This window comes from Artibeus jamaicensis, unplaced genomic scaffold (assembly GCF_021234435.1).
Source record: "Artibeus jamaicensis isolate MK-2021 breed Jamaican fruit bat unplaced genomic scaffold, CSHL_Jam_final scaffold_369, whole genome shotgun sequence".
Taxonomy (NCBI): Eukaryota; Metazoa; Chordata; class Mammalia; order Chiroptera; family Phyllostomidae; genus Artibeus; species Artibeus jamaicensis.
Genome location: NW_026522042.1, coordinates 38913104 through 39142741, shown reverse-complemented (window position 1 = coordinate 39142741; position 229638 = coordinate 38913104). Strand labels below are relative to the sequence as shown.

At 38.6% G+C, this 229638-nt stretch overlaps 1 protein-coding gene across 4 annotated transcripts; it reads right to left on the bottom strand.

The window, feature by feature from the left end:
- Positions 1–15078: 15078 nt before the first annotated feature.
- On the bottom strand, positions 15079–174421 carry RNF180 (ring finger protein 180). 4 transcript variants are annotated; one of them, XM_037150814.2, is made up of 10 exons: positions 174214–174421; positions 173078–173197; positions 153686–153888; positions 141566–141700; positions 123532–123627; positions 120572–121528; positions 117714–117749; positions 60355–60580; positions 49591–49719; positions 15079–16051 (listed from the first exon to the last, which is right to left on the bottom strand). In XM_037150814.2, the coding sequence occupies exons 4-10, from the start codon at positions 141698–141700 to the stop codon at positions 15852–15854; spliced, it is 1779 nt and encodes a 592-aa protein (XP_037006709.2). In that variant the 5' UTR covers positions 153686–153888; positions 173078–173197; positions 174214–174421; the 3' UTR covers positions 15079–15851. The 4 variants fall into 4 exon arrangements, with proteins under 4 accessions (XP_037006709.2, XP_053513407.1, XP_037006711.2 ...); XM_053657432.1 differs by lacking the exon at positions 174214–174421 and adding an exon at positions 173715–173759; XM_037150816.2 differs by lacking the exon at positions 117714–117749.
- Positions 174422–229638: the final 55217 nt, after the last annotated feature.

Genomic DNA, 229638 nt, shown 5'->3' with positions numbered 1-229638 from the left:
TAGGTAGAGGACGACACTGATAGAGATCTATGTATCTGTCCATCCATCCCATCTTAGGGCTGTGCAGGGCTGGGCAAAGTAAGCTTACCATTGCGCGTATGCAGAACAGAGTTCATTCTTATATTATTATTTATTAATTGTTGTATTTTCCATAGGAACATATATGACATATATTGCATATAGGAGTTAATAGTGATTATAGGTGGATGGTACAGAAGGTTTCTACTTTTTTCTGTAAGGCTTTCTAAATTTTATACAATGAACTACTGGAATCATTGAGTCTCATTGTTTTGTGATTGCTTCCCACAGGTTCATCATACATATTTTCACTTAAAAAAAACTCAATACATTTTGAGCATTTTCCATGTTATAATTTTTTTTATTATGGTAAAATATACATAACATAAGATTCATCATTTTAATTATCTAAAAATATACAGTTCAGTGGTATTAAGTATACTCACACTGTAGTGCATGAAATAATCTTTTATAACAATGTCGTAGACTGCTCTGCCTAGTTTTAGGAATTGTATCTCTACCCCTTGTGGCTAAGGGCAGAGACAACCTTTGGAATGCCAGCCACAGGAGACAAAGCCTGTCTCTGGTAGCAAATGCTGCCTCAGTTCCTCTCCCTGCCCCCAGAGCTTGGTCGGAAGTCAATGATGGGTAAGACCCCTCACAGCGGGGTGGGGGGGGGGCAACCTAAGCCAGACTCAATCACTTGGGAGGCCATCATGCAACAAAGAGCAATGGGCTCTCATCCCTGGCTTTGACATAGCCCAAGTCCCCATGTTCTCTGGGAGAAGTGCTTCCTGGCTCTAATCCCCTTAAGCCTAAATACCTGATGGGGAGACGTGTAGCTCCTTGCCTTGCTAGAGTGTGCCCTGGGGAAAAATCTGGCACCACAAAGACTTGCTGATAAACCTGTGAAATCTGCTCTGCTAAGAGTGCTTTCATTCATATGATAAGGGTCCAAGAGGAAATGAGTATGTCTCCCAAAGTTTCTGCAACTCCCTTCCTGACAGACACTGACTCAGACTCTGAAGCCCTCAGATCTCTTTCAAATGTTATCTACTGTTTGATCCTTGCCGCCTTGTAGTCCTGTGTATTACAACCCAATAAAAGGCTACGGAGAAAGGTGCTCAGGGCCTTTTTCTCCTCGGAGAAACTGGCCACTGCTGGCCTTTGTCTCCTCTGAGAATCTGGCCGCAGCCCACTCCTCCTCCCCAAGCAGATCTCATCTTGTCTTGGCCATATTTACTTATTCACGCGTGTCCGTGGCACCGGGGGGACTCGAGTAAGAAGTTGCCCCCACACTTTTAATGGTTGCATAGTATTCCATTCAATGAATGATGTTTTATTATTTAACAAATCTATTACTAGATATTTAAGTTGTTTCTGATTTTTTTGTTATTTCAGTAAAGCTGGACAATGAAAGGGGCTTAGAGAGGCTGATCTGGGGAACAAATGGAGTTTGAAACGTTTTAGCCAGGTATGAGGGAGTGTCTACTGTAAGAGTAGGCGGGATGGCAAAGCCAAATAGTTAAAGAAGGGAATGATTACGTGTAATCCTACCATCTGTTCCATCCTTCCCAACTCCAGATGATGACAGAGAACATAACGAATGAAAGGAAAGAGGCAAAAACTAGTTCCAGGATGTAACTGCCCTTTCCACGTTTACCTACTGCTGCATTCTTTGTTTTGTCTGCCACAAAGCTCTGAACACATTACCACTGGAATTTAGAACCTAGAGACGTTCCACATTTAAATCCAGCATATATTCAGGTTCTATTTTTAGTTGAACATTGAGTGGGGCCACACGTGCTGGTTTTGTCCTACTCACCTGTATCTGGAGGAAGGGCCGCGACCGCCGCTCACTCCAGCTGCTGGCAGCCCAGTCCCAGCTCTTTCGCCTTTGACTCCCCTTTGTGAGGAATCTATAGATCTGCTGAGTGGTGTTAGTTTCAGTGGGTTTGACATCCTAGTTATATCATCAATCTATATTTGATTGGTTTCATTTTCTTTTTATAGGCCTTTTTGGGGTGGGCTCTGTCGTGTTTTCAAGTGTCATCCAAATTGTAGCATGTATCAGTACTTTATTTCCTTTTATTGCTGATTAATATTCCATTGTATGGATAACAATAATACATATATTCATTTATAAGTTGATGGACATTTGGGTTGTTTTCACTTTTTTGGCTATTATAAATACTGCTGTTATGAAAATGTATATACTGGTGTTCATGTGGCAATTGTTTAAACTTAGGCATAAGGTTGCTGGATTAGAGGATTATTCTACTTTAATTTTTTGAGAAACTAAAGTGATTCATATCACTATATTCCTACATGGAGTGTTTGAGGGTTTTAAGTTTTCCACTTCTTGCAACACTTATTGATATTTTATTAATAGCTATCCTTGTGCACATGAAGTGATATTTTATTGTGGTTTTGATTTGCATTTCCTTCATGGTTAATCATGTCAAGCATCTTTGCATGTATTCATTCACCATTTGTATTTCTCCTTTGGAGAAATGTCTAATTATATCCTCTGTCCTTTGAAAAACTGGGTTATATGTCTTTTTATTATTGAGTTATTTGCCTCTTTTAGATTCAAGTCTTTTTTATCAGATACATGATTGGCATGTTTTCTTGCATTTCACAATTTACCCCTTTGCTTTCTTTATGGTGTTGTTTGAAGCACAAAAGTTCTTAATTTTAAAAAAGTCCAGCTTTTTAATGTGGTTTCGTTATTGTTGTTATTGTTATATCTGAGAAATCAGTGTAATGCAGAATTACAAAGAGTTATGTCTGTGCTTCTTCCAAGAACTTTTTCATCAGATGTAGCTCCCAACGTTGGGCCTTTGATCCACAGTTATGAGTCATTTTTGTGTATGTGCGGTGTAACATAGGGGTCTGACTTTGTTCTCTTATCTGTGGATATCCAGTTATTCTAGAACCATTGTTGAAAAGACAATTTCCCCCATTAAATTGCCTTGTCACCATTGTCTGATGTCAATTTACCATAAATCTAAAGGCTTGTTTCTAGATTCTCAGTTGTGCTTCCTTGATCTGTAAGTCTGTCCTTCCTGGCAATACCACACTGTCTTGATTACTGTCATTTCGTTGTAACCTTTGAACTCAAGAAATGTGATTTTTCCAACTTTGTTCTTATCTTTCAGGGGTTTTTTGGTTATTCTGGGTCCTCTGTATTTCTATATGAATTTTAGATGTGGCTTGTCAATTTAAAAAAAGCAGCTGGGATTTTGGTATGGATTTTGTTGACAGTTCCAGTCCTGTTGGATGTGCAGGATCGTGTGGCCCAAATGACAGTGATGTTTTCATGGTAGTGGGGGCCTGTTGAAGAACCTTTTCTTGTTCTGGTGCCACTTGATACCGACAGCTTTTTGGGTCATTTTGTGAGTGGGTCAGAGCATCACACCCCAATAATACAGTATATGTGACCTCCAAAATTTGAAGAGGACCCATGAGGATGTGCCTCTTTTTCAGTGGTAGGTGGCTCAGATGCAACATCTTATTCTTCGCCTTGGAAGGGATGTCTACATGCTGACTTGCTGCAGACTACTGGACCCCTAGACGTTTTCTGAGGAGGAATGTCACTGAATTTCCGTTTAATTATGTTTGTGTTAGAGAAGTCCCTAAATTAGAAACTAGACTTCTTAGAAGGTTCAGTAGAAAGAATACAGTCTGGAGAACTAGACTTATCTGGTTGTGACTCCCAGCTGTAACACTTGGGTTAGGAAAGTCACCTAACCTCCATTAACTCAAACTTTTCTTGTCTATAAAATGGGTGTGGTAACAGAAGTCTTTTAGGGTTGTTGTGAAAAGAAGATACCCAATTGCAAAGCACCTCAATAATCTCTGGCATATATGCGGGGGGACAAAGTATATTTGTCTGTATGGAAAATAGTACAATAATTACTATTGTACTATTTTCTCGTAATAAATCATACAAGAATAAACTGGGTTTTCCATACTCATGACTATAAACCTACTTTTGCCCTACCCTGTACTTAGCATTGAACATGGTAAGTTCCTCCTCCATCTATTTAGACTCGCCCCCACAAATGTATGGGTAGAAGGTGATTTTCTGTCTGCTGCTGCCTGCTGCTACCTATTGCTCAGAGCTGGTTGACTGTGATGCTTTTACACTATGTCAGCTTGGCTAAACTGGAACTAGGTTCTCAGAACCCTTTTCTTATATGGCGCCATCATGGTAGTTTTGTACCGTGCCTGTTTTGCTAAGGTGGAAAATATTTCCACCAAAAGGTAAATTTGCATGAGATTTGAAAGGCAGAAGTGAAACAATTGCCATTACACTCTCAAAGTCTGCGTGGTTAGAGGCAGCAAGCAGCTGACCTAGAGGGGCCAGCAGGCGCCCGAGTGTTCTTGTTCTTGCCTGATCTGCATTCAGCTCTTCTTCTTGACTGCCGGTCCTCTGACCAAGAACATCTGCGGGCCCCCACCCACCCTTGGGCTGTGGGTTCACAGAAATAGCTGCATGGAGTCAATGGCGTTACAGAACCCAGCTCCTCTTTTCGACCCCATGTTAGTGGCTGGATGTGCTCTGTTCCCACACTTCCCTAATGTTTTAGGAGGATTTCTCTCTAGGACCTTTAATTCCCCAGCTCTTTCCAGACTCCTGTAATGTCTCATTCCTACAGTAAATTCCTCATTCCACAATGCAGCACGCACGGCGTTTTCTGTCTCTGCTTGAATTGCTGACCAGTAGATACGCTGATAGAAGGCTTTGGTCTCCCAGACAGCGGCCAGCACTTAGCTGCCTGTGTCCACTGAGCACTCAGAATGGGGCTCGTGTACACTGAGATATGCTGTGTGGAACAAATACAAGATTTTCAGGACAGCACAAAAAGGACCGTAAATATCTCATTCATTCTAAAATAATTTTATGTTGATTATATGTTAAATGATAACATTTAAAATATATTGTGTTAAATGCATTATTAAACTTCATTTAATGTTTCTTTTAATATTTATTTATTTTAGTAGAATCTTTTTTATTCAGAAAATAAAATGAAACACACAAAAAATAAAAAGTTTTCCAGGCATGTGGAGGTGTCTGTCCATCTGCCTTGGCCTCCTGCTTTTAATATTTTGGCAGTAATAGTAGTGTATGGCCCCCCAAGTACAAATGGTGTATGTGTCTATGGGAAGGAGAGGGGTGCAATGGCCCCCCAAGTACAAATGGTGTATGTGTGTATGGGAAGGGGGGGTGCAGAAGCAGCAGGGAGTGGTGGGGGACGGTAAGTACTGGCCTGCAGTAGGTGGGAGGCCATTTCCTAACATTTCCTGGTGGTCGTGCCATGGTGGACACCTTCCATGCCCATCAGTGGGACTAGCATCCTGGGAGTCATGTTGAAGGGGTCAGTCAAAGGACCCCTGATGCTGTTGGTACGATGGTCCACGGTAAATTCCCCATCCTGAAACAGTGACTCGAGAACCACAGATCATTTCCCACCCCCAAGGGGCAGCCTCTTTGTGAACAAACTTTGCCAGCCAGGACACCAATGTCAGCTGGCACGATGTTGACTGAGGTTTTCCAGGATGAGGCCCAGACAGAAGGCGAGCCCTTACAGCCCACGAGGGCTGTGTCCCGACAGGTCCCATGTGCCGTGAGTTTGTGGATGTCAGTGGTCCATCGGGCCATGGTGCTGTTACGAGGCTGCGGGGTCTGCCTGGGGCGGGGGCAGGAGATGGAGCTGGAGGGCTCGTGCTGCCGCAGCACCGCGGCTCTGCTAGTTGTTTCTTTTTACTTCAGATGTGGCTATTAGAATATTTAAAATTACACATGCGGCCCACACTACACATCTCTTTGACAGTGCTAATCTAACCTGTCTGTTTTGCCGTGTATAATGTGCACCCATGTTTTTGGCTCAAACTTTCAGAAAAAAATCTTTTGTTTTAGTTATTCAATTTTTTATTTACTTATTCGAAACTGATTATCATATTCAATGGTATTATTTTGCATACAGATATTGTTATTTCTAGAGCTACACTTTTAACACATCAGCATAAATAAAACAAAAACATATATGTAGATACTACCCATGTATAATGTGTATCCTCATTTTTCCTTCAAAAACTTAGGCATAAAGTGCACATCATAGACGGCAAAATATTTAAATGCTGTTTTGATGTGCTGGTGGCTACAAGGAGGGTCTTCCTCTCTTTATCCACCACCTCATTGCATCTGAGGTGGGTGTTGCTGCTGAATGAGACAGACGGACCCCAGGTCCCCGGAGCTCCGAGGAAAACTCCTTCCAGGCAGTCCCTAGTGAGGTTGAAAAGCTGTGTCAGTGCTATGCTTACACATGTGTTTCTGTGGAGTCTGGTGGACTAATTCTAGAATCCAAATAATTCTTCTTTTTTTCTATGAGAAAATATATTCAAATGTAGAAGAAAAATAAACTCGGAAGATTTCGTGAAAACGACTTGTTCTTAGTTGAAGACTCAGTCTATTAGGGAATAAAAAGCTCTGTAGAATTTTCTGTAAAATGCTTGTGTGCTGGTAAAATCTAAGCACGCATGTATTTTGACATGACTTCAAAGAATTTTTAAAAAGGTTAAAAAATTATTCAATTATAGTTGAAAATTTTATCATTAATTGTTAAGACCTTCACTGTGTTACATACAAGTTAAAAATTTTTTGAAATAAATCTAGTGTGAGCCGTTTGATGAGCTAAAAGATAATTTGGCTTGATAATCTAGGGTTAGGACCAGAGAGAGCTCTCAGCGATGCGCTCTGAATAAACGCTGTGCCCCGCGGACCAAATCACTGCGTGCTCCGTGATGCAAAGTCATGACTGCAGTTCAGAGGTGCGCCCAGAAGTGCAGGTGCAGACAGTTATTTGAAGGGCTATTTTATGGTTGGATTTGTGGTGATAAGGTATTTTTGTATGTTAAACACTACAAAAAATAACACCATGATTCAAATTCTGTAAGTAGGTGTCATCAGCATAATTTTAAATGTTAAGAAAATAAGTACAAAAATTGATAAGAAATATTTATTTCATGGAACAAAAACTTCTGAATAGCATTAAAATTAGGTTATCATACTCCTCAGCCTTCTGAGTGAATTTTGTAAATTTAGCATAATGTATATGTCTTAATTTCTCAGTAAAATGCTTTTTTTTTTTTTTTGGCCATGTGCCACAAGGCTACTAAATCTATGTAAAACGAAGTGAGATCCTTGAAAGAGTTTCAGAAGCCCTGCATTCTATTGGCTAGATAACTTGCCTTATAATCCAATTTTGGCTAACGGCCCAGTTAATGACTCAATCCTTTGCTACATTATGGCTGTCAGCTGAAGGAAATATAAGATTTAGTTGGTAGTAATCAATTCTTATTGTGCATGAATAATAATTGGGTATTTGTATCTTATTAATGTATTTTGAAAAAATAAGATTTTTTCTATAGCTCTTTCAAAAGTAAGTTTTCAAATAAAGAGAAGGAAAAGAGTAACACAATTATTGTTTATTTTTATTAGCATTATCTATTTTAATCCACAATACTGTTTTTATTTTACCTTTTAATAAATGAAGAAACCCAACATTAGAGGGGTTAAATAACTTGTCGATGATCAAATAATGGAATTTGTAAATCTTGCATCATCTTTGCACAAACGGTTTCTTCACTTTTAAGTGTTCTGTGATGTTCTTTGTGAACTGAGTTTTATCCCAGCAGAATGCTATGAAAGTCCTTTTCATGACGCATGATTTTCCAGGTGAGGAAGATGACTTGCTTGATGGCCTGGTGGGGCCCAGAATCGACTGCAGGAATCCTGTCAGCTAGCGAGGTCATTGGATCTCTGCCTAAATGAGAGGAATCTTGAAGCCCCTAAATGCTTTTCCATTGAAAGGTTTGAGGGAAGACTAATGGGGAACTAACTCCCACCACCCCTCGAGGTTTAGCTGACACTCTCATTGCTGAGCCCATTTTCCCTTTCTGTGGACTGTGGCCTTTGTTGGAGGTAGATTTGTGCAGAACTAGGCCAGCCTGTAGTGGGACTAATGGTAAGGCAGCCCTTTTCACGGCAGTATTGGCTAGGTTATTTCTTTAAATAATGTGTGTTTCCCTTTTGGTGCCCTTTATAGTGAATTGTAGCTACCTCCACACATCCTATTAGTGCTTGGAGAAGGGGGAGAAGTTCCTGGTGGTGTTTGGATAGGAGAGTTCTTTGCTGCTGAGGGTCCCCACTCTTTGCACAGTGCATGTAAAAAGAGGAAGGTGTATTTCGGATCCGTGCAAATATGAACTCTTTGTCCCTTCCCTAACTGAAGGGCTCTAGCAAGGGCAGTGAGCTGGTCTTCTGGGCCGAGGTGAGGAGGCAATGGCCAGGCTTCAATGACCGGATTAAGGTCTACTACTGCACATCTGCATTTCTTAGTTCCTTTCTTACAAAACTGTTAGCATTGGTGAGCCACATTTTATCTGGATTGTCTGGTTTGCTGGTCTTTTAGATCAAGTCTGCTTGAACACTGTGAAATTCCTTCTCTTTCCTCCACAGGCAGGAGGGTGGGTAAGAATTTGGCATACTCTGAGAGACTAGGAGTAAGGCCTGGTATCTAGTGATGCGCTCCCCCTTAACCATTGAGGACCCTTGATTTCTAGGACCCTCTGAACTTGGTGTGGGGTTGGGACCTCCAGTGACTGTCCCAGTGTTAATTTTGTGGAGGCTCTTGGCTTCCTCTACCAAGAGCACTGTGGTTGCAACCTGGCCATCCTGTTGCCACTGAGTCTGATTGTTTGGAAAAGGAAGCTACTGGTTGTGCTACTGGCCCCAATTTCCGGGTGAGAACTCCGAAGGCTATTCCTTGTTTCTTGGCCACATACATGGTAAATGATTTCTCATGATTTGGGCTCTCAAGTCCTGGGGCTATGCCCTGAAAGAGATTCAAACTGGTTGAGTGAGTTTAGATTGGCCTGGGATTCCCCTGTCCCAAACCCGAGTGTCTACTTGGTTCCACATCTCAGGGGGGATTGCATGAGGTTGAGGTTCTTCAGGGGGACATAGACTAACCAGAAATAAGCCATGGGCTTCTGGTAGGCTTAAAGTAGTTCCTAATGTAGTTTTAAAATCTCTTCCCAATAATGGGCGTGGATGTTCAGGCATAATGAAAAATTTATGAGTTACTAGAGTGTCTCTGCAAATGCAGGGGAGAGGCTTGTAAAGTGTTCAGTGTTAAGATGTGACCTTTCCATCTACTTCCCAACCCCCTGCACAATGAAGCAGGTTTCAGAAGACGAAGGACCAGAACAGGAATTTAAGAGAGTAAGTGGTTCCTGTGTCAGTCAAAAATTGGACAGGTTTATCTGCCATGTCAAGGAATACCCACTCTTTCTGCCCTATGACCTCGCTGTGTCTTTTGGGGGCCCCTGAGTACCTCAGGCCTCTTCAGTCCTCTAACACTATTTGCAGAGAGGGGTTCCCCCCGCCTTTGGAACAGGGGGCAGTCACTGTTCCAGTGCCCCCTTTTCTTACAGGGGGGCAAGGTGTCTTACGTGGTTATTGGCCATCATTTTGGTGGCCCCTCCTAGGGCACTTTTGGCCCCCACAGTCTGGGATCCCACAGGAGTAACAAGCTGCCTCTCCTGACAATCTCTGGAGAGGATGACTGCTGGGCCATCCCTGAAGTGGATCTGCCCCTTGTAAGGTGGCTGCCAGAAGTTCAGTGCACCTTTTTCCTTTGTTCTCTTCAACCTGATCTTGACTGTAAAAGACAGAGAAAGCCACACCTGTTCATTAGTGGGGTCTGAGGGCCCAGTGCTAGCCTTCGTAGTTTCCTCTGAATGCTGGGGACAGATTGATCAACAAAGTGGCTACTACTCTTTCTCCTCCGGGCTTGGCTGGGTCTACGTAGCACTATTTGCAAATGGCTTTTGTCAAACGAGAGTGGAATCCAGACGGGTTCTCATCTGGGCATTGGATAACCTCTCTTACTTTGGCATAATTGACAGTCTCGAGGCTAATTCTTTCCCTGCCTTCTAAGAGGCAGAAAACCATGCTGTCCCTGTAAGCAAGCCCACCTTGCCCCAGTTGGTTAAGAACAATTGGGATCAGTCTGGGGAACAGCTGTCATCACTAGGGATATCTGTTTGTCTGGGCTGTCTGTAAAGAATCTGCCTATTGCTAGGTTGCTTCCCAAATTCAGAGCTTTTCTCCGGGTTGGCAGCACTGGGAGAAAAGGACATTTAAGTCTTTCCAGGTTAAATTGTAGGTTTGGGTTAAAGCTTGCAGTTCCTCTGTGAATCTTGCGGGGTCCTGTGAGAATCCACCCAACTGTGCACTGTGGTCTCCTGAGTTTGACACTGAGAAGGACACATGAACTCCAGTGATCCCAGAGCCTTCCTGCCACCTCCTGTAGGGGGCAGAGCAGGTCTGGATCCAGAGACTCACCGGGTACTGAGGGAGGGACAGAAGCAGGTAAGGATGTTGGTATCAGGGTTGCTGGGTCTGAATTTTCAAGAATGGAGTCAAGAATGAAGGTGGTATTACCCACTGTCTTCGGGGAGAGAAATTTCCTTCCTTGGAAAAGAGGAAGTAATCGGGCAGCTGAGGACAACATGGGCTTCCCCAGTGTTCTCTAGTCCCCTCACATGACCAGAACCTAGGATGGTGCGTGACCCCCTTGCCAGCTTTGGTGTCCCAAGGCCTGTGCCCTGCCCCTACTCTGGTGGGGGCACAGATCCTTCCAAACACTACAGTGTAGTTTATGTTTGGGTGTGGAGTGTCACCCTGCCATCTGAGGGCAGTTGAGGTGGGGATCAGGGTGGATTTTACCCCACTGGGTCAGGTGGCCTGCACCCCACATGGATGGTACATATGGCCCATTTCCTCAAGTGAGGTATCCCAGCTAGATGGCCTCTGGCCTTAGCTAGCATTACTGCAGCCTCCACCCCGCCCCCCGCCCCCAGCCCCCACAGCCCACCCTGTGTCTGTGTACAAGGGGTTCCTGGAAACTCTGGCGCCCCAGGGCAGAAACTCATCCTATAATTCTGGTCTTTAGCAGTTGGGCTAGTGACCTGTTGGGTCTTTAGTAGTTGGGCCTTTCCTGTTCCCAGCACAGGCAGACAGGTCCTTTAAGAGGCCTGGTGGGCAGAAGGGATAGGAGGGTGCCTGTTAAGCCATCCCTGAGACTCTCATGAAAGAGGTGTTTTAAAAGACAGGGAGTCCTGGAGGGATCAGAGATCCCCAGCAACCCATGTATATTAGCCGGCCGACCAGCCAGAGAGAGCGCCCTGGGCCCTGGGGGCAACTCCTGTCAGCCTTCTCTAGGAAGATCATAAATTGCTGAGTACCCCTGGGTATGAGAATTGTGGGAAAAATTAACAGTCGATCGGACATTCTTAAGATTAGTTTCCTCTTGTGGTGGTTCTTTGAAAATTATTTTCACAATTGGTTCAATATAAATCTTCTCATTTCTGTAAGTATTTGCAAGTAAAGGCTATTTATCATGTACCTTCAGGAGTATTGATGGGAGCTGGGGCCGGAGAGTTTTCAGCCCTGGAGGTACACTTCTTCCACGTGAATTTTAATTGCATTTTGAGATCTGCCGAAGGAGGCTGCAGAAGGGAGGAGGAAGGTATCAATTTGGACGACTTTAGCCACTCAGGTTGAAAGCTGGCACTTCTTCCTTCAATTACCTCAGCCTCATTTACATTCCTAATTACCCAGCAGGAAGACCTGTTGAGACTCTCACTGAAAGCTTTAAAGGCCATGAATAAGTGGTGGAGACAAAGAGTGTCTCAGCTCCAAGTCAAGGAATTATGTAGAACATATCAATATCCCAAGTGTTACAGGATGGTCAGGTTAAACTGTCCTCCCTCCGTTCCCTCTGAGGCAGGAGACCGAGACCTCATGAAAGGTCTGGTTGGAAGGCCTCACTAGTGTTTTAACCTTCCCAGATTACCAGACTGGGTGAGGAAAAGGACAGAAGTGGGTAGGCAGACAGGGAAAAGCTTAGAAGAGTGAGGCACACGGGACACCGGAACCCCGGAGCTTCTCGGAGGCTGCCAGAGTAGGGGCAGCACCTCATTTGTGAAGTGCAGCCCCAGTGTGGTCCAGCTGGGGCCAAGGAGCAGGAGCAGAGGGAAGCCTCTGGGGGAGGGTGGAGAGGAAGGGAGTGCAGGATCTGGGGCTGGAAAGGGCAGGCAATGGGGAGGGGGCAGCAGTGGAAGCGGCAGGTTGAGCTGGAGAGTGTACACAGGTGGCAGCAGAGACTAAGTGAGGAGTATGAGAAGCCATTCAAGGACAATTATAGCTCTTAGTGTGTCTGATTAATCCTATTAGGGAACTGCCCTGGGGTATAGATACCTGTTTCACCAGGTAGTGTGCCTCAGTGGACCTTACGTGTGGTGGGCAGCCTATCCCATCTGGCCCATGTTATCACCGGGTTATCCTATCTTGGGAGACTGGTTTATTTCGGTGGCAGGTGCCCTAGTGGCTCTTCAATGCCAGGCCCAAGCCTACCATTAAGTGTTGCTGAAACACCCGGGACAGAAGGCAGAATAGGAGAAAAAAGATTGGAGACAAGGGGACCTACTAGCTTAAAGGCAGGGAGGTTCTGGTTTCTTACTACCAGCTACTCCTACTGGTTGTTTTGTGGTTGCCAAAAACTGTTACTGGAGGAAACAGGTTCTTCTGCAGTGTCTCGGGAAAATAATTTCAGGGACATTCACGTGGGAGGAGTTTTAAGTTACAGTGGCAAGGTTTATTAAAGAGAAGTGACAGTGCATCCTTGGAGAGGAAGAGAGAAGACAAGACGGCAGCAGCTGCCCCAGGGTCGTTGTGAAACTTCCTTGGGTTTGGGAAAAAGCAGGCTTTCTTTCAAACTATCTAGTTTCTTTCCGGGGTTTTCTGGGGCTTGTGCCCTTCCCCTTTTGTGGTTGCCATTTTGGCTTCTGTGCATGAAATTCTGTGCATGAAGTAAAAGAAATTCTCTTGCCATTTTTCTGTTAGTTGAGTGGACTCCTTGGGGTGACTGAAGAGCTGTCCTTCCTGCCTAGTGGATGTTTTGCTTGGCTTGGCAGAACGATTTCAGTTATTCCCTGGGGTAGCGGTAAAGCTGTTTTTTCCCTAGTTAATCAGATGTCTGGTTCCATTTGCTGCTACCTCTTTTGTTAATATCTAAGTAACTTCCTACTCTAACATTCTGAGCAGTAAATTAGACATTATATATATTCATTCTTATTTGTTACAATAAGATAAAAGTTACATGTTCCTAGACTGCAAGTATAATTTATATATTTTATTATGCTATGTGAGCAAAAATTGAACTGTTTCCACGTTTTATTTAGTTTGTTATTTGTGAATTTTATGATGTCTACTACCCACAACCGTTTTCCTTCACACATATCATTTTAAACACAATAAGAGCAGTTTTAGAATAAAAATCCTTACAAAGCTTCCATATTTCTTAGAACATAACATGCCATCACTTAAGTGCTTTTACTCAAACACAGTCAATAGTGACTAGGGCAAATCTGGACCTTTCACAGACTGAACTATTGAAGCCGGATCCATCCCAATTTGTTTGGATGATGGCAGTATTTTTAGTGCACTGACAGATTCATGTACCTTCTATGCATGTTGTATTACCAGGTATATGATATTATAGCATAGGAATGTTGGATTAACAATTTTTAAAGCATATTTTATTGATTATGCTATTTCAGTTGTCCCATTTTCTTCCTTCCCTTTATTCCCCTCCACCCTGCACTGCCCTCCCACCAGTATCCCCCCCCCCCCCGCCTTAGTTCATGTCCATGGGTCGTACATACAAATTCTTTGGCTTCTCCATTTCCTATACTATTCTTAACCTCCCCCTGTCTATTTTGTACCTACCATTTATGCTTCTTATTCCCTGTACCTTTTCTCCCACTCTCCCCCTGCCTCCTCCCAGCTGATAACCCTCCATGTGATCTCCATTTCTGTGATTCTGTTCCTGTTCTAGTTATTTGCTTTTGTTTTTATTCCTTAATAAAAACTTTTGTTTCCACTCCTGCTCTAGCTGTCCTTTTAGTTTGCTTTCGTTTTAGGTGTGGTTGTTAATAACTGTGGGTTTGTTGTCCTTTCACTGTTCATGTTTCTTTATCTTCTTTTTCTTAGATAAGTCCCTTTAACATTTCATATAATAAGGGCTTGGTGATGATGAACTCCTTGAATTTGGTCTTATCTGAGAAGCACCTTATCTGTCCTTCCGTTCTAAATGAAAGTTTTGCTGGGTGAGCAATCTTGGTTGTAGGTTTTTAGATTTCATGACTTGGAATATTTCTTTCCAGCCCCTTCTTGCCTGTAAGGTCTCTTTTGAGAAATCTTGACAGCCTGACGGGGACGATTGTCCCCTTAGCTCTTGCTGCCTCCAGGATTCTTTCCTTCATTTTAATTTTGGCTAATGTAATTATAATATGCCTTGGTGTGTTTCTTCTTGAGTCCAACTTTTTTGGTACTCTCTGGGCTTCTTGGATTTCTTGGAAGTCTATTTCCTTTGCCAGATTGGGTACAGAAAACAGGTAGCATAGACAGTAGATAGAAAATAGATGGGGGGGCAAGAATAGTTTGGGAAATATAGAACCTAAAGGACTTGAGACACATGGACATAAACTAAAGGGGGGTAATGGTGGGGTTGGGGGGCAGGGTGGAGGGAAATGGAGGGGGGAATAGAACAACTGTAACAGCATAATCAATTCAAAAAAATAAATAAATTTAATTAATAAAAAAAAAAAAAAAATAAAAACTTTTGTTCTAGGTTACACAAAGATCACCTGAGTGACTGAGATAAATAAGCTTACTTCCCTATGCTTTAATTTCCGCACTTTTAAAATTGGAATACCTGCCCAAATTGCTTAGCACACTGGGATAATTTAGATCTCCTATTTATTTTTTAGTAAGGAAAAAACTAATTCCAAGGGTTACTGTAATAATAAGTTAAAATAAATGTCAGATTTTCTTTCTATAAATCCATAAGTCTATTTCCAAAAATTCTTTATTCCAGACATTAAATTACATACCAACAATAAAAATTTAAAAGCATTCTTTATTGCACATTTACAATATATTTGACAACCTTATAGTTAAATGAATCACTAAATTAATTACATTTTGGACATGCACTGCCATTTTAGACTATTCGAAATCAGTCAATAAATTTTTTATTTCTTCAGGTGAATAAATCCTGCAATTCATAAAAGTGTTAATATACTTCTTTAAGTGTATATTGGTGGGGGTTAGTCTCTTTTTAAAATATTTACTATTCTCTTGTAATAATGAAAAATGTTGCACTAAAGCTACTGTTAGGTCTGTAAAAAAAGGGGCAGTCAGCTTTCTTGGTAATAGAAAGAGACTTTTTTGGGGATGGCTAGAAATCCAAACTGAATATACCCTGTTAGACTAGTTGCCGAGAATATGGTTTATCTTTAATGCATACATTTGCCTGAGAATAAGTGGTGACTAAATACTTTCTGGTATCTACCTATATTATTTCATTTTGTCTCTTTACTATTTTTTAAGTGGAGGAAAACCTCAGTCTTTATAATGAAGGTAAGTGTAAAAGAGACATTGTAAAATTAGAGTCCACAAATCCTACATGAAGAACTGTGAAATTAATGGTACACTGTTGCTAAGAACTAGATAGACATATAAAGTTCAGTTTGTTACACGAAAAATGTTAATAAGTTACTTATATTCAGACTTCCTATGAACACCCACATTTTATATAACCCAATATTATAAAAATTTCAAAGCACACTTAAAAATGTTTAATTATTATCTACATCATTTGTGATTGTTCAACTGTAGTAAGGTGTGAAAATTCCTAAAACGGAAAGAAAAAGTAGCAAAGGAAGCAGAAAACAATGAACCCAATGACCCAGTTCACCGAGTAAATATAGATGATCACCATATCCATGTCAAACCACCAACCACGGCTGTCGTCCTCGAAGTGCAGGTAGTCCATCCTGTGAGCGCCATGCGGGAACTGCCTCCTCGTGACCGGAGCTGCATGTCTGTGGAAACCTAGAAGATGTGTGGGAGTGTTAAAGTCCATTGTATCCGGGTATATGTGCCCAGAAAGGACACTGCATTAGGAACACAGGTGCCATGAACTGACCACACCTTAATTTTCACTACACGGTTTGTTGTATTCCTAATGGTTCTTTTCAATGGTAAGCAACGATCAGATGCCTCGTTCAGTTAAGGGTTTTAAGGGTAGGGATGGTAAAATTGGCAAAGCTAAATTAGCTAATTAAAATTAGCTTTAATTTTTATAAATTTCAAACTATATGTGTCCTTAAGTGATTGGCTTGTACATAAAAAGTCAATATCAAAAGTAAGTAATAGTCTAAATGATATAACTGACATTTCTGCGAAATAGTACATCTCACTGTAAAATACTGTATTTTTTTTCCTTTGTGACATTTACATGTGAATTATTCAGAGCTTGTGTGAGCACTTGCCCAATAGCAACCTGGTTTTGCTGGGTGACTGATACGTAATTTCAAAAGTCTCTAAAAAATAAAATTCAATTTTCTAAAGACTGATAATCTGATCATTAATCTTTGCTTTTTACTACTTACTGCCTACTTTATTTCTGTACTTAAATGTGTAAGTGAAGACAATACAATAAACTGAAGAAAAAAAATTAATTTTATTATTTAATAGCAACTCTAGTGATAATGATGCTGTGGTGCTCAAGCTTAAAGCAGACTCTAGCTCACCCATTTTCACAACTGAGCAATATTAAATATATATGCTGCTTATTCTGATCACAAGGCTTCATTCATCGGGTATTAGTATGGTTATTTAAAGTCAAACTTCTGTGATCAATAATGGGTCCTAAACTATTGTTTATATGTGTCTTATTTTTAAAATGAAAATCATATATATTTAGGGTATAAAACATGATTTGACATAATTGTATGGTGAAATGGCTACTATAGCCAAGCTAATTAACACATCTGTTTCCTCAAATAATTATTTTTTTGTGGTTGTGAAAGCACCTGAAGTTTATTGTGTTAGCAAATTTTCAGTGTCATACACAAAATAGTTTATACATATATATAATAGTTTGCAAATATTTTCTCCCAATCCATAGACTATTTTTTTATTGCCTCCTTTGCCATTCGGAAGTGTTCCAGTTAGATGTGGTCTCACTTGTTTATTTTTGCTTTTGTTGCCTAAGCTTTTGTTGTCAGATTAAAAAAAAATCACTGTCAAGAAACTTACCTTCTATGTTTTCTTGCAGGGTTTTACAGTTTCAGGTCTTACATTGGGGTCTTCAATATATTTTGAGCTAATTTTTATATATGGTGTAGGCTAGGGTTCAATTTCATTCTTTTGCATGTGGCAATCAAGTTTTCCCAGCACCATTTATTGAAAAATCTATTTTGTTGAAGAGATTATCCTTTCCCTATTTTGTACTCTTGGCACCCCCACCGAAATCAGTTGAATTTACATGAGTGGGTTATTTCTGGGCTTTCTGTTGTGTTCCATTGGTCTAACTGTTTTTATGCCAGTACCATACTATTTTGATTAGAGCTTTGCAATATAATTTGAAATCAGGAAGCATGATACCTTGCATTCTGTTCTCAAAATTGGTCTGGCTGTTCAGAGTCTTTTGTGGTTTCATATAAATTTTATGATTGTTCTTTCTATTTCTGTGAAATACACCATTGGTATTTTGATGGTGATTGGACTAACTCTTATATTGCTTTGAGTAGTGTGGACAATCAATGAACATGAAATAGCTTTCCATTTAATTGTACCTTCTTTAATTTCTTTCATCAATGACTGAATTATATTAGGTTGACGTGTCAGCTCTTCTATTTTTTGTTGGTCTTATTATCTTTACTCTGATTTCTTTATACGATTCTGTTTCATTAAGTCTCTTGGCCACTTTGTACTGGTAGTATAGCTAAAACTAGATAATATAAAAATCCAATTACCTGGGCACATGTAAACTTCAATATATTGCAACTCACAAAAAGACAAACTAATGGAATGACTATTTCTGGCCAAGATGGAGGCATAGGTAGATATGCTTTGCTTCCTCGCACAACCAAAAGAAGGACAACAACAAACTTAAAAACAAAAGACAACCAGAACTGCCAGGAAAATCAAACTATACAGAAGTCCCACAACCAAGGATTTAAAGAAGAAACATTCATCCAGACCAGTAGGAGGGGTGGAGATGGGCAGCTGAGAAACTCCTACACAGGAGTGCCCATCAGACTGTCAGCGGATTTCTCAAAAGAAACCTTGCAGGCAAGAAGGGGCTGGAAAGTAGTATTCCAAGTCATGAAAGGCCAGGACTTACATCCAAGGACCTGCAGCAAGGCAGTGGACTGGGCAGGCAAGGCAGCAGCCGGCAGCCTGGGCAGCCCCACATTTGCGTGCAGAGAAGCTAGAGGAACAACTGGGAAGAGAGACCACTCGACCCAGCGTTTGTGCCCAGGAAACTAAAGCCTCAAAATCTCTGGCTGTAAAAATTTGTGGGGGTTGCAGCAGTGGGAGGAACTCCCAGCCTCACAGGAGAGTTCATTAGAGAGACCCACAGGGTCTTAAAATGTACACAAACCCACCCACCCAAGAATCAGCACCAGAAGGGCCCAATTTGCTTGTGGGTAGTGGGGGAAGTGACTGAAAGCGGGCGAGAACCAAGCAATGAAGATCTTCAGAAATGAAGATCACATGGAGGGTTACAGCAGGGATGGGGGAAGGGTGGGGGAAAACGTACAGGGAATAAGTAGCATAAATGGTAGGTACAAAATAAATGGGGAGATTAAGAATAGTACAGGAAATGGAGAAGCCAAAGAACTTATATGTATGACCCATGGACATGAAGTACAAGGGGAAGAAAGCTGGTGGGAGGGAGGGTGCAGGGCGGAGAGGGAAAAAGGAGAACAAAAAAGAAAATGAGAAAAACAAATGAAGTCAGCCTTTCTGTGTTGTCAAAATTCCCATTTTCCTCAGCTACCATGACATACCATGATAACATGTAAGCGAGTATACCAGTGTAAGTCCTCACAAAATATTAGCAAAGATTCTTTTTTTCTTCTGTGTAGATAAAATGATATAAACTTGAATGTTACCTTCCTACATGCCAATGAACTGCCTTGCACCCAACCTGTGAGTATTCTGTTTTGGTGATATATATTAGCTATTTCAATCCTGACAGCTTTTTAAAGCTATCTAACTACTGTTCTCTAAACTACAGTCACTATTTGAAGAGGAAAGGGGCCTTTCTGTTTGTGTAAGAGAGAGGGCAAGTAGGAATAGTTTTTCTCACATTCAAATATTATCCTAACACATAAACACAAACATTCCCAAAGCAGTTTATATACCTAAAAACTTCTTTACAAATTTAGGCTGGAGAGCGGGTAACACTGTCATTGGAAATTATTACTGTTATTTTTACACTAAAAATATGTGACTTAACTACCCCCGAAGACTATTTAGAACCCTTAGATTCTTCGGGTTCAAAAGGTCCAGTTGCTTGTGTAAAGGAGTGATGGCATTGACGGCAGAGTTGCAGAGAACAGCGGAGCTGAGAACAGACGTGGCACAAAAGATGGAGCAGCATGAGGAGGGAGCCCACACGTGCTGGTTCTTCCCAGGTCAGTCTCAGTCTGGTCATGTTGTCCCGGTATAACTATTAATAGTGCCCCTCTCACTCTAAAAGTGCCCTCATGAGTGCTAATTTCCTTTTTGGTGGAAGGCGGGAGAAAGGAGGTGTAGGAAGTACAGGAAGACGCTAGGCTACAGCATTTCCAGCTCTGAACACTGAGAGGCAATGGTGGCTCAGGCCAGGACGGCGCAGGCAATGAGCTTTCATCGGCAGGCGGGATAATGATCATTAAGCTGGATACTGCCTATTGCTTGGTTAATGTTAACTTCTTCAAAAGTTTTTTAAAGTAAAGAGACAGTGGGTGTTTTTCAATAATTTTGGAATTTCTAAAGCTGTAAATTAGAAGGGATGAATGCAATTTCTAAGTCAAAATCAGACTACAAGAAAATATCCTCACAGACATTGTTGCTGGATAAGTATTAGAATGACATTGGAAAGGTCGTCAGAATACTAATCACAGTGATTAATTGCAGATTCCACTGTAAGATGAAAAGAGTGAAAATACCTAATTCATTGAGCTATTAAGAGGATTAGATGAATTAATACATATAAATCATATGACTGGTCCATAGCAAAGGTCCAATGTTAGATTCTTGTATTATTATTACTACTGCTGCTGCTGTTGCTGCTTTTTTGTTTTCATTCTTTCCTACTACTTTTAATATGAGGAAGAAGCTGCCTTTTTTTTTGCCAAATGCCTGCTCTTCATATTATGTCTGCCTTTTCTGAATAAACCAGTAAACTTACCATTGTTTGTTCAAGCAAATGGCTGAGGCACAGTGTTTTTAAGTGTGAGTTGATTTCTCTAAGGCACTTGCTTATTTTAAATAGACTTTCAGAATATCAGATACTGAAAATATGGAGTTTATTCAACATTTATGGGGAGTATAAGTGCTACATGTTAATGGCTAATGATTTAAAGATATTTTAAGACACGATTCCTGTCTTAAGAAACTATCGGTCTGGAACAGTGTTTCTCAATCTTTTTTTTATTACCCATGTTAGGAGAAAAAATAAGTTAAATTTATATTTATTTTAAATTAAGTATTCTAATCAATAAATTTAACCTAATTTCTTCCTAATGGAAGCAATTAAATGGTAAGGAGTAAGATTTTGTCAGGTAGAGCTGAGCTTCTGAGGGCCTTAAACCATCGCGCTAACTATGCTTTCTTGTTCCCAAGAAACAATTTTTTGCCAACTTGGGGGCCATACTGCCCCCATTTAAAATGAAAGCCTATGTGACAATACACTAAAAACCATTATGATAACAGTCAACAAGTATATTTTAATATATCATTCCAAAAATAAATCTGTTTTGAAGTTAATGGAGTAAGAAACTTCTGGACTAGGAATTCACTTTTACACAAACTGAACCACAATCTACTACTGGTGATAAAACTGATAATAATAAGTTTGGTATTAAGTCATGCTTAATGAGTATCCAATATTAGTAGTACATTTTAACTATGCTATTTAAAGTAAAGAACACAGTAAAGGCATGTAGTTCATACTTATTTTCCTACGTGAAGGGAAAAAAGCTCTTGGAGAAAGTCACTGTGTGAAATCAAAGAGAAAGAAAGAACCTCGGAAGAAAATCTTGAAGTCAATGTCGGTGTACAATGAATATAAACAAGAATTAGCATCCCAGAATTGCAAACAGGTACTTCTGCCTCTTCATAAATTCTATTTTGTTAAAGCAATTTCTCTCATTTCCAAGAAAAAACAAAGTTATGACTTATTGTCCCCACAGAATATGGTCCAAATTAATATTTACCATCAAAAACCATAAAGCAAACTCCATTATTTTGAAGATTGTTTTCAGAGACAGACAGACTGTTAGTTATGTTGAGATACTTATTTTTGCAATTGCAGCAACTTGCCAAGTGCTTATAGTGGGTATTCAATACACATTTGTTGGGTGGGTGAATGAGTGCCTGTATATAAAAGGATATACTTAAGACAATAGAATGAATAATTAGTGTATTATCTGAGACTATTCTAAATCAAGTCTCTCAAATGCATTTCCAGTAGAATTCAATGTTATTATCAAGAAATACATCCTTTAGAGGTTAATTCAGAGCCCTCAAATCAGTATTAAAAAGGGACTACGTCCTAACCTTCATGTGCTGGGACAAAGGTTGAAACGCGGTGTTTCGCTGCTCCGCATTCTTCATATTACATAAGAATTTTGTTTTGTCAAAAGTTGATTGATATAAGTAGGTCTTAGCAGAGGTGGATTGATATTTTTATAGTCACAAGTAAGTATAGAGTTCCTCAGTTAATATACTAAAAAACTTAATGCAAAATGGATTTTAAATTTTCTTATCTCCTATAGCTTTAGGACTGCAGAGTCAAGTGTATTAATCCTGCAAAATTAAATTTAACTACTAAGTTAAAATGTTACAGATTACTCATAATTTTATTGCACTTGCCTAATTTTCAGCATAGTTGACAAAGTTATCAGATGAAATTATATAAACTTCTTTTTATCTCAACCAAGGACATGCTTATTGATCGCAGAGGGAGGGGCAGGTGGGGAGAGAGGAGAGAAAAACTGACGTGAGAGAGAAACACCAACTGGCTGCCTCTTGCATGCACCCCAACTGAGGAATGATCCCAGGACCCAGGCATGTTCAAATGGGAACATCAAATGGGAACCAAGCCTGCGGCCCTTTGGTTCTCAGGCCAGTGCTAAACCCACTGAACCACAACAGCTAGGGCTAAAGGTTGTGGAGAACTTGATCTCTGCCTTTTTTAAAAAGATTTTATTTGTTTATTTTTAGAGAGAGGGGAAGGGAGGGAGAAGAAGTGGGAGAGAAATACCAATGTGTGGTTGCCTCTCACACGCCTCCTCCTGGAGACCTGGCCTGCAATCCAGGCATGTGCCCTGACGGGGAATCAAACCAGTGACCCTTCGGTTCTCAGGCCAGCACTAAATCCACTGAGCCACACCAACTGGGGCTCTTTTTTTTTTTCTTTGATTGAGAACTTAATTCATTTGTTTAAAGTAGTTATTGGCAGATAAAGATCTACTGTTAACATTTTGTTGTTCCTGGGTGTTTTATAGATCCATTGTTTTTTGTTTCTTATCCTGCTCTCTTTTTCCATGTTCTGACAGCCTTTGTATCAGTTTGCTTTGACTTCTTTATTATGTACTTGCAATTGCTAAGATTTTTTTCCCTTGTGGTTACCAGGAGACTTACATAAAATACCTTAAAATTCTAATACCTTAAAATTCTAACATCTTATTTTTACATTGATAACAACTTAACTTCAACAGAATTCCTAAAGTTTTACTTCTACTTCCTGTCACGTTTTAGTTATTGTTTTATAATTTACATATTTTTATACTGAGTAACAAATAATAGATTATTTTAGTTATGGTTATTTTTACATTAATTTTTAACTTTTTAAGCTAGAGTTGTAAGTGAATTATGTACCAAAATTAGCATATTATAGAATCTAACTTTGACTATATACTTACCAGTGAGTTTTTACTGCCTTTTTATGTTTATATGCTGTTAATTAGTGTCCTTTTACTTCCACTCAAAGAACTCCCTTTAATATTTCTTATAAGCAGATCTGGTTAGTGAACTCACTCAGCATTTGTTTGTGTGGGGAAGTTTTTATCCCTTTTCTATTTCTGAAGAACAGCTTCACTGGGTATTGAATTCTTATAGGCAGTTTTTTTCTTTCAATATTTTTCATTTGTCATTCCATTCTCTCCTGGTCTGAAGTTTCTGCTGAGAAATCCACTGATAGTTTTAGGGGGGTTCTCTTGTATGTAACCTCTCTTTACTCTCATCGCTTTTAAAAATCTCTTTTGTCTTTGATGTTTGACAAATTTATTATAATGTATCTCAATGTAGCCCTATTTGGGATATTTTGGGTCTCATAGATTTGGATGTTCATTTCTCACCGCAGGTTTGGAAAATTGTTAGCTATTATTGCTTTAAATATACTTTGTGTTCCTCTCTCTTTCTCTCCTGCTGGAATTTCCATAAACACAAATATTTTTCTTTTCATTTTATCCCATTGGTCCTGGAGACTTTCGGCACTATTTATTTATTTATTTATTTATTTATTTATTTATTTTTTCTGACTGGACAATTTGAGAAGTCCTATCCCCCACGTCTCCGATTTCCTGTTCTGCATGGCCGAGTCTGCTTTAGGAACTATTGAGCTCTTCAGATCAATTACATTGTTCAATTCTACAATTTCTGTTTTTTTATTTTTTAAAAATATATTTTATTGATTATGCCATTACAGTTGTTCTATTTCCCCCCTTCATTCCCCTCCACCCTGCACACTTCTCCCCCACCATTCCCCCCCTTTAGTTTATGACCACGGGTCTCAAGTTCTTTAGATTCTATATTTCCCATACTATTCTTGCCCTCCCCCTATCTATTTTCTACCTACCGTCTATGCTACTTATTTTCTTTACCTTCTCCCCTCTTCTCCCACTCCCCTGTTGCCCCATGTGATCTTCATTTCTATGGTTCTGCTCCTGATCTAGCTGTCCTCTTAGTTTGCTTTTGTTTTAGGTGTGGTTCTTAATAGCTGCGAGTTGGCTGTCCTTTCACTGTTCATCTTTTTTATCTTCTTTTTCTTAGATAAGTCCCTTTAACATTTCATACAATAAGGGCTTGGTGATGATGAACTTTTTGAATTTGATCTTATCTGACAAGCACTTTATCTGTCCTTCCATTCTAAATGAAAGCTTTGCTGGATAGAGCGATCTTGGATGTAGGTCTTTGGATTTCATGACTTGGAATACCTCTTTCCAGCCCCTTCTTGCCTGTAAGGTCTCTTTTGAGAAATCTGCTGACAGTCTGATGGGAACTCCTTTGTAGGTGACTGTCCCCTTATCTCTTGCTTCTTCTAGGATTCTCTCCTTCATTTTAATCTTGGCTAATGTAACGATGATGTGCCTTGGTGTGTTCCTTCTTGGGTCCAACTTCTTTGGGACTCCCTGAGCTTCCTGGATTTCCTGGAATTCTATTTCCTTTGCCAGATTGGGGAAGTTCTCCTTTGTTGTTTGTTCAAATAAGTTTTCCACTCATGGCTGTTCCTCTTTCCCTTCTGGTACCCCTATAATTCGGATGTTGGAACGTTTAAAGATGTCCTGGAGGTTCCTAAGCCTCTCCTCATTTTTTTGAATTCTTGTTTCTTCATCCTTTTCTGTGTGGTCATTTTTTTCTTCCTTCTGGTCCACTCCTTTGATTTGAGTCCTAGTTTCCTTTCCATTACTATTGGTTTCCTGTGTATTTCCATTCATTTCAATTACTTTAGCTTCCATATGTTCCTCTAATTTGTGACTAAAATCAACCAGTTCTGTGAGCATCCTGATCACCAGTGTTTTGAACTGTGCATCTGAAAGTTTGGCTATTTCTTCATGGCTTAGATTTATGGGCTCTGGGGCTCTGAGTTGTTCTTGGGCCATGTTTTGATGTGTTCATGCTTGTTACATATGAGGAGCGGAGCCTTAGTTGTTCACCAGGGCGGGGCAACCCAGGTGGCTGGTTTGTGATGCTGTATGTGGGGGTGGGGTCAGAGAGTGACAATGGAGGTCCCCTCTGCTGCTTTCTGCCACTGGGGCCTGCGTGGTCTGTCTCACTGCCAGCTCGTTCACCAGTTTATATACGTGCTAATGTGTGACTGCCATTAGCCCTCAGTGAGTCCACCACCCTCACTAGGTCCACTGTCTTGCGCCCTCATTGGGTCTGCCCACTTCTCCACACCTGGGATCTGCCCACGGCTGCTGGCTCTGCCCCTCTTACCGGTTTGGCTGAAGGGTTCGTTGTTGTCAGACTTCCGTGTAGTTCAATTTTCTGTGGTTTGGCTGCATTTTTGTTGCTAAAACTTTGTTGTTTTTAAACCTAGTTGTGCTAGAAGGTGCAGTGCTTCCACCTATGCCTCCATCTTGGTGGAAGTCAGATTATAGTTTTTTTAAAGTTTGGAAAAGTTTCTTAAAGTCTTTTGAGTCAAGTGACCAGTTTTCCCCAAAGAAAAGTATCTTCATTGATTTTGTCCATGTTTAGTCACTCTGTCCTCCTTTCGTCTCCCCGCACCAGGCCTTTTCGCTCGGCCCTTTAGAACCTCCGGCTTCGTTCCCCACAGCCCGCATTTCTCCTAGACCCCCAAATACTCCGTTGCTTCCAAAGGCATGAACCCCCACCTCTGTTTTCTTTTTATGGTTTCTATTTCTTTGTCACAATTCTTGTTTTGTTCAAGCGCTGTTTTCCTAATTTTGTTTAGCTAGCTGTGTGTTCATGTAGTTCACTAGACTTCCTTAAGAGATTTATTTTGAGTTCTTGACATAGATCTCCAATTCTTCAGGGTCAGTTATGAGAACTTTAGTAGTTTCCTTTGGTAGTGCCGTATTTACCTTATTTTGCATTATCCTTGATTCCTTACACTGGTATCTGCACATTGAGTAACTGGGCTCTTTTCACACACTTCCCAGGTTTCCTTAGGCAGACTGACCTTTACCAGTCCACTCATTTGGGGTTTCTGGGTGTGTCTACTGGTAATAACCTTAGGGAGGAGGGGCCTGCCATTATGGTCTGTTTTGGGGGGTGAGGCAACTGACCTGGCTCTGAGGTTGGGGATTGGGGGTGGTGTGCTACTGACTGAGAAGGTGGACAGGACTCCTGGCTTTGATCCCTATCCAAGTGAAGCTGTAGGACGGGGAACTGTTACACAGGATGGCATGAAAGCAGGTTTCTAGTTGTGAGTACTATTGTATTATTATTATTTATTAATTGTTGTATTTCCTGTACAAGCAACTGTAAACCTACTTTTGCCCCCAACCTGTAGTACATGGGACTCTGAATCAGCTTCCCTGGACTGGCTGTGTAGCAAGCAGTGTGGTATTCGGGGTTTACATGGCTCACTGTTTGTGGACCCCACTCAAGCAAGAGTGAGCACTTAACTCTCTGGGCAGGTGAGGCCACCAGTTTTGCTGTGCAGACAGGGAAAGCCATGAGCTACTGCTCTGTTCAAGTGTTACCATCAGCAAGGGTGCTGGATGGGCTCCGTAGCTTCCTGTGTGCCCTGCTTAGGTGCCCTGGTTGGGCAGGAACCCCCATAAGATTATACCAGATTTTTCAGCAGAAACTTCCAGGCAGAAAGTAGTAAGATGATACATTCAAAGTATTACTACAGGAAAACAAAATAGCCAACCAAATATACTCTACCTGGTGGTAAGCTTGTTCCTCAGAATTAAAGGAGAAAGATTTTCCCAGACAAACAAAAGCTGAAGTAGCTCATCACTAGTAGGCTAGCTTTACAGAAATGTTAAAAGGTATTTTTTCAAATTAAAACAAAACGGCACTACTTAGTAACAGGACATCATAAAGAATTAAAAATAAGCATAATAAGTTATTAATGGATACACAATATAAAAAAGATGCAAATTGTGACATCAGAAACATAATGTGTGGGTGGAAGGAACTTTTCTATGCATCTGAAAATAAGTTACTATCAGCTTAAAAATACACTTGCAAATACAAGATGTTTCATGTAAGCCTCACAGTAACCAGAAAAAAAACAGCCTACAGTAGATACACAAAACATAAAGACAAAGGAGTGAAAGCACACCACTAGAGAAGTCATCAAATTACGGAGGAAGGAAGCAAGAGAGTAACAAAGGAACAAGGAAAATAAACACAACATGATTACCAAATAGCGGTAAGTGCATACCTACTGATATTTCTTTAAATATAGATGGACTGAATTCTCCAACAACAAAGTGTGGCTGAATAGATTAAAAAAAAACAAGATCTAGCCCTGACCAGTGCGGCTCAGATGGGTGGCTGTCCTGCACAGCAAAATGTCACTGCTTTGATTCCCAGTCAGGGAACGTGCCCAGGTTATGGGTTCCTGAGAGGTAATCAACGTATCTCCCACACACTGCTGTTTCCCTCCTTCTATATCTTCCTCCTTTCCCCTCACTCTAAAAATAATAAATGAAACCTTTAAAAAATAACAAAGAACAAGATCCAAATACATGCTATCTACAAGGAACTCACTTCAGCTTTAACACATAGGGAGAAAGGGAAGGAATGGAAAAAGATATTCCATGCGAATAAAAAAATGAAAGAAATCAGGGGTAGCTATACTTGTATCTACCCCTGATTAAAGACAAAATAGACTTTATGCTAAGAATGTATCAAGAGAAAAATAAGGTCATTATATAATTATAAGGGGCTCAGCTCATCAAAAGGATATAACATTAATACATATTTATGCACCAACAAAGGGACACCTAAATATATAAAGCAAATATTTCATAGATATGAAGGGATGAAACAGACAGCAATGCAACAGTAGTAGAGAACTTCAATATTCCACTTTCAAAAAATAATAGATAATTGCAGCAGAAAATTAATGAGGAAACATTAGACTTAAACTACACATTGGATCATATGATCAAAGATACACAGAGAGAACACTCCATCCAAAATCAGCAACATACATACTCTCAAATGCACTGGAATATTTTTCAGGATAGACCATATATTAGGTCACAAAAAATCTGAATGAATTAAAAAAGACTCAAATCACATTAAGTATCTTTTCCAACTACAATGGTTTGAATGCAGAAATCAATTGTGAGGAGAAGATGGGAAAATTCACAAATACATGGAGATCAACAACGTGCTCCTCAACAACCAATGGTCCATAGAAGAAACTGGAAGAGAAATCAAGTTATCCTGACACAAACCGAAATGGAAACACAACATGTTAAAACTTACTGGGATGCAGCAAAAGGCAGTTCTAAGAGGGAAGTTCATAGTGGTAAACACCCACACTATGAAAAAAAAAAAGATCTCAAAGAACAAACTAAGTCCAAAGCTAGTAGAAGGAAGGACAAAAATATCAGAATGGAAAATAAAGACTAAAACCACAACAGAAAAGATAATGAAACTAAGCAGATTTTAAACCAGGAGACACAAAACACACAAACCTTTAGCTAGCTTTATGAAGAAAAAAAAGAGGACTCAAAAAGTGAAACTGTGAATGAAAGAGGAGACATTACAACTGATACCAGATACATACAAATGATTACAAAAGACTACTATGATCAGTTATATACCAACAAATTGAACAAATTAGATAAAGTGTATAAATTCCTAGACACATACCAAGACTGAATCCTGAGAGAACAGAAAGTATGTATGGGTGAATTACTACTAAGAAGACTGAATCAGCAATCAAAAACCTCCATCACTTATTGTTTGTTGATTTATTGATGATAATCATTCTGGCAGGTGTGAGGTGATATCTAACTGTGGTTTTAATTTGCATTTCTCTGATGATTAGTGACATTGAACATCTTTTGATATGTCTAATGGCTATCTATAGATCCTCTTTGGAGAAGTGTCTATTCAGGTTCTTTGCCCATTTTTTTTAATTGGATTTTTTTGGTGATGAGTTTTATAAGTTCTTTATGAATTTTGGATATTAACCCTTAATCTGATATATTGGCAAATATGTTCTCCCATTCAGTGGGTTGTCTTTTCATTTTATCGATGGTTTCCTTTGCTGTGCAAAAACTCTTTAGTTTGATGTGGTTCCATTTGTTTATTTTTTCTTTTCCTTGCCCAAGGTGGTCTATCAGGAAAACATTACTAAGAGCAATGTCTGAGACTTTACTGCCTATCCTGGCGAGGACGTGGAGAGATGGGAAGCCTTCTGCACTGCTGGTGGGAACGCAGACTGGTGCAGCCACTGTGGAAAGCAGTGTGGAGACACCTCAAAAAACTAAAAATGGAAATGCCTTATGATCCAGCAATTCCACTTTTGGGAGTTTATCTGAAGAAACCCAAAACACTAATTTGAAAGAATACATGCTCCACTATGTTCACTGCAGTGTTATTTACAATAGCCAAGATTTGGAAGCAGCCCAAGTGTCCATCAGTAGATGAGTGGATAAGACAGATATCAGTGGATAAAACTGCTATGGTACATTTACAAACGGAATACTCCTTGGCAGTAAAAAAAGAAGAAAATTTTACCCTAGGCTACAGCATGATGGACCTGGAGAAGTAAGCCAGCCAGAAACAGACAAATAGCATATGATTTTGCTCATATGTGGGATCTAATGAACAAACTGAACTAACACACAAAACAGAGACAGACTCATAGACATCAGGCTGACATAGACCAAAAAATCTGAAAAAATGTATGGAACCACAAAAGACCCCAGATAGCTAAAGCAATCTTGAGAAAGAACAAAGATTGAGGCATCATACTCCCTATTGCAAATATATACAAAGCTACAGTAATCACACTGGTCTTAGCAATGATTTTTTTAAGTTTGACACCAAAAGCAAAGACAACAATAGCAGAAAGAAACAACCGTGACTACATCATACTAAAAAACTGTTGCTCATCAAAGAAAATCACCAATGAAATAAAAAGGCAACCTACGAATTGGGAGAAAACACTGGCAAACCACATATCTGATAAAGGCATTAATATCCAAAACACACAAAAAACTCATACAACTCCACAGAAGAAACACAAATAACTAGCCCTGACCATTGTGGTTCAGTTGGTTGCATGTTGTCCTGTAAAGCAAAAGGTCACTGGCTCGATTCCTGGTCAGGGCACATGCCTGGGTTGTGGGTTCTGTCCCAGGTTGGGGCGTGTACAAGAGGCAGTTGATTCATGTTCCTCTCTGACATGGATGTTTCCCTCCCTCCCTCTCTCTCTAAAATAAATAAATAATACCTCAAAAAATGGGCAGAGGACCAAAATAGAAAAATTTCCAAAGAGTATGTACAAATGGTTCACAGATACATGAAAAATTACTCAACATCACTAATTATTGGAAAAATGCATTCAAAATCACAATACATTACCACCTCACACCTGTTTAGAATGGCTACTATTGAAAACATGAATACACACTTCTCCAGGAGGACACACAGAGGGCCCATAGACATATGAAAAAATGCTCAACATCACTAGCCATCAGAGTGATGCAAATTAAAGCCACAATGACATACCACCTCACATCTGTTAGAATGTCTACCATTAATAAATCAACAAATGAATTCTGCCAAGGATATGGAGAAAGTGAACTCTAGCACACTTTTGGTGAAAATGCAGACTGCATACTGTGGCAAACAGTATGAAATTTCCTCAAAATTAAAAATGGGCTGCCTTGTGATTCTGCTGCTGGGAATATATCCTAAGAATCCTGAGTCACCAACTCAAAAGAAGTCATACAACCCTGTGTTCATAGCAGCACTATTTATAATAGCTAAGTGATAGAAGCAGTCCACGTGCTTATCAGTAAATGAGTGGATTAGAAAACTCTGGTACATATACACAATGAAATACTACACAGCAGAAAGAAAGAAGTCCCACCTTTCGTGACAGCATGGAAGGAACTGGATAAACTATTATGCTAAGTGAAGCAAGCCAGTTGGCAAAAGAGAAATACTGTGCGACCTCACTTATAACTGGAATTTAATGAACAAAATAAACAAGAAAAACAGAACCCGAGACATGGAGACATGGAACAGACTGATAGCTGGAGGAGGGGGGAGCGGGGAATGGTGGAAGGGGAAGGGACTCATCGAAAAACATGCATGAATAACACATGGACATGGGCAAAGGACAGGGGACTGACTGTGGGCTGGAGGGGTGGGCTGGGTGGAGGAGGGTGGAAGGGAAAAACATTGGGACTGCTGTAATAAAGAATAAAAAAAATTCAGAGGAAAAAAAAGAACTGTTGCCTGAATTGAAATGAAGGGGAAAAAAGGCACATTACCTTGTGGAGATTAAAGCAATTGTATGAGTCAAAAACCAAAAAACAAAAACCAAAAAACCCAGAAACAACAAATGCTGGTGAGAATGTGGAGAAAAGAAAACCTGTATATACTTTTGGTGGGAATGTAAACTGGTACAACCACCATGGATAGTGATATGCAGGTTCCTCAAGAAATTAACGATAGAACTACCATATGATTGACCAATCCTACTTCTGAGTATAGAAAGGAAATAAAATAATTATCTTGAATAGTTATCTGTCATTTCCATGTTCATTGCAGCATTATTTACAATAGCCAAAGAATGGAAACACCTAAGTGTTCACTGATGGATAAATAGGTACAGAAAAGGTGGTGTCTCTGTGTGTGTGTGTGTGTATACAGCCTGTTCAGAAAGTATCCAGTCATGTAATGTGAAAAATCGAGACATTCACTGAAGAAGATACAAAGTACAAGAAACATACATGGGGCAATGATGCCTCAGCCCCCTTCAAAGCAGGCACCTTGGGACCTCACACAGTTCTCCTAGTCACCACCAGCTGCCCTGTCATATTTTCCTGAATCTCACTGATGGTCTGAAATCCCTTCCCTTTCAAAGGTGATTTTAGTTTTGGGAAAAGCCAGAAGTTGCAAGGCACCAAATCTGGGCTGTAGTGGAGCTGAGTCACCTGGGTGATTTGATGTTTCACCAAAAAACCCTGCATGGGACAGGATGCACGAGTGGACGTGCTATGGTGATGAGGCTGCTGATCACCATCTGCCCATGGCTGTGGCCTTCTGAATCATCCAAATAGTTTCTATAAAGGAATGTTCAAGCTTAGTGCAAACTCTGATGCAGACTTTTTGCTCTACTTGCTCATTTTGAATGCAATGGCAGGCTCACTCAGCGAGGTGTCTACCACCCCCCAGTGACTAGTACAGTGAAGTAGTCATTGTTAATGTGTGGGAACCCAGTCTACTCTCCTTGGCTGCCAGGCTATATGATGTCACACAAACGATTCTCATCATGTTAACAATGGCTGGACTTTTTCCAGACAGACCCTGTATATCTTCAGATTATACTATAAAATCTGGAATTTATATATAACCTAACACTAATTGCAAACTATCTATAAAGTATTTCAGAAATGAAGTAGTGATTTTAAGTGATAATGCAATATAGTAGGCACCTCTATTGGATTACCAATGTGACCGAATTGTTCACAAAACAGTAGCATCTAAAATCTCAACAAAACCTGAATTACTGCAATACACTTTTAGAGAAATGAAACATCTATGTAGAGTAGGATTTTGCTAATAAAAACCATTTCATTGCCAGCATGGTTGAAAAGTTTGTTTTAAATACATTAAACGGCTTTGATAATTATAACACAAGCCTGATACTGCCTGTTTAGGTAAAGATCAGAAAATTTTACGTTTAACCGTTTGCAAATTTTCAATAGCAAATTATAAATCTAGAAACATTAAGACATTCTCAGCCCTGGCTGGTGTAGCTCAGTGGATTGAGTGCAAGCCTGTGAATCAAAGGATTGTGGTTCGATTCCCAGTCAGGGCACATGCCTGGGTTGTAGGCCAGTGCCCAGCAGGGGACACATGGAAGTCAACCATACATTGATATTCCTCTCTCCTTCCTTTCCCCTCTAAAGATAAATAAATGAAAAAATCTTTGTAACAAAAAACCCACAAAAACATTTTTATACTATCATATTAATTTTAGTGATCCAATACTCTAATAAAGGTTGAAGTATGTGGTCATAATAAATATTCACCTGTTTTAAGCAATAATAAATAAGCCTGCCTCATGTACACTGTAACGACGGAAGACGTGGGTACGGCTTTGGTGCAGCAAACCACGGCCGCAGCACCAGCTGCCCAGAAGGCCTGGACCCGCGAGCACATCTCATACCAGGAGCGTACTCCTCAGGCCCCCAAAGGAAGGAAGCAGGAACCGACTCTTCCTTCTTCACCAGAGACGTGCCTTTTTCTAGAACTTCTCTTCCTCTCTCGAGACTACTTGGTAACCATTTTAACCCACTTTCCTCATTTATCAGATGTTTATCAGGGTGATTTTTTAAAAACAGATGATAAAACAGTCAAATAGAGTTAGTGCTTTAGATAGAATATTGAAGTACTAAACCCTTTGTGGTCTCCCAAATTTCACGACGTTTCCCTTGGGGAGGTGGTGTTCTCATCCTATTGACTAAACTCTAATTTGGGCAATTACATGTAGATTTCTTAAATTTGCATTATAGTTTCAATTAAATCTGTATTTGCTATCCAAACCAAATGGGTATTTGCCATGCACTATTAAACCATCACTGTACTGCCAGAGTTAATGTCATTCCAGTGTAATACAAACATCACTCATCTCCTTTATTTACAACCTTGTACTCTACCTGATTAATCCACTCTTCATCATAATTTAGATCAGTTACTGCCTGGAGTCATAGGATAAATAAAAGACCTTTTCAAGGCACCTTGACATTCTGAGTCCACAAGTCTATTTTGTTACTTAGTCATAAATCCTGCCCACTTCTCAACTCATCTCAATATTGGCACTTTGGCTGCACACTTGAATCTCCTGAGGGGTTTTATATACTACTGATATTTGAGACCCATCTCCCGAGATCCCAATTTAACTGGAGTGGGGCATGACAAGGGCACTGGGATTCACTCAAGGTCGTAAGTGTGAAAAAGCAGAAACTAACAGAATGTTTTTGCTTTAAAAAAACCCAAAGAAATAACCCCAAACCTTTAGCTCCTCTCTTCCCTTATGAAAAATAAATTTTTTTTGGTCAAAGTTAGTTGAGGACTGTAGAATTTCCAAGATGAGATTTAAAATTTTGTTTCATAATAATGGTCTTATTTAGTAGTTGCTCTATTTTAGGAAGCCTAACTCCTAGAAATTCTAGATTAAGATTATGAATGTTGATGGTTATCTCTTATGCAGATTTTTAATCTCTTTATTAATGTCATCAAACTTAATGCTCACTTAACTGAAATGAAATTGAGTAGCTTACATTTTACTTTCCTTAAGGAAAGTAAATGATACAAACTGCAATTCCCTAGAAGCTGCCTATTTTATTATGTTGAAAAATATTTCAAACATGAATATACCTATAATCATATTCTATAAACAAAGAAAACATTCCTTCCATAACTTAAGGATGTTTTGAGTAAAATAAAATTTATAAGATTATGTACACTTTAAAGAATGACTTCTGGACAATGGAGGGCTTCTGGTCCAATATGAGTGACGTTGGATAATTATCCAGTCTCTTGTACCAGGGAAAGCAAATTGTTTAGAATTTGTTCCTTTTTGCACCTGTCATAACAGGTGTTGTAAGTGTTTTTAGTTGGAAGCGACCAGGCTTTATAGAGATGTTCTAGTTTTCAGTCACTTATGTCTGAATGTTTAGGGACATTTCATTAAGATACTGCTGAGACTACTGACTGCATCTCTTCATCCATCTGCAAATAATACATTTTAAACTCACTTTATTTAATGAGCACTTCCTTGTTACTTTATTTTTCTTGTATAAATGTTGGAGTTATTATAGTGCCCTCTGATTAAATTATGCATATGCTTCCTTCATTTCCTTTCTAGTCTTTCTTAATCAAAGGTTTAAAAAATCCAGTGTCCAGTAGCAGAGTCATCTTATTACAGATTTTAGTAAAACTTCTTATCCTAGTATGTGTGTGTGTACAGATACACGCACATATATATTTTAACATTTTAATTTTGCCTCATATATTCTGCAGTGTAGTTAGAAAAAGTATCACTCTTTGGAAAAGCACAGTGTTAAAAAGGAGCTCAGGGGCGGGGCAGCCACACTGTCCCTCCATAAGGATTTGTTTCTCTTGCTGACGTCAGAGGTCCTCTGGTCAGTAGGTGGGCTTTAACTGAATGTGCACATGCATGCATTTACCTTACAGGTGCAAGTGTTTTTCACGGACTGGAAGGATCAGTATTGTCAAAATGTCCAAACTACCAAAAGCAATCTACAGATTTAATGCAACCCCTATCAAAATATCAACAGCATATTTTACAGCACTAGAACAAATATTCCAAAAAGTTATATGAAACCACAAAAGACCCTGAATTGCCAAAGCTATCTTGAGAAAGAACAAAGTTGGAGGTACACACTCCCTGATTTCAAACTCTATTACAAAGCTACTGTAATCAAAACGGCATATTACTGGCACAAAAACAGACATACGGATCAATGAACAGATTAGGGAGCCAAAAAATAAACTGACCCTTATATAGGCAATTAATTAATTAATCTATGCCACAGGAGGAAAGAATGTACAAGGGAGAAATGACAGTCTCTTCAATAAATGGTGCTGGAAAATTAAGTACATGCAAAAAATGAATCTGAATCATTTTCTTATACCATAAATAAAACTAAACCAAAAATGGATAAAAGACTTGAATATCTTTAAAAGACTGAAACCATAAGACTCCTAAAAGAAACATAGTCAGTAAATTCTTTGACATTGCTCTTAGTAATATTTTTTTTGGATAAGTCTCCTTGGGCAAGGGAAACAAAAGCAAAAATAAACAAATGGCACCACATCAAACTATAAAGCTTTTTGCACAGTGAAGCGAACCAACAACAAAATGAAAAGACAACCTACTAATTGGGAGAAGATACTTGCAAATGACATATTCAATAAGGGGCTAATTATCTAAAATATATAAAGAACTCACACATCTCTACATCACAAAAACAATCCAATTAAAAATGAGCAGAGGTCCTGAATAGACATTTCTTGAAAGAGGGAAATGGGGCCAACAGACACATGAGAAGTTGCTCAACATCATTAATCATCAGGAAATGCCAGTTAGAAAGACAATGAGAGGCCACCTCCCACCAGCAAGGCAGGCTACTATCAAACTCAATTAGTAAGTGATGGTGAGAGTGTGGAGACACGCAAACCCCCACGTACCCCTGGTGGGACTGGAAGTCAGCAGAGCCACCACGGAAAACACTAAGGAGGTTCCTCAAAAAATTGAAAATACAATTACCATACAGCCAGCCTAGCAATTCCACTTCTGGGCATTTGTCTGAAGAAAATGAAAACACTAATTTGAAAAGATATATGCCCCTATATCCTTTGCAGCATTGTTTACAAAAGCCAATTTTAGAAGTAACTTAAGTATCAATTGATAAATGACTGGATAAGGAAGATGTGGTATAAATATATAATGGAATATTATTCAACATTAAAAAGAATGAAATCTTGCCATTTGCAACATGAGTAGATCTAGATGATTTTAAGTGAATTAAGTCAGACAGAGAAAGACAAATGCTTTATGATTTCACTTACATGTGGAATCTAACAAAACAAAGTAAGTGACAAAACAAAACAAACAGATTCACAGACACACAAAACAAACTGATGGCTGCCATAAAAGAGGAGGGTGAGGGGATGGGTAAAAAGGTCAAGGAGAATAAGAGGTAAAAACTTCCAGTTGTAAAACAAGTAAGCCCCGGGGGTATAATGGACAGCACAGGCAATACAGTCAATAATAGCTTGGTGCAGTGACTAGACTTCCTGTGGTGATCACATTGCAAAGTTCATAAATGTAGAATTGCTATGTCATACACCTGAAACTAGTGTTGTATATGTCAACTATAATTTAATAAAACTATTTTTATTAGTATTTCCTACCAACATCCAACTTTATATGAAATTAAAAAGTACCTCTACATATGAGAAACAATGAAAGGGATGCATTTGGTTTGTGTGTGTGTGTACGTGTGAGTGAGAGTGTGTGAGAGAGAAAGGGGGAGGGAGAAGGTGAAAGAGGAGAGAATAAAACAGTAATTTTGAAAATAACAGTTATGAAATGGTGATATTTGAACAAAACCTATAGTTTGTCTAATTTATTTGGATCATGAACTTAATATAGAAGTAAAAGTGTTAATGTTTTATTTGTGTCGATTGCTCAATTGAACTATTTAGCCTTAGACAACAACCATGGATGCACGGCCCAGCACCAGAATGACATCTGAGAAGAAAGGGAATGGCCTAGGCTCTTTAGAACCTCTGAACCAGGTGACCAGGACCTAGGCAGAGACCGCATTCCAGAACAGTAGAAGGAAAGTGGATTATTTTGTGTGTGGAATAAAGACTTGCAGAGAACATCAAATGCGTCCATATATTCAAAGAATAGTCATGTGGAGGGAGATTAAAACAGACTTGAACCAATAAAAGGAAACTGTGAGAAGACAGCTATTTAACATAAAATTTTGTCTGATGGAGCTGTAAAAATGGACAGGCTCCCTCTCATTTGCATTTTACATGTTGGTGGAATTGCATGTATCTTGTTTTTAAAGCAGTTTATGATAATGTAGGGCTTGCTACTGGGCTGGCTTCTGAAATAAATTTTAAACTCATAAGTAAAACCTATCACAAAAACAGGGCCTGATTCTGCCACTGGAAAATAAACAGAAAGGAAAAGATACTTTGAAACTCGCGGGCCCTTTCAAAAAATTATATGTGAACAAAACTGTTCCAGGTTCAGAGAAGAGAGATGTAAAGGTTAATGCCCGTTCTGCTAAATGCACATACCAAGTCTAGGGCACATTTTAAACCTCCTCTGACTTACCTCAAACTTTTTGGGGAGGCACATTTCTTGGTTATATTCAAACTCCTGCTTTTTGAGCATGCACTGTTTCGTCGTCTTTTCCATGTGGGCATTCCTTCATTTATACTGAGCATGTTTAAACTTGCAGAATCAAGCTAAAACCTTCAGGAAAACTAATGATTAAATAAAACAATTCTCCAGTCTTTCACAAGAAATGCATGGGTTTGTCATAAACATATCTCAGATACTGGCATTTCAGCTGTACGTTTTTGTAAGCCAGAAAAACGAGGGCATGGAATAGTACATCATAACTTTTAAAATTTCTTTGACTTGAATATATTTAGGAAAAAACTCAACAATGTGGAACTTATTTTTGGCAAAAAGATATTAGTAAGCTAGGTTAGCTTGTATGCTTTTTATATATTGTTTAAGTATTATAGGTATACTTATTTACTTACGTAATTTTTTTTTAGGGAACCAGCTAACATGTCTGGAAATCCGTCAACTCAATACTGACAATTGGGTTGCTGTGTCTGGAAACAGCAGGTACTGCAGAGGAGAGGACTAAGATTGCTTAACAGCGCCACTGGCGCGAGCAGCACCTGATCAGAGATGTGAAGTGCTAGTTCACATTTACCTAGAATATTTCCACTTCTTTTCACATTACCCATTTCTGTATAAGTACATGAGCGTGTTATTTTTAAGAAGAAAAAAGTAAAACGTGTCTGCGTACTCAACAATACCTGTAAGATACTATTTGGAAGGGCGAAAAGGAATGGGTCTAATTTAGGGTAAGTATGCGCTACCTCAATGACTGAATAAATTCCAAAAGAGTTTATAGGACCTTCATTGGCTAGAAAATCTAAAACTATGTTAAAATGGGGTTTTTTTTTTGGAAAGAACACTAAGTTTGTGGAGCAAAAGGCATTTATGGGGATGTCTATTCTTTCCTATACGATACCCCCAACCACTTGACTTCCTTCCAGCAACCTTAAAAAACAAAGCTGAAAATTAGTAAGCTTTTCTTATGGAAGCAATTAACATGGAATGAATGGTACGGTATGTTGAGTAAGTGTGGTTTAATTATGGAAATCATGGTCCCAGTTTTCAAATATGTGCCTAATTTTGTACCATTTTATTTTTAATCAAGATGATTCAATCAATGTCTAATTACATGAGGTTTATTTCTTAAGAAAAATAATTGAAATGAAGAGTAACAAAAATACTACATGTAATGTATAACATTACTGAGGGGAAATACATAGCTTTAGATAATAATTTTTAAAAAGTAAAAAGAAAAAACAATGACTTTGAAAGCCACCTTAATATGGTATTAAAAAGGACAGAATTGACAGAGAATAGCAGTAAGGATTTAATGAAGAGCAGAAATTAATGAAACAGAAGATAAAGATATTATACAATTAATTTCAAAAACTGACTATTTAAAAATAATAAAACTGATGAATATCTAGCAAGAGCAGGGACAAAAAAGAGCATGAGCAAATAATATTAAGACTACGAAGAGAATATAACTATAAATACAGGAGACATTAAAAGAGACAAAACTTTTTATCAACAAACTTTAAACAAAAAAATGAACAAATTCCTAGCAAAAAGATAAATTACATAAACTGATTCAAGGAGACGTTAACAAAATAACTGTGAAAAAGAAAACATAGACGCAATCTTACTAATAAATACAGATGTAAAAATCTCGAAACAAACCACTAGCAAACCAAATCTAGCAGTTACAGAAATGATCAAGTTAAGTTTATTCCAGAAATATAACACTGTAACATTAGGAAAATGATTACAATCTATTAATGTCACTCAGTCCATTAACAGATTGATAATGGAAAGCCATTGTGGTCTGTAAAGAAATGCTGAAAAATTTTCACAAAATGAAAAAGACATTCTAGACAAACTATTAGTAAATTGGGAACAAAAGGAGCCTGCTTAAAATCTGTTACAGGGTGTCTACCAAACGCAGAAGTAACAGTTCTACTGAATGATATAATATTAAAAGCCGTCCTTTTAAAATCAGAGATGCTGCTATCACTGTTCCTATTGAAAATAGGAGAGAAGTCTGAGACAGGGCTCCCTGTCTTGTTTGATATGGCTTGTTGCACAAGCACATCAAAATTACAACTGAATTATATCATAACCATCACTCAGAACCACTAGAAATCAAGTTCAATGTAAAGCTAACAACTACGGAATTAAAGAAACCACAACCATCCAGACTGGTAGGAGGGGTGCAGACATAGAGCAGGCTGGTCCCACACTCACGTGTGGTGGATAAAAATTTGGGAGGGGTACTGCAGAGGGAAGTAGTCACAGCCCCACACTGAGCCCCCCAACACAGAGTTCCAATACCAGCAAGTAAAGTCCCCACAACTTCTGACTGCAAAAACCAGTGGGGACTGAGTCGGTGGAAGACACTGCTGGAGCCCCAAGCAGTTCCTCTTAAAGAACCCACACTAAGACTTACTCAGACTCACTCCCTCTGACCTCCGGCATCAGGGTAGCAGCTTGGAAGGCACCAGTGATGTACAGGGAGAAACTGCAGTGTCTGGCATCAAGGCGAGCAGAGGCCACTGTCCCTTTTCTAAACTTCCCCCCCAACAAAGCCACAGAGCTGGCAAGCTGGTGCCATATCTGAGACTCCATCAACCTGGTAACACTGTTTGACCTGCCTTGCAGATTCCCTGAGACTCCGCCCCACTCAAATTACAGGCCCATTCAAGCTACTTTTCCAAATGAATGGCTCCTGCTTCACAATTTCCTAAATCCTCTCAAATAAGAAACAGCTGGTCTCAGCCCCAAGGCTAAACACAGTTGGGGGTTCACCTTGGCCTGCACCACCTAGGAAACCTTAGGGCTAGCGCACCCAGTGGACAGTTACAGACAACGTAAGAGCAGCACCACACTGTCCCTGCATAGCTGATCTTCCATAGGGGGTGGAGGTTGGTGGTCAGTGGTCACAGCTAATCCTTGCAGCTGACTGGCCTGGGTAAATCCCTCCCATTGATCTGACAACAGCACCCAAGGCTCAACTACAAGAGGAGGGTGTGTACTCAGCTCACACGAAGGGTGCACCTCAAGTAAACAGCTTGGGTGAGAGGGCAGGGAGTGCCACTGGACTCTATAGGACACTTACTACATTAGGCCACATTGCCAAGATAGGGAGCCAAAGCAGCTCAACCTAATACACAGAAACAAACACAGGAATGCTGTTGAAATGAGGAGACAAAGAAACGTGGCCCAAATGAAACAACAGATCAAAACTCCAGAAAAAGAGCTGAACTAAATGGAGATAAGCAATCTATCTGATGTAGAGTTCAAAACACTGATTATAAGGATGCTCAAGGAACTTAGTGAGGGCCTTGCAGCGTAAAAAAGATCCAGTCAGAAACAAAGGATACACTAATTGAAATGAAGAACAATTTACAGGGAAACAACTGAAGGTGGATAAAGCTGAGAATCAAATCAATGATCTGGAACATAAGGAAGCAAAAACAACCAATCAGAACAACAAAAAGAAAAAGAATAAAAAAAAAATGAGGATAGGATAGGGAGCTGCTGGGACAATTTCAAGAGGTCCAACATTCCTCTCATAGGGGTACTGGAAGGAGAGAAATAGGAACAAATTGGAAATCAATTTGTGAAATAATGAAACAAAATTTCCCTAATTTGGTGAAGGAAATCAACATGCAAGTCCAGGAAACACAGAGAGTCCCAAACAAGATGGATGCAAAGAGGCCCACTCCAAGACACATCAAAATTAAAATGCCAAAGGTTAACAACAGAGAATCTTAAAAGAAGCAGGAGAAAGAAGTTAGTAACCTATGGGGAGTACTCATAAGATGGACTGCTGATTTCTCAAAAGAAACTTTGCAGGCTAGAAGGTATTTGGCAAGAAACGTTCAAAGTTATAAAGCAAGGACCTACAGCTAAAATTGATCTATCCAGCAAAGCTATCATTAAGAATTGAAGGGAAGATAAAGAGTTTCCAGAGAAGAAAAAACTAAAGGAGTTCATCATCACCAAACCATTATTATATGAAATGTTAAAGGGACTTATTTAAGAAAAAGATCAAAACTATGAACAATAAAATGGCAAAAGTAGATATGTATCAACAATTGAATCTAAAATACCAACTAAGCAAATAGGAACAGAGACAGAATCATGGATACGGAAAAGATTTTGATGGCTGCTAGATGGGAGAGGGGTATGGAGGAACTGGTGAAGAGGTGAGGGTATTAAGAAGTACAAATAGGTAGCTGCAGAATAGCCATGAGGATGTAAAGCACAGTATAAGAAATGGAGTAGCCAGAGAACTTACATGCATGACCCATGGACATGAATGATGGTGGGGGGTAGGGTTGCCTGAGTAGTTGGGGTGTTGAGTGGAGGGAGGCAAAAGGGGGAAAATCAGGACAACTGTAATAGCATAATCAATAAAATATAATTAAAAAAGAGAAGTCCTAGTTCAGAAAATATAGCAAGAAAAGAAAATGTATATGTATTAGATTGAAAGGTATCAGAGTGTCTTTATTTACAGATAAGATAGATGGTTGTCTTTGTTGAAAGTACCCCAAACTCTATAAATAGACAACATCACTAATAATCAGGGAATGCAAGTCAAAACCACAATGGCATACCAGCTCACACTAGTCAGAATGGCTATTATGAAAAAATAGACAAATAACAGGAGCCAGTGAGGAGGTGAAGACATGGATCCCTTGTACTCTGCCGTGAACTACAAACTGGCATGACTCCTATGGAAAACAGTATGGAGAGTCCTCAAAACACTGACAATAGATATTTGACATGACCCAGCAATTCCACATCTAGGTACTTCTCAAAAGAAAATGAGAACACTAATTTGAAAAGACAAACACCATATGATTTCACTCATATGTGGAATCTAATGAGCAAACTGAACTAACAAGCAAAACAGAGACAGATTCATAGATGGAGAGCAGATGACAGCTATTACGCAGGGAGGTTAAGGGATGGAGGGATTGAGCAAAAAGGAAGGAGGATTCATGGACATGGACAACAGTGTGCTGATTGTGGGGGAAGAGGGTATAAAGTGACTAAATGATAATGGAGAAAATATAATAAAAATAAATTAATTTAAAAAAGAAAGATATATACCTTCCCACCCTGGATCGTGTAGCTCAGTGAATTGTGCATGGACTGCAAACCAAAGGGTCACTGGTTTGATTCCCAGTCAGGGCACATGCTTGAGTTGCAGGCCAGGTCCCCAGTGGGGGCACGTGAGAGGCAAGCACACATTGGTATTTCTTTCTCTCTTTCTGCCTCCCTTCCCTTCTCTAAAAATAAATAAATAAAATCTTTAAAAAATATTGACGTATTAAAAAAAGATATATACCTCCCATGTTTATTACAGTATTGTTTACAACAGCCAAGATATGGAAGCAACCTATGTTCCACTGATAGGTGAATGGATAAGGAAGTTAAATGTTTGTGAGTGTATTGTATATATAATTACATGTGTTTGTATATATGTGCGTATCTATCTATTATACACACACAATGGAATATTATGCAGGAATAAAAGAGAATGAAATCTTTCCATCTGCAACAACACTGATGGACCCTGAAGATAATATGTCAAGTAAAATAAGTCAGAGAAAGACAAATACTAAATGGCTTCACTTATAAGTGGAATCTAAACAACAATAAACAAAAGAAAACGAAAACAAAAACAGACTATTAGAAACACAGACCAAAGGGATGGTTAACAGAATGAAGGGGATGAAGGGAACGTAGTCAACACTGAGATAAGTTTGCACAGAGATCCACGGTTATTAGAATTAGTGGGGTAGTCACATTGTAAGGTATTAAAATGTCAAATTACTATATTGGACACCCGAAACTAATATAACCGATATAACATTATATACCAACTATGCTTAAATAATTTTTTAATAAAAAAATCATTTATTATGGTTGCCAAATAACAGGTTAATATCACAATTACATTTCTGTACAATTACAGAAGTATTATAAAAAACCTAGCATTGTTGTAAAAAATATTCAGAAAACTGGTCTATTATTTTAACACTGGCAGACATGACCCTGGCCAGATGGCTCAGTTGGTTGGAGCGTCATTCTGTACATCAAAAGGTTATGGGTACGATTCCTAGTCAGGGCCCATACCTAGGCTGCGGATTTGAACACCTGTCGGGTCACACGTACAGGAGGCAACCGATTGTTGTTCCTCTGACATCGATGTTTCTCTCCCTCCTTCTCTCTCTAAACTTAAGAAACATATCCTCGGGTGAAGTTTAAAAAAAATCAGACAGACATGAGCCCTCTGCAGCACAACACAAGTGGTGGGGTCTGGATAAAGACCCAAATGAAAATGGTAAAAACTGTAAAGCTAATAAAAAGAAATCTAATGGGGGAAAACTTCTTGAACAAAACTTCAAAGTTAAGGATTTCTTCCAATTAAAACACCACAGGCAAATTTAATATACAAATTGTAAATTGGAATAAAAATTTGTAATGTCTAAAGCTGACAAGGGATCAATATATAGACTACACAAGAAATTCTGGACAATTGATAAAGGCAGGAACCCCCCAGAAAAATGAAGAAAGTAGTTCCAAAAGAGGCATCCAAAATGCTAACATGCATTGAAGGATTCGAAACTATTAGAGATAAATTCCAAAGACTTTTAAGTCTGTTTGAAAAATACATAGGAAAATATCTCTATGACCCTGGGGAGATAAAGAAGAATTTCTTGAGGCAGATAATGCTCACCAGAGAGATGATGGAGCAAATGAGGACTATAATTCTTTAAAAGACACCATAAAGGGACAAGACCACAGCAACGATTCATATAATTAACAGAAAAAGGAGTCACCAAAAATATTTTTAAAACTCTCAAAAATCAACAAGAAAAACACCATCAATGGAAAATGGACAAAATTAATAAATGAATGTCACAGTTGAAGAAACTCAGTTGCCCAGCACACGTATAAAGCTATGTTCAATTCCCATTAGTAATCAGGGAAATTTGAAGTAGAACTCTCGATACTACTTTATACCTTTCGGGCTGGCAAAATCTAAAGTTGCAAATATCATATGTGTACATAAAGCTGAGGATAAATCAATGCAGTCATTTAGGAAAATGGCTCGGTTTAGCTAATCAAGTAAAGATGTGCTTTTCTTCTGAACCAGCAGTTTTCTAATGGAATTCTCTCTAGAGGAACTCATGCTCCAGGAGACACGAAAAATGTTTATAACAGCATTTTTTATAATAACAAAAGCCTGGACAACCCAATTGCTTGTCACCAGGAGAGTGGACAGACTGTGCCACGGCCCCATGACGGACGACAGCACAGCAGTGAAGAGAAATGAAGGTGGCCACACTCACTGGACGAGATGAACCCAGGAAACGTAATGCCAAGTGACAAAGCGCACAGGGAAGAGTATATACGTTGTTATCACTGCAAGTGTTAAAAAACAACCAAAATTAAATAATGTCGATTATTTGTATGTATATAAGGAAATAATAAATACAAAATTCAGGGGACAGAAACCAAACAGAAGTACAGAAGGTACTTCAGTAATGCTGGTAATTGAGGAGTCCAGTTCGTGAATGTAGACTGATATCGCCACTATGGAAAGCAGTTAGCGGTTCCTCAGAAAGTTAAACATAGAGTTACCATATGATCCAGCAATACCTCTCCTGGGTATCTACCCCCAAAACTTGAAAACATGTATTTGCAAAGATTTATGCACCCCTATGTTCACTGCAGCGTTATTCACAGTAGCTAAGGGATGGAGACAACCGAAGTGTCCTTCAGTAGAGAACTGGATACAGAACATGTGGTACAAATATACGATGGAATACTACTCAGACATGAGAAAAGATGAAATACTGCCATTTGTGACTACATGGATGGACCTCGAGAATACTATGCTAAATGAAATAAGTCAGAAAAAGCTAAGAATGATCACGATTGCACTCATATGTGACATATAAAACGGAAACCCTCAGACACAGACAGCAGCTTGGAGACTGCCCGAGGAAAGGGGTGGGGTAGTGCGGGGGGTCCCAGCATGAGGTGTCGGAAGGTGATTTGACCGCAGGTGGCGGCACACAGTGCGGCATACAAACCTAGCATCGTAGAAGTGTACACCTAAAACCTACGTGGTCCCGTTAACCAGTGTCACCCGAATAAGTTTAATAAAGGTAAAATAAAACACATTTTGGAAAACATAGAATTCAGAAAAAATATCCTGTTTGTTACAATTACAGAGCCTTTTCCTGGGTGGCCTCTCGGGAGAAAGCTGCCCACACCTGTCCTGGTGTCCAGCCCATGACTGTCATCGTCGAAGGAGCTGCACTCAAGGTCTCAGGCCCCCGGCCAGTGACACTCTTTCACACACTGACATTCCCAGTCCCAGCACTCGCATCCCTACCTTGGTCCTCATCAGAGGCCTTGGGCAGAGGGCCTCTTCAGGCACCCCTGCTGAGACCTTTTCAAAACCCTGAAGACTCTTTTTCTGACTCTGAATCAGTGCTTACTTTTTCACTCTTGACCCTCTTCATTTGCCCCCCCTCCTTCCACAAAAACCTCTCACAAACCTCAGGGCCTATGAAACTGCCAAGTGCTTTTTGGTCAGAATGCCTTCAGCAGTGAGATGACCCTCACCTCCTGCAGATCCAGTGTGTCGTTCCACGGGGGAAAACAGAACGGGTGAGAGGAGTGGGCATGTCCTTTGTAGATTCTTGCCTATACACTGCACCAAGTGATTAAAGGCTTAACTCTTTTGGTTTCAGCTGAGCCTCACAGCTCAGCTAAGCTCCCAACAGTAACATGTTATGTTTCTTAAGGTAGGTTGTGTAATAAGGCTACTTTGAATCTCCTCCTTAAAAACATATAAAAAGTTAAGTTCTGTGGAATTCCTATGTAGAAAACAAATAAGATGAAATTGAAAAGAAGCAACTGTTTAAATTATAGCTTCAGTCGCAGAATGCAAAAAGATGAAGGGAATTACAGGGTTATCAGAAGGGTGCTTTATTCTTTTAAAAATTTGGGTGTATGGTTAGATGTCAGGATACAATGGAATCTGTTAAAATACAGAACTTATATTCCAAATTTTTCTTCTTTGATATGAAATCTCTTAAGACAGACTGATTTTCTTGTATTTGATTTTATACCATATTTTGAGCCAAATGTGAAACACTTCAAATGTTTTTTTTATACCAAATCAGTGTATAATGAGTTTCTACAGTTACTAACCATTTAAAAAAATAGTATGTACTTACATGTCCTTAAGCTACTGTCTTCATTCAAACCACTGTATAAAGTTCTATTTGTCCTTAAATGGCTCTCCTCAAACCTTGGGGCGTTTGTAAACCAGTGATTTGTTCTACCTCCACCATGAGGGCTCTGTTTCTTTCCCCTCTTGCCCAACGTCCTTGCTGTGCTGGTATTATTACCCATCTTCCTGTACAGAAGTCCCTCCTGTTCCCTGAGGACCATCGTTCCCCATGTCTCTGATCTAAACCTTTCCAACCAGACCCCATAATATCATAAGGGGCAAATACTAAAAATGCACAGCAGTTCATGCTTTGATATACCATGATTTTATAAAAGGTTAAATTATAAGCCCTGGCTGGCGTAGCTCAGTGGATTGAGCACGGGCCTGGGAACCAAGCAACCACAGTTCTATTCCCAGTCAGGGCACATGCCAGGGTTGCAGCCTAATTCCCAGCAGGGGACACATGGGAGGCAACCATACGTTGATATTTCTCTCCCTCTCTCCTTCCCTTCCCCTCTAAAGATAAATATTTTTAAAAAAAGGTTAAATTATATTTTATGTCCATATTGTATAGTAACAAATTCTCAAAAGTTAAAGAAGTATTAGGGGTTGTCTTGCCCTTATTTTGATAATGCCTTATATCTGTATAGTATAATTAGTTATAATTTAAAATGTACTTCCACATTTGCAGACTGTATTCTTACAACAACTCTGTTAATTTGGTGGGGCAGATATAATTATTCTCATTTTACAGATCAGAATACAGAAACAAAAGAAGAGATTAAAAAAAAGTGAAACTAGCTGAGCAGCTTATACCATACACAAAAATAAACTAAAGAATGGTAAAAGACTTAAATATAGGTTGTTAGACCATAAAAATCCTAGAAGAAAAGAAAAGGAGTAAAATCTAAGGTATACAAGGTATAGAAATCTAAGGTATAGAAATATTTTTGCCAATATATCTCCTAAGGCACCAGAGACAAAGCAGAAAATAAACAAATGAGACTACATCAAATTACAAAGCTTCTGTACAGCTAAAGAAACCATCAGCAAGACAAACAGAGAACCCACTGTATGTGAGAACATTTTTGGCAACGATATATCTGACAAGGATCTAATTTCCAAAATATACAGAGAACTAATACAACTCAACATCACAAAGACAAACAACCTAAGAAATGAACAAAAGACCTGAATAGACACTTCTCCAAAGAGGATATACAGAGCTCCTGTACACATAAGAAAATGCTCAACATCATTAATCATTAGAGAGATGCAAATTAAAACTTCAATGAACTATCACCTTATTTATACCTGTCAGAATGGCTATCACCAATAAATCAGCAACCAACAAGTGTTGGTAAGGTTGTGGAGGAAAATGGAACTCCAGTGTGCTGTTGGTGGGAATGCAGACTAGTACAGCCACTGTGGAAAAGAGTATGGAGTATCATTTAAAAATTAAAAATGGAACCGCCTTTTGATCCAGCCATTCCACTCCTGGGATTATACCCCAAGAATCCTGAAACACCAATACAAAAGAAAATATATATGCACCCCTATGTTTATAGCAGCACTATGGGGTATTGTAATTAAAACGTGCAAGGGCCCAAAAGAGGTTGTTAAAGTATAAGGGGGAAAAAAAGAAGGGAGGAAATCTCGAAGGGCATAAACAGGCCCTTATATTCATTGTATAAACAGTTATAAAAAGAAAACAGAAAAAAACAGGTTTTGATGACATCCCTGAAGTCAAATGCTAGTTAGACCTGCCTGAACACAGACAGCGGTGTTCTCAGTCCACTGTATGTCTCTGAGACACTCTCTAAACCAGGCTCAGCCACTTTCTTCTTGTCCTAATCTTGTGGGATGACTGTAAAATATTAAAACTAAATAGACAGCTTATGATGATCAATTATTCAGAACCTTTATAAAGAATATCAGTGCTTTTGTCAAATGTAGCATTCCACAAGTCTGTTACTTTTGAGATGAATTCCATTATCCACACATTAAACATTAATGACGGCAAGGCAAAGTAAATTTTGCTCTTACTGCATAGTCTGTTTTCTTCACATGCACACCTGTAGCGTTCAGCAACATCCTTACTAACAATTGATCTGTTCACAAATATGTTTCTACTAACATTTCTAAGGCAGGACGAAAATAGCTTTAAAAAGAGAGCTTGAACAAGGTTGGCAGACTTTCTTTTTTTTTGGCGAGGGGAGGGGTTAGCTTCCTTACCTCCAAACAGACGGAATGCTCTTTTCCTGCAGCTTGGTAGAGGCCATTTTGCAGAGCTGGATTTCTGAAAGCTTTGTTTTATTTTCAAATATTCTTTAGTGAAGAATGTTTTTGTGGCATTGTTCAATTCTAGAATAAAGCAAAAGAAGATAGCATTTTTAATACAACAATTTTACTGAACCCATTTTACTCAAATGGTAAGAACATAAAAAAGTAATTGTTGTATTATTTTGATAATATATTTAGATCTCTTTAAGATGGTGAAGAAAAAAGTAGAGTCAATTTTCTCTTTAAGTCGAGCAAACATAATTATCCCCAATTCACATCTGAGGCCACTTTGATGTGCCTACACATAGAACACACTTCTACTGTGTCGCTCCTATGTCAGACATATGCCAGATGGGGAGGACACAGCGATGAATCATAAGACTCCTGCCCTCAAGAAGACTGCCGATACGGAGGGAGGACTGAGGGTGGGAGGGGCAGGGAAGAGTGGTGGTGCGGAAATGGAGACAACGGTATTCCAATATTAATAAAAATGATAAAAAAGAAGACTGCAGATGAAAGATGGAAATAAGAGGCACACAGGAAAGGGGAATGATGTGTTAGGGGTGTAGCAATAGAATAGCTACGTCCAATATGTGAGGTTCAGGAGTGATAACAGAAAGGAAACAGCCTTTTAGAACTTTCCGCTTCATCATCTGTTTCATTCTACACCTGATGGGTTGAATATTTAATGAGTCTAATGCTGCTGATTAAAGCAAGTTGGGAAAAATGAAAAAATTCTCAACCTTTCAGAAGCTTGCTAAGGAGCTAGAAAAAGAAAATATTCATTTCAGGTAAACACAGACCAGAGGACACGCATGGCGTATTCACTTCAAGGAGTAGAAGGTCTCTATACTGAGCCATGGAGAGCAAGGTGAGCTCTGAATAGCACAGCTTAATGGCAAAGTTCTTCTTGGAGAGGCCAGTGCACAGTTGGTCGCTAATTCAGGATATTAACTATAGTCTTTCCATCAATGATGTCCTCTTACTTCCATCTCACGATTATTATCTACAGCATTTTCCTTAGTTTCCATGCTGTTCATGCTTATGAGCTTCTGCTCAAACCAGTTCCATTAAATTTTATCTATTTTTTCTAATTATGTTCTTGGATTGATTCTTACCTAATTCACAGGAAAAATGAATCCACAATTTATACTTAACAGCAAAAGAAACAATGTAAAAAAATACATTACTCTGGGCAAGTGAGGGTACATATTAAAATTTCTACAGTCATTAACTTCCCTTCCCCATTCCACACCAAAGACCTAGTAATTCAACCACACAAGTTAGAGAAAAAGTATCTCCACAATTTGTATACTCATCAGGTATGCTAGGGGTTGTTATGGCTGGTAAGTTTATCTTTTACGTGCTTCACAGTTCAGTCATCTCAGGGTGGATATGCTCACAGTGTTTTCTGCAGCAGTGCACTGCTGTTGCATTAAACTTCACCTTGCCTGCTGCCTGCGAACGGCCACTTTAGTTATAAGAATATGATACCATTATGTGGTTCAGTTCAACACACTCATCAATGTCATTGATACTGATGAAGAGAATGGAAGAAGTTATCAAATGACTTACCTTATTTTGCTGTGTATAATGTGCACATTTGCTCAAATTTTTGAGGGAAAAATAAGGATATACATTATATATGGGTAGTACACCTGAAATACTTTGTATCTCTTCTTGTGTTTTGTAAATATTTGTTACATAAAATTTCTTGTACCATAATGTGTTCAAAAATAAATGCTAAAATTCCTTTATAATACAAAACAAGGATCTAAATATAAATAAATAATTGAATTAAAAAATTAAAATGAAAGATATTTTTCCTGAAAGTCTGGGCCAAAAATCTGGGTGCGCAGCGTACACAGCAGTGCATTACACATGGCAGGATATGGTATAACATGTTCAATTACAGTAACAACCGTCCTCTTGCAGGACTTCTCCTTCCATAGCAATGAACTGCAGCTCATGGTATTTTCTGACAAACTAAAAATCTCTTGAGGTAAGTGGTATTATGAACTACTACTGGGCAAACTGACTTACAACTTTTTAAATGCCCTTAAATGAGATAAGTGTGATGGGTGGTTAAAGATTTCGTGTGGGAGATAATATAAACGAAGCAGAAGAGTTTGCAATTCAAGCATCATTTTTTATTGTTTTTCAAGTACAGCTGTCTCCATTTTCCTCCTCCTACTCTCCCCTGCCCCAACCACCCCCACCTCTCACCCTTAATCCTACTCGCCTTTGCCTTTGTCTGTGGGTGTTTTATACACATTCCTCGATGACCCTTCCCAACAATTCTTATTCCCTCCATTTCATTCTCCTCTTCCCCACCCCTTCCTCCTTCTAGAGAACGTGTAGCCATGTTCTAAAAAGCTGATGCAACAACCAAAGGATGCCACTGCACGTCCCTTGTTTATACTGAAGACTGATTTGGAAGTTTGCTGAATTCTATCTACTACACCTGATCAAAAGGCCATTCCTTTCAGAGTCATCCATTAACTGTGGTTATAATAACTTTCCACACACCAAACTTTTTCTGGAGAGTCGATGAGAGAAGTAAAGTAATAACGATGTCTGTGATATTTCTGTTTCCTGGTTCCAAGAAACTTATTACACAACACATTTTTAACCCAAATTTAACAAACCCATATGATTAAGGTACCAAACCAGGAAAGGGTTCATATATATATATTTATAATACCTAACAAAATTACTATCAGAGAAATTACTACAATGTACAAAATTAGATGGCAGTTGTGCCTACTTTTTGTTGAACTTATACACCTGTGTCTATAACACACGCTACGAGACCAGCAATTTTGGAAGCTTTTGCTACACTTAATCTGAAGAACCTTTGCAGAAAAAGAGGATCCAGAAGCCCTCTGCCCACCATTGCTGTGCCAAATAAGAACTATGTTCTAATGCCTCTTAACTGTGGAATCTTCACAAGTTGTAGAACTTCTCTTTGTATTTGCTTTTGGCCCTATCTTCTGCAAACATTTATTTTGTACCTGTTATGTGCTTAGCACTTTGCTGGCCCAGCTAGAAATATAAAAATAAATTAAATGTAATTCTTGTCTGCAAGGCAGTATACTAGATCAGTGATTCCAAAATGCCTGTCTGCAGTCTGGCTATGGATCAAAGTCATAAAAACACAAATTCTGGGCCCTTGCCCAGATATACTGAAGTAGAATTTCTGTAGATGTGACTTAGGAGTCTCTGCTTTCTACAATACAAGCTCCTTGGGTCATTCTGATGCAGTGTCAGATTTGATAACCACTGGATAAAGTGGTCTCAAATTCTTTACTGTTGTAAAATTATTTTAACTTATTTAAATATGTTAAACCTTACCTCACTTTGGTATAAACTCCATAAACCTTACCCAAGGATGCTGTTCTTGCTATAGAACTGTGTTGCTCTAATCTAGTGGCATTTTTAACTTAAAAATGAAGGATTTGGCATCAAAAATATTTAATACTACATTTCTAAAAATTATTTGGAAGAAGCACTAAGAAAATTTTAAAGACAGACAAGAAGTAGGGCTTGAAATAAAAGGTGATAATCACCTTTATCCCCACCTCCACCAATCCTACTCAGTAGGATGTAGGCGCTTCTTATTATGATACATATTATAATGTATTGGATATAGTCAGTAATTCGGATTGTTGAGTGTTAGAAAAAGGCAAAAACCTGAATGTCCTAAAGAGATTCTAAAGTCCATCCGAATCGTACGTTTGGTTAAATGTGGTAGCTGTACCAGGGGAAACAGCAGCATCTTTGTGCAACACTGTCATAAAAATAGTATATGGTCGTTAAAATAAAAGAATTCACATTTTCTTGATTTGGTGGAATACAGGAGTCAGTGAACAGCTACATCAGAACATAACTCACATTATTATAGGATGTACGAGCATGAGTTTCACTGTATTACATCACAAACAGTAAAACTAGACAATCACATACACGGGATGATTTGGGGCTACAGGCACTGCCAACAGGGTGGTGCGACTCTGATTTCAGCTTTATGCTTAAATGTTGGTAGTTTTATATTTCAACTCATTGTAATTAAAAAAATATCTGTTAACAAAAGTTTAAGGCAGCCTGCTCAGTGCAGGAGTTAAAATTGTGAAAGAAGTAAAGTACCTGCATTACATTCTACCTAGTAAAAAAGTAAGCATAAAGTTATTTTTTAAAAAATAAAAATAAAATGTGGTAAACTGATATGATAGGGTTAATTCAGGCCATCGAGTTTTATTAGGGACGGGAAATATGGTAAGAGTGTTATTATAACTATATGGTACAGTCATTTAGGTGAATCAAGTAGTGGTATATTCTAATTTAAAATGCTAGGGTGTGTGTTTTCAGCCATTGCATTCAGATCATTAAAGGCCTTGTTTACCCATTTAAAGTTACTTCTTGTTCTTATGAAAATTATCCCCCCCACAATTCTCTTCATTCTATGTTGTTTGATATATAACATTTTATTTCTTAATGATACAATTTGCAAAAATAATCTAACAAAAAGGAAATTTGCAGCATGTTATAATAACAATTTTAAAAGACTATTTTCTCTAAGACTTCTGAACTACAGTTGACCCTTGAACCACACGGGGGTCATGGCCCCTTGTATAGTCAAAAATCTGCATGTAACTTTTGACTCCCCCCAAATGTATCTACAGTTTTCTCTGGGTATCTACAGGGGATTGTTTTTAGGGTCGCCTACAGGTACCAAAAATCTGTGGATACTCAAGTCGCTTTATATCAAACTGCATGGAGCGATGCACGAAGGTGGCCTCCTGCGTCTGATTCCTAGCTAGGGTTCAACAACACTGTTTTTGATGCATGGTTGGTTCAGTCTGTGGATGTGCAACCTGGGAATACAGAGGGCTGACTGCATATTTATTTTAAAAAGATCCACGTGTAAGTGGCCCGCTCAGTTCCAACCTGTGCTGTTCAAGAGTCAAATGTAAACACATAGTGTGGGCTCGGATTTGAAGTGGAGATCCAGCTCTCCCTCATTTTAGTAGGTGCTGTGCATGCTTGTTCATAGGCATTATCTGGTTCTAGGAGATTAATTTACAATAAGGTACATTTGCAAGGAATAGACAAGATCGGGGATCAGTCTCGGTCAGTGGGCACCTGGATAAAAAAGGACACTTCCAAAAAAATAATCTTTATCAACTAATGCTAAACCCTCATTTCTTAACATAGAAGCTTTTTGTTTAGTAATCTTTTGTGGAATGATCTTTAAAACTTTTAGATTGTCTCACCTCACTCTTATTCTTGAATATGTTGATTTTACTATTTTTTAATATAAACAGTTTTCTTCTTAGTCTTGGACAGCAGCAAGAGTAAAGTTGAGTTAGGATGCTGTGTCAAGGAGATCTGAGATATTTCCCTTACACAGGAATCGAGAAGGGTTAATATATTTGGCATGTGAGCTCACTTTACCATTATCAGTGAAAATCCACAAGCTACCCTACAAGGCTTTGAGGGCAATGCTTACTTTGCAAGCCTGCCAGAGGAGCAAGAAAGTCCTATTTGCAAAGGATCCCAAACTCCTGGTGAAATTCCTTTTCTTTTTTAACCCATGTGAGGACCCAGAAATGTTCATCTATAAGGGAACAACACAAGTTAGATGAAAACTTGAGTCTGCTTTTACAGCTTGCATTCAACAGAGCATGACTAGTTTGACTCAAAGTAATACAAATGATGTAAGTGCCGACCTAGTTCTTCCATGTGGCAGGTTTGTGCCCTGGAGTGGTCGAAAGGCCTACCGCTACTGCTAACTGCATGTCCCACGGGATCTGGGGCCCAGGGGAGGTCTGCACGCTGGGAGAAGAGAGGACAACCAGGACAACCTCACTGCACCCTCTGAAAATAACACTGAACTTCATTTTCAAACCATTTCCTAGTAAATTGTTCAAAGTTAAAATTTAGTTTAGAAGTCCCATTATCCAGCTAAATATGCACAGACTGATGACAAAGGCATGTAACACAGAGACTAAACCAAACCAAAAACAAGTATTCAGTTCATCGAAATCAAATTATAGGTTTCAAAATATTTCACTTATTATGGAATGTAATTTGTACTTAACTGATGCTAATATTTAGGAGTTTCTGTTTTATTAGCTAGATAAGTTATTCATAAAATTTTATCCATTTTAATATATAATACTTAATTTGATAAGTATTATATTCAGTATTTGATATTTATATTGAGAGAGTTGAATACCTGAATAAAACTCATGTTTATGTTAGGAAGAAAAAAAAGATGTAATATATAGTATTTAACAACTAATATCATTTACTAAATTTTTTTGGTTTCTCTCTCAACTTTCAACAGTATATCTTGACTTCCATTAAAAATAAATATTAATGCCTTGTACCATTTCTTCCACATATCCTGTTCCACTTCAACTTCTCAACTTTAAGTGTTAAGTATTTTATAAAGATTACATCCAACAGCCCTAAGTAATTTAAACAAGATCACATAACTAATGAATGTTACAGTTCAGGTTTAAAACCCTTATTTTGCTAAAGAACATGCTATGAAAAAAATCACAACTAATCCCTTATTCATTGGCCAAATATCTTGAGAGCCTTTAGAAAATGACAAGCTTTCCCCCCACTTCTCACCGTGACCATCGCTGTTCCCTGGTTTGCACACAGATGAATGGTGACTCCATGCATGTGAGCTGATTGGTTCACTTACTTAGTAACTCTCAGGGGTCAGTAAGGATAACAGAATAATCTAATATTTAAAAATAACTTTCTCAAAGTAGCAATCAAAGCATGTGAATCCAGAAGAATACAACAAAAGAATACAACAACAAAAGAATAAAGCTAATAAAAATTGTGCTTAAGAAGGAAATTACAGAAATTTGTTGAGAGGCAATATACCATAGTAACAATTACTCAATATTATAACAGTGTCAACCAGAAATGTGAATTATCCTCAGATATCTTATAAGTTTAATTTACTTGTGAGTTATTGAAACATGCAAGCTAGAATAATTATAAGAATGAAGTAATGGTATAAAACAAGACAGAAATATGACTGGAACAGAATGACTCCCGAGGAATGCACATACATTTTACTAATTATTACAATTACTTTTTAAAGAAAAGCAATTCAATCAGCATAGGAAAAATGTATTGCTGAGAAAATATTATTGGGATGATGTCTTAGGAAATGGAAGAAAGGCACTCTGTTCCTAACCAAGCCATGCATCATAATAACCGGACTGGAGTTAAATGTGGGGAAATGAGAACAAAATGAAAGTATAAAATAAACATAAGCAAGGAGAATGTTTATATAATTCTGTGGTGGAAAAGGCCTTTTAATGCCTAACTTTGAAATTAAAAATAATAAAGGAAAATATTGCTATATGAGACTACATAAAAATAGTTCTAAACATTCATAGAATACAATAAACATAATTAAAACATAAAACAGGGACAAAATTTGCACATAGGATAAAAGGTGACACTGCTTACAAAAATTCTCTTGCTAATAAACAAGAAAAAGATGAAGAGACCAAAAGAAAAATCAGCAAAGAGCATGGTAAGAGATTTAAAATGGAATAGAGACAGCTCAGAGCACAGAAACAAATAAGGCCTGTGTACAGCTGCCTGCAATAATTTTGGAGCATAATTTTGCAACACATACACAGCCTTCAAATACGCATAGACTTTAACTGCCAATTCTGCTTCTGGGAATACATCTCAAGGAAATACTCAGAGATGTGTGCAAATATTCATCCACATATATCAGCAAATAAATAAACGATAAACAAGTAAATGTGCCATGACTGCAGATAACTTAAGTAGAAAATGACACAAAAATTTGAAGTAAATCAAAGTGGGTTAAACACCTTATACACAGTGTAATCTTTTTGGTAAAAAAAATGATTAGTATGTATAAAATATACTGAATTGATACTACTAAATGTGGTCTTTAAATGGTGGGACTAGGGAGGATTTTGAGCTGTTAATCTTATCTGTATGTTCTGATTTTGTTATAATGAATTATATCACTTACATCCTTTTAAGAGCTATTCTATAAGAAAACAAGAGCACATTTTGCTTTTCTTAGTTTATATATTCTGATGTTCCCTCGGATGTTATCAAAGAACACCATAAATCACAATGCTAGAAAACCTGATGGTGAAGTTGAGGATATTTTGAGGGCATTGCCTACTTCACTTTCCAATATACCCTAGAGGAGAAATCACATGAAAGATTCCTTTTAAAGTGCCAGAAAAATCTTTGCTTACTCTTAGAAAATGCTGTTTCTTTTCATGAATCATGAGAATCATTTAATTGTATACTACTTTTATTTATCCTTAGGCAGCCAGAAAATTTAAAACCAAATACTTCATCTAATTATAGTTACAATGTAGGGCCACATGGCTTATTTATCAACCCATCCACCCTCACCTGGTCTTTATATTCCATTTCAATGAATAAATTCCCTTGTCCTGCTATTTCATTGATTTTATCTTTTAAAACACCTTGAAATCCTTTTGAGATAGGGTATAAATAACTAGGTAGATATTCCCATTATTACTGTCAGCCTCTAGATTACATTACACAATGAAATACTTATTCCAGTGGAATATGTATTCCCAATATGACTTACTTTGGAATAAAGATAAAGGAAAGTATGGCATTATGGTTTTGATAAACAAATCAAGAGACACTTGAATCGTTGTTGCTCTAAGACATTAAGGAAAGAAATTGTAAAACAACTATCACTATTAAGTTAGAGCATGTAAGGCAGGGACATTTGTCTAAATTGCTATGTCCACAGTCTAGATGCTTCCTATTAAATAGGCTTTTAGTAAATGCTCTCTTGCATAGATAGAGATAACTACCTATTATGAAAGAGGTGCCATGGGTGCCTCTACTTTTTTTCACTCCAGGGAATGCAGCAAGGGATCTGGTATTAGAAAAGAACCCCTCTTCCCCACTATATGCCAGAAATGAGGAACCTGCTGTACGCTCCTGGCCTCTCATGGAACTGCTTCCTTTGCTCTCTCCAACCCTTAGTTGTTCTTCCCAACTGAAGAAAGAGTAATCTGCCTGGTGAGATTGATGTCAGCTTTATGTCCCTGACCACATTTCTTTCCTGGGTAGAGTCACTATGCTTGACATGTCCTTTTGTCTCCAGGTCTGTCTAAGGTCAATGCAGTGATTTTGTGCTACAGTCTACATGTGTTAGGCAGAACAAAGAGGCGTCTCTTTACTCTCTCTTCATTATTTGATTTTGAGCCTTTGTCTTCATTATTTGATCTTGAGCCTAAATTTGCAAGTCTTCACGCAGCTGTTGGGGTTAGGATACTCACAGCTTACCTTTGAAATCCTATTCTCCCTTGAAGGTGGGTCTTTGGATTTTATTTTAGGGAAGATAAATGTGCCATGTTTTTTCTTCAGTTTACTACATTTAAAAAAAATTTATCCCTCTTATACCCTCTTCCACCTCCACCCTCCCTGCCCCCTGCAATCGACCACACTGTTGTCCATGTCCATGAGTCCTTTTTCTTTTTTGCTCAGTTTCTTCACCCTCCACAGCCCGATATGCCCAGAGCTGTCAGCCTGCTCTCTATCCATGAGTCTGTCTCTATTTTGCTGGTTACTTCAGTTTGTTCATTAGATTCTAAATATGAGTGAAATCACATACTATTCGTCTTTCTCTGACTGGCTTATTTCACTTAGCATAATGTTCTCCAGATCCACTCATGCTTTGCAAAGAGTAAAAATTTCTTCTTTCTTACAGCCATTTAACGTCCCATTGTGTACATGTCCCATAGTTGTTTCATCCACCCATCTACTGATAGGCACTTGGGCTGCTTCCCAATCTTGGCCATTGTAAATAATGCCGCGATGAACATAGGGGTGCTTATATTCTTGTGAATTAGTGTTTGGGGCTCCTTTGGATAGATTCCCACATACTTTGATGCCCATTATATTTTCTGTGGTTGAGGCGACTATATGGAGACAGAATACTTTTCCCTTAAGATGTAGCACACTGCAGTCTACTCAATAAATACTAGCTCTGCTCACCTCTATCATTCTTCCCTTTTTTCTTAGCAGTTCTTTATGTTCCACATTCATTAACTTTTCCTCTCTTCATGAGTATGTTTTAAACACTGTGTTATATTCCATCTTTGCATGATAATTAGATAAACAAATCCTTGCTCCAGTTTTACCTCCTTCTCACTCAAGAAAAAAGACCTTAAGAACAATAGGAAGGTTGAGAAGACTTGGAGTTTGGGGGGAGGCATAACAGTTTTCCTCCGATATTTACAGATATGTTCTCTGAGACTCCAGAGGAAATAACAAGGGTCAAAGAATGAGCAGTGGAAGGCAGACATGAGGAATAAACAATCAACAGCTTTAAATTTTAAGGGAATGTCCTTGATTCTGGAGAAGTACAAGTAAAGACTAAACAACAACTACTTATGATGTTTTTAGAAAACATCTTAGCAAAGAGTGAGGGATATGAGAAGCTTTTCTTACCAATGGTTTTATGATCTTAATACATTTCTGAGTTGGACAAGCACTGTTTTATAAACTAGAGAGTAACAAATTATGCGGCATATGATTTTCAATAACTTTCTCATAATAATTTATAAAATACCTTTAGACCTGTAACAAAGAGGTAGTCAGAATAGTCAGGCAATCGTGGTAATGAAAGGCAACAGTTACCTGTCTGGAAAAAGACTCTGGAAATAATTGTCCGGCACAACGGGCAGGGAGTGCTTGCAGGATTGTCTTTGGCGAGAGTCCGTAAGCAGGGCTCACAGAAGATGTGGCGGCAAGGGTAACACATGTATGGGTTGAAGTAGACATCCAGACACACTGCACAGATATAGCTCTCCTTTTCTTCTACATACTCATTGTCATCATCTGTACTCATATCATTAGTCAAAGTCTGCAAAACATAAGCAAAACCAATTGGACTAGTTCAGTATGAGATTAGTTTCCTTGATAGAGACTGACTTTTGTCAGTTAACCAATGTCACCTCAATAAATTAGTAAAAAATAAGACACTGACTTTATAATTTTGTTTAAATGAATGAAAATATTTATGAAAATCACAGAATATCTGTTGTTGTGACATATTCTTATAGAAATACTACCTTATAAAATGAGAAGAAACTGAAAATATACATGTAAAAACTCAGAAATCTTAATTATTCTTTATATATAATGCTAAATGCTAAAATACACCTAAGCACATTAAGCATACCTGTATCTCTATTTGACCAGCACTTGTTAGTGGTAGGTATACCAGTCCCAGGATGACAGATTCCCCATCTATCCCCTTCCCACCACAGGAAAATAAAGTGTCATGAGGTTACGAAGCCTTAAATGGGCATCCACACTTGGTGAAGAGTGAAAACAAGAGGATATCACACTTCATCTTCACATTGTGCAAGGAGCGTTCTCTATTTTGTCCTTTGCACCTTCCTGGACCTCAAAGCCAAGAAAAGACAAAAGCCTAAGGGATGTCAGGAAGTAGACAAGGCAAAGAAACTTGCAGTAGTTCTGGGATCAGCCATGCATCTGGGAAATCTGATGATGCATCACCCCCTGCCCTGATGGGATAGTTAGAAAGAAGCAATTAAGAAGCAGTTATGAAAGAGGTAGCTCAGAGGTTAGGAGCACAAGGTCTGGTAGCAGAATTCCTGTTACTTAATTCATCTCACAATTTCCTCATCTGTAAATAAGTTGTGAGGGCTAAGTGAGGCAATGCACTTAAAGTGTTTAGCACAGTACCTGGCACATAGTAAATATTCAATAAGCATTAGGCTCAGCCAACTCCTCTTCCCTCCCCCCGACCCCTTCGCCCTCTCCATCTTTACAGGCCCTATAGTTTTCAGTAGAACCTTGAGAAAAATCTCCCCTAACCAATCCTGGATTCAATCTACTGAGGCATGGGAATCGACACTTTGATGTTTGGGAAAAGTAGAGATCAATGATTAACACTTGAGTGGGCCTTGGGGTTAATCAATATTTGTTAAGTTCCACAAAATATAAAAGTTATGTAAATGAGGCCACTAGAGCCTTGAAAATACAGAAAAATCTTTCTGCTGGATACACTATTATTTAATTTACCCAGATGGCTTTGCTTCCTCTTGGCCAGTCTCTTTCTGCCACTTGATAATTTCTTTCAATAAAGGACATAGTCAAAGTTTTAGTCCATTTATTCTTAATCAGGTTGTCTAATTTTTGTCATAGACTTGTAGGTTTTTTTACCATAGTTATTTTTTTATGGGTTAGATATGTTACAAATATTTTTTCCTTCTTTTCAGGTTTGTGTTTTCACTCATTTAATGGGGTCTCTTGATGAAATAAAATTCTTAGTTTTAAAGAACATTTTCCCTTAATGTTAGCTCTTTCTGTGGCTTATTTAAGAACTCTTACCCTTTCCCAAGGTCATTAAAATAGCATCATTTTGCATTTCATAATATTTCATAACCCTGTATTCTACCAGAAATTGATTTTCATCATGCATGCTGTTCTTTAGGGGAAAATTTCATTTTATACTTTATGTAATTGGTATAGCCCAATTACTGCAACGACCTTCTTTTCTTCCCTTGCTCTGAAGTGCCATGTTACTAATGAAAAGGCCAAACATGCCTGGGTCAGCTTCTAAGGCTTTATTTTATTCTATTGGTTTACTGTCTATTCCTATGCCATAATAAGAATCTCTTACTGAGCTTAATAATAAGCCCCGATATCTGATAAAGTTCATTCTTTCATTTTATTGTTATTCTTTGAGGGTGTCTTTGCTATTCTTGGCCTTTTCCATGACCATATAAATTTTAAAGTTACCTTATCAAGTTCTTTTTTTAGAAGTCAGAATTTTTATTGAAACTGCATTGAATTTATAGATAAACGTAGGAAGAGTTAGAAATCTTTAAAAATAGACCCGGAGTAGCCCAAGCAACCTTGAAAATTAAGAACAAAGTTGGAGAACTCATACATTCTGATTTTAAACATACAGCAAAGTTTTATAATAGAAAGACTACATGCTGCTGGCCCGAGGACCAACATATACACGTCAGTGAAATAGAACTGGGAGTCCAGAAAGAAATCCTCATATTTAGGTTCCAGTGACTTTCCTTGAGGATGCCAAGACCATTCAATTAGGCAAGAGGAATCTTTTTAGAGTGAATGCAAACATTCTAAAAATGGTGAGGATGGTTGAACAACTCTATAACATTACTAAAAATCACTGAATTGTACAGTTCAAATTTTGGTGAATATTTTGGTATGCACATTTTCCTCAATAGATATGTTTAATAATCAACTGAATAACTTAAAAAAATCCTTAGTTTTAAATACAGTTTTAAAATATATGATCTTAGCTTCTCTCTCCATTTATTAAAAAATTAAAAAATTATCTCGGTAGAATTGTTTATATTTGAATGAATGTTTTGTCCCAACCTTATTAATTCCTATTAATATACATGACATACTCTAATATCTTTCTCATCAAAACAAAAACAAAAAACAAAAAAAAATCCCCCAGCCTCTTCAGTTCACACTACATCCCTCTATTTTCTGTCATGATGAAACTTCACAAGAGACCTGATCACAGCGCATGTGACTTCTGCTTTCTTGCCTCCTATCCACTTACTGTAATCGGGCTCTGCTCTCAACATTCTGCTGAAGCTAGTCTTGTACAAGTCACTAACTATCGCTGCACAGCCAAGTCCAGGACGCTCTTCGGACCTATCTTCCTCAACCTTTGGTAGCATTTCCTAAGTAGACCAGGACCTCTTTCTTGCTACATACTTAATGCCTTTGTCTTATGTTTGGAATACATAAATTAATTTATTTTAATTATTTGGTATCCTGTGGCTTCTAGCTTGCCCCATAACTAAAATCGCCTTTGATAGGGAACAGATTTCAGACACTGGATGACATTCAGGAAAATATGATGGGGCAGCTGATGGAGATTTGGGAGAACTGTGTGAGATCCCAAGATGCCTACTTTGAAGGGGACTGAGGGGTCATTGTCCTGTATACAATGTTTCTTGTATTTTGTTTCTTCATCAATAAATTTTTCTATTTTTCATATTATGTGGCTGAATACCTTTTGGACAGACCTCATATATTTGGTAGTAATTTTAACACTTCTGAAATTGGTACAGAATTTTAACTAAATATGTGTCTTTTATTTGAAAATCTCTCCACCTCTCCCCAAAGGCCTTACTGATTAAACTGACTGTCAATCCATGGTGTTTTAAAAATTCAGGAAATATGGCAAATCTTCCTGTAAGTTAAAAGAATGAATGGCTAGCTAATATGCAACATCATTTATTTAGTAATTTGTGCTAGGCATAGTGCTAAGTGCTTTTTAAAATAGAATGTCAAATTTGATCCTTATAACTACTATTATACCCCATGTTTCCATCCCCTCAAAAAATTATATGTTGAAGCCCTAAACCTTGATTTGATTGTATTTAGGGGTGGAGGTCTTTGGGAGGTTATTAAGTTTAGATGAGTCATGACTGTGGGACCACCATGAAGGAATTTGTACCCTAATAAGAAGACGAAGACTGAGATACGTTCTCTCTCTTTCTCTCTCTCTCTCTCACAGAACGGCTGGAGAAATGCCACGTGAGCACACAGCAGGAAGGGGCTGTATACAAGCAAGGGAGTGCAACGCCACCAGGAACCAAATCTGCTGGCGCCTTGATCTTGGACTTCCTAGCTGCCAGAATTGTGAGAAATATGTGCCTGACATGTCAGTTGTTTAAGCCACCCAGTCTATGTACAGGATTTTATTATAGCAGCCCACACAGACTAAGACAATCATATACATTTGGAAATTGAGGATCAGAGTGATTGAGTAAGGTTAAGGTCACAATAACTTTCTTAAGCCACAGCTCTGTTTGATTTCAAAGCTAAATTCTGAACCACTTCTCTACCGTATCCATGAAATTTAATAGTGTGCTTTCAATCACAAATTTATCAGCTCTTTTTATATTTTCTACATAATACACATTCATCCTTTTAGTCAGAGGTACACTCTTCTGCCTAGATTCCTGCCATAGCCTTAGGAGGTCTCCTTGCATGTACATTCTCTTTTTCTCCCTCTCTTTCCTCTCTAGTCTGTCTTTAACTCAGAATCTAATGGGATCATTTTAGAATATAACATGTCATAAGACTTCTGAAATCTACATGGCTCACAAAACCACCCAGAGTAAAAACCATAGTTTACAATGGCCTATAGGTGTTGCATAATCCTTCCCAGCCAAGCTCACTTCTCTGACCTCACCTCCTATGACTGTCTAACTCTTATCTGCTCCAGACACACTGCTCTTCCTGCTGGACCCACTCTCCCCTCAGGTCCACACTCTTGTTTTGTGACTTTCACATGCACTGTGTTCTTTGTCTGTAATGCTTTTTGCAGACAGATTCCTCACCTCCTTTAAGTTTGATCAATTCTTAGTTCTCAGTAAGATCTACCTTAAGTACTCCTACTTTAATACCACAATCTACTTACCCCATGTTCTGACACTTCTACTTTGCTCTACTTTTTTCCAAAACACCTATCAATTTTAATATATACAAAATTTTACTTACTTATTATGTTTATTGTTTCACCTCTTTGCTAGAGTGTAAAATCCATGAAGGCCAGAACCTTTGCCCACTTTACTTAATGGATGTAACCTCAAGTGCCAAGAACAGTGCCTGACATGTAGTAGGCAAATAAATATTGGTTGACTAAATGAACTTTAGAAAATAGATTACTTGTCACTAGAAGTCAGAGCATATTTTAGGTGAGCTATTGGGAACAGAGGGATCCAGTCAACTCATCAATCCACCAACAGAATACAGATAGATCTAAACAGTCTCAAATATGTTCAAGGTAAATATTTTAAATATAGTAAAATACAAAGTAAAAATGAAAGCCATCCATTAGCCAGAATCACTAATGCAGTTTAAATATACAAGAGGTAGAGAACCCCCAAAACCAGAATTATCTTCTGGAGGTGGCCCCTTATTGTACAGGCTTCCCCCGCTAGATCGGTGTTCTAGGAACCCATCTGTGTCAGTGTGCCAACTGGTGCCATTGTGAGAGGCTGCGTTGGGCTTCAGTAAACTTTTCTTTAAGACTCTTTCAATGTGTTCGCCCACTTTATGGTGGGAGATTCACGAGCACACCTGCCCACACCACGCTGAGTGTTCAGCAGTTTTTGACCAAGAATGGCATGATCCGCATGCCTCACTCTCACTGTTCACCTGATCTCACCCTGCGTGACTTTTGTTTGCCCAGATGAAAAAAGTCTTCAAAGGGAAATATTTTGCTGAGGTGGAAGAGGTGAAACAAAAAAGGTAGAAGTGCCAAAAGGCATCAAAATTGATGAGTTCAAAAACTGTTTGGGGCAGTAGAAAAAGTGTCTCGATAGGTGTACTGTATCAAATGGTGAGTATTTTAAAGGTGACTGAAGTTTAAACATATAAGAATAAATACACATTTTTTTATAAATAAATTGTTTTGGGGGGTCCCCTCTTTGTGTATACAAATGTGTGTGTATTTCTAGTGTTTTTCCTAGTGTTTATCCCGTGTATAAACTATCTTTAACTTTTTTAACAAACAAAATTAATACACCAAACTAAGAAGCTTCTGCACAACAAAGGAAATCAACAAAATGAAAAGGCAACGTAATGAAGGGGAAAACATATTTGCAAGTCATATATTTGATAAAGGGCATGTATCTTTTAAAAATATTTTATTGATTGTGCTGTTAAAGTTGTCCAAAGTTTCCCCTTTTGTCTCCCTCCACCCAGCACCCCTGACTCCCTCAGGCAATCCCCCAACATTGTTCATGTCCAGGGTTCATACGTATAAGTTCTTTGGCTACTTACTCCATTTCCTGTACTGTGCTTCACATCCCCATGGCTATTCTGTAACTACCTGTTTGTACTTCTTAATCCCCTCACCTCTTCATCCATTCTCTCACACTCCCCTGCCATCTGGTAGCCATCAAAATGCTCTCTGTACACACAATTCTGCCTCCATTCTTCTCATTTATTTAGTTTGTTTTTTTTATATCCAATTGTTGATAGGTATGTGTTTATTGCCATTTTATTATCCATAGTTTTGATCTTCTTTTTCTAAAATAAGTCCCTTTAACATTTCATAAAATAATGGTTTGGTGGTGATGAACTCCTTTCATTTTTTTTTATATGGGAAGCTCTTTATCTTCCCTTTAATTCTAAATTAAAGAATTTACCCAGCTCTGCTGGGTAGAGCAATCTTGGATTCATAGGCCAGCGCTCAATCCACTAAGCCACACCAGCCAGGGCTTGGGTAGAGCAATCTTGACTGTAGGTCCCTGCTTTTCATGACTTTGAGTATTTCTTGCTAATCCCTTTTACCTGCAAAGTTTCTTTTGAGAAATCAGCTGACAGCCTTATGGGAACTCCCCTATAGGTAACTTACTGCTCTTTCTTGCTGCCTTTAAGATTCTCTCTTTATCTTTAAGCTTCAGCATTTTAAGGTTAAGGTTAAGGATCCAGTGGAGGATGAGCTGTGCCGGGGCAGGGTGGTGGTGCTCTGACACAGGTGTAGCTGTTCGCTGGGTGCACGGGCTCTGGGGTTTCCCAGGTACTGCAGGTCAGGGTCAGCCACCACCTGGGTTCTGCCTGAGGCCACCCAGCGTGACCCTCAAAGTGTTCTGCAGAAGGCTACTATTTGTGCTAGGCTTGGAGGTTCCCAGGCAGAGCCAAACTGTGATCCAAATTTGGCTGCTGCTAGTGTCGGGCCTTGGGCTGCTCAGCCAGAGGTACAGGGCTGGTGCGGGTCACAAGTTGGGTCGGGCGGAAACCTCAGTTAAACACCAGGGCAGGACAAAGTGTGTAAGCCAGGTCGATGGAGTCTCAGATAGGCTCCTGCCTGCCACCTGCCAGTTCTGTTGGCCTGTGGGGAGGGCTCAAAAAAGACACAATGGCCTGCCTTTCTGTTTGGGAAACAGCGGTCCCCCAGCTCTTGCCCTGATGCCAGACACTTCAGTTCCTCCCCGTATGTGACTCGTGCCTTTCAAGCTGCTACCCCAGTGATGTTACAGATCAGAATGAGTGCATCTGAGCAAGTTTGGCTCTGGCCTTTGAGGAGGAACTGCTAGGGAGTCCAGCAGTTTTGTTCACCGACTCCAATCCTGCCGTTTTTTTTATAGCTGGAAGTTATGGGGTCCTCTCTGGCCCCTCTGGGCTGGGGGGCCTGCTGTGGGGCTGGGAGCCCCCACCCCAGAGATACCCCTCCTGAATTTTTATGCACCACGCATGAGTGTGGGACCAGCCTGTTCTGCATGTCTCTGCCTCTCCTACCAGTCTGGATGGATGTTGTTTCTTTAGTTCCACAGTTGTTGGATTTCCATTCAACTCCATTTCTGGTGGTTCTGAGTGATGGTTGTCTACAGATTAATTGTAATTTTGATGATGTTATACAAAGAGGCCAGCTGTGTTTACCTATGTATCCATTTTGACTGGAAGCCCTACTGAAAGGGTCTGTATCTTTAAAAAACATGAAGAACTCATACAAATCAAGAGCAAAGACAAAAACCAATACATGTGATTTTAAAATGGGCAGATGATCTAAACAGACATTTTTGAAAGAAGACATACAGATAGCTAACTAGCAGGTACATGAAAAGATGCTCAACACCACTAATCATCAGAGAAATGCAAATCCAAAAGATACCACTATAAGATACTACATCACACCTGTTAGAATAGCTATTACCAAAAATAGATAAAAAATAATGAATGTTAGTGAGGATACGGAGAAATGAGAGCCCTCCTGCATTCTTGGTGGGTTTATGTACTGGCACAGCCACTATGGAAAGCAGCGTGGAGTTTCCTCAAAAAATGAGAAATTATCATCTCAAAATATGCACAAATATCATTATATTGTATACCTGAAACTAATATAATCATATATGTCAATTATACCTCAATATAAAAAAATACAAAATTAAGATTATCCTCTCTCTTGGCATGTACACAGATGTCTTTTATTAATAAGAACAACAGAAAAACTTCTCCTTGGATACTACAGTTCCATCTAGCTGTAAGTTCTTTCCTTTTCAGAATTGAGTTCCTGGAAGAAAAAAAGAATATAATTTCTGTATATTCTTTCCTACTACCCATTTAAAATAAAACTGCTGTTGCCTGAAGTCATCTGTGACCTATATGCCTGATCCAATAGACTATTTTTATCTCTTGCCAGATTCAACAATTCTGCAGCATTTTATATTGTTGGCTAATTTCTTCTCTTAAAATTGTCCTTTTCAAGAATGCTACTTGAATAGAGTTTCCTTTTAATTTCTAGCCCTGCTTCTTTTTCTAGCTTTTTTTTTTCCTTTGGCCACCCACTAAATGCTGGTGTTCTGTAGTGCCCAGGCGTGTGGCTGGGCCTTTGCTGTTCTGACAGCTCCTCTTCTCCTTCAGCAGTCTCACCTTTAACTCCTCTATAGTTTCAGGCACTACCTGTTATACTGATGAATCGACAATCTCCAGCATTAGCCCACAGCATGCTCCTGAACCCCAAATCCATTAATCTTGGGGTATCCACTGATCTGTTAGAGCTCCACCGCTCTGTAGATTTGCCGCCCAGGGACAGGGAAACACAGTATGTTCAAGGGTAAGTTAACTTTTCCCTTAAACCCGCACCTCATCAAAGATCTTAGTCACCGTTACCACAGTCTAACTGCTATTCACCTCAGGAAGAAATGTATCAGTTTTTTCAGAGTTTTCCTTTGTCTTCACTTTCTCTATCTCATCACAATCAGTGATGCAGACTCCACCTGCTGTAACAGCTCTGCATTTGCCACCCCTTTGTCCTCCCTTTGTCACTGCCTCAGTTCAGCCCTGTCTTCTGTCGTGTGAACTTAAGAGTCTCCTCCTCTTCAACTATCCCTACAGTTCATACTCTGTGCTGCCGCCAGACGGATCTTTCTAAGGAGCATTTGGAATACATCACCATATGCGTGTCTCTTACAGGAAGAGGACATTTTCACCCTTTTCTTTTTCAGTCCAGAGATCCTCCATCCAGACTCAGGTGAAGGATTTACAATTCAGATAAATGAGTTTGCGGGTCACCGACCAAATGTTACTAACCAGTAGAAGAGATCATGATGTTAAAAACGCAGCCCTGCCACCATCTCTTCCCCTCCTTTTTTCAAACTACAATGCTCAGAAACCTGACACTTTTAGGCTGAGAGGACAGCTGGTTGGCAAGTAACAAGTATGAATTTGGAGCTCTATTTTTTAACTAAAAAAGCAACACATGCTTATGGTAACAAATGAAGCAACACAATATAATAACATAAAGGCAAAGCAAATTGTGGCAGACACTATTGGTTGGATAACCCAATACTTTTCCCGACCTCATTCCCTTTATAAGAACCATTACCTGTTATGTAACCCAGAAAACCTAAATGGTTATTTACCTAGGCTTTCTTATAGCTAGAGTCAGCCCATTTTTGGCCAATGAGACATAAAGAAAGTATGCTGACACTTCCTGGAAAGCTCTGCATCTCACTACCCCCCCCCCCCCAAAAAAAGAAGAAAAGAACAAAAACAGTTTACATTATCCCTTTTTTTTCTTTGAATACAGTGATCCTGGTATTTGAATCTGTGTCAGCCATCTTGCAACATGAGGCAATGGGCATGAGAACAGAAGGAAAGTGGGGACAAAGCTAGAGCCTGACTCCTTGAGTGCAGAAATTATCTCTAGTCTTACCGCGTGAGAAAAATAAATGCTGCTCCTGCCAGTCAAGTTTCTTTTATTTACAGCTCAAATTGCAATAACCATCTCCACTCCACCTGCCAACTTCCTCCCTTCCACAAGCAACCATCCCTGGGCCAACATTGGTGAATTCTTTCATACTTTCTTTTGGCTCACGCAAAATAGAAAAGTACATGTGCTCATAAACACACTGTTGCTACTTTTTTCACTTACCAACGCATCATGAATATCTATGTAAGTAAGTATATGATCTATCTTTTCCTCTTATTTTTAAGCCTAGATACACACATATTTTACATGAATAAAATGATCTCATATCTTTTTATATTTCCGCTTTTCTTTTTTGCTTGCCTTTGTGGACTTACTCCTCCTCCCAGTCTCCTGTCTCATTCCTTGCACTGTTCCATCTAGCACCTTATCCCTTCCTCTCTGAGGCCTGACCACTCCTTTTGTTATTCTCCACTCTGTAAAAATGCTCCACCCTTCTTTTATGCTCCTACTATTCTTTTTATACCTTCCACAATGCCTACGTTAATTGTCTACACATGTCCTCTTCTATTACATTTACATAACCTTTGTGGGCATGGACTATGCTTTATGTATTTTTTCTTAATTACTGGACCTGGAGGTGAAAATAGAAATTGGAATCAAGGGTAGAAGTGTAAAGGAAATTTCAGGTAAGGGGGCAGCATGGGGAAACCATGGAGTGTGTGGATGAGGCACCTGTTAGTCCAACTAAACAAGAGTTGTTTTCAATAAGGGATGGGAAACATTCCTTGGAGATAAAAGCTGGGTCGGTTGCTGTTGATGAGGAATGGGCAATCTATAGACTATGGGCCAAATACAACCTGCTGCTCGTTTCTGTAAATGAAATCTCATTGGGACACAGACATGCTCATTTGCTTCTGTACGGTGGATGGCTGCTTCTGTGCTACCATGGCAGAACTAGTGCTAGGGACGGAGACTGTGCGATCAGCAGAGCGAAGCCTAGGAAGTTTCATTATGTTCCTGAATGTAGCAGTGCTTATTTCCACTACAATCAACAAATATTTATTAAGTGAGGTAATGAGCATTATTTTAGGCCTTCTTAGTCTGCTTGGGCTGCAATAACAAAATACCATAGACTGGGTAGCTTGAACAACAGATATTTATTTTTGTCTTGAAGCTGGGAATCTAAGATCAGGGTGCCATATATGGTTGTGTTCTGATGAAGAATCTCTTCCTGGCTTGCAGACAGACGGCCACCTTCTCTCTGTGTGCTCATGTGGCTTTTCCTCTGTGTATGCAGAAAGAGATGTTTCTCTCTTCCTTTTCTTACAAGGCCAGCAATCCTATGTGATCACCCCCTCCCCACACCTATATGACCTCATTTAACCTTAATTACCTCCTAATAACGCTATCTCCAAATACAGTCATATGGAGGTAGAAGCTTAAACATAGGGACACGACTCACTCCGTAGCAGGGATAAACAAGGCCCTAGGAACACTGCAGTGAACATATCAAGCAAGTAGGGCCTATTAACTAGTTCTTTAAAAAGGAAGAAAAATGTGAAGGTGTTTACAAGAATGTGAGTGTTAAGCGGCAGAAAGAGGCAGTTACTAAGAAATGGGGTACCATGGGTCTGAGCCAGAGTGGTTGCCTTGGGAATTTAAAACATTTTGAAACCAAAATCAGCAGGAGCTAATTTTCATTTGGGTGGAGGAGGACACATTGACTTTATAATGAATAATTTAAAATTTTTTCTTCATAAGTCTTAAAATAATCATATCTATTGAGTTCACATTTTCATTCCTCTACCACTTTTGACCTTGTTTTTGACCTCCAGGCAGGTGAGAGAAGTCCCACAGGGCTACCATGGAGAGCGAACACAGGACTGTAACAGAAGTCATTTTTCTGTGTTAAGTGCCAATCCTTACAGCTCTCGGTCAGCTCCAGATCCACGACATTCAGCTACTCAAAACCACAGCCTGTCACTCAGAGAGCAGAGTTCATTTAGTGTTCTCTCTTATTTCCCGAACCACTGGGGCCTCTTTTCTTGCCTTATTCCTTACTTCTTTATTTCTTTGGAGGGAAAAAAAACATTTACATATTAACCTATACGTTTTTTGTTCAAGATTTTTGTTATCCATGACCTTCCTTCTCCAGTCGGGGGAAACGGGTACTGTTTTACTGCATCAGGGAATGGATGGCACAGCAGTATGTAAATAACAAAGAAATTGTTAAAGTTCTAGCATTTGATTGTCAAACGGCCAGGATTCTGAGTATAAGTGCTAGGTCTGAAGGCTCTTTTTCCTGCTCTTCCTAGCCCCACTCCCTCATGCTCAACATATGTTAGACAAAGATTCTACGAAGTTGGGGCAGGAGCCTGGTGGACTGCTGGGAAAGCACTCTGCAGCATATTCATCTCACCTTAAACCAGCGGGAGGATGATGGACGGAATGGAAAAGTCCATCAGATTTGGCTTTTACTAGCAGGGAAGCCCACGGCCTCCCATCTCTAGCATATAGTCTAACAAAGAAGCAAAGTCTCAGGATTCACGCTTAGCACAGTAAGGGAGCAGCAAAACATGGCACTGATTTAGCACGGAGTGGACAGTTCTTTAACTGTCAACCAGTCAGTAAATACAGGGAAGAAAGTAAAGTGACCATGTTGACAGCTTAGTGGGTGTCAACCAGGCCAAAGAGTCATTCTACTTGACAACATGCTGACACTTGGAAGGCCCTAGAAACTGAGGACACAAACCTAGGGAAAAGGAGAGGAGAAAGGTCTGGATTGGTTAAGACTTAGTTTCTAGCCTCCAATAGAAAGAGGGCTCAAAATAAAAATTAAATTTGCTCAATGATTCATTCATTCATTCAGCAAATGTCCATTATACATTTATTATGTACAAATAACTTTTAATACAAATAATAATAATAATAATAAAATAATACAAATTACAAATAATAAAAATTACATTTCCTGAATACCTTTATGGAGTATGATTCATTCTTAGAACAAATTCTTCCCCCTGCTGTCTTTTCATTGTATCTTTTAACCTTTTCACATAAACTGGAAGTTTGGCTACATTTCTCTGTATCTTATTTTATTGCATTTTTCCTATGTTTTACACAAAGTCCACGCTAGTAATGGAAAAAGTTTAGATATTAAGGTTATAAGAAAATTGCAGTGAATAAGAAACAGTATATTTGAAATTACTGTAATTACTGTTACAGAATTATTTTTACCTGATTGTTAAAAATGCAAATTTTTATAAATGTCATTGGGTTATAAAAATCTGTATTTCTAGTCTCAAAATATGACTTAAAATTTGCATAAATGCATATTCTAAATTCAACAGTTTGGGATTTCTAACATATGCTAGCTTCCATATCAGTCATCAAAAACATATTTTAGGAAACAATTGGAAGTTTTTTGCAAAAAGCCACTTTTGGTCAATACTGGAAAATAAACCAATGTAGTAAGCCTTCCTCAAGTGCTAATTAAACAAAAGTGCTACATAAAGTGTTAAAAAACCTACTATATATATTGAAGGCACAGGTTTGAAGTCATAACTCTAGTCTCTAAGTACAGCAGCGAACTAGAAAGGCTATGGGTCTGAGGAATGCGGTACAGAAGCCAGCGACCCTGGACAGAGTAGCAGAAGAACACCAGCACTCCCGACCGGCCACCACTTGTGGGGATGAGGTCTGAGCCAGCACTTCCCTAGGCTCTGGGAAACCCTGCATAGAAAGAATAACATTAAAATAATTCCTATACTAATAAAAGCCATAGAACCACAGTACAGTCAAACACAAAACTGGTCCCAATTCCCCCAAAATTCAGTTCCCCCGAGATTTACACAGAAGCAACTTTCACTGAAGATAAGCACACAGTGAAAACTTTCAAAGTATCCCAGAAACCAGACTGGCAACGGAGACTATAAGTAGATGTGCAAATGGAAAAACTCACTTTTGAAAAACTACATATAACTAACAATATACTAAAAATGGAAGTAAGTGTGTCAAAAGAGAATTTAAAAGAGGAATACAGCCAGTAAGGCAAGAAGAGGATATAATAAAAATATAATAAAAAGCAAAAAGTGAATTTGAAAAAGGACCGTTATGGAGACTGTAAATATAAAAAAAGCCGTGTTAAAGAAGACGGATTTGGTGAACTGGAGAACACTGACAATGGAAACAATCTTTTAGATTCTCGGCTTATTCTAGAGAGACATGGTAGAGACTTCCTTAAGACATTCTAAGCATAGGTTAAGGATATAAGGAATTTTAGAAAATCATCTAGTTAAGCACTAAAACCAAGGCTTCTCTGAAAATCTCTTTTATTGCCTTAGCTGGTGTGGCTCAGTGGACTGAATACCAGCCTGTGAACCCAAGGGTCACTGGTTCTATTCCCAGTCAGGGCACATGCCTGGGTTGTAGGCCAGTCCCCAGTAATGGGAATGGGAGAGGCAACCACTCACTGATGTTTCTCTCCCTCCCTTCCCCTCTCTCTAAAAATCAATAAATAAAATCTTTAATTTTTTTTTATTTTAAATTTTTTATTTATTGATTTTTAGAGAGAACACAGAATGCGGTGGGAGAGAAAGAAAGATCAGTATGTTGTTCCACTTATTTATGTATTCATTGGATCATTCTTGTATGTGCCTTGACTGGGGGGTCAAACCTGCAACTCTGGTTTTATTGGGATGATGCTCTGACCAACTGAGTTACCTGGCTGGGGCCTTAAAGTCCCTTCTCAATCATACTCTATGTGTCTCTCTAATAATTAAATTGCATTATACTCCTCCAGATAGGCAGTTCCCACCTCCAGTGTCACATGTGTGGGAACAATTCTGTTTTTTTCTAAGTCACTGGCTCTCTGATCTCTGATATGACTGTACTAAATCTTCACCATTCCTTTCAAATTCTTCCTTGGATCTGTACCTCTGTTTCTCCAATGGCTTCTCACATTAAAAAAAAATAAAAAATAAAATAAAATACCAACAACAAAACAAAAACACAAAAGCACAGAACTCTCTTAGTCTGGGAGTTTGTTTTAGCTGTCTCTCTACCTCTCTCCTTCCTATCATAGCCAAAATTCTGAAATAAAAACTACTTGTTTTCTAAATGTAATCACTTTTACAAATATTCTTCAACCTACTTCCAGCTATTACTAGATATGATAGATATTTTAAGTTTTCTTCTTTCTTAATTCCTTGGTTGCACTTGACACTGTTGAAAAATGTTCTTACACATTTTTAAGTATCTTTAAATACTTGTCACTTCTCTTGATTTTTATGATACAATATCCTTTTTTATCTTCCTGTTTGTTGCTCCAGTGCATCTTTCTTTTACCTCCTAGAAAGTTGGAGTCCTTAATGATTCCTAAAATGCCTTCTCATTTTTCCTTCCTAATCTATATAATTTCCCTAGGCAATGCACCCACAGCTGGTGCTAATATCTATGTACGATGCCTTTCAGATCTATAACTCCAGCTCTGGTCTCTCTTTGGAGCTCCAAATCTACATATCTAAGTCTCTATTTGGTATTTCTGTTGTGATGTCTGAAAGCACCTCAACTCAATATGCTTCAAAATGAACTCACAATCTTTTCTTCATAACTGAGCCACTTCTACTTTTCTTCAACCTACTCACTCCACCCAGCTCCTCACGCCTGTACTCTAGGTATTATCCTTGATGTCTCTCCTCAATGCATTAGTAAATCCTGTTTATTCCAGTCCTAGAATTTCTCTAGAATCAACTCCTATCTTTCTGTCTTTACAACTATCACCCTCTCTCTTCACCTGGTCTACTTCGATAAACTATTTATATCCTTTCTTGCATCTAGTAATTTTTGTACACTTTGCTAAACTAACTTTTGCAAACTGCTATTCTTATCCTGCCACCTCAAGGCTTAAGAACCTCCCTTGCCTCTCTATTGCTCTCAGGCTAAAGAACCAACATACCATGGTCCCTCCAACCCCACTCCAACCTCACCAACTTCACCGCCTATGCTATTGCCTTCTCAGCTCTAGCATGTCCTTTCACTTCCTTACTGTACCATCCTTTCTCAGGATACAGAACCTGGCACACGTTGATCTATTTATCCAGAATGTTAGGCCCTCATACCTCTTTATCTAGTTAACTCCTCCTCATTTATTAAAAGTTGGCTAAGAGGCACTATTTCAGGGAAACCTCCCCTGACTCCTTAATCTAAAATCGGTCCCCCAGTTATATGCTCTCCTAGCAACGTGCACTTCTCCGTTACAGCCTTTATCATAGTTTGAATTTTACGTATTTATGTATGACAGCTTGATTACCGCGGCACTGCTATTAGGCCATAAGCTCTGTGTGTAGTACACACATCAATTGAATGAGATATAATAATATGTTTAATAAATTAACAATGCAAATAGTTTAGCTTTTAAATTCCTTATTTCTAATCAGTTTCATTTTATTATCCTTATCCTCTAAACCTGTTTGCATTCTGATGTCATTTCCTGACTAGGGAAAGGGGAAAGGGTTACAGATGCGAGCTGGGAAGTAGATGTGAATCTGGAGATGTTCCTAAGATGTCTACGTAGTTCTCTTTCGTTTGTGTCTGTGTCATAGTGAGGGAAAGAAAAAAGCTGAGATTGCCAACTAGTAGCTTCTTATTTTTAAATAAAACAAAGTTATAAGAAAATGATATTTTACTTATTTTCTATGATATAGAAATTATCTTGAGAAACACTAGGCCTTTGTAGGCTAGTCAGCAACATGTGACTAAAGGAACTCATATTTTATTTACTCTATTGTCTCCATTGTGCAGTGTCCTAGTTTCAACCTCCCCTCTGGAAATAAGCAAGCTTTTAAAAAAATAAGTAACATAATAGGCAAAAAGTAGAACAATCTAGTTCTCCAAAATAGTGTTTCAAGTGTATAACGGTCCCTACACTGATGGTTACACAAAGAATGGACGGCGTAGGCCTTATTCTAGTTCCATGGACACCAGTAAAAATTTGGTTCACATGTATAATATTTACTTAAGCCTTTCAAGCATAATGCTGTTTATAATATTTTATGTTAAGTTTATAAATGTTGCCCTATCTGTGGAAATTATTGTATGTTATGGACTGAATGTTTCTGTCCCCCCCCATATTTGTATGTTGAAACCCTTATTCCAATGTGATGGTATTTGGAGATGGGGCCTTTGGGAGGTGCTTAAGCCGTGAGGGTTAACTCATGAACAGGAATCGCACCCCTATAAAAGAGGGCCCAGAGCACTCCCTTGCCCCTTCCAACATGGGAGGACACAGTGAGGAGATGGTCATCTGTGACCAGGAAGCAAGGTCTCAACAGGCAATGAACCTGCCAGTGCCTTGATCTTAGACTTCCCAGCCTCCAGAACATGAAAAATAAGTGTTTGTTTAGTCCACCTATGTTATTTTTGTTATAGCAGCCAGAGCAAACTAAGGCATTGTATCTTCCACTTAAATGACTGAATATGATATAGAATGTACTATTGTTCTGATTTTTAAAAATAACAAATGCAAGAAAAATGCAAAGGAATTAAAACCCCAAGTCACACTTTTTCTTGATAACCAACATAGACAATGTTAATATTTTATGTTGTTGAAATATTGTTTTTGATGTGTGTACATGATTTTTTACAAAAATTAGATTATGGCATATATATTTTCCCACTGCGAACATTCTGCAAACCTGTATTCTTTTCTATTCTTGATAAGATGCAAAACATTCTAGAGCATGACTCTTCACCGGGGTGATTTTTCCCAGAGGGAACAGTGGGCTACGTCCGGACATGGTTTTTATTGCCCTGACTGAATGGCTGGGCATGTATGAGTGCTACTAGTTCCTGTGCATCTAGTGTACGGGGGCCAGGAATCCTGTAACGTCCTAAAACGCACAGGCAGCAACCCCCAACAAAATTATCCAGTCCAAAATGTGAAAAGTGATGAGGGTGAGAAAATACTACCATTTGTGACAGCATGGATGGATCTTGAGAATATCATGCTAAGTGAAATAAGTCAGACAAAGACTAATGCTGTATGATTTCACTCACATGTGGGATATAACACTGAAAGCAACAAATGAGCAAACAAGAAAGCAAACAAACACACAGACAACAGTATGGTGGTTACCAGAGGGAAAAGTGGTGGGGGCCTACAAAGGGGGAAGGGGGTCAAATATATGGTGACAAAGAAGATCTGACTGGGTGGTGGGCACACAGCGCAGAGTACAGATGATGTATCACAGAACTGTGCACTTGAAATGACATGTTATCAACCAACGTCACTCCAATAAATTTAGTAAAAAATAATATGGCAGGGAAAAATAATGCGAATAAACAAATAAATAATTTTTTAAATGAAACCCTGGTGGGAGGGAATAATGGCGGGGAAAGGGGAAGGGTTTTCAGGAACAACTATGAAGGACACATGGACAGAACCAAGGGGGGCTGGAAGCAGGGGAAGGAGGTTGGGATGGCTGGGTTGGTAAGGGAGTGGTGGGGGGTAAATGCAGACAATTGTATTTGAACAACAATAAAATAATTTACAAAATAAAAAAAAAACCCTGTTTCAGTGAGTTAATATATTTTTTAAATTTAATCTTTATTTTATTTTTTCCTTTACCATTTAGTCCCCTTACACTCCCCCTCCTCCCAGCAATCACCACACTGTTGTCCATGTCCATGAGTCCTGCTGCAATCAATCAACGAAAGGGGAAATCAAATCTTACACTACCTAGTCCCTGATTCTGAAGACATAATACTAAATCTCCACTGTTCTTCTATGGGGATGCATAAATTTTAATATTCCTAAACTTCTTGTGACATATTCCCATCAGGTGGCTTTTGAAAAGCAAAGAAAAATCCTGGCATCCAATCCCTTAAACACTTAATGCTCTTCTTCACATAAGATGGAGTTTGATTTTAAAAGTTAAAAATTCACTTAGAGGGTAGTATCAGAAATGTCAATGTTGAAATGCCAGCAGAGCGTATACAGATAGGTTTTTGTCCCTTCCATGCAAATTCTTTCAACCTAAGACGTTTGGAAATTTTTAATAGAAAAGGGAAAAAAAGTGGTGAATAGTGGAATGTCACATACACTAAAAAAGGACGCAAAAACAAATACAAATATTTCATTGTTTCCTAACTTATGCTAGAATAGGATAAATTCTAAAAACTAGAACTATAGTTAGGATTCAATGATAAATAATGAACAGTCAAATTCTCTGTCTATTGTGTGATAATGCTAAAATAAGGTAGGGGCCATTTAAAAGAATGCTACATGAAAATAAAGGCATGATTTGAGCTCGAGTTTTCTCACCTTAGAACCTAAAAGAATCAACATAAAAAACCAACAAGGAAGATCGATAAATTTATGGTGAACAGTATTTGTTTATGAAACTGTGACCCATGGGTAGAATCGGGGGTGGGGACATGTATGAATTTTCTTTAACCTCTATTTGAAATTAATCATTTCCTTCCTTGATGAATGTAGGAGACAAACTACAGCAACGCTGGCAATACCTGTGACTTTGTCACTAACAGAAATCAAAGACATTTTCATATGACATTACAGTTATTACAGAAGCCCCCAAATACCACTGACACTCCTTACTGTGATGACTTAATAGTAACAATCAGACCGACTGCCAGATCCTGCTATTTTATGCTTTAATACAGAGGCCCACACGCAAGGCAGGGAGAAGGTAGGTTTACAGTTGTGAGTACATGAAGCAGAGTTTATTCTTGAGTTACTTTTAAATTAATTATTGTATTTTTCCATACGAACTGTAAAGCCACTTTTGTCCTATCTGTATTATTATATCACAATTTTTTTGTTTTGATAACTTTTCAGTATAATTATTTTGTTGCCCATGTGTTTTGTTTTATGCATTTAAAACATTTTTTAATGTCTGCCAAAGAGGTCTGTGCCACACACACAAGTTAAGAACCCATGGTCTAAGTAGAAAATAAATAGAATTTGTTTACCTCACTCAGCTCACAACCTGTTGATAGAATCCTTAGGGTCAGATATGTTTCAGAACGCAGAATTTCCAAGTTTCACTTGGTGGGGAAGCCACCTGTAATGTAATGAATGCCCCAGCAGCAGAACATACGAAAATACACACTGAGTGGAACAAATAAAAGTAACAAATAGTTTCCCATTGCTTAACTCTGGTTTTACTGTCAAATGCACCTAGATTAGCACAGGTTTTGTGATCAAATAAATTCTGAAAACAAAAATAAAATCTTTGTCTTTCAGGGGTTTTTGAATTTTGGAATTGTGATAAGGGACCAGGGTCCTATTTTTGTATAGATAAATGAAATAGTCATCTGCTCTGTTCTATTCCCAAGTTATACCCACTTGCCTCTCATAATTTTGAATTAATAGCTTTTTTACTCTGTATTATTTAAATGTTGATAGTAGCAAGATTTTCTACAAGTGTGGGTACAGCGGTTCAACTTGTAGCAGAAGCCACAGCAGAGGGGCAGCCTGTATATGACAACATAACATCCCTTCGACCAATCTGAGCTGGAATGTGAACCTCAACTCTCAGTTCAACTATTAATAGAGCTTCTTTGGTAACCATCGCAGAATCCTCCAGCACATTTTTTCCTTGTGTAACAATGACAAACATTAAGATGTTCCATTGCCTTATGACCCATTTGGGGGAAACACATTTATTTGCCAAAGAACACAAATACTGGAAAGAAAAGGCAAGAGGAAAGGGAAAATAGATATTTTATAATCAAATTGTGAAAAAAGGCAAATAAACTAAATGAGTGAACACAATATGCTTGCTCTGCTGGGAAATTATACTAGTATCTCAAGATGAACTGAAACCAGGCCATGGCAAATACGGGGTAAAATCTATACTATAAAAATGAATACACTACATTTGAAAGAAACTTGAAACCTATGTAATCTTAACCACTGTCATCCCAATAAATTTAATAAAAAGAAATAAAAAATATACAAATGTTAGTGATGAAAGGTTAAGTCAAAACACTAATTTCAGAACAGTAAGCCATTTTATAAAATAAAATAAGCTAAATATATATTGATCACATGATGAGGGTGGGGGGGTGGGGAGAGAGAACTAAAACAAGTCGGGATTATATGTAACAGGATATTCTGGTTCTTGGTCTGGACAGAGGGTTTGTGAGAATTCATCAAATCATTAAAAAAACAAATCACAGATACAGAAAATCAAATAAAATAAGTAAATGTTGTGTATAAATCAATGATGATATTTTGTCAAGAATTTTGGGTCATGTAAAATCCCATTTTGGGCAACTGAGGGAACAAGAAATGTACAGTGTTTATATCCCAGAAATTGCCAAGTGCTAAAAGTCAGAAGTTTTTTTTCTCCTGGAGAAATATTTATCAGTGTAGCACCGATTTTATTGAAGAATAACTTACACAGAGAAAATTCACAAATGCATGATGAATTCTCAAAAACTGGAAACACCTATGTAACCACTGTCTGGCAGAACAAATAAAACCTTATAACGTCTTGAGGACCCTCTCATGCTGCCTCCCAGGAAACTGACTCAGTCAGGTGACTTCAAGTCACAGAGATAGCAAGTTTCAGAGGTAGGACTTCCCTATAATGCTCTCACACATTGCCATATTCATTACTACTGTATTTATTTCCCAGCTGTATATGCTGTTGGGATTCCCAGAGCACGGGGCACTTGAACTGGCAGCTTCTACGGGGGCACTCATTTTGCAGTGGGAATGTTTGGTCGGGCACAGACATCGCTGTCAGTGCACCACAGACATATGTTTGGAGACCCTAGAGAAAGTTGGGGGGGGGGAGAAGTACCTGCTGCTCACAAGAAAGTTGGTGGGCCCTCTGAAAAGCTTTAATGCTCAAAGTAAATCACTCAAGGCTAAAGTGAACTTCCCTCATGACAGGTATAAAAGAAACAAAAATCCTCCACTACTCACTGAAAGCTTTCTTAAATGAGTGCGTGTTTCTCATTCATCAATGCCATTATATATCTGAAAATTAATGCTGCCTAAATATTTCCCTGGTTCAGAAATATGAAGCAGTTAACTGAGACTTCGTCAGCATCCAGCACAGAGCTCAGCACAGAGGTGACAGTAAATGATGGAGCAGACTGACAGCTGTCAGAGGTGAGGGGGTTAGGGGCTGGATGAAAGAGGGTGAAGGGATTAAGCAAAAAAAAAATATATATATATATATATATATATAATCTCACGCACACACACACGGTAGTGACAGCCAGAGGGGAAAAGGGAGGGTGAGGGGAGGGGGAAATTTGGGATGGAAAAAGACTTTGCTTTGGGCAATGGGCACATGATGCAGTGTGCAGATGTTTTGTTAAGTTACACACTTGAAACCTGTGTGGTTTTGCGAACCATGTCGCCCCAATAAATTCAGTTGAAGAAGAAATAAAGACTAAACTTGGAATATCCCTGAATCACAGTGCCAAAAAAGAAAAGAAAAAAGCAGGAACGACGTGTAGAATGGAAGTCTATAGCTTCATAAATGTTTAAAGTCTAACTAGTATGGATTTCAAAGTCATCAAATTCTAATCTGCAAAAATGTAATGGTTTTGCAGCAAGTGAATCTAACTTGTCTATTGGATTATTTTGTGTGTGTAGTCTAGGACAACAATCTTCAGAGGAAATTGTTCGCTTCCAGTTTAAAGCTCAGTTTCTTTGTGGCAGACAGGGTTTTCCCTGTGTACATTCTCCTTCCTGTCTCCCATCCTTGATCCGTCAGAGGGCGTGGGCAGGCACAGAGCCTACATGGGTGCCTGAGGTGAGAGGGAAGGGGATGAATGGCCCGTGGATGCCCTCTGTCGATACTGGCTCTTCATTCATTCTTATTGGATTCTTATGTGTATGGCACTAAACAAAACCTAAAAAGACCTTTTCCTTGTGGAGCTTATAGTCCAGTGGGGATAGAAAAAACAATAAAATAAACATATACTAGGGAGCAATAAGTACCAGGAAGGAAAATAAACTGTAAGGAAATACAGTAAGTAGGTAGGTAGGCAGGTCACCAAGACAAGGCAGTGAAATAAGGTCTCTCTAAACAAGTGCCATTTGCTTCAGAGATGTAAATGAAGTGAGAGGCTCATGTGGATAGCTGAGGGTCGATCCTTCTAGGCAGAAGGAACAGTAAGTGCTTGGTGTGCTCAAGAGACAGCAAGGAGACTACTGAGGCTACAGCAGATGGAATGAGGGAACAGGTGATCAGTGAAGATAGGAGAAGGCGATAGCAAATCACTGAGTAATCACTGGTGAAAAGTTCTAAAGCGGCCCTGCCACCAAGTTTCCACTGGGAAGGTAAAAACCAAGGACTGTGTATGAGGTCCTCTGACACATGTCAGCATATGTAACTCTCAAATCCAGTTTACAAGTGAGGGATCTGAGCTCGTACTGGTTGAGGCTTTCCTAGTCTATAAACACAGTATGTTTTCATCATTCTGGTATATGATCTGCTGGTCTCGTCATATAGTTGTGCTAGGAATGCTGGAATAAGAAATATTTAACTGAATCTTTCACAAAGGATCCACCCACAGCCTTTATTATATAGGTATGTATTTTGAATGTACAAAAAGATACTCATCCTTGATAGCTTTACAGAGTATTTTCATATTTAATATACTACACAAATGCAGGTTAACATTTTGTGGAAAGCTGTGGCCTGCTGCTAATGTGTGTATTTATTGTGCTGGTGGTTAAGGTGAAAGAAGAATACAAGCATCACCTGCTAGTCCAATCTATTTCATTCCTGAATTCAGAGAGCAAGGAGCAAGAATACACAGAGAAAGTGTATATCTCCAAAATGTGTTAAAATCTATTTGCTTCCTCCGTGTTCTGATGGATGAGCTGCACTTTCATAGTTTCATCAAAAATTTCAAAAGGTTAACAGGAAAAAGTACATTTTGTTATATTCAGCAAACAACTGTAATCTCAAGTAAAACTTTTATCATGTTTCTCATTTTAAATGCAATTTACTCTTTTTGAAACAATGAATTTGCAAAGTAAGCATTTTCAGATGATTATAATGCTTGTTTTTAGAAGGATAGGTAATATTTATATCTATTATAAAAAATTCATTAGAACAGCGTATCTCTAAGGGAAGGCTAACAGCTTCATGAGAGAGAGCAGTATGTTTCGTAAGATCTCTGATTTTAAAATGTTTCTATCTCCAAAATGAAGTGAAATTAATAATTCAGCTGGCACCAAAATGCCACAATCAATACAACAGCTTCTAACTCTACTACAGAACAACACTTTAAAAGACAATCACTTTATAAATAGACACCATTCTTGTTTTGAGCTAGACACATAAAACACAGCAAGCTTTTTCAAAGAAAGGACAGTATTTACTAGCAGACAGGAAAATGCAACATACAGCAAAAGCAATGACCCCCCCCAGGAGCAAAGTGAGCTGTCCATAAATGACAAATAAGAGCTCAGAATAAAATGGCCTGCAGCAATGATTCGCAAACAGAGAGCACATGCGTCACCTGGGGAACTTACTGAAATGCAGATTCTGATTCGGCAGGTGGAGGGGGGCCTAGGAGGGTGTATTTGTAACATCTTCTCTGGTGAAATAGTGAGTCCTAACATGTACTATTTATAAAGTTCCTACCCCTGGGAGCTGTTGGGAGACCTAAACTACATGAGTAAAAATAATACGTGAATCCTTTCTTTACAAAGTATTATGCTTTACTGGTAGGAGAAGCAATAGTAAGTTCTCAAAACCAAAATCAAACAAACAAAAACCACCAGAAAGCACTAATTACTATTCTGACCCTTCAAATCATAATAATTTCAACTGATATTTGAATTTGAGGAAAAAGAGAGTAATTTGCATATTTAAACTTGGAGATCTCTTACTGAGGAAATGTCAGTCCTGCTGGCTAAAAACTGGGGAAGTCTAACTAAAAGATCTGTAGATCCTCGAGGGGTAACTACGGCGGGGTAGCAACTGGACAGGAGCAAGGACGTAAAGTTACACAACACACACCTACCAATTCATCCTGAGAAGATGACGAGACTGAAGGTGTACGTACAAAAGTTATGTCAGCCAAAAACTGTGTGCTTTATCAAAGTGACCAAAGAAGGGGATTAGTTAAACAAACTATGGTATGTCTACAACTACACTAATTCATTTTCTCTCATCCATAAAAGGAAATATTAGGGGACCAATAACATTGTAATACAGATCTGTAGTTAATGACATGGTAAATTGTTTACAGAACATTATAAGAAAAAAAGGCTAGAGGATAATATGAACAAGATTATTCTATTTAAATATATGCAAACATAGAAATGGTAGGTAGTAAGTAATTTGGGAGGTTTTTTTTTAACCTAAAATAAATATTTAGCTTAATAAAAGCAAATAAATTAATACATCTTTCCTGAACACAAATACATTTAGAGTCATATCCCCGAAATTCAGATCTTGAGTAAGATACTTAACTGCTTTGTAAATTAGTTTCCTCAGCTAAAGGGGGCATAACGGTATGACCTTTACAAGGGCTGTGGCAAAGATTAATATGCCCTAATAAATGTAAAGTGCTTAAAACAGAACCTGTGAAGTCTGTCCAGAAGGTATCCCACCATGTAATATGAAAACTAGAGACATTTATTGAAGAAGATACAAGACACAAGACAAATTGCATATAAGACAATGATGCCTCAGTCCCCTTCAAAGTAGGCCATTTGCCATCAGCTTCCCTGTCATATTTTCCTGAATCTTATCAGTGGTCTGAAATCTCTTCCCTTTCAAAGGTGATGTAGATTTTCGGAAAAGCCAGAAGTCACAGGGCATCAAATCTGGGTTGTAGTGGGGCTGAGTCACCTGGGTGATTTGATGGTTTGCCAAAAAACTCTGCATAAGACCTGATGCATGAGCTGGCACACTGTCATGATGAAGTTGCCAATCACCAGTTGCCCATAGCTGTAGCCTTCTGAATCATCCAAATAGTTTCTGTGGAGGAATGTTCAAGCTTAACACAAAAATTGATGCAGATTTGCTGCTCTGCTCACTCAGTCATTTTGAATGTGATGGCCACATAGTACACATGCTCACTCAATGGTGTCTAATGCCCCCACCGACTAGTACAGTGAAGTCATCATTGTTCACCCATGCACATTCCAGTCCACTCTCCTTGGCTGCCAGGTTACATTGATGTTATGTAAGCTGTTCTCATCATATTTACAATAGCTGGACTTTTCTTGACAGACCTTGTATAGTAAGCATGACATAAGAGTTAGCTATTTCTATTTGTTTTTTTAAATGATTAAACTGGTCTCTTGTTGACACTTGTCTGAAATGATATTATAATTCTGCTTTGGCACCTGAGTCTACATATTAGCTCTAGGAACTCTGGAAATAACCAAAGTTCCCAGCTGAAAATGGGAATAGGACCTGAATTGACTTTTCTCCAGAGAAGACACATAGAAGGCCAACAGACATAGGAAGAGATGCTGGACATCACTAAAGATCAGGGAAATGCAAATTAAACCATATGAGATTATTACTTCATACCTGTCAGAATGGCACCTACCAATAAATCAACAAACAAGTGTTAGCAAGAACATGGAGAAAAGGAAACCCTTGTGGACTGTTGGTAAATTGTAAATTGGTGCAACCACTGTAAAAACAGTATGAGGGCTCCTTCAAAAACTGGACCACCATATAACTCAGTAATTTCACTTCTGACTGACTATTTATCCAAGGAAATCCAAAACATTACACTGAAAAGCTGTATGTACTCCTATGTTCTTCCTTGCAGCATTACCAGTAATTTCCAAGATATGGAAGCAACATACATGTCCATCAATAAAAAAATGGATAAAGAAGTTGTTATATACATATATATATACACATACATATGTTATATACATATATATATACATACACACACAGTGAAATATTAGCATTAAAAGGATGAAATATTGCCATTCATGACAACATGGATGGACCTGGAGGTTAATATGTCATGTGAAATAAGTCCAAGATGAATACCTTATGATTTTGCTTACACGTAGAATCTAAAAAATATATGCAAAATAGAAACATAGATAACAGAGAAGATATTGATGGTTGCTGGATGGCAGGGTGGTTGGCAGAAAAGTTCAAGAGATTACAGATGTGCAAACAGCTAGTCGTAACAACAGCTATGGGAGGTAAAAAGCACAGCACAGGGAACACTGTAATAACTGCATGGTGTATTTATCAAGGAATCACTTTGTAAGCCTCATAAATATCTAATCACTGTTGTGTATCTGAACCTAATATAATATTTTAAGTCAACTGTGATTAAAAATTTTTAAAAGAAAGGATATAAAGTTGAATTTATTTATTTGGGTCTTTATTCAGATTCTATGCAGCATCTTTAAATATATATCCAAAAATCAAGTTGTTAGGTTTCCTTACAGTAATAAATATTGTATCATTTCCTATCCCTTAAAAGTAAAAGCAAAGTATAGTTTTTTTCAAAAGTAGCCTATTAATGCCTTTCAAGTACTTTTCTACTTCACCAGATCTGCTTCATAAAAGTTTAGTTCCTATAGAGAAGAGGTAAATGTATGAATGAAAACCGGTCAGTGCCTTCCAGTGAGGTGAAAGCTGCCCTCTAGTGAGAGCTGCCACCAAATAAAAAGTGACCTCCTCCTATGAAGGCTCGGACGGGGGGTTCCACATGGACAAGGATGAAAGTGCTAAGTGACACTTGTGTTCATTTTTGTAGAACAAAAACAAAACTTTATGTGTATTCTACAGTGACGCTAAGCTTACTTTCTACATTTTAACTTCCAAACATGTAGAGCAAATATATTTTAAATAATTTAAACCGAAAGAGTAGACTTTGTTACCCTTAATAAATAACTCCTCTACATCATGCTTTTTTCTTCCATTTGGAGGTGAAGGAGTATATTTAGCTGCATACTTAGAAGTATATTTATAAATCCTCTCTCTTGGTTAGAATCCTTTAGAAGTATTACAACATTGTTAAAGAAAGGAGTTATGGGCAGATTCCTTATTCATGCTTTCTCTCAGACATTTGAAAAGGAAACATTTACTTAAAAAGTAAAAAGCCTTGCAGAAAACATATTGAGATCTAATTTTCATTAAGGATTAATATTGGTTCTCTATTATTATTATACAGGGTGGGACAAAAGTAGGCTTACAGTTGTGAGTACATGCAACACAGAGTTTATTCTTATATCACTATTTATTAGTTATTATATTATTTTCCACACAAACAACTGTAAATCTACTTTTGCCCCACCCTGCATTCTGTTGATTGTATTATCTTGGCTACCTGTTGTTATTATAGCAAATTTTTATTTAGTAAGTATTTTATATTTATTTATTTATTTAAAGAAATGTTTATTTTTAGAGAGAGGGGGAGGAAGGGAGAAAGAGAGGGAGAGAAACATGGATATGAGAGACATCAATTGGTTGTCCCTCACAGGTGCCCAACTGGGGACTGAACCCGCAACCTAAGCCCGTGCCCTGACCTGAGTAGAACCAGTGACCTTTCCATTGGGGGATGATGTCCAACCAACTGCACACAGGTGTGGGCATAAGTACTCAATATTCATTAGCTTATTAAATCCTCACAGCCCATAGTATTGTTAGCCCCACTGCAGTAAAGAAACTGCAGAGATTTTAAGCGTACTAAGGCTTAATTGAATAACAGATGATAGGCTATATGAGGGGTGACCCCCCAAACTGAAATTTATTTATAAAAAATTGTGTACTTATTTTTACATGTTTAAATTTTAGTCACCTCTGAAGTACGCTCCATTTGATGCAATAGGCCTATCGAGACTTGTTCCCACTGCTTAAAACAGTTCTTGAACTCACTGATTTTGATGCCTTTTAGTGCTTCTTCCATTGTTTGTTTCACCTCTTCCAAATCAGCAAAATGTTTCCCTTTGAGGTCTTCTTTCCATCGGGGAAATAAATCAGAAAGTCACTAAGGGCAAGATCAGGTGAGTAGAGAGGGTGGAACATGCGAGTCATGACATTTTTGGTCAAAAACTGCTGAACACTCAGCATGGGGTGGGCAGGTGCCCTGGTAAACCCACCTCACCCATCATGAAATGGGCAAACATGCTGAAAGAGTCTTCCAAAAAAAATTCACTGAAGCCGAATGCAGCCTCGTGCAACAAGGCCAGCTGGTTACACTGATAGATGGGTTCCTACAACACTCACCTAGCAGGAGAAGCCTGTACTACAAGGGGCCTGCCCTCCAGAAGATAATTTTTTTTTTCTGGGTACCCACCTCACACTGTAAAGACTCACAATCTGGGTCCAGAACCCATACTTATCACCATTGCCTTATTCTGAGTCCTACAAATTATAACTAAACATCTTCCTTTAAATCTGAAAAACATAAATTGAAGCCTAAGTATATTCAAGTGTTTCGAGGCTAATCTATGGAACTATGAAGAGCTAAAAACGTAAACCTGACATGCTAAGGTAAATGATAGTTAAACTATGATATAGCCAATATTGTACAGACTCAATCTGCTAAGAATGAACTAGAGAGAACCAACCATCAAGTCCTGTTTCTGGGGCCAAACATCGAGTTTTCAGGAACAAACAGCTACTTGTCCATTAGAATTTCCATAGTGTCTATTACCAATACTACAAGAGCTAATCTGACCCAAAGACAGATCTACTTAAATGACTTAGTGCCTACAAAGAACTCAGAGCAGGACCTGGCAGAAGTGCTCAGCAGACATCAACAATCATCATCGTTGTCATTATTGCCTTTTAAATACACTAACAATATTTTGGTGCATACAAGGAGTGCTTTTGTTTATTCAGGGATGGTTCCATTTACTTTTAGTGATATTTTTGTGCAAGTCAATTGAAAGAGATCTGTGAATTTTTCCCTTTGCATCTAGTCAATCAGTGTATTTTCAAAGTCTTCAAAGTCACTGGAGATGATAACATTCAAAATCAGTGTATCCAAATGTAAAGTTTGGAATAACAACGTATGTTGTTCGGTGTTACTTGGGTGATGCTAAGGGTAAGAAATGACAGAAAAGAAAACGAACCTCATTTCAACATCGTTTTCTAGTACTCTGTACCCTTCTCGATGCTCCAGAGCTTACTAAATTTCTTATTTTACTTTCCTTTCAACAGCACCTGCAACTATTGAAAGCCTCTAATGCATGAGGCATGTGTCATTTAATCACTTAAACAGCACTGTGAGGAAGTCACCCTGTACTTTTCTCTGTAGTCTTTTCACTGACCTTGAATTGGGTAGATTTGGTCTGGAATCACAGCTTTGCCATATAGCAACAGTGAGACATTGGACAACTTTTTAGTCTCTTTATATCCCATTTGTTTTATATGTGAATGGGGAGTAAAGGCAGAATACTATAAAATTAAAAATACTTATAGTCTAGGCACCAAATAAGCCTACAATACTATACTTGTTTTTATACTTCCAAGAACTCTATTGATTTCTGCAATGCCATTTTAATAATTTTTTATTATTTCACCTTATTTAGCTTTACTTTCTAATATTATCTTAAAATGGCATTGCTTCACTAAGTGAGAAGACTTAAAATGCTTTAATAATTCATGGTATATAAAGATACTTTCTATAGTTAAACAGCATGTGACAATTTTTTCACAAGGCAATTTAGCAATAAGTATCAGCAGCCTTAAAATTTCTGCATATCCTTTGATGCGTCATTTCACTTCTAGAATTTATTCTAAAGAAATAATCCTGGATACACACAGTAGCATTATACCAACATATATAATGATGCTATTTAAACATGCTCAACAACTCTCCAACAAATATATTTTAATACACTTTGATAACTCATTTTATACTATTTAGTAACTTAAAATGCTGCAGGAGTATATGCACTAACATAGAAGATATCATGGTCATCATATTAACCAAGAGAAAAGCAGTTTTAAAATACAATTTGGCTTCATTTTATAAAAGGAAGTAATAGAAAATATAAAAAGTATAAATAAGAAATTTATAAAGATGTTAACAGCAGTTATTATTGGTGGGATCAGAGCTGATTTTCTATTTGTCTTTTTGTTTTCTGTATTTTTTTTACAAAATTTTCATTAATGAAGACTACAGTTGAAAGTTTATCAACAGAAATCTAATTATAAAGAGACATAAATGAACAAATACTAAACATAGAGAGAAAGGGTCCAAGAGTGAAGAGACTCAGGGACTCTGAGGCACGTGCCAGGAGATGCGAACACACACAGTGCTGAGAAGAGGAGGAGGAGGTGTCACCAGGAGAAAAGCGGGATTGTGAATCAGTGTGGACAGCATGTCGGGGTCTGCACTGTGTAACTAACCACTTGTGATGCCTCATGTGACTGCTCCCAGTTCATTTTCATCTATTTATGCCTGCCTGTATGTCCTTTAACAGATGGCTTTAGAGTAAATGGAAAACGAAGCACACCATTCTTACGTAAAGATAGCCTCAGTTTTCACCTCTTAGCACTACTGAAAACATCAGCTTTCAAAGCAACTAGTTTTTAATCCATGAATTGTGTATCAACGTCACTTCCCTTACTGTACTGGCTGTGTAAATTTTATGTACTAACTTTATATATAGCTTCACCTTATTTTAGCTATTATTTATCCTCTAGATTTCCTTACTTAAAAATATAATCATATATGTATCTGCATTCCTCAAATCTTTCTAGGAACAAAGCAGAAGATATAAACACATTATTAATTAATAATGTCAAACTCAGCCACAAGGACAATATTGTGGTTGAGACATTCTCCTAATGATATGGCACTTGAATGGACAGATAAAGATGATCCATTTTGAGTTCCTACTATATTCAATTAGTGTAATTTTGGAAAACTCAGGTCTGAAGTATTTCAATAAGAAATATCCTCCAGTAGGATAATTCTTAAATTGCATATTGGTTTAGTCCTTTCATTACTACATATACTGTCTTGTTTAAAGTCTTCACTGTCTTATTTGATATCATACTTTCTGATCTCCAGGTTTCCAGACACCCATCTCAGTCCCCAAAATATGCCCAGGAAAGTAATCTCTGCAAAATGTAAAACTGTTGCCAGGACCTCTCTGTTGCCAAAAGGTCTCTTTAGCATGGACTGCAAGTCTGCCCTTGAGTTCTCCCCCACAAGGTCACCAGTCTTTTGTCTAGTCAACACTGAATTATGTGAGGTTCAAAGAACCAGGATAATTCATGCCTCTCCACCTTTCTCCACATTGCTCTCCCTGCCTGGACTGCTCTTCAACACCTTCTCTAACCAGCAGAGACCTTTCATCTTCCAAGATAACTCAGCTCAAGCACCATGACCTTTGTAAAACATTTCCCTTTTTTACTGTTGTTGTTTACCATTTTTATTATTTTACAATATAGTTATGATTAAGGTCATTATATTCTTTATGCTTATGACCTATAAACATCATTTTTTCCCCATTACAGTTTATACTCGGTATTGTTCTACATTAGTTTCAGATGTACAGCATAGTGGCCAATTATGTACCAGCCCACAGAGTGGTCCCGCTGGTGTTTCAAGTGCCCACCTGGTCCGTTATGGTACTATCGACCATATTCTCTCTGATGTAATTTATACCTCTGTGACTATTCTGCAACCACCAACCTGCACTTCTCAATCCCTGTGAAACATTTTCAGTCTTTCTCAGGTAGAATTGATTACTTCCTTTTTGTACCCCCACTGCAGCTCATAAGATGGTCATCATTGTAATTTATTTCTATTTTTCTCCCTTTAGTATTCTAGGTTCCCCAAGAAAAGGGTCGTGCTTAATTTGTACCCGTATCTAAGTGCCTAGCAGAGTGCCTGACACATGGCTGGGGTTCACACAACAAGCTTCCTTGCACTGAATTCCTCACTTAACTTGTTTATTTTTTTTCCTGCTTAGTCCTCTGTGATTATTCTACCAAGAAGTGTTGTGTAATGTTAAGGAAAAAGCAGCCACAGCACCGGGCAATCAAATGGCACTGAACACTTGTGAACTGACCCATTCGGAGCAGCAGCATGGGGTGCCAGCTCCAAGACAAAGAAGGACCGTCACATCTTTCCAGGACCTTCAAGGAAGTGTTTCTCAAACTGCGGCTTTTAACCCAGTACTGAGTCAAGAAACAAAATTAAATCAATTAAGTCAAGAAATGAATCTGGTCACAAGAGTTTGAAAAACTCTGGAAAAAGTATTCTGACAATAACCATGTACCCTCAAGGCATAAAAACACTATTCCTTTTATTTCAGCCATTCCAACACATGCAGAATGTAACATACCTTCAAGTTCTAGGGCCGGAGCAATCCTGATTCATGACTATGGTAAAAAATCAATTGAATCAACAAGCTCAATTAAATCAACCTACCTTTACATATAGTCCAACTGTAACTGGGCCCATGATCCGTTTCCCTCCCACTGCCTGCCAACCGGCCAGTTGTCTGCCGTGCTCATTGGGCATATCGGAGGCGGCCTTGCTTACCCCAATCTTCTTGGGAAAGGGAGTCCTAGAGCAGAAACCTGAGTCCCTCTTGTGAGATTGGATCTTTCCCCGACCCTAACCCGACTGACCTCTGTGTAGCTAGGCTTTCCCCCCAGCCTCACCCCTCCCCTTAGTAACTACTTTCTCCTTTTCTCTCTGGACATTGTTCATACTGACCACAGGCCGGCTTGGCCTACTTCTGGCCTTCAACCAGATGCACCTGCTGCAGAGACTGTCTAGAGAGCCTGGAACTCGTGGCTATTATTTAGAAACTTCTGATGGCTTATTTGTAGATTGTCACAGCATTAACAATCACTTTAATGTCACAGTTGAAATATTATTCAATTACAATGTTGTTAAGTTACATGTTTGTTTTTGTGGTTATCTTACATTAAAAAAAGTGTTCTTGCCAACTCTACCACTCACTTGCTAAAAGACTTGGGTTAGAATAATTTACCTCTTCAAGCCTCAGCTTCTTTATCTATGAAATAAGCATACCTATGTGATAGGCTTATTGTGCAAATTAGAAATAAAATATGTAAAGTACCTAGCTCTCTTCTCTTTTTAATCACACAGCTAATAAACAGCAGTTTCAGAATTTAGGGTCTTGAAAGAAGTAAAAACAAAATTATTATCATTATTACAAGTGCCATTCTCAGTCTTAGCACTGGCTTTGAAATAAAGAACTTTTGGAATTTTCTTTGTAATTAAGCCGAGTAAATATTCCTTTTGAGAAGGCTCTCCCTCCCAATTCAACACGCACACACTCAACTATACTTGCTCTCAGCTGTTATTTTGTTTTTCATGATTTCAGTACTGAGGATTTGTGAGTGATCTATAACAAACTATTCCAATTCAGTCATGAAAAAAAATGGAGGAGGAAATCCAAAATCACTTTATATCATACTCAACAATTATTAACTGGCTGTTTCCTCACTGGTCCTGTGAGGCATTTAAATGAAAGATGCACAGCCCTGCCCTGCAGAGGCCAAGAGTCTAGCCCAGGCCCACACACAGTCTTACGATGTGTTACCTGTTACATTTGGTGCCTGGGAAGAGCCTCAGAGAGAGGGAAGCAACTAAACTTGCCAGGGTAAGGTGATTAAAGACTAATATTTGAATTGAGTCTTGATGGAACTTCTTGATGGAACTTGAGTAACTTCTTAAATGGAGAATGTAGAGGAGAGAAATCAAAATAGAGGGACCAGTTACAGACGCATGAAAGCACCTATCATTTTGGAAAAACTGAGAAGAACCTGTACCAAAAAGAGGTGATAGGTAGGTTTGAGGGAGATGAATTTGAAGAAGATGAAAGTGGAAATGTAGGGTGTAAACTGTGAATAAGTTTGGACATTATACTTCATAAATGGGGATTCATAGACTTTCAGGTAAGAGACTATTCTGACCAGGTATACTTCAGCTATAACTCAACAAGGAGATAACAAGGACTTGAACTAGAACCCTGACCCGTGGAAAGAGAAGAAAAGAAATAGTTTAAGAGTAGAATAAATCAAACTTAATAATCAATTATATAAGAGTATGATAATCAATAATATGTGGACAATGAAGAAAATGAAATCATGAAAGACAGGTCCTATGTGTATAGCTTTGGGAATTGGTTAAATGATGCTATAAATTTAGATAGAAAACCCAAGAAAATTCAACACTGGGTTGGCTATCCTATAAAACTTTGGAATTTTATGTGGATTCAGTGTCACATGAAAATAGCTAGCTATCTTTCACAAAATGAGTGCATAAACCAGCCTCAAAGTGTGGCTACCTTTGGTAAATGTAAATATTGACCTTAAAGGGAAAATATGTTTTTTATTTCTTGTTACAGAAGCAATTCATGTTTATTTTAACTACTTGGAAGAAAAGAAAGATCTTTATAAATCTTTGAAAAATTCTGGTATTTTCCTTCTGTTTTTTCATGGTTATGATCAAATTATCTATAAACACACTTACACGGCCTGTTTGTTTTTCACAACATTTTAACATAACATTTTAAAGGAATATGTTTAACATATGTCCTCTTAGAATTAAGGTAAAATGAGAAAGGGTAACTATCACCTAGAAGGTCTACCTATTTGAGGCCAGGAGTTAGAAAGCCTAAGCTCATGGTATTGTCACTAACCACACTATCTCTTTATGTAAAAGGAAGCAATCCTTACAAATTGAAAGAACGAGACACATCACTATCATCTATCCACCTAATTTCATGTAATTTTTGCTTTTTTTGGATGAGGCACTAAACATGCAGGAAAAAATCAAGGCTCAGATGAATTAAGTAACTTGCAAAAGACCACACAGCTAAATTGTCAAACTGAAATTCAAATCTCAATTTGCTGGGACTTCTGGTTTTCCTTCCAGTATGTTATGCTGCTTCCCTTCAGTTACAAGCCATGCAGAACGACAGGTTTTCTGAAACGATCCAGGGCACTGGCTTGGAATGCAAGCAGATTACTGAGGGCAGTGGGTGTCGATGCTAGTGGCGGGGAAAGAAGCAGGCAGAGTGGTAGACTAAGTAATTCCCATGGGCCTTTTCAGCTCTAACATTCTGTGACTCTGTACTCCTCAGCGGCGTTGCCGGACTCTTGTCTTCTTCCCACTCCCTATACAATCAGTTTTCCTTTACAGTGTCAGAGCTTATTACCCAATACACACTGGTCTAAAGCCTTTCTCCTCAGAGGCTTGCACACAATTCCCATATCAATTAGTGAGGATTATGCAAGAACCCACAGGCAAGACTCGTCCCACTGTGTCATTTATAACTAATATGCTTCTCAGTGGTAATTATTAATTTCCCATGGCATTAATTTTTTGTTTCCTTTCTGTATCTTTAAAAATATTTTATTTATTTATCTTTAGAGAGGAAGGGAAGGAGAGAAGGAGAGAAATATCAATGTATGGTTGCCTCTCATGAGTCCCCTGCTGGGAACTGGCCTGCAACCCAGGCATGTGCCCTGACTGGGAATCGAACCGCGAACGTGTGGTTCGCAGGCCTGTGCTCAATCCACTGAGCTACACCAGCCAGGGCCTCCTTTCTGTATCTTTAAAAAATTATTTGCCATGGCCATTTTATTTCCTGTTTTTAGTACTTTATGTTACTATAGAGGCATAATTTGAAAATCAATAAGGCAACAAACGGCTCTTTGTCAATTGCTTCACCTAATTTCTTGTCTACCATAGAGAATTTCCTGTCTACTTTTTCAAAATCAGATAATGAACAGTATAAAGAGAACACTGTCTAGGACAGTAGTCCAAAATTCCTGCTATACATTATTAGAATAATACAGAAAGGTTTTTTAAAATGCTAATAACTAGGCCCACTACGAATGAATAGAATTAAGACTCTCAGGAAGGCTAAATGATTTAAAAATCTCCCCTAAAAATCTATTTAAGTCAAAGGGCAGTATAATGATCAGAGAGTAAAATAATTTGGATATAACCAGTTTTCTATGGCATTTTCTAGGAAACAAAAGACAACTGAGGATTAACCTTTAACATTCTGAAGTTCACAGTAATTGTCATATATAGGGTTAGGCAAAAGTAGGTTTATAGTTGTGCATAGAAAAATATAGTTAATTAATACATAATAACACAAGAATAAACTCTGTTTTATTTAATCAAAAATGCAAGCCTACTTTTGCTTCATATTGTATATTGTTTACAAAAATGGCCATAATAACCCCACCTATGCCTGTATGCCTGTATTCCATCCCAATGTGACTTTGTTGCTACTCTCAGCAAGAGGAAGACTGTAATTCTCCACCCATAAATCTGGTCTAACCTCATGATCTCCTCTGACCAAGAGTAAGCAGAAATGATGTTTTGTAACTTCTAGTCTAGGCTTAGCATCCCCTCTAGCTATCTTAGAAGGCAATGCTGCCAAGTCTTAAAGATCATTCATGATAAAAGACTACATGGGAAAAGAACATCAAGATGGTGGAAAAGTAAGAGGAAGCTACAGTACCTATACTGAGGATCAGTCAGGAATTACAACTAAATTATAAAGAAATCATCCTGAGTAACCAACTGAACAGAAGCTGGATAGAAGCCTTATAACCAAGGACAGACAGAAGAAGTCACTTCACCACAAGTAGGCTGGTAGGGAGTGTGGAGGAAGCATGAGAGGGCTGGCTGGGCTCCTACGGTGGGCAGCTGAAGTGCCAGAGGGATATTTTAGTGGCCAGCAGTTTTCCCCTGAGAAGTATGGGGTCTAAACTCCAAGCTGGGCTCCACAGCCATCAGCACCAGGGCCAGATAACATCCAGTTGTGAAAAGCAACAGGCTTTCTGTCTGCCAAAGTGAGGCGGCTGAAGACACACAGAGCCTCTTAAAGGGCCAATGCATGAAATTTTTTTGTAGCCACTTACTCTGGACTCTGGCACAGGGAGGGCAGAGTGGACTGGAGATGCTTGAGGAGACTCTGGGGTTATGGCAAGAACTGAAGCAACAAACGCAAGGATCCCTATGCTGAGTCATCTCCCACACTGCAGAAGCCATCTTCCTCAGGCAGAGTATTCCCCTCCAAGTGGCTTCAGCCTAGGGAGAGCAACAGCCCCACCTGCAGGAATTACTCTGCCCCACCCTGTCATGCTTAAGCTGCTGCTGATTACAGCTTCACGTTATATCATTGATTAGTTTAATGACTAAGGCAGAAAATACAAAGAAGCAGCCAAAATGGGAAGACAAAGAAACAGACCTCAAATGAAAGAAAAAGAGAATCAGAAGAAGTACTAGATAAAATGGAGGCAAGCAATTTATTAGAGAGTTTAGAGTAAAGATTATAAGGATACTCAGCAGCATGAAAAAAGACATAGAAACCATAAAAATGGGCTAGTCAGAAAAAAGAATACAATATCTGAAATAAATACTACACGGGAAGGAATAAATAGTAGGTCAGATGAAGCACAGGACAGAATCAGTGATCTGTAAGACAAGGTAGAACAAAACACCCAGGCAGAGCCCCCAAAAGGAAAAAAATAAACTATAAAAAATACAAAAGAGCTTAAGAAACATTTTAGCATGACAACAGCCACATTATGGTAATACCATAAGGCAAGGAGAGTGAGCGGAGGATCAAGAATCTATCTGAAGAAATAATGACGAAAAACTTCCTTAATCTGGTGAAGAAAAAAACCACACAAGTCTAGAAATCTGAGAAAGTCCCAAACAAGTTGGCCCCAAAGAGGCCTACATGGAGACACATCATAATTAAAATGACAAGGCTTAAAGACAAGGAGAAAATCCTAAAAGCCACAAGAGGAAAGCAGGTAGTTCCCTACAATGGTGCATCAATTAGACTGGCATCTGATTACTCAACAGAAACATTTCAGGCCAGAAGGGAGTGGCATGAAATACTGAAGGTGATGGAAAGCAAGGACCTACAACCAAGGCTACTTTACCCAGCAAGACTATCATTTAAAATCTAAGGAGAAATAAAGAGCTTCTCAAACAAGAAAAAGCTAAAGGACTTTGTTAACACCAAACCACTACTGCAACAAATGTTAAAGGGCTTTCTTTAAGAAGAAAAGAGAATTAAAAAAAAAAAGACACAGAGGAAAACAGTCTAACAATAAAATGGTACTAAATACATATCTATCGATAATCATCTTAAACATAAATGGCTTAAAGGCTTAGGGTAGCTGAATGAATAAGATAACAAGATCCATACATATGCTGCCTCCAAAAGAGCCATCTCAGATCAAAAGACACACACAGACTAAAGGTAAAGAAAGGGCTGGAAAAATATATTTCATGAAAATGGGAAAAAAAGCTGGAGTAGCAATACTTATATCCAACAAAATACTTTAAAACCAAGGCTATAGTCAGAGACAAAGAAGGACTCTACATAATGATAAAGGGAATGATCCAACAAGAGGATATAAACCTAGGAAACATTTACATTCACAAAGATTTAGGTGCAGAAGCACCTAAATATGTGAAGCAAATCTTGATGGACATAAGGGAGAGATCGATGTAAATATAGTCATACTTGGGGATTTTAACATCCATTGACTTCAATGGACAGACCTTCCAGACAGAAAATCAAAAAGGAGACAGTGGCCTTAAATAACACATTATATCAAGTGGATTTAATTGATATCTTCAGAGCATTTCATCCCAAAGCAGCAGAATACACATGTTTTTTAAGTGCACATGGAATATTTTCTAGAATCCACCACATTTTGGGATCTAAAACAATTCTCAATAAATTATTATTAAGAAGACTGAAATTATATCAAGCATCTTCTCTGACCACAATGCTATGAAACTAGAGATCAATCACAAGAACAACACTGAAAAACACACATAGAAGCAAAATAACATGTTATTAAACAATGAATGGGGCAACAATGAGATCAAGGGAGAAATCAAAAGATACCTTAAACAAATGAAAATGAGGTCACAACAATCCAAAATCTGTGGGCCACTGGAAAAGCAATGATAACAAAGAAATTCAGAGCATTACAAGACTATCTAGAAAAACAAGAAAAAGTTCAAGTAAACAATCTAACTTCACACTTAAAGGAGCTTGATAAAGAACCACAAACAAAGCCCAAAGTAAGTAGAAGGAAGGAAATGATAAAGATCAGAGCACAAATAAAAGAAATAGAGAAGTAAAAAGCAGTACAAAAGATCAATGAATCCAAGAGGTGGTTCTTTGAAAAGATAAACAAGACCAACACATCTTTAGCCAGACTCATGAAGAAGGAACAGAGAGGACTCCAATAAATAAAATCAGAAATGAAAGAGGAGAAATAACTGACACCAAAAATAAATGCGAGATTGTATGAAAATATTATTAATATGTTTATATGCCAACAAACTGGGCAACCTGGATGAAATGGATAAATTCCTAGAAACATAGAATCTTCCAAAATGAAATCAAGAAGAATCAGAGAATCTGGATAGACAGGGAACACCTAGTGAAATTGAAGAAGTAATCACGAAACTCCTAAAAAACAAAAGCTCTGGACCTTCAAAGCTGAAATTTACCAAACATTTTGAGAAGAACTAACATCTCTCCTTCTCAAACTATTTCATAAAATTCAAAAGGAGGGAAGCCTGCCAAACTCATTTTATAAGGTCAGCATTATCCCAATTCTGAAACTAGTTAAGACACTATAGAGGAAGAAAATTATAGGCGATGAACATAAATGCTAAAATCCTCAACTAAATATTAGCAAACTGAATACAGCAGTTCATCAAAAAGATCATACACCATGACCAAGTGGGATTTATTCCGGGAATGCAAAGTTGGAAAAATATTTGCAAATCAGTAAATGTGGTTTACTACATAAACAAAATGAAGGATAAAAACCACATAAACTTAACAATAGATGCAGATCAAGCAGTTGATAAAATCCAACACCCATTTATGATAAAAACCCTCAGCAAAATGGGATTAGAGGGAACATACTTAAACATAATAAAGGTCATATATGACAAACCCACTTCCAGCATCATTTTCAATGGCTAAAAACTAGTGTTCCACTTAAGATCAGGAGCAAAACAGGGATGTCCACTTTCACCTCTCTGATTCAACTTCTAATGCAAAGTGTGAATGAGAAGAATCTTATCTACCTCTGTAATACACAATAATTCTGTAAAAAGAGAAAGAAGTAGAATTAGAAAGGTACATGGGCAGAAGCAAAGGGAAATCATAAGGACATAAGTCTTTCCATAGGACAGTGATGATGCTGTGTATAACTTCTCAGATGCACCAGCATTCAGAAAGGTAAGTACCTGTAAGATGTCAAAGGGTGGCAGCTTCCCCTGCCCCTCCTTACTGCTCAGGGTGATTTCATGGAAGGAAAATGATGCATGCAGTGTATCACCCCAAAGGCTGTAATCCTCAGATATGTCCTCTTCTCTTCTATGCTTTGGGGCCCTTGTGAAGGGGAAGCCATTATATTCTCAATATTACTGCCTAATAGAAATGAAACTTTTGGCATGCAGTATGGCTAGTCAAGCAATGCATACAAAGACTTTTTTGACTTCTCAAGTACGTAACCTTACATCATTTTACTCTCCTCTGCCAGTAGCATCACACTCTACTCTGTAGCATATGATTTGCCATTGATTTTATCCTGAATTTAGGGGATATGCCTATTTCCAGAAAACTGCATGTGCCACCTGAAGGTGAAAACCAGAATAGGTGCAGTATCTATATAAATAGCTCCTTCAGAATAATTATTCTGAAGCATTATCCCAGACAGCTGTTTTAGTCCAACAAATATAATAAATACCCCTTGAAAGGCAGCTTAGCATAGCAAAAGCTCTGGCAGAGTGTTAGCTGATCTCAGCAAGAGAAAGCCATACTATGATTTGTAAACTCTTTTCCACAAAGCACAGCTCATTTTTTAAAAAATCTCTCAAGAGACTAAAAATATGCCATTCCCTATTCTACCCCAGTACATGAAATACTTTGATGGAGAGAAATGATTTCAATGGCTTTGCTATGAGAGAAAATGTGGTGCCCTCTGGTGTTGGAAAACAGGACGACTCACGTCGCCCTCATGCACCGGCACTCCCCGGAGTTTCTTAAAGAGCATGGAATTTTAGAGCTGAAGAGCACACCCCAGTGCAGCACAAATATGTATTTTCTCACTGGAAAGTTTTGCTCATGGACGATTAAATATTCAATTTTATTTTGATGGAATATTAGAAAAGCATATGAAAATATGTAAAAAAAATGAAGCCTCTTGGGTTACAGAATAACTGCCTATGTTATCTGTTGATGTCTGCAGCTTTTTACCCAGGAGAATAAAGGTGAATGATTGAAGATTTTGTAGCAAAAATACTGAGTGAAAGGGAATGACATTATAGCATAGTATGATTTACAGCTGATTTTCAATGAATAACAAAATATTGGAACATACAAAAATGGAGTAAAACAGAAGATGACAGCTGTGATAACACAACCCACTGCACAAACTAAAACACAACCCATAGAGTTGGAGTCCCCTATGCAGTACCTCAGATCATATTTTCCCTCTCCCCACAGGTTTTTTACTCAACTGATTTGTAAATGTATTTTCTTTCAGTTTTCTATACTTCCTCTAACATTGTCATATTGCTTCTAAAATTAAACCATAAACTATTACTTTGTAAAAGAAAGCCCAAGTGACAGCAGTTATAATTGGTCATACAGAGCCAGGGAGGGGAGTCCAGCTATTCCCTCCCCAGTGTGGTGGCACCTGGAAGCTGATATTGTGAGGTTCCCAGGTGTGAGACGAATATGCAAGAATAACATTTCAGCATCAGAGAAGTTTTCAGGAGGTTTGAACAGGACATGGGGGCACTGCCAACTAGTAACCCTGCTTTTAAAAATACCTAAGGGCAGAAATGGGGCAGTGAGGGAGACAACAGGTGGGCAGTGAACATCTTGGTTGATGCGCTAAATGAAGCCAAATGTGTAGGTTTAGAATGTAAATCAGGCACAGTCTTCCCGACACAGCCTAGTTCTGACTGACAAACAGCAAGCACTAAGTTCAGTCCTATGTGATAAGCTCCAAATTTCTGTGTCACGCTGGAGCTGACTAGCTTACTGATAACTCTGTTTTTCCCATCGCCAAACAAGCTGGTTTGACACGAAATTTTGGAAAGCACAGCATGCATCTTGGTGTTCTCCCACTTCCCAGGGCCTTCCCGCCCCCTCTCCGTCCCCCCACGCCTTCCTGTTCTATCCAGCTGCCCAGACCCTGTTGCCATCAGGGCTTCCTCATGTTCCAGTGCATTGACAGCTCAGGAAAATCAGGGAATACAAGTAGAACACCATGTGCTATACCTGCCATACAGTAAAGCTCAAAAACTGTTAACGGCTGCTATCATGACTCTCACTACCAAAATCTCTCCATTCTGTCCCTACCCTTCTCCTTGCTCCAAAACTTTCATTTTCTTAATACCAACCTCAGAAAAGCTACCTAAATACATTTGGACATAAAATATGGATACTCTCTTTTACTACAAGCAAGGGGCTATATTAGGTTGTTAGAAAATGTAAGATCAAAACATCATGTCTTTTCCACCTAGCTCCTTTTTAGCCTGGTTCCTGGGCACAGCTCCCAGTCCTCTGTTATGTCCACCAGAATTCTCTTTGCTCATGGTGATGAATCACTGTCAAGGACTCCATCAGCTCAGCTCTAAAGCACTCAATTTCTTTTTCTTGATCTCTCTTCTTTCCAACAATTCTCAGCCCTGACTACACATTGCAATAACTTGAAAATATATATATTTAATATATAAAAGTGAACATCGTGATGCCTTGTCTAAACCAACCAACACATAATCTGATAGCGTCCAAGCAGGGCATTTTTAAGAGCTCCTGAGAGGATTTCAACTCGCAGCCAGGCAGGGTAAAGAACCACTGTTAGCCGCTACCCTTAGGTCCTTTACCACGCCTGAAGCACTGAATACACCGTTTATTTGTTCAATTTATCCACTCAGCAACCATTTACTGAGCTCCTACTGAAGGCCCAGCCTGAGCTGCTCAGGCTGTGTAGCTCTCTAGCAGCTACACAGTATACTCAGAATCAAAATAAATGTCTGACCACCACATCGTAATTCTTCCTCAACGGACCATTTCTCTTCTCTTTTCTGTCATCAATCTTCCAACTTCTGCACAATCTCCCTACCCTCCCTCTCCGAATCAAACTTGCTTCTTTGCGACTGCTCTGGGATTTTTAGTTGCATCTCAAGGTGGTGGTCAAACCAATCCTCAATTAAGTAAACTGTTGGCCAGATCCACTATGATAAGGCAGTTCTGCAGTATAAGAAAGGTTTACTGAGGTTCACAGGTGTCTTCCTCATTCACTCCAATATCCCTGAGGGGAGGGATCATGTTCTATTCATGGTTGTATCCTCCATACTTAGCACAGTTGCTGGAGAACAGTGAACTATCTGATGTGCACCAGTTAAATGAAGAAAAGGATGAGTAATAAAGGTATATGATACTAAAATGTTCTCTGAATCACCAAGGAACAATACGTGAGGGGAAAATAACAAACCCATTTTTTGAGAAGCTGCAGCATAAGAACGGTTAAAAACATGAATGCTGGGCCCTGGCAGGTAGCTCAGTGGTGTGGAGCATCGTTCTGATGCACCAAGGTTGCAGGGTCAGAAGCAACCAGGGAATGGTAAGTGGAACAGTAAACTGATGCCCCTGCCTCCCTTCCTCTTTCTCTAAAAAATCAATCTTAAAAAAACCATAGACTTTGGGAACTAGAGCTGCCACGTACTACATGTGTGGGTCTAGGGAAGTTATTTAACCTCTCGGATTCTCAGTTTCTCCATTCGTAAATGGTGATAATAATAGAAATTAGCTCATAAAATACTGTGGAATTAAATGAAGTAGACAACTCAGAGAAATCCACAGCATATAGTAAGATGTGGTAGGCAGAAAAATGGCTCCCCAAAGATGTCCATGTCCTCGCTTATGAATATGCTACCTTACATGGCAAAAGGGACGTTGCAGCTGTGATTAAGTTAATAACCTTAAAATGAAAAGATTATCTTGGATTATCTAGGTAGGCTTAATATAATCACAAGGGCCCTTAAATAGGTCAAAGAGAAGATCTAACAAAGAAAGCAGAGGTTGGAATGATTTCATTGCTAAAAAGAGGCCACAAGCTAAAGAATAAGATCAGACCCTAGAAGCTGGAGAAATCGAGGAACAGATTCTACCCTAGACTTCAAAAAGGAATGCAGCCATGCGAACACCTTGATTTTGGCTCCAGAACACCCATTTTATGACTGTGACCTCCAGAACTATACAATGATAAAACTGTGTGGTTTTAAGCTACTGTGTTTGTGATAATGTGTCAGAGTAGCAATAGGAAACTAAAACACAAGGGATATATAAATGTGATAAGTATTATTATCTTCACCTTTGCTGTTTCAAAACACCCCTCAGTTCACATCAAGTGATAAGTCATGTTAATAGTATACATCTGTGATATGGTGTGTAATGTGATGGAAATGGCATTTTACCTCTGTGATCTTCCCCCAAAACATATAAATAAAAGAGTTAATATAGTTGGCTTGTCAAAGGGAAACTAAGTAAAATAATTCTATTTACAACTGCATCAAAAACAATAAAATACCGCCCTGGCTGGTGTAGCTCAGTGGATTGAGCGCAGGCCTGCGAACCAGAGGATCGCAGTTCTACTCCCAGCCAGGGCACATGCCTGGGTTGCAGGCCAGTTCCCAGCAGGGGATGCAATAGAGGCAACCATACATTGATGTTTCTCTCCCTCTCTCCTTCCCCTCTTAAGATAAATGAATAAATAGATATTTAAAAAAAACAATAAAATACCTAGGAATAAACTTACCCCAAGGGGTAAAAGATCTGTACTTGAAAAACTGTAAGACACTAAAGAAAAATACTGAATACAAATACAAATAAATGGAAGCATATACTGTATTCATGGATAGGAAGAATAAATGTTATTAAAATGTCTATACTACGCAAAGCAATCTATAGACTTAATGAAATTCCTAGCAAAATACCAATGGAGTTTTTTGTAGAACTAGAATAGTCCAAAACTTATATAAAACTACAAAAAGAGCCCTAATAGCCATAGCAATTTTGAGAAGGATGAGCAGAGTTGGAGTTATCACACTACCTTATATCAAACTATACTACAAGGCTATACCAATGAAAGAGCATGATACTGGCATAAGAACAGATACAGATCAATGGAACAGAATAGAAAGGCAAAAATCAACCCACACCTGTCTGGTCATTTAATATATGACAAAGGAAGCAAGAATATATAATGGGGTAAAGACATACTATTCAATACATAGTGTTGGGAAAACTGGACATATACAAGCAAAAAAAATGACACCAGACCACCTTCTTACACCATATATAAAACTAAACTAAAAATGAATTAAAGACTTAAATGTGAGACTCAAAACCATAAAACACCTAGAAGAAAAACAGGCAGTAAAATCTCTGACATTTTTCTTAGTAATATATTTTCTGATATATCTCCTCAGGCTAGAGAAACAAAATAAAAAACAAAAATTTAAAACAAATGGGATTACATCAAACTAAAAAGTTTCTGCACAGCAAAAGAAATATCAAAAAAACAAAAGGACAATCTAGTAAATGGGAAAACATATTTGCTACTGATATATCCAATAAAGGGTAAATATCCAAAATTTATAAAGAACTCATAAAACTCAACACCAAAAAAAATCCAATTTAAAAATGGGCAGAAGATACAAATAAGTGGAAGCATATACCATGTTCATGAATAGAAAGAATTAACATCATTAACTACCAAAAGCAATCTATATATTGAAAACAGTTCCTATTAAAATAGCAATGGCATATCTCACATAACTAGAACACTAGAACAAATATTCTAAAAACTTAAATGGAACCACAAAAGATTCCTAAAACCCTCAGCAATCTTGAAAAAAAAAAGAACAAAGGTGAGATATCATGCTACCTGATATCAAACTATACTACAAGGCCATAGTAATCAAAATAGCATGGTACTGGCATAAAAACAGACACATAGATCAATGGAACAGAATTGAGAGCTTAGAAATAAATCCATGTCTTTTGGTCAATTAATATTTGACAAAGAAGGCAAGAAAATACAATGGGGTAATGACAGTCTCTCCAGTAAATAGTGTGGGAAAACTGGACAGATCCATGCAAAAAAAAAAAAGAAACTAGACTACCTGTATATACCGTACACAAAAAGTAAACTCAAAATTGACTAAAGTCTTAAATGTAAGTCATTTTATTCATCATTGTATCCTTAATACTTAGCACAGTTGCTGGAGACCATAAAAATCCTAGAAGAAAACACAGTAAAATCTCAGACATTTCTCATAGCAATATTTTTTCTGAGGAGCTATTCCTTGGGCAAACAAAAAAATAAATAAATGAGACCACATCAAGCTAAAAAGCTTTTGTACAACAAAGGAAACCATCAACAAAATGAATAGATAACCCACGGAATGGAAGATCATATTTGCCACTGATACATCTGATAAGAGGTTGATTTCCAAAATACATAAAGAACTTCTACAACTCAACACCAAAAACACCCAAACAATCCCATTAAAAAATGGGCAAGGGACCTGATTAAACACTTCTCCAAAGAGGACATAAGATGGCCAACAGATGTATGGATGTGGAGAAAAGAGAACTCTAGTGCATTATTGGTGGAAACGCAGATTAGTGCAGCCATTGTGGAAAAGAGTTTGGAGTTTCCTCAAAAAATTAATAATTGAACTGTCTTATGACATAGTGATTCTACTTCTGGGAATATATCCGAAGGAAACTAAAACACAAATTTGAAAGAATATATGCACCCCAATGTTCACTGCAGCATAATTTACAATAGTTAAGATTTAGAAGCAACCCAAGTGCCCATCAGTAGATGAACAGATAAAAATGTTGTGGTACATTTACACGATGGAATACTACTTGGCTATAAAAAGGGAAATCTTACCTTTTGTGACAGCATGGGTGAACCTAGAGGGTATTGTGCTAAGTGCAATAAGTAAGTCAGAGAATGACAAATATCATTAGATTCCTAACAAGAGAAATCTAATGTACAATACAAACTAATAAACAAAATAGAAACAGACTTATAGATACACAGAACAGATTGACAGCTGTCAGAGGGGAGGGGCCTGGAGGTCTGGGTTAAAAAGGTGAAGGGATTAAGCAAAAAAAAAATCCTCACAAGCACAGACAACAGTATGGTGATTGCCAGAGGGAAAGGTGGGTGGAGACAGGTGGAAGAGGGCAAAGGGGGAAAAATGGGAGCAGAAAAAGACTTGACAGTGGGTGGTGAGTGCATGATGCAGTGTGCAGATGATGTGTTATACAGCAGTACACTTGAAACCTGTGTGGTTTTATTAATCACTGTCACCCCAATAAATTAAAGTTTTTAAAAATGGGCAGAGTACCCGAATATGCATTTCTGCAAAGAGAACATACAGATGGCCAAAGGACATATGAAAAGACTCTGAATGTCACAAATCATCAGATAAATGCAAATTAAAACCAGAATAAGATAGATACATTACACCTGTCAGAATAGCTATCATCAATAAATCAACAAATAAGTGTTGCTGAGGATAAGGAAAAAAGGAATGACTGGTAGGAATGAAGACTGGTGCAACCAGTATAACAAATATTATGTAGGTTTTTCAAAATATTAAAATTGGAACTGCTCTATGACCCAGCATTTTCAGTTCTGGGTATATATCTGAAGAAACCCAAAACACAAATTCAAAACAATATGTACACCTCTATGTTCACTGCAGCATTATGTACAACAGCCGAGATCTGGAAGCAGCCCATGTGCCCATTAGACAAGTGGATAAATAAGTTGTGGTAAATATACACAATGGAATACTCATTGGCCATAAAAAGAATGAGATTTTGCCATTTGTGACAGCAAGGATGACCTATAAGGTATTATGCTAAGTGACATAGGTCAGACAGAGGAAGACAAATCCTATATGATTTCATTTATGTGTGGAGTCTAAAGAGCAAAATAAATGACAAACAAAATAGAAACAGACTCACAGATACAGAGAATAGACTTCTGGTTGCCAGAGGGGAGGGAGTATGGTTGGCTAAGTAAAAAGGTGAAGGAATTGAGAAGTACTGACTAAAATTTACAAAACAGTCCCAGGGATGTAAAGTACAGTTCAAGAAATACAATCAATTGTATCATAATAATTTTGTGCTGTACAAAGTGGGTACTTGAAATATTAGGGGCATCACTTTATAAAGCATATGACTGTCTTGCCACTATGCTGCACACCTGAAATTAATACAAAAAATATTGACTGAAAGCTGTAATTGAAAATTAGGCTAAAATAAAATAGATAGTAGGCCTGTCTGCACTTACCAGGTTGGCCCTAAGCTGGCATCTTACAACTTGAATTTCTATAGGGTTCCCATCATCCTAATATTAGTGGCTCAGTGTGCCTAAAATGTCTGCACAATGTGGTTTATGTTGAATATCTGCCTTTCTTCTGGAGTTTGGAAATTTGGTATGTGCCAGACAGAAGTATCTAATGATCAGCCCCCAAGAAAAACCCTGGGCACGGAGTCTATGATGAGTCTCCCTGGCATACAGCACTGCACGTGTGTTATCACAACTCACTGCTGGAGGAATTGAGTCCATTCTATGTAACTCGATGGGAAGGGACTCTGGGAAGCTTGCACTTCTTTCAGACCTTGCCCATCCACTTTTTCCCTATGCAGATGTTGGCTTTTATACTTAAACTAATAAAGCAGAGCTGTGAGCATGACTAGAGGCTGAGTCCTGTGAGACCTCTCAGTGAACCACTGAATGTGGGGTGGTTGTGGAGACCCATGACACAGCCCCAACCCCAGTCTAATAAAAACCATCAGACAGCCTCATCTGAGGGACATTACATGAAATATTTAACCTGTATTCTTCAAAACTGTCAAGGTCATCAAAAACAGGGAAAGCCTGAGAAACTGCCAAAGCCAAGAGGATCCTAATGAAAGGTGACAACTAAATGCAAGGTACTATGGCTCCCTTGATGGGATCCTGGAACAGAAAGAACATCAGGTGAAAGCTAAGAAAATATGAACAAAGTATGAGCTTTGTAATGTGTCAATATTGGTTCATTAACTGTAACAAATGTACGGTTCTAATGTAAGGTAGGGGATTCTGGTTATGGACTAATGTAACTCTCTGCAATGGCTTTACAACTTTTCTATAAATCTAAAACTATCCTAAAATTTTTAAAAAACCTTTTACTTAAAAAATTTCTGATCATACACCTATTGTTTACAGAGTAGTCTGCTAATCATTAGAAAATTCATATGTATACAATTGCTTAAGGTAAAGACATTATTAATTTCATGTAATTTTGCTCCAGTTATTAATTTATCTACATTTGAAATCAATCTGAAATGATAGGAAAATAAAATTAATACATTTAGTTATATTTATTTAAATTGGCTGAATATTTATATTTTATTAATATATTACTGGATGGTAACTTCCTGGAAGGTAAAAGCAAATTAGAAATATCAACCTTGAATAAATCTTGTTCAAGAATGAACAAGACTTAAATATTTTTGCGTTAATAAAATAAAGAAAGTGACATGCTTAATAATTAGGCACAAAGTAGAGAAACAATGATCTGTCTCTGTATGACTGAACGTCATAATGTTCTGTCAATCAATTGTCTTTTAATTATATTTTATTGATTATGCTATTACAGTTGTCCTGCTTTTTGCCCCTTTCCCCCCTCCCCCAAGCAATCCCTACCCCCTCAGGCAATGCCCCCACCATTGTTCACCTTCATGGGTTATGCATATAAGTTCTTTGGCTGCTCTATTTCTTATGTTGTAGTTTACTTACTCATGGCTATTCTGTAACTACCTCTTTGTACTTCATAATCCCCTCCTCCTTCCCATCTGGCACCTTCCAGTAACTAACTCCTTTTCTCTTGCTTTTAAGAGTCTCTCTTTATCTTTAACCTTTGGCCTTTTAATAATGGTATGTCTTGGAGTGGGCCTCTTTGCATTCATCATAATCGGACTCTGAGCTTCCTGGCGTTGCATGTCTATTTCCTTCACCAAATTAGTCAAGTTTTCTTTCACTATTGTTTCAGGTAGATTTCCAATTTCTTGCTCTTTCTCTTTTCCTTCTGGTTCCCCTATGTGGTGAATGTTGGACCTCTTAAAGTTGTCCCAGAGGCTGTTTATACTATTCTCATTGTTTTGGATTCTTTTTTCTTGTTATTCTGGTTGTTTTTTTGATTCCTTATATTCCAAATCATTGATTTGATTCTCAGCTTCACCCATTCTACTATTGTTTCCCTGTAAATGGTTCTTTATTTCAATCAGTGTATCCTTTGTTTCTGACTGGGTCTTTTTTATGCTGCTGAGGTCCTCAGTAAGTTCTTTGAGTATCCTTATAACCAGTGTTTTGAACTCCACATCTGATAGACTGCTTATCTCCATTTCATTTAACTCTTTCTGAAGTTTTGATCTATTTTTTCATTTGGGCCATGTTTCTTTCCCTCCTCATTTTGGCAGCCTCCCTGTGCTTGTTTCTATGTATTAGGTAGAGCTGCTTTGACTCTGTGTCTTGGTAGTGTGGCCGAATGTAGCAGGTGTCCTGTAGGGTCCAGTGACACAGCCTCCCCTGTCACCCATGCTGGGTACTCAAGGTGAGCCCTTTGTGTGGGCTGAATACACCCTCCTCTTGTAGTTGAGTCTTGGTTGCTGTTGTCAGGTCAGTGGGAAGGATTTACTCAGGCCAGTCAGCTGCAAGGACTGACTGTGACCCCTGACCACCCACCTCCACTTACCAGGGACAATCAGCTATGCAGGGGCAGGGCGGTGATGCTCCCACATGGTCTGTAGTTGTCCACTGGGTGTGCTGTCCCTGGAGTTTCCTGGGTGGTGCAGGTCAAGATCAGACTCCACATGTGTTTTGCCTGAGTCACCCTGCCTTAGCTGTAAAGCAATCTCAGATGGCCGCTACCTGTGCTGGGCTTGGAGATTCCCAGGTAAAGCCAGGCTGTGACTCTAATCTGGATGCTGCTGGGACTCACTGAAGCCAGCTGTTGCTTGCTTGATAGGATTTAGGTGCCAAGACCAGCCATTCTTATGGAAAAGCAGCCTGAGTGGGCCTGTAAATTGAGCAGGACAGAGCCTTTGGAGATCTCCAAGGTGGGTCACACAATGTTAGTCAGGTTGATGGAGTCTCAGATGTGGCACCAGCCTACCAGCTCTGTCGGGGGAGGGCTCAGCAAAAGGGAAATGGCCTCTGCTCACCCCCATGCCAGCCACTTCAGTTTCCCTGTATGTCACTGGTGCCCTTCAAGCTGCCACCTCGGTGCTGGAGCTCAGAGGGAGTGAGTTTGAGTAAATGAGTCTGTGTGCAGGTTCCCCAAGAAGAAATACTGAGGGCTCCAGCAGCCTCCTCCATCAATTCAATCCCTGCTGGTTTTTACAGCCAGAAGTTGTGGGGACTTATCTTCCTGGCACTGGAATCCTGGGCTGGGGAACCTGGTGTGGGTCTGGGACTCCTCACTCCTGAGATATCCCTCCCGAATTTTTATCCATCTGGGTGTGGATAAAATGCCAGCCCATTAGGCATCTGTGCCCCTCCTACCAGTCTGGATGGATGTGGTATCTTCAAATGTGTAGTTGTCAGACTTCCATTCAGCTCGACTTCTGAGGTCCCCAAGTGATGATTGTTCTATATTTCAGTTGTAATTTTGATGTGGTTGTGTGAAGAGGCAAGCCATTTTTGCTTATGTTGCCATCTTGATTAGAAGCCCTCTTGTCTTATTTTCTAAAAGAACATATTATAATTCTGTTTCTGTGTTTAATAAAATCAGTAAAAATCTGTATTCTAATTAAACTGGTATATTTTCATTATTGAGGCTTTTCATTTCAATAAATCATTAATTTTATGCTTGATGAAGAGAATAAATAGGGAATAATTTCTCAATATGTGGATAACTATTACAATTCAGAAGTACAAAGCCTTCTTTTATTTTTGATTTAATCTTTATTATATTTTTTCCATTACCATTTAGTCCCCTTATATCGCCCTCCCCACCCCAGCAATCACCACACTGCTGTCCATGTCCATGAGCCCTTTTTCCTTTACAAAGTCCTTTTAAAAAGATAACCAAATATATATTTGGAATGTGATTTGTGTGTGATCTGAACATGATGAATCCAGTGATAAAAGGTTAAATGGACTATTAAAATTTGTGAAAAATTGAAAATGATCCCTATGTACAAATCCACGAAAATGAAATTTTAGTGCCTTTGTGGAAAATATATATCTTTTCTAGATAAGCCTGAATAAACAGGTCTTTGATATAATTTATTGGCCTCTATTCAATACAGTACCTAAATCATTCCCTTGTAATAATACGAGTAGTCTTACCTCATTTAGTTTACTGAAAACAATGTAATAAAATTGTAGATTGCTTAGTGATTTATTACAAAGCATGATATTTGGTCAATTATTTTATATTCTCGTGCACATCACTCCACAAAACACAAGGTAAACTTCTCTCATTTCACAATAGCTTCTCTTGGGCTTTAAGGAGACATTTTCTTTTACTCATATTAAATAGGTTCAATGTTAAGAAATGCAAACATAGTAGAATAAAATGTTTAAATAAAATCATTTAAAATATTATGCACTCTACTAGTGGCAGCTTTAATTTCTTTTAATTCCGAGGAGAAAATATTTTGTCCCAAGATGGATTTTTTATATTAATTTCTTCAAAATACTGATATTTTGGCTTTTTAAATGATTATACTGACTACCTAGACAAACTATATAGGCCAAAGAAAATCTCAAAGAAAATCAGAAAACAGTTTAAACTAAATTAAAATAAAAATACAATATAAAAGTAAAATGATGTAGCTAGTGTAGTCATATTAGATGCTTAGATGACAAAAAAGAAATTTCTAATTGAAAACATAAATTTCTACAATAAAAATTCTTATAAGAGAAAAAAAGTAAGCAGAAGAAAGATCAGAGAAGAAACCAATGACTCTAAAAACAGAAAACACTAGGAAAAGTAATTGAAACTCAAAGCTCGTTATATGGAAGAGTCAATAAAATCAATAAACCCATAGCAGTGGTCCCCAACCTTTTTGGCACCAGGTGCCAGTACCATGGAAGACAATTTTTCCATGGCTGGCAGGTGGGAGGAAGAAGGAGGTGCTGAGGAGGGTGGAGCTCAGGCAGCAATGCCAGTGACGGGGAGCAGGACGAAGCTTCTCACCTCCTGCTGTGTGGCCTGTTTCCTAACAGGCCTTGGACTAATACTGATAGTGGCCCATGGCTTGGGGTTGGGGACCCCTGACCTATAGCAAAGTAAAAAGGAGAGAGAGAGAGAGAAGATGCTAACTGCCATTATCAGGATTGAAAATGGGATGCCATTATAGACCCAACAGATATTAACAATATAATAAAGGAGTATTATAAATAATACTACACATACTACACATAATTTCAAAAACTAATTCACTGAAAATCAACAAACAACCAAAACTTACCCCCTATGAAATATATCACCTGAACTGTCCTATAAATATTTAGTAAATAAAATCTTCAAACTCAGATAATCTCACTACCAAATATTAAAAATAACATCAATTCTCCATATTTTAATTTAATTTTAATTATTGTTCAAGTACAGTTTTGTCTTTTACTCCCGTCCTAGCCAACCCCCTCAGTCCTCCCCCCTCCCTTCCATTTCTACCCCCTAGTTTTTGTCCATGTGTCCTTTGTACTTGTTCCTGTAAACCTTTCCCCCTTTTCCCTGAAATTCCTTCCCCTTGCCCCTCTAGTCACTCTCAGCCTGTTCTCTATTTCAGTGTCTTTGGTTACATAATATTTTCTATGAAATAGAAAAGAATATTTCCTCACTCATTTCATAAGGCCAGCACCCTGATATCAAAACCAAAGGTAGAATAAGAATACAGAAATTTTCAGACCAATATCCTGCATGTACAGAGGGGAGAAAAAGAGAAACCCTCAAAAAATACTAGCAAATAGCATTCAGCAATATATAGAAAAAATATAATATAGTAAAGTGATATTTATTGTGGGAATGAAGGACTGACTCCATATTTGAAAAATAAATATTAAAATTGAGAATACAGGATATCAATTGATGCAGAGAAAGCATTTGACAAAATCAACATCCATGCATGATAAAACTTCCAGCTAGCTAGGACTAGAGGGAAACTTCCTTAACCTGATAAAGGACATCTACAAAAAACTTGCAACGAGCAGACTTAACGGTGAAAGACGGAATGCTTCTTCCTAACATCAGGAAAAAGACAAAGGTGTCTGCCCTCTCCACTTCTACTCAAAATTGTACAGGATGTTCTAGCTAATTCACTGGAACACAAAGAAAAAGAAAAATTGATATTGGAAAGAAATGAGTAAGGCTATCTTCATTTGCAGACATGATTGTCAAAGTAGAAAATTCAATGGAATCTACTAAAAAACTAATATTCCTAGTAGGTGATATTACAAAGATTGTAGGATATAGGGTCAACAATAAACAAGCCATTGTATTTCTACATATTATCAATGAACAACTTGAAATTAAAATTTAATAAAACAACACCATTTGCCAACATTATTAAAGTACAAATATTCAGGTATAAATCTGATAAACTGTGCATGGTTTCATAATGCTGAAAACTATAAAATAATGATAAAAGAAATAAAAGAAGACCTACATAAAAAGTGAGACACAGATTAGAAAAATCAACATAGTAAAGCCTTCAGTTCTCTCCAAGTTGATCTATACAGATTTACCATAATTCAACCAAAATCCCAGCAGAAATTTTCATAAATACAAACAGATTCCATACTTTATATGAAAATGCAAAGGAACTAAAATAATTCAAACAATTTTGAAAAAGAACAATAAAGTTGCAGGAATCACAGTACCCTAATTTTATTAATTATTCCAAAGATACAATTTAAAAAAAAAGGGCTACTGGCAAAGGAAGAGATACAAAAATGAACTGAATGGAATAGAGAGTCCAGAAATAGACCCACCCATATATAGTCAGTTGATTTTTGACAAAGCTGCAAAACCATTTCAATCGAGAAAGAACTGTGATTTCAACAAATGGTGCTGGAACAATCAAGCATCTCAGTGCAAAACAATAGGCCAACCTTGATCTAAACCTCACATTTTACTTTTAAAAAATTAACTCAATGCAAGCCACAATTCTCCATGTAAAACTAGAAAACTTTCAGAAGAAAATCTTCATAATCTAGGGTTAGGAGGAGTTCTTAAATGTGACACCAAAAGTATGATCCATTTAAAAAATAAGAAGTTGGACTTCAACACACTAAACCTATTTGCTTTACAGGAAATGAAAATTGTCAAGGAAAATAAAGAGAAGCTATACACTAGAAGGAAAAAATTTACAAATCACATATCAAATACAGAACTTATATCCAAAATATATAAAGAACTTTTACAAGTCAACATGGAGAACACAATCCAATTCAAAAATGACCAGCAGGCTGACAGCTCTGGGTGGCGGGGGTGGGGGGTGGGGTTAGTGGGTAGAGGCACTGGCCCAAAAGGACAAAGGACTTGTTGACACTGACGACAGTGTGGTGAGTGCAGGGGGAGGGGGGAAGGGGGTATGTGGAGGTGTAAGAGGATACAAGGGGGACAAATGTTAATGGAAAAATATAATAAAAAATAAACTGTTAAAAATAAATAAAAAAGAAAAAATGACCAAAAGATTTGAAGACACTTCATTACAGAATATATACAAATGGCCCTGGCTGGTGTAGCAAAGTGGATTGAGTGCAGGACTACGAACCAAAATATCGCAGTTCAATTCCCAGTCAGGGCACATGCCTGGGTTGCAGGCTAGTTCCCAGCAGGGGATGCACAAGAGGCAACCATACACTGATATTTCTCTCCCTCTCTCCTTCCCTTGCCCTCTGCAGATAAATAAATAAAATCTTTTTTTTTTCAAAAAAAGAATATATACAAATGGAAAAATAAGTACATAAAAATGTTCAACATCATTAGGGAAATGCAAATTGAAATCATAATGTGATACCACCATAGTATCTATTGATTGACAAAGTATAAAATATTGAGACCACCAGCAGTTTACAAGGATGCACAGCTAATGAAACTCGCATACATTGCTGCTCTGAATGTAAAATGGAAGAGCCATATTGGAAAACAATTGGACAGTTTCTTATAAAGTTAAATATACACTTACCATACGATTCAGCAATCCCACTCCTGAGTATTTACCCTAGAGAAATGAAAACAGGTTTACACAACAACCTGTACATGGATGTGTATAGCAACTGTTTTCATAATTCCCCAAACCTGGAACAACCCACCTGTCCTTCAACAGCTGAATGAATAAACTGTGGTTCATTCATCCAATGGATGAGCAATAAAAAGAGAACTACAGACATATTCAACAATGTGAATGAATAAAAGAATTATAGATATAGTCAACAATGTAGATGAATCTCATCACAATTGTGCTACATTAAAGAAGCCAGTCTCAAAATGTTATATACAATGTGATTCCAATTTTATACCATTATATTAACATTACCAAAAAGGCAAAGCTAAAGTAAGGGAGAACAGAACAGTGGTTTCAGGGACGGGACAAGGGTGTGATTGTAACAATATAATCAAGGCACGATTACAAAGACACAAGGGAGATTTTGGGGGTGGTGGAACTGTATCCCCATCGTGGTAGCTGTTACAGGAATCTATACGTGGGTTTAAATCATAGAGCCGTGTGCCAAGAAAAGTCCATTTTATTGCACAATACTGAAAAAAAAATCACAACCAAAAAGACTATGCTAAATTATAAAAAGGCTTATTGGCTGAATGTAGCTCAGCCCTATCTTTCCCCCAAGTAGATGCTTAATGAACATCGGCCAATCAAAATCACTGCAACTGGCTGCATTTTCTGCTTCAATATCAAACTCATTTCTATCCCTAAGCCTCAGAAATGTCAATAGCTTTCTGTAAAGTCAGTAACATTTTCTACAGTGATCTCTCCCATGGTAGCATGTCTAATTTGCACAAAACTAAATAACTAAAAATGTCAAATGAAAGTCAGAAATCTAGATTTCCCACACAATTATTTTAAACTTAAAAGAATCATTAATGACAAAAACTTTTTTATATCTTATATGCTTATCTTCCACATTAATAAATGAAAAGAATCTATACTGAGATTACATGAAGGTATGATATACCAAATATTTAAAAAGTGCATGCAGAATTAACTAATCTTTATTAAACATGAGCTCAACAGCTAAACCACTGATTTATTTCAAATATTAACTCTTTCTAGGATTTATCTTTTAGTGTGAATTAGCAAACTGACTATTAAAATTTATTTTTATTCTTTCTGGCTCAAACCGTGATGTGCACTCATCACTCATGGCAGTTTTCCTTTACATTTCCTTTGCTGAGAGATGCCGGGCATCGGTCTGCCTGTAGCTCCTGTGAGACCAGCCACACCTGTCAGGGTCCCCACCGCATCATCCACACACTGACTTGTCACAGGTCTAAGACCCATTTATTGTGGCCAATTAGCTGAGCAGGTTGGTTAAATTACATGCGTGTGAGGGAATAAAAGTAAACTGGGGGAAGAAAACATTAACTTTGGTCTTGCTTTGCTCTGAACTGTGTAAAACAGTGCTCCTATGCTGGAAAATGAGTAATAATATAGGTAAGGTTATCAGAAGTAAGCAATCCAAGGATTAAACACATTTTAAAACTGCAAATATGTCATTGGTGCATACTTACAGTGCGAAGTATAATTTTAATACTTCTCTTAAATTTCTATTTGTTATAGAATTATTTCAGTGCCCTCCATATTGTTTTTAGGGTATTCTTTCTGAATGTTCACTTAACATATGATCATCTCCACTTTACGTAGGTTTAGGTCAAATTTTCAATAAAATTTTTGAATTTTACTGCTTCAATAAAGTAAACTATAAAGTATTTTATAGTGGTGCTAAAATATATTCATTTATACATTCTACAATACATGCTTTGGTGCCACATTACACCATCACTTGCAATTTTTCTTGTTAGTCAATAATTAAAAAATATAACAAACAATTACCTACTGCTACAATTACACCACTCAACTAAAAGATGAAAAATACCTAACCTTATTGAAGCACTCATTGTAGTAACTTTATTTTGTTCAGTCTATGACTAGAAGCATAAACAATAATGAGTTTGCCTAATTGTTTTTAAAACAATGAATTAATATATATATATATATATATATATATGTTGCAGCTTTCTACATTTTGGCTCTGAGAACATTGTTACTATTCAAGATACTGAGTAATTAGGATTATTGTCTGTTATGGAAAATAACATAATAATGGCAACTTGTAAAAATAAAATCTATATAGAAATATACTAATCCTCAAACTTCCACTTTTCATGAGCATCTTGTCCATTGGCTTTAAAGGCTTTCTTTCTTCAGCACATAACATTCATTGCTCAGACCCCTCACACACCCCACCCCTGAGCGTATCATCATGGGTATAGGAGTTTAAACCAATGAGAGGCACGCCCTCTTACAAAACCACAGGAAGGGTCAATTACCCTCTAGATTATTTTCACAGTTTAACACAGTTATACACAATTATGTGGGCAAATGATTAAATCACAGGCTCTGGGAAAATATGCATTTAAGTTCAATGTGATGGAAGTGAATGAATATCACTTAGATTACAGTTACTTAGAAAAACTTGTGTTAACCTAAAATAAAATCCTAACTCAAATAAATTTGAAGTGCTTATGACAATCTAATCTCAGTATCATGCAGATTACTGTTCCTTTAAAATATTAACAGTGTTGGGAAATTCTTTACAAGAGGGTATTTTCTAAACATGTGTGAGCATAGAGACAGACAGCAATTACAATACAGCTGCATGACTATTAAGTTCTTCTGGAGAGAAATGTCATTTCAAAAACTACTGAAACCAACTTTTTATGTAGTGCAGGTATTCAAAGTTAGCTTCTTTCCCCAAGCCTCAACATTTATCATATAAAACTTTTAGCAAATTTTAACAAAATTACCTGCTTCTGCAGCCATCTTTCATGCCTTCGTTGTTTCCTTCTCAGATTCTTCAACTTGCTCCTTTCTCTTTTACTGAGCCTCTGGTTAATGGCACCCAAGGAAAAACTGCCCGAGTGCAGGAAGTCCAGACCAGAGCGGTGCTCCTCCTGGTCCGAGGCCTCCAGTGCGCTCCTGCCCGCCGAAGGCAGGTCCATCAGGAAAGCCAGGCTGCCAGACCCGGCATGGTCGGAGTACACTGCAGAAGCTTCTAGACCGCACTGAAATTCTCCTCTTTGTGTCTGGGTCTCATGGGGAACCACTGAAATTCTTTGCAGCAGCCTATTAGGATCAAAACTTGATGAAATCTGAAAGGAATAGCTATTTTTAGTAGAGTCTAAAGGCAAGTCTGAAAGGTCAACAGGCTGTGTTTCATTTAGCCTGGAATGGGCAGTAGTCTTACTATGTATTTCATACAAAGTAGGTAATAAAGTCAGCTTCTCACTGATGTTCAGATCCAAGCTATGCGATTTTCTATGAAAAGCTCTTCTGGTGCATCTGCCAGGCACAAGCTGGGGAACAAAAAGCTGGTATTTGGGATTGGAGGCTTTGAAGAGCAGTTTTTCCTTCTTCATCTGAAAATATGTAGACCGTGCCTCCAGGCAGAGTGCTTCTGTTAATCTTCCAGAGCCATTATTATTTTGAGCCATGTTTAAAAGCCTGTGATTTCTGTTTTTGAAGGTGCCACCTGTCAGCTGAGCTTCCGTGTCACAACCTGACTGAACTCTAGGATGTGACAAGTATTTCAGCAATGGTCTCATTAGTCGGCCTGCCTGTGCTGGCTGACAGTCGGTCCGGCTCTTGGCGAGATGCACAGCTGTACGCAGGCCACAGGAACATTTTGGAGTGCTGACAAAATTAAAGCCCCCTAAACGGGCCCCACAAAAAGGGCAATTCAGTTTCCCAACTGTCCACTGGGCCTACAGGTAATAAAGGGAAATAAAGACAATGCGTTCATTGTTAATCAAAAAGAATGTGAGCTGTTTTTTTAAGCCAATGACATGAAAGTTTTCTATGCCACAGAAAAGGCTAGCTTTCTGTTTTCTGATTAGTAGACAGACCAGTAAATGGAAACAAGCAAACAGAGATAAGCAGCTCCAAAGTTCTAGAATGATAACATGGTGCTCATCAGGAGCATCTAAACAATACTCCTAAGAATTGTAAAAAAAATCTCTTAAACAATAAGTTGAATATGGATACAGTGTGAACTAATGAAAAGAAAAATACACTACAGAACCAGGAAGCACATCAGTCTACAGAGCTTAATTTGCAAGTAAAATCTCACAGAAAAGTGTCTGTTTTGATACACTACTTGCATACCAAGCACTGTGGGAGGAGACTTGACCCAATCATCAGAATAAAGCTCTTCCTGCCTTTCTACGTGCAGCCAAAAGATACTGTTTACATGTCAGACAGTGCATTTACTCTACGCAGACTGGAAATTAATAATGAGCTGGCTTAAAACGATCTTTTCAACAGAGACAGTGGAACATCTGCAGTGTCCGAATACGTTCCGTAAAGTTCAGGACACTGAAAGCACCCCACTGGCATGTTCCCAGGAAATCGTTACACTGTGAGAAAGGGATGCAAGGAAAATCTATAAATGTTATTGTTTAATAACAAAAAAGGTTAAGCTAGTCAGTGAAGAAACACGACTTTATTTTTCTAAAAATCATATTACTTACAGTTTTCTAAGACTTCAGCATTTTTAATTATGAGAAATAATGTTGCCATACTGTTAACAAGGTGAGTTCTTGCTCTTATAATATTTCATTAAGAATCCTTGAAAGTGTTTTATTTTATTTTTACTGTGCCAATAAGATCCTTAATTATTCAGTTTATTTGATATGCATGTGCATACATTAATAATATATACAGGATATTTCACTCACTCAGTGGATACTGTTCTAGATGCTGGGGATACAGTAATAAACAAAAGATGAAAACCACTGACTTCATGGACGTTATATTCTAGCAGGGGAACCAGGCAATTAACAAGATCAGTAAGCCATATGTGTATGGGGTGAGTGTATATATATGTATACGTGTGTGTAAATAATGTATATATTTATATATGTAATATGTACTTATGCATTTTAAAAGTACTATATATTACTTGTAACTTGTGTATGTGTGCGTATGTATACATTCTAGGTATGCATACAAAGCAGAGAAGGAAGTAAGAAGTGTGAAGAGTGGTAACAGTGGGGAGGGCAGTTGATAGGCAGGTCATGCAATGACTCATTGAGACTAAAGACCTATGGAATGGAGGGAACAGGTGACTATCTGTGGGAGGAGCTTTCAAGCAAGGGGAAATACCAAGTGCAAAGTTTGAGGTAGGAAAGTGAAGCATGGATGGGTGTGGAGAAAATTATGCTAAGTGAATTTAGCCAGTCAGCAAAAGAAAAATACTACATGATCTCACTTTATGTGGAATTTAATGAACACAATAAACCAACAAACTAAATAGTAACAGAAGCTTAGATACATGAAACACACTGACAGCTTCCAGAAAGGGTGAGGGTCGGGAACAGGATGAAAGATGGTGCAGGGCTTAACTGAAGAGCACTTATGAATGGCCATGGATGAGGATGACAATACGGGAATGAACTTGGGGTGGGGTGGGCCGAGGGTGGGGCTGGGTGGAGGTGGGGACAGGGAGAAAAAGTGAAAACAACTGAAACAGCATAAACAATAAAAACTAAAAAATAAATAAAATGAAAAATGTAAAAAGAAAAAAAAGAGTAAAAAGTATCTATCTGAAGCACTCCAATAACAATGAAGAAGCCAGAAAGTGTAATTAATAATTTCATAGCCTTTATTGCCTGTTGAAACAATGCATCCAAGAAAAATAACTCTAAAAGAAGAATAAAAATATTCTACAGGTTGCGTCTTCCTAACTTCACTGACACGAGGAACTTACTTTTTGTATTAGGCAGCTTATCCATTCTGGGAGGGCTTCTATATTCATGTGCCACACATGACAAGTATTTTGATCATAGGCTGAATCATGTCCATCCTGTTGTATCAAAATGCACGATATTAATTTTTACCAGTTCGGAATTTATTTCACAAATTTTATATTTGAATAAAACACAAAAATATAAATTCAATTTTAGCTAGCAAGGAAATATACAATGTTCTCCTCTCCTCACTTTCATCTCCAAAAACAAACCCCAAAGACAGAAAAAAATTATTTTCACAGAATAATACCTGTGAATTTTTAAAAAGCCCTCCATTTCCCTGAGTTCATTAATTATATTTAAAGCTTAGCATTAGGTTACTTAATGAACAAATCCAGCACCCTATTCTTTTTCTTGTGTGTGAGAGAAAAATAGTGCCATTCATGACAACTTTTCCTGCCTTCAAGCTCTGATTCTATCTGGACTCTATTCATGAAAGAATAAAGGACTTTCTATATTCTCTATTGAGGTGCTCAAAAGAAGTGTAAGAGGATGAGGAAGAAGAACAATCAAGGAGGCGGCCAGAAAATCCTTGAGTAAACAACAAAAATTTCAAAACGACACTGAGGGCTTTCTGAGGTAGCTCTGTAGAAATAAGTGTGATTACAGTTGAGACAGTACGGCTTCCCAACAGGTCAGAATGATGCGGGGCAGGCCAGGGTGGAGAAATGTGCCCTTTACTACCTGTGTGACCTTAGGCCAATTGCTTCACTTTTCTGGGTCTCAGATTCTTCACCTGCGAATCACTGGCAGGCAATTACCTATCCCTTCCGAGCCTACAAAATTTCAGTTTATGAAATGACAGAAAAGTGTTGATTGAGAAGAACAAGGAAAGGGCTCTTTTCCCAGGATCAGGTTTCGTAAGCAGCAGCTTCGCAAGTTGCCAATGCACAAGTCCTTTGTTCGGTTTTCCAAGCAGCTGCACTACTGCTAGTTACCATAATCAGGTTAGCAAAATAACAAGCAATATGGAAATTCCTACACATGCCTTATAAGTTTCTACTCACAGTGCCATGAGTGAAAGAGGACTGAATCTCTTTAGGAACTTTCACTGAATAACCTCCTTTAGATTGTGACTTGGAGCCAGGATCACCAGAATTCCTAGGTTTAGTTTAATGTTTCAAGTTGGTCTCTCTGGACCTTACGTCATTGCTCTCTCCCATTAGTAGATCTTAAAATACTCAATGGTGGCCCAGGGTAGACAAAAAGTTTCAGTATGATTTATTTACATATTGGAAAGATCTAAAAGGGCAAAAGGATTTGAACTATTCCTATAATATGAAATCATATTTCACTATTTTATATACTGTACACGAGTGTATTTCAGACATTATAAACAATAATCAGTGCTAAACCAAACTCAAGGTTACAATGGTGAAAGAAAACTTGTTAAAAGGTTTGAAATTCTTCCAATTCTAATGTTTTTAAAATCAACAAAATAGGTTGAAAATATTTCAATGGCAAATAGAAAATCTGTTGGGAAGGGTTTACAGTTGGCCAAAAAAAAGATGTTACAGTTTTATTCATGATGCCTCAACTCCAATTCTGGTTAACAAAATGTACCTTTTCATGTCAACAGTGAGAGAAAGCCAGGCAATAATGAAGAGGGTGTTACTGAACGACAGCAAGGTAAGGAAGAGAATAAAAAATGCTAGGAATAACTTCTAGTTCAGTCATCCTCCTGCTCCCTAATAGATGTCTCCTCACCACAGTGTTGGACAAGCATACAAAAGTTTATTTTATTATACATTCTCTTAAAATGATATAGGGCAAATTCAGGCAGAGAGGGATTTAACTGTTGGTTTCAAAATGGCCAAGTGAGTATATATCCCAGTTTATTCTCCTTATTAAGCCACATACCCTATAAAAGATATTTAAAAAAAAAACAATCAATAGTTAAACTAGAAAATATAAGTGGGGTGATTCCAACGAACCAGAAATTGAGATGAACTTCTGAAAGATGAATGAGGGAAACAACAGCATACTGTATCAAAGTACATAATAGATGAGAACCACACAAAGAATGGTCCATGCCAAACTGGTTGAAACTAGAAGCAAGAAGTGCTCTGGGAAACTATTAGAAGTGGAGTTGAAGTCTGTGTGTCTCTAGCCAAGAGTAGTATTAGGGGCAGAGAGAAACAGGGCAACATCCCAGGCTGGCTGGGAAGGCCTGGAAAAAATGAAAAGCATTTGCAGCAAGTTCAGAAGATGAGCTAGTGAGGACCAGCTTCTCACTGAAAATAGAGCCACGACATATAAAGAGTGCGATGTAGATATGTTAACTGTAACGAGGTCCAGAACTTGGGGTGTCAGGGAATCTAGGATATCCCCCATAGACCTGACTAGAGACACTGAGCAGGGCTAGTGAGAGTTATTTTGCATATTGATGACATCAGGCTAGGTTCATACCCATATGAAAAAAAAAGGTTATTTTGCATATCAATAACAGCAGACTAGTCTTCCAGCCTGAGGGGAGCCAGAAAGATATATACGACTTTTACCCATGAGGTAACTGGGAGGCCACTCCCCTTCCCACTTCTGTGCAAGAGCTTGGAGATGGTTCGCTCCACACCATGGGGCTAGCCTGCCTGGACTAACAATGGCAGCCAAGAAAGGCAGAGAATGTGGGAGTGCTGGCAGATGTAGCTGATTGTAGGAGGAGTTGGAAATGGGAACTCGGAGGAGGTTCCAGGCTGGGATTTAAACTAAAGGTGGGCTGCCATGTGGGGCGAGAGACAGTGGGGGACAATGCAGGGACAATGTGAGACCTATCTACTGAAAACTAAAAAACACTATGCATAGAAATGGAAGAACAGCTCATTTAAAGATGCAAAATGACCTAAAACATCCTGAAATGTTTTGCAAGAGAAGAAAGGTGGAGGGTACACACTACATCATTTCAACAGTGGAACAGAGTCCGAAAATAGACCTGTATATATGGATATATGGTCAATTGATTTTTGGTAAATATGCCAAGGTAGTAAGAAAAGATAAACTTCTCGATAATTGGTGCTGGAACTAATGCATATATCTGTATGAGGTAAAAACAAAACAAGATAAAGCAAACAAACCAACAAAGAAAACCTTGATGCTTACCACATACCATGCATACAATTAACTCAAAATGAGTCAGAATCCTAAAAGTAAAAGCTATAACTACAAAATGTCTAGAAGAAAACATAGGAGAAAAGTGTTGAAACTTCTGGATGGGCAAAGTATTCTCAGGACCCAAACACACTAACTACAAAGAAAAAATGATAAACTAGGTTTCATCGAAATTAAATCCATCTACTCTTTGACAGGCAACACTAAGAAAAAGAAATGCAAGTCAGAAACCAAAAAACTATTTTTGCAAAGCCTATATCTGACAAGAACTTTTTAGCCAGAATAGAAATAATTCTTACAAAAAAAGGAAAAAACAGAATTGTAAAAATAAGTACGATATTTTAACAAACACAAAAGACAATATATTTTTGTTCAATAACCACATGAAAGGAGGCATACTGTCATTAATCATCAGAGAAATACAAGTTCAAACTACAGTGGGACACCTCTGTACATTTATTACAATAGCAGGAGGAGCGGGAGGAGGAGGCGGAGGGGGAAAGAAGAAGAAGGGAGGGAGGGAAGGAAGGAAGGGGGAGGGGGAGGGAGGAAGACGGCAAGGAAGGAACTGGAAATATCAGTACTTATGAAAATAAAGAAGTGAAATTCTTGTACATTGATGGTAGGAATAAAAAACGGTATAATCAATTTAGAAAATAATTAGTCAGTTTCTTAAAAACCTATGCCTACACTTACTATAAAACCTAGCAGTTCTTAGTAAGAACAAAGAGAAATGAAAATATATGTCTACATAGAACTTTGTGAACAAACATTCATAGCAACTTTATTATAGTTTAAAACTGCGAACCCCCTAATGTCCAGCAACAACTACGGCAGCCATTCAATGGAAAGACTATGGGATGGATCCTACAACAGAAAAATACTCAGTAATAGAAAGGAATAAACAACAGCATGAATCATCTCAAAAACATTATGCTAAGCATAAAAAGCCAGACATAAAAAAATACTCTATGTCTATGTTTATAAGAAATTCTGGAAAAGACCAAATGTGCATTTAAATAGTGGCGGGTACATGAATATTTATACGTATGTCAAAACTCACTGAAAAGTGCATTTTAGTATGCGTAAAATATATCATAATTAGATTTTAAAAAATAATAAAAATATCCTTAAAGAAAAGTGATCAAGAAACACTTGCAAATGATAACATTTTTAGCGGACAGGCTCCATGGGGCACACTCTATCTTAGTTTTCTGAACCCTCCAACCACAGGACAGTGCCAAACTATAGCAGGTACTTAATAAATGCCTGGTGAATAAGAATGACTCTTCTCTATGAAACTTTACAGATTTTCCATTGAAATCGTTACCCTTTACCTTGCCTACGTCATGTAGTTTTTATTTTGTTCAAAGTACTGAAGACTGCCCAAAATGTGCACATTTTTACCTTCCATATTCTTAGAAAAGATGCATTTAAAATATGAATTCTCAACAATTTGGTCATATATGAGCCAAGGTCCATTATGAATTTAAACAGACTATATACATCTATTTTTAAAAAGCTTTGGGAAACTCATTAGCAGTGACTCAATAAAAATAAGCTGTGTAGTTTTACCTAAATACTTTGCCTCAGAAACAAAGTGAAGTATGTATAAAATTTTTGAAAATGAGAATAGAATATAATACTCAACACAGTCATTAACACATTAGCCCTTTCCATTAGGAGCTGACAGTTTTACAGATTAATGTAACTCTATAATTAAATTGTAAAAAAGTCCTCATAGAGAATACAAAGTGAAATTGACAGATACGGTTACCATTACTTCCCTATTAAATTCTAAATTTTTCTGACTTCTCAGGGTTCTGACTATATATGAGATAAATAAATAAGTAAATATTTCTATTCTGGTAAAAAGAACAGAATATTAATGACAATCTACCTATCAATTTTGAGTGATTATTAGATACAGTATTGTCCATATGAAGAGATTTATTTATATGCCAGAAATTCTGATGGGTACCTTACACATATCTCATTTTATGACTTTATTGTGCACATTTCACATTTAATCTAATCATATAAAGTGATTATGGTATTTAATCACAAAAGATTGACCATAATATTAAGAAACCACTATCTACTAGAAATTCCAGAGATGCTTTATGAACATTGCAATGAAAATAAATACTGGAGTCATAGTTCTAGGCGGATACAGACATCAGCTGGAGCCCAGGAACAGGGACCCAGAGGCCGTGAGTCATCGTCATCATGGACGACACACCAACTTGGTGGGAGTATGTGTGCATCAGCGCAGGTAAGGGCCGATGACCCTGAGTGCTTTTTGGGAATGTCATAGGGTGTGTTGGATTTCAGAGGAAAAGGGTTTTCTTCCTGGGTCACTCTCTCTTATGACCACTTCACAACTATACCTTCTTTAGTAAGTAGGAGCCTTGCTCCCTCCCAAGCTTTTGCCAGGAGGTAACACCAAACTAGGTCTAGGCTTGGGAGAAAGAGCAAAGATTTTCCCTTTAATCAACTTTAAAAACATCAGCTAGTTACAGGACAGTTTACAGGCAACTACACAAATTCTTTTAAGCCGTCTCTTACAGCCCCTTCAGTTTTGCCTTTTCCCCCTGTCCACCTGTATAAGGATTTAAAGGTGCAGGTGAAGAGAAAGCAAAATTGAGACTGGTTTTGTAATCACCGTGTTTGCGGTGGGAGGAATTTCAGAAAAAGGTTCATTAATTAGTTATGAAAATTTCTTTAAAGGTTTCTGCCAATCCTTAACCATGGGGAACGAGCTCTCTAAAGAACAAGAGCAATGTTTTAGGTTCAGCAGCATTTGGGGGCTGCTGAATGTCTCCTAGATTAGGGATCTTTAGTTTCGGAATTATGGAACAGAGGGACCTATGAGCACTAGCTAGGCCCTTCTCGAGGTTCATGCCAGCTGCCTGCAAGTCTCACAGCCTGCTCAGTGGGCTTGGCAGTGGCACGGGCGTACTGCACTCGCAGCACAACCAAGGCAGCTTGCCCATGCTCGCTTGCTCTGAGTCGAGTCGGGGCTGGGTCCCTCTGCTGGGTTGGGCAGCCACCCAGAGGGGAGTTTGGTTTCCCTCACCTCCCTTTCTCCCCGGTGTGGTGCATGCTGGGGGAGACCATCCCTGCGCTTGGCCATGCCTGCACAGTTGCGACTAGACTAGCCCAGTGGTGCACGCCTGTAGTCCCAGCTACTTGGAAGGCTGAGGCAAGGAGGACGCTTGAGCCCAGGAGTTCTGGGCTGCAGTGCGCTCTGCCGATCAGATGTCTGCACTAAGTTTGTCATCAATATGGTGACTTCCCAAGAGCGAGGAGCCACCAGGTTGCCTAAAGAGAGGTGAACTGGCCCAGGTCAGAAACAGAGCAGGTCAAAACTCCAATTTTTAAAAAGTAAATGTATTTTCCAGTAGAGAAAAAAACTGTTTCTGAAAGTTGTGAATGTGTTCATAAATTTTTCAATCTAAAGCATGCTATACGTGGGATGGGGGTGTGATGTGTTAAAGAAATATTAAGAATCCTCCTTGTTCATGCTAGAGCCGTGACCTTTATTGTTAAAATGAAATATAGGTATATTGTCCCCAGAGACAACTAGCTCTTCTCCATAGAAGACAAAGTACTATTTTTTAACAAAGTACCTGTAAACACTGATCATTTCCTTGGGGAAGAACTGGCTATTCTCCCGAAGGGAACAGTTAGTTAATCAAGTCACAAAAGGCCCTTGGTGCATCACCATTTTTGTCTAAAACATATTTTTTCAGAGCAACTCCCTAATATTTTTCCCACTTCTCTTGAAAACTACCAGGTCCTGAGAACAACCAGGCAATTAACTTGCTGCTTAAACTCACTGCAGCTTGCAGAAACGGCAAGGTGCCTGCCTTTCCAAGCCACCCCCATTTATAGGAGTTAATCCTAAAGGACTAAGTTCTCAAATAATTTGGCAAACAGATGTCACTCATTAAGCTTTTTTTGGAAAATTCAAATGCGTTCGTATTTCTATTGATACTTTTCTGGTGCCCTACATGCATCTGCTTTAACGGAGAATCTGCTAAAAACATAAAGGCCTATTAGCTTGAGGCCTTTAGTGATTTAGGACGGCCTCAGCAAATTAAAACTGATAATGGCCCTGGTTACCTTGCACATTCTACTCAGGTTTTTCTTCAGTGTTGGAATATCCAACATAAAGCAGAAATACTTTAAAATCCAACCAGTCAGGCAATTGTAGAAGGGGCTCATCATACTTTTAGAAATCTTCTTAAGAAACAGAAAAGGGGAGAGTCATGAGTCCTCCCCCCCCCAAATTTGATTATGTTAGCCCTGTTTACCTATAATTTTCTAAACTGTGATGAATCACTTTGTACTCCAATTGAGAAACCTTTTCAGAAGAAGGAGCCAAAGTCATCTTATTCTCAGGTTTTATATAGAGATTCGCTGGGAGATGGCTCTTGGCGAGGCCCTGTAGACCTTTCAATGTGGGGAAGAGGGTGTGCATGTGTTTCCATACCTACAGGTCCTGTCTGGCTACCAGCCAAAAGATTAAAGCCTTATCATAAGTGAGACAGACACCAAGCTCTGCTACCTGGAGCCAAGAACCAATCGACTGATAGACCAGATGGCCCAGCTGACCCTGAAAAACCAGAACGAAAATGGACACTTGCACCGTCACTCACAGGCCTGGGTCTGCCAACAGAGGAGGATGGGGCTGCCCCAATGACAGGGGCTGAGGCTCAAGTGCCTCCTGCAGAAGACATCAACCCCTTGGTGCCCCATAATCTTCAATAGTTGAACCCTAAAAACTGTTCCAATGGACTGAATTTACAACTTTGGGTCCTAGCAGCCCTTGGATGCCTCCTTGTCTTAATCCCTATTTGTGCTTTATGATGTATATAAGGAGACTGTTTTCTTGAGATCGAATTCAGGAACAGCAAATAGTAGGTTTCATAGGCTTAACAGCTACAATTGCATTTACAATAGAAAAAAGGGGGAGATTAGATGTTGGGAACTGCCCTGCCCGGTTTCAGAAGCTGTAACCCCCCATGGCTAAGGCTAAGAGCCCAAGGGACCTGCTTCATCTGGGTCTGTTCTACTACGAGGACCTGAGCCACTGAGGAGACAAAGCTTATCCTCCTGGCAGGAGCACCACCTCTGCCCACTTTACTTGCCTGCCCACTTTACTTGCCACTTCACCCTGCCTGGCCTCCAATGGTTGGTCGGTTAGCCAATGATGAGTAAGATCCCTCAAGGGAGGGGTGACCTAAGAGGCATGATCACATGGAGGCCCTTAGGGAAGGACTTGAGGGGTTTTAGAAAAAGAGGGTAATGGACCCTCATCGCCCCTCAGCTCTGACATAGCCCGAGTCCTCTTTCTGTCTGCAAGAAGTCTCCTAATCTCTTGGCTGCCTTACTTCCTGCTCAACCTAAGTCTGAATCAATGCCAGAGGTGGGTGTGGCCCTGTGCTGGAAAGGGTAGGTTCCCCGGGGCAATCAGGCCTAAGAAAGAAAGCATAAAATCCTATGAAACCTACTTTGCTAATACCCTCAATTTAAATAATAAGAGTCCAAGCCTGAAATGAGTTTGTTTCCCCCAAATTTTATGGCCTTTTTGCAATCTGACCCTGACTCAAAATAGGCCCTCAGAGTTCTTTGAATGTTATCTATTTCATCATTACTGCCTGACAGTGCTTGATGGGCTTAATCTGAGAAGGTAGGTCTTTGGAACCACTGGCTGTTTACTGATTATAATAATGCTCTATGTACTTTGATGTATTTGCAAATTATTTTCCCAGGGCCATGTGGGAGACCAGGAAGTAGCAAGCTTTGTGGGATCTATAGCGGTCCTAACTAAAAACAAGGGGGAAGATGCCAGAGACTGTTCTGCATGGTGTAGGCTCAGTTCCCACTTGGAGATGCGCAGGACCCACGCCCATGGACAGGATCTTCTGTGGGGGACCAGGCCTGTAATGTGCCTAGGCTGCTTTGAGTCTTGCTTTTTGCTAAAAACTCCCTCACCTGGATTTGTGGCAAACATTTATTGCAAAATATCTTCCTATAATCCACACTAAACCTTTCAAGGATGAGTGTAACCAGTTCAATCGCTTTTGCCCTTTTCATTTGCAAATATCCCTGACATCCTCTCTTTTATTTTCTGTAAAAGGTAACCACCTAATTCGAACCTGTGCATAGTAAATGGGGACCATCATGTAATGTGCCGAGAAACCCAATAAAGGCTGGTCATGGCAAGGACCACGGCTTTTGCTCCCCTTGAGAGAAAAGCCATGCTGTCCCTTTTCCTCCACCGGACTTGGTGGTCCATGTGAATGTCTCATTTCATCCACAATGATCCGGACACTGTGGGCGGGTGTCCGCATCACTAGGCAGGTGAAAGAAGTTTTACAATGTAATTATTCCTATTTTAGTAGGTAACAAACACTTGTATTGTACCATTATTACTATGACCAGGTACTGTTTACGGATTTTACTGTTTTACATGTAAGAAAAAAACAAGGAAAATTAAGTAACTTTTATGTAACTTGTCCAAGGTCACATAGTAAGCAGCAAAACAAGGATTTCCACCCAGGCAGTCTGGCTTTAGAGCTTATATCCTCAGTCACTAAGCTTCCTATTCCAAATAAATTATAAAATTTATCATATTTAGGGCAATCAACTTTCTTACATTGTTACTCCAAGTAGGTTTTAAGGTATAATACTACTATTCTTCCCTAAGCTTACAAAACAAAACAAAACAAACAAACAAAATGCTGGGGCATAATTTATACTTAAATTAACCAAGAATAAAGTAACATACAAGGTCTGTCTGGAAAAAGTCCAGCCATTGTTAATATAACAAGAACAATTTGTGTGACATAGATGTAATGTGGTTGCCAAGGGCAGTGGACTGGTATGTGCATGTGTGAAAAATGATGACTTCACTGTACTAGTCAGTGGGGGCGGCAGACACTTTTGAGTGAACATGTGTACTGTGAGACCATTGCATTCAAAATAAGCAAGTAGAGCACCAAATCTGTATTGAATTTTGCATTAAGCTTGAACATTCCTCTGCAGAAACTATTTCAAAGATTCAGAAGGTCGTAGCTATGGGTAACTGGTGATTGGCAGCTTTATCACAACAATATATCTGCTCATGCATCACATCTAATGCAAAATATTTTTTGCAAAACATCAAATCACCAAGGTGACTCAGTCCCCCTACAGCCCAGATTTGGTGCCCTGTGACTTCTGGCTTTTTTCCCAAACTAATATCACCTTTGAAAGAGAAGAGATTTCAGACTGTCAGTAAGATTCAGGAACATATGACAAGGTAGCTGATGGCAACTGGGAGAAATGCGTGAGGTCCCAAGGTCCTACTTTGACGGGGACTGAGGTATCATTGTCCTATGCACGATGTTTCTTATATCTTATATCTTCTTTAATAAATGTTTTTATTTTTCATATTACATGGATACTTTCTGGACAGACCTCATGCTAACTTACACAGAAAAATGTTGGTTTAGAAAACATTTCACAGTTGATTCTAATATGTGACTCACAACCTGATCTCCTTCATTTGGGAACTATTAATATAAAGCAAGCATACATTTTTCTCTGAATAGTTAAGTGTCAACGCATGTTTACATGCCAACAAAAAAATCAAGTTATAGCAATTAATACAGGTGAGAGCAGCACAAAAGGCTGGGTGAAGAGTGGCTAGCATTTTGTTTCCTTTTTTGAAAACAGACGTGGCAAGTAAAGACACCAGGCTAAACACAGCAACTTCAAGTAAATGATGACTGAGACTGCCAACTACGTCACCTGCATTTACCAACACAAAGCCCTGGAAAAATATACGTGATATTCACGTTATTTATTTCCAATATACTTTTATAGGTAAAATGAAGCACATGAACTATTAAGTTTATAAGTCTATAGTCACTTAATTTTTAAAAATCACATAAATACATGATAAAGCAAGTTCTAACAGTGTATTTTAAGACACATGATTAAACTGGAAGCAACTTAATTAGAAGAATTTAAAGCTTTTACAGTATAGGCACAACATGTTATCTCCTTGGGAAAAATTAAACTAAAATTAAAAAAAATTATATTATTAGGATTTTAAAAATCCTACTAGACAGATTTTTACATTTCAAATTTATCACATTGGGTGAGGAGGAATGAAAGAGAAAGTAACTAACAATTTTACTTAATGTTGTCAGAAAAATGTTGATAAAATATTTTGTAAATGAAATAACTTGTTCAAACAGCAGGTGGAGCTAATGCATTGTTATTTTGTATTTTTTCTTGAAGGGTGGAGAATGTTTTCAGTTGCTATGTACCAGAACTTCACTTAATTTTAAAACTACAAATCTTGTATACTATATTTTTATCAGTTAATGATATAATCCAATGTTTTTTAAATCCTCACCTAAGGATATGCTTATTGATTTTATTTTGTAACCATCTGAACTTTAATTTATTTTTCCTTTTTTAATTTCATTTTTTAAAAGATTTTATTTATTTATTTTTTAGAGAGAGGAAAGGGATGGAGAAAGAGAAGGAGTGAAACATCAATTGGCTGCCTCCCATACCCACCCCGACTGGAAACCCAACCTGTGATCCAGACATGTGCCCTGGCTGGGAACTGAACCAATGACCTTTCCCTTTGTGAGATGACACCCAACCAACTGAGCCACACTGGTGTGGGCAATATTTGATTTTTTACTGTATATTTTTCATTACCATTTATCTCTCTTATACCCACCTCCACCCACTCCCTACCCATCAATCACCACACTGCTATCCAGGTCCATGAGTCCCTTTTCTTTTTTTTTTTTTTTTTTTTTTTTTTTTTAAGATTTTATTTTTAGACAGAGGAGAAGGGAAGGAGAAAGATGGAAGAGAAATATCAATGTGTGGTTGCCTCTCATGCACCTCCAACTGGGGACCTGGCCTGCAACCTGCAACCCAGGCATGTGCCCTGACTAGGAATCAAAGCAGCAACCCTTTGATTCACAGGCTGGTGCTCAATCCACTGAGCCACACCAGCTAGTGCTTACGAGTCCCTTCTCTTTTTTGTTCCATCCCTCCACTCCCCAACAACTCCCTTAATCCCGCAGAACTGTCAGCCTGCTCTCTATCTGTGTGTGTCTCTATTTTTCTTGTTAGTTCAGTTTGTTTTAGATCCACAGTGAATGAAATCATATGATACTTGTTATTTTTCTGACGGGTTTATTTTACCCTTTGTAACAGTGTGGATGGATGGACCTGGAAAACATTATGCTAAGTGAAATGCTTATTGATTTTAGAAAGAGAGGAAGGGAGAAGGAGGAGAGGGAGAGAGAGACACTGATAAGAGAGAAACATTGGGTTGCTTCCTATAGTGTCCCAATCAGGGATCAAACTGGCTACCTACGTATGTACCCTGACTGGGAATTGAACCCACAACCTTTTGGTGTACTGGATGATGCTCCAACCAACTGAGCCACCTGGCCAATGCTATTATATAATGTTTTGAAAGATGTTTAACACAGTATTTCCACTGAGCCACAATAGCCAGGACCTACTGAACACAGTATTTCCAATGTTAGCAATAACATCCCCTTTTTCATTAACAGTAACCAAGTATATTATTTAACTATTGTAGTTATAAATTCTACAGAAAAAGATCAGGTAACAAAAATTAACATTTAGAATAACATTATTAATTAAATGTTTAAAGTATTACAAACGTGAAGGAACCAAATTCTGTTAGACTTTTCCATTTGTACTTTGGCTTTTCCATTTGTACTTTGAGAAGGTAATTCAAAGGTGAAAACTTTTTACTTAAAACGGAACGAATGGAAAAAACTGAAAGCCTCACTTAAGGCCAGTCTCCCTGCACCCATTCTTGCTACCTTTCTAATTCAGTCTTCACAAAATAGCCAAAATGATATTTTTAGAATTCAGTGATTATGTCACTCCTTTTCAATGACTTCCCAGATCAAAGTCCTTAATTTGGTTTATTACACAACAAATGATCTAACCAATACTCACCTTTCTGGCCTTAAATCTCGCCAAACTCCCCCTTAATCACTGAACTCCAGTCATGGAACTCTTCTAATTCTGTGGAAACACCACGTTCTCTCCAACACAGGGCCTTTGAACATACTGATCCCCAGGCTTAGACCGTTCTCCCTGCTCTGCCACCCTCGCCACTCCCCCCTTCTCTCCACACAGCTCACTTCCTCAGAAGAGCCTCTCACTCACAACTAGGGCCAACCCTCTGCCTATATCCTATGCTTATGGCTCCCTATACTTTCCATGTGTGCCACCTAAACAGCTAAAATTTAGTATTTATGATTGACCACTCTCCTGAAAGTTTCACAAGGACAGAATATCTCTCTTCTGTTCTTCGAATTTCCAGTGCCTGTTGGAGGACCTTAGTCTGCTTGGTCTGCCATAGCAAAATACCGTAGACTGGGTGGCTTAAGCAATAGACAAACATTCCTCACAATTCTGAAGGCACAAAGTCTGAGGTCAAAGTGCCAGCAGGTTCGGGTTCTGGTGAGAGCCTTCTTCTTAGACTGCAGACTGCAATGTCCTCACTTGGGAGGGAGGGAGTGGGGAGACAGAGACATGTGATAAGGGGCCACAGCCTCTTACAAAATGGGGTCCCATTCTTACTACTTTGTTTAACCTTAACTGTTTAACCTTAACTACCCCCTGGAGACCTATCTCCACACACAGTCACACTGGTGGTTAAGACTTCAACATGTGCATTCACAAGGAGGACAGAAAAAGATCTTTTACTTAAAGATCTTTAACTGGGGTCACAGTTTAGACCCCAGCAGTGGTAAGACTAAGTATGGAATAAATATATGCTGACACTCAGAAAAAGGCACATAAAGTATTTAAAAGGTAATAAGAAATAAAAGTATAAGTTATTTCAATATTATAGCTATTGAAGGAAAGGTACCACCGGTATAATAAAACTAGAGAGAAAATGAGCAAAATACTCAGAAAGGTGAAGGAGGAAATATATAATCCATAACAATTCAACATTCCTGTGTCATATTTATGGCCATCACTGTATTTGTAATAATGTTATAAAGATGAAACATTTCATAGCCTCACTATGGAAAGACTCATAACCCAAATAACTATAATGCTTTATAGTAAGCGTTGGGCGATCCCCCAGTTTCCATTTTCCTCAGCTCACTGGAATCTGGTATCTGCTCCTACAGCTCTCACACTACAGTGAACATCAAGCAATGATCTATCTTTTTGCTAAAACTTTGGCACACTTTTGGTTCTCATGCAGGGTGTCCACATATGGCCATTAGTATGCCAGCCAGCTCTGCACAAATCTGGGGCACCTTTCACAGACTGGAACCCTCTAGAACTGCACAGTGTGTAACATACAATTGAAGGCAGTGTCTGGTCTTCTACTTCTCACTTACAGCGATGAATTCCACTAACCGATACCTCCTTCAGGAAGTCACTTGTCCCTTGATTTTCATAACGCTGTATTCTACTACTTGGACTTACCTTCCCCCCACATCCAGTGAGCTTCTTTCTTCCTTTAAATATTCCTCAGCCCTCTTCTTTCTCACGTCATTCACACGATGTCTGCTATCTCACCTGTGCTCACAGCTTCACTCACCACTTCCATGTGACGCCTCCCATGTAATGCAGATCTGTGTTGAACTCCATGCCCAAAGAATCAGCAGCCTCCCCAAAATCTCTAGTTGAATGTTTTGTAAGCCACGTAAACTTGATATGCCCAAAAATATATCGAAACTGACTAACAACCTAAAATCGAGGACAGCATTCTCCTCATGACCCTAGACAGCATGAATGGAGACCACTTCTGTTATTTTATGTTTAAGTTTTTAGGGCTTTTGTTGTTATTTCATTTTGGTTTTGGGTCTTGCCTACATTTCCCATATCTCAGACTCGAAGGTGTTGTAGGAATCTCCCTTTTCCCTGTAAACATAGTAGACTGTTTCAAAATTCCATTCCAAATTTGCTGTCACATGCCTCACTACATGCCAGTGGCTGGAAAACTGAAGCTCAAATGTCCCAGACTTTCTTACAGCTCAAGTTCCACACGTGGCCTAGCTTCCACCAAGCTGATACGCCTGCTCAATACCATAAACGCAGAAGCAGTGACTGTATTTGTGCTGTTCCTTTCAACAGACTTGGTTTCGGAGGAACCTGGTGATGCTACAGGAAGTTACAGTAATTCCACGTCCAGGTCCTAGTTCTGTGGGGGCTGAGAGGCAGAGTGTGTGACTCTCACATTCCCGCATCAGAGGGGGACAAAGGAGTATGGTCCTGGAGCCAACAGCTATGAAGGCTCTTCCCCAGCTTCCTGATCGTCAGTGTTGTTCTGAGAACCATTTCATGTGTACATAGGGAGTGGAATGCGAGAGAAAAAAGTCCAGGGTTTGTTTGTGATGCTGTATGTGACCTGGGTGGCCCTGCCCTGGTGAACACCTAAGGCTCCACCCCTCATACGTAACAGGCACCAACAGATCAAAACATGGCTCACAAACAACTCAGAGCCCCAGAGCCAATAACTCTAAGTGATGAAGAAATAGCCAAACTTTCAGATGCATTGTTCAAAACACTAGTGATCAGGATGCTCACAGAACTGGTTGATTTTAGTCACAAATTAGAGGAACATATGGAGGCTAAACTAACTGAAATGAAGGGAAATGTACAGGAAACCAATAGTAATGGAAAGGAAACTGGGACTCAAATCAAAGGAGTGGACCAGGAGGAGGAAAAAAAATGACTAAACAGAAAAGGGTGAAGAAACAAGAATTCAAAAAAAAAATGAGGACAGGCTTAGGAACCTTCAGGACATCTTTAAACACTCCAACATCCAAATTATAGGGTTCCAGAAGGGAAAGAGGAACAGCCATGAGTGGAAAACTTATTTGAACAAATAATAAAGGAGAATTTCCCCAATCTGGAAAAGGAAATAGACTTCCAGGAAGCTCAGAGAGTCCCAAAGAAGTTGGACCCAAGAAGGAACACACCAAGGCACACCAGAATTACATTAGCCAAGATTCAAATGAAGGAGAGAATCCTAGAAGCAGCAAGAGATAAGGGGACATTCACCTGCAAAGGAGTTCCCATCAGACTGTCAGCAGATTTCTCAAAAGAGACCTTACAGGCAAGAAGGGGCTGGAAAGAGGTATTCCAAGTCAGGAAATCTAAAGACTTACAACCAAGATTGATCTATCCAGCAAAGCGTTCATTTAGAATGGAAGGGCAGATAAAGTGCTTCTCAGCTAAGGTCAAGTTCAAGGAGTTCATCATCACTAAGCCCTTATATGAAATGTTAAAAGGACTTATCTAAGAAAAAGAAGATAAAAAAGATGAACAGTGAAAGGACAGCCAACTCACAGTTATTAAGAACCACACCTAAAACATAAGCAAACTAAAAGGACAGCTAGATCAGGAGCAGAACCATACAAATGAAGATCACATGGAGTGGTTAGCAACAGGGGAGTGGGAAAAGGAGGGAGAAGGTACAGAAAATAAGTAGCATAGACGGTAGGTAGAAAATAGATGGGGGGAGGGGAAGAATAGTAGGGGAAATATAGAATTTAAAGAACTTGAGACATGTGGTCAGAAACTAAAGGGGGAATGGTGGGGGAGGGGGTGTGCAGAGTAGAGGGGAATGAAGGGGGGAAAAAGAACAATTGTAATGACATAATTAATAAAATATATTTTTTAAAAGTTCAGGGTTTGCTCAGGTTAGGGAGACCCTAGGGGGGAACCTGTACATAAAACTGGTCTATAATCTCAATATCAGGGTAAATGAGAAATAAACCTGCTGCTCAGGACAACTCAGCATGAAACATGCCTATGTCAACTTTGATATTCAGCAGAAGGAAAAGAAAAATATCTTCCCATCAGGGTATAGAAGACTTTCTTAAACAAAAAATACAAAACATAAAGGACACAAGTAGTAAGTTCTTTTCTAGTATATTATGAACTTCTTTTCACCAAAAAAGACCACAAAGAGTGAAATACAAGTTATATAAATTGGTAAAAGCTCTTTTCAATATTAAAAAAAAACAAGGGATTAGCATTTAGAATACATAAAGCACTTCTGAATGTAAAAACAAAACTACCTACTAAAAAACATGCAAGAAAAAAAGACACTTTACAGAAAACACAAATGGCCTCAGAAAATGAGATGTTAGAGTGGAGTGGAAGTAACCATGATCAAACGTGGCTGAGGCAAAACAAAACAAAACAAACAAAAATTGAGTGTCTTTCAATGAAGGGGATGACATCAGTGATAGATGATTATATAACTTCGGAATTCCCTGTAAAATTGATCCACGGATACTGTCTGGCTTGCACCTCCTTGATACTGCCTCCTTCATACTGCTCTTAGGAAAGTTTAGGGATTTTATTTTTGTTGTTTAAAAAACATTTATTTTTACCAAGACAACCAGTTAAAAAATGTGAATATTGTTCAGATGTTCCTATTGACTTTTCAATTATATTTGAACTTTCTCTTTTAGGCCCATATTGAATACTAAAAAATACAACATAATAGGTTTTCCATTTCTTAATAGAATATTTAATTTAATTTTGTGGTGATGACTAAGGTTCACTCATGGTAAAGATAAAAATATGAACTATTACCTTGTACTTATATCTGTGATATTACACCTAAAACTTTAAGGTCATATTAATGGCAACAACTGCAGGCAAAATTAATTGTAAGTGTGGAAGGCGGGATGCCTTCTGAACAGCACTTTGAAACGTTTCCAGTGAGTCAAGTAACATGAGGTAAAAGCCGCATCCAGTGTGGAGGGAAAGGTGTGCGTGTGTGGGTATGCACATGGGATTCCTGTGCTAGGAAACCAGATTCAAGTTAGCAGCGCTTACCTTAATCACTTGGTTCTCAAGATATTTCATGAAACAACCAGAAGTTGCTATGCATTTTCTACATTTCCAACACTGAAGAATATTTCTTTCTTCCTGATTACAATTTTTAGTTATCACTTCTTTACTTCTTTTCATCTGTGGGAAAATAAAGTTAGTGTTAGAATGTTAAATGGTATCACATTAAACTTGATTTTCTAAACCCTTTGTACAGCATTAGCTACATATGGAGAAAGAAGAGAGTTATTTATTATTTGTTGAGGTACCTACCAGTTACCAGGTCTTAGGTTAGGAGAACTCTATAAACAATGTCTGTCTGGGATTAAAAGTTACGATGATGCATTATGTTAGTAACTACCAGCTTATTTTATTTTTGCAGAATATTTTATGTCTATTTCCAGCTGTTACTGAAGGAGGTAAAAGGTCACTGCTGAAGAGTCAAGTAAGTTATTACAGTGGCTTTAAAAGAGCCATAATAAGGAAGTATAAATATTCCTGTAAGTAGGATGTTTTAAACAGCCACAGCATTAACTTTTAAATACAATAGAATTTATTGAGTTATGGCTTATGTTCTGAAAATTGAAACCTACTTTAAATTGATGGAAAAAATTTCTTATACTGAATGCAATAATTTCTCTTACATATATTGGTCAGTGAAACAGTTAACTGTGCTACATCTGGCAGTATGTGTACTCAAATAAACTCAGAGAAGAGCCCTCCTAATTTTATAGTCTAATACTTTATATCAATAATGTGACTTAGACCAACTCATGAAAAGTTTCACACTAATCAGAATTATAAAATAGATGCAGTGTATTTAATAACTGGCCTGGTACCTATTCATTATAAAGAAAGGAAGCGTTCATTTATTCAACTACCCACCAGTCTACTGCCTTGTTCCTGAGCCACATTTCCTCAGTTGTTAGCACGTTTATTTTTCACTCATTCAACAAACATTTACTGAGAGCTAACCATGAACCACAGGATGAGTAAAACTCTGGGAGCGAGGCGCAAAGATGAATAAACCTTATTTTCTGTCACAGAAGTGCTCACTCTGCTATGTGATCAACAGTTTTCTGCCCAAGCTCATTACAATCACTTAGGAAACTTTTAAAGGTAGTGACTCCTAGAAAACCTGACTTGTTCTGAGATGAGGAGGAAGTTAGGAATGGGTACTTTAAGAAAATTCCCCAGGTAATTCTTAAAGCGACAGCTATAAGGACTATAAGAGAGAGAGGGAACATCAGTGGACCTTAACCAAATACGAAGGAAGGCTTTAGGGAACTTTGCCAGAGAGAGCACAGCACACCCTTGTTGCAGCCAATCTAACTCTAGTATTCAGGTAGCCAAGCAGCGGTTGTCTCCGCCAACATCTTCTGAACCCACCTGAGCCCAGCTGTCCAACTACTGAAACTTTGTCCTCAGTGATTATCAATAATACCTTCATTTGCAAAATGTCCTGACCTCCTCTGGATCAGTGTTAAAGCTGCTTCCTTTATTTAACTTTGTTAGCACTTCTTTCACCGCTGTATTTCCTTAGCATCTTCTGTCCTTACATCCCTTTTATCCACCAGTGGTTCTTATCCAGGAGTAGGTACTACAGGGAAGGGTCTATCAGAACCAGTGATGGAGAGATTCCATTATCTGCCTATAATGTCCCCTTCCTGGATATTCACACACATGCCTGCATTTCTACCCATGCCCAAGACTTTTCCAGGCCTCCGTGGCGTGCAAGCATGTAGTTAGAAAAGGTCTTGTAGATGATTCTAATAGGTCTTCACTACAAATCATTGAAGATTATACTTGGTGTGACAACTATTTTATTTTATTAAAAAAAAAACTGAAGTATATATTTAGTAATGTCCCCTTACTCCCACCTCACCACCCCGTCATCCTGCTCACTGAGATTTTGCTTGTTAGTTCAGTTTGTTCACTAGATCCTGCATATGAGTGAAATTATATAATTGTCTTCCTCTGACTGATTTATTTCACTTAGCATAATCTTCTCTAGGTTCATCGAATGCTGTTGCAAAGGGTAAAATTTTTCTTCTTTTTTTATGGCCAAGTACTATTACACTTGTGTAAATGTCTCATAGTTGTTTTATCCACTCACCTACTAATGGATACTTGGGTTGCTTCCTTATCCCGGAAATTGTAAATAATATTGCAATGAAAACATGGATGTTTATGTGCTTTCTAATTAGTGTTTTGAGATTCTTCAGATACACAGGAGATCCAAGATGGTAGAAGAGTAAGTGGAAGCTACACTGATGTCCTCCCAGGACCAAACTGGAATTACAACTAAATTAAAGAAATACCATCCCAAAGAACCAACTGAATACTAGCTGGAGAGAAGCCTTACAACAAAGGACACACAGAAGAAACCACTTCACCACAATGAGACTGGTAGGAAGTGCAGAAGAGGCACAAGAGGACTGGCTGGGCCCTCGAAGGCAGCAGCTGCTGCTGATGTTCTGGAGGGACTTCCCCCTGAAAAGTGTATGGTCTAAAACCCAAGCAGGGATCTCCAGCACAGAGCATCACAAAGGAAACCAAATAACATCTGGCTTTGAAAACAGTGGGGTTTGTACCAGGGAGACATGCTGGAGATGCAGAGAGCCTCTTAGAGGGCTGATGCACAAAATCTCATTTGTCACCACTTACCCTGGAATCTGACAGGAGGGGGCAGAGTGGACTAGAGATGCATGAGGAGTCTGGTGCTGGTGGCTCTGGGGAGAGAGCTGAAGGAACAGCTGTCAGGATCCCTGTGCTCAGTCATTCCCCATACTGTAGAAGCTGTCTTTCTTGTGAAGAGCACTCCCCTCCAAGTGCCATCACCCTGAGGGAAAGCAATAGTCCTACCCACAAGAATCCCTCTTGCTCTACCCTGTGGAGCTTAAACCATATTGCTGAGTACAGCTGGAGGCTATATCAGTGATTAAGCCTAACAGCAAATGCAAATCTCTGGGAGCTCTAAGACTTTAGCTGACTCTCCAGTGGGCCCAGCGCTGGTAAAAACTGGCTTTGGCGACCAATCTGGTCCTTTCTGCACATACCCAAGCCAGAAGAGGGAGCCTCAAGCTGTGGATTGCTGATAGCTCCAAAAAGGTTACCCAGGGCCAGTCATAGGCAGCATCCAACATATGTCTGCACCAGAGTCTTTGCAGATCTATCTAATATGTAGAAGCAAATACAAAGACACAGCCAAAATGGGAAGACAAAGAAAAAGGATCCAAGTGAAAGAATAAGGGTATCCTCCAGAAGAATAAATAAATGAAAGCAATTATTCAGATATAGAGTTTAGAGTAATGATTATAAGGATACTCAACAGCATGAAAAATACACGGAAACCACAAAAACAGGCCAGTCAGCAATAAAGAATGAAATATCTGAAATAGACAATAACTGGAAGGAATAAACAGGTTAGATGAAGCAGAAGACCAAATCAGTGATTTAGAAGACAAGGAAGGAAAAAATATCCAAGCAGAGCAGCAAAAAGCAAAAAAATAATTTAAAAAAATGTGGAGAGCTTAAGAAAACTTTGGAACAACATGAAGTGTAACAATATTCATATCATGTGAACACAAGAAGGAGAGAGTAGGCAAGGGATGGAGAACCTATTTGAATAAATAATGACTAAAAACTTCCCTAATCTGGTGAAGGAAAAACATACATAAGTCCAGGAACCACAGAGTCCCAGAAGATTTGGACCCAAAGAGGCCTACACTGAAACATATCATAATTAAAATGGCAAAACTTAAAGACAAGGTAAGAATCTGAAAAGTCGCAAGAGAAAAGCAGTTAGTTAACTACAAGGGAGGTCCAATTAGTGTCATCTCATTTCTCAACAGAAATATTTTAAGCCAAAATGGACTGGCATGAAATATTCAAGGTGATGAAAAGCAAGGACCTACAACCAAGGTTATTTTATTCAGCAAGACTATCACTTAAAACTGAAGGAGAAATAAGGTGCTTCCCAGACAAGAAAAAGCTATAGGAGTTTGTTAACACCAAACCAGTACTATAACAAATATTAATGGGCTTGCTTTAAGAAGAAGAAAAGGGGAAAAAAGAGGACATAGTTAAAAACAAAATGGCAATACATATGTATCTATCAATAGTCACCTTAAATATAAGTGGTTTAATGCTCTAACCAAAAAACACAGGCTAGCTGAATGGACAAGAAAACAAGGTCCATCTTAGATCAAAACATACACAAGACTAAAAGTAAAGGGATGGAAAAAGATAGTTCATGGAAATGGAAAGGAAAAAAAAACTAGGGTAGCAATACTTACACCCAACAAAACAGACTTTAAAACCAAGGCTGTAGTAAGAGACCAAGGAGGACACTACATAACGGTGAAGGGAACAATCCAACAAGAGGACATAACACTGTAAACATTAATGTACCCAACACAGGAACACCCACATATGTAAAACAAATCTCGATGAACATACAGAGAGAGATCAACAGAAACAGAACCATAGGGATGTTAACACCCCATTGAGTTCAATAGATAGATCTTCCAGACAGAAAATCATCAAGGAGACGGCAGCCTTAAACAACACATTGGATCAAATGGATTTAATTGACATCTTCAGAGCATTTCTCCCCATAGCATCAGAATATACATTTCAAGTGCATATGGAACATTTTCTAGGATAAACCACAAGTTAGGACACAAAACAAGTCTCAATAAATTTAAGGAAATTGAAATCATATCAAGGATCTTCTCTGATTACAATGCTATGAAACTAGAAATCAATTGGTGTGACAACTATTTTATGTAAAGGACTTTTTAAATCTATAAATCTAGTTTTGATCTTATTTCAAAGCTCTAAGCCAGTATCTTCACTTGCAGATGTTAAATGTTCATCTCTAAATGAATCTCCTTTTCAGGGCCTTTGCACTGCCTCTTCACCTTCTCTAGATTTGTGCTACCCTACACGACAGCCACTTGTCAGATATGTTACTGAACACATATTAATTTCACATAGAAATATTTTTAATAAACAGTAGTACGTAAAACATATTGTAAAAACTAATTTCACATTCTTTTAACTTTTTGACTGTGGAGACTACAATTTCTAAAATTGCATGTATGACTTGTACTATACTCCTTTTGGACAACACCTCTCTAAGCTTCCTTCCTCTAGGTCTTTGTGTGGTTGGTTTCCTTCTCATTATTCAGATGTCGGCTCAAATTCATCTCCTGATAGGTATGGTGTAAGAAGCACCGGAAAGTTTATTGAAATGTAGGTCATGGGGCCACATTCACAGCAATTCTAATTCAAAGTTTCTAGGGTAGGAATCTGCATACTAACAAGCACATTAGGTGATTCTGTTACAGGTGATCCAAAGACTATACTTTGAGAGACACCAATCTACGGAATCTAGTCTGAGCTCCTTACTATGTCAAAAAAATGTCCTTTAAGTAGCACAAGAGACTCTTGTGATGGAACGGTTCTCTATCTAATTGTGGTGATGCTTGTGTGGAATTATACATGTGATAAAATTACACAGAACTAAATACACACACAAATTAATGCACTAACTGGTGAAATCTGAATAAAGTTGATGCTATAAAGGGTAGACAGGGGGTTTATAAGAATCTATAATTCATACTTGAATCTACAACCAATCAAAGGAAAAGTTAAAAACTTTTGTCACACACACTAAAAAGTCAAAACCTTAGAATCATATTATTTTTACCAATTAACTGTCCTGACCACTTCTACAATCCTCTATACCCTTTCCCTATATTTCTGGCTGCATAATTTTGTTTGCCTCTTGCTATGGCAATTTTGCAATATTTCCTACAAAAAGAATAAAAAGATCAGTCTTTCCTCTTTTCAAAATAATTGCCCTTTAAAACCTGACTCTAAACTGGTTCAAGTCTTGCTGTCCACTCCAAAAACATACCACACCAATGCTATGCAGATCCATGCCCAGTTCCCTAAAAATATCTTTTAATGTTTTTCCTCTTTCAAATTTGCTGATCTCTTTTCCTGTATTATCAATTTCCTTTCTCTGACTTTATGTTAAGAAATTTTTTCCATCCTCTAAGGATGAGCTCAAGTTGTTTTACAGATGCTTCCCAGGAAGAACAATTACTCCCCATTCTGTGATCCACCGTTCTTCAAACACACCTGTGCAGTAGTACTGATCATGTTACTGTATTACACTTACCTGTGTGTATTTATGTCTTATTGATTTAATTGTGAGCTCCTAAAGCACCATATTCTTCTATTCAAATCTGTATTCTTAGAATCTAATATGGTATTTGGCACCAAAAAAAGATACTCAACAAATGTTTGCTGTAATCAAATGAACAAGATCTGGCAGAGAGCTCAGCTTACAGTCTTTTTCCAATACCGAGTGTTAACTAAGTCTGGTCAACTAGTGGGACAAACCAAACAGAAGTCCTTTTGCAAAGGACCTGAGGCATTCAAGTGAAGAAATAAGCTATGCTTTTATATAACTGAGCTTGAAAGGAGAACTAGAGGTTACCCAATAGTGATATATTTATAGGAGAGCTAAGATGGCTTCTGTTCAGGAACCTATTAAAAGAAGATGTCAAATATGGTGAAGAACCCTACTATAAAATGGTAGCTTTTGAGTGGAATACAGCGTGGTTGTTGGATGGTAACTCAAGTCCACCCCCAACTCAGCACCCAGAATACTGGCATAGATTTTAGGAAGAGAGAGAATAGTATAAGTAAATAACTGAAAAGTCTGTTTCCTGATGTTTTTTGAATTTTTTTGTAAACAATTTTGGGTGGCATACACCACATGGCCCTAACACTCTGAGGACTTGGGGAAGGCAATTGCAGAACTGATATTACAATTCATATGACTGGAGGGGAACTTAGAGACTAAAAAAGTCTATGAAATTCAGGTATAATAGTTCTTTTGCTTTTCTCCCGAATCCTATTCCTCCTCTCTTACTCCAGTTCTAACCAGACCAGATGCTTTCATTTTTCTAAGATGGAGTGCTCCCCTTAGACCCCAGTTTCTCTCGCTAAAGTCCCAGTCTTTGTTATGGTAACCTCATCTCCCATCCCATGCATGGTCTCTCGGACCACACTAGCTGCTAATATCTGCATGACGTACTCCATATCGCTTGCTCATAGATTCCCTCTTGCTAACTTCACTACGTATTCCAATATTCCTGTCATTTTCTGATATTTCCTCAGTGCACTAGCCTTTCAGAAACTAATGTTTTGCTGAGTTATGCATATCTCCCAAGTACTGATACACTTCACATTTCATTACAGATTCTCAAAAAAGCCACATTTGTTAATATCACCCCCAACCTCAGTAAAACCTTTAATTATTGGGCAATAATCAAGTTTATAGTGGTAGATACATACTTTCTAAAGTGCTCATTTTTGTTTAAAGCTCAAATTTTGTTTTATCACTTATAACAAATACTGCCAAAAAGCCACTTCTAAAGAACCATAGTTTGTCAATGACTCAAAGCACAAATGTTGTGCTATGGAAGGTAGACGGTTCAGCCCACAACTGAAACAACTGAACAAGGGCTTGGCCTCAAGGCTACCATCTGCCCTGAGTGCACTGCAGAAAATGCTTTATGCTTCTTCCCATTTTTTCACACAGAATGTTAAAAAGATATTTATTGAAGAGTGAAGATGTAATAAAATCAGTAATAGTTAGTGCTTCAATAGTTTTTTAACTGCATGTGTACAGCAGTGAAGGCTCAAATGGCTACTAGTGAGTGCACTTTGTCACCACTGCCTTGATCCCGCTAAGGGACCAGCAGTTGTACCCATTGTTGTGTTTGCATTATTAATGACAATGTTAACGCAGTAAAAAGAAGCAAATAACACAGAAAAAAGGCAAATAACATCTCAGTATTAACAAGAAAAGAGTCTGAGCTGATTCTCTGGAGGTCCTAGAGATCTCTGGGGCCATGCCCCCCATTCTGAGATCTGCCACTCTATGCAGAGCAGCTGTCTGAAAAGTACTATGAAAATCTTATTTTCTAACAAATATTCTTTAAAATATGTAAGAGGAGATGAGTCCATATGGAGAAATATATGTATAACAAATTTGGATGAATTATAACCTCCATAAAGAAGTTTCACTTATTCATCTACTTTTTGCTATGTACCACATTTTCTAATAAAGTATCAGCATTTGTCACAGACCTAATTCTATGCTCCTGGGCCTCCAAATTTGCTTACCTCCTTCTTTGCTATTCAGGGATATACATGAGATACAGTGAAGGAAATGATAGATTATGAAAATTAACCTAAAATTAGAAAACAATTATGAAAATTAACCTAAAATTAGAAAACAAGAATCAGCCAAAACAAGTTTAAAAATTGAAAAGAATTGAAATATTTCTCCAATAACCATAAGAAATAGAAAGAGGCCCAGGCAAAAATTATATAATTGGCAAATTTTACCAATCCTTTAAGAAATGAATGGTCTTTATAACTTATACAACTATCATCCAGAAAATATAGCAGAGAGACTACTCCACAAATATAACCTTGATTTATTGATTAGACAAGGAGATATAAAACTAGGCAAGGAGAGTATAAAATTATATACCAATATATTCATGAACGTAAGATGCTAAAATTCTAAATGAGATATTAGCCAACAGAACCCATCAGTGAATTAAAAGAATAACATATTCTGACCAAATAAAATCATTTCCAGGAATTCAAGGATGGTTCAAAATGGGGAAAATAACCTAACCCTATTCAATATATTCAGCAAAGTAAAATAACTAAAAGAAAAAACACATGACCATCTTCAAAGATGCAAAACAAAATTTTTGATAAACCTCAACACTTACTCATGAATTTAAAACAAAAATACATTGCATCCTAGAGGGAAATTTCCTTAACCTGATCAAGAGGGAGCTACTAAAAACTTCAGCAATTGTAATACTTGATGGTGAAATATTAAAAGCATACCATAGAAATCAGGAAGAAGAAAAAGAGGTCAGCGACACTATCTTCCGTATTATTCAGCTGTGTATCAGAACTACTATCTAACACAGGAGAAGTAAATAACAGGTATAAGGACTAGAAAGAGTAAGTGAAAAAGAAATCAAGTGCCTGTTATAAGACATGACATCAATTTTCTTTTTTGAGCTGCAGATGTTTCTATCTTCTTAGAATTATATAAATCACAATGTTAGCACATCTGTTTCCTGATACTTGGAGAAAACATGTATGGATAAATAGTACTTACATCATATTACAGACACAGATAAACACACACACCTCTGTGATGTAGGTGTGTGATATTTGATATATTTATTCCCTTACTCTGTTGATCTTCACCTCAGCCACATCACTTTCACTTACTTTGTGTATACAACTTTCATATATTGGTATCTATATTTGTTCTCAAATGTTTAAATTCAACTTTTGGACTTACTTTCTATACTGAAAGCATTGCCCTAGCCCCGATAGGTACATTTCTCACTAGTTTACATGGTAAGAATGAAATCATGGAAAATATTTTCTCACATTGTTACCCTTGTTTTTTTTTAAATAAGATTTTATTTATTTATTTCCAGACAGAGGAGAAGGGAAGGAGAAAGAGAGGGAGAGAAACATCAGTGGGTGGTTGCCTCTTGCACACCCTGCACTGGGGACCCAGCCCACAACCCAGGCATGTGCCCCAACTGGGAATTGAATGGGTGACCATTTGGTTCACAGGCCTTCACTCAATCCATTGAGTCACACCAGCCAGGGGTGTTACCCTTACTTGAAGATGTTATGTTGCTCAAAGGAATTTGCTAGGATACAATGTTAAATTAAGGAAAGAAGCTAATGAGGTACTTGGTAAGTTTCTGTGATATTAGTTATATGCAGTACTAATTTCTAATGTACTCTTAGTTGCTCAGTCTGGGTACTCATATAGAAATGCTCACTTTGTGAGAATCATCAAGCTGTACACTCACATTGCTTTCTCTATGTATTTTTTAAGTTATAGATTTAAAAAAAGATTTTATTTATTTTTAGAGAGAAAGAGAGGGAGAGAAACATCAATGTGTGGTTGCCCCTCCTGCATCCTGCACTGGGGACCTGTACTGAAACCCAGGCATGTGTTCTGACTGGGAATCGAACTGGCGACCCTTTGCTTTGCTGTCTGATGCTCGATCCGCTGAGTTACACCAGCCAGGGCTGTATGTATCTTATTTCAATATAAAAATTACTTTAAAAGCCTGCAGTGTGACTTTAGCCTTTTTTTGTGTTTCTGTGCTCCACTCCCACCAATATAACTGCAATCTTGTCTCTGAGAACAGTGGAGAAAGAATTCTCCATATGAAGTAATGTCTACAGTGACAATTTTCATCATCTGGTCCTAGATGTAAGGTCAGTTTGTCATGCTAGGTGGAAGTCAATGAACTCCAATGGGACAAGGGGTCAGAGGTGTATTTTCCTACCTCTGCCTATAAGGGGATTACCTATTATCAAGGAAAATTGGAGAATGGAGATATAGGAATGTGTCCCTGCTGCTCTCTCATTACAAAAGTGGCATAATCACTTTCACCATCAAATAAATGGTTAAATGTTAATGAAGACTTCTGGTATTTCAAATCTTGAATATATGGAATGGGCCAAGATAGAAAAATCTAACATAAAGTAAACCTCTCACATACAGACTGTAAACAAAAATCTGGAGATACCTTTCCAAAAAATTTTAAGGAAAATGTATTCAGGTAACAATGCGCAAACTGGGAAATGTAGTCCTTGGTATTCTCAGTTTGAACTGAGAATACTTCCAAATTGGATGGGATAGGTTAGGGTTTATAAAGGCAAAATTGCAAAGGAGCCGATCAAACATATTGATCGCTAGGAGCAAAAAGACCAGAAACTTACAACATTTGTTTTCTAATTGGTGGGGCAACTGGACTTTCAATAGTTGGCTGATTCAGTGAATAAACAAGTGGTGCTGTGAAGTGAGAACAATGTGTTACCAGGTGAGAACAATAAATACACAATCAATGAATTAAGTTTCATGCTTATCTCAGCAAGCCCTAGTTTCGGCCCAAGCCTGCAGAACAAAAAGGCTGTCTTTGATCACACAGTCACGGTACAGGGAGTATTATTTAACAATGATGCGAGGGCACAACTTATCAAATAGTACAATCAGCACAGGGGAGGCTGCTGCCAGTTCCAGAGCCAAGGAGGCCACAGTTATGCTCTGCAAGCAGCTTCAGAGCTCAAGCTGCAAAAATTCAAATTTTGGGTTACAAGGTATGATATTAAAATTCTGAGAAGTGCTCACAACAGCAGATTTGTATTTTTGTATTTCATGCACAGAACTCTAAATGTTAAATATCCTATTTTTTTCTATCAGAATAGTAAAGAAAAACAATTTTAAATTACTGTTTTCCAGCAATTTCATCATCTTTATATATGAACATCTAATTATTTGGGTAGAGAGAGGAGATGAATATGTTGAACACAGGAGGATTTCAGGGCAGTAAAATCATTGTTTGTCTTCCTATAACAGTGAATTAATGACATTATATATTTGCTAAAACTTATAGAACTACACATCACAAAGAGTGAACCATAAACTAAGGACTTTAGTTTAAAATAATAGATCAATACAGGGTAGACCAAAAGCAGGTTTAAAGTCCTAAACTAAGGAACTTAGTTTAAAATAACAATCAATACAGGGTGAGCCAAAAGTAGGCCTACAGTTGCGAGTACATGAAATACAGGGTTTATTCGTATATTATTTATTAATTATTATACTATTTTCCATATGAACAACGGTAAACCTGCATTTTCCTCACCCTTCCCTAATTCATCAGTTGTGGCAAGCACTCAACACTAACACAGGATGATAGTAACAGGAGACACTGTGTTAAGGGGAGAGGGAGTATATGGGAGCTTTCTATACTTTCTGATCATTTTTTTAAAAGCTAAAACTGCAATGAATTCTGTTGATTAAAAATAATTATTTTGATATCTAATACTAACATTATATGCTCAAGTTTATTAATATTTATTAACCTAAAGGGCAAGTTTGCTTTTGTCTTGGCTATTCAGAGAATTAAAAATAGCTTTTCCTTTGAAATTTGACAACATTGGTTTTCTAAGTGTAAGAAAAATTTCTACCTTGTCATTATGATCCTTGTGACTGGGTGGCTTAAACCACAGAAATGTTCTCTCACAGCTCAGTAGGCTGGAAATGAGATCGGAGTGCCAAAAATGCTGGGTCCTAGTGAGGGCTCTCTTCCTACTCTGTAGAAAAGCTGCCTTCTCTCTGGGTCCTCACAGGCCTTTCCACTGTGCAGTGCACTTCTGGTCTCTTCCTCCCCCTATAATGAGAATGGTCGTATTGGATTAGCACCCCACCCATTAATCACCTTTATTAAGGACCTATCTCTATTATCATATTGGGGATTAGGGCTTCAACACACAGATTTTGGGGAGAGGGGACACGATTCATTCTATAACATGCTCCCTCTGGGCCACAAAACGCATGTCCTTTTCATGTACAAAATACATTCACCCTATTTAACAGTCACCAAAGTCTGAACCCATTTCAGAATCAACTAAATCAAGTACTGGTGAGACCCCACTGTATCTGTGAACCTGTGAAGCTTGTTAAATTATGTCCTCCCAAATGAAATGGTGGGAAAGGCACAGGACAGACTAAGGAAAGGAAAGGAAGGAAAGGAAAGGAAGGAAGGAAAGGGAAGGGAAAAGAGGAGGAAAAGAAGAGGAAAAGGGAAGGGAGGGCAGGGGAGGGTGACAGGTCCCAGGCAAGTTCAAAACCTACCCAGGCAAATTCCATTAGATCTTAAGGCTCAACAACAATTCTCTTTGCCTCTGGCACCCAGAAGTGATGGCTTTGCCTTCTGTCCACTAGCATGGATGGCCAAGGACCCTCATCCACGGGAGCTGGACAGCCTAGCCCCTAAAACTGAGGAGGTGGACCCACACTCTGAAACTCGGGAGGGTACCACTCTGCCCTCTGGGCCTATGTGCTCTGGGCCCACGGAGGCAGTGGCTGTCCCGCTGCTGACCTCTGAATTACCTCAGGGTCATTCTTCCCTTTTCCTGAAAGATACGGCATATTCACAGACAGCTGTTTTTTATAGGTGTCCATAAATCAGTAACTCTTTCCTTTGTTCTCTTTAGTTCAAACTGGCTGAATAATCCTATCTCTATTACAGGTTTCTACAAAAAAAACTGACCAAATCCAAGGGTAATTACTTCATGGAGAGATTAGGAACCCAGTCCCATTGTAGTAGGTCTGTACCCTTATATCCCCATTTAACCTAAATTACCTCCTTAAAAGCCCTATCTCTAAACACACTTATGTTGGGGGTTGGAGCTTCAACAGACGGATTTGGTGGTACTGGGGCGGGGAGAGGGGGGTTAATGACACAATTCAGTCTATAACAGTGCCTAAAGAACCCAAACTTCTTAATTTTGACATTACTAGAATACTGCTTTATTGTTGTCTGCCCTGCTACAGAATGCATTGAATAAAAGCTCTGGCATAAATGAGAAAAATATGGAGTTGGTAATTTCTCAAAAGGTAATAGTCATTTGTTAGTGAACAAGAAAGAAAAATCAAAAAGTGAAATGGCCAAAACATTTGAGGTTTCCTTACTAATTATCTGTACATTTCTTAAAAATTGGAACAAAGTAAACACAAGATAAAAAGCCAAGGGAGGTAAAATTGGTAAGAGTGTTAAAGGAGTAATGCATACTTAATTAAAATGTAAAACACTAAACTGATTTATCCAGTACAGACCACCTCAGAGCAAATAATATTTCTAAATTTTGTTGTTTTAAGGAAAAAACTAATGAAACTACATTGCAAAGAAGGGTAATAACCTTCACTCTCAACACCATCTCACTACACCTAAATGATGCAGCATCTATAGCTCTTACGTCTGCTGAAGATTTGTGTAAAAGCAGGAGGACTGTGGACAAATATGTCAATGAGAGCACATTTAATGCCGATGGGATGAGCATCCTCTTTAATATACAATCAAACCAGTCATTAGCTCTTATACAGAAATGCTGCTGTGGAGAAAATGCAGACAGACTCTCAGTCTCACTCTGTTGCAATGCTGACAGTAATACAAAAAAAATCAGAACTACTTATGGAAATTTGAATATTTTTTAGATATACGTCTTTCCTGTATTTATAAGGTTAAAAAAATTTATTGGTTTCTGGCAGGACTGGCGGGTGCGGGTGTGTATGTGGATAACTACTGAAATCAGAGAGAAAATGACCTGCAGAATACTGATTGAGAAATGCTTCCCATACCCTCTGGGGACTTAAAATGTAAAACGTGCATACACTTTTTCTTTTCTTTCTTTCTTTCTTTTTTTTTTTTTTTTTTTTGCATAAAAGCACCTTTCTGTATTTGTAGCCATTAGACCAAGGCAATAATCAATCACCTAAAGTTTGCATGCTGGAAGTGCTTGGTACATTATGTCTCCAGGAAGTGAGAAGGAGTGCTTCTTTTGTAATATAAAGCAATAGCATACTGTTTATGTGAAAGAAATCTCATTGTTATGCAGGACAGAGCAATCCCAGAAGTAATCCACAACTGTTTTGCAGAAGTAGGCTTTGGAGCTAGTGATTATTCACATAAACAGAACATCTTTTCTAATTGTTGGGAATAAGCTACACAGATATTGATTATTTTGTAAAATTGATAAGATATCAGTTCCCCCTGCTGGTGTTGAATATTTTTGGTTAAGCATGTTATGAACATAGAAGTATTGAAAAAAAAAAGCCCAAATCAAGCAGACCACAAAAAAGAAGTATTAATAACACTGCAATCAACAGTTTGTGAAAAATTACAAAAACATAAATGACTGAGTTTTAAAAGCAAGTTCACATATTTGTGAACTATATAAAAACACATCAGGATCCCCAAAATAATTTTATATTAAGCAGAAATTAAATCAGGACCTTAGAAATATTAGTAGATTCCTGTGGAATCTGTATGCCTTATGTAGTTCAATAGATATTTCTAGAACATGTATTATTTAATGAAAGGTGGCTTGTAATTCAGGATCCCTCCCACATTAGCTATCCATCTTTGTCAAGAGTATCAGATACTTAACTTCCAGTCACGATGGCAGTGTAGGTAGACACTATTTACCTCCTCATGAAACCATAAAAAGAATTACCACTAAATTTCAAAACAAATAACACCTAGAACCATCAAAAAATACAGTTGTGTGGAAGTCCGGCAATCAAGGATTTAAAGAAGCCGCATTCATCCAGACAGGTAGGAAGGGCAGAGTTGTGAAGACAGGCAAAGAGGCAGAGAGAGGTGGTGTGGAGTGGAGAGGTGGTGGCGACAGTGGATTGGACAGTCCTACATTCAGGTGTGGTGGATAGAAATAGGGAGGGTTACCTTGGGAGCAAGCAATCTCAGCCCCAGGCCAAACCCCACAGCCCAGAGTTCCATCTCTGGGAAGATAAATCCCCATAATTTCTGGCTGTAAAAATCACTAGGGGTTTGGGCAGCAGAAGAAACTTCTGGATTTTCAGGAGGCTTCGTTTAAAGCACCCACACAAATTTAGAATGCATGCAAACCCACCGACTCTGAGATTCCCCACCAGGGCAACAGCTGGAGGGTGCCAGTTGCATACGGGAAGTGGGTGAAGTCACTGGAAATGGGTGAGTGTCAGGCAGACTTCCAGAAGCCAGGAAGCAGCATTGTCCCCTCTCCAAGCCCTCCCCTCACACAGAGCCACAAAGTGGTGAAGCAGGTTGCCCCACCCTGGTGATCACCTAAGGCTCTGCCTCACACAATTTACAGGTGCCTTTTCTACAACAGGCCATGCTACTAAGACAAGGAGTCAAAGCAGCTCTACTTATTACACAAAAACAAATATAGGGAGGGTGCCAAGTGGAGAAGACAAAGAAATATAGCACGAATGAAAGAACAGAACTCCAGAAAAAGAAATAAAATGAAGATAAACAATCTATCAGACACAGAGTTCAAAATATTGCTTACTAGGATGGTCAAAGCTCTCACTGTGTACAGCAACCAACATAAAGGAAGAAATGAATTTACACTACTACATGAAATAAAGAGAAATCTACAGAGAACCATGAAGGGAGGAAGAGGAAGCTGAATGCAAACCCACAATTTATAACATAAGGAAGAAACACACATTCAACCAGAACAGCAAGAAGAAAACAGAATTAAAAAAAATAAAGATAGTATCCCAGAAGGAAGGGCCTTCCGGGATACCTCCAAGTGTACCAACATCCGAATGATAGGGATGCCAGAAGGAGAAGAGAAAGAGCAAGAAATTGAAAACTTACTTGGAAAAAAAATGAGAAAAAAAGTTTTCTTTAATGTCCCTAATTTGGCAAAGTAAATAGACATACAAGTCCAGGAAGCACAGAGTCCCAAACAAGTTGGATCCAAAGAGGACCACACAAAGACACAGCAGAATTTAAATGCCAAAGGTTAAAGATAAAGAGACAAATTTTAAAAAGCACAAGAGAAAAGCAGAGAGTTACCTACAAAGGAGTTCCCATAAGACTGTCAGCTGATTTCTCAAAAGAAACTTTACAGGCAAGAAGGGAATGGCAAAAAGTATTCAAACTAATAAAAAGCAAGAACCTACAACCTAGATTGCTCTTATCCAGCAAAGCTATTATTTAGAATGAAAGGGCAGATAAAGTGCTTCCCAGACAAGGTAAAGATAAAGGAGTTCATCACCACCAAGCCATTACTACATGAAATATTAAAGGGACTTATTAAAAAAAAGAAGATCAAAACTATGAACATTAAAATGGCAATGAATTCACAACTATCAATGACTAAATCTAAAAAAACAAATTAAGCAAATGACCAGAACAGGAACAGAATCATAGATATGGAGATTATTTGGAGGGTTATCAAATGGGAGGGGAAATGGGATAATGGAGGAAAAGGTGACGGGATTAAGAAGCAAAATTGGTAGGTACAAAATAGGGGGATGTTAAGGATAGTACAGAAAATGAAGAAGCCAAAGAATTTATATGCATGACCATGGATGTGAACTAAGGGTGGGGGATTGCTAGAGGGAAGGGGAGTACCAGGAGGAGGGAAGCAGATAGGGAAAAATTGGAACAATGGTAATAGCACAATCAATAATATATATATATATATATATATATATATATATATATATATATATATATATATATATTTAAAGGGGGTATCAGGTTATTTCTAAATGGTCAATTCTATAATTCTAGTTTTGACAGCCACAGTAACTAAAATGGTAATTAAAGCCTACAATTTATTAAGTATAAAACTATCTAAATCATGAGTTATAGAGAGAGACCTCAATCTTCTTCAGTAATCATTTATGTTATGCACTTTGGGGTCTGAACATGTTGAAATCAACTTCAACAGCTTTTTACCTGTTTAAGTGATTCTGCATAATACAATGTTATTCATACCCAGACACATTTTTCTTGGAAAGCACCCAACTTTTATTGATAAAAAAGTACTCAATAGTTCAAACTACCTTTTCACCATGTAATCGGTTCTCACCTACCTTCTCTCTATTTCTCTTCTACCTTCCCTGGGCTTGCTGACTTCTTAGATATGACACAATGCATATTTAACCTTAAGGAGAAAATCAATGTGAATTTGATGCTATTGCAGTTACCAGATACTTCCTACCCTACCTTCTCCCACATCTTCTTAAGCTACACAATTGAAGTTGAACACCACCTCTCTATTCTTTAAATTTTTTTTCTCTTTTCTTTCTCTCACAAACATACTTCAGACACATGCTCTTGAATGCTCACTGCAGTCTTTCAATCTAAGTGACAGCTTTAAGAATTTTTTAAAAAGTCATCAAAGAAATGCAAACATTGTATAACTCTCTATTTTGATTAATTTTCCCCATTTTAACTGCTATCATTCTAGTAAAACAAGAAATAGTTCTAAAGATGAACAAAAGTAATGGAGGATCCATTCTTCTCACACACTTCTTGTCACACACTACATTCTTAGAGAGAAAATATATTACATACAGAATTAAAAGAGTGATGAGCAAAGCTGAAATATACTTTTCAAACAGGTGTGTGTATATTTAAATTCATATGTAAATCTTAGAAATCATTATATAATGGTCCACAGTTTTTGTTCCAAGAGATATGTTTAGTGTTTAGCCATTTTTGGAGATTTTTGAGCAATCTAGTATATATATAAACATATTTTAAATAAAAGTGCCAATAAATGTTTATTGGACCAAGAAGAGACAATAGCAAGAAGAAAATAAAATCAGGTGCTTAAAAAATTAATTTTAAGTTGTATTTTGAGGCTACAGATATTCTTTCAGTAGCATTTGCACAATTTATACTATTTTGTCAGGAAACACAAAGAAAAATAAATACCTGCATTATTAAAACATTTGACAGGGTGCCAGGAGGGTTCTAAGCCAGGTGGATATGAGAGAATAGGCAAAATTGTAAGAGTTTTCAGAGGAAAGCATCTAAGGATTGATCCTGAGGTCAAATACAAGGGAGGACCCCACACATAACAAAACAAATCTAACAGGAATTGTCTTCTGGAGGGTGGGACCCTTGTAGCACAGGTTTCCTGAAATAGATGAATATTCTTGGTACCCACCTTTATCAGCGTACTGTCTGATAGTGTTGTGAGAGGCTGCATTTGGCTTCAGTGAATTTTTTTTTGAAGACTCAGTGCATTTGCCCATTTCATGATGGGTGATTTAAAACTGCACCTGCCCACACCGTGCTTAATGTTCAGTAGTTTTTGATCAAATATGGCATGACCCTCATGCTCCACCCTTACTATTCACCCAGTCTCTCTCAGAGTGACATTTTTTTTGTTTTCCCAGATGAAAATAGTCCTCCAGTCAGAATGGCCATCATTAATAAATCAACAAACAGCAAGTACTGGTGAGGTTGTGGAGAAAAGGGAACCCTAGTGCACTGCTGGTGGGAATGCAGACTGGTGCAGCCACTGTGGAAAACAGCATGAAACTTCCTAAAAAAACTAAAGATGAAACTGCCTTTCAACCCAGTACTCTCACTGCCGGGACTATACCCTAAGTATCCTGAAACACCAATTCAGAAAAATCTATGCATCCTAATGTTCATAGCAGAGTTATCTGCAATAGCCAAGTGGAGGAAATAGCCTAAGTGCCCATCAGTAAACAAGTGGATCAAAAAACTGGGCTACATTTACACAATGAAATACTACATAGCAGAGAGAAAAAAGGAGCTCCTACCCTTCACAACAGTATGGATGGAACTGGAGAGCAGTACACTAAGTGAAATAAGCCAGGTGATGAAAGACAAATACCATATGATCTCACCTATAAGTGGAACCTAATCAATAATAAAAAACAAATGAGCAAAACAGAACCAGGGACTTGGAAATAAAGAACAAACTGCCAGTGACCAGAGGGGAGGAGGGGATAATGGTGTAAAAGAAGGGGAAGGGGCAAGCAAAGGAACATGAAAAGAAGACTCATGGGCATGGACGATGGAAGGGATTGGCTGTGGAAGTGGAGGGGCGGTGACAGGGTAGGGGAGAGCAATGGGGGAAAAGGTGGGACAACTGTAACTGAACAATAAAAGAAAAAACAGTTCTCAAAGAGAGATGTTTTGCTGATGTGAAAAGAGCTGAAACAAAAATGGCAGAAGCACTAAAAGTCATCAAAATCAATGAGTTCAAAAACTGTTTTGAGCAGTGGAAAAAAGTCTCGATAGAGACTGACTTCTAAAGATCAAATAGAGGGTGACTGAATTTTAAACATGTAAGAATGTTTACACACTTTTTTATAAACAAAATTCATTTTTGCAGGCCTCCCATAGAGCCTTCTTTTCCCAGATGCTCATCAGGCTGATTTCTTAGAAGAGTTTACATAAGGGCTAAAATCTGTTACTTTATGTGAAATGCATTATTATAAAGCATGATATAAACCAAAAGTTAATAATGAGGAGTTTTCCAACTTGCCATACATTTATTGCATAGTTATGCTATTTTTGATGGGTCAAGTGTCAGTAATCAAGAAAGGATTCTGTGAGAAAGTGGTAGAAAAGATAAACATACTAATGTGGCTTCAAACTCCTTTTTTCTTTTGGGCAAAAGAGTACTTACACAGGGAAGCTTTTGTTGGACACAGGGGCAGCTGTACTAGATTACTGCGCAAGACGGCAAGATAATGGAGATAAAAAAGGAGGATCTCTTTTTTAGTAGAAAAAGCAATGGACGGCCATACCACCCTGAATGTGGCTGATCTCATCTGATCTCAGAAGCTAGGAAGGGTCGGGCCCGGTTAGTACTTGGATGGGAGCACTCATCTGGAAGCTAAGAGGCTTGGGCTTATTTATTTTACTTATTTATCCCATCATCTCCCTAAAAGGGGTTTAAAGCTCCTAGTACTTTTATTGTTTTGTCTTTCCCGAACAAACTTTCCTTTGAATCATAGTTCACCAGTCACCAATGCCTCTGTTTGGTGTTCATGTCACTATGCCACCAGCAGTGTACTAATGTGTACATTTGTTTCTTCTTCTAAATTGTAGGCACCAGAGAATGAGCACGAGCAGTGTTGCAGGCCTTTACAGTTCTTCACAACACCACCAAATACGTTGCAGATAATACTGTGTGTGTGTATACATGTAAATACATAGATATCACTGAACTGAATTAGAGGCAACTAGAGCTGCTGTTCTCTCACTCTGGGCATTGAAAGGGCATTCTAGCAGATCACATAGAAACCACTATCTTCATTAAACTCACTTACAAGCCTAACTTCTCACTAAGTACATTTTATTGCTTTAAGTGGGGTGGGGGAGCCCAATTCAGAGACTAAAGTGAGATTTAAATTCTCATATTATTCTAATTTTAAATACTTGTCTTAGCATACCATTTGCTTCCGCAAAATCCTGCCCCCTCCTTCGTAAACTTACTTACTCATAATTAACGTTAGAAAAGAAAAATGAGAAAAAAGTAGCACTTTTCAATGGCTTAGTAGATTTAGTTTAAAAAAAATTCTGAGCATAAAGCAGAAGTATGGTCATCAGTTAACTCTTCTACCAGATAAACTCCATTTTAATGGGAAAACATCACTGCAGTAATCCAGCCAAAAGGTAAGGCTCAGGTCGGGGGGACGGCAGTGATGGAGGTAGATGGTCAAATTCTGGATGTATGTTGAAGGTAGAGCAAGCAGGATCTCCAGACGAACTGAATGTGGGGTCTGGGGTAAAGAACAATCGAGGATGACTCTACAATGTTTGGCAGGAGTAATGTCAGGATACGATGGCCATCAACTGCTATACAGAAGGAGGCAGGTGGCATAGGAGGGGCAAATCAGGAGTCCAGTTTGGATATTAATTTGAGATGTGCACTCAACTTTCAAACAGAGTAAGTACACAGCTAGGTTCAAGACTCTGGAGTTCTGAAGAGAGTAAGAGCGAGAGATTTAAATGTGGAATTGTTCTCTAAAGCCATGAACATGGAGGAATCTACAAGGCTGTGAGTGTGGCTAGAGAAGAGAATATGATACTATTAAGCCCTGGGTTCACTTAAATTTTCTGGGAGTCTAAATTCCCTCTCAATTATGTCTATTAATTCTTACCCATTTACTCCTGAGTTTTGTAATCTTGGAATATGAACTCATCTGTACCATGAGACAAGTACGGGACCCCGTTTGAGGACCTGTCCTTCCAGGAAGCACAGTTTCATACTGTATCTTCCAGGTGCTCACGGGACATCACCAGCACAGGAACACCTTTTAGGTCAGTTTCTCCATTGGAGGGTCCTTGGCTCACTCCACTAGTATAAACTCAAATCCTAATGTCTGAAGTTAAGAATTCTCAGGTGACTTGGGTGATGTCAGAATCTAAAAATGGATAAATAAAGGAAAAGGATCAAGTCAAGCACTTGTTCTGCCTTTATAGAGACTATTTCAGAGTAACCGAATCAGTTGGTGAGAAAATATTCTTCAGCATAGAGGAACCATGCTAATCAAATAGAATGATTAATGTAATCACCATTTTCAACCCCTAATAAAATGATCGATTTAGGGGAGAAAACATCAATAGATACTAAAAAGGCTAGAACAATGGAGCACTTTATAATGAATGTATAAGGCTGTTACTACCTGCACTTAAAGATCAATCCTAATATCCTAACTAAATGATCATAATTAAAAATAGGACAACTGTATTAGTTTGCTAGGGCTACAATAACAAGTACCACAGACTGGGTGGCTTCGACAACAAGAATGTATTTTCTCACAGTTCTGGAGGCTGGAAGTCTAAGATCAAAGGACACCAGGGTTGGTCCCTTCTGAGGTCTCCGATGGCTGTCTTCTCATGTGTCCTCACATGATCTCTCCTCTCTGGGCACCTATCCTGATGTCTCTTTATGAGTTCCAATTTCTTCTTCTCCTAAGGATGGCAGTCGGCTGGATTAGGGCTCACCTGGATAGCCTCACTGGAACTTAATCAGCTCTCTAAAGGCTCTTTCCCAAACACAGTCACATTCTCCAGTAGTAGGAATCGCTCTTCAGCAGATAATCACAGGACAGGGGGGTGGGGTAGGGAGGGGAGAGGTGGGGACACAATTTAGCCCACAAGGACCAAACATCATGTGCCCCCTGAAGTAATGCAACTGGAAGTACTCAGCACCATGTATGTTCTTAAAAAAAATAAATAACCAGATTGACTCAAACATTAAATCTAAGAACCACTGTAAGGATACCGGAGGAACTTGTTAAATGATACCATGAGGATACTACTAGCCAAACAGAATGTGGAAAATTCTACAGTGAAAATGACTTGCTTTCTTCAACAATGTTTTCAAAGAAGGAAGGGCATTATAGAGATTTAAGACATCAATGAAATGCAATGTGTAGACCTTATCTGGACCTCGATTTAAACAAAACTTAAAAAATATTTTTGAGGCAACTAGGGGAACTTACACATGAGCTAGGTATTGGATGATAAAGAACTGTTAATTTTGTAAATGTGATATATCATGCTGTTATGTTTTTAAAAGGTCTTTAGGTTAGAGATTAATGTTATAATTTGGGGTACTTACAGGCAAAATTATATAATGTAGAAACAAACAAGAATAACAAAACTGGCTGATATATACACAAAGATTCACTATTCCATCCTATTTTTCTGTATGTTTGAAAATTTTTATGTTTTTTTTTTTAAAAACTCAATAAACAGACTTTTCAGAAGAGACTTTTTCCCCACTTTCTACTCAGAAACTAGGCCAACATGAACTTCCTTATAGTATCTCTGTAAGTGGACCATGTTTTTCCTAACCTACTGTTCCGCTAGAAGTGTTGCCTTTCCCAAGTCCTGGCTGGACTTGGGCGGGTCTCATTTGCCAACTCTCTCCCTCATGTGTACCCAAGGCCTTGGTCTCCTATGTGACCATGAATATTAAAACCCAAGCCTCTTTTTTATGGCTAAGTAGTATTCCACCATATAAATGTCCCACAGTTATTTTATCCACTCATCTACTGACGGACATGTGGGCTGCTTTCATATCTTGGCTATTGTAAATAATGCTGCTATTAACATAGGGGTACTTATGTTCTTTCAAACCAGTGTTTTGGGTTCCTTCCGATATATTCCCAGAAATGGGATGAGACTAGGATGACAGCTAAGGTATTGGGGAGGTTAGGGGATGGAGGGATTGAGCAAAAGGAAAAAGGACTCATGGACATGGACATGGACACCAGTGTGGTGACTGGGGGGCAGGGCAGTGACGGGGAGATAAGAGGACTAAATGGTAATGGGGGAAAAAAAAACCCTCCTTTAGACCAGTGAGCCTAACAACCTCACCCTAACACCAAGGGTAGTTTTTATGTCATGTCTACTTGCAAAGCCCCTGCCCTTTCCTGGGCTTTCATTTACTTTGTTACATGTTCATCTATGCATCTATGTATATAGTACTTAAATATGTTATCAAATATTTCTAGAGAAGTTCAAAGGTATTTGCAGCATAGGTTTTTAGGGTATAACTGGAAGCTTCCCTTTCAACCACTACAAGAAAAAATTCTAATTCCTGTTATTTGGCAATGTCACCACAATTATAGTCACAATCCTTGGGATTTGTTCTGAAAACTTCAAATTTCTGAAGGGAAGAGGTGAAGGGAGGAGACTGAAAGTGGATTGAGGACAAAAGTTTCCTTTCTAGCTCTTTCAAAAACACAGGCTGGGACAGAAATGTTCTTTAACAGACTGAAGAAGAAATATGGGGGGAGGAAGATACTTCATTCCATATATTCAATGAACAACAAACTAAGGCATGACCTCAAAAATTCTAGGCCAGAAATTATGGTTCTAGTCACCAAGTTTAACTTTATGAAAATATGAGGCATTTTATTCTCTGCTGAAGGTGGAGTTCTTGTGGAAGATGCAAAATGAATCATTTTCCTGCTCCCTTCAGTGGCTTCCTAGTGCTCTGCCGACCAGGCTGCTGCCCCTGCTCCGCCCAGTGTGTTCTGCAGGCCGACAGGACAGCCTTCTTCCAGCAACTCCCACCCACTGACTCCCTGCCCCTCCTCTGGTCCCTGGGGCCCCGGGTCCTGGGGTCCCTGCAAAGCTGGCCTCTAGCCTCTAGAACGTATTGCCCTATCTTCCAAGTCTCAGCTGAAACTTAAGCCCCTTTCTGCGGGGTGTGACCAGGGTCTTCCTTAACCTGTTATTCCCCTCAAGAGGCCTTTCTAGTTTTCCTCAGAATAATTTTCACACTTGCTCCACGTCTGTCTCCCTTACTGAGCCGCGGACTCCTGGACGTTTAACCTGTGGTGGTGCCCACACAGCAGGGGGCCCTGACAGCTCGAATAACGAGCGAGTGGGCAAGCGAGCACCAGCAAGACAAAAAAAATAAATCGTGCTCTCCGAGCTCTCCTGACAGCCGGGACACAATCTATTGGCATAACCAGGATAAATTTCCCAACCACCATCAAAGAAAAATGGTCTCGGCCTTATAAAGCTATTATTTAGAAAATGACTCTTTAAAGACTATTTTAGAACACAGACTGGGCTTCAAGACGTCAGGTGTAGTTTGATAAGTATATGTTGCTGGATGCATTAAAATTATTTATAACTTCTTTATGAAGCTATCCATTAGAAAACAGTACTTTTTCTTTCATTTTTTGGCAATTTGAATTATATTTTATTGACCCTGCTATTACGGTTGTCCCAATTTTTCCCCCTCAGCCCCTCTCCACCCAGCACCCTCTGCTCCCCCATCCTTGTTCACGTCCACGGGTCATGCGTACCAGTTCTTTGACTACTCCATTTCCTACACTGTACTTCACATCCCCATGGCTATTCTGCAACTACCTATTTGTACTTCTTAATCCCCGCACCTCTTCACCTGTTCCCACGAACCCCCCTCCCATCTGGCAACCATTGAAATGTTCTCTGTATCTATGCTTCTGTTTCTGTTCTGCTTGTTTATTACTTTGTTTTTTTAGATTCAATTCTTGATATGTGTTTACTGCCATTTTCAGTACATGGTATATGCTCCACACTTTTTAAACTAAAATCTCTACATATAAACATAGAGTCAGGGGTTGGCATTATTTTAAATAAGCACCAGCTGCTGTTTTTAACTGCGGCACTAAGTGGCATTGGCTCCTTTGATCATCGGCATGTTCCTGTGAGTTAGGGACCATTAACTTTTTATATCGATGAGGAAACTGAGGTCCAGCCAAGCTAAGTAACTCCCCAGTCTGTTCCCATCATTCTGTGAGCAGGAAGTGCAGATGGTAAGGTATGAAAGCAGTAACTAGCTCCAAGCTTCAAAACCTACATTCAGTCTTGATCAGTGTTCCAGTGACACCAGAAGTATTCTCCTTTAGCCACAGTAAAAATAAAGCAGGGCCTGATCAGGCAAAAAAAAGTCCACAAATCCCTGCCCACACTCCTGTCTTACCACAGAAATACTGGTACTTTGGTAGCATTTGCTTTGCTATTGTGTACTCCCTTGTTTGGAGTTATGGAATCCACATTACGACATACACAGTTTGTTCTCATTTATCCTGTTCTTGTATGTGGAGCACTGTCTGGCAGCGAATGGGTCCGCAGATAGCCCTCCTATACAGTCCTCCTTCAGCACGCACTGCCCTGAAATTTGGTGATGCTCTTAGATGGTATACTAAGAGGAAGCTTTTGCCTGTAATTCTAAAACAGCTGTGCTACACTGATTGTTTCTTCCATCTTCCCATTCAGCGCGGCCCTTAGAGACTTCTCAGGTACATAGGGTTCACCCTGCCTTCTTTGTGTTTCCAGACACCTGATGCACTCACTCCTCCCACACTCCGAGGTTACTCATGACTCTCGTCATGTGGATGTGACATCCAGTTTCACATCAGACCCATTCGTGGTGATTATTAGTAAGATCCCCTAATGAAACATATTCAATTTGTAAAATTTTTTTGTAGTTCAATTTTTTGAGAATAACATTTAAGAAAGCAGCATTTGCACTTTCCCCGTCATACAAATCTTACACAGAATTCCAAAACATCAACGGACCAAAGTGGTTAAATGGTTAAGCATTTCACTACTTGCAGAAGCCCTGAAGCATGAATTGAGCACTCTGGATGTGAAACACAGGACTGTGGTGTCTCACAACCAGAGTGATATTTACCAAGTCTCTGAAATTAATACTACAATTCCTTTCAGTAATACATCTTCCTTTGTTCCACAGTATTTCAGAGGCTTCATTTTAGTTTGCTTTATTTCTTTTTCTTCCTATACATTTCAGTCATGGGGAGATCGGCCCAGACTTGGTGTTAAAGAGAGAGAGAGAGAGGGAAGCACCCATGGTCCTGCCCCTGCCCACCTGCTCAGACCTGCGGTGGCACAGCTTGCTGATACACAAAGCACCCAACCAGAACACAATTTTCCCGTCTCGAACAGGCCTTTTCCACTGCTTTTCCGTTTGCTACCCTGTCCTTCGAGTGGGCATCTGGCATTACCTTCTATTGCCAGTTTGCCTGGGAGAAGCACTACCATGACCCACAAAAACAACTGTAACTGCAATTGCTGCTATTTATTATCACCAGGGTTCTTGCATCCCTGGTCTCTAAATACTGTGGCACCCACTGCAAACCTCCTACATTCTGCCTTAGGTCTTCCTAGAATTTGCTGGGAACACAGAAAGTGTTCTGCCCTGCAGAGTAGTAACGAGAGGCAGAGAAGACTGTCTTCCCAGTTTGCTAGTTGGTAGAGGACCTAAGTATCTGGGGGATGTACTGAAGGGGCAGAGAGAAGCCTCTTGGCCTGTGTTTATCATATTTATCAAACAGTCCGTACCAAGAGGCAAAGGTGGGATGGCAGTATGCAGGGCTGATGTAGAGAAATCCCTCTCAATAGAATACAATCTGTTTCTTACTTAAGGTCACTTCCTTCTGCTTTTTTAGGAGGGTTTTTGGTTTTGTTTTCTTTTTGCTTTTCGGTTTTATGGTGAGATTTCATTTTATTCTACATCTTCATAGGAAACTAATGAAAAATTAGAAAAAGCTACCCTGGAGGCTGTTATTTAGATGCAATTTTGAACTAGGGAACTTTTACATAAATTTTTAAAGCTTAATAATTTTGTGTATATTTCAGTAATAAACTGTGTGGAATGTTTAGCTGAAAATCTTAGGAAGACTCAGGTTGTAACTATATGCTAAGCCTCAAAACTGTTGCAAAAAACAGTCAATTATATTGATAAGTTTAAAATACCTTTATCTTTTTGAACTTCAGTATAAGAAAATACAAACAAAATTAAGAGAAAACTCAGAGACAGAAAGAAGAAATCCGTAAATACTATAAGCATACGGTTAATGTCTGTAGTTAATTCGACAGCACAAAAACTTAAAAAGACAAATATCCAACAGAAGGATTAACAAAGACTATGAAAGCACAATTCCCAGAAGAGGAAATCAAAAGAACCAACTATCAAAAGAAAAGTACTCAACTGCACCAAAAATCAGGAAAATAAAAATTAAAACAAGATACATTTCACACCAATCACACTGGGAAAAATGTAAAAAAGTCTAACATTACCAAGCAGAAAAAAGATATGAACAACAAGAATCACATGAACCACTACTGGGAGGTATAACTAGGCACATTCTGAAAAGCAATTTGGCAAGATCTGGTAAAGAGGAAATGTTCACCTGTGGAGTTTTAGCACTACTCTTAGGTTTGTATATGCCTAAAATAATATTATATCATATAGAAATGTTAACTTTAGCAACATTTTATGGTAATAGCAAAAAGTTGGAAACAACCCAAGTGTTCATCAATAGGGTATTTGACAAATACTTTTTTGTTCATTGATACAATGTAATACAATGCAATACAATGCAGGAATAAAACTAAACCTGTATATATCCAGGAAAAAATTCCCAAGTATGTGAAATAGGAAAAAGGCTGCAGAAATATACACAGCAGAGAATTATACACACAACATAATTACGTTACAATTTTTTAAAGCATGTACAACAATGTTATATTTGTTTACTACACATGCATATCTAGCCAAAGTATAAAAACATGAATGGGGCACCAAGTTTAGGAAAGTGGTGGCCTCCATAACACTGGGGGCTTAAAGGATGGAGAGGATTTAGATGGTAAGTAAAGTGGAGAGGAACAGGCATCATGATGAAGGAAAATAATAGAAACCAAGACACTTAGCTAGTTCAAAGTCAAACACGTGCAGCTACATATTTATTAAACAATGTACACATCATCCAGAAGCTAAGTAGCCTGTGAAAAGAATAGATTCTACCTTAAAATCAAAACTCTGAGCAGAGTATGACCAAAAATATGTAGCTTAGCTTTAATTTCTTTCTCTATGAAATAAATTTTGAGAAGATAGCCCCCTATTTACTTATTATATCACTGGCCCACAGGTTACACTATTCATTGCATGCTGACTAAACTGGTGCCCATAATTCAATTCTGGCCCTTTGGATAATTTTTTTCAAAAGGTTTTAAAATAGGCCTGGCCATTCTCATTTAGATTAATTCTCATGCTTATCTGTACTTTTGTGAAGAATGATTTGAAGTTGCTTTTAAAGCCTGTGCTAATGATAGGTTGGTTGTTTCTAAGGTTTTCCAGCTACTAAACCAACAGTGATGGTAAAGAGATTATGGAATTTGAGGATTCTTTTATTATTATTATTATTACTTTTATTATTATTAGAATAATCTCCTCTACTTCTCCTTGCTACAAATTATCAAGATAAAAATGTAGTGATTCCAATTTTCTCAACTAGCTTTTATAAGAGACTTATCATTCAAGTCACTCCCCAAATATTTTCTAAAATCTAAGCAACACCTTATTAAGCAAGTAGATGTTTACTGTACCAAGAACACTCAGTTTTTATAGATATGATTTTTACACTTTATTGTATTCAAGGGCCAAAACAAGACATTTTAATGTAAGCATTTTTATGCCATATTTTATTAGGGACTGTCTACTTATTGCGGCTTTTTAAAAAGATTTTATTTATTTATCTTTAGAGGGGAAGAGAAGGAGAGAGGGAGAGAAATATCAGTGTATGGTTGCCTCTAGTACATCCCCTGCTGGGAACTGGCCCCTGCTGGGAACTGGCCTGCAACCCAGGCATGTGCCCTGACTGGGAATTGAACCATGATCCTTTGATTCACAGGCTTGCGCTCAATCCACTGAACCACACCAGCCAGGGCTACTTTATTGCGGCTTTGATAAGGGGAAATTGTGACTAGATTTTGAGAATGGACTATTAAATTTCCAAATTTAGGAAAAAAGTGTATGTTGTATAAGAACAGATATCCTCATAGGTTCCCGGGCCTCCTTCCTTCCTGAGTCAACCAACTACCTTCTGCCAGAAGAAGGCAATCGAAGACGAAGTAAGGTCAGAGATTAGAGTGAGGGTCAGAGGAAAGGTACAATTCATGGATGGGGTGGGATGGGCATGGACCATTATCTGGGAGACAAACCATGTGTATAACGAGGAGATAATCTTTACTTTCTCATCTTAGAAAGGACTATTCTAGGGGAAACGTCTACTTGTCCACTGATAATTTACTTGCCACTTCAATAACATGCATATTGCCTTGGCTGGTGTGGCTCAGTGGGTCGAGTGCCAGCCTGGTAACAGAACAGTCACTGGTTAGATTTCCAGTCAGGACACATGCCTGGTTTGTGGGCCAGGCCCCCAGCTGGAGGCATGAGAGAGGCAACTGGCTGATGTACCTCTCACACATCAATGTTTCTCTTTCTCCCTCCCTTCCCCTCTCTCTAAAAATAAATAAATAAATAAATAAATAAATAAATAAATAAAATTTTAAAAATTAAAAAATAGTCTGCATCTCAAAATCTGTGACTTTTCTCTAAGTTATTCACTCTGTTAAACAAGGAGATCTGGCTGCTAAACAGTGGAACTATTTTCTATTTAAATATCAAAAAAATAGTACCCCTTTATTTTATATGCTCCTGATTGTGCATTTATTATGAAGGACTGTAGTATATTTGCAGCCAGAGTATTATCCCTGTTCTCAAGCTACAGACTGCGTAGAAAATTACCTACTTCTAACTGTTCCCTCAGAAAATGATTTCATCTGCTTATCAAAAAACTCCTTCATGGCCCTGGCTGGTGTAGCTCAGTGGATTGATCGCGGTTCGATTCCCAGTCAGGGCACATGCCTGGGTTGCAGGCCAGTTCTCAGCAGGGGAACTCACAAGAGGCAACCATACATTGATATTTCTCTCCCTCTCTCCTTCCCTTCCCCTCTAAAGATAAATAAATAAAAATAAAAAAAAACTCCTTAATGATTTTAAGGATCTCCTTAACTGCTACTATAGTTATAACATACTTCTGGCACTTATCACATATGATATACAATATACATAATATTATAAAACTTTTAAACAACACAGAAATGAAGAAAATGAATGCATCTTATAACTGAGGTCATCAGAAAAATCTGTTGCACACACAACTTGCTAATAACTTTTGAAAACAGCAATTTTATATGTTGATGAAGCCATTTTGACCCAGCTCTATTACATCCAAACCACAACATGGAGACAAGTTTTATAATTCTAAATTATAAAGATATACACTTGCATTTTTGTAAAGTTCAAACTTTTACATGAAATATACTCCAACTTAATACTGTCCCAGTATTAAATGTTATTTTTTTGTATGAGAAAATAAAACTTGCTACGTGTTATTTAAAGATACCTAGAAACTCACCTCTCCATTCTACTTAGTCATTAAACACACATTCAGGGTCTCTGCTACAATGACCACTAAGTATTTCTGGGTCCCAGTGGCAAACGTTTATTAAAGATTTCACAGATGAAAGACAAAAGAAATGCAGTCCTTACTACAAATAAGATCGTTGGATCCTATCCAACAACTGAAAGGATTCTCTTCTCGCCCTGGCCTGGGGGCTCAGCTGGTGGGAGCTTCCCCTGCACAAAAAGGTTTCTGGCTTGATCCCCATCTGGGCACATACATACCTAGGTAGTGGGTTCAGTCCTCCGTCGAGGTGCATACAGAGGCGACCGATCCATGTTTCTCTCCCATATCAGTGTTTCTTTCTCTTCCTCTCTCTCTCACTCTTTCCCCTTCCGCTCTCTCTAAAAAAAATAATATATCCTCGGGTGAGGATTTAAAAAAAAATACAGAAATGAGTCTTGTCTTTTAAGTATCACTTTTAGGGGAACTATTCCAGGAGTCTAGAAGAACAACTGCATTTTTTAAAGAAAGGTTTTAGTAATTAATGAGAAGTTAAAATACAGTATCAGGCACTCTGAGCGCTAAACTCTGTTGGAGATTGAGTGGACGGAGGACAACTGTCAGCCAGGCAAGCTCCAGTCACAGCTCCCACAACTGCTGGACACCTGGTCTCGTTAAGACCATTTTTTCCTTGTGGGTGCCTCAGCTGTCTAGTCTATAAAATGGGGTCATTTAATAGTAACCTGCCTACACAATGCTCCTTTGAAGTTCACTAATGAATGCTCTGCCAGGTGCACTTAAAACTATTAGATGCTACAAAAATACTGGGTACGGTTTCTAGAAGAACACAGCCATTTAAACCTGCTGGTGTTAATTAAAGCACTAATGGCCCAGCCCGGCCCCTCCCCGGGTGCTTACCCGGGACCCGCGCGTCGCAGCCCGGCTGCCCCTCCGCCCCGGGCCGCCCCCGGGACGGAGCCGGGACGCCGACTGCGGAGCGGACCAGACAAAAGAGAGCGGCTCAGCGCCGAGGGAACGGCCGCGGGGGTGCCGTGCGCCGACCGTCCCACCCGCGCCCGGAGCCCAGCGGACGCGGCTCCCCAACTCCGACCCGGAGCGCGTCGCACCCCGCGCGCCCGCCACGCCCCCGGCGCCGCGCCCGGCCCGGCTCCAGCCCCGAGTAATTCCACCCTCTCGGCCGGCGCTGCCCCGGCCGCCGCGGAGCCTCACGTGCGAAAGTTGAGCCGCCGCAGCACCACCTGAGGCCGGGGTGGGGGGTCCGGCGGCGGCGGGGCCCGCCCAGCCCAGCCCTCGGCGCGTCCTCCCCGGGGGAGCGCGGCCCGGAGCCGCCGGGGCCGGGCAGTGCGGGGCCCAGGCCCCCGGGGAGCACGGGCCGCGCTCGGCCGCCGCCCCTCACCTGGTCCACGAACCCGAGCCGAGCCGCCGGCTCCCCCTCCTCCCGGCGCCCGCGGGCGGCTCCGAGCGAGGGCTCCGCGGCTCCGGCGCGGCGGGCCGGTGCGCGGAGACGGGAAGCGACAGGAGCCAAACCCCGCGGAAGGCGCTCGGCCCCGGCCGCCGGGAGCCCCGCGGCCTGGTGTGCGGCGTCCCGGCCGCCTCGCCGCCGCCAGCTTCGCTCACCCGCGTCCGCGGTTCCGGCCCGAGCCGCGCGCGTGGGCGGCGCCGCCCCTGACCCCGCGCAGCCCCGCGAGCGGCGCAGCCGCGCGGCCGGGCGACCCGGGCAAAGTTGTTCCCGTGCGCGCGTTTCGCGGCGCAGCGGGGCGGCCCGTCCCGGCCCCACCTGCGGTTTTCGTCGCGAGCCCACCTGCCGGTCCGTCCGGGGGCGTCCCCACCGTCCGCCGCTGGGCCCGAGACTCTTCCCGGGGCAGCACCACTACCTGGGTTCAGTTTCCGCTTCTAACATCACTCCCTAAATTGTTTACCTTTTTGCGCCTACGGTCCCACCTGTGTGCGACTGAGAGTCACCACGGACGAGTTCCAGAAGGTGACCGGGCAGGTGAGGGGATGACAAGGAGGCAAATCGAAGCGCTTATTCAGGGAGCGAGGGGGCCGCTTTGAGTCAACACTGACTTGTTACCAGTAGTAAACGCTGGATTCAGAGCAATGAAAATAGATGATCAAAAGGCTATAAATAAGGTTTGGAACACAAGCACCAAGTTTTATTAGTTGGCTTCAGGAAGGGAAGGAAGCTAAGGAACCTCAAAAGGCTATCCAGCTTTTTCTGACTTTGCCTGAAGTGGCTTATTTGGAGTCATGTCCCAAGGCTAGGGCTGTGTGAAATAAATTCCCACCTGAAAATCCGATGAAATCGTTGACAAAACCAAACAAAGACATGTCAGGGAAACATTAAGTGAATATACCTTATGAATAGTAACACAAAATCCACAACAAAAAACTAGCGAAGCAAATCCAGCAACATAGGTAAAAGCATTTTACAACATGCTCAAGAGGCATTTAGCTAAGGAATGCAAGGTTGGCTCAGCAAACAAAATTTACCAATGTAATTCACATATAATAAAAGAAAGGATAAAGACCACAACATCATCTCAACGTACAACAAAAAAATACATTTGACAAAATTTAGCACGTTTTAATGAAAAACACTCAACAAACTAGGAATAAAAGGGAAATTCCTCACAACTTGATAAAGGGTACCTATTTTTTTTAAATGAACATCATACTTAATGGTGAAAGAATGAATACTTTCACCTAAGATCAGGACTAAGACAAGGATGCCATTCTTGCTACTTTTATTCAACACTGTACTGCAGGTTCTAGCTCAGGCACTTACATAAAGAAAGAAAAATTTTAATAGTAAACAGATCAAATAGAAGAAAGAATCATTAAAGAAAACCAGGACAATTGTTCTCAGGACCGAAGGGCAATAGGACACAAGCTCGCAACTCAGCTCAGTGCATAAATATTATCTAGACCAAATATTTCCTGGGAGGTTTCAAACACATGAGTTAGATCTTAGTAGCTTCCAGGGTGACAAAAAAATGAGTCACTTATGAAGATTTAGAAATTGAAATGACATTGGATTTCTTGACAGAAACATAAATAAAATATTCTGCGGGAAAAAATTTTCCAATCTAGAAAGTAGTAAAGTTATGAGGTTGAAAAAGTTTCAGATATTCAAAGTTTTAAATATTCTTTTCACGCAGGCTTTCTCAGAAAAACAGTTGGAGGATGACCTCCTCCACTGCAACAAAGGAGTGACGAAGGAGGCCTGAGAGAAGAGGTGAAGGTTACACCCAAGACAACCGTGGTAGGCAGAGAGGACCCCCCAAAATGCCCACATCTCAATCCCTGCAACTCGTGACATGAATATGTTACAGTACATAGCAAAAGGGACTTTGCTGATGTAATTAGTTATAAACCCAAATAGGGATAATATCCTGGATTATCCAGGTAAAGCAATCTAATGACATAATACTTCAGAGGCAGAATATTTTCTCCAGCTGGAGTCAGAAAGATGAGATAGAAGGGGTTAGAATGATACAAAGCCTGAGAGAGACTTGACCTTCCACTGCTGGAGGGAACCAAAGGGAAAACACTGGAGATAATGCTGGCAGCCGCCTGGAGTGAAAACCTGGCTGCATTTACCAGTGCTTTTTATTTTTAAGAAGTGGAGTTTTAGAGGTATAAGGTTTGTTACAAACAGGGCTGAAAGAAGACAAGACAAAAAGTCTTAATGCTTTCTAATCAAGGAATGTAAATTAGCTTCCTGTTTCATATGAAGTCACAGAATAAAGTCAAAGAAATGATAGAGTTGACAAATTTAACAATTAAGAACACGAGAGACTCAGTTCAAACAGCATTTTGAATAAAATTTTGGTATAGAAATACTTATACTAAAAAACCTTTTCTTGTTAGAAATTAAAAGGTAACTGGTCTTCCTCGTTTATGTAGCAAATTAAAAAGTGAACCCTCAAAACAGTGGTTCTCAACCTTGGCAGCACATGGGAGTCTCCCGAAGCGCTTGTGGAAATACCCATGCCCCATGTCACCTGGTATAACAGCATCAGAATTTCTTGGGGTGGAGCCTCAGATGACTCCAATGCGCCATCAAGACTGAGAACAAGAGCCAGGAGTTAGTTTGCACAAGATTGGTGAACTAAAAACAATCTCCCCTATAAGTTTACAACCTGAAGTGAAGAGACACAGTTTTCTACAGTATAGATCTCATCAAATATTTGCCTTAATTTTGAAATGGAAGTGAAGAGTATGATTTTCAATATTTCAGGAAAGATTTTTTACTTTTTGGTAAAAATATAAACACTCAACTTTATGAATATAAGACGTCAAATAAGTACTGACTTTACCTACTAGGTAATTGGTGTTTACTAATATTCTCTTTCATCTCACCAGATTTAACTGTTAGCTGAATATGTTGTTATTTCAAAGTACCTGTGTCAATAGTATTTGAATTACTCTGCAGTTGAGTTTTATAACCTCTGGCTTTGGCTGTAATTTCCAGCCAAAGCCGAAAAAAAAAAAAAGGTATGTTTTGGATATTTGCATCATAAATGGATACTGGCTGTGATTTAAAACAGCACTTTCCAACCTGGGACTGTTCTCTGGACTGTTAGCATGTGTTTTACATCCTTGGCCACCCTTCTTGTGCCTTCTTATGATCTTTCTTTGTGGTATATGTGTTCTTCCTATTTCTTCTGTGTCCTTTCGGTGTGATAAACCTGGAAGATAGAACTGGGTAGTCGAAAGCTGGAAAGCAATGAAGAAATAAATTTATAAGGTACCAAATGCATTAAAAGTTTACTTGCAAGTGACTAAGAGAAGACTGATCTGCACCAATTGTATGTGTTTATGACTCTATGGCAAATCTAGGCACCTCCTGTTAGGGATGTACTGTGTGTCTGCTTTGGTACTTAGTTTGAAGGCACAGAAATAGCCAGCTGCGATATCCCGGGAGTGTGTAGAATGCGGCTCCATTTCCTCCATTGTCCTATGTAATGTTCCAAATCTGAGTCCTCATACTCACAGCCGGATTCTAAGGCATCATGTGCCTGTTTATAAACCCAAGAGGTCAGCTGTCTCTCTTCTTCTCAGTTAGATCTTTTCTCTCTTTCCGCAAGAAATCCAAGCACACCAAGATATTGTCATCTTTGTAGTTTTGTGGATCTCAGAGAATCACATTGCACCTCATACAACATATCCCTTCAAAATGTCACCTGACTGTCCCTTCCTGTGTCTCTGCTTCCGGCCACACAATTGCTAGACTCCTCTCTTTGCCCTCCCCGCCTCACAGGACTCAGCTCAGTATCCACCCACCCCCACCCTGGTTTTGGTGTGCCTAGCCCCTTCTCCCTCCGGTAGTTCAATCTCTCCAATCTCTCTTTTATCCTTCTGCAGAGAATTTTGGGAGTTTTCTAGTTTATACCTCTCAGAGCTCACCAACAAAGGACCCTCCAGGTACTAGGTAGGGCCCATTCTCCTTGGCCACTGGGAGATAATAAATTTATAATGAATTTATAACAAATATTTTTACTATGGGATATTTATTCCATTTTCTCATTCCTGACACATAGAAAAAAATCAGGATATTTATTTTCTAAGCATCTCAATGCCACCACAGAGAATTAAATAGTTTTGGGATGAACATAAAATTAGGTTTAACATAGAGGCTATTCCCTAAAACACTCACAGGTGAGGCTGGAGGGGAAAATAAAATAAGAAAACTGGGGGGAGGGGTGAAGAGGTGAAGGGATAAATTGGTTTGGAAAGGTTGTAGGGAAGGCAGACATTTCCTTCCCTGAAAATGCTTTGTGATATAATAACCTATGTGTTATTTGAAAAGAGTTAAATTAATGAAGGGCAATCCAGCAATAGTAAGGTCAATTAATCTGCAGGTGAAGAAATAGTGTGATAACTAAGTGTATTAGTTTTAATCCATACTCTAGGACATTTGGTTAATAATTTAAATGATTAATAAGTAATTTGGACTTCTGGTCAAGATGGAAGCTTAATAGACATACTTCACTTCCTCGTGCAAGCACAAGAAGAATCACAATTAACCTCAGAGTAAAAAACACCCAGAACTGCCAGAAAATGGAACTATATGGAAGTCTGACAACCAAGGATTTAAAGAAACTACATTAATCCAGATAGGTAGGAGGGACAGTGTCGTGAAGTCAGGGCAGAGAGGATGCAGTGTGGTGCAGAGGTGGCAGCAACAGAACAGGTGGTCCCACATACACATGTGGTACATAAAAATCAGGAGGGATACAGTGGGAGTAAACGATCCCAGCCCCAGGCCAGACCACACCACACAGGGTTCCAGTGCCAGGAGGATAAAGACTCATAACTTCTAGCTATAAAACCCAGTAAGGTATGGGGCAGTGGAAGAAACTGCCCATTTCTCAGGATGGTGCTTTAAAGGGCCCAGATGGACTTAAAATGTACACAAACCCACTCACCCTGGCAGTCACCACCAGGACAACAACTAGAAGGGTACCAGTCGCATATAGGAAGTGTGTGAAATGACTGGCAATGGGGCAGGTGCTGGGCAAACCTCCAGAAGCCAGGCAGTAGCATTGTTCCCTCTCCAACACTTCTCACCACACAGTGCCACAAAGTGGTGAAGTAGGTCCTCTGGTGAATACCTAAGGCTCCACTCCATACAACCTAACAGGTGTTCTAAGACAGGGAGTCAAAGTAGAGTTCTACCTAATATACAGGGAGCTCTACCTAATATGCACAAACACAGGGAGACTGCCAAATTGAGGAGATAAAGAAATATGGCCCAAGTGAAAGAACTGAACAAAACCCTAGACAAAGAAATAAAAGAAACAGAGACAGCCAACCTACCAGAGGCAGTGTTAAAAACACTGGTGACTAGCATGCTCAGAGAACTCACTAAATATGGCAACAACATAAAGGAAGAAATGAAGGTTATGTTAAGTGAAATGAAGAAAAATCTATAGGAAGCCCTGGCTGGTGTAGCTCAGTGGATTGAGCTCAGGCCTGCGAACCAGACAATCTTGGTTCGATTCCCAGTCAGGGCACATGCCTGGGTTGCAGGCCAGTTCCCAGCAGGGGATGCATGAAAGGCAACCATACATTGATATTTCTCTCCCTCTCTCCTTCCCTTCCCCTCTAAAGATAAATAAATACAATCTTTTAAAAAAAATTAAAAAGAAAATAAATTAAAAAAGAAAAATCTATAGGGAACCAACTGTGAAGAGACAGAAGTTGGGATGCAGGTCAATGATTTGGAATATGAGGAAGAAATAAGTATTCAATCAGAACAGCAAGAAGAAAAAAGAATTTTAAAAAGTGAGGGTAGTATAAGGACCCTCTGGAATGTCTCCAAATGTACCAACATTTGAATCATAAGGATGACAGAAGGAGCAGAGAAAGAACAAGAAATTGAAAACTTAGTTGAAAAAGATAATGAAAGAAAAATTCCTTAATTTGGTGAAGGAAATAGACATACAAGTCCAGGAAGCACACAGAGTTCCAAACATGTTGGATTCAAAGAGGACCACACAAAGACACAACAGAATTTAAATGCCAAAGGTTAAAGATAAAGAGAAAATCTTAAAAGCAGCAAAAGAAAAACAGAGTTACCTACAAAGGAGTTCCCATAAGATTATCAGCTGATTTCTCAAAAGAAACTTTGCAGGCAAGAAGGGAATGGCAAAAAGTATTCAGAGTGATGAAAAGCAAGGACCTACAACCTAGATTACTCTGTCCAGCAAAGCTACCATTTAGAATGAAAGGGCAGATGAAGTGCTTCCTAGACAAAAGATAAAGGAGCTCATCATCACCAAGCCATTATTACACGAAATGTTAAAGGGACTTATTTGAGAAAAACAAGATAAAAATCATGAACATTAAAATGACAATAAATTCATCACTATCAACAATTAACTGAATCTAAAAAAAAATAAGCAAACAGCCAGAACAGGAACAAAATCACAGAAATGGAGATCATCTGGAGTGTTATCAGTGGGGAGGGGGAAAGGGGAGGATGAGGGAAAAGGTGCAGAGAATAAGAAGCATAATTGGCAGATACAAAATAGACAGGGAGATGTTAAGAACAGTATAGGAAATGAAGAGGCCAAAGAACGTATATGCATGACCCATGGACATAAAGTAAGGGGGAGATTGCTGGAGGGAAGAGAAGTACTTGGTGGAGGGGGGCAATGGGGGAAAATGTGGAGGAACTGTAATAGCATACTCAATAAAATATATTTAAAAATAATTAATAAAGAATCCACATACCAGAAATATTTAGCTAGTATTTGATAAAACAACCAGAATGCCCACATTTTTCTTTGCTTCATATCAAAAAGTTTGATAATTACTATATGAGGATAGAAATTATTCTTCATTCATGTTATTGATGGTGTTCAGAGTATGCAGATTGGCAAAAAGAACTTTACAGTTAATCCCACAGCTTCATGAACGGGAAATGAGAATCTAGCCATCCCAGGAGGCTGTGCTGTTGAGAATAGCTTGACTCTAAACCTAAGCACTCTATCCGGTTACATGTCTAGACATTTTTAGAGGCATCTGTTGTCCGATCTGACCAGAAAGCAGGCAGAATCCTACACTAAAATATTGGCCTATCTGCCTTGAGTGAATCCTTCCTGCAAAATGCTTCAAAGGACAAAGGTCAGGGACATCACTGAATTTACAGAATAGCTTAACCATCTTTTTCTTCTCACCAGTTTTTTTTATTATGGTCATATACATATGAAATTTATCACTTAAGCCATTTTTTAAGTGTACAATTTAGTGGCATTAAATACATCCATAATGTACCACCATCACCACCAAATATCTCCAGAACTCTTTCCATCTTAGAAAACTGAAACTGTGTACTCATTAAATAATAACTTTCTAGCACCACTCTACTTTCAATTTCTATGATTTTGACTACTTTAAGTACCTCATTTAAGTAGTCATGCAGTATTTGTCTTTTTGTGATTTGGTTTATTTCACTTAGCATAACGTCCTCAAGGTTCACCTATTTGTAGCATGTGTCAGAATTTCCTTCCTCTTTAAGGCTGAATAATATTCCACTGCCACAATTTTTTTTCTTACTTGTTTTCTAGTATTTGTAGCTGTAGCAAACTTTGCTTTCATTGTAATATTCTATCTGGTAGCAAGACTTTGGGGGAGGAGGCCTATAGTCCTTACATATATCTGGACCAGGCTACTGCTATTTACCAAAATTAGCTAATAATTAGGAATGATCAAGTTGGCTTAATCAGTTTTCAACATTTAGTTTATAATCTTTAACATCTTTAAAGTGCTTATTTATTAAATGTCAGGATTATAAACCAATTCTCAGAAAACATGTAGCCATATTTAGTGAACAGTTGTTTCCTGTTAAAGTGGGCTGTCAGCATTTTAAAACTCCTTAAGTTATTTGAGTATTGGTTTTATTCATTTACTTGTAAATGTTTTACCAAATAAGGTAACTAACTCTAGATAGTCTCCAGATCTTGAGCTTTGATTTCTAAAGGGAGGCACAGTTTGTATTCAGTCTTTTAGAAAAATGACTGAAAAAGGTTTTTTTGGCTTTGAATGAACTTTCAGCAGGTATTCTCATAGCTTAAGGAAGGGGTTACAAGAGAGAAATTCCCTTATAAATGCTGTGAGAGTTCCTAGGCCACAAATCTTTCATTTCTGCATTAATATTGCAGTCGCAAAAGAGCCAAAGGAGGAGATAAGAAGAACAAGGAGATGGAACTAGAAGATGAAAGATGAAAGCTAAAATGACACACACAGAGTGTATTTATGGAGCATTACCATGTGCTAGGCCTTTTCAATAAGCAGCGCCTTAGTTTTTAACTCTTTACTGTTCAGCTCCTTACTAAGGAAGTGTGACTCAGCTACTGTGCATGCAGGGCCGTCATAATGGGTAGTAGTACGAATGGCAGAAAGATCAAATGGGCACATGTTGGGAAATGAACAATTGCTTAGGTATGAAAGGATATTAAAAAAGTAATAAGTGACCCCCGAGCCCCTCCAGATGGAGCGACAGCTTCCCACAATACCGGAGCCTCCCACGGAGATTTTAGCTGAGGGTGACACACTGGCGCAGAGTAAGAATTCCTCCAGCGGGAAAACCTGTCCTTACTTCTCAGCGTACTGTGCATGTCTGGTGCCCAGGTAGAAGCAATGGGTGGAAAACAACCCAAACACATCCCTAAGAACTTGCTGCAAAATGAGGTAATGTGAAGGTCAGTCTCCCAAGAGCATCCGTGAGCAGGACAGGCTGGTGTTCAAGCTCATTTCTATAATGCACGAGAGAGAGTAAGGCACACTTGGGCATCCTCAGTAGTAAAACTACAGGAGCTGAAGACATGTCTGAGGGGTGTAAGGCTACAGAAAATACAAAGAATTGAGTGTGTAGTATGCACATAAATATACTGTGTAAGATCTGTGCATATAATTTTTAGATAAGCAAAGATTATCATTTTAAATACCAGAACCAGAGCCTGGTCTAATCTTTCCTGGATCCCAAATTGCCATTCTGAAACTTCAGTCCTCCCCCAGCCCCTTAAATCCATACTAATTTTTAAGAACAGGTAGTCATTTACTTCGAGGTCAAACATCAAATTAGAAATGTTAAAATCCCAAAGGACACAAACTGTCAGTGAAATTAGCCATATTTTAAAAATACAGTGTGTTTTCTCTGTCTTCCCCTAGTGACTTCCAAAGTAGCAAGCTGACACTCAAACCCATTTTAAAAGGACCAGTCAATAGCCTTTTATTATGAAAAAAATTCTAATACAGAACAAGACCAATTCAAAGAGTTTTTAAATACCAAAGCCTCCTTGCCTTATAACAGTACCTAGAGAACACTGCTAATGAGAACATGGAATTTCAAACTTACAAGCATTTAAAAAAATTGTTACCACCTCGAACTTACAAACTTTAATTCATACTGTAGATACTCTTAATGAAGAAGAAAGCAAGAGGCATTAAGGTTTGTGCTTTTGGGAGAAATAAGGCCCTTTTGACCTCCTTTCTCCTAATCCAAGGAGCACAGCCCGTTCTTCTAAGCAGGCCACTATGACTGGTTTAAAGTCGCAAACAGATGTATAAATGCAAAAAATATTTTAGGAGGATTTCTGTGACTTTAATGTATACATGACTGTATGTAATGAGGAATTTTTCAGAAAACTTGGTGCTTTAATATCTCAAGTATGCATAATACTTTGTATTGAATAATTTTTTTCATCATAAAGGTTTGGTGTGTAAAATGTTGGTTGTCTCACCATCTCATTCTGCTCTAACCTACAGCATAAATTTTGGACGTCATATACTTTCTGTGAGTCTTAACTCATCTATTAACTGCTTTAAGAATATATAAATACCTATATGCACATGTATTTTTCTGTGGCAAGAATTCACAACTTTCAAAGGCTTCTCAATGGAGTTAGTCATATAAAAGGGAACAAAAAAATTTAAAATCACAGTTAGCTGATATAATAAATGCCACTGGTGCCTGTCCAGGTCCACTGTACTGGTCAGTCTGCTCACCTCTGGGCTGTGTTGGCACCCAGTGTGAGCGCCCCCAGAGGCCTTCTTCTCCAAAGGAAAGCCCTCCAGGCAACGAGAACCACCTTGTACCGACACCCCACCCCAAACCCCCAACCCAGGGAAGGGCACGCCCTAACCAATGACAGACCGGCATGTGGTACAAGGGCTGCCCCTTACCTTCAGGTGAGATCAATTCTGTGGTGCAACATGAGTTCTAGAACTACCTTGTGGGGTTAAGCTGAAGTAAGTGTCAAGCAGAGAGAATGTATCTTTGAGTAGCTTCCCTGCCGCCCCGTCCTGTTTTTCTCCTCCACAGAGCACTTGTCTCAAACCCCTAGATCAGGAATCCGTGACTCAGGCACTGCTTCCAGGGAAGTGAACTGAGAAAGGCATCTTTGACTTCGGACATTGTATAAGTCTTAGACAGACTCTAAAGATGGGTTTCTGTAGTTAGCTCATTTACTCCGGGTTATTCTGGAGGATGCTATCACTGGTGGGAAGTGAAGCCTGAGAGTCCCTGGCTTGCTACGGTCAATCACTACGGCTCCACTTAGTTTACCACAGCGGGCTGGGATGGGGTATAGGTGAAAAGGGGGCTACTGCCTGGTGTCGTGGGTTTGGGCAGTGTGAGCAGTAATGACTGACCTCGGGTGGCTCTGGTTAAGTTCCATTAGTTTGTTGAAGAGAGATGACAACACTCATATCTGTTAATCAACAATATAAAGCAAAGCGTAAGGATTAGGAGACCTCCTCAGCAGTATTCAAAGAGACTCTTATCTTCTGCAGCCATAAAATCTGTTACGTTGAAGGCAAGGTGCAGGACCTAATTTTAAGAACAGCAGAACCTCAGAGAAGATTGGATTCTGAACCCAGTTCCCTTTAAGGCTGGCATACCCTCCAATCAGCCTCTGTGAGTTAGCTGGTAACAGGTCTCAGCTTCTCCCTCCCACAGAAACTTTCAGATAAAAGGGAGCCAACTAATATGGAGACCATGCACGGACTTCACTTGGCTTCAGCCAATGACTGACTAGCCTGAAAGTAGCAAGTACTACCCTTGCTTTAAGATGAGAACAACACTTTAGTGCAATTTGGACTGCAGACCATCCCTGTATGATCAGGGTGAAGCTGGCTTCCAGTGGAAACTATATTCTTGCTTAGTGTTCCCTCCACCCCTACTGTGTTCTGCTTTCACTCATCTTTTTCTGAGATTACTTCCTGAATAAATCACTTGAACATGAATCCCTGTCTCAGACTCTGCTCCGAGAGCAATGACCCTATACTAGTCATCATCTGATTCTAGTATTTTGTGTGTGTATGATTATGATACGTGGAGCAAAGGCAGAGTTAGGAGTAAGATATGGGTAGCTGAAGGGCAGGGTAGGCCAGGAAAGATGGGGCAGCAACTTCTTTAGGACTGCTGTTTGGCAGACGTCTGCTCAGGGTTTAGGACATCCAGCCATTGGAGCGGAACGATCAGTGTGCAATGAGAAGCTGCAAGTTCATTTTAAAATTACACACTGTTGATGGAGCAGCCTCCTTATGACAGAGATCTGGAGGAAGAGCGGGTGGGTGATGACTGGTGTTTGAAGTCTAGACCACTGCATCTCACGCTTTAACAGGTAAAGGAGTTGCTTAGGGATTTTTTAAAAATGCAGATTCTCATCTTACATTTCTAAGAAGTTGCTAGGTGACACCTTTGTTGCTGATGCACAGACCACAGTTTTAGTACTAAGGCTCTGGACCAAAATGTGCGACAGAAATGTGAAGAGAGACATATGTGTAATTAAAATTTCTTCTAGCAGCCACATTTAATGAGAAAAAATAGATGAAGTTAATTTTATAATGTATTTCAGTAGACACAATGTATCCAAAATACCATCATTTCAACAATCAATATAAAATTATTGAGATATTGTATATACCTTACATACCTTTTGTACTAAGTTTTCAAAATCCAGTGTATACTTTATATTTGTAAAATATCTCAATTCAGATGCTAAACTTTTATTGGAAATTTGTGTTTCGTAGTATGTACAGTTGAAAGTTGATTAATGTACTCAATAATGGAATCAAGTATGCTCTTTTAAATGTAAATTAATTTAAACTGAATTAATTTTAAAGTTTAGTTCCTTAGTTGCACTGTCCATATTTTAAGTTCTCAGGAGCCACAGACGTTGCCTAAGGAACTAAACAGAGTAGCTCCAAGTCATGCAAAAAAGACAAGAATCTTGAATGAAACATGAGGAAAAAGGAACTAGAAATAAGTTTGAGGAGACTAAAAATAGAAGGTTAAAAGTACTATGCCATATATATATATATATATATATATATATATATATAATGATGATTTCTTAGTGAGTCTGACTGAATAATGGAAAAAGCCTGTCTTTTTTCAACCATTTGTTACTAGAATTATTTTAACTTATTTTGATAATTTAAAGGCCCTAATATGTGGGCTTCTTCTGTAATAACCTGGGCATAAGCACTTGCCATCTTTGTTTATACTTAACAAAGTATTAGATATCAGAGAAGGGGTACCACCACACTTGTTGGGACCTGCACAAGTCCCCACCTGTCCTCGTAAAAAGTAGGTACATTTGACTCCATACTCTGGCTACAAAGATAAATAGGCTTGTATTTGAGAGGGTACCTTCTGTGGCCACTACCAAAGGTTTGGCCGACTGTGATGGGATAATTGCCTAATTCTATGCCACGTAATTAGGTTCCTGAGTAACTGATCAATTCATTCCATGGATTCTGAGTGAGGGTTGCATTCTGCTGGACAAACCTTGTCTCTCTCTCTTCCTGCCTCTTTCCCTGCTTCCTGGTGAAGACACAGTCCTAACCAGCTCTCCTGCCTCACTCTCCTCAGCTTGCTCTCTGGGGAGAGTTTGGTCTGCCTCATCCTCCATCAGTTGTCCCCTCCGAATCTCTGGCTCAGAGTGGTGGCTGGTTGCCCAGCTGGTGAAGCTTTGCTGCCCTCTTCTGGTTTGAACGTTAAACAAATATTTGCTTAATAAATCCTGGAAATGTATTATATAATTGCACGTCTTTCCAAATGATGGTATCATAAAGGACACATGGACAAAGTCAAGGGGAGGGGGAGGATTGAGGGTGGTAGGTGGCGATGGCTGAGGTGGGGGAGAGTGGTGGTGGTGGGGAAATGGAGACAACCGCACTTGAACAACAATAAAAAAAATTGAGAGAGGAAAAAAAAAAAAGAACAAACTGACAGTAACCAGAGCGGAGAGAAGACGGGGATAGTGGAGGAAAGGAAGGGAAAGGTCCTCATATAACATGTCTAAAGGACCCACGAACAAAGCCAAAGGGGGGAAGGATCGAGGATGGTAGGCAAGGGTGGGTGGGGTGGGAGAAAGTGGTGGCAGGAAAATGGAGACAACTTTACATGAACAATAATAAAAAATGAGACTAAAAAATTAAAAAAATAAAACAACTGATGGTATGTAATGAAAAGCTACATAGTTTTTTAAAAAAAATCAAATACTATTTATTGAGCACTTTCTGCGTGCCAGAGGTGTTAGGCATTAGAGATACCCAGTGAGTAAACAGATCAAAGTCTGCCCCTCTTGTGACCTCAAGGGAGAAACCTACAGGAAACATGCCAACAAATAAACTATGTGGTAAATCAGGACTCATGTAAAAAGAAATAGAAGGTGGGGCATCGATGGTTTAGATAAAGCCAGAGAAAGTGCCTCTGAGACCTCAAGGGCTCCTTAGCAAAGAGAACAGTAAACACTGAACAATAAACACTGAGGCACAGGCAAGTCCGTGTGTTTGAAGAACCTCAAGGAGGCCGCCGTGGCTGAAACACTGCAGCCAGGTGACTAACGGGCAGCAGTGCGGGGACATGTGGGGACAGATTACACAGGGCCTGGTAGGCAAGGTTATGTGTATACATACATATAGGCACACATACAAACATACACACATACACACTGGTGTATATTACTTTGAACCAGACTGGGAGCTGCTGGAGAATACTGAATGGGGGGGGGGCAGAACATGGCATCATGACATGGCATATTGAAGTAGATCACTGAGGACTATACCATAAACAAGCTGTAGGGTGGCAAAGGACAAGCGGAGAGACTAGTTAGGAGGCCAGTAGTAACAATAACTTGGGCCAGCAAGACAGAATGAGATATGAGAGTGAGATATGGGCAAGATCCGAGTGTATTTCGGAGGGAGAGACTCTGCTGACAGATTGAAGGAGGGTGTGAAAGAGGATTACTGGATGACTGAGCAAACAGACAATGGGAGTTGCCATTCACCAAGATGGAGAAGCCTGTGGGGAGGGCAGGTTGTAGGGACAGAGGTGGAGGGAACAAGAGTTGTTAGCTGGAAATGCTTTGTTTGCAATGCCTATTGGATGTGTAACAGATTGGAGATCAGAGCACAGATCTAGGGTAGTGATAAATTTTTTGGAGATGTAGTGTGCAGATGGTATTTAGAGCTGCAAGACAAGACGTGATAAAATTAAGAACATTAATTCAATGTGTCAGAAGCTGTTGCTAAAACTGAATTATCACTTGCAGCACGAACATGGTTTGGACTCCAGCAGGGCAGCTTCATTTGAGATGTATTCAACACATGGCCGTTTGACTTGTGATATATGATGCCCGCATTCTTTTCTTACTTTTCTGTGGAGCTGTTGTGAAACTATAGCTCATTTAGCTTACTCAGCAGTCATCTGGTCTTCACGTGGCAGGACTGTATCCTTTATGAATTAATTCTGCCTCTGACTTCTTCTCCCCAGTTCGTCACAATTAAAATATCTGCTAGCAGTCACAGGATTGTGGAGGTGAGTGCAAACCCTGGCAGTGTTGTGGGGTGTTGTAGAGTGCCTGCTGTGCCTTCCCCAGCCCCATGTTCTCTTGTACAACTGCAAAATGTCTACATAGTCTCTGATACTCAGTTTATATGTCACCCCCTCTGGGAAGCCTTTTTTGGTGTCTCTGGGCAGTGGCTAGCTCTGCCTCTTCATGCTTCCTTTGACTTCTCTAAAGCCCTGGTCATGTAATAACCATTAACTTTCATATCCTCTCTGCTAGGTAATTGTAATTTTCTGGAGGGCATGAACTGTACTGTACTCATTTTTCTATGCTTGGTGACAGTTACCTGTTTACAGTGAGTGCTCAATAAGTAGTAAATGAGTAAATAATACTATCTGTGCAAAAGAAAACAATGGGCTTTTCATTTTGCTCACTTTTATTTTGAATACATTAACATGGTATCATTTCAAAAGCTATCTACTATCTAGGTGCCTTCAAATAAAGAAGGGCAAGAGCTCTATTTTCTTCCCCAGGCTGTTCAGAGAGCTGCCTCCGTTTTTCATTGTTGTTGTTGTACATTCGCTCCATTGGCCAGAGCAGATTCTGTCTGAAGAGCTGTAGGACTTTGTTCTCCACTGCTGTTCTTTTGCAGGTCTCATGCCACAGGGCTGTATGGCAGTTCATTCATGCCAAGGCTCTCTGACTCCTCATACTAGCTGGGAATGAGAACCCATTTGGAAGATTAACTGTGTGGTTCCATAGTGTTGGCTGAATCTTTCCAACAAGAATTATTGCAGCGGTTTCCTTTAGTTTACTCCACACTTGTGTCAGAAAAACATTGGCCCAGAAGTTTTGGTCCTGTATGTGTTTTGTTCTAATACAGTTAAAGTTTTGTTCCTATTATCTATTTATTTTACAAGTCTTTATTTATGAAAAAATTCTACACAAACTTTAAAAGCATTGAAGAGAAAGCAACATCCTCAGTCATTCTATAAGGACAGCATTTTCTGACACCAATATCACACAAAAAATAAATCCACAGACCAATATCTCTCATGAACATAGATGAAAAATTCCAGTCTTGGCTGGTGTGGCTCAGTAAATTAAGTGCCAACCTGTGAACCAAAGGGTTGCCAGTTCAATTCCAAGTCAGGGCACATGCCTGGGTTGTGGGCCAGGTCCCCAGTGGGAGAGTGTGAGAGATAACCGCACATTGATGTTTTCTCCCTCTCTATTTCCCTCCCTTCCCCTCTCTCTAGAAATTAAAAAAAATTCTAAATGAAATCTCAGCAATTTAAGTTCAACAGTATACAAATCTCAAGTGGGGTTTATTCTAGGAATGCAAATTTGATTTAACGTTCTTAAGTCAAAGTGATTCACCATATTAACAAACTGAAAAAAAAAAACGATCTTCTCAATAAACAAAGACCTTTGACAGAATTCAATATCCATTCTTAATTAAAACATTCTCAGCAAATTAGGAACAGAAGGGAACTTGATCAACCTAATAAAGGGCACGTGAAAAACACACCTCACACTTAATTGTACTGGAGATTCCAGCCAGTAGAAGGCAAGCAAAAGAAATAGAAAGAAGTAAAACTGCCTTGATTCACAACATAGTCATCTATTTAGAAAATCTGATAGAATCTACAAAAAAAATCTACTAGGATTAATAAGTGAGTTTGCAGGTGTCTGGAGAGAGCAGAAAGTGGCAGAATCCCAAGCTTCAGTAAAGGAATTGACTCTAAGATAAGGTGTGGACAGCTCCTCCACTGCCACATTGTCCCAGGTAGGTCTCTAAGTTGGATAAGCAAAAACTAGGGAGGGGGTACCCATCTAAAAGCTTACATTATCTCAGTCAAGTTAATGGCTCAATAATATACTAGGTCTAAAGAGTTTACAAACCCATTCTGTCGGTCAGCATTACAGGGACCACTGCAGGGCTTTGAAGTGGTACCCTCTCTTATGAAGAAATGCCCACCACCCAGAATGATACGGTTAGAAGAACATGGGATTTGACCTTACTGGATTTGCGGTCAGATCTCTTCTCTGCAATTAAGAACACCTGGACCTCGGTCACCTTCTTCAACTCATTTTATTCAGTTGCATTTCTTTATTGTTAAATTGAAGAAGATAGCTCTTACTGCAGGTTTGTTGTAAGGGGTCAGTGTGATGAAACTCTGCACAAACCTTAGTTACTTTAGTACAGCACAGTGTCTGTGGTCATGGAATATCAGAGCTGAAAATATCCTCCCAGATCCCCCCTTGAACAACTCCCTGATGATGGGCGTGAAGGAACAGGGTTCAGGAGCAGTGGGGTTAGGATGGGAGCCAAGTATCCTGGCCATTACAGCCTTTCCATTATTTGATGTTGTTCAGGTAAACTTTGGAAGAACGGCTTCATGTGGTTACTTTTGGTTATGTCTTACTAACTTTTTATTTATTTATTTTCTATTACATCTATTTCCAGAACAGGATTTAAAGCAACTTAAAATAAACATGCTTGTTGTCTTTTATTTTGGGTAAGTATAGGTTTTAAGTCAGAGTCTAGTAACTCAGTAGTGACAACATCGGCTATGTCACTGACACCACTCATACTCACGCTGCCAAATAAGAGAGCACTGTGTTTAAATACTCTGAACAACTATGTCTCTGGCCCCAGGTATTCTCAAAGCACGGCCAGTTTAACATGGGCAGTGAATGTCCTAGCACTTCTTTGAGCCTACTTTTTTAGAAAATTGTCAATAAAATCAAATATGTTCTCCACTATCCATCCACTGAGAGCAATGGAAAGCATGCACTCCATTAATTTGCCTGACTCATTCTGCAACATTTGTTTCAGATATCACTCCTTATCATCTTTGTTCCCATCAGTCAGTGCTTCTTGTTGTACTTATGAATATTTCATACATCATATCTTTTGCTTCATGTCAAGGTTTAATGATCCTCTTTCTCCTTTACTGTCCTTTTGACATATTATTCTCATTAGAGCAAGAGGGTAAGGGTTGAATAGATTTTTTGAGCCAAGTTGAAGATTTATAAAACTTTAAAATTATCTGCTTTATCAGAACTTGATATTTAAAAAAATCTGTCTAGGAGAGATGTCTGACTAATAAGACAGATGTTTATCTGAGGTCAATAACATTTTTGTTTGGGTAGTTTACAAAACACCTTTAAATTTGAAAAATTCTTGGATTCTACATGAAATAATTACTGAGTTGCCTGAAATGAGTCTTCTAATTTCAATGATTTTGGAAGACTGACAAGAAAACAAGATGAGCAATTACTTATGAAACCAAGTCACTGATTGAAACCTGAGGGAGCTTACGATATTCTCTTTTTTTCGTAAGTGTAAGAATCAGAGCTGTCATCAGCTGTTACTGGATAAACACTTGCCTCTGAACACAAAGGAGATGCTATTGTTGAAGGCTGTGAAGAATTGAGTTAGCTGAACGCTGTGAAATAGGGTCTGGTTATTTGGTAAAACCCATTTTTTCTTCCCAAAGAACGTGACAGCACTTCCTTGCAGTGGTTACATTTGCATCAGCAGAATGTTTCCAGGGAGGAGACGCTGTGGCATTGTTCTTGAGTTCTGTGCCATGGGACTGCTCTATAGATAAGAAGTTGCTATAAAGTGATACATCCGATTGGTCATTAATCAAGCACCTTCTGGGTATGGTTTTATAAAGAAGCCAGACATGTGGCAGTCTGGCTTCTCTATAAAAATGACTCAGAAGTGAACAATTTTGGGAAGATTTAACTCTGTTTCCATTTGACAGATAAACAAATTAGCTTCCATAATTAGTTGATGAAATTAAAGTGAACTGTTAGTAGAATGCATGCCAGGACACATATTACAATCAACGTCTGAGGTCTGGTTTGGGTATCTTCTCTGTCTTCAGTATCGGATGAAACCGTCCAGAGTCAACAACAATTGTTTCTGTTTCCACAGAGCTGCAGGTAGCCCATTCAAACACGTAACAATATGTGCGCTCTGAATGTATCCCATTGTGCGCTAAAGCATTCTGAATTCTGTCCTGTAGAAAAGGACCAGCTGGTCATCATTTTCTTCTTCTTTATGTTAAAAATGTTAATTGCCATCTCCATTCTCAGCTGAACGACCCAAACTTATGAAACTGTTTCATACAGATTGATTTGTTCTCTTATATGAGAAGTGTCCTTTAAGGTCCTCTGCCTATTATTGAGAGGACCTTAATATTAAAGCAAGATGACTTTAGAATATAGAGCATTAGAATGGATTCTAAAATCTAATGAGGGAATCTTAGAATATAAAAAAGTTCTTCCCCAAAACAACCACTCTTGTTCCACAACATGTTATGTCAAGCTAATTTGAATATGATGCTCAAGCTGATATAACCTCAATGCTTAAAAACAAACTATCCTGAAATGTCTCATTTGTGAACTCTGATTCTTTGAGATAAAAGTAAACCTCTGTTTACTTTCTTATTCTATCACATATAATACAAAGTTGCAAATATTCTACTGACCCTTTAAAGTTGAGGTCATAGGCCACATTCTATATTAAGTCTCATCTGACTAACTCAAATGGAAGTAACTTCTTCTACCTTTCCTTCAGTTACTTCAGTGGTGTGCTGGAGACAGTCCAGATTGGCTCCTAAGAGCTGAATGTGAGCATGAATCTCTTCCCAGTTTCACATTCGGTGAAATCATATTGGCAGACTGAAATCAGGTATTGTGGGGACACTTACACCATTGAGAGTGGCAGACATTGCAAATCGGGAATTTTTTTTCTAGAGGGCCAGTTAAGCATTTATCAGCACACCGATGCGCGTGTGTCTTTGCAGATGGATAGAGACATGGTAACTAGCTAGATATCTAGATGGCTAGATAGATAATAGCTGTTCATCTACTTATGTCTTACTTCAGTTTGTAGTTTCTTGAGCATAGATGCAGAGGGCAGGTGCTATTTTTACTCCTGGATACCCATTCCTTCCTTTAAATTGGGGAACCATTGGTCCCCTATTGAACTCATGATCATTTGGGTGGGACTTAATTCTCTCTTGGTTCCAGGGGAAGGTGTGAAATTGGCAAATTAGTATATTGGTTCTCTCTGGCCACGGCGATTGCTTACTGATAGCCACATGACATAACTGAGTTAATCAAAGCCACTGAATGGTGGCCCTGAGACTTTAACTGAAACTATTGGAAAAGTACTCTCTGTTTACTGAGGTCCTAAGTTGATAGACACTACATTTGGAACTTCCGGTGGCCATTTAGCCAATGCAATGGTAGACTAGCCCAAAGACAGAGAAATGAGGAACCAACAGAACAAAAGAGGAGATTCTTGGTAATAATAAGCTGGATCTATACTGAAGCTACATGTTCTTTCAGGTATGTGATCTGAGAGTTTTTAAATATTAACTAGTTTGAATTAGGTTTTTGTCACTGGCAATCAAAATAGTCCTGACTAATATAGTAAGTAAAATATAACATCTTAATTATTATAGCCTCACTTCAGCTTAATGCCCTACATCTTGAGAGGCTCAATAATTATTCACTGAAGAAGCAATCTGAGTCAAGTAGAAATGCAAATCTTCTGTCAATGTGGGATATCTTTATTTCCTCCTGAAAATCTTATTAAATACTTCAGTGGCTGGTTCATATCAGATTGCATTCATTTCAAAAGATGAAGAAATTGCGTCTTATTACTTGACCTTTATTTCATTTTGCTATTTGATTTTTACTCATTTATTATTTGAAGAAATAATTTCTTCAGATAAATGAGCCAGAGTAAGTTTTCTGTCTTTAGCCATTCAATATAAAGGTTTTATTCTTTAAAATATTCAGTGAAATATGAAAGTCCACATCATTCAATAAATGAATTATTTTGAAGTAATTTTTAGGTATAAAAGAAAGTACTAATCTAGAATAATAAACTGCAAGAAAGTAAATTTTTAAATATATGACTAATACTATAAGTGCCACAAAATAAAGAAAAAATAATATTTATTATTAAATAACTTCCTAAAATCTCTATAATGCTTTTTTTCTATTTGCATAGTTTGATTGCCTCATCATATGACATGACTTTTATGATATCACTTTCTACAGAGAGAACAGAATGATTATTTAGTCTTTTCTCTTACACCATTGAGAGTGGCAGACATTGCAAACTGGGAATTTTTTTTCTAGAGGGCCAGTTAGTTGATGGTGTGTGTCTTTGCAGATGGATAGAGACTTAACTAGTAGATATAGATGGCTGATAGATATAGTGTTCATCTACTTGTCTTATTCATTTTGTACTTGGCATAGATGAGAGGGCAGGTGTATTTTTATCTGGAACCATTCCTTCCTTTAAATTGGGGAACCATTGGTCCCCTATTGAACTCATGATCATTTGGGTCATCCTCAAAAGAACAGTTTTTCATTATACCAAACACAACGCATGCCAGTGAAGTCCCTGGGGTAGGCAAGAGGAAGACAGTGTTGATGCTCCTGCCTCTGTTCTCTTCCTTCCTGGGAATGTTGGCACACAGAGAAAGTCACAGTGGCAACTGTTGGGAGCTGTGTCATGGAAGGCTTCAAGGTTTACTGGAAGAATGGGTTTTAATGCATGGTTACTGCTTCTGTATGCAAAAAAGATTATTAATGAGATGAACTTCAAAGGCAAAAAATGAAGAAACCTGACCTCCCGACTTTTTGTAAGCTACCAGCTACCTCTTGATCTGGCTTCTAATTCTAGTTCCATTGTTTATTTCACATTTTTCTATCTCAAACCATCATCTAAGTAGAGACACCTTTAGTAACCACTATATTTGGCTGTTTTGCTAAACACTCATGTGTGGGAGATATGTGGGAGATGTGTGGGAGATATGTCTTCTAGAACATAAAACATGATTCCAACTTTCAAGTAACCTAGAGCCAAGTCTTTTCTCAATGAAAGAGAGTGGTATCAGATGTGACGAAACAACAGAATGTCTGACATAAAATGTTAAGAACCATATGATTTCACTCGTGTGGGCTATAAAACTGAAAGCAACTGAAGAACAAGCAAATCCACCCTAACAAACACAAACTCATAGACACAGACAACAGTATGGTGGTTACCACAGGGAAGGGGGATGGGGGAGTAGCAAAGGTTAGAGATGATCAAGTATATGGTGATAGAAGAAGATTTGGCTTCGGGTGGTGGGCATACAATGCATTATAAAGATGATATATAACAGAGCTCTACACTTGAAGCCTATATAATTTTATTAACCAATGTCATCCCAATAAATGTAATTAAAAAGTGCTATTGCAGGGCAGTGGGAGAGAGTGCATTCACCTTCAGGATCAAGGTCTTGAAAAAAGATAGAATTTTTCGTAGCAACTAAATGTTAAATGAGGCTTTTACTGTTGTCTTTGAATTTCAGCTAAAGCCCCCTCTCCCAACCTGAAGTAGAAAATAGACACAAAATTCCTAAATAGAGTTCTAAGGAGCTACTAGGCTCCATCTGGGGATTACCAAGTGTTGGCCAAGCTAGAGCTGAGACTCTCATCAACTCTACCCAATAAAGTGATGAGGAACTCTGGGGAATTTCCCCTTTCCTCACTGTGAGTCAGGGAAAACAGTGTTATAAACTAAATTGTGTTCTTCTGAAATTCATATATTGAAGCCATAACCCCCTACTGTGACTGTATTTGGGGATAAGGCTTTTAAGAATATAATTAAGATTAAATGAGTCTATAAGGGTGGGGCCCTAATCCAAAAGGAATAGTGATTTTATGAGAAGAAAAATAGACACTAGGGATGTGTAAGCACAGAGGAAATGCCATGTGAGGACATGGTGACAAAACAGTGGTCTGTGAGCCAAGGGGAAAGGCCTTAGGAGAAGCCAACTTTTGCCAGAACCTTGATTTTGGACTTCTAGCCTGTAGAGGTTTGAGAAAATAAATTTCCATTATTTAAGGCACACAGTCTGTGGTATGTTGTTACAGCAGTCCCGGAAAACTAATACAGAGAGTTTTCTAATTAAGAGGGATGTTAAGAAAACTTCTCATAGAAATTGGAAATGATTATAAGAAGGTGAGACTGACATCTCATTCCCTAGTATTTGTTGGTGTGCATACAATTAGAGACAGAGTATGAAGTTGGTGTTGATTTTGATTGATGTTTTTAATACCCGAAGTTGAACTATCCTCACTAAAATGAGAATATGCTTGAGCTGTCATTAGGGAGCATGGAAGGTAGAGCTCATAGATAATTTATGAAAGAAGAAACTGGTGAAAAGTAAAACTGTTTCTTATTCAGATTGTTCAAAAAATGAGTTACACATGCAAAACTGGGACCCTCTGCATCACAAATACCACGTGTGTCACTAATCTCATCGAATGTGCTCTGACACGGTGCTGGCTTTATTTCATGGCATTAGTATTTTCTCAAAACCGCTTAGATTTTGACTCAAAAAATAATCCCCCATAATCATATTTGTGGACTAGAAAAGGAACATACTATAACAAATATTGTTTATATTTCCACTTGGCTTCTCCTCTCTAAGACTAGAAAAGGGCAGGCTATTTTTATTCCAACATATTTTATTTTCCATGTCAATTTTTATTTTATGTTTGCAGATCAAATCATAGCCATTGTCTGTCTCTCACTCCCTCTCTGTATATTCCTGTGTGTGTGAAAGAGGGAGAGAATGTTTAAATATTATAATTCAGTATGTGTATGAGAGAGGGAGAGAGGAATGGAGGGAGGTGGGAGAGTGAGAGAGAGAAAGAGAGGACATGATAATTCTCTGTACTTCAAAAATCAACATTTTTGGACCAGTCAAAGTATTTAATGGATTATATGGATAGCTCGGAAGAGGGAGTAAATTATCTGTTTATTCTTGGCTCAGACATTGCACAATTTCAATTAATGGTGATTGAATTTATGAGTTGTAAACATTGTAATAACACAACTGCCAACATTAACTGACTTGGTATTTCAGTGTATTTGCCAGCAGACATCATACCACCTGCCAATTCTATTGGCATATTTAGTTGGCATCTCACTTAACTAGTTCTTATGATTCTTAGTGTGAGACTATGAGCTATGAGTTTTTCTTATGAGTTCTTCTCTTTTAGTGACTATAGCTGAGTAAGAAACTTAGATTGTTTGAAGCACCAGGATAGCACTAAAATATTCTGAGAAAGAGAATCAGAGTCCAAGTAAAGAAAATATGAAATAAATTTATAATAATTATACGAGGGGAATGATCAAAAGTCAGAGAATGGCTAAATACCAACTAGTATGTGGTCAATGAAGGCAACTCACTATGGGAATTCTGAAGTGTATAACAAAAAGTCATCCTTTTTTGTTTGACAGCATTTATCTTGTTAGTATCCATGTAATCCTTAATTGAGCTTGATTTCAATACATTTACAAATACTCATTCAATCTATATTTATCTCACACTAATATATGTAGCCAGTGATCATAACAACTGAACAGGAGGCAAATGCAGACAGTATCCCACACTTGGACATCAATCTTATGGAAAGAATTCATACTGTAGGATAAACTACCATCTGTTTTTGAAATGCTAGGCAGTGAACTGATTCACTTGCTTGATAATCATAAACTTTATTTATCTATCCACTAATCTTAGGGTGGTAGGGAATTTCTTCCGTAGAGTTCTTCCCATACTAATTGTGGTAGTCCAGAGAATGACCCTCCCCCCCAGAAATATTAATGTCAAACCCTGGGAACCTGAGAAGGTCACATTATTTGAAAAAGGGTCTTTACAGGTATATTCAAGTTAAGAATCTTGAGATGAGGACATAATCTTAAATATTCCAGGTAGAAAGAAACAGACAGGCATACAGAGAAGACCCACATATTGAAGGTAACATGAAGACAGGAACAGAGACGGGAGTGATGTAGCCACAAGCCAAGGAAGCCAAGGAATGTCCAGTACCAGCAGAAGTTGGAAGAGGCACAAAATGATTCTCCTGATCCAAAAATATTAAATGGAAAATTCTAGAAACAAACAGCTCATTTAAGTTTTAAATGGCAAAAAAAAAAGACATTTTTGAGGGAGACTGTCCCTATTGACAGGCACCTTGATTTCAGACTTATGGCCTCCAGAACAGAGAGAGAGTGAATTTCGATTGTTTTAAGCCACCACGTTTGTGCTTATTTGTGATGGCTGCCATAGGAAGCTGATATTCTGACTAATGCACACACACACACACACACACACTTTTACACTCTGTTTGGACCAATACTGTTAGTATTAGTTCAGTTTACTCTTAACTTCAAAGATATTTGGATCTACTGTATGTTTTCCAGAAACTACCATTGAAAAGCTCAAGATCAGCTTGAGGAGAGTAATATAAATGATGATTTACATGATCTGGTTCCATTTAAAATAGTGTTCTGGTTATCTTTTACTGTTTAACAAATCACCCCAAACATTAGCAGCTTAAAATAAAAGTTTTGTTTTCTCTCCTGGTTCTGTGGATGGACTGAGCTCAACTGGGTGGTTCCTACTTTGGGGCTCTCATACTAATAGAAATCACATGCCTCCAGGGGCATGGGTGATCTGAACGTCGTATTTGGCTGGCTATTTCAGATGACACACTCTCATGGTGACAGTTGTTGCCCTGGGGGCACCTCCACTTGGCCTCTCTTTGTAGCTTGGGCCTCTCTCTCACAGGATGGCAACTAGGTTCCCTGAGTGAGCACTCCAAAGGAAACTTTCCTAAGAAACAAAAAGTAGAAGTGCCATGTAAGACTATGCACTTCAGCACTTTAACAGTGTCACTCTGCAATATTTTATTAGTCAGAAAGTATAAGTCATACCCGGATTCAGGGGTTAGAGAAGTCAATTCTACTTTTTGATGAGGGAATATCAAGGGCACATTGCAGAAGAGTGCATGAGATGTGAGATATTTCTGTAGCCATTTTTTGGAAAATACAGTCTGCTATGCATAGTAATCAGGTTCATGAATAATACAAGTTTAGCAAAATGATTTGTGCTTGAGTAAAAAGGATTAAAATTCAAAGGCACTTTGAGAGATAAGCTCCTACCAGAATGACTTCTCATTTAATACAGCATTTGCCTGGCAGCCTCAATTATCACATTTTTCCATCTCTCCCTACTTTCCACTAAAAAAAAAAAAGGTAGCCCTGGCTGGTGTGGCTCAGTGGACTGAGTGCCAGCCTATGAATGGAAGGGTCACCAGTTCCACTCTGTCAGGGCACATGCCTGGTTTGCAGGCCAGGTCCCTGGTTGGGGCATGTGAGAGGCAACCAATTGATGTTTCTCTTACCCATCAATGTTTCTCTCCCTCTCTTTCTCCCTTCCCTCCCCTCTCTCTACAAATAAATAAATAAAAGCTTAAAAAATAAAATAAAAAAGGGTAAACTCACCACCTCCAAAAAGACCAATGAGCACCACAGAGCAATGAGCAAGCAATATGATATTAAGAGTTCTGTTTCGTTTCATGGCATGTCTGGGCTCTGATTCGTGACACAGCATACATCTTGAAGAGTAATGTTTCTTACCATTACTATCATCTCCTAGACCCAGAACCCCAGGGTCTGAATCAGCCTGCTTCCTTATCCTACCCTCAACTTTCAAATATTATTCCTCCCTCTCAAGTTACTACTGCCATCTAAGATTTCCACCAGAAAATAACTGGGCAAGAATTGAGGAGAGGAAGTAGTTCAGAACTACTGTGGTGAGGCGCAGCCTCTGGACAGTGTGATGCTAAAAATAAAGTACTGTGGAAGAGAGTTGTGACAGGAGGGGCTCATTCTGGAGTTGAGGTTCAGAGTAACACACTTCCAGGCAGTGTGGGTAGGCAATGATACTGCTTCAGGAGAGCAGAGGTGAAGCTCTGCACATTATTCTGCCCTCCAGCTATACAGTTGAGAAGGGAAATGAAACATCACCTGAATAGTCAGAGAGCAGGTCACACCAAAGGTCTATGAATAAGCATTACTTCTAAACGGAGCTTGTCTTGCTCAAACAGAGCAACAGAGTACTAAAGAATCACCACTAAACTGATCTATGACAAAGTAGAGAAAGACCTTTCAAGGAGTTGTGTGATGTTCCCATCAGAGTGCCAAAATATACAACTACCGTGATGTGGGAATAGAAAGAGGAAGAAAAGACAGTGATTCAAGGAGAAATAGACAAGATTAAAAATATGGCAAAAAACCTATTTTCTTGTTTTATCCCTCTTAAAATTTCTAGGCTACATGAAAAAGTTAAGTATACATTCCTCTGAGACAAACCAATGTTTAAAATTTAAGAAAAAACAAAAACAAATAGAATACTAAGACACTAGATAGAATTAATTGCTGGGACTAATAAAGGTATAAAAGGATCAATGGCCTTAGATAATTTTAAGTAGTTTAAGTACGGGACGTGGTGAAAAAGGTAAAATAGAAGAAGTACAAATCACCGGGTACGAAAGTAGTCACAGGGCTCTAAAGTACAGCATAGGGAATATGCCCACCAGATTTTTAAAAGGAACCATAGTTCCCATCAAGAACACTTAATGATCCCTATGACCTGATTAGCTTTAGAAATGTATACCTTGAGCCTATGCTAACTCTAGTACTCCTGTAAAACACACGAGGAAAGGAAAAATATAACCAAAGCTAATTGTTGCCATGACGTCAGGGAGAAATGCACACATTGTTGCAGGAAGTTCCACATACTCCCAGCTGGCACAGAAAGTCACAGTGCTCTTCCCTCTCAGGCTCTGATGACAGTAGGAGCCACCTCAGTACTTTCCAGTTGAAAGTGCATTTGTGAGCTAAGTCAATAAGGCATAAAAGAAAAGTATGTATGTTTTCATTACATACATTAATAACAGTAATGTAGGATATATAGCCCTGATCTAGCATTTTTCTACAGGTTTATACATTCTAGAGGTTTCAGAAAAACAGGCTGATACACTACAACTAAAGGCAAGATTATCTACAATACCAGAAATCAGAAAACATAAAAACAACTTGTAGATCCTGAAAATTTTTATACTTCTGGCACCAGTGCCTATTCACTGTTCTTTAATCTTCATTCCACTTGTCTAGGTGAGCATTTGTATTTGAAATCCTGCCATGCCTTGTGGTTGTATATCCCACCTTGATTTTTCTTCTCCAAATGATGGGTCAACCAGACGGCTCTTCTGGCATTGTTTGTTACACACTATCAACTCCTCATTCGTAGCAATTGTTATTTAAGAACTCTCTAATCACTAACCAATCCCTTTTGCTATGCCCCTTTTTCTTGTTACCATAACAACAGAAGTGCTGGTCAGAAATTCATCATCTGGTCTTTCTATAAGCCAGATAGCAGCCTTTCAGAAACACCAGTACAGTTTAAATGAGTTTTTAAAGGGACAACGACATAATTTTCAGTTAGTATGTTTATAGAATATGTCACAGACTTAGAGTTGGAAAGGGCCTTAGATTTTACTTACTTCTTCCTGCCTAATTCAGGAAATCCCTTGGATTGCTCCGTTTGCAGGCGGCCATCTAGCCTAAACCTGGAAACTTTCTGTGATAGGATACCTTCTGTTTGGGGTATAGTCTGTTCATTGTTAACAGCTTTAATGACTATGAAATTCTTTCTTGAGTTGATTATAAATATGCTTTCCAGTAACTTCTATACATTAAATCTTATGTCAAGTGAGAGTTCACAAAATAAACTGGATCTACTTTTAATTTGTCAGACATTTAAATATTTGAAGACAGGTACCATTGAAGTGGCCATCTCTATTTCTGCCTGCCCAGGATCCACTTCTGTTTTTTCTCATGAAAACCAATTTCTCAGTGAGAAATTATCTTCATCCTGGTCTCCAGTGATGTGGTTTAGCACGGGATGAAATCTTTCTTTCCCTAACCCCTAGGATGTGCATATAAATATCATTCAGCATATTCCACCCACCTGGCTAGAGTGATTATTTCAGCCCTAGGCTAGTGATCCAAACTATTTCGGTGCATTCTATACCAGGATTTCTATGAGGAAGACTAGAAAAGAGCAGCTCTCCATCTTCTGGAATTGCAATGGTGCTAGAAGATGAGCTTGGAGCATGAGGGGAGAGCCCACCTGAAAATGAGTTTAACCTAAAAAAAAGCAGAGTCCTCAGGTAGAATAAAACAGAGATCTAGCCCCGGCTGGCGTAGCTCAGTGGATCGAGCGCGGGCCTGCGAACCAGACAATCGCGGTTCGATTCCCAGTCAGGGCACATGCTTGGGTTGCAGGCCAGTTCTCGGCAGGGGACGCATGAGAGGCAACCACACATTGATGTTTCTCTCCCACTCTTTCTCCTTCCCTTCCCCTCTCTCGAAAAATAAATAAAGAAAATATAAAAAAAAAACAAAAAAAAACCACAGAGATCTGACCACACTGTTAGATCACCAGGAACCAGCCATTAGCTATCTTACCAGTACTTCTTTTACTTACGCTTTAAGTAAAATTACGCTTAAGCCAGTGCAAGTTGAGTGTCTGTTAATTGCCCCTAAAGAGTCTTGAATAATATACAAACATATTTTTGTGAGTCTTTTCTTTTCTTGGCTATAAAATTCTATGGCTTGATTCTCAGGCCTTTTTGTCTCTGTCATACTATGCTACATGTGCTCTTAATTGCCAGTGTCTCCATGAAAATCAATGTACACAGATATGAACATAGTACTCTAGGTGAGAATAGAATTCACTAGTGTGGAATACAGTCAAACATTTCCCTTTCTTGTTTATGCTTCCCTGTCCTAAACTTTCACTAACAGAGGCCCAGATTGCTTTAAACCTCTCTCCTCCCTTTTTCGATAGCTTGCCATACCTTTGGCTTATGCAACAGCTGAATTTCTTAGGCCTTTCACCCAAAGTTTTACTAGGCAATGCCTCACCTTTTCATCTCTTCACTTTTAGTCCCAGCCCTTCCCCAAGCTACATAAATGTACATCCACATGTCTGGTCTGTGCAAGAGTGTCGAATTTTGAGCTTGAGGAAGTAAATGAGTTTCTCAGAGCTTAGTTTGCTTTGCTGTAAAATTGTGTGGTATTGCTTAGGATGTTTTTGATTGCAGATATGAGAAATATAATCAGTAAGAATATGTTATTCATCACAAGAAATGTAGAGATAAGACCATTTTAGTTTGGTAAATATGGTGGCTAAATGTCATTGAGTCTCCGTCTATCTTCCCGTTCTGCTGCATTCAATGTGTTCTCCTCAGGCTAATTTCCTTCATAGCTTCAAGAAGGCTGCCTCAGTCCCATGCAACACAGTCAGGCATGAAAATGTCCACTTACAAGAGAAGGACTCTTCTACCTAAAAGGTTATTTTTCAGAAAAAACAAAAAGTTTCCTAAAGCCCCTCAGATTTCCCCTCACATCTCATTGAGCAGGCTTCTATCATAAGACTATGTTTAAATCAATCCCTGGTAACAGGTATAGGACGATCAGAGTGGCTTAGCTTGGTGATCTCAAACTACCTATGTGTCAGAATTACCTAGAAACCTCATAAAAACACAGATTTCTGGCCTCCACCCCTAGAGTTTCTGATTCAGTATGTCTGATGTGGGGCCAAGCAATTTCCTTTTCTGACAGATTTCCAGGTTACACTGACTTTGTTGATAGAAATCACATTGGTAGCCACTGGCTTAGACAAACCTGATGTCCCCCAGGACAGGAGTTGAGATTGGAGGTTGGGGCCCACACGGGGCAGGTAGTTTCCCTCAGGGCTTTGTTACTGAGGAAGGAAAGGTAGGGAATCACAAATGTCCTGCTGTGGGAGCTACTGCTAACAAACTTGAAGGGTCCTCCTGTGGGCTACAGATAATGCATATAAATTGCCCACCACAGTGCATTCGATAGGTGCAACCCTTTATATTATCGTTATTATGGATTCTGTCATGCATAGCTATTTATGGATTCTTTCAATTTTACTTGGAAATTTGGTAAGTATATATGCTTTTTCAACTTCATGCAGGTCATGACAATATATTGAAAAAGCTAGGTACAGATAAAGAAAATTTGATAAGCATATATGCTTTTCCGACCTTAGTTAGGCTATTGATAATATATTGAATAGGTTAGAAACAGATAAAGAATCCTGAAAACTATCCTAGAGATTTCCATGGTCACTGACACCAACCCACTAGTCCAAATGCTACCACCTGGTTCTTCAGTGATTTCACGTCATTGAACTGGCAGTCAGCCTTATTTTTCCACATTATCCAAAGGCTGTCTCAAGAGATCATAAAATAATCGGTTTTAACTTGGTCTATACCTCTTTCTAGAAAAAAATGTAGTAAATTATATGTCCTGGCACTTAATTAATAATGTTATTTACTAGTTTTATAGAGTGCTTTACTCTGCATCAGACACTCTTCAAATTGCTTTGCATGGGTGGGTACTATTATTATCTGTATTTCACAGAAGAGGAAACTGAGGCACAAAGTAAGTTACATGGCTTGCTCAGAGCCTTGCACCTGGTAAGTGGAGGCAATGAGATTTTTATTTTCTCTAGTTTCTTTGTAATCTCTGCTAATAGGCACCATTACACGTGAGTAGTACAGTCACAAGAAATATCCTGATAGTAATCCAGCAGTACAGCCAGTACCTAAATGCTCTCTCTCACACACATACACACACACACACATTAGTTTTCTTCATTACAGCTTCTAAATGCTGCACATTTTAGTATGTTTTAGGTCTTTGAAAATTGTTTAACAAGCCAGATGCATAGCAAGCTTTATTTACCAGTGTTTAGGGAACCACTGCACCAAATAGGGTCATCGCGGATAAGAGAGCTGTTATGTATGAAAAGTGTGTTTTAATATTGCATTGTCTAGCTATTTTACTAAACATTTAGAGTAGAAATACCTGCAAATGTTTGCAACAACTTTTGCAGAGTCTCAAAATAGATTGTAATTGGAGCAAAATAGCAATGATAGCAACTGTGAGAATAGGAATTGGCATTGAACTAATTAAATTGAATACCTAAACCGTCATGATTTTGTCCTATTTGTTATAAACAAGTGGGTTCTAATGATTACTCTTTAAGTGACTAAAAATACCAAATACATAAAAAGCTCATTATTTGATGTTAGGAAGAGTCTTCAATATATTTTGGGTCCCTTGGCTCTTTTTGGATGACTTTTCCATGTTTGGCTGCTAATTGAACTTATTTTATGTCTTGATCACTGGTTTGTTCTTTGAAACTTGGCTGAGAGCCTTGCATCCTCAGGGGGGAAACTAATCAGCACTTTGTGAATTCTTCAAATGTACCTGGCCATGAATTTTAGCAAATCTAGGGCAGCTTGGCAGTGGGGTCAGGCTTGGCTGTCGTTTCTGTTTCTCTGTCACAGTGCGTTAGGTCTGTTGCACCAGCAGTTCTCATACTGGGCTGCCCTTTCCCACAGACATCCATCAGGTGAAAATTCAGAACCATTTCCTGTTCTATAAACTCTGTTCTGAAAATAGAACACTAGCCTCCAGCATTCTACCTTACAGAAGCACCAAGTTGTACTATCTTAATTATGAATGCATCAAATACAAAGACCATTCACTCCTCCCAGGTTTCTCACAGAAAGTACATGCAGTATTAAGTTTGTTTATCTAGGCAGCTAGTCTGACTTTTTTAAAGGGGTCAAAGGGCATAATACTTAATTCCTTCCTTTTCTGTGCTGGGCAGGTGGTGCCTTCTCAAAGGGAGTGTGCGTTTGGCTCAGTGGTCAGTTTTGAGCAAACCTCAGAATCACTGGAAGGGATGGTTATGCCAGGATTGCTGGCCCCCACCCCAGAATTGCTGAATTTGCATTTCTGATATGTTGCCAGCTAATTATGGGAACAGGTTCCATTAGCCACTGCTTTAACTTAAGATTTTGTTTTTACCGGGCAGACTTACCCAGTTCAATGGGTTAGGTTTGCCCCATTTCCTCCATCTCCATGTTCAACTGCTTAGTACTTGCAGCTTTGGGGAGTAGCTCCCATTAAGAAGCCTTCTTCAAATAAGTACATGGGGGTAGCCACTAAACTGACTGACGTGGAGGTAGCAAAGTACCTTTGACTTAAGGTGGGGCAGCACTGTTGTGTTGTTTACAGCCAAAAGCAACACTGTCCAATATAGGTCTAGTCACATGTGGATACTGAGCCCTTGAAACATGGCCAATTAGAATTGAGATGTGCTGAGAATATAAAATACACTCTGATTTTGAAGATTTATTGAGAAAAATGTAAAATGTCTCATTATTTAAAAAATACTGATCACGTGTTGAAATGAGAGTAGTATATCCATTTTGGGTTAGATAAGATATATTAATACGATTTCTTCTGTTTCAATTTATACCTGTGGCTTACATTATATTTCTATTGATCCACACTGGTGTAAAGCCTTCACCACTGCATGGGTCAGGCCAAGGTTGGCTTCTACTTGAGATCATACATATCTCTAGAAGAAATCAAGGTTGGATGAATGAGTAGAAGGCCGAGGCCACCAACCAACGAAAAGTCATGATCCCTTAGCCAGTCTCTGTCTCTGAATCAGTTCTTATACCCAGGATCCATCAACCAAAGAGGAGGCTGGGTCCCCATGAGGAAGGATTCTACAACAGTAAGGCAAGAGTATACAGCAATGTATAAATATTTGTTTCTCCCAGTCTTTTCCCCAAATGGGCTACTTTTGTAGCCCACAGATTTTAAAGGCTGGTGGGTACAGGATCTAAGTTGACACTGACACCTGGGAATTCAAAGCACCACCACTGAGCTCCTGTTAGAACAGGGGCATATCAGGGCTCAATAAAAAACAGAGCTGTAACCCACATCCATCCCACAATGAGTCTGTTAAGTGCAAGGACCCACCTGGTGGTCATGTCTCCAGTTACTAATGTATATTCATAATGGAACTCTCATTATGATTTGTTCTTTGATGCAGTGAATCCAAACTATTTTAGCAGAAAAGGCCAAAGAGAAGTCCTTGAGGTGTCTCTTTCCTTCTCCTGCTACTATAGTGAGTCAAATAATAATTCAGCCTAGGAAAAATTACAGAGATTAGCACCACACTCAGTGACTTAAAAGATACAAGGTTGTAATCTCAGTCATATTTCCATGTAATTTACAGGCCTGACACTTGCAAAAACTGGATGGATATGTCAGTGGGTTACCACACACCTAGCCAAGTAGTAGTCCCAACTGAAGTCTCTGGTGCATAGTTTGTAGTTATCAATCTTGTGAATTCATTCTTTCCATACCCATCAGGAAGAATAAGAAGTGATTCATCTTTACATTGAATAGTATCCTCACGGTTTGTCTCCAGGTCAATATTAACTTCTTCACATGCTGCACAATATAATCAGAAGAAAACAGGGCAGTGTGGACACTACTTTCATCTAATATGTTGCTGGCAATATTTTAAACAGATATGATAAGCAAGATGCTCAGAGTACCTTGGTAAAACACATGTACACCAGAGGTTGGGTGTACCAGAGGTACACCACAGAAATTTAGGGTTCTGCCACATTAGTGAAGATGTTATGGGTCAAGTGAGCTTAAGTATGCCAAGATATCCTTTTCAAGTAAAAGACAAGATGTTTTATCCTGTATTTCCTACCATTAAGAAAGAGGCAAAATGGTTGGTTATCCTCTTGGCAATAATGCTATGACCATTTATTGGGTGAGGTGAATGTCTGCTAGTTTTGAGTGGGGTCCAGAGCAAGAAAAGGCTTTAGTAGGCTCAGGATGCAGTACAAGCAGCTCGGCCACTTGAGTCATAAGGACTATGTTATTAGAGGTATCCATGAAAGAAAAAGAGGCCACTAGGAAGCCCCTGTAGATGATTTAAAAGCAAACCCCAGAATCCTGAAAGTTTATTCAGTTCCTGCAAAGAATTGTACACTGTTCATCACATAGCCCTTAAAATGCCCTTGGGACTTGGGAGAGACTGATCATCTGAGCACCCGATATCAAGTGAGCATATATCCAGAGCTGCCCTTCATAAGCTAACAAATCCTTCCATTCATAAAATTAGTAAGATTGTAAGACCCACTCTAAGATCAGCAATGCACTGTAAGTAAGATGGCCTGACCCACTGTAAGCTGGAAGCAGTCCTTCGGAGAGTCTTGAGCAAGTCTACAGTCATAATGAAACTGTATGAATTGGTGGTGCACAACTCTTGTGACCCACCAATGTTGCTTAGGCAGTTATCACACCTATGAATTCAAGGTAGGCAGTGCCTCAGGCTAGTGGTCAGGAGAGAGAAAAAACCAACCACAGAGTTTTGTTAATGAGTTGGTTGACTTGCTGTGGTGGTACAAGCACTAAACAGACTGATTTTAAACTATAGCATGGATGCATCAGAAACACTGTGCTGAGGAAGAAATGCCCCCAAAGAGCAGAGCTTCAGTTAGTGCATGCTGCTGTCTTTGTGTGCAGATAAAAGAGGCCCAAGTAGGATAATCATGCCATGGCCAATGGCTTGGCAGGTAGGTCAGGAGCCTGGCATGAGTAAGGTTGAAAGATTAGGGTCAAGAAAATAAAAAGAAGAGCCACATGGATACACATATGGGAGTGAGCACAATATGTGGAAAAAAAGTAAAGATTTTATTTATTTATTTTTTAGAGAGGAGAAGGGAGAAAAACATTAATGTGTGGTTGCCTCTCATACACCCCCTACTGGGAACCCAGGCATGTGCCCTGACTGGGAATCAAACCGACAACCCTTTGGTTTGCAGGCCAGTGTTCAACCACTGAGCCACACCAGCCAGGGTGGTATGTGAAAATTTTTATATACATACCAGGGAGTATCCATTCTGGAAGAGTCACTAAAAATACTTACGTGCATGATAATGTAGAAAAGATGGCTTTTTCTTTGAAAACTGAAGGGACTACACAGGCAATGCCTAAACTATTTTGATAATTCTTCTGATTTGAGGAGTACAGTGGGGGGAAACAAAAATACTTGGAGCAGTGGTAAGGATGTAGAGACAAGAAAACAGATTTTTTTCCTGTTTTTTATTATTTTTGTGTATTTTACTATTTTAGGTACAAAACTGGGATTAGACTAAAAAATTTCTAATATGTTTTTCATCTTTAAGACAGAAGACCTTAAGAGGTATACACAATAAGTTTTCTAACTTCCAAATTCTGAGGGTACTTTAAAAATATGGTAATATTTAAAAAATTTTTGTTTGTTTGTTATTTGAACCATGTTGTAAAGGGGATTTAAAAATCTTGTATCATAATCCTTTCTAACCCTTATAATTTTTGAGCCTGGGAAAGAAGCCCAGAGACCTGAATTAGTCTTCATTGAATGTAGTAGGCAGAAAATGGCCCATCCAAAAAATGTCCATGTCCTAACCCCAGACCCTGTGTGTGAGTTATCTTACAGGGCAAAAGGGGCTTTGAAATGTGATTAAGGTTAAAGGTCTTAAACTGGGAAAAATAACCTGTATAGTCCAGGTGGGCCCACTCTAACGAAAAGGCCATGAAAAGCAGAGAATGTTTCCCAACTGTGGTCAGAGAGACAGCAGAAGGAGGAGGAGGTGTTAGAGGTGTGAAATGGCAAACTCCTTATTGCTGGCTCTGAAGATGGAGGAGAGGACCATGAGCCAAGGACTGCAAGTGGCCTCTAGAAGCCAGGAATGGTCTTCAGCTGACAGCAAGAACATGGGGATCTCAAGGTCACAAGGAACTGAACTCTGCCAACAACCTGCATGAGTAAGAAACCAGATCTTGCTTTTGACTTCCTAGCAAGGAATGCCACTCTGGCAACACCTTGATTTAGTCAGTGAGACTGTTGGACTTGTGACCTACAGAAATGTGAAATAATAATTTGAATTGTTTAGGCCATGAAAGTTGTGGTCATTTGTTTCTGTAATTCACAGGTAACTACTACATTGGACTTCCCTGGCCTTTATCACCTCATCTGCAAAGTAGCGATGATAACGCATTCCTTTCCTACCAAGGACAAAATGAGACCTACATGAGAGAGGGTTTAAAAAATTCTCTAAAATTCTATGCAAAAAATAGGTACTATTAAATTTAGAACCAGTTAATATGATAGTCTCAGGGGAGGTCTTGTTGCAAATATCCAATTGCATTGATTGTTTTTAATGCTTACAAATGCAGTGAAGTAAAGGAAATAAGTTACTTCAAATTCTGTTCTTGTACATTAGCATTCAATGACATCTAAGCCTAATGAGGGCATGAGAGTCAGCATAGCAAACCCTATTAGTGAAGATTGTATACATGTCATGACAGGAATAGGAGAGAGAAGTACAAAACCATTGCTATTTTAATATAACTCTTATTCTGACAGAATGAAAAGTTAATTAGCATATGCTACCTAAAAACCAAACACTGGAGATTCCATCTTCAGTTTTGTTTATTAAGTTTGATTTGATTTTACTGATTCCTAAGTTCTGATAGCTACTTTGGTATTACTAGTCTCTTGTCCCTGATTTCTTAGTAAGCTAAGTAATTAAACATACCTGCTCATTTATTTTGGAAGGACCACAGAACTTACCTAGGTAGGTAGATGGGTCAGTTCTTTCCTTTTTGGGATAATCACTTCCAGAGAAACTTTTAAAATTTAGGCCAATTTGTTCTCATTTATTTTTTTTAAAGGACAATCAGACCTATGTGGCTGAGAGGCTTAGTCATGGAATATTATTGCAAGGAAGCTATTCAAACTAGTTTCAGTGCAGGGAGATTAATTCTAAGGATTCCACAGGCAGCCTCAAGGGTATAAAAACTGAAATACGGGTAGACTTGTGAAACCAGGAATCAGGAAACTAGGAACCATGGCTTCTTCGCCCACCTTCTACAGAGAGTTTGGTCTTTTGCTTTTGCTTGTGTCTAAATATGCTCCACTTTCCTGTAGATATCTTTTCTCTGCTTAGTTATCAGTATACATATATCTAAAAATGACTATCTCTGCACATGTCTAAAAGTGACTGTCTCAAAAGGGAACCCTTGTGTACTATTGGTGGGAATGCAGATTGGTGCAGCCACTGTGGAAAACAGTATGCAGGGTCGTCAAAAACATTAGGTCCCACTTCTAGGTATATATCTGGAGAAATAAAAACCCTAATTTGAAAGAATATATGCACCTCTATGTTTATGGAAGCATTACTTACAGTAGCTGGGGTATGGAAGCAGCCCAAATGCCCATCAATAGATAAGTGGATTAAAAAGTTGTGGTACATATATACAATGCAATATTACTCAGTCATAAAGAGAATGAAATCTTGCCATCTGCAACAGTATAGATGGACCTAGAAGGTATTATGCTAAGTGAAATTAGGCAGAGAAAAACAAATATCATATTTGGAATCTAAAGAACAAACAAAGTTGAAACAGACTCATAGACACAGAGAACAGAGTAATGGTTGCCAGAGAAGGGGTGGGGGTTGAGGTATTGGGTGAAAAAGGTGAGGGCATAAGAAGTACAAACTGGTACTTACAATATAGTCACAGGATGTAAAGTACAGCCTAGGAAATATAGTCAATATTGTTATAATAACTCTGTATGGTGCCAGGTGGTTACTGGAAATATCAGGGGGAACACTTTGTAAAGTATATAATTGTCTAACAACTCTGCTGCACACCTGAAACTAATTCAAAATAATATTGAATGTAAATGTAATTTTAAAATATTTGGTTTGGGGTTAAAAAAATTACTATCTCCGGCCAGTCTCTATGTATACCAAATTCAATTGCACATATCACTCCACCAGCCCCATAGGACCTCTTAGTTTAAATTAAATTAGAATAGAGAATATGATTGATCACAAGCTGGTTAAGGGATTTGGTACTTTAAGTCTTATGCATACTCCTAGTTTAGTGAGCTGTTGTGTAGAAGTTGCAAGGTACAAATTTGGCTGCAGTGGTCTACAGCTTCTAATAGGCAGTTTCCAGGTAAGAGGCTATGGGGAGGAGTATTTTGACACATGCCTCTTATATTTGGTTACACATAAAGCTTTAGTTCCTTGTACCTGAAGAATTAGTTAATTTCCTATTAGGGTTTATGTCCATGACAAAGGTTTTTCACTACAGACATACCTCCTTTTGTTGTACTTCGTTTTATTGCACTTCACGTTTTTTACATATTGAAGGCAAGCAACAAAATTACAACATTGCGGTGGTCTGGAAATGAAACCATGGTATCTCTGAGGTATGCCCATGTTTAATTTCAGCATTACATATTGACTGCTCTTATTTAGCACTAATGAATAAAGTGAGAAAAACATCATATCTCCAATAATTCTGCCATAAATATTGTTGAAAGTAATAAATTTTTTATCCTTTGAGAGTTTATAATAATAATTTTTCTAGTTATTTTCATTAAGCTAGAAATATGTGCTTATAGTTGGGTTTATACCAAGATTATATATAATGTTTTCCTTAAAAAAAGACTGTGAAAGTATTTTCCTGCTTTCTGAGGGAGGATTCTGGAACATATAAAATTTCCTTCAAGTACATATTGATTTATAACTAGTAAATCAAGGAAAAGATTTGTGATTTAGTAATAAAAATATGAGTTCACAGAGCCTAAGAACACAATGCCAAAGCAAAAATCTCAATTGCCCTCTATAGGGGAAACTTCATCCTATTTCACCTTCAATGTTTCATTGAAAGGAACATAAGTGTTATGGTGAGCAGAACGACTAGAAATTTTTATTAAGCCTGGTAATAATGTAGGATATATCTGTAAGGGTGTTTCAGTTCCAGAATTCTAATTAACTTGTAGTTTGTGCACAAATTGACTATGAGAGGACTTGGCAATGTAATTTTGAGCTGGATGTATTAGACAAGATCTTCAAGTACTGATTTGGGAGAACAGATTGAGAAAATGTCAACAGTGATTTGAGAGAAGTCGCTTTCACTGTGGGTTATTTCTGGGCCATTGGTCTCTGAGTGCCACTTACAAGCACCACAGTTTGGAAAGTGCCCCCAAACAGTAGGTTGGGGTGAACTACTCCAAGTGTTTTCTTTCACTCAAGGACCACAGCAGCCACAGTATTATAGTATTTTATTGTGAGGGGATCTGTCTAACACCTTTATTAGGTCATATTTAAAATTAGAAGTCCTTCTTTTCAATTTTAAAGATGAAGAAACTGAGGAAGAGAGGTTAATTTGCCACAGTTCCTATGGTTTGTCAGAGCCAGAATCTGAATTCATTCTACCTGGCTCCAGAGTGTGTGGTCTAATGGAACTTGGCAATGGTGTTTTAAGATATTTTTTATTATTTTTATTTCATGACCTGAATTAACTTAAGATAAAATGAAAAAAAAAAGTGTGTAATGTAATAGGCCATGGGTAGGTGTACTGTATATTTAGTCACATAGAAATAGAACATGATGCTATATAACCATGGTGATAGTAAGTGATAACTTATTATAGTCCCTTTCCCAGCCAAAAAAAAAGGGAGGGGAACAATACATAGTTTCTTTACTCTCCCGTGGAATTTTCCGTGTAGTCTACTATGAGTACCAAACATCAGAGTCATCTCTATAAAAAACTAGAGCAGCTGAGAGAAGCTGCATTGACTTAATCATTTGTATCCTTGCCATAAGCATAATGTAGACAGGGAAACTTGTGAAAAAAATGGAAACTATCAAATAAACTGGATGGACATTATTGAAATGAAAAATACAAATATCTGAGATGAAAATTGTCCTGAATGTACTTTTGATGGTATATTAGATACTGCAGAAGAAAGAATCAGTAAACTTGCAGACAGGTTAACAAGAACTATTCAAATGGAAGCACCAAATAAAAACAAAAAATTGCAAAGTGATTCAGTGACCTGTGGGAGAATACTTGAAATCTGAGTCCCAGAAAGAGAAGAGAGAGAAAGACACTGAGGCTGAAAGAAATGTTTGAACAAAATAATGACCAAATTTCTCCAAACTTGATAAAAATTATCAATTCACTTAACAAATCCCAAGCAGTTTAAATGTGAGGGAAACCACACCTAGGCACATCATAGTCAAAATTGCTGAAAATCAAAGATAGCAGATAAGTTCTTAAAGAAGCTAGGAAAAAAGCCCACATTACATACAGGAAACCAAAAATAAAAATGATCTCTATTTCTCATCAGAAATCATACAAACAAGAAAAACAGTGAAACCACATCATTTACGTTCTGAAAGAAAATTAAGTGTCAATGTAGAATACAGATAGAATTATAGATCAATGAAACAAGATAGGAAATCTTGAAATGGCCCATATTATAGTTATGTTATCCATTAGTTTTTGATAAAGTCATGAAAGCAATTTCATAGAGGAAAGAAAAGTCTTTTTTTTTCCTGCTAAATGATGCTAGAACAACTGAATCATTATTTGGAATCTTTTTATTTTCCCAATGAATAGTAATGTAGAACATACTTTCATTTGTCTAATGACCATTTGTATTCTTCCATTGTGAAGGATCTGTTGTTAAAGTCCTTTGCCTATGTTTACTTGAGGCTGTTTGTATTATTATTATTATTATTGTAATACCTGATGTGGTAATACCTGACACTGTACTTAAAAAGAAAAAAAGAAAGGAGATGAATCATAAACCAAAACATAAAAGTTAAAACTATAAGCTTCTAGAATAAAAAATGTAGGATAATATTCTCATTGTCTTGGTGTAGGGAACATCTTATATAGAAGACCACAAACATTCACCCTAAAAGCAAAAAAAATGACAAACTGGATCTCATCAAGCTTTAAAACAGGTAATCATTAAAAAACTCCATTAAGATAATGAGTAGTTAGTACTCACTCAGGAAGAAAATATTCACATAACATATTCTGAATACAAATGGTCAGAAATCAAGTAAAAGTATGCTCAACATCACTATTTGTAGAAAAATATACATTAAAAAACAAAAGGATATACCACTTCACCACCATAAACATGAAAAAATTTTAAAAGGGTGACCACACAAATGTTGATGAGGATACGGAACAACTGAGGATAATTCTCACACATTGCTGGTGGGAATGTTAAATGATACAACCACCTTGGGGAAATGCCTGCCAGTTTCCTAAAAAATAAAACATACACTTAATTTATAGTCTAATAATTCTAATCTTAGTCCAAGAAAAATTGAAATAAAAAAAAATCACAAAAAATTCATACAAGAGTACCGAAGGCAGCTTTAGTCATAGTAGCCCACCACTGAAAATAACACAAATGTTGGTCAATGGGAAAATGGAAAAACAAATTGTGGTGTATTCACACAGTGGCTTACTCTTGAAATAAGTAACAAAATAGATCCATTTCAGAAACATCAAGCTGAGGAAAGAAGCCCAGCACGAAAGAACACATACTGTATGATTTCATTTATTTGTAGCTCTAGAACACGGTGAACTAAAGCATGGTGGTAGAAATGCAAACAGTGCTTGTCTCTGTTGGTTCAGGAAAGGGAAGAGTCACGAGGGCACTTTTTGAGACAGTGGACTTTCTATATCTTATATACATTTTCAAACTCATTTTTCTGTATGTATATTGTACATATTTTAGTTTCATTCAACTTTAGGAAGAAAAGCAATTGAGGTAACATTAGTAATTACTTTATAAGAGTGCTATGGGAACTAAATAAGCTAATACAGTGGTACCTCAGTACTCGTGGCATTTTGATGGAAAAGAAAATGTTTTGGCACTTGTCGCTTGCTCACCACTCATCACACTTGCTAGAACTTGTATGAGTCACGACATCATCCTGCCAGAGAAAATGTTTCATCAATCATCCCTTGCTTACCACTCACTGGAATGAATTAACGATGAGTACTCAGGTACCACTATATATATAAAATGCTTACAATAATGCCTGGTAAAACATAAGTAATATATTTATAAATTACTATTATAATTCACATTGTCATTTCTAATATTTTGTTTACTTAAGGTACTACGAATCGTTCTGCACATATACTTCTCACATTCTTGAATATGTTTCAGAATGTTGGCAATAATACCTCACATGTATAGGAGAGGAGTCTTTTCGTGTATTCCTCAGCCCTGCTGTTAAAAAGCCTGTGCAGCTGTTTCCACTCAGGAAACCCCTTGATGCTCTGCAAATTCCCCATCTGTGCTTTCCCTGCCAGCTGACTTCTAAATGGTTGGAAATTTTCCTTTACATTCAATTATCTCAAATCTTAAATACAGCTAATTAATCCCTTTATCAAATGGTATAGAATTAGACTGCTTTGGTCATTCCCCTCCCTGAAGAGAGCATAAGCTTCCACAGAATATAACATTTAAAGCACATTTAAACAGAACAAAAAGTGGTTTCAAAAATGGTTTTGTGGTACTACCCCCAAAACCCATAGCCCAGAGACTTATCTCATGAAATCAAACAAGAATAATCTTTCACCTGAATTCTTTAGGGACCTGCTTCACATACACGGTGCAGCCACAGTTTCAGCTAAATAGCAGGGTGCAAATACCCCAGAATTACCTTCTTCAAGTGACAAATAGAAACCAAACATTCCACTAGTGATGATATTGAATAAAAGGGCTAATTTATTTTTTAAAAGAAATTTTGTTTTTTACCTTTTTTGGTTTGGAAGAAACATTCACTGACAGATGCAGACAGATGCTGGTGAGTGAAATGTAAATAGTCAAATTGCAGAGTTGAAGGTGACTCCTTCAACCTCTCATTGCAGGGTAGTCAGCTGAACATCATCTCCTGGCTCTTATCTGTTTTTATAGAGATTTCAAAGTGGAAAACATTCTATCTCCTGGGTGGTACAGGTCTTGTTTCTAAGACTGTGCTTATAAAGTCAACAGTAGCTCAGAATAAAGAACGCAGGAAACTGAAAGACCAAATTCCTTTATTAAATTAGCAAAAAATAAAGCCACATTCTAATTCTAACTCCCTTTGGTACAATAATTCTGCTTTCTTTAAAAATTAGAAATAATAAAGTGTCCACCAGTTGGCTGACAGTATCCTCATTACCCCAATTCCATGTAATTACTATGTTTGATCAAGCAAAGCTGAACAACAGCTGACCCAGATATTATTAGTCTGTGTTCCCATTTTAGATAGTATGCAGGATGTGCAACCATTTTTTTGCCCTCCACTGCAGGAACACAGGCGTTCTGTACTCTATTTATGGTCAGAAAACTTTCAAAGTGAGATACCACATCAGATAAAGCATCACGCTATGAAAGTCTTTATCAAGAGACAAGGTTGGCAAGAGTTTCCATAGTTATAGCCTTTGGCACTTGGAATTGCTCTTCTTAAACAACAGATTTCATTTAAAAAAGAGTTTTTTTTTCAATTATATTTGAATGGTTTCCCTGGAACTACATTTCCAGGGAAATAGTAAAACTCCTAACAAGAAAGCCTGAGGTCTATACAATTATAAAGATACAATTCTTTATAGGAAGAATTGTAGGTCTTCTGTAGGAAGGCCAGACAGAAATATTAAACATGTTTATTGCACCCCCCAAGTAAAGGAGTATACCAGAAAATTAATACATAAGAGTAATTTTATCTTAAAAACATTATATTTATTTAAATTCACTAAAAAAGTCTTAGTTTTTGTTTGGTATGGAATGCTCTGGTATACAAATTGCTTTTTCACACATAACATCATTTAAGGCAATAATTTACCAGACTTTATCACTGAATTAGAGAATTGCTAGAAATTCTTCCCTCAAAATGTTACACAAAACAGGCACATTTAAAGTATCCCTATAAACTCAGAGACTGATTTCAGGAAAAATAAACCCGCCAGACCCCAAATTCCCATCCATCCATCCGCCTACCCAGCCAACCACCAAACGAACCATACTGTGTTTACGATCATCAGCCTTTCAAACTTCATCGGCCAATCATACCCAACACTAGATTGCATAAGAATGGTTTAGGCAAAGCAACAAACAGATATAAAACTGGCACCCATCTCAGTAAATGTATATGGCTGTATGGCACAGCTCCTGGTAAAACAACCAGATAAGAAACCAGGCCACCCCCACCCATGAAGTTCCCCTTTAAAAAGCCCCGGGGAACCTAGATAACTGACCTCTTGAGTAACTTCACTTTCTGTGTCCTAACTCCCACTTATGTTTTAAATTCACCAACAAAAAGTGAACCCGCAAAACCCCAGACCTTGTACCCAATAAAGGCAGAGCCCCCGTTCTCCACACTCCCTCCACCTCTCTAACCTGGATCTCACTGTGGCACCCTTGAGAATGCTGTGTATCATCCAGTATCTGTGAGTAATGAATTTTTTCAAAGTTTCTGATGGCTATTGCTGAGGTGCGAGTTGCCATAATAAGTCACAACACTGGCTCTAGTAGGGAGGGGAGCTGCCTCAAGCACAGCAAGGCCCAGGTGAGTGCCTCAGGCATTCCTGGCCCAAAGCACCACTTCCCATAGGCTGAGACTGAGAAGAAATACACCCCTAAAGAAATTTGTTCCTGCTGTTTTTTCCCAAAAATTAAATGAAAAAAGAAAGGTTTTTTGATGTATAACTATTTTTTTATTTTTTGCAAAAATCTAACACAAAACAAAACTGTTTCGAGTAGGGAAACGTGTCTTCAGCAATTGTCATAAAGAAACATTTTCATTGTTTGTCAAATATGAGTTAGGTATCTAACAAATTTATAAATGTCATACATCTCTAAAGACATCTTACTAGCACAGATTAGAAACACCAACTTTAAAATGTGTTAATGTTCAGTTATTCCTTAGAAATATAGTGTGTTGGCTGAGAGGTGCCTCATCGCATTTCCAACTTATCAGAACTTGTATATTTATTATTAAATATAAAAACAGTATAACCACATTTTAAAATTTTGGGAAGAGGAGAAAATAACAAAAACATAATTCCTTAGTTTGACACAATCACTGAATCTCATATTTCTTTAAGGAAAAAAGAAAAAGAAAACACAAGGAAACCTGTTTTGCTGGAAAAGGGAGGAGCGTCAGTTTTTCTCTGGAGTGCACTTGCTGGGACCTCAGAGCTCTCCTTGCATGTGTCACTCCTACATGTTAATGGTAATGACAAGCCACTATTCCGATGGGCACTTCTTTTGTAATGTTATCCCCACCTGCTGGCCCTCTGCAAAATTTTCCCACAAAGCTACTGAAGGCAGGAAGAACCCTGTTGCGTTTTACATCTATTATTTTAAATTGTTGTAGACTATTTCTACTTCATTCTAGGTAACACATTCACACCAGACATTATTGACACCCAGAAATCTTCAGTCTTTTCATTTTCTGTATTGTTTTGTATCTTACAATCCTCCCTGCATGAAGTTTGTAGATGTGCTTCTGTCACTGTGAATAGTCAACATTTCACTTTCTCTCCTTTCTTAGAATTGAAATTCCTTGAAACTGAAGTATGTGTAGTTTATACTTAGTAAATAATATTGACTAAATTCCATTGTTCAAATATTTGAAACACCATAAAGGGAATATCAATATTTCAATGCAAATTAATAACTAATGTGCTTATGAATATTCCCTATCACCTCTCTGTGACTTGGTTTCCTCATATACATATATAAAGGAGCTGTCAGCCAGATTCTTACAATCAGCACCTGACTTTTTCTTATTATTTGTTCTCATTTAATCTTTTTAAAATTATATTTTATTGATTATGCTATTATAGTTGCCCCAATTTTTTTCCTTTCTCCCCTCCACTTAGCACTCCCCACTCCCTGAGGCAATCCCCATTGTTCATGTCTGTGGGTCATGCATCTAATTTCTTTGGCTATTTCATTTTTTGTACTGTACTTCACATCCCCATGGCTATTCTGTAACTACCTATTTGTACTTCTTAATCCCCTTACCTTTTCACCCATTCTCCCATACCCCCTCTCATCTGGCAAACATCAAAATGCTATTTGTATCCATGATTCTGTCTGCTCTTGTTCGCTTAGTTTGTTTTTTAGATTCAATATTGATAGATATGTATTTATTGACATTTTATTGTTTATAGTTTGATCTTCTTTATCTTAAATAAGTCCCTGTAGTATTCCTTATAATAATGGTTTGGTGATGATGAACCATTTAGTTTTTTCTTCTCTGGGAAGCTCTTTATCTGCCCTTTGAATCTAAATGATAGCTTTGCTGGGTAGAGCAATCTTGGCTGTACGTCCCTGCTTTTCATGATTTTGAATATTTCTTGCCAATCCCTTCTAGCCTGCAAAGTTTCTTTTGAGAAATCAGCTGACAGACTTATGGGAATTCCCCTGTAGGTAACTAACTGCTTTTCCCTTGTTGCTTTTAAGATTCTCTCTTTATCTTTAACCTTTGGCATTTTAGTTATGATGTGTGCTGGAGTGGGCCTCTTTGCATCCACCTTGTTTGGGACTGTCTGTACTTCCTGGATTTGCATGTCTATTTCCTTCACCAAATTATGAAAGTTCTTTATTTTCATTAGTTTTAAAATAGATTTCCAATTTCTTGCTCTTTCTCTTCTCCTTCTGGTACCCCTGTGATGTTGGAACACCTGAAATTGTCCCAGAGGCTGTTTATACTATCCTCACTTTTTTGGGGGGGCTTCTTTTTTTTCTTGTTGTTCTGATTGGTTGGGGATTTTTGCTTCTTTATGTTCCAAATAATTGATTTGATTCTGGACTTCATCCACTGTACTGTTGTTTCCCTGTAAATTGTTCTTGATTTCAATTAGTGTGTTCTTTATTTCTGACCGGATCTTTTTTATACTCTTGAGGTCCTCACTAAATTCTTTGAGCATCCTTATAAGCAGTGTCTTTAGTTCTGTGTCTGATAAATTGCTTATCTCCATTTTTGTTTAGCTCTTTTTTTCATCTGTTCTTTCATTTGGTCCATGTTTCTTTGTCTCCTTATTTTGGCAAACTCCCTATGTTTTTTTCAATGTATTAGGTAGAGCTGCTATGGCTCCATGTCTTGGTAGGGTGGCCTAATGTAATAGGTGTCCTGTAGGTTCCAGTGGCACAGCCACCCCTATCACCCAAGCTGGGTACTCAAGTTGCACCCATCATGTGGGCTGAGTACACCTTTGTTTTATAGTTAGTTGAGCCTTGATAACTATTGGCACATCAATGGGAGGGATTTATCAAGGCCGGTCAGCTGCAAGGACTGACTGTGGACCACTGGCCACCAACCTTCACCTTCTGTGGTGGATCAGCTATGCAGGGACGGGGTGGTGGTGATCTGTATGGTCTGTAGTTGTCCACTGGGGCCACAGGCTATGGGGTTTCCTGGATGGTACAGGCTAAGGTTAACCCCCACATGTGTTCTGCCTTGGGCCACTCTGCATGAGATAATAAGCAATCTGAATTGGGTGCTAGTTTTGCTGGGTTTGGAGATTCCTAGGCAAAGCCAAGCTGTGAATCTAGGCTGGTTGCTACTAGTGCCAGGCCTTGTAACACTTAGCAAGAGGCTTAAAGAAGGATTAATGTGGCTGGCTGTTGCTTGTTTGATAAGATTTAGGAAGCTGTAAAGCAGGAACCAAAACTCACCATTCATATGGAAAAGTCACAGTTAACAGTTTGGTTGGGCCCTTTAGTTGAATGGGAGGAATCTCAGGGAATCCCCAGAATGATAAAAACAGTGTTAGCAGGGTTGATGGCTCAGATATGGCACCACATGCTGGTTCTGTGGCTCTTTGGGTAGAAGGTTCAGAAAAGGGACAATGGCCTTTGCCCACATTTCTGTATGGAAGAAATTTACCCCCAGATCCTGCCTTGATGTGAAATACTTCAGTTCCTCCTTCTATGTTACTGGTGCCTTTCAAGTTGCTAACCCACTTCTGGAGTTCAGAGGGAGTGAGTCTGAATAAGTCTGCATGTGGGTTCCTTAAGGGGGACTGCTTGAGACTCCAGTAGTTTCTTCTACCAACTCAATCCTTGCTGGGTTTTGCAGCTAGAAGTTATGGGAACTTATCTTCCTCATATTGGAACCATGAACTGGGGGGCCTGGTATGGTGCTGGGACTCCTCACTCCTGAGATATCCCTCCTAAATTTTTATCCATCACACATGGATGTGGGGCCAGCCCATTCCTCTTCTCCTACCAGTCTGGATGGATGTGGTTTCTTTAATTTCATCATCTGACTTTCATCCAACTAGATTTCTGATGGTTCTGAGTGATGATTATTCTATATTATAGTTGTAATTTTGATGTGCTTGTGTGCAGAAGTGAGCATATTTACCTATGCTGCCATCTTGACTGAAAGTTTCTGCTTCCCTTGTTAGAACAGAACTTGCTTCTTGGTTTCCCCTCTCCTTCAGTCTTTATCCCATAGTAATCTGGTTTTATTCACACGATTCCACTAAACTTCTCTTGCTATGTGACTAGCCAATGCCTTCTTGCTAATTTCAATAAGCACTATTCAATCCCATTTTAATGTGACCTCTTAGAGAATTCTGTACTGTAGATTATTTCTTCATTCCTGAAACACTTCCTTTCTGGTTTTCAGAGTACAGTGTTCCCCTGTTTTATTATCAGTTTTTTATTTACTGATTTTAGAGGAAGGGGGAAAGGAAAAGTTTGAGAGAGAGAAAGAAACATCAATTTGTTGTTCCAATTGTTTATACATTCATTGGTTGATTCTTATATGTGCCCTGACCAGGGATCAATCCTGCCACCTTTGCATGTTGGAATGATGCTCTAGCCAACAGAGCTAGTGGCCAGGGTTCCTCTGTTTTTTTATGACCTCCCTGGCACTCTCTTCTTTGTGCCTTCTAAGTTTCCTTCCCTGCCAAATGCTCCATAAGATTATTTCCTAAGATTTGTGACCTCACCCACCAATTGCCAACACTTTAGTCATTTTTCCTGGAAAATATCATTTACTACCAAACTTTTGTATCATGATGATTTCCAACTCTGAATTTTCAGCACAGTTTTTCTTTGGAGTTAGACATTTTCATTTATATATCTCAAAAGCAAATCAAATTCCCCACACCCACATGGAATATATTTTCTTTTTCCCAAACTTTTCTGTATTGCCTGTCTCAGTGAGTGGTTTCATTGTCCATGTTCAAGCTAGAAAGTTGAACTTTATCTCTCCATTTGCCATACTCTCCTATTCAATCTATTATCAAGTCAATTCTCTCTTCTAGACTTATTTCCAGCTCACCCGGTATTTTCTTCCTAGTTCTAGAAGCATCCTTCTTTGCCTGAGTTACTGCTCGCCATCTTGTTCTCTCTAATCCATTGTTGACAGGTTAATTTTCTAAAGAAAAATATTACTATGGTACTGCCATGTTGAAGGCCCTTTGAAGTTTTATACTGTTCTCAGGATCAAGTCTAAAATCTTTACTAACACAGTTTACAAAGTCCTGCTGACTTTCCAGCCTTAACTCACCTTTTCATCCAGTACACCCTGTGCTCCCACCACACTTGGAAAGGGTGTTCCTGTTAATAGTTATGTGCATGTGCTGATTCCCGTCCCCCAAACACACTTGCCCTTGATGTGTCCCCATCTGCTTGCTTATCTACTCTTTAATTTTGAATTTCAGGTTAGATGTTATTTTCCGCAAGGGACACCTTCCTTAAAAACACTATCTCCACTCCCTAACATGACTCTTCTCTACCTCTGCCAAAGCGCTGGCTGTGTTCTCCACTGGACTATAAACTCATAGGGCAAGGACTGGGTCTGGTTTACTGCTATATCCTAAGCCCCAAACACAGTGCCTGACATAGAAGGGGTACATATTAAATAGTTGTATCCAATTGAGCTAAACCATAAAATAACCATTAAGATAATTTTTAAATTTTTTATTAAAATGTTTTTAATGTTGTTCAAGTACAATTGTCTCTATTTTCAATAATAACATCCTATGATGTTGAATAACAGAAGCCCATGTTTTGGGAATGATTTTCTTGAAGATCTTTTGTTTTTCTTATCTAAATTTTAAAATAAAGACTTACAAAGACACATCTCCTGTGGAGTTTCTAGTAAGATTCTTCAGTGCAAGTCACCAAGAATCTTTGTTTCTGGAAACAACTTATTTTTTTAATACAAATGAGAGAAACAATTGCTCACACCTCTCAGATGTATTCAAATATGTGCTAATCACCATTGTGTTGGTCTCCCAGGGCTGCCAATAACAAAGCAGCACAAGTTAGGTGGCTTAAAACAACAGAATATTATGCTCTCACAGTTCTGGAGGCTGGACGTTTGAAACCATGGTGTCAGCAGGGTTAGCTCCTTCTGAAGGCTCTGAGAGGGGATCTATTCCATGCCTGTCTCCTCACTTTTGATAATGGCTGGAAGTCCTTGGTGTTCCCTGGCTTGTAGTTGCATCATTCCAATCTCAGTCACCATCTTTAGATGCCAGTCACTGTGTGTCTCTGTCTTCACATAGCATCTTCTCACAATAAAACCAGTCACATTAGATCAGGGGCCTACCCTACTCCAATATGACCTCGTGTTAACTCAATTACATCTGCTGCAACCCCATTTCCAAGAAGGTCACATACTGAGGTACTGGGAATCAGGACTTTGACATATCATTTTGGGAGACAATTCAACCCATAATACCCATTTTAGGGTACAAATGCATGATGAAGAAATCTATTTAACTCTTCTTTAGGAGAAATTAAAATGATCTGACAAAGGCTCATCACATGGGTAACTTGGGCAGTCATTATCAGAATTAAATTTTTAATCTCAAAAATAATTTATGATCATTGAAGGAAATAAAATCGATTTAAAGATGTTTAAATTAAAAGTCAAATTTAATGCCTGTATCCTTTCTCTAGCTATACCTCTTTGAAGTCTTTGCTATTAGCATCATGATTTGTGTCCCAAATACATATACAACATATGGGGCGATTTTTCTTCCTTCTTTATAAAGTACAATGAGACTAGTCTACATATGTTACTCTGAAATCCAACACTATTTTCTATTAAAATACACTTTTTAGCTATTGCTTAGTATTGTATAATACGAAGGTCCTAAAAACTTTTTTCTACCTTGTTTCCCAAAATACGAACAGTCCTATCCGTAAAAGTGCTCATTTAATTTATCCATCTAGCAATTGAAACATCGTAATTTTAATTTTTAGAAAATCTTGTGTTTTAAATTATTTTCTAGAGTGTTCTAATTTTTTTAATGAAAGCTCTCCTATGTCTTTCTATTAATTCCTCAGTGAGCTTCGCTTTTCTAGATGTTTAGCTTGGTCTTTGTCTCCGTCTGTTGGTATAACAAAATACCTAAGACTAGGTGGCTTGTAAACAACAGAAATTTATTTCACAGTCTGTAGCCTGGAAGTTTGAGGTCAAGACACTAGCATGGTTGAATCCTGCTGAGAGCCTTCTTCCTGGTTCAAAGCCAGCACCTTCTCACCATGTCCGTCTGTGAGGGGGTGGGTGAGGGAGCTCTGTGAGGTCTTTTATGAGAACACTGATCCCATCCATGCATAATCCACTCTCACAACCTAAGCACCTCCCAAAACCTCACTTCCTAACACTATCACTTTGGGGGCACAAACATTCAAATAATAGCAGTTTTTTTCTATTAGATTTTGTTGCCTTCAGTGAGTTTTAATTTTCATTCCTTGTCCATGGTTTTCTGAAAGTAGCTTAGGCCCATAGCATCTCTAGAGCCAGGAAAATGACATGCAAGTGAGGACTATGTGTGCAGGGAAGGTGGCCTTCAGCCCTCTTCTCAAACATGAGCCTAAGAGCAACTCCACCCACATTTGCATGTATCTTTCATGTCCCCTGGGCTTAGCATTTCAGAGCAATTCACAAGCAGCCACAGGCAGACATGCAGTTTCTATTAGTTGGGACTTATAGGCTTCTACCACCTGAGTGTCCGAAAAGAGTCACAAAATCCTTTTGTTCTCTTTCACCTCTTTCCTCTTCTGCTCCTCCTTCTCTCTCACCAAGCCCCATACCTGCTCTCCCCTAGAGACTATGGCTGACTACCTTTGGAGCCAGGTGACCTTCAGGCCCCACCACCTTTACTGTCTGGTTTTCATTATACCATAGAGGGGTGTTGGGGAGAAGAGAGTCAGGGGCATGCGCAAAAGACTCCATCTTCCCTGGATGCCCCATAGCTGCATTCTCATTTCTAACCCCCAACTGAAAACCTTTAAATATCCTGTGAATTTCACTGGCACTGATTTAAAATTAACCACCTCGATTTATTCCATTTGTCAAGAATTACCTTGCCTCAGTCACTTTCTTGATTTGTGTCAGTGCCCTCTTGAGGAATAATAGTGTTAATCCTTAAAAGGTTATACTCCAATTCTCTGAATAGATCATTTAAAACATAAATAGGAACATACTCATTTTTATTTTAATATGTATGAGTTTCTTGAATTGTTTTGCTTCTTATAATGCATTAGGACAATTTAAAATGACACAAGTTTCTGAAAAATGATTTCCTGAAGTATCAGATCCATTCCTATAAATCTGACAGTTTCCTATTCAAAACAAGAGTGACTACAGAACGACTGGTAATTTTTTTCTCTGATAGGTGATGGGGAGCAAAATTCTTACTTTGTGGAAGAGACACTGAGGCCAGGGAAGGACAAATAACTTGTTTGGTTATACCACAACACAGCTCTCCACCACCACAATGGACCAATGAAAGGATGTAGGGACAGTCAGAGTTGATGATCTCAGATACGTGAGGAAGAGACAGAAAGAGAGGTGAGAGAATAGGGGAGCTACTTTCCATTTTAGTAAGTATCTTCGATGACTCAATCCTTCACTCTGCTGATGGGGGAATTCTTATGTGTGGCCATCTTGTTTGTACATCTTTTTAAGAAATGGAATCTTAAGAACTAGCATAAAGTGTGCATAGGTGAAAGTACGTCTGAAAATGCCAATTGATCACTTCAGAAGCAGCCTACTCACCACACAAAAACACTTAGACCAAGGAACAATCTTACATAGTAAGAATAAGTGAAATTCATTAAGTTTATCTTTAGCCTCCCATATCTTCTCTTAGTGTTTAAAATAACATTTCCTTAAATTTGTACTTAAGCATTATAAAGTACTCTTGCATTAATTACATTGTTTAGCTTTCCTCCTGTATCTCATCTTTATCAGTTCTATCAGTTTTCTACCAGAAGGCAATATCACCCATTTGGAATGTTCACAGTGGGTGATTTTATTTCTAACGTCTTTTGGCAACAGAACAACCTGTATTCTTATTTTTCTAACAACAACAACAGCACCATCAATCAACAACAACACAACAGGACATTAAAAGAGAGTGAAAATAAGAAGAGAGAATGAACTCTTTAAAATCTGTACTATCAAAACATGTTCTAAGGAAAAGATTTGATACCAGACATTCCTCTTGTGAATTCAAGTTAAGGTGTTACCCTTCTCAGGATACTTGCTGAGAAACTTCACACTTAATTGTGGAAGAAAGGATTGGTCTGTGTTATTGTAATTTATGCTCAATAATTGTCTTTAGAAGCCAATAAGTTGAGTAGTTATTTGGGAAACACCTACTGTATTGACTATATTCTGATCTACATATACAAAGCCAGAGGAAAGGTAACTGATGGCTGGAAATACTGCATGTGTACTTATATTAACCGTAGGACCCTTATAACCTCATGCTGTCATTTTTAAACTAATCATGGGAGAAGCCACAGCTTTCAATGGAAATAAATATTGAATAACATCACCCTTTTACTAGATATATGAGTCAATTCTGAAGTCATATATATTTATGTTTTCCATTGATGTGTTTGCTCTAGCCAGAGTAAATCAAGTGTTTCTCAGAATGGCTGTCATTCTTGAGGAAAGACTGTGCTCATGATAACTGCGCAGTGTTATTTCCCTGGGAGATGCCACAACTACTTTTGCTGGTGGTTATGCTTTATGGCCAATTTAATCCTTCACTGTAAACATATTTTTTCTACCCCGAATTGCTCATCAAGGACACCAACCCTGGTGTCTGGAGCTAACTGGGATTTTATGAGAGTTGAACTAGTCAGGTCATTTTTATTCATGTCAACCATAATTCAAGGGCTGTATGGTAGAGTTTCCTTTTGAACTGGTTGGGCAAATATTCATGCTTTCAAACAGGTATTCTTCCTAAAAATGGCTTTGTTGCTGGAAGTTGGACATAGACATAGTGATGTCCCAGGTTAGTTTCAGAAAAGAATTTTACCTCCTGATATGCCTAAAGAGTGGTGAAGAAGCCAGAGGTCATTTTTCAAGGAGGTGCTCAGAGTTCCTGAAACTGTTATGTCCAGGTGGTTTCACGCTGAGCTGGAAGTGCTCCCACTGTGGCTTCTCCAGCTGTCGCTGGCTGTGGTATTTTAGCCAACCAATATTTACTGAGTGCATGCCATGTGCCAAAGTCTATTCTGGCTCCCGAGGATACTGCAGAAAACTAAGCAGGCCAAGTCCCTGCCTTTTTGGAGTTTATTTTTAGCAGGGAGATATATTATAAAAGCATAAATAGCATGTTAGTTACTGATCAAGTGCAAAGGAGAAACGTGAAGCTTGGAAGTGTTGTTAAAGGAAGTGCAATTTATAATGGGACCAGGAAGGGCCTCATTGAGAAGAAGAGTTTTACATGAAGACCTGATACAAGTGAGAAATATGCCACATGGGCTTATTTACCT

Bases quoted from the DNA above. Each gene is read 5' to 3' on its own strand.
- RNF180 (XM_037150814.2), bottom strand. From the start codon at position 141,700: ATGAAAAGAAGTAAAGAAGTGATAACTAAAAATTGTAATCAGGAAGAA. The intron at 123,628-141,565 runs GTAAGCGCTGCT...TTGATACAACAG, and splicing joins TTGAGAACCAAGTGATTAAG to GATGGACATGATTCAGCCTA. The intron at 117,750-120,571 runs GTAATTTTGTTA...TCATTTCTCTAG, and splicing joins AAAGATGGCTGCAGAAGCAG to GGTAAATACTCAGGAGTGGG.